Below are 288,358 nucleotides of genomic sequence, written 5' to 3'. Positions count from 1 at the left end.
AACTTGTTCCAAAATTTGCGTCCTTGTCTGTAGTCAAGTTTGGAGCAGGTTTCGTCCCATTGTTTTTGTCGGTGTTCAGAGGTGAGTCGCTTAATTTCGTTGTTTAGCCTGTTCCAGATTGTTTTAAGGTCGGGGTTTCTGTCTTTGTTGATTTCGCGGAAGAGTTTTTTCTCGGATTAGTCTGAGTATTTCGGGGGGAAGGTGCGGTTTGAAGGAGGCGATGGTTTTGGTGGGGATGGCTGCGTCGATGGCTGTCTTGATGGTGTCTATTATTCTGTCATTGATGTGGTTAAGGTCGTCGGTGTCGGTAATGGTTAGTGGGGCCAGTAGGTTGTTATTAATGGTCCCTTTGTACTTTGCCCAGTCAGCTTTACTATAGAGTTTAATCGTTCGGGATGTGGGAGCTGGGGGAGGGGGGTTGATGGCGGTGGTGCTGAAAAGGATGGGTAGGTGGGGGCTGGTAAGGGTGTCACCTATTGAATACTGGGTGATGGTATCAGTGAGGGAGGGGCTGTATAGGATGTGATCGGGGAGGGAGCAGCCGTTGTGTCCTATGAAGGTGAAGGTATTGATGGGAAGTCTTGTAGCGTTTTCGGTGGTGAGGAAGTCAAGTAGGTCGGTTCCATTTTGGTTGTGTGTGGTGTCTCCTAGTAGTTCATGTCTTGCGTTCAGGTCAGTTAGGAGGAAGTATTCTTTAAAGGTTGTTAGGTAGCGGAGGAAGGATCTTGGAAGTGGTGTATTTGGTGGGTTGTATAGGCAGGCTATGATGAGGCGTCTACGTCTGGGGCGGGGTATGGATATCATGACTGCCTCTAGATGTTGATATTGAGGTGGGAGTGGGACTTCTTGGGTGGCCAGGGTAGTCTTGGTGTATATAGCAACACCACCTCTGCCGTCAGGTCGGTGTTTGGCGTAGTGGTCGTAGTTGCGGTTGGGTCTCAAATTGTCGGTAGGTTTGGTCCAGGTCTCTGCTAGTCCAAGGATGTCTATGTCGTTTCTGCAGAGGCAGTCGTTGAGAAGGGCTTTGCGGCTGTGGATGCCTTCTATGTTGACAAAAAGGAGGTTGGTGGGTTCTCTATTGGGGTGTACTGCCATGAATGGGATTGGGGGGGGGGGGATGAGGGTGTTGGCATGTGTGTTTAACTTCTCAGTGCTTGCGAATATGGTGTTTTGATTATTGTTGTTGTGACGTTATTGCCTGCTTGATTGTATTTGAGGTCTTTGAGGAAGAATTTTTGGGCCACCTGTCGGAGAGTAGATATTATCTCTTGCCGCCGGCCTTGGAAGAGGGAAGCAAGGGTGAAGGTTATGGATTTAAGGAAGTCCTCGATGAGAAGGTGAGGACCTTGGGTGGCGGGGGTGTCAGCGAGGTGGAGGGGGGCCTGGAGATGGTCGTTTTCTGCCTGTTGGGGGCGGTTTTGGCATCGGAAGGAGCGGGAGGAGTGTGGGCCACCGCAGTTGGCACAGGTGGGAGTGACGGTAGGGTCTAGTTCACAGGATGAGAGGGTGTGGTTCTTGCCACAGCGACTACATTTGTGAGGAGCAGAGCATTGTTCGGTTCTGTGGTTAAATTGTTGGCATCTTTGACACTGAATTGGTAGGGGACTGGGTGGGTTCGATGGTTCTACTCTGTGGTGGGACAAGAAGATGTGGACTCCATGTTCGAGCATGAAGTCGATGTCCCTCTGATTGTTCGAGATGACTCGAATCATGGGGCCAAAGTTGCCTGTCTTCCTGGATTTAATTCTCCATGCGTTTAGGACTGGGATTCCCTGGCGTTGGAGTTCGGCTTTGACATCTTCAGGAAGAATGTCGAAGCCGACATCCTTGATCACTACGCTGACTGTGGGGGGTTTCGGTTGGTGAGGGGAGGCCGCGGTTTCCCTAGCGGTTTTCCTCTCCACTGTCACCCTAGAGTTCAGGAGTTTCCTGAGCTCTTGTTGCAGTTGATTGGGGTCCATGTCTTTGTAGGACGTTAACTTGGCCGTCCTGCCATCCCTAAAAACATTGAGGGAACCATTGAAATTCCGGAACGAGGGGAGGTGTTCCCTGAGGGTGAGGGATAGGGTTTTGGGAGCCGAGCTCGCGGCCGCAGACTATATGTATAGTCTGTCGGTAAACTGAAGAGCGAGCGCGCGAGTCCCCACTCTGCCTACTTTGCTACGTCACAGGGCGCTTCTACAGGCTGTTCCACAACGTAGTACAGTCCCTGCCGTGGCGCGCGCTTTAAATCTGTGGCGACGCCGTATACAGATACGTCCCGTCTGCGTTTATTTTTAGACAAATGCTTGAAGAGTACAAGGAAAACAAAAGACGATAGCTTCTTCGAAACAAAACATTATAGAGTAAATAATATTGACATAAGAACGGAAGTCAGGATTCTACTACAAACATAGATTCGAATGCCTATTCATATGAATGTATGTTCCTGTACTCGTAAGACGAACCAGATATAGTGCAATCAGTCTGTAGAATTTAAGGCTTGTTCTTACTTTGTGTTTCTACTAAAAGGTAGAAGTTTTCTTTGAAGGTCTGCATTAAAACTTAACAATTCTTGCAACAGGAAGAGTGTTTAAAAATTAATCAGAAATTTATAATTACGTGTGTAGTATTAGCTCGATTCGGACTGCTTTTTTTGGCATTGTCTTCGTAAACATGTCTGAAAAGTATTCCCAGGTAAATCCCATTTCACGCAATGTCTTGTGTAAAACACCTTTCTGCAACGAAAATGTATTTTTTGTTTCACGCCAGTGAGTGATTTCCGTGATGTGGGCATATTTTATGGTTTATGTAAAAGCCCTCCATCGTTTGTCGAATGACCGATTTTGTGAAAGTGTCTATAACGATGGGTTTCCTACCTAAATTATTAGTTTTTCTTCGCGGCGATTCCAGTAAACCATGCGCCTTGTTTTCGCGTTCCTTCCTTATGCGTCCTATTTTGGCGAGGCTGACGTTTACATAAACTGCAGCCCTTTGATTGGGACTGGTAATATTAGCCAACAGCTCTTTTTATGTAGCCTCCTTAACACAAGCTGTAATAACGTTAGAGACGATCGAACGCTCGTTCTGCGCAAATATCTCCTTCGTACTCTGCACATTTTCTTGCAATGCAGGGCGATTATCCATCACTTCCGGATACTGAAGTATATCAGTGAGTACTGAAAGTCAACCGACTGAGATTGGCAACTAAGATCCCACGAACAGAAACGACGTATATCACGGCACGCCGAACTACACCGCTAGACAGGTAACGGGCAACAGATTTTGGGTTGCCCTGTAGGCCAGTGCCAGGGTTCTTCCGGGAAAGGCCACTTCCCCCACCAAAAGCGCTGCTCGCTCTTCAGTTTACAGACAGACTATACCTGGCGCGCCAACGTCCGAGGGCTTCTCCGCGGTCATTTCCGGTGCGGTTCTCCTCTTGCTACCTGCGACGGTCGTCCGCTGCAGTACGGGAAGCCAGGATCCGTTTACCTTAAGGCTTTCCTCTTTCTTGTTGAAACTGTTCGCGTGATTTTGTATTTCTACAGCTTCTCTGAACAAGCGCGTGTGATAGTGCTTCTCTACAGCCAGAACTTTCGTGTCGGCGAATTTTATTACGTGGTCGGTCTCATTCAGTGCGTGCTCTGCCACGGCCGATTTCTCCACCTGCCCCAACCTGCAGTGTCGCTTATGCTCTTTAATCCTGGTGTTAATTGATCGTCCAGTCATTCCGACATAAACTTTTCCGCATGTGCATGGTATACGGTATATTCCCGACATTGCAAGTGGGTCTCTTTTCTCCTTCACCGATCTAAGACACTCATTGATCTTCCTTGTCGGTTTGAAAATCGTCTTTACGCCATGTTTGCGCAATATACGGCCGATTCTGTCCGTCACTCTGGGAATGTATGGTAGAAAGGCCGTACCCGACATTTCTTTTTCTGGTTCCTTACTTCGCCGAGTGTTTGGCTCTGTTACACTTCTAATGTAATTTTTGGAGTACCCATTGCTCCTCAGAACAGTTTCCAGGTGTTGCATTTCTCGTTTGAGGTGTTGCGGCTCACATATTCGTCCTGCTCTCGTTACGAGCGTACTAATCATGCCTCTTTTCTGGCTCGGGTGGTGGTTTGACAGTTTGTGCAGGTATCGGTCCGTGTGTGTCGGTTTTCGATACACGCTGTATCCCAGGTTTTCGCCTTCCCTTGTGACCAGCACATCTAGAAATGGCAGTCTCTTGTCCTTTTCTACTTCCATGGTAAATGTTATGTTGGCATGGAGGCTGTTCAAGTGTCTTAGGAAGTCACCGAGTTGTTCTTCACCATGGCTCCACACCACGAAAGTATCATCGACGTACCTGTACCACACCTTAGGTTTGCAAGTCGCCGAGTCCAGTGCCTGTGCTTCGAATTGTTCCATGAAGAAGTTGGCCACCACTGGACTGAGAGGACTACCCATGGCGACGCCTTCCAGCTGTTCGTAGAAATCGCCATTCCACGTGAAATAGCTCGTGGTGAGACATGCATGGAAGAGCTTTTTGATGTCTTGCGGGAACATGGAACCGATGTGCTCCAGAGCGTTACTGAGTGACACTTTCGTAAATAACGAAACAACATCAAAGCTGACCAGGATGTTGTTTGGTGCAAGTTTCAGTTTCTTCAGCTTCTCAATGAAATGTCCTGAGTCCTTAATGTATGTGTCGGTCTTCCCCACGTGTGGCTGCAGCAGAGAGGCCAAGTGTTTTGCCAGTTTATACGTTGGTGAGCCAGGAGCGCTAACGATCTGTCTCAGTGGAACGTTGTTCTTATGGATTTTGGGTAATCCATACAGCCGAGGTGGTAGGGCTTCCGTGTTGCGCAGATTTCTCTTATGTCCGCCGGCAGAGAAGACGCCTTGATTAATCGATTCGTATTCCGAGTGATACGCTGCGTCGGATCTGCGCTTAGTTTTCGGTACGTCGTCGGATCTAATAGGTCTCGGATCTAATAGGTCTCGGATCTTTTGCTCATAATCTTCGGTCTTCATTACGAGGGTCGCATTCCCCTTATCGACAGGCAGTACCAATATACTCTTGTCGGCGTTGAAATTCTTAATGGCTTGTACCTCTTCTTTCTTCAGGTTGCAAACTGGTGGTTTTGCTCGGCGCAGTATCCTGGCTGTTTCCGTGCGTATTTCCTCTGCCCTTTCGCAAGGAAGGGTCCGAATGGCTGCTTCGGTGTTGGCAATGATGTCCTCCATAGGTATAGTTCTCGGGACGATAGCGAAATACCCTCCTTTTTGCAGAACTGACGCTTCCTCTTCGGACAATTGTCGTTCAGTGAGGTTGACCACTGTGTGTGACATGTCGGGACTCGCCTTGTTGGTCTGCTTCCGGCATCTTTCAAACTTTTTCTTCTGCCGCTCGGTGCAGCGCTCGAGTTCGTTCTGCATGCTCCTGTGAGTGATGCTGTCGATCTTGTCCCAGTCGTCTCGATGCATTCTGCTACTTAGTTGATAGAAAATGTCCAGAAGTTCCTGATCCGTTCTTGCCAAGTCTCTCCGTGTTGTATGTATTCGCTCACGAAGAAAAGCTCGTTCCATTCTGTCGTAGATACGATGTGCTTGGGCGGTGGTGAATAGGCGCTTACATCTCAAGAACTTCGGTGTAGCGCATTCATCTCGGCACCGTGACAGAAAGGCGAGAGAGGACATCAATCGCGCTTTCTTCTTCCGTCGTTGGTCAAGGCGTCGGTACAATCTGCAAATCTCCTCCCCGTAGAGGCGTAATACAAAATTGTTAAGGCTTTCGTGGCCACTTGTTGACAAACTGCCATTAGATGAACGTCGGCCGAAGAACCCGAGACAGAAGCCAATAGGCAGTTTGTCAAAATAAAGTTTACTTAACTCACTTGCTTCCCGTGCTTCCTGTACCTCCAACGTACAAGTACTGTATTCTATATAACTACTCACAGAATACAGGCTAAGTATCATCTTCCTAATACGCAGTACTGATGCTCTCGAAGTCCGCAACCGAACTGGGGTGATCAGCGATGGGCGGCTGTGTAAATCAGCGTTGACAGGGGGTGCTGAACTCTGTCTTCCTGGAGGTGTGGCGCTGCCCGCTCTTTCCATTGGCACGTGGGTCAGCACCTTCTTGATGCCATTTCATAACACTGTTCTGCTCAGTGTGCAGTCGATGCTTTAGGACCGCACACTAGCTTCATCCTTCTCCTGGGTCATCTGGCTCTGGAGTCATCCAACTCTGGTATCATTTGTCTCCAAGATCAACCATCCTCTGGGATCATCTGTCTCTGGGGTCATCTGTCTCTAGAATCATTTTTTTTCTTTGTAGGGGGGGGGGGATCAACTGTTTCTGGGGTCATCCATCTCCAGGACCATTTGTCACTGGGGTCATCCAGCCTCCAGTGTCATCTTGCCACCAGGGTCAACCACGTCCAGGGCTCAAAGGATCAGCCATCTCCAAGGCTCCAAAGATCAACTGCCTCCAGGACTCTGGCCATCATCTGCCTGCAGAGCTCCGCCAACCAGCAGCAGCTGAGGACTCATTGTACTCCTCTGGTGCACTGCCCTCTTTCTGATAGCCCACTCAGTTCTGCTGACCTCTCGGCTTCTAAGGAATGATCCATTCCTCATTTCTTGTCTGAAGCACACCATTTCCTTTCATGCTCCTTTTCACGCCGTGGCGTCTAGCGCTCGGCAGACCGATTTTCTGGCTCTGCGCCCTCTTCCTTTTCATCGTCTTATGCAGGGAATGACAGTGACCACTCTATGGGCCACTTTCTCCAGTACTCCTCTCTTTTCTTTTCCGTATACCTTCCTTCCAGTTCTCAAACGACATCAAATCCTTACTCTTTCTTCAGTCATGCCCATTATTGCCCACTCTATTGTCAACACTGTTCCTGGGCCATCAACAATGTCTATGTGGTGACACCTCTCAACCTCTGGTACCAGTTCCAGAGTCCAGGATGCAGCTGTCAGTGGTTCACTGCACACAATTGGACATCTCTGTTACCTGGGGGAGGTACCACTCCCATTGTCGACACCCATTGATGCTCCACCTTCTAGAATTGGGAGGGTACTGCTGTCTCCCTCTTTCTCTTCCCGAGGGAGTGCAAGCTCCGTGGCAGTGAAACAATGGCTTTGCTGTCTTTTTCCTTAAGGGGGAAGGGGATGCAGGATCTTCGGCTATGAGCAACATGGCTCTGACATCTTTCTTCCTAAGGAAGAAACCCACGTCCTGTGAGTCATCTAGCCTCAGTCATCGTCCACACGTGATATAGACGTCTGCAAGTCAGTTATGATGGCAACAGTTCTGACTAGCAAGCCAGCACAACACAACAATGTGACTTGTTATTATGTGGACACTGAAGCATGGCAGTTTTAGATGGGGTGGGTTTGAAGTGTAGTTGCATCAGATATCGATAGAGGTCGCGCCTGAACTACCACTGCCAACCGCAGCAAACAATGACATTGTAGTTACTATTAACTTCTTTGTGTACTACAGTTTGCTTTGTGTTGTGGATTGCTTGCTTTTTATCTTATTTTGAAATGACTGAAGAGACTGAAACCATCCCGTCTCCTCTATACCTGTTTTGTTACGCAACCTTCCCTTTTACAATAAACTACGAAACCTTTGCTTAGGATTTCTATCTTCTGCTTAATAATAACAAATGAAATCTTCCCTTTGAAATATATTCTCTTTCTCAATCTTCGCATACAAATTTAATTGCTGCTTATTAAAAGTGATTTTCTGATTATTTCGACGAAACATAGAATGTGTCGTCGTCGTGGCCCTCAGTCGTTATCTGCAATAACCCAAAACTGTTCCTTACTTTTTTTTACTGTTACTGGATCGCCATCTGAGTGCTACATCGAACTGCGACATGAATATACTTACTCTGGTTTACTATACTCTATTAACTGTCATAATAAGTGGCTGTGTTTATTACCAAAGCTGACGTTATTCTTTAATAGCAAAGCTGACGTTATTCTTTAATTAATTTGACTGAAGTTACGTAATTCATAGTTACACTTTTTCTTGACAACAATAAAATTTTTGCAAAGTTTTAGGATGATGATTTTTGGGATGGATTATAATCAGTAATGCAACATTGCTGGCAAAAATTAATTATATCCTGAAAACGTTTCTTCAAATATTTACTGCTGGTAATGAAATGATTTTACAAACGTTCAAATGGGACTTACTTTTTACAACAATCTTACAACTAGCATTGCGCAAACATACCTTCAGTAGTCTTGAGTTTCGCAGAGAAAATAATTCAATAATATTAGTTCCTCTTATGATAATAGTTAGCTGATGTCTCTGTACATCCGTTTATAATCTCTTGTAAATCATAGCTGGTGGCTGGCAGGCACACTGCTCCTCTCAGCCTCTCGCTTCAGACCTGCTACCGACTCGCTTCACATCTCGCTTACTACTGACTTCCTACGAACGCTAAAGTGCGGTCTCTCCTGGCAACAATGCTTCCTGGTTCAGACAATCCCTGCTACCATTACAAAATGTATCAATGTGCGGTATTTCCCGCTCTTTTCTTAAAATGTATCCATACGCGGTCTCTCCCGCCCTTTTTAAAATTATATCAATTTGCGGTCTCTCTTGCCAGCAATACTTTGGTGCAGACATTCCCTGCTACCACAATTATTTCCAACATGACAAATATTAATTATTCCTACTTAATCCTATTAATAAAATATAAACATCTTTCATAAATTTGGTTTGACAACACACAATAGAAATATACACGTCTTACAAGACTAATCCAGGTGCATAAAGGGATTCGAATGAGACTCTCGCCACAACGAAAGGAATCACCGATCCCTATGACCGTTATGTCAAACTGCTTTCGTGGAAGCATAGAACGGGGAAGTAGGGTGGCAGCCCTTCGAGAGGGAGGCGGGTCTTATTCGCCAGTACCGCTCCTCTCCCCTGGGCTAGTGTAAGTTCTCATTTGCTTACGGTCACCGCCGACTCCCACGATATACTGTCTGCATAATATTGCCGTAAACTCAGAACGCTAGTAGTGCAGGCGCTACTCTCGCTGTCTGGTGGTGTAACAATCAATGACAGGAGGTGCAGCCAGTATGGGACTATCTCCCCCCCCCCCCCTCCCCCCAAGTCACATGCCTGTAAATAGTATGCACTGCATACATCGACCTCAGCACTACTGAAGCAGGTGCACGACATCTAACAAACCAGTCATCATAGGGAGATACGAGGTGCGGCTAGAAAAAAACCGGACTGATGCTGGAAAAAAAAACATTTATTTACAATTATTTACAATTTCATGTTATCTCCTTCAATGTACTCTCCTCCTCGGTCTCTACACCGCTCCATACGAATTTTTCACTGTTCATAGCAATGCTGCAGATCATTTTCGGTAAGTCCATACATTACTTCCGTCGCTTTTTCTTTTACTGCTTCAACAGTCTCAAATCTAGTTCCTTTCAAAGCTGACTTGACTTTAGGGAAAAGAAAAAAGTCACAGGGGGCCAAATCAGGTGAGTAGGGTGGATGATCTAAGATGGGAATGTTGTGTTTTGCCAAAAACGTCTTCACTGACAACGCACTGTGAGCTGGGGCATTGTCTTGGTGATGGATCCATGACTTTTTTCTCCACAAATCGTTCCGTTTTCTCCGTACTCGCTCACGTAGGGTAGCCAGGACGCTAATGTAGTAATGCTGATTCACTGTTTGTCCCTCTGGTACCCAATCAATGTGCACAATCCCTTTGATGTCAAAAAAACAATCATCATTGCCTTGAATTTCGATTTTGACATTCGTGCTTTTTTTTGTCGTGGAGAACCAGGAGTTTTCCAATGCATCGATTGGCGTTTAGTTTCGGGATCGTAAGTAAAAAACCACGATTCATCGCAAGTAATAACATTTTGTAAGAAGGTGGGATCACTTTCAATGTTTTCCAGGATGTCAGAACAAATCATTCTTCGGCGTTCCTTCTGCTCAATTGTGAGACACTTTGGAACCATTTTTGAACACACTTTGTTCTTGATGAAACTTTCATGAAGAATCTGCCTAACACTTTCCTTGTCAACTCCTGTTAACTCAGACACTGCTCTGATTGTTAAACGGCGATCTTGTCGAACAAGTTTACCGATTTTTTCAATGTTTGCATCAGTTTTTGCTGACAATGGTCTGCCAGTGCGAGTGTCATCACTGGTGTCTTCGCGGCCATCTTTAAATCGTTTAAACCACTCAAACACTTGTGTTCGCGATAAACAATCATCGCCGTACACTTGTTGTAACATTACAAACGTTTCACTTGCACATTTTCCTAGTTTGAAACAAAATTTGATGTTAACACGCTGTTCTTTCTGTACACTCAACATTTTCCGACGCACAGACAAAACGTCAACTACTTAAAACAGACGCCACGGGCAGACTGAGTGCAGGAGGCAGATGAAACTCGAGCAGTAGGCGGAGCGAGAGTCACGTGACAGGCCACGCGACTTTCAGCCTTATTGCATTCGTTTTATTGTTTCACCAGTACTAGTCCGGTTTTTTTCTAGCCACACCTCGTATTCTGGGCGATTGCGCTGATCTTTCCATGGTTCCTCATGAGGACTGGTTGTACAGTTTCTGGGTAGTAGCCAGTTAAGCTTTATTCTCGGAATTGCCCTAGAAATGCGTTGTACGAATCCGGAATAACGCTTAGTCGGAGAATAAACTCAGGATAGCTTAAGCGGCTGTTTCTGGCCGCTTAGGGAGCTTAACTGGGGAATAAGTTTTCAGGATAGAAGGAACAGTGATAGATTAAGACAGCGATGATGAGATTTTTGGCTGAACTGTTCATGAGAATGAGGAATGAGAAGAAAGTGAGATGTCGCCCCAGTTATTTCGGAGAATCTGACAGTTCCGAACTTTATATCCTGATTTTGCTTATCAATGGAAACCACACTTCGTCTTTTGAACCTTGTATGTGAGAAACTGTAGTATATGATGGACAGGTGAGACTTCTCTGTTTTATAAAATAACAGTTTTTATTTGTAGTAATGTGTATTTTATGTCAGTGCTTTTTGAATTTCGTTGTGTTATTTATGCAAATTAGGCACATTAAAATGAGGATTCATGCCAAAATAACCTTGTTTATATGGCGTATGTTACAATTGCTGCAGTAGTGGATAGGAATGTTTCGTTTTATTTAGCAGACAGTGCCATAATAGACTTAACCAAATCTAAAAACCACGCCAATTATGAGCACTATTTGTATTAACAGCTTTTTCAGTTTTAGACAAAAACAATGATTTTTCATGTTGCATAACATTTTGATAAATAGTAGTGTCCCAATTTCATTCAGCCACTTTATGTCAACAGCAGAAAATATTGTTCCACTCTGTTTTCTATTGGAAGTCACCATTTTTGCAAACACCATAGCACTGTCAGAACAACTTTCTGCCTTTTAGTGAAAATATAAGGACCACAGCTCATTAATGCTTCAGAGCAGTATCACTATTTCCCACTTACCTTTATTCGATGAAGCCTGTGAACTACTTGTGCTTACTCAAGCTAAGTTTAACACAGTAAGATTAACAGGAAAGTTAGCATTTTTTCTTTAAAAAAAATAGGTGATGCTTCCTCAGTAACAGAACATAGCTGTTGTGTCTCTCATTTATTAGTACTATCCACAAAAGCCCACTCATATTTATCATAAAATAATAGCGTCATATGTATGTTATAAGAACAGAACAAGATTCCAGTTATTGATTTATATACACTACTGGTCATTAAAATTGCTACATCACGAAGATGACGTGCTACAGACGCGAAATTTAACCGACAGGAAGAAGATGCTGTGATGTGCAAATGATTAGCTTTTCAGAGCATTCACACAAGGTTGGCGCCGGTGGCGACACCTACAACGTGCTCACATGAAGAAAGTTTCCAACCGATTTCTCATACACAAACAACAGTTGACCGGCGTTGCGTCGTGAAACGTTGTTGTGATGCCTCGTGTAAGGAGGAGAAATGCGTACCATTACGTTTCCGACTTTGATAAAGGTCAGATCGCCAATCGCGATTGCGGTTTATCGTATTGCGGTTTATCGTATCGCGACACTGCTGCTCGCGTTGGTCGAGATCCAATTACTGTTAGCAGAATATGGAATCGGTGGGTTCAAGAGGGTAATACGGAACGCCGTGCTGGATCCGAACGGTCTCGTATCACTAGCAGTCGAGATGACAGGCATCTTATCCGCATGGCTGTAACGGATCGTGCAGCCACGTCTCGATCCCTGAATCAACAGATGGGGACATTTGCAAGATAACAACCATCTGGACGAACAGTTCGACGACGTTTGCAGCAGCATGGACTATCAGCTCGGAGACCATGGCTGCGGTTACCCTTGACGCTGCATCACAGACAGAAGCGCCTGCGATGGTGTTCTAAACGACGAACCTGGGGGCACGAATGGCAAAACGTCATTTTTTCGGATGAATCCAGGTTCTGTTTACAGCATCGTGATGGTCACATCCGTGTTTGGCGACATCGCGGTGAACGCACGTTGGAAGCGTGAATTCGTCATCGCCATAATGGCGTATCACCCGGCGTGATGGTATGGGGTGTCATTGGTTACACGTCTCGGTCACCGCTTGTTCGCACTGACGGCACTTTGAACAGTGGACGTCACATTTCAGATGTGTTACGACCCGTGGCTCTACCCTTCATTCGATCCCTGCGAAACCCTACATTTCAGTAGGATAATGCACGACCGCATGTTGCAGATCCTGTACGGGCCTTTCTGGATACAGAAAATGTTCGACTGCTGCCCTGGCCAGCACATTCTCCAGATCTCTCACCAACTGAAAAGTCTGGTCAATGGTGGCCGAGCAACTGGCTCGTCACAATACACCAGTCACTACTCTTGATGAACTGTGCTATTGCGTTGAAGTTGCATGGGCAGTTGTACCTGTACACACCATCCAAACTCTGTTTGACTCAATGCCCAGGCGTATCAAGGCCGTTATTACGGCCAGAGGTGGTTCTCGGCCTATTTTGAAACCTGTATTACTGTTGTCCATTCATTGCGTTCACCGCTACGCACTACCTGTACTTCGTTGTATCTTATGTGTCGCTCCATAAAGTACTATGTTCCATAAACCCCGTTTGTTCTTGCTATAGCAAACTTGGCGACGAGTGAGAGTTACGTTTTCTCTGTGTGTTAGAGCCACTGCTAAGTTATCTGTCAAACATTTCGATGAAAGAAATATTTTAATGTTTCATTGCCCAGCATCAAGCTTTTGCAGAACAACAGTAATCTATCGTCACCACTCTCAGTCAAGTGGCGTCTTCATGTTCGCGGCATGTTTTCTCCCGTCAATGCAACCATCACTCTTCCCGGCATATGATTACTCAACTGAAAATTGGGACTGCTGCGAGACACAGTTATGCCAAAATTTCCAGGTTTTTCACATGGGCGATGCAAACCGCGAATTTATCAGTTGTCGTGCAATTTACGCCTTTACAAGAACAGCCCAGCGTATCATTTGATGAAATGTGCAAGCTTCTCTCAACCTATTACTGTGACAGTACGCATGTCACTGCGGTGCATGTAGAATTTTACCATTGTCAGAAACGCCCAAACCAATTTTACAAAGCATGGGCTGCAGAATTACATGGGTTGAGCCGTCATTGTAAATTTGTCACTAGCAACCATCACGAATCCTACGTCGATCACGTGGTGCGTGATGTTATTCGTCTGAGGCCGGATAGGGAAGTCCACAAAAAAGCACTTCCACCAGAGAATCCGACACTGACGGGTGTGCTCAATATACCATAGTGTCATGGGCCGCAGGCAATCAGATTGCTGCGTGGGGGAAGCTATTGGAAGTTGCTCATTCAACCCGTGTTAGGCACACTGCAAGTGCTGAGGATCTACATCTACATCTACATTTATACTCCGCAAGCCACCCAACGGTGTGTGGCGGAGGGCACTTTACGTGCCACTGTCATTACCTCCCTTTCCTGTTCCAGTCGCGTATGGTTCGCGGGAAGAACGACTGTCTGAAAGCTTCCGTGCGCGCTCTAATCTCTTTAATTTTACATTCGTGATCTCCTCGGGAGGTATAAGTAGGGGGAAGCAATATATTCGATACCTCATCCAGAAACGCACCCTCTCGAAACCTGGACAGCAAGCTACACCGCGATGCAGAGCGCCTCTCTTGCAGAGTCTCCACTTTAGTTTATTAAACATCTCCGTAACGCTATCACGGTTACCAAATAACCCTGTGACGAAACGCGCCGCTCTTCTTTGGATCTTCTCTATCTCCTCCGTCAACCCGATCTGGTACGGATCCCACACTGATGAGCAATACTCAAGTATAGGTCGAACGAGTGTTTTGTAGGCCACCTCCTTTGTTGATGGACTACATTTTCTAAGCACTCTCCCAATGAATCTCAACATGGTACCCGCCTTACCAACAATTAATTTTATATGATCATTCCACTTCAAATCGTTCCGCACGCATACTCCCAGATATTTTACAGAAGTAACTGCTACCAGTGTTTGTTCCGCTATCATATAATCATACAATAAAGGATCCTTCTTTCTATGTATTCGCAATACATTACATTTGTCTATGTTAAGGGACAGTTGCCACTCCCTGCACCAAGTGCCTATCCGCTGCAGATCTTCCTGCATTTCGCTAAAATTTTCTAATGCTGCAACTTCTCTGTATACTACAGCATCATGACATCAGCAGGATGACGGAGAAGCCCTTGCAGCAGTACAATCTTCGACTCAGCGTCGAATGGGGCAGCGTCGGCTACAACCACAGCAGCAACAGGCCGCGTCACAACAGCGGCCGCGTGCCCTCCTTCCTTCTTTCCCATAATGTTTCATCCAAAACGAGCGTGCTGCGGACCCTAAGTGTTGTCTGTTTGCAACAAGTGTCGAAAGAAAGGCCATAGTGCATCGGTATGTAACTCATCTTCAAACATGGCTGACACATTAGCACCAATGGATATAAGCTGTATCTCTACTATGTCTCCCTCAAAAAAATTGTTTATGGATTTGAATGTGCTTAATAAATCGCTAAAAATGCAAGTTGAGCTACAGTGACTTTAGTAAACGCACAAACGTACGTGGGCTTGGGCTTGTTCCCCTCCCCTCACACAGTTTTGACGGAAGTTAGTTAACTGCAGTAAACAGTAGATTCCGATCCTAGGTCAGTTCTCCGCTCCTGTCTCTTACAAATCTGTTGCTTGCTCTCTCACGTTCCTTGTTGTGGATCAGTTGACGTCACTCAATGTCATTCGGCGTATTTCTTGCAGTGGTCACCATCAAGGAGCCGATGGGTAAGCTCCGCCTCTGCGGCGACTTCAGTATAACGATTAATGCACAATCCATGATAAATACATACTCTTTGCCCTGCCCTGACGAGTTTCTCGAAAAATTATCAGGCGGCCACTTCTTTCTCAAGATTTATTTGTTGGAAGTGTATCTCCAGCTCCCCTTGAACGAAGCCACTATGCGTCAATACAGTTTTCGGCCTATACCAATATCAACGCATGCCTTTTAGTGTTGCTAACGCTCTCGCAATTCTTCAGCGTTTTTTAGAACAGCTGACAGCCTCTGTGAGTGCCTAGATTTTGAGGTTTTCGCGCACAGTGGTAAGCCATTGTGTCTCCATGTTGACACAATTGCGATTTTGCTGCAGCCGACCGACCTCCTTTACAGAACTGAGGAGTTTTTAGGTAAAGTTACGTCAGTTTTTATCCTACGCATCCACTGTTGCTCACCCCTGCATGCGCTTTTGCATAAAAATGTGCCCTTTTTCTGGTCCCAAGCTTGTGACCGAGAATTTGCTTTGGTTAAAGCTATGCTTCAATATGCCCCGTGTTTGGCTACTTTTCAGCTGGGTCACATGTCATGCTGGCTTCAGATGCCTCTCAGGATGGTCTTGGAGTGGTGTTGGTGCACAAATACGCAGACGGGCCTGAATGACCTATTGCTTACACTTCTAAGACTTTAACTCCTGCTGATCACGGTATTCTCAGATTGAAAAGGAGGCTTTAGGGATTGTGTTCGCCCTCAAGAAATTTCATATCTTCTTGTATGGTTCTAAGTTCTGTTTAATCACAAGCAACTGGTTGCCCTTCAGTTTCCACGCCGGACACAGCAGCACATCATCTGCAGGGGGCGGGGCTATCTTCCGCTCCCATGTCATAATCAGATCTGTTACCGGCCAACATCACAACATGCCAACACCGATGCCTTATCTCGCCTTCCAGTCGGGCCAGCCCTGGCGTTTTGTCAGGACGAGTTGCTTTGTTCCTGTTTAGATACTGAGAACCAGAGTGCAGTCGATGGTTTTCCCATCTCAAGCGCCATGATAGCACTGACTGTCACCATGCAACTTGTGCTTAGTTACATCCTCTCTTTTCTGCAGCACAGTCGGTCGAGAAAACCCCTGGCTGTGACCGTCCGCTGTGGCCGAGCGGTTATAGGTGCTTCAGTCCGGAACCGCACTACTGCTACGGTCGCAGGTTCGAATCCTGCCTCGGGAATGGTTGTGTGTGATGTCCTTAGGTTAGTTAGGTTTAAGTTGTTCTAAGTCTAGGGGACTGATGACCTCAGATGTTAAGTCCCATAGTGCTTGGAACCATTTGAACCCTGGCTGTGGCTGTTCCAAGTTTCTCTACGTGGCTCATTATCTGTCCGTATCTTTGGCAGCCACTATTTTGGCCCTGTCTAAGATTTTTGCAGTTGATGGACTTCTGTGTACTGCAGCTATCAATAACGATCCCCAGTTCGTTTCTCAAGAATTTGAATCTTTTTTTCAGGTTAGTAATATTTGCCATCTCAAAGCTCTCCCGTTTCATCCTCAGTCTAATGGTGAGGCCAAATTCATAGCTTGGACATTTAAAACTCAGATGCAGAAGTACGTATCTGGCAGGTCCCCTGTAGATGCTTTAGTCCATTTTTTGATCTCGTACTGTTTCACTCTGGTAGAGGACAAGAGTACGGGGCAGCTGCTACAGAAATGCTAACCACAGACCCTCCTTCATCTGCTGCATCCTACACCACATCTGCCACGTTACCAGCTCTGCAACAGTTCTGGCTCGGTGTGCCAGTCTGGGATCGTGGTTTCAGCCACCGGCCAAACTGGGTTCCTGCCATCATTGAGGCTGGTGCCTGTGCATTATCCACACTCCTGACAGACAGACATCCCGTCGCTTTGACCAGGTGCAGCCACCCACAGTGGCTCTGTTCTGGAGGGCCCACCAACTCCACCACTCTCACCACCAGCGATGCCTGTTCCCGTGTTGCAGGTGGTCTGGTTTCACGTCAGATGGGGTTCTTGCCTCCACCTCCAATCCTCAACTGCCGTCAGCGAGGCAGCCCCTGCTGCACCTGAAACCACTGCTGCAGTCTCTATTGCTGGGTCCTGTGTGGCTGTCGTCTCCAACACCCCCACTGATGCTTCCAGTGCTGACTGCTGACGATGAGAAGGACATCGCTGTGGAGATGCTATCCGTGGTTCTCCCCTATGGCCTCTCACAAGAAGAGAGATGGTGCACCAGCCTGCCCCCTCATCACTTCCACTGCTACTCGCTGGTGCCTGCCCGCCACATGCTGCAGCAACCTGCGTCATCAGGCAGTGAAATGGACGTCAGTGCCATCATTGGTGTTTTCCGTGACTCATAATCTCAGTGCCTTGTGAGGTCAGTGCTTTCTTTTTACAGTACCAGTGTTGTTAGTACCAGTGCTTTTTGGTACCAATGTTTTTCCAGCACCAGTGTTTTTCTGGTGCAAGTGCTTTTTCAGTAGGGTGCATTTTTTCTGTATCATGCATTTCTTCTGTACCATGCATTTTTTATGTACCCCCATGATGCGTGTGATTTCAGAGATCATGTGTTCATACAGTTCAGAGGCCTGCTTATGGAGGCCACCTGGGTCAGCCCCCTGGTGCACTCTGATGAGCCACCAAAGAAACAGTATTATTTAAATGATCACAAATGAGTGCTCAGCCTATTCTGTAACCTGTATTACCATTGTCCAGTCAATGTGTTCAGTGTTATGCACATTGCATCTTACATGTTGCTCTATAAAGTACTATGTTCCATAAACTGTATTTGTTCTTGCTATAGCAGGAAGTCAGTTTTTTTCTTTTTTTTTTTAAGAAAAAAAGAATGCTATCAGCTTTTTCTCAATTATTGGTATCATCCACATAACCACATCCATATTTGTCATAAAGAAATTGTCATTTGTGTATTATAAGAACTTAGGTACTTGTCATTCAGCTAACAGGGATCTTTAATTATTGAATCTACGTAATCATAACAGTGGAAGGATAGACTGGCAAGTTATATTTTTAAATTTCTCTTGAATTGTCACAGAAACTGCCTCATGTCATTCTTTTCTTTCTTTCAGGAATGACTCTGTTTCACTAATGAACCAGTTACTATTGACACTCAAATATTCTGCCTCTAGTGATGTCCTTCTGTCCACTGGAGACTTCATTGGTATTGGCAAAGGGACAGCCAGAAGGATTATTAAAAGGATGTGTATGACACTAGACGACATGCACAAGAAACTGTTTTGTTAATTGCTTCAGTTCTCTGATGTGAAAAATAATATATATATATATTATTTTTCATGTCAGAGATTGGAAACAATTAACAATTATATGGATTAATATACTTGTTTGTTTTTTTATTGTAATTTTGAGCTTCATATCTTTTTTTAACTGATACAGTCCTTCCTCCCTTCTCTGGTTCTTGTCATGCTACTTTTTGAGGTGGCATTATCTGCAAATCTGCTAGCTCTTCCACATTTGACAGGTACTTTTATTCTGAAAACTAAATTAACAGTTTTAAGCTGAAATGAATGTAGAATAGAAGGAAGAACACAATGAAGACTTCACGCCTCTAGTTACTTTCCCTTCCCTCACAGATTACATATAGCTGCTAGATGTGATTGCACAAGCCAAAATTATATATGAAATAGTTACTGTTCCTCAAAAAATTTAGAGTGAGATACAATAACAACAGCCTCCAGTTTGAATATGCACCATAGATAGATTTCTATCATAGAATTATAAAAAGACTATGGTTGTTTATTTTAAATGTTGGTATCTCATTCTTCATATGTACACACCATCAATATAATTGTTAATAATCACCAGATCATAGAAGCAGCACTTGCATATATGCCCAAGAACTAAAAAAATTGGTGCACAAATAACATTCAGTAATTCTGCAAAGGTATTATCTGTAGAACACGTGTCCTGCTGTAATGAATTAATCATTTTAAAATGTAAATAAAACAACAAGCTAGCCAGTAATACCTCTCAGAAATGTCAGTCACATCAATCTCCATGATGTCATGTTGTCACACTTTGTTGGAGACTCTGAAAAGACCAACTGTTTCATGAAGCAGACTGCAGTTCACAGTTGCTTCTATATTATGTGCCTACTTACAATTCACCATCTACCATATTTGATAGAATGTTATCATGTCTAGAAATGTTGCATCTGAATCGAAATGATTTCCATCTGTTGAGAACTTTATGCAGTCATGTATTTCATTGCACACAATTTGGAACTTACATTCCATGTATGGGGTACCACCAATCTGTAGCTTCTGCTACCTTTTCTGGTCATAATATATATGTGTTTCTTTCTTGAACAAAAAATCATACTTCTGTTGTAGCTACTCTTTTGATCTATGTGGAGTTGTTTGTGAATGGAAACTGTTGCATATTTTTTCCCATACTTTATTAGGAAATACAGAAATATCTCTTACTGGTAAAATAACAAATAACTGATCATTTTACTTATTTCAAAATAGCCATGTTATTATGCAGACAAGTACTCAACAAACTCAGTTAAATGTTTGTACTAATATTTTTATTGAATGAGACTGCAGTAGTTTTTGTGTTTTCCAGTACACTCTTGAACTCATTTACAGTATCTACCAGCCTCAACGTATCCTCAAGCAAACAGTTTTGTGATAATTGGATGGGAATGCTATTTTGGTAATAACTAACCAGGGAATAAAATGGCATCATACAAAGCACACTCCAAGCTAACCTCTGGTTAGCCTGTTCCTCTGTTAGCTATCCTGAGATTGTGCGGTCAGCCCTCAGAGTATACTTCCGACCAGTTCTGACCATCACTGATCCTGGAAAAATCTTATCGCAGCATACATTAACTTACAGAACTAACCTTGTGTTATGTCTCACTGTGCCAGGGCTTCATCATATGCCATGCCACAGTTACTTGAATAGTGTTATCTCTTCCTGTGACTCACATAATAATAATAATAATAATAATAATAATAATAATAGTACGAACTTTTGTACTGCATAACATTAAGATTTATTTACTCTAGTTGAAAACAAATTGCAGGTGTATTAGGTTGCATAAAGTTTGATAACCATTTCTATTTTAATGTCTTTTAGTAGTAAAGTGTTAAAGCTACCTCATGTCCAATGTAGGTGCACTCCTTAATTATTAAGTGGTACTGTGTAGTGAACATTACTTTGCTTCCTCTAAAACAGACAGTGTATATTAGTGAGAGATAGTTTACTGCTAAAACATTTTTAGCTTTTATCTGTGTTGCCCATGACTAGCTACTTTACCAGTACTTGCTAGATGGTGCAATTGTTTCTTATCCAATTTACAAGACAGATTTCAGTCCCAAGTAAAGTCACATATTTCAAAATAGTCATGTTATTATGTATACAAGTACTCATCAAACTCAGTTAAACGTTTGCACTAATATTTTCAGTGTCAAGAAAACTGGAGAATTCAAATACAGAGATATGTAAACAGGCAGAATACGAGGCTGTGGTTGGCAATGCCAATATAAGACAACAAGTGTCTGGTGCAGTTGATAGATTGGTTACTGCTGCTACAATGGCAGGTTGTCAAAATTTTTAAGGGAGTCTGACTGTGGTGTTGTAGTCAACATATGAGTGATGGGACACAGCATATCCGAGTTAGCAATGAAGTGCAGAATTTCCCATATGATTATTTCACTAGTGTACCATGAATATCAGGAATCCAGTAAAACATCCAATCTCCAACATCACTGCAGGCAGAAAAAGACCCTGCAGGAATGGGACCAATGACAACTGAAGAGAATCATTCAACGTGAGAGACGTGCATCCTTTCCATAAATTGCTGCAAATTTCAATTCTGGGACATCAAAAAGTGTCAGCATTTGAACCATTCTCCAAAACATCATCAATATGGGCTTTTGGAGCCGAAGGTCCACTCCTGTACCCTAGCTGACTGCACGACACAAAGCTTTACTCCTCGCCAGGGTCTGTCAACACCAACATTGGACTGTTGATGACTGGAAACGTGTTGCATCATTTCAAATTGTATCAAGTGCATGGACATGAGTGGGTATGGGGACAACCTCATGAATCCATTGATCCTGCATGTCAGTAGGGGACTGTTCAAGCTAGTGGAGGCTCTGTAATGGTGTGGAGCATATGCAGTTGAAGTCATGTGTGACCCCTGATACATCTGACAGGTGACATGTATGTAAGCTTCCTGTCTGATCACCTCCATCCATTCATGTCCATTGTGCATTGCGATGGACTTGGACAATTCCAGCACGACAATGCGACACCCCACACATCCAGACTTGCTTCAGAGTGGCTCCAGGAACACTCTTCAGAGTTTAAACTCTTCCGCTGACTACCGAACTCCCTAGACATGAACATTACTGAGCATATCTGGGATGCCTTGCAACATGCTGTTCAGAAGGGATCTACACCCCCTCGTATTCTTACAGAATTATGGACAGCCCTATAGGATTCCTTGTGTCAGTTCCCTCCAGCACTACTTCAGACAATAGGTGAGTCCATGCCACCTCGTGTTGCGGCACTTCTGCGTGCTCATGTGGGCCCTACACAATATTAGGCAAGTGTACCAGTTTCTTTCCCCAGCCTGGTTAGCCATGTGGTCTAATGCACTGCTTTCTGGGTGGGAAGGTGTGCTGGTCCCCAGCACAAATCTGCCTGGTGGATTAGTGTCGAGATCCGGTGTGCCTGCCAGTCTGTGGATGGTTTTTAAGGCGATTTTCCATCTGCCTTGGTGAATGCAGGCTGGTTCCTCTTACTCTGTCTCAGTTACACTATGTCGGTGATTGCTGGATTGCTGCACAAACAGTTTCTCCATGTGTGCGTACACCATAATTACTCTAACATGCAAACATTTGGGGTTACACTTGCCTGGTGTGAGACGTTCCCAGGGGTCCATTGGGGGCCGAACCACACAATAACCCTGGATTCGGTGTGGGGTGGCGGTGGGGTGAGTGGACAGCTGTAGCCTATTGCGGCGTTATGAACCACTGAGGGCTACGGCGGGGACAAAGCCTCTCCGTCGTTTCTTGGTCCCCAGTTCAATATAATACAATACAATAAAATACCAGTTTCTTTGGCTCTTCACTGTAGTTTCTTTATTGACAGTATACCTACCTGAAATTACTTTACCCACCAGGTTAGCCGAGAGCATTAATGTGCTGCTTCCTGGACTCAGGTAGGCTTGCTGGCCCCGGATCGAATCTGCCTGGCAGATTAACGACAAGGGCTGGTGTGCCGGCTAGCCTGGGTGTGGTTTTTAGGCTGTTTTCCACATCCCACTAGGTGAATACTGGGCTGGTCCCCATGTCCCGCCTAGTTACATGACTCGCAGACATCTGAAAATGTTCGTGCTCTTTCATGGTTTACACTAGATGCAGACAGTGGGTTACACTAAGTCCATCCCAGGGGCTATGGAGTGCCAACAGGAAGACCATCCAGCCACCCTCTGACACTAACACTGCCAAAGCTGTAGTAACAGGACTGACCCCACATTGATGTGGGATTAAGGCCCAGGGAAATGATGATGATATACCTGAAATTACTTCGCCTAATTAGGCTGGTGACTGTTTTGCATTTACGTGACTATAGTTTTGTTTCACAACTTGAGTACCATTGGTTCAATCCCTATAGTATAACAACTGCCCCCCTTTCAAAACATAATCTTTTAGGTAATGAAACATAGCCTGATTCCTTCACATTAGCACATGATCATGGTCAAATCTTAATTCCTGTAGTAGGAGTAACATTATTGGGGAATTTCTCTCTTAGTAATAACCAATAGTGTTATAATCTGTTTCCAGGGTCATCCATCTCTGGTACCATCTATTTCTGGGGTCATTCTGTCTCCAGGGTCAACCAGCCCTCAGAGTAATCTGTCTCTGGTATCATCCATCTGTGGGGTCATCTGTATCTGGGGTCATCCATCTCGAAGGTCATATATCTTGGGGTCGTCATCTCTGGGCTCATTTGTCTTTGGGGTCATCTGGCTTCCAGGGTCATTTGTCTCTGGGGTTATCCAGCCTCCAGAGTCATGTGGCCTCCAGGGTCAACTGCCCTCAGGGCTCTGAGGATCAACCACCTCCAGCACTCAAAGGATAAACCTTCTCCAGGGCCCAAGCCTCGAACAACTCCAGGACTCCACCAGCCTGAGGCAATTTCAGACTCAGCGAGCTCCTCCAATGCACTGCCCTCATTCCTTATGCCCACCCTGGCTCTTCCAACCTCTCTGCTTATATGAGACCCTCAATTCCTTATTTCTTACCTGCGGCCTACCTTTCCCTGTCATGTTCTTATACATGCCATGGCAGCAACTGCACTCTCTTCCTTCACATGCTCTTTTGCAGGTCATAGCAATGAGCACTCCATGGGCCACTTTCTCTGGTGTCCTGTCCTTTTCCTTTTTGTATTCATTCCTGGCCACACTATGGCACAGTGCTAGCTATATCCTTACTCTCTTCCTTCTTTTCCATCATGCCCATTCTCACCCACTCCCAGCCTCAGACATCATCCACAACCAGCAGAGGCATCTTCAAGTCAGCTACAACAGTAACATTAACAGTGCAACTTGTTATCACCATGAACTCAGGATGCCACCACCGCATGCGCTACTTCCCACCTCAAGTCACCTGCCTGAAAATATGCCTCCACCTTAGCAGTACTTAGGGTGGCATATGGCTTCCAAGAAGCCAGTCAGCATGAGGAGTTACTCCAAGCAACTGTGCTGATCACTCTACAGTACCTCATCCAGAGTATACTTATCATTTCCAGTCAGCGTGACTTCTGTTTTATCTGTATGTATCATATCCCACTCCACAACAGTTTGTGTATCAACATGGACTGTTCAATGTGTCTCCAAGGAATGGTGTACCACTTGCTGCCACATAATGGGGCATAAGAAGTGGAGTCATGAAAAGATCCTAACTGACTGGGAGCAGAGACTAGTTTCACACTTTGTCCACAACAATAGTTAATAATAGTAATTGATGCTATCAATGAATGCATTTCCATCTCAACTAGTTTTCAAGTGAATATTGCGAAGGGAACTGCATGCAATGGATGTATGGAGTTGGGTGCCTTCAAAAGGCCTTTGCTCACAGTGGCTGCTTGACTTGAGTCAGACGAAAAACAGAGAAACTGGAAGGTAGATGACTGGAGGCATGTAGTGTGGTCCAATGTGTAATGAGCTTCTCTCCTTTCAAATGATGGAAGATGCTGAGTTCACCAGCAGCCCAAAGAGTGTTTAACCCAGTGTGTGTGGAGGCTGTGGTTCAGGCCAGAATTGGATCTATTGTGTCTGGGGAGAGTTTATCATACCATGACTTGGACCCATTCACTCATTTTTCCACAAACATGAACCAGGGTGTTTATTTCAACGTTCTCTGTGAACAATTGTTGCCCTTTGCTCAACACTTTCATGAAGAGTGTGCTGAGGATACATTCACCTTCCGAGACCACAACTGCCCCATTCACACAGCTGTACGCATACATTCCTGTTTTGGGAAACAGTTGGGCACCCTATCACCCCCTCTTAACCCTATAGATATGTCTTGGACACTTTGAAACAGCAGGTGAAACATAACAGTAACAGCTCCACAATGTGGTAGTGCTAGTGGATCTAATTGTCAATAAATGCCTTTAGCTGAATATGGTATACCTAGAGGAACTTGTGGACTCTCTTTATCACCCAAATGAGGTCATTATCAAGGCTGGAGGCTGTGTTACATGGCATTAGCGATTTGTTTCCTGTGGAGACCAGTTCAGTGTGTTTAGATTTAGAGTGGCACATTGAGAGGAGTTTTGATGTCTTGGTTCTTGGTTTCAATCTCTCACTTCTTTTCCCGCTTGTAATACAATACAAACATGACATTGCACTATATATACATCAATTACAGTCATCTACACTTAGCACCTACCTTTGTGCCCATACTCTACTAACCTATTTGAAGGACATGGCAGAGGGGACTTCCCTTTGAGTACTTACTAGGTCTTCTTCCCGTTCCATCCATGTATGGAGCACAGAAAGAATTATTGTTTAAGTGTCTTTATGCTCACTGTCCTGCTCTTTGTCTTTGTGATCACTATGGGAGTGATAGGTAGGTGGTTGTAATATATTCATAGTTTCAGCCCTGTGATTCGCTATCTTCAATTTTTTGCCAATTCAGTTCTTTCAGCGCTTCCATGATGCTCTCCCATGGATCAACAAAACCTGTGCCCATTCATGCTGTACTCCTTCATATGTGTTCAGTGTCCCATGTTAATTCTATTTGTATGGGTCTCAGACACTTAATGATTCATTCTTGGATAGGTCACACAAGCATTTTGTAAACAATCTCCTTTGTAGACCAATTCCATTTCCCTTGTATTCTACCTAATACTTACCCTATGTAAACATTCCATTTCCTATCCCAGCAAATTGTTACACTCAGAATATGTAAAAGTGGACCAATGCAAAATGTAGCATTTGATTTTGCAGTCATAGGATACTTAATTTTATCATTCTATGAAGTTCAAGATTTTACATTTATGAACATTTAAGGCAAGTTGCCACTCTTCACACTACTTCAAAATCTTATCAAGATCTGACTGAATATTTGTGAACCTCTTTTCAGACAGTAGGCCTACTTAATTTCAAACAATTCATCATCATACTTCAAAAATTCTACCTATAAATATTGCCTGCAAGGTTGTTAATACACAGCATGAATGGCAAAGGTCCCAGCACACTTGAAGTTACTTCTTTATCTGTTGCTGAATCTCAATCCAAAGATAACATGCTGTGCCCTCACTACCAAAAAAGAACATCAATCCAGTTACAAACTTGGCTCAATAGGGGTACTCTATACAGCAGCACTTTTGATAATAAGTGTAGCTGTCGTACTGAGCCTGTAATACTTTTCAGAAGACAAGAAATATTGCTTCTAGCTTACTACCTTGATCCATTGCTTTCAGGATGCCACATATGAAAAGATTGAGATGGATTTCATATGACTGATGAGTTGGGAACCCATGCCGGTTGGTTAGAGATCCTTCTGTCCAAGATACCTGATTTTACATGAGCTCGGTATATCTTCTAAGATTGTACAACAAATGGATATATTGAATGGTAGTTTCATGGATAACTTCCGCTATCCTTCTTGTAGATGGGTTTTACCTATGCTTTCTTCCAATCACTGGGCATGGTTTTTTGTCTGAGAAATCTAGAGTATATTATAGTTGAAAGAAGGATTAATTCAGCCACAGGTCTGGTATGATATAGGATCTGATATGGCTTCTCTTTGGTCCTGGAGCTTTATTTGCGTTTACCAGTTTCAGCTGCTTCTCAACATCACTGACAGAAATATCTATTTCACTCATCTCTGCAGTATAAACTGCAACTATTAAATTGGAGAAATACTCCTGAATTTTACTTTGTGAAAAACATTTGAAAATGGAGTTCAGCATTTCTTCTTTTGCTTTGCTACCCTCATTTTCAGTTCCTGTCTCATCTATTTGTGTCTGGACACTAATTTTAGTTCCACAAGCAGAGTTTATATATGACAAGAATGTATTTGGATTTTGTAAGAGATCTTTGGATAATATTCTGCTGTGGTAGTCACTGAAGCCTTCACTCAGTGCCCTACTGACAGCAAAACACATTTCTTGCAGCAACTCTCAATCTACAGTATTCTGCATTGTTTTGCACCTAGTCATTCTACATTACATTTTTGATAGATATGTAAATTTTTTGTTCTAAATATTTGATATTGTTGTTAAAAATTTAATTTAGTTTTGTAAATTTGATTGTGCAGTAAAACTATTATTTTTAGACATTTAAAAGCCTGGTACAAAAGGTACTTTTAACATAATATAATTTTCTGTCACTTTTGAGGTTGATTTTGGTGAGTCCCATCAGATCTCACCATCAGGGTGAGTGATTTTGGCATGCTATTCCATCCACCCACCAGAACTCTTGTGGCGATTACAGTGCCATCTATATCATTAATGGAAAAAATTGTTTCAGGTAGACTCTAGGTATTTTTTGGCGTCTGGAAATTTTTTTTTCATACAATGCATATCTTTTGAGATATTTCATTTTTCTGAGTTATAAGAAACACCCTTCTATAAATCTATTAGCAAACTCAACACTGAACAGTGAAGATATCCTTTTATCATATGTGCTTTGACATTTAAACATTGTGTTCTTACTGGGACACACATAATAGATTTACATAAACAGAATCATATTCAAGAAGATTGCAAATAGGTAGAGTAGACATTCAGCATCCTACCTTCTGTTGGCAATGCCTTCAGTACCATATTTTCCATAAAACCAAAAGGACTAAGGAATGTTGAAAGTCCACACAACAATGTCTTGCAGCTATGGACACTCTCCATTCAAACTTAAAGTTCACGGTGTCTTGTTATAAGGGGCATATGGAAATGATTTAAAATCGCTTTGTTTTACAAATATTGCTCAAGCTACAGGCATGTCCTCTCATAGGAATATGAACTGATTCTAACACACCACACAGACACTAGATGGCACTTATGAACAGTGTATAGTGAAAGGATAGCGCTTGTTGTTTGTTAAGTAGAGAAAGTATGGACAAGATGGAAGGCATCTATCATGGACAACAATGGGCCATATGGTTTTTGTCCATGGAATGAGTTAGAACAACTGATATTCATAATCATTTAACTATGAGGTGTGTCAAGAAGCTCCTGCCCAAAAGACTGTTTACAGTTGGATCACTGGGTTCACTGGTGGAACGGAATCTGCATGCAAGAATGTGAGTACTGATTGTTAACCAACAATGCAGTCTCTGGGGAACAACTGTCAACAGCAGAATGCACTGAGAGAGAGAGAGAGAGAGAGAGAGAGAGAGAGAGAGAGTGTGTGTGTGTGTGTGTGTGTGTGTGTGTGTGAAGCTTATGGGCACTCAAAATGAGGTTATTAATGCCCTTACACACATTAAAAGAAACAAGTGTGGATAAAATTATGATAATAATTGTCACATAGTGAGGAGGAAACCTATAAAATGACACTCATGCACTTACTCCCACTTCATTCAGTTTGACCTACACAATCAGTCTATCTGACACACGTTCAGACAATGGAGAAAGGGTAAAAGCTGCCATACTTTGGATTAAAATAGAATTAAAATGACAGATGAGCTAAAAGAAAGGTACAGGGAAATGCAACTGGTTGAAAACCTACAAGACACATGGTTGAGCCAGTCACACTCAAATATGTTACAAACTTCTCCCCAACATTTTAGGAATAAAGTTGGACAAATCACAAACCTTAAAACTCTCACCAAATTTGTTTGAATGTTAATTAAAAGAGAGGGCAGATCTGTCAGCAAATCTGCCACTACCCACTGGATAGAAAATAAAAGACAGTCTAATTTAACGCAGTGCACAATGATCTGCACATCATAAACACCACACATTGGAGGGTCCTCTTGCTGGATCAAGAATCCATACATCATAGGGCTGTGGTCTAAGCGAAGACAAGTAAGGAGAACCTTGTTCCATCTGCATAGCTGGTAGGAGGTACACCACGACTGCATTGTGGACTTAACTGGAGTGTGTTGTCTGTTAATTCCAGCCACTCATCTTCCCAGTGATACATGACTCTGTACCTCAACAGCATGACAATAGCATGCAGGGGAATGACACACTGAACTAACCGAGGAACATGACAAGGCTCCTTGGCTGCTACATCTTCCCTGTCATACACTGCAATACCGATGAGCCCTGGCACCCAGTAAACAAATACCTCCTTCCCCAGCCTTTTTAGCTGGAGGAGGGCATCCTGGATATCCTGGACTACTTTATCAGCCGGATACAAGCACTGTAGAGGCTGAAGGGCACTCAGAGAGTCAGAAAAGATGAGGAATTTAGCAGGCATGGTACATCTCATCTACTCCAGCACCCTCAAGACTGTGGATAGTTTGACATTGAATACAATGAACTCCAGAGGCAACCAAGTCTTGACAGTATTATTCAGGAAAACAAAAGTGCAACCAACAGAGTCCCCCTGTTTAGTATCACATTAAGAACAGAAGAGAAGTGCAATCTCTCCTGCACTGCACTAAATCCAAAATGACTCTGGGCCTCTGCAGTAATCAAGATGGCAGTTGGTTAAAACACCAGATTTAAGACTCTAACATACACTTTGCACAGATCCCAAATGGCCTCTTTGCCCACAGACGAATGGTAATGAGGCATTCCATAGCCACATGAGCAATGGTATGGTACGCTGGGGATTGGGTGTAGCGAGGAACTGACATGACTGACACACCATGAGAAGCTGCCAATGGATGATAAGAGTTGGTTCCCCAGCCACAGCATAGAGACTTATTCTGTATGCGCCCATGGCCAACCTGATCCTCTCATGGTGTGCAACATCAATCCTCTTCAGGTACAAAGGCATCACTGATCCGTACACTGTGCACCCATAGTCCAACCGCGATTGCACAAAAGCCCTGTACAACTGGAGCCGATGTCTGCTCCCCAAGACCTGTGGCTAAGACACTTCAAAATGTTCAGTGCCTTCCGGGACCTTGAGGTGTGGTAACCAAGATAGTTTGGAATTGGAAATGAGGCCCAAAACTGCACACAGTCTTTAAAACAGAGAATGGTGTTCCACATATGCAATTCAGCTAAATTAAAAATACAACAAGAATGATTAAAATGAAAACACACACACACACTTCTCCGCAGAAAATGTAAAACCAGTCTTTGCAGGCCACTCCTCCAGGCTTTTTACTGTAAGTTGCAGCTAATGATTTACTGTTGTAGTACTGGAGGAGGAACAGAAAACTGCAAAATCATTCACAAATAAGGAGCATTGCACAGGACTCCTTACCATGAACATGATACTGTTTATGGCTGTACCAAAGAGGGTAACACTTAATAAGAAGGACTGAGTAAAAACTGGAAGATGGCCAGGGAAGCCCCACTGGTGGAGCTGCCCTAGAATTCCATGTTGCCAAGTAGTATTGTACGCCTTACTGATATCAGCAAATATACCTGTACAATGCTGTTAACACAGGAAAATCTACTGAATGGTTGCATCTAGCAGAATCAGTTTCTTAATAGTGGATCAGAATCTCCTGAATCTGCACTGAGAGCGACTTAGGTGCTGCCTGGTCCCTAACATCAAAAACAAGATGACAGGTAACCATTCACTCCAAAATCTTTCCTACACAGCTCATTAAGGCAATGCTCAGGTAACTACTGGGACACATTCAGACGTTTCCTGGTTTGAGAAGAGGTATCAAAATTGCCTCTCTATACGAATTGGGAAAATTTCCTGTCTGCCATTTCGGTGCTGGTATCATGTCCCACAGAATGCTATAGCAGATTTTGTCGTGGCTGTCTGCAGTGTCATGAGCCACAGACAATGCTGAACCCAGCTCCCACATGGAGAATGGGCTGTTGTAGGACTCCAAATTGCTAGAACTGAAGTCCAGCTCACCCCTTTCCATGGTGGAATGGTAACGACCGAATGTGGGATGCCAGCTGGCAGTGACACTAGTCAGTTGTCTGTACAACGTCTCTAAGTGTTGTTTGGAGACACCCCTGATTCGACAACACTGCTACAGGTAACTGATTTTACCAGAAATCCGCCTGATGGCTTCCCATACCATAATAGAACACGTGGAACAGTTGATAAGAGTCCAGGAATACTTGTCATGACCTTTTCTTGCTCTCCTTGATGATGCATTGTGCCTTTGCCTTTGCTAATCGGAAGGCTGCAAGATTTTCCACTGTTGGACGGCTCTTAAACTGTTGCAGAGCAGCATGCCTAACCCGAATGACTGAACAGCACTCATCAGTCCACCAAGGGAGATATGGCCTCCTAGGATGATGAGAGGACTTTGGGATGGAGATGTCAGCAGCATGGTGGATTACTTGTGAGATGTGGTCCACCCACTCCTGGATGCTGCAGCAGCACTTGAACACAGCCAGCTGGTTGAACAGCATCCAGTTGGCTCTTCTGATCATCCCTTATTGTTGCATCCTTTCATGGAGAGCTCTATCCAGTAGGTGAATATGGACTGGGAAGTAGTCACTGGAACGAAGATTGTCAGAGACTTCCCACTGAACTGAGCCCGCAAGGGCTACAGAGCAGGAAGTAAGGTCGATGGCTACTAAAGAACCATAGCAGCACAGAAATATGTGGGAGAGCCCATTTGAGAATACACATATCATGAGATGTCCTGAGGCTCTCCAAAACCTGTCCCTGTGGGCAAGTAGAGGTTGAACACTACAAAATATGTTGGGTATTGAAGTCTCTCAGTGTGGAAATGGTCAGGAGAGTTGCTCTGTAAGACCCATTATGTGGAGGCAAATATGAGTATAGCAAACAAATTGTAATCCTCTGACATATATGAACTGCAGTGACTATTGCACCCCAACAGCCATGCATCTCGTTGGTGCACAGCACACCTTAAGGTTGAGGGTTTTTTATAAAGGTTTTTACCATCCTCACAATCCGGATGATAAAGCGAAGATCCCCATTTCCCATGACACAATATTCCACTGCCAGGCAGCATGGTGCCCACTGAAGCATGCCCAGAGCTTACGGTGATAGAGGGCTGGCCGCAGTTACCAGTCCCCAGCTCAGGAACACAGAAGACACCAAGCCCATACCATATCAATAATATCATGAGAAGGGTAGGTTGCTACTCAATGTAAAGATGATGTGTTGAGCTGCAGACAGGCACAACAAAATGACTGTTACACAATGAGCTTTTGGCTAAAGCCTTCTTCAGAAAAGAAACAAAAACACACACATTCAGACAAGCAGGCACATCTCGCGTACACTTGACTGAAATCTCCAGCCCCTCTGGCCAGACTGCAACTGCTGCATTGAATGAAAGCAGTAGTCACGAGTTGGGCACGGAAGGGGGAGGTATAAGGTACATGTGAGTCGAGAAAAGAGTGCTGTCTGGTGGAGCGTGCAGGGACTAGATGGCAGCAAGAGAAGCCTACCAGCACAGTGTTGGGAGGCTGTGGTGGTGGGGGAGTGGGGGTGTGGGTAACAAGGGGAAATGAAAAGGAAATGAGCAGAGAGAGGAAAAGGCTGGTGGGTGTATCACAGAAATGGAGCATAATGAAGTTAAGGGGACATGGTTTGGGAGGAGATGATAGAACAGAGGGGGGCAGAAACTATTGGGTGGAGGGCATGGGGGACAGTAGATTATTGTAAATTGAAGCTGGGATAATTTTGGAAGTGGAGAATGTTTTGAAAGGATGGCTCCCATCTGTGCAGTTCAGAAAGGCTGGCGATGGACAGGTTGATCCAGATGGCCTGCATCGTGAAACAGCCATTGAAATTGAACATGTCATATTTAGCTGCATGTTATGCCACAGGGTGGTCCACTTTGCTCTTGGACACAGTTTGGCAGTGGCCATTCATCTTGGTGAACAGCTGGTTCATAGACATATGAATACAAAAAGCTGAGCAATGATTGCAACAGAGCTGGTATATGACATGGCTGCTTTTACAGTTGGCCGGACCTCTGATGGGATAGGCTAAGCCTGTGACAAGATTTGGATACTGCCGGGTGGGTGGACTGGACAGGTCTTGCACCTTGGTCTTCCACATAGGTATGTTCCCTGTGGCAAGGGGTTGGGACTAGGTAACGTTACCAGATGCCAAATTTGTTTGCAGATGATACAAACATTGTAATAAATAGCAAATTAACTACAGTTTTAGAAAGATCAGTTAATGAAATTTTCATTGGCACTAATAAATAGATCCAGGCGAATTCTTTATCACTTCGAAATGTACGTTAAATGCAGTTTAGAAGTAGCAAGAGGTCCCCCCCCACCCCCCCCCCCCCCCCTGCATATGCCTAAAATATGACAACACACACGTAGAAAAAGTTAATAGTGTTAAATTCATAGGTTTACATCTTGATAATACTGGGTGGTTATAATTAAACTTTCCCTATTTAACACATTATAACACGGACACTAATTACTGTGAGTACCATACTTGGTAGCATTAATGTACAGAGTATGGGGTGCACGATTTACATACATCACGGTGCCACTGTCCAGTTCCAATTATGGCCACCAGGTGCCGTGATCAGTAATTGTGATTTACGGTCTCACACAGCTGACCAACTGCAAGGCACTTCTGGGCACGTCAACATGAGCTTGGATAAAAGGAACAGGGCATTATTGGTGAAGCTCTATTATCAAAACAACAGTAATACTGCAGCTGCATTTAGAGAATATCACCAGCTGAAAGCATTATGGAAGGGTCCTCTTTCTCCAACTGCTGTTGGGAGTGTGATGAAGAAGCTCGAATCAACTGAAGAATTGGACTTTGCTCCAGGAAGAGGCCGATGATGGGTTGCATCACAGGTGTTGGATGAAACTGCTGACTGATGACCTCTGATGTTAAGTCCCATAGTGCTCAGAGCCTGAACCATGAAACCGCTGTTGCTATGGCAGACATTGCTGCATGCAATTTTCAATTGTCAGGCAGTGCGTATGCTATCTCATGACAGTTGAACATCCCATGGTCCACTGTACGGAAGGTGCTTTGAACCATTCTCAAATGACATCCGTACAAAATCCACATAGTACATCAACTTGCACCACAAGATGCACAATGACAAGTTGATTTCGCTTTCCAGTTTCTTGCAAGGATTGAAGTTGACGAGGGCTGGCCCTGGACCATCCTCTGGACAGACAAAGCTCATTTTTCTCCGACAGGTGAGATGAACACACAAAACTGTATGTGGGGATCTTCACCTGCAGTCACTGTGTCTGAAGTTCCTCTGTATGGTGAAGTATTGCCGTATGGTGTGGCTTCAAGGCAACACTCATCATTGGCCCATTCTTTTTTGAACAGGCTTGTGTTCATGGGCCAAAGCCGTGCAGTGTGACTGGCCAATGTTACTGCAATATGCTTCACCAGCATATCATACCCACCCTACGGAAGAGAGACGCATTGAACTCAACAGTTTTCATGCAAGGGGTCCCAACACACAACACTTGTGAAGTTAATCTGCTTATTCGAAACCCACTTGGAAACCGTGAAATTATTAGCTGATCGTTTCCAAATGCTTGGCCGGCACAATCACTTGATCTCACCCCTTGTGATTTCTGGTTGTGAGGCTACCTGAAGGACGGTGTTTACCAGGGGAACAGTCACACGTGTTGATCTGAAGTGCAGAATATCAAGAGAGGTAGCTGTCATACCTATGAACATGATTCGTTCTGCTGTGCAGAATGCAGTCCAGTGCTTTCAGACTCTTCTGGACACCGATGGGCGCCATATAGAGCTCCTTTTGGAGCAGTAATGGTACTGGTATGTAATGGTATGATGCACCATAGCAGCACATTAAAAATGTTTCAACTGTATTGATTCTGCATTATTTCTCTTCCCCATGACCTTGACATTAATACTACCAAGTTTGGTCCTCATTTCTGTTTTATAATGTGTTAAATAGGGCAAGTTTAATCATAACCACCTGGTACATTCAACTGGCAGGAGCATACCATGTAACTGCTGACGTGCCCAAACGAATCTTCATTTGTAATGCAGATGTTGTCAGATGTAGATTATATAAAAATAAAAGTTAGCATACTTCACTCGCTTTCATTCCTCAAGATCATTTGGATTAGCTTTTGGGGTTGATTCACCAAGCCTACCTTAAGCCTTCCAAGTTGAAAAACGTATAATATTAATATAATATGGTTTGAACCCAAGAACATCCTACAGAGGCTTGTTCAATGAACTACTTCACAATATATTTACTCTGTAACAAAATTTGTTATAAATGTCATCTCTCTTTTTCAAATGTTTATGAAGTCAGTGCTAGAAATAAGAGTAATTTTCACAGGGATTCAAAGTAACTTAATTTGGTCCAGAAGGAGAAAATATGAAAAATGTACCAAATGAAGCAGGTGAAAGATGATACAGACATCAAAATAAGAAATGCAAACTTGCTAACCACAAATGGCTTGAGGACAAATGAAAGGCTGTGGAAACATACATGACAGAGAGAGATACATGCCACCTATAAGAAATTTAAGAGGCCATTGGAAATAAGAAAAGCTGCTGTATATATCTCAAGAGCTTCGATGGCAAAGTATTACTAAGCAGAGAAAAAAAGCTGAAAGGTGGAAGGAATATACAGAAAGGGAAGAGGAAGTAGATGATGATATGGGGAATATGATACTGGGAGAATTTGACACAATACTGAAAGACCTAAGATGAAACAAGGCCCCTGGAGTAGACGATATTCCTTCAGAGCTCCAGATATCCTTGGAAGAGCCAGCCATGTCTAGACTAATCCGCCTAGTGTACAAGAGAAATGAGACAGGAGAAATACCCTCAGACTTTAAGAACATGTTATAATTACAATTCCAAAGAAGGCAGATCTGAGATGTGTAAATATTAGGAGACCATAAGTGTAATATGTCACTCTTGCAAAATATTGACACTGATTATTTATAAAAGAATAGAAAAACTGTTAGAAACCAACCAAGGGGAAGATAAGTTTGGTTTCTGGACAAACATAGGTATACCTGAAGCAATAAACAACCTTATGTCTTATCTTATAAGATTAGTAAACCTATGTTGGTAGCATTTTTGGATTTAGAGAAAGCTTTTGATGATGTTAACTGGCCTAAACTCCTTGAAATTTTGAAGACAGCACGGATAGAATACAGTGTTGCACCACGAAGCCTCTTTTCTTGGTAGTTGAAACCCGTGGCCAAATTAACTAGAAATGTCACTGCAGGCTGACACAGGAAGCATTATAGAAGTAAGGCAGACAGGAGCTGGGAGGGCATTTTTTGCAAGCACCTGTGGGCTGTGCTGACGCAGCAAGAATCATATGACCAAGCCTCAACAGCAGCTCTACTGTGGACTGTGTGATGCAGAATGATGTGCTGTCAAAACAGGGTTACACAAGCCACTAAAAATACTACCCGTTTCAGCTATGCTGTGCCTGTATCTGTCTACAGCCAGCTACAAGAAGTATTCCATGCCAGCCATTGACTTAAAATGGGTCATGCAATCTGTTATACTACACTCAAGTCCAGATGCTTCTGAGAGCTTAAATGGTGCTTCCAGCTGGTGGACTACCTGCTGGCTGACTTCTATCTATTGCAGGGTGCAGACTTCTGGGCTCAAGGTTCCTACCCAGGCCCGACTAGCTGCCAGGCCACTGCTTGCCATACGCCCACACCTGTAGCAAGGTACCTAACTACACCAGTCATCCTAATCGCGACTACAACTTGTACAGAAATCAGACTGCAGTTACAAAGTGTCACAGGATGTGAAAGGGAAGCAGTAGAAAAGAAGGGAATAAAGACAGGGTTGTAGCCTATCCGCATTATTCATTTTGTGCATTGAGAAAGCAGTAAAGGGAACCACAGAGAAATTTGGAAATGGCATTAAAGTTCAGGGAGAAGAAATAAAAATCTTTGTGGTTTGCCAAAGATGTAGTATTTCTGCCACATATGGCAAAGGACTTGAAAAATCAGTTGAAGGCAATGTATATTGTTTTGAAAAGAGATTATGTGATGAACATAAGGTTAATGAAATGTAGTCAAATTAAGTCAGGTGATGCTCTGGGCATTAGATTAGGGAATGAGATGCTAAAAGCAGTAAACACGTTTTGCTATTTGGGCAGCAAAATAACTGATAGTTGGCAAAAGTGGAAACGCTATTAAATGCAGACTCGGCAATAGCACAAAAAGAATTTCTGAAAACGAGGATATTGTTTAACATCTAATACAGATTTAAATGTTGTGAAGCCTTTTCCAAAGGTATTTGTCACATTATAGCCTTGTACAGAAATGAAATGTGGACAATAAGTGGTTCAGGCAAAAGAAGAGAACCTTTTGAAATGTGGTGCTACCACAGAGTGTTGAGAATTAGATGGGTAGATCGAATGACTAATGAGATAATGATTTGAATTGCAGAAAAAAGAAGTTTATGGCACAACTTGACTAAAAGAAGTGACCAGTTGATATGCACATCCTTAAGTGTCAGTGAATAATCAATTTAGTAACAGAGGCATGCTTGTGGATAAAACTATCAGAAGAGACTTGTATGTGAAGACAGTAAGTACGTTCAAATGAATGAAAGATTCAGTAGGTATTTAAGGATAAAGAGGCTAACACAGTACATACTAGCATGCAGAGCTGCATCAAATCAATCTTCAGACAGATACCACATCAACATTTTTATCCAGAAGAAATTTCAGTTATTCGGGAATACACATTTTCAAAAACGTGCTAGATGTGACACTGAGTTTAACTAGTAACACAATTCAGTTTAAGTGATGCCTAAAGGATTTGTTGGTGGCCAATACCCTCTCATCTGTTTACAAATTTCCTACTCGAATCAAATGATTAGTGTATTAGCAACATCATCAGATGACATATTTTGCAAAATCTGACTTCTTTGTACCTTCAGTGCTGTAACGTGATAAATGTAAATAAGTGTTTTAAACTGATTTTTCTCTTTGATGATGCGTGGTGATGTTATCAATCCTGATACACATTCTGAATACATCGATACCAATGGCTATCAGAAATTCCCTTTATATTTAACTATTATTCATTATTTCATGCTTAACTATTTATATTTTATGCAATTTGATAATTCTGAAACTTTAACATGGAAGTCTGCAAATTTTATTTTTACAAAGTTTTCCTAAATTGTGTAGCACTTAATCAAAACCATGTCTTTGACAACAATTTAAATCACTTAAATCTCTCTGCCCCAAGTATAATCTTTGGACTACGACTTATATGCATTTGGAGGGAAGTAGTTGTATAATGGAGTGACGTCATCCTTTGTGATGCTGTAGGTGTCGTGTTTAGCTGCAGTGAATGAGTGTTAAATGCTGTCAGTCTGGCATTTAAAGAGTTGAAAATAGAAAAGTTTAAATATTAGATATTTTATTTTATTTCACAGTTAATGATTCATTCAAACATTCACAACTCTTACAATTGGAAGGAGAAACAGCCTTGGTCATATTTTTTTTGTTTTATTATCCGCAAAATCGATTTTTGGTCACTTAGTGACCATCCTCAGAGCTGTAAGATACAATTAAAATTGTTAGGCACTGGTATTAACAAGCTTAGAGCGATCACATAAACATCATGTGATTGCTCTAAGCTTGTTAATACCAGTGCCTAACAATTTTAATTGTATCTTACAGCACTGAGGATGGTCACTAAGTGACCGAAAATCGATTTTGCAGATAATAAAAAAATAAATGATCAAGGCTGTTTCTCCTTCCAATTATATCCATTATCTGGTCGTGGTGCACAGAACACTTCATGGAGTCGCCAATAAATTCACAACTCTGAAAGTAGTGTAGGTTTTTCGCATGATCAAGATCCTGGCAAGATGACCAGACCAACTTCAAGACTATCAGTTGCCCTTCAGTGACATTTTCTTCAGAATGACAAACAAAAATCATGTACATGCATTTGTTTCATAAATTAGTGCAGTGTTCTTGTTACATATGAAAGTGTGTAAAGCAAAGTTACAGCCCCAACTAATTGTCTTTACAACTTGGCGTTGAGCCCAGTGACGTGAGTGAGTTGATCAGTACAGTTGACATTGACTAGACAATGATGACACTGAACCTACGGCTCTTTCAGGGTAAGGAAATGGCGGAAAATCATTACAAAACAAAAGTTATCATCTGCTAAGCAAAAGAACATTAGAATTTTTCATCCTGCTTAGAACAAAAATTTTTGTACCATGGGATTTTTCATGTTTTAAACAGTTAGGTGCAAATCAATTGTGTGTCAGTGCAGTACTGTAATAAAGCAGAATCATATGTACAGATGTTAAACTTTCACTCACAGTAACAATATCTAACAATATAATACAGACGTATTTTATAGTTTACACACTACCATACATTACATTTTCGTGTACGATTTTCTAATGTGTGAACATTTTCATTTCCTTGATGCTTTAACATGGAACAATATTTCAGACAGTATTTCCAGCTGAACATTAAAACTGCACTTTTATGCATTGTGATGTTGTAGGTCAATAAAAGTGTTCCTCCTATAATCCAATCTTTTTTGCATTCTGATCACACTCCCAGCCTGTAGGGGAAGGATTAGCGAGGTTCTACAGTTTCTATCTAATCTGTCAAGTCATCCCTGGATTGAATGCTCCACGATTTCTACAGCACAATGAAAAACAATTTCCTTTTGTTTTCACACAGAAAAAAGTGAGTATAAAAAAAAATCATCGTGTTCTCTGCCACTTAATCTATTGATGTGATTGTTTGGGAAATGGAAGGAACAATGTTTCAGATTAATCATAAATGCAACACAAATTGAAGTACCACCATTACTTTATTACACCACAAAGCTTGCTGGTTCACAAATATCAACACTAACTCCTTGGCAAAACATATGACTTCTGTTTTACTGTTTAAAAAAAGTTCACACCTGGTTGCATACATTATTAATAAACACAATAAAATTATTTTACAAACAATTTCTGAAGTACTACCCAGGGCAGTCATGCCCTTTCTTTACTTTGTGTTTTATTTTTAATACTCTTCCGAAGTTCAGCAAGCTGGTATGCATCAACATGAAGATTTAACAGTACACTTCTGCATGGAACCAGGAGTTCCTGAATTTTTTTAAAAAGTAACCATCGTTGACATTATTAAAGAACACAAGAAAGAAAATATAAAGTTTCTCCATCAATGAAATAACCAAAAATATGCCAAGGAGATGCACAAGGCTATTACACACTTCTGATAATGTAACCTGGCCCAACCTCACAGCACAGACTTGCAGTTCCATACAAAAATATTATATGAATGCCACTTTTTTTTGGCAGCTATGAAAAACAGAAAGAAGAGAATGAGTGTTTGAAATAGCTCCAAACCTAACACAACCTGTATTTCAACAGGCAAACCAAGATAAACGGAAGAGAGAATTTTGACAGGTGATAAAATTTCAGAATTTCCTAATTCCCAAAAGTGGAGAAAAAAAAAACAGAGCCACTTTTAACTAAAGCTAGTATGAATTCCATTTAACCTCCTTTTTATATTATACTTTATATACCAATAATTACACAAAGCGGTTTTATGATTTACATGTATAGCAAATACATTATCAAAAGCAAATGGAGATATCAAAGAAACTGCAATTCTTAAAAACTTAATTATTTTACATCAAATATAAATTGATTCAATCCCAAAAAATTTTGAACAGCAAAAGGACAATATACTACATCAAATATGGTGACTTAAGTGTCAACAGGTAAAATTTATTATTTCCTGTCTCCATATGCTTTTAAGTTTACACTCAAAGTTCCTAGCATTAATTTCAGAACCAAACAAAACTGTGAAACCTATTTTATATTATTTTAAGAAGTATAAACAAATGTTCTTAATTGCATTATCTTATTTGGCTTAGTATTAATATAAACTGCCTGAATATGGGGAAAGATAACATGTAGGGGCCCACCTTCAACTTTTTTTGTAATAAATTTTTTTACTGTACATAAGGACTTACTTTATTTATAGATGTCTTATATTCTGCACATTATAAGTTAAAAGTGTTGATAGTTCTAAATAAATAAATATTACACAGATAATACAAAACAGATGTGGAACTTGTTCTGCCTGCTATACACTGAGTTACTCAAATCAATTATTCTTAATACTCAACTGCAACAGTTTCAGTATGCAGTGAGATAACACACACCATGCAAGCCCAAATGCAAACAACGGTAAACAAATTCTTTACTATTACTATTACAATAGTATGTTGAAAGAGAAGCAAAAATGAAGACCTAATCATCAAAAAAGGGAGGCTGATTATTATTCTTGTCTGAAGATTTAGATATCTTCACATCAAGATAGCTCAAGCAACAACATTGTGAATATTTTTGTTACAAGAATTTACAAGTAGTGTTGTTACATGTGGTTTACACATTCCTTATCTGAAGATTTTTTTAAATCTTCTGAAGGAGAATGAATGGTGTATGATATAAACTACAAACATAAATTGGTGTCACCATCAATGACAGTAAAATGTTGAAATATCTAAATGGAAAACTGTGTTGAACAGTAATATGATTAACAAATAACTGTGATTAGCACCACATCACAGCATCTAATGGGCAGCAGACTGTAGCATAAAAAAGTAGTGAGGGGGGACTGAGCAACAGCAAGGCAGTGAAAAATTCCACTCGGTGAATATTCCTGTGTAGTATATAGATATAATACTTAACTGATTAATGTGTTTATTTTGCAGCTTTGCTGTTTTTATGGGCTACAATTTGATATCTGATAACCAATTAATCTACTTATTTTACAGATACACATTCCTAAAATGTATTTGACATGCCAACTTTGAATTCTTTTTCATCATTAGAATACTTCAGAAATAACACTTAATATGAGTTTTAGTCTACATCATTGCAGGAAATGACTGATGCTACTAGCAAATACTCTTAAAGTAAAAACACAATAAAAACAACTTTGTGGAGACATGTTTAATGTCTGTAAGTACATATTTACTAGAAGCACTAAAATATCATCTTTAAAAGTTTTCAGCTTGACAATTAAACTCCAATGAGAACAATAGCCCAAATGAAAACTTTTGTAAAACCTTGGTGGTACTACAGCCACTTAATTTTATTCCATACAGTAAGTACAATTTTTTTAATTTGTTTTTGATATTGAGAAAACTTACTAACAATGTGAAAATATTTCAGTGTATGTAACATCTGAACAAAATGTACAATGAATTAATTAAATGCTAATTTTTTTGCAAGTTAATCCACACTCAAATAATAGGCATTACATTTTTAAGAGATACATCACTGGGTATGTCATTTTCAACTTGTGGGAAAATATAGCTACATCTTAACCTAAGCAAAGATATGGTTTACATCCTGTTATAATATGTCTTAACATTACCAAAAGACATTAATTAAGTGGGCCCCAGAATGAAAACAAATGTTATTGAAGATATTTTCATTTACTCAGTATAACAATAACTATAGTTGCTTAAACATTGTTTCTTTTCTCAGAATACTTCCTAATTAATTCAATCATTTTAGCAGTTAATCAAGTTTTTAAATGATCAAATTTGCTTGGAAACTTTCTTCCCCAAGTTCAATGTATGAATATCATGAATGGATTAAGAGGTGTTATAGAAACATCCCATTTGTATTAAAAACAAAAACAAAAACAAAAAAAAAGAATAAAATTGTGTCATTCTTAACTGAAGAATAACTTGCACTACTGTCCTTATTGATTTCATTACTCACAAAATGCAAAAGTATGACAACACATCACTGATTTGGCACCAGCAATGAAGATGCAAATATTGTTGTGCTTAGATATCGATCTCTGCCATGAAGTCTGCAACTGAGTAGTCAGTGGCAGTTTGCTTTTTCACTACAAACATGAAACTGGGCTGTATTTGAGTCCATAACATTTTGAGTTCAAACAATATTACAAGAATTCAGTAACATGAGACTTGACGTAACTGGTAAATATGTCATACTGAAATCTGTGTGATTCAGTTTTCTCCTTATGCTTCAACATAAAGATGAGATTCCTTCCTAATATTAACTCATTATGAAACATTCACGGCATAATTGATAGGATATATGGATGAGTTGTTAAAACATTTCAGAAAGAGTTTTCTTCTGGCTTACCTGCATTATTTTCCAAAAAACTGCCCAAAGCAGCTAATAGTTTATCCTTTCCAATACTTTTAGAGGCAAAAATATATCAAGATGGGTGTTATGTACTAAACTCATAACGAACCCAAGCAATTCAGGTCATTTTCAGAACTCACTGTGTGGCTCCATCTGGATAATGACTGTAATTACTTTCAACTTGATAAAAATGGGCCTGCATTCACAATCACCACCACTCACCCCCAATACCTCTTAACACATTAGTTATGCAAAGCATCAGCAAGTTGCTTTCAAAAACCACACTTGCATATGAATTGTGCTACTTCATACTAAAACCAAATTCCAGAAATCTGAGTAACATATAGCAATCCTCTTGTCACAACATGGAACATTAACTTCAGTTCAACAATGGTCAATCAAAGGTTAAGTTCTCAACCTTAATTCTCTAATGTAATTGAAAACAATCTGCTGAAGCTTGCAGTTAAGCAGGTTCAACAACTGGTAGTCTCCATTTCCTTTCTTCTATTTATATAAGTTACATATTAATAGGTATTATATCTGTAACAACATAACAAATATAGAAAAATAGAATTGCTCACTTTTCATACACTCGCACGATTTAAATAGTTTTGTACGCTCATATAGCTGTTTTGGCAATATAACATTAATAAAAATACTTCCACTTTACACTCCTAAGTCAGCTGATGTTCAAAATCACCAACACAGCAATCACCTTGTTGTCAATACACAAATGTTATTGTCCTCACACAAGCTGCATGTTGCTGATTTCTATAATTCACACTACATATACCACAGTACATTGCATTGAAAATTAAGTAGTTCCTGTGGAAGAGATCACAGCAGTCTTGCGCCTTTCTTTTTTTTTTTCCCCTACATTGCTCTCAAGTGCAAAACACACACACACACACACACACACACACACACACACACACACACACACACACACACACAAAATAAAAAATCAGGTTTCCATAATACAAATCTTTGGATAGCTTAAATCTAACACTGGCAGTCAACAAATGACAATAGAATTTTCACTGTATTTGCCTCTAACAAAATATTATTCAAAATGCACCATCTTCTCTCTCTTTTACATGCAAACTCTTAATCTGCTACTAAGGTACTTTAAAAGTTTGTCCACTATATGATTACTTATGTGCGCCTCACATTTTACTATCAATACGACCTACCTCAAAATAAACTATGAAAGTATTGCACAGATGTAAAATTAAGAAATGTATCACTATTTATCACTGCCATTAAAAGTATTTGACTCAATAACATGAACTCCCTATACTGGCATGATGAACCTAACTACTGCTTTACTCAGTGACTTGAAGCTATTCGTAGCTAATCGAAGCTATTCATATGGTCTACATGTATCTATCTCCCCCCACCCGGTCAAATATTAATTCAATAGTTACTGTCAACATGTCAACAAAGATGTTGCTAAACTAACTATACAGTTGGCCTACGAATATGCTGAAGTATTTTCATACTAAACCTATGAAACCCAATACTTTAAAATTTCTTGTAGTACAGAAATCTTTTCCATCAATGCCATCTACCTATATTTTTCATTGTCCAAAATCAATTTCAAAGAGACTGTTCCTTTTCTTTTTTCCTTGTGCTTATGACCAGCATCAATTTATATAACTGACAACAAGCCATCTACACCTTAAGTAACATGATCCATCTTTAATTACAAGCAAATAATAGTATAAATCATTATCTTCACTAGTGAGGCACATGCTGTAATGTTATGAGAGGACAATACTGCTTAGCAGTCTGTGTGTGTGAAAAATTATATGGTAGTAGTGTAACTTGAAGAAGTCAGTAGAGTACATCGAGATGCACGACTGAGTGGTACACAGCATCATCAAAATAACAACACCCTGCAGATCAGTCACTTTGAATATGTGGAACTTTCTGCCTGTGTAACATAATCTACAGAAACAAACCACTTGATGGACTCATGACGTGTGTATAATTCTAGGTGCAGAATCTCTTACAAATTCGCTTCAAGATTAGTTCCTTGGTTATTGTTATGATAATATAACTTTGTTTATTAAGACTTCCCAAAAGTCAACTTTCACAAATTCTGGCTATAGAATTTAGCGTGGAAAATTGCACTGAATCAGTTGCCTCTGAAGTCTAATCTAATGTCCCAACCAGAAAATAACTTTCATGTGCCAACTAAAACCACAGTACTATTTGAAAAATAAGGGCAGATGTACAAAAGCGAGTGGCAGTAGGGAGGGGGGCACGACACCACAGGGTGGAAATGAGGGAGCTGAGTGTTTGAAGACACCAGTATTCTCAAACACAGTTGATCAAGTACTTCTTACATCAGCATTCAGAAGTCAACTGTTTGCAACAATTGAAACAAGACTGCTTGTACTATTCCATCCTTATGGAAAGCAGTAACTTTACAAACAGATTCAGGAATTCATCAAGTGCATTTTCATCACATGTTTCTGTTGTAGTGCTCAGTAATTTAGAGCGATTACATATAATCTACAATTAATATTTATGTTGTTAATTTTTCTTATTCAGTATACGTATAGTTCATTTTATACGTAAAATCATATCATCTTTACAGACCCCCATACTTATTACTTTGACAAAGTAATTGTCATAAACATAATTAGTTATTTTAATAAATATTTTAAGTGAAACTTGGAAACTGATGTTACCAAATAGCATTACTTTAAATACCAATGCCACCAAATGACAGTTTCAGTACTAATAATTTAGAGAGAGAGAGAGAGAGAGAGAGAGAGAGAGAAAAGTGGGGGGGGGGAGGGGAGAGGGGGGAGGGGGGGGGGGGAAAAAAGAGAGAGAATGCTAACAGAAGCAGTGGTGCATTTTGTTATTAAAACTATTTATATCTAACTTTAAAATACAATAAAAAAAGTAGTCACATTTTTCAACAGTTAGAACTGTAATAATCTGAGAAGAAGGCAAATATGTAGTCATACTTCAAATGCTTCCCCACATGTAGTCATACTTCAAATGCTTCCATAACAAAGTAAGATAAATAATGTAAATAAATTAAGCTTTACAAATGTATGTTACAGTCAATTACTGCCACAACTTTATGCAAGCTTAAAAATTTATTATAACAGCTCTTAGCTCAAACTTTCAGCATTCGAAACAGTAATCTAGGTAAGTACTGTTACAAAATCCACATTCAAAAAACTGCCATAAAATATAGCCAAAGAGATCTGACACCATTAACTAATGTTTTGTACCACTTACAAATCAAGGCACTAGTTTAGCAGTATACAGTCTTTTCTATTTTTTAAAAATGTTGACATAGTTTTCGTGCTACATTAAGAGTCAAGGATCAAAAAGTTTCCAAATATTACTTACCCAATATCCACAAAATGTATTGCAGTTATTAAGTACAAAACCAGAAACACACAACTGTGAAATGAAAGCACTATTTTCCTGTAAATGTCTGCATTTGAAGTTAGAAGTATTGGCCTTCCACTCAGGGATATAAGATGCCATAGTTCGAATAAAGTTTTGCACTTTACTTTCAATAACCATTCAGAGCAACTGGTAGAAAATGTATTACACTATCACACAAAAGCTGAGACTATGTATTTGTTGACAGCACCCCTGCCAACAAAGTTTCATTTGAGTCATCTTCCTCGTCTACATGTCTGTCTGCATTTCCAACATCAGCCACAACATCTAGCACTGTAACAGAGCCTTCAATTGGTGAATGTGAAGTACTAAACACATCAGCGAGATTCTGTGAAGAGCCATTCGGTATGTCACTCCTTCCATATATGTCGATGATGGGTGGACTACGAACTCGGCGACGACCAAGACAGTCAGTCCCATCCTCTTTGATAGGCCTGAAAACAAAAACAAATATTTCAAGGTAATAAACAATGCTGAGGTTATTCAAAACTCTTTAAAGTAACATGAGACTACAAAACAAAGATCAGCAATTTTAATCTCTTTTTAAGTGATGTGACAACTGAAAAGTTGCTGCAAATTTCCAAAATATTGATTTTGAGGATAACAAGTTCCACTTAAAAATATTTTTCACAAAATAAAAAAGCTCATTTGCAAAGTCTTTCTATTAAGGAAATTGTAGTTTCAAAAAACATACTTATTTTTAAAACAGACTTATAAAAATAGACACAAATTTTTATAGCATTGAACAATATGGACATCTAGTAGAAACAAAAACTGAATAATTCATACTATTAATTTCATTCGAATGAAACCAGTTTCATGTATCTTCAGTGACAAAATATTTGGATACATGTGCATGCCAAATAAGGAGGGGTTCCCGCAGTTCAACAGAAGATCCTTTGAAAAATCTCAGTGACCTGCGCCATAAAAAATTCTGCTGGAATACGTCAACAGGACACTGCATATTGGAAGGTGGCAATACTGCCATCTGAGTACAGAGCAGGATAAAATTGTATACAGTGGCACTCCACTGGCATTGCCCCCAAACAAGTAGATTACAGTTGGACACCCAATAATGACATAGTTCTTGATGGGATAATGATAATGCCTGATGCACAGGTGGTATTTTCAATAAAGCTACATGTGAACCCGGGTTGTTCTAAATGGCAAGCACCTCAGGGAGCTCAGCATTCATTTGCTGGTTATGGGCTTGGGGAAACTGGGTTTCCTGAGCTAGGGACTGGTGAGTGCCACCAATCCTCTGTAACCGTAAGCTCAGGGCACACTTCAGCAACCACCGTGTGGCGCAACGTTGTGTGTCACAACGAATGAGGATTCTGGTTTGACTGCATGGATCAGAAGGATGGTGCAAACCTCTACGCAAAAACGCTCAATGGCTGTTGAGTCTGAACATTGTGACCTTCAGTTCTCTGACACTACCTGAACATATTATGGCAGTGTTCCTCCAACTTAGGTTCAGCCTTATATACCTAACCCGAGTTGTGGAGGTGAACAGACTTATGGAGTATGTGGAAAGCCAGCCCCAGACTATGGCACTGGCACTCTCCAGCAATGTGCATCAACGGCTCTGAGAGCCACCCAGTCTGGAGTCAAGACCGCCCAACTTTTGCTGAAGAATTATGGAAATAAAACAGACCATGTGGGGGGGGTGGGGAAAAAAAAAAAAGAGAGAGAGAGAGAGAGAGAGAGAGAGAGAGAGAGAGAGAGAGAGTATACATGCCAAAGTAAAGATATAGTGATACAGGACGCTACAACACAAGAGAAAGGCAACACTTTCACTGTGAGCACAGAGAAGGCAACCCAAAAGAATACTGCCTCTCGGCTTCCCCTTTTCCCACAACCCTCAAAGGGTTGCTGTCAGATGTCACTCTGTCACATCTCCCTGATGAGGAGAACATCCTGGAATTACGTACCTGATGAACAGATCCTAACAGCCCCTCCACTCCTTCTGACTCGTGCACGTGTCTCACCATCCTGACACAAAAATATAGGTAAATTAAAACCTCACAACTGAAATGGCTCCCATGCTCCAATGGAATATGAATGGATGGAGGACCCATCTGAAGGAACTTAGATTCCTCCTCCAGGACAGATCTATCTGCCAACATCTTCAAGAGTGGCATTTTAAAGCTACCGACATCCCTGCACTTGGTGCATATCACCTCCACAGGAATGTTGATCTTACTGTGATAGACACACATTCCACTCCTCACTTGTGCCCTTAACTACAATGCATAAGCAGTTGCTGTTGGGATAATAGCCCATGCTAATGTCACGGTGTGCTCTGTGCACCTCCCATCCCATGAGAAAATTGACAGTGAGATCCTCACGCAGCTTATTGCTGAACTGCCCCATCTCTCTATTATCCAGTGAACTGAATTTTAGAAAAGTATCACTTCCTTCATAATGCCACTCAAAGAGTAATTAACTGTATTTTATTGAAGTACAACATGATTTTAAGAGATAAATTAGTTCCTGTCCTTAACTTCTACATAAGGTCAGATTCGGATATTGTGGCCTCCTGATGGCATGAATTATTAAGGGGAAAAGATGTCAATATGTAATTTTATATAGCATTAATTAAAATCTCTGAAAAATATAATTATACTGAAATTGTAAAATTATGTAACAATAAAATGAAATATATCAATACTGGGAAAATAATCTTGGAACATTTACACTTATACATACAGAGGAAAAAGAAAAGAATGTGTAATTACTTAAAAATTCGTGCCCTAGTAATGACTACGACGACACTGAGAATACATGAATGAACACAGTAACAGTCTGTCTTTGAGATATCCATAATCATTTGCTGAACATGCTCTACATCATGAAACAAAAGCACAGAGTGTTTGTTATATTGACAGGTCATTTGGATTGGATTCTCCCACCTGGTCCAGTGTCATTCATCTATGGAGATGGAAACTTGCACATTACAAGATAATCATCCATTCTGAAACTCCCATGCTCAAACTACTTTTATCATCTTTCCCCTGTCCTCTCTCTCTCTCTCTCTCTAATGCTAAACAATTGCTTCCTGAAGTTTTCCCAGTGGATAGAATATTCTATCTTTTTTGCACATGCATCTAAAACAGTATTTATCAGCTAATAACCACACAGCCAGTTTCAAGGTAAGCAGCTGACAGAATTAGACAACTTGACACATTACTGTGGTTTTAATTTTGTCATCAACTCTTGTTGAAGATATTCGTATAGTTTTCAACCAAAATATTGGAGGAAGATACAATACTGTTCCGAATTCACGCCCAAAACATGGTGGAATAGGTAAGCAATTTAAAGCCTTTTCCAGGTGCCTGTCCTCTGCTCAACATTCCATTCTATTTTGTGAGTAATGGTTTCACCTTGTTTCCATATTGCACTTAGTCCAGGATTTTCCAGTTTTTTTTTTTAATTATTATCTACAGGTTCCCACTGCTCTCATTTTATTCTCCTTCCTCTTGTGCCTTTGTTCCGCATCGGTGTATGGTCGACACGATTATTTATGGGTTTGGCAGGGTTATTTTAAGGGGTGGTCAGATGTACTTCCTGTCAGCATCCCGATACCCTCCAAGACAGAATATGTGCATTGCAACTGTGGATAGTGTTATTCATGTGTAAGTGTTCAAAGTTTTTGAAATGTTCAGAATCACGTAACTGGGGTGGGTCTTGGGTACCAGGCTGGTATTCACAGAGTGGGATGTGGGAAAACATCGCCTGGCACACCAACCCTCAGCTTTACTCGAGCGGGCAGATTCGATCCTGGGCCAGAATATCTCCCTGTCCCAGAAACAGTGCTTGATTATAATTTATTTGATTAGCACAAGGAGACAAAAAACAACAGTGGTATTAACCCACTGTTGTTGCACCAAAATGTTTATGGTGCAGTTTCACCTCGTGATTCTAGTAAAGCCTTCAGTAGTACAAGACCCTTTACTAAATTCTTATTACACCCAATTTCTTCCGGATATAATGACTCAAATACTATATCTTTAGCTAAACATCGTTAGTAGCTTCTTCCTCTCTACTCAGAGCGTGTCAGTGTAAAGCGGCATAGCTATTTGGGTGAGTCAATGCTCTCATTTTACTGTAGCTAATTACAACATTCTGATTGTATTATTCTTCCCACTAGTCACTTTATTCTGTACTGATCTTTATTCCTCACTACATAACACCATCTATCCTGTTAGAACAAAAGCTGGTACAGTGTCTTTACTGATGTATTATATATGATGTGACACCTTTTCACTTTTCATTCACTTTTACTTTCCTTCTACCCTGTAACAAATGGTCCCCCCCCCCCCCTCCGAATTCCTGCAGCTATTTTCTCTTTTCTCCATTGAAGAAAGAAATTCAGGTCCAAATTCAAAGTACTACTTCTTGTGTCCTTTTGTATCAGCAGTGGCAATGAATTAACCCTCCCTACATACACAAGTTACTGAAGCCAAGCTATTAGCAATGATTACTGTTACAAAACAGGAAACTATTACTGCAAAAACTCTAAGCAAAACTGGTTCATTAACTTACGCATCATCCGGGGTATCAGGGGGGGTAAGGTTCCTTAGGTCCATTTTTTCAGCATCCCTTGTGCCTTTCTTGTTGCCTGAAGACCTTTTCTTCGCACCACTCTGAGGAAAAAAAAATCAATACCAGTTATACAACACATCAAATAATAAACAAAATGGTATGAGTAGGGAATGGGTGAGGGCATGTGCAGGGACAGTCAGAGAGTGAGGGTGTAAAGTCACAAAGCGATAGAGCGGTCAGAGAGAGAAAGTTGAAGTGGTCGAGGAGGGAGAGAGGTGGGGAGAGAGAGACAGAGAGAGTGGGGGAGAGAGAGACAGAGAGAGTGGGGGAGAGAGAGACAGAGAGAGTGGGGAGAGAGGGGGAGGGAGGGAGGGATGGAGGGAGGCGAGAGAGGGGGGAGGGAGGGGAGAGAGAGGGAGGGAGGGGGGAGAGAGGGAGGGAGGGGGGAGAGAGGGAGGGAGGGGGGAGAGAGGGAGGGAGGGGGGAGAGGGGGAGGGAGGGGGGAGAGGGGGAGGGAGGGGGGAGAGAGGGAGGGAGGGGGGAGAGAGGGAGGGAGGGGGAGAGAGGGAGGGAGGGGGGAGAGAGGGAGGGAGGGGGGAGAGAGAGGGAGGGGGGAGAGAGAGGGAGGGGGGAGAGAGAGGGAGGGGGGAGAGAGAGGGAGGGGGGAGAGAGAGGGAGGGGGAGAGAGAGGGAGGGGGGAGAGAGAGGGAGGGGGGAGAGAGAGGGAGGGGGAGAGAGAGGGAGGGGGAGAGAGGGAGGAGGGAGAGAGAGGGAGGGGGGAGAGAGGGAGGAGGGAGAGAGAGGGAGGGGGGAGAGAGAGGGAGGGGGGAGAGGGAGGGAGGGGGGAGAGAGAGAGGGAGGGGGGAGAGAGGGAGGGGGGAGAGAGAGAGGGAGGGGGGAGAGAGAGAGGGAGGGGGGAGAGAGAGAGGGAGGGGGGAGAGAGAGAGGGAGGGGGGAGAGAGAGAGGGAGGGGGGAAAGAGGGGGGAGGGGAGAGAGAGAGGGGGGGGAGAGAGAGGGAGGGGAGAGAGAGAGAGAGAGAGAGGGAGGGGGGGAGAGAGAGTGGAGGGGGGGAGAGAGAGGGGGGGTGGAGAGAGAGGGGGGGTGGAGAGAGAGGGGGGGTGGAGAGAGAGGGAGGGGAGAGAGGGAGGGAGGGGGGAGAGAGAGGGAGGGGAGGAGGGAGGGAGGGGGGAGAGATAGGGAGGGGAGAGAGAGAGGGAGGGGAGAGAGAGAGGGAGGGGAGAGAGAGATGGAGGGGAGAGAGGGAGGGAGGGGAGAGAGGGGGAGGGGAGAGAGAGAGGGGACAGAGAGAGGGGGGCGGAGAGGGAGGGAGGGAGAGAGGACAGCACGGCAAGGGGGAGAGTGCATGGCAAAGAAGATGCAGGGGTAGGAGGGGGGAGGCAGAGGGGCACGAGAGAGGGAGAAGGGGAGAACAGAGGAGCATGGACAAGGAAAAAGGAGGTGGGAGGGGATATAGAATGGGGTGGGAGAGGAGCAGGAGGGGGCAGCAGGAGGGCATTGTGAGGGTGCAAAAGGAGGGGGTTGGGAAGAGGTAGAAGGATGGGGTAGAAGGAGGGGGTGGAAGGAAGGGGTTGGGAGAAGACAGGGGGGCATGAGAGGAAAGAGAGTACCCTCTCTTGCCAACACCGCTCCCTCTCGCTTAGAGAGAGAGAGAGAGAGAGAGAGAGAGAGAGAGTGGGCGCGGGCGGCAGGGGGGGGAGAGAGTGGGCGGTGGGGGGGGTGAGAGTGGGCGGTGGGGGGGAGAGTGGGCGGTGGGGGGGAGAGTGGGCGGTGGGGGGGAGAGTGGGCGGTGGGGGGGAGAGTGGGCGGAGGGGGGGAGAGTGGGCGGAGGGGGGGAGAGTGGGCTGAGGGGGGGGAGAGTGGGCTGAGGGGGGAGAGTGTGCGTGCGGGCGGAGGGGGGGAGAGTGTGCGTGCGGGCGGAGGGGGGGAGAGTGTGCGTGCCGGCGGAGGGGGGGAGAGTGTGCGTGCGGGCGGAGGGGGGGAGAGTGTGCGTGCGGGCGGAGGGGGGGAGAGTGTGCGTGCGGGCGGAGGGGGGGAGAGTGTGCGTGCGGGCGGAGGGGGGGAGAGTGTGCGTGCGGGCGGAGGGGGGGAGAGTGTGCGTGCGGGCGGAGGGGGGGGAGAGTGTGCGTGCGGGCGGAGGGGGGGAGAGTGTGCGTGCGGGCGGAGGGGGGGAGAGTGGGCGTGCGGGCGGAGGGGGGGAGAGTGGGCGTGCGGGCGGAGGGGGGGAGAGTGGGCGTGCGGGCGGAGGGGGGGAGAGTGGGCGTGCGGGCGGAGGGGGGGAGAGTGGGCGTGCGGGCGGAGGGGGGGAGAGTGGGCGTGCGGGCGGAGGGGGGGAGAGTGGGCGTGCGGGCGGAGGGGGGGAGAGTGGGCGTGCGGGCGGAGGGGGGGAGAGTGGGCGTGCGGGCGGAGGGGGGGAGAGTGGGCGTGCGGGCGGAGGGGGGGAGAGTGCGCGTGCGGGCGGAGGGGGGGAGAGTGCGCGTGCGGGCGGAGGGGGGGAGAGTGCGCGTGCGGGCGGAGGGGGGGAGAGTGCGCGTGCGGGCGGAGGGGGGGAGAGTGCGCGTGCGGGCGGAGGGGGTGCGTGCGGGCGGAGGGGGGGAGAGTGTGCGTGCGGGCGGAGGGGGGGAGAGTGTGCGTGCGGGTGGAGGGGGGGATTATGTGCGTGCGGGCGGAGGGGGGGAGAGTGTGCGTGCGGGCGGAGGGGGGGAGAGTGTGCGTGCGGGCGGAGGGGGGGAGAGTGTGCGTGCGGGCGGAGGGGGGGAGAGTGTGCGTGCGGGCGGAGGGGGGGAGAGTGTGCGTGCGGGCGGAGGGGGGGAGAGTGTGCGTGCGGGCGGAGGGGGGGAGAGTGTGCGTGCGGGCGGAGGGGGGGAGAGTGTGCGTGCGGGCGGAGGGGGGGAGAGTGTGCGTGCCGGCGGAGGGGGGGAGAGTGTGCGTGCCGGCGGAGGGGGGGAGAGTGTGCGTGCCGGCGGAGGGGGGGAGAGTGTGCGTGCCGGCGGAGGGGGGGAGAGTGCGCGTGCGGGCGGAGGGGGGGAGAGTGCGCGTGCGGGCGGAGGGGGGGAGAGTGCGCCTGCGGGCGGAGGGGGGGAGAGTGCGCCTGCGGGCGGAGGGGGGGAGAGTGTGCGTGCGGGCGGAGGGGGGGAGAGTGTGCGTGTGGGCGGAGGGGGGGAGAGTGTGCGTGCGGGCGGAGGGGGTGAGAGCGTGCGTGCGGGCGGAGGGGGGTAGAGTGTGCGTGCGGGCGGAGGGGGGTAGAGTGTGCGTGCGGGCGGAGGGGCGTAGAGTGTGCGTGCGGGCGGAGGGGCGTAGAGTGTGCGTGCGGGCGGAGGGGGGGAGTGTGTGCGTGCGGGCGGAGGGGGGGAGTGTGTGCGTGCGGGCGGGGGGGGGGAGTCTGTGCGTGCGGGCAGGGGGGGTAGTGTGCGTGCGGGCAGGGGGGGTAGTGTGCGTGCGGGCAGGGGGGGTAGTGTGCGTGCGGGCAGGGGGGGTAGTGTGCGTGCGGGCAGGGGGGGTAGTGTGCGTGCGGGCAGGGGGGGTAGTGTGCGTGCGGGCAGGGGGGGGTAGTATGCGTGCGGGTGGGGGGGGGGGGAGAGAGAGAGAGACACAGAGAGAGAGAGAGAGAGAGAGAGAGAGAGAGAGCTGAAATTAACGTAATTATACGTAATATCAATGTTGTCAATGTTTTTTGATTTTTTCCCACTTAATCAAATGCTTATTTTCTTGTACTCTGCTAATTTGACAGTGGAGAGAAACCTCTACTTGACAGTTTTTTTCTCATTATACACTGTTCCTTGTGAAAACTCATTACTCTCTCAAGAATTAAGTTGCACTTGAGGAATCGCAATAAGTTGACTAAGATAAACTGGCAGATTGAAATTTTACACATGAAAGTAACAGAACTAATTAGATTTTCCAGTGTCTTCTGTAGTGAAGTGGATAATGTACTAGCCAACAAATTTAAAATGCAGATCACCACCATTTAGCTTCTATAAATGCATGTGTTCACGCAAATTTTGTAGTATTACATTATTCGAAAAGTGGTCAAGAAGATTTCCACGTTTCTGAAATTCCATAGTAACTCTCAAATTCTTCACACCAAATTCACACTCTATGGCAGACTGGTAGACGTATAAAGACTACAAATCTAAGAACAATGAGTTCAAGATCTGAGCTACTGTCAGACATTTTTGTCACTCCTGTTACTTCTTCTTGAGAGTGAAAAGTACCAAACTGCACCACAGTTGGATTCCATTTGTAACTATATTCAACTCTAACTAGACGAGAGCTTATATAAAAGAGGCAGCCAAGGAGAAACCACTTCCAATAAGATCATGAGTTCAACAAAACAAATGTAAGCACTGGAAAATATCTCACCTTTTGAAGAGTTACATCATCACAAAAAATTTTCATATGTATGTTTAACTTCTCTGTGCATTATTGTTTCTAGCTTGGCACCATTTATTCATGTTTAAAGCAGATTTGTAACATTAAAATTGGTGTTAAAGCTATAACCTAGCAAGCTGCAACCATGCCACTGGCTGTGATTACAGTCCTTTTAGTTCCTACCGTTTTCAATTTTCCGCTAGTTACTTATGGAGTGCATATATACAAGGGCGTGCTGAAATGCAATGCCTCTGAATTTCTCTGGGAAAACTCTTAAAGCTTTTTAAGTAACATGCACTTTATAAACATTCTACATCTTTGTTCTTCATGTCTACACATTTATTTCTCAACATAGTCATCCTAGTGACAAACATATTTCTTCCAAAGAGAGACCATTTTGTTGGTACCGACACTGTAGAACATTTTATATTGTTGACAGAGCCACAACTTCACCTCCGCTCACACTGCGTCATTGCTGTCAAAGTGAAGTCCTTGAAGATGTTCTTTAAGGCTTCAAAACCGATGAAAATGGGATGGGGCCAAGTTGGGACTGTCTGGAGGATGATCAATGACAGGGAACCCAAGGTGAAAGATTGTTGCACCACTTGTGTGTGGTTTGTCATTGTCATGCCGAAGGAGATAGTGATCCATGTGTGGACAAACTCTTTGAATTCAAATTTCAATTACAGTGAGCTGTTTCTCATGCACCAACATAGTTGCTTCATATACCGTCATATTAGATATTACATTTTTGAGGCTTTACTTTTCATCACATCCTTGGGGTACATGCCTGTATCTTTCAAAACATTATTCAGACTGTGTTTAATGTAGGTCTATTATACAGACTACAGTTTTCAATTTGCAGATCCCAATAGTGCATTTAGTTTCACAGGAAATTATTTAATTAAAAGTAATTGCTAGTCGAAATTATTACTACAGCATGTGATAGTAGATAAAGACTGAGCAACAGTTGAGGCTGGGTAAAAAGAAACCCGACACCTACCAACAATGTTGCCAGCTTTCAACCACACAGCCCAAATGGAAATGGCTGCAGGTGAAAACAATAGCCATCTAACAGAGCTGTGACTATACGGAGGGGACTACCACAGAGATGTTTACATAATCACGTTATGTGACTGGCTGAGGCAAGTGCACAAAGCTGCCTTGTCCAGCCCACTGCAACTGTCCTGGACCAACTTACGCACAGACTCGACTATAGTAGGTAGTTTTAGAAATACTGACGGTACTCTTTAGAAAGACTGGCATCCAGACTGTACAGTACCACGTTTTAACTTTATTGAAAGTAATTAAGTTAAAAGATAATTAATATTAAAGTTCATACACACCTAATTTTTTACCGCAAATTTAGCCATTGTACTTCCATAAAATGGGGTGACTTTGTGACTGGTGGAGTGACTTCGTGACAAGGGGTCCAGTTTTTGTATTTTAAATCTCACACCGTGACCGCTCATCTCAGGAAAGAGATGTACCATGCATTTCGTTTGTCAGACATGCTGCGCCATGTAGAGGCAGCTGGGTGGAGCTTCTGCGCACATGTAGTTCCTTCTGATGCCGTTGCTTACCAATGCTATTACGTATGCTTTCGTAAAATGATGGAAACTTTACATTATGAAAAGTTTCTGTTAAAGAGACATCTAAAACAGGTACGTACATTTGTTTGTTGGGCAAATTATTCTAGAATATTGATTAAATCAAGCCACGTTTGTTGAACATACGAAACAAAAACTGAAATGCACGCACTTTGTGTGGTGATTTTGTGACCCCCCAACTTGTCAAAAAGTCACCCCACCATGGTTTGAGGTTACATTTTATCATGTTTTTTTGTCTTTGCAGCGCTGAAAGGAAGATGAAGACTTATAAAAGAAGGCCATTACGTTTGTATTAACAAAGAAAATTACCCTACGAGCAGCATCTGAAAGGTTAGTGGCCATTCTTTAATTTTTCATACACTGTCACACTGGAAGTAGATGTTTTATTAGATAAGGCTAAAGTAGATGTTTAGATGACCATCTGTTTGGAAAAATACAGCTATGTTCACTAGGTGTTTGCCTATGTTCATCTATTTTCTATACCAACTTTACTGTCATAAAATGGGTTTTTAAACTGAAGTGTAACTTCTGGCATTTTTCCTTGATAAAGGAAACATTTATGCGAATTTTAAGCCTACCTTCTTAAAATTCTGATGATATTTAGATTTTTGGCAATTTTTTTCTATTAAACATCTTTTAAAAGCTGTTTTTTTCTGAATTGTACCATATATATGTTTTATATGTTCTTTTTTTTGCTTTTGGGTTCAATGTTCATCAATACACATTGTGGAACAAAACCAAAGAGATAAAAGGTTTGGCCATCCTAAATCCAGAGAGAGCCAAACCTAAAAGACAGCATGGGAGTCAACCTACTTTCACAAAAGAAGAAGAGGATACGTTTGTTGCTCATTCCATTGCAATGGCAGCTTACGGTCTCCCAATGACGTAATTTGGTTTGCACTGTGTCGTGAAATCATATCTAGATCGAACCGGAAGAAACCTTCCCACATTTGGAAATAGAAACATACTTGGGAGAGAGTGGGCCATGTCATTTATGAAGCGGCACAAGGATGTTCTCTCCGAACGCGTTGTCAAAAATATCACCTATGCAAGAGCCGGGACTGACAATGAAGTGATTGACACATATTTTGAGGAGTTAACGGGTATTCCACAAAACAAATGTCCAGGACAATCCAGGACGTACATTACTAATTGTTTATTCTGTAAACCAAATTATTACTCTCACATACAGTTCAGACAAATTTATAAAATCTAACTTGGCAGTTTTTCAGACCATTATGTAGTTTCTCAAATACTAAATTTTTCTTATGTTGGTCTTCATAAGGCCAACAACACCCCATAAATTTTCAGTTTGCGTACCGATCTATACTAACATTTCTTTTAAAGTCTGGGCTCAGATATCTTAGCAGTAATATCTATGTAAGAAGTTTGCGTAATAAGTACAGGTCTGTAGCTTATATCTGCACACTTAGTGTATGCTCTTATTTAGCTAATATATTAAACTGAATTAGTGACTGGTATTAACTTCTAAATAATTTTGACTCTGGTTGTGTATTGTATCAAAGTGAACTTCCATTTATTTGTGTCATATATCAAGAAAAATTGTGTGTCCACTACCTACATTAACAGTAATAATGTTATGGTTGTGTCTTAACTCAATTTCATAATAATTAGTAGTACAGGAAAGGGGGCCTGCCTGAGAAAATCATTATTTGTGAGAAATGGATCTGGTCTTTTGTCATATATACTGCCACTAAATGTAGAAAAAGGCACATTAATTAAAAGTTGTGGGAATATTTCCTGAAACACATGTTTTACAGCAATCCAATGAACTTTCTTCACTCTAAAGGGAACAATAAGGTTTCGCAGGTAGGTCATCTCATCTCACAAGTGGTGCTTTCTGAGTGAGGAACAGTCCTACCCTGGCACTATTAGAATCAACTCATGAATTTAAGGACAATTACATGTGGTAGAACTTACACATTTTTTGACTGTGATGTCAATATTTAAAGTGACTTCGAATGTAGGAACTGCGGTTTAGAAAGGCAGTGACAGTGAGTAGTGCATAAATGACAATTCAAATGACATAATAGCGACACAAAAAGGATTAGAACACTACACAGGACCCTAATAAGAAAGACAGAATTAACCTGACTACTGGAAGGCAACTCAGAAGGATGCACATCTCTGATTTAGTAGCCACCATCTTGAACATAGTTCCTACCAATACGAGTTCAAGACTGAGCGACCATGGTTGGACACATGGCACCCGATGAGGAACCAGCATGCGGCCCAGCAATAAAAAATGCTGTAGACTGACATACGAATATGGGAAGGAGTAACGAACAGATGACAGTGATTAGGGTAAAGTGTTATTGTTACTAAGTGTTGTTGGTAAACTGTTCCTGCTACAAGGTGTTGTTCCTGATTTTGTCAAAATGAGTGACAAGGATGTGAAACACAATGTGTTTGAGGTTGATGGACATGCAGCAGAAATTAAAATTGATCTTGCTATGACAATATATTTGAGGACAGGAGCAAGAACTATATTTTGGCAAGGGAAAAGATGAAGTAATTAAAATTGAAATTGGTGATCACACTTGAGTGCAATTGGAAGAATCTAACATATACGATGAAGTAAATGGTAGTCAAGTCATTGACAAAATGACCAGGTCTCCACCTACTATGTACTGTGATAATGAGATACAAGAAAGGGAAGCAGGAGTAATAAGTGATGTAGGTATACAGCCAAAAGTATGAACAAGACGACTTATAGGACAAGGACAGGTATATGTTGACAGCAATAAATTGTTAGTGAATGCTTTGAGTAAAATGAATGGAAAAATGGTCAATAACTTTAAAGATGATTTCAAGTGATGATGAATATAACACTAGCAGTTTTAGGGTAGGAATGAATAAAAATGGCAGTGACATTAAACAATAAACTAGTTAAATGATGGTTGACATTATTAATTTGGCCAAGAAGATAAATTCAGTCAAAGTTTGTCCATAAAATAAATTAGAAAAAGTGGATAAAGAAATCGATGTAAAAGTAAACAATGTTAGCAAAGAACATTAAGCTAGAAAAGATAAAATTGTGAAATATTGTGAAAAGAGGACGCAAGCAGTTGCTGACTCTTGCTGGAAAACACTGAATGGTTAAAGAAAGTCTGTGCTGAAAATTGGAATGAGTTACAATCTCAAACTGAAAATCCAAAGTAGAACTGAATAATAAAATTGGAGTAGAAAACAAATGCATGTTCACTGTTGAGAAAAAAACTGTAGAGGTGAAACAAACTGTAGAACAATATGAAGTTAAACCTGTTAAAATTGAAAACAAAGTTAGTAATGGTCAGAGTGTAAACCACACTGTATGTAATGTGTCCAATGAAGCACTTTTATTGGATGTAAGAAATTTAATAATTTTAAACGTTACAATAAACTGCATTTTCTTAAAAAATTTAATTATTTATATAAGCTGGAGAAACAGAGAGAAAATTTATTTTGTCAGATGTTACTTAAAGAAAGATGCTTATGGATGTGCACCTGAAGTTACAGATTAGTGTAAATCATTGGAAGAATTTACGAAATTATTTTTGGAGAAATATTACTCTAGGGATGATTGGCAAAACACTGAGTGAATTTTGCGCTGGTGAAAGATATACGAGTCCAGAGGACAGACTATAAAACGTTTCTGTCAGTACTGGATCAACAAACTTAAGTATTTGGATAAGGAATTAGAGAGTGAAGCTATTATAATGGACTGGAACACAAATTACACCACAGACCCAAGGACTTATTCCTGCTGGTCCCTAGAAGTAATATCAATGACTTTTTCAATTATGTGTGCAAAGTGAAAAAAATTAAGCAGACAGTAGGTGAGACTGTCAGAAATTTTGAGGCAAGAAACCAACCTAGAAGAGATTACCAGGTGAACAGATTATGTATGGCAGGACCTGGGAGAAATAACTGAAATTCTAGGAGGAGCTGGGTTGCAAATGGTACCAATGAAACTACACTGTCCAGTCACATTAATGCGAGCTAGGTTTCTCAGTTGAGGATTCATGGTGCGAACAGCCCATTCGAAGTGGTCCAACAGATTGTCGGATGGGTTTCAATCCGGGGCTCATCCTGATTCTCTTTGAACCATGCATGTACACTGCGAGCTATGCGACACATTGCATTGTCCTGTTGGCAGATGTCATCATGTCAAGGAAAAAGAAACTACACATACAGGTGGACATGGTCCCCAAGGATAGATTCATATTTGCATTTACCCGTTGTGCCTTCCAGAATGACGAGATCACCCATGGAATGCCCTCTGGCCTGGATCCTTCCAATAATTTTTGCAGATTGTTTGCTTTCACACTGTACACACCAATGGCCATCAGTCTGATGTTGCATAAAACATATTCATCTGAAAAGGCCACCTTTCAGGATTCAGTAGGCAACCAGTTATGGCACCGGTATTTGAGTTTCAGCCTTCGTAACCGAGGAACAGCAGTTATCGTGAAGACATTGTTGGTTGACCCTTGGTTCATCTGGGTGGTCAGTTGCTCAATAGTTGCATGTCTATTTGCCTGCACACATTTCTGGTATCAGTTGTTCACCCCTGCCATCTATGGCATGTGGTGCACTACAGTTGCCTCAGTGCCAGATTTGGATAGCGCCATTTTCCCATGTGTGGTATACTTTAACCACAGTGGCACATGAACCGCTTACAAACTTAGCCCAAAAGCCCCTGATCATGCCCTTTTTGACGTCAGATAAATTGCTACATTTTCACATTACAGCAATGACACTATGACTGCACTGTTTCCCACGTCCTCCCCCCCCCCCCCCCCCACTCCAACTCACTTTATATACACTCCACTGCTAGTGCTGACATCAGCCGTCTGTGGGTGGTTATTGCACACTGATGCTGAAAATGGACAGTAGTCACATTAATGTGACTGGACTGAGTGGAAATGATAGGAGGAACCTCAATGATGTAAGCATAGCAAGCAGTACTTATAGAACCCAGCCAGCAAACTGAGGTTGGCTCCAGTTGCGGCTCTCACCTGTGCGGGATCTAGAAAGGAGCCAAATTCAACATTAAGGGGAGTTAGAATGGGAAACAGTTTTTCTTCACATTTTCAGATTTTTATCTGATTATAAAATTTGCACTTTCCCAAATAAAATGATATATATCTATCACTTATAAACTCACATGGAAAGTATTTTATTTTATTTTTTAAAATATAATCTACATCAGTTGAAAATGTTAAAATTTTTGTGTGTATTACTTCAAGATTAATAAAATTAGTAATTTTCTATATAGAAGGCTGTGGATTGCTGTGTTATAAAGGTTAAATTATGTGGTTGTATTGGTAGCACTGTCAAAAACAGTATCTCATCATTTCAGGCGTTGTATGTCGAAGTGCTAATGTTTTTCCAAGGGAAAGTGACAAATAGATTGGTAAATCTCTCAAGAAGTAAAGTATGACGCCAAAATAAAGTGTTTTTAAGAAACGTGGTTTCATGGTAATAGATTTTTGAATAAAGGGAAACGTTGTGTTCAGCATGTGGCATGTGAATTTACAGACAATGAAATACAGGTAAACTCGTCTGTATCTACAGAAACACCCATTACTGCTTCGAAGATTAAAATAAAACATTGTTATACAGTTTTCTCAAAACGAAAGTGATGTAAATGGTAGGTGAATGTGAGTGTTGTAAAATATGTGGAGCGCCAGATAGTTTACATGAAGACAGTGAGGTATCTAATGGATTAGCCAGGAAACTTATCATTAATTGTGCCAGTTGTAAATATACTCATTCACTTTGGAATTCTGATAAGTGTAAAGATGTGATTCTTGAGTTTCTCCCGGCGTATTTGATAATCAAAATATCCACGAGTGTACTGCCGGTCTACAGTGTCCAACGGGCACAATATTTCGGCGATCATACATGTCGCCATCATCAGGTGAACTGACGGACTGAGCTCCTGTGAACGTGCCGGCACGGAGATCCGTACACTGTGGCTGCTCAGGGGGAACTGGGTTCGGTCGTGGCGGCAGCCGATTTAAATACCCTCCGCCCGCGGCGCGCCCACTCCGCCGTCCGCGCCCCGGTCGCGCAGTGGAACGGATTGCGATGGCGTCTGAGATGACGTCGGTGTGATGGCTCTGTCCGCCGTGGTCGTCACAACTATACATTTGCTCGATTTACTCTTGATTAACCCAATCGCTGGTTCCCAAGCCTTGCTAAGATTATAGCCACAGTCACGGTTTATGAGGTCTGTTCCACCGTGCAACCGTGGCGCGGACGGCGGAGTGAGCGCGCCGCGGGCGGAGGGTATTTAAATCGGCCGCCGCCGCGACCGAACCCAGTTCCCCCTGAGCAGCCATAGTGTACGGATCTCCGTGCCGGCACGTTCACAGGAGCTCAGTCCGTCAGTTCACCTGATGATGGCGACATGTATGATCGCCGAAATATTGTGCCCGTTTGACACTGTAGACCGGCAGTACACCCGTGGATATTTTGATTAAGTGTAAAGATAATTATTTTGAAGTAAATGTTAGGTCGTTTCATGGATTGAGAGCTATTGGCAAAGGACACATTGCAGCAGAAACAATATCTGCCGTGATGAATATGCCACACCCACCTTGTAAAATCGACAAGTATGCAGGATTTATTGGAGCTGCTGTGGAATCTGTTGCATGGGAGTCAATGAATGGTGCTACAAATGAAGCTGTTGAAATAAATGATGACTGACATAACAGTAGCCTGTGATGGCACTTGGCAGAAGTGCGGCTACAGTTCTAAGAATGCTGTTGCTATGGTGACCACTGTAGATACTGGGAAGGTAATAGATTTCCAGGTTCTAACTAAACATTGTTATAAGTGTAAATCAGAGAATGAAGCCGGGCATATCTGTGACAGAAATTATGAAGGAACAAGTGGTGGTATGGATGCCTCTGCAGCCACCGAAATTTTTATTTGATCTGTGGACGAAAGGGGAGTGTGTTACACTAAAGTTCTTAGGTGATGGAGACTCAAAAGCATATAACAGTGTAGTAGCCATTCAGCCTTATGGTGAGGAGATTATCACAAAACTGAAGTGTGTTGGTCATGTCCCAGAGGATGGGCACCAGGTTGAGGAAGTTGAAAAAGTTTGACGGAGGTTGACAGACAAAATGATTGATGAACTACAGCAGTATTATGGGATGGCCATTAGAAATAATACTGAGAATTTGTTGAAAATGAAGCAGGCAGTATGGGCTACCGTCTTCCACAGACTGTCAACTGATGAAAAACCAGTACACCACTTTTGCCCTCGTGGACCTGATTCATGGTGAAATTACCACAATGCCCAGTACTCAAACAGTTCATACGGCCATACACATTCCATCCCAGCAACAATAATGGATATCATAAAACCTATTTACAAAGACCTGTCAAATCCTGAATTACTGAAGAGTGTCTGCATGGTCACACTCAAAATCCCAATGAGTCGTTAAATAATCTTATATGGACTCGCCTACCAAAATATGTCTTTGTTGGAATGAAAACACTAAAGTGGGGGTCAGTGCTGCTGTTATTGCTTTTAATGATGACAACTTTTGTAGGGTGAAAGTGCAACAGCATATGGGAATTAATCCTGGAGCAAACTTCATCGGAGAACTTGAACAGATGGACAAGGTTCGCATTGATACAGAGTGTATACATGGACAAGGAAAAAAAATTCCTGGATTTATCCTGGATTTCCCGGTTGAAAATACACTTTCTCGAGAGTGAAAATACACGTTTTCCGTATTAAGTGACAGTATACGTTTCCTCAGCACTATAAAACTTATCAATTCTTTGATGGTTTATGGTTTTATACACCGACGTAAAATTTCCCGACACTTTAGAAAATGAAACTCAGGGGGAAAAAAACACATTTTGGAATGATCTTTGATGTGCAGCAACATGTACGCTGCATATTTTCATGTTACGAAGGTATAAATTCGAATTCCACCAAACACCGCATGTTACTTTCCGAAGCATTAAAATCGAGATTGCAACGCGCTTTTGTAAGCCAGTTACAGCTCATGTCACGTGATCTCGCCAGCTGATGACAGCATAGGACATGTGACGTAGTCAGCCAATAGCAAGATCACTCATAAGAAGCGCGAACACACAAATAAGAAAAGTTAATGGCTTAAATTAATTTACATATTGTTGCTACAAAAAAAGCAAAGCTTTCACATATAATATTGGTCTCGAAGATTAATAAGCTGCAAGAGAAGCTAAGCTTCCACATATAATGTTGATCTTTTTTGCGCGTCATATATCACATAATATTGAGCAAGCAGTAAAGGAAACAAAAGAAAAATTCAGAGTAGGTATTAAAATCCATGGAGAAGAAATAAAAACTTTGAGGTTCGCCGATGACATTGTAACTCTGTCAGAGACAGCAAAGGACCTGGAAGAGCAGTTGAACGGAATGGACAGTGTCTGGAAAGAAGGATATAAGATGAACACCAACAAAAGCAAAACGAGGATAATGGAATGTAGTCAAATTAAGTCGGGCGATGCTGAGGGAATTAGATTAGGAAATGAGACACTTAAAGTAGTAAAGGAGTTTTGCTATTTGGGGAGCAAAATAACTGATGATGGTCAAAGTAGAGGAGATATAAAATGTAGACTGGCAATGGCAAGGAAAGAGTTTCTGAAGAAGAGAAATTTGTTAACACCAAGTATAGATTTAAGGGTCAGGAAGTCGTTTCTGAGAGTATTTGTATGGAGTAGCCATGTATAGAAGTGAAACATGGACAATAAATAGTTTGGAAAAGAAGAGAATAGAAGCTTTCGAAATGTGGTGCTACAGAAGAATGCTGAAGATTAGATGGGTAGATCACATAAATAATGAGGTGGTACTGAATAGAATTGGGGAGAAGAGGAGTTTGTGGCACAACTTGACAAGAAGGGACCAGTTGGTAGGACATGTTCTGAGGCATCAAGGGATAACAAATTTAGCACTGGAGGGTAGCGTGGAGGGTAAAAATCCTAGAGGGAGACCAAGAGATGAATACACTAAGCAGATTCAGAAGGATGTAGGTTGCAGTAAGTACTGGTAGATGAAGCAGCTTGCACAGGATAGAGTTGCATGGAGAGCTGCATCAAACCAGTCTCAGGACTGAAGACGACGACGACGACGACGACGACAACAACAACAACAACATGAACATCAACATATCACATAAATGTGCCAGTAAAATTTTTAATAAAGACATAAATGTCTGATCTTCTGGGCTCGAAATTCTTCAGATGGTTGTCCCCAAAGAGTTGATTTTTAAATGAGTCAAATGGTCTGTGATTTAAGAAATTCATCGTACATTCTCGCACATAGTTTATCTTGCATAAAAGAAAATTTACTTGGGAAGTAACGTTTTTCAAAGCAATACTCGCTATATTTTTCCGTGACCTATTAGAAATAGGTTCGTTTCAGCGGTTGCCAGAGAGTGCCAGATACAGGCGTCACTGCACTTGCACAGCTACGATGACGCAGGAAGCCCGAATGTTCATACGTGTGAAACATGAAAAGATCTTGCATTAAAACTAATCTAATGTAAACAGCTATCATGCCATGCTCATTGGAGGCAGTTTGTTATTAAGAAGCATTGCATAGTCTTCGTAACGCCTTTGACACACTTTGCTTTTGGCAGACGCTTTTATGAGCACTGTGATTTGTTGTTGTATATGGCGCATTTCCTTTGCGACGTAAGTTTCATTTTCGTTTTTCTCTCTTGTTCATGTTTTGTTGCTGCAGTATTATTCTGCAGAAGCGGGATACAATAATATTCTTTGTTAGAAAAATTGAACTGAAAACTAAAACAATGAAAAATTCCCGGAATTAAGAAAAATTCCCTGATTTTTCCCGGTTTTCCTCCGGATGAAAAAATTCCCGGGTTTTTCCCGGATCTCCCGGGTCGTATATACCCTGTGATAAAGCAGAGTATGCAGCACAGTTGGCCACTAAGGAGTCCAGAAAGAATAAAAGAAGAAACAAACTTGGAAAAATATCAAGAGAATGATACACAGTATGGTGCAGGGTGCTTCTGAGTGACTAAAAGTAAAAAATTAAGCATATATTGAGTGAGTTATAGTTTTTTGAAACTTTAGAAGCTGTTCCTGAAAATTTACATTTTCTGTTGCATTTTTCCCTAAATCCCAGTAACAGCTTCGAGTAGAGTATTCAAATTTTCAGGGAGTAATAACATACATATCCTGTGTCTACTGAACTAAAAGGAGATCACAATGTTAGGTATAGTTAAAATTACTTAAGATAATGTAAAAAAAAGTGCACAATATTTGAACAGTGTAATTAAAAAATTGTATTTCCACAGCAGTGGCTGAAATGCGATTATTATAGTTCAGTAGACTCAGAACATACAGTTTAATGTCCTGTAAAAGTTTCATGTCAATGGCTACAGAGGTTCCTGAAATACAGGGAAGCCGAGTCACTAGATTTAACATTGTCTGTACAGAGTGTTCCAAAGCCCCCTTAAATAGTGCGAAGGTAGCCAAAGACAGTAGCAAAAATGGAAGACCTAAACCACGTCTATTGCTAAACAAAACTGTTTCCAGTGGGGATAAGATTCCTAAGTTAGGACAGGTAACTAACAAACAAACAAACTGATGATACATACAAATTTTTGACTGCTTAGGGTGAGAAGAATTATAAAAGAGGTTTCCAGGATGCCATGAGAGAGTGGGAACAATTACACGAAACAAAGGAGTTAAAGTGTCTTGCTTTAGGATCAAATGAAGAAAATAAAGAACAGCCGATCACCCAAGAATTAGAGGACAGTGACAGTGAACCAAGCAGAAGTACTGATAGTAATAAAGATAGTTAAGTGTTAAGTAGCAGGGAATCTTTTATTTGAAATTTTTTATGATAATAAAGGTAACATGTTATGTAAAGGGAAGATAAATTATGTAAATGAGTTAATAGTGAGGAGGTATCAGGAGAAAGAGGAGTAGTAGGTAGTGAAGAGAATTATGCTGTGTGTCACTTAACTATAACAGAAAATTTTGGTCATCAAGATGACAGTTTCTCCTAGGGAAAGGATTATTCAGGATTTGTTGCATGAGGAAGACAAATTGTTTAATAATAAGGAAATATGGTATTCCTGGAATCCCTGCTTGACAAGGAGGCGAATTCAATGGGATTTCTCAAATATTTTTCAATGGATAGTAGTAGTGATTGTTTCAGGAATTAGAATTGTATATGACACTGGAAAAGTGGCCAAAAGCATCAGGCAAGAAATGTTGTTGACTACTGAATTAGGGGACCAACTACGAGGATGCAAATTATTAGTAATACCTGACCTAAGTGTAGAAGAGCTTTTATAGACAGAATTTTTATGCAATGTTGATTTTGCTGCTGCAAAATTTAGTTTGTGTGTAATCAGAACTTATATGAATGTATTTTCTGGAAAAATATGGGGCCAGAGGAGCATGGTGAACTACACTTTCCTTTGAGATAATTAGCCATCAAGAAGAGATCAAAAAAGGCGGAAAAAAATACTGAAGGTATAAAATGTAGTCGAAGGGATTATGTGGAAGTTTTAAATCAAAACAGTTGGGTATCCTCTAACAAACTTTTTCTGGTCAAATACTGAGTGTAAATTAAAACTGAAAGAACATGCAACTTCCTTCCTTAATCCCTATGCTACCTCATATTCGAAGAAAGAAACTGTAAGGATAGAGTCTGAGAAGATGCTGCAATCAGGAATAATAGAAAGAGCAAATAGTAGGTACACTGACTCCTTAACCCTTTCAGTGCAACAGATGTGCTCTCTGCATTCCTTTCTGAGTGTGGCTTTGTTGTGGTTGTTCTGCTCTTCTCCCCAAATGCTGCTATGAAATACTTGTAAACTGATTTTAAGAAAACTGTTCGGTGACATTTGATGTTCACACATTTTACAGGCTGATGTCTTTGCTTGATAAAGGATTGAATTTCTTTTGGTTACTCATCACAATTACTGTGCTGCATCAAATTAAGTAACACACTGCATTAAATTTTAAAGAGCTTTCAGAAGCAAAAACCCACTGCATAAACTTTGCGTATGGTTGATTTTAGTTCAAACATTGCTGTGGACAAAATGTAAATAAGATATATAAATGGTATTTAAAATTGAGAGCAGAACAACCTCTCTTTTCACTCTTGAGTTATATCCAACCAACAGTCACACGTGATGTGCCCATTTGCATCCCTGTGCATCGGGAATCATGTGGTCATAACAACTGTCATATTGCACAAATGGTTCAAGATATCGAAACGAGGTTTTCTGCAAATGAAAGCATGTAAAGACGCACATATGTGGTACAGCAAACACTCATCTGGAGCAGTGCGAGATCAACAGAACAGCATATGTAAACATGTACACAGTGCTTCAGGAAAACCCAGGGACTGTGTTTAAACATGTCCTCAGCTCCTGGGGAGTGGCAGAGCATGACAAGTTAACTCATCGACAGTACTTAAAGGATTAATAGCAGTTTGGAAAAAGAATGGGGGTGTCATGGTTGTTTTGGATGCAAGAAAATTAAATGAAGTGGTTTTAAGGGAAAGTGAAAACCAGCTGATACTGATGAAATTTTGCAAAAATTAAATGCCTTGAAGTTTCTTATTTCCTGTGATGTAATCTGTGGTTACTGGAACATTGGTTTGGCGGAAGAATCCAGACCATGTACAGCTTTCTTGCATGAAGATAACTGTTACCAATACTGCCTGGTAGCTCTTGGATGAAATTTGTTTGTGTATTTATCAGAATTATGAATGAACCGCTTAATAAGTGACAGTTATGTAGAAGACATCTTGATTGCTATTCCCAATGGGCATGAACACTGTAGAGTTTTAGATGAGGTGCTTGATGGTACTTACGAAAGAGGTATGAAATTGAAACAAAGTCACAGATTCCATAGAAATAAATTTCATTTTTAGGTCATATAATTAATGAAAGAAGGATATAAACTGACCCAGGGACACTGAAGCAATTGCAGAGAGAGAGAGAGAGAGAGAGAGAGAGAGAGAGAGAGAGAGAGAGAGAGAGAGAACTGTCCAATTCGTTTGGATACTATAAAAAATTCATGACTGACCAATTGTCCTTGTTTAGATAATTTGTTAAAGAAAAATGTTGTGTGGAATTGGACAACAGAGTGTCATGAGGCTTTTTAAAATTTAAAGGGAGAATTAGTAAATGGCCATGGTGGTGCATCGAGTAGTCCCCTGTTTGATATGTCAGAGCAATACAACTTTGTGAATGGGGTTCCGAATTACAAGTTATGAAATACTGGCCTGTCCCACCCTTGCAGCATGGAGGTGGGCTCCCACTTACCACTGGATATTCAAGGCCCATTGAGTAACATGCCATAAATTACAACTGGGTACCCATTTCTATTCCTACAATTACAGTGCCATCTGTGGTGAAATGAAAAAGCTACTTCAGACAAAATATATGTAGATTTTGCCATGGAATCTTACTTTGCAGTAAAAAATGGGGGTTTCCACTGAAGATTTCAAAGTTGCCCCCTGCCACCCACACACGGGGTGGGGTGGCGTGTCAAGTATGGTATCGTTGGATACTATGTTTTCTTCATTTTGTGAAATGCACAATTTTACACTTCTGAACATTTAAAGCAAGTTTCTCATCTTTCCACCACTTTGAAACCTTATCAAGATTTGAATGTTTATGCAGCTTCTTCCAGAGAGTACTTCATCTTAGGAAACTATGACCCACAAAGTCGAGGTTACTATTAATAATGTCTGCAAGGTTATTAACACACACATAAACAGTAAGGGTCCCAATATAATTCCTTGGGGCACACCTGAAATTACTTATACATCTGATGATGACTCTTCATCCAAGATAACATACTGAATCCTCCCTACCAAAAAGTCCTCCAACCTGTCACAAATTTTACTCGATACCCCATATGATCATGCTTTTGACAGTAAGCATAGGTGTGGTACCGAGTCAAATTCTTTTTGGAAATCGAGAAATACTGCATCTACCTGACTGTCTTGATCCAAAGCTTTCAGTATGCTGTGTGAGAAAAGTGAGAGTTGGGTTTCACACAATCAATTTTATCGAAATTCATGCTGGTTCCCACTGAGGAGGTAATCCTGTTCAAGATGCCTCACTACGTTTGAGCTCAGAATGATTTTCAAGATTCTAAACAAATCAGTATCAAGGATACTGGATGGTATTCTGAGGAGTACTTCTACTATCCTTCTTATAGACAGATGTGAAATGTGCATTTTTCCAAGAACTGGGCATGGTTTTTTGTTCAAGAGATTTACTATAGATTATAGTTAGAAGAGCAACTAACTCGGCTGCAAAATCTGTATAGAATCTGACAGGGATTCCATCAGGCCCGGAGCTTTGTTCGATTTTAACAATTTCAGCTCTCTCTCAATACCACTGACACTAATACTTATTTCATTCATCTTTTCAGTGGTATGAGAATTAAATTGGAGCAATTCTCTTGGGTTTTCCTTTGTAGAGGAACATCTGAAAACTGAGTTCAGCATTTCAGCTTTCGCTATGCTGCCCTCAATATCAGTTCCTGTCTTATTCACTATGGACTGGACACAAACTTTGGTGCCACCAACACCCTTTACATATGACCAGTCTCTCTTTGGGTTTTGTGAAATATCACTGGACAATGACCTGTTCCCTTGCAACTTCATCTACAACACATGTAGGTGTCGCAGGCCCATTTTGTTTAACAAGTCAATATAACAGCAGCTTTGTCATACTGATGCCTGCACATATGCCTCCTGCCAGCAACCACTGCACCGTAGTTTCTTTGCACTCACTCACTAGTTTCTGGAATTTTATCAAATATCACTGAATACCAAAGTGTGTTATCCATTACAAACACTGTCAGAATGCTAAACTCGAGCAACAAATTTTTCAACCACTGCAGAAATTGTGGGTGGCAGAAATTGTGGGTGGTCCATATCCTCATGGTAGTCACAGGTTTATCCCTGATGGAAAAACTCAAAAGTCCTTCATACACTAAACTGCTACAGCAGTCATTGGAGGCATCATGTATTGATTTCTTGACAGTCAAATGTGTTTCATTCAGCAACTATCTATAGCCTTACACTTTGTTTTACACATATTAAGCAATACTCTCTGTTTCTTTAAAAGTTTCTTCACAGTGACTGTATACCACACAGGTTCCCTACCATTATGAACATTTCTACTGGGCCGTATCTATACAGTGCGTTGTCAACTATTCTTTTAAAATTGAGCCATAGTTCCTCTACATGATCCTGTCCTGTGCTAAAAGTTCCAAGTTCCTCACTGAGATATGACAATACTGATTTTTTACCTAATTTACTGAACGTAAGTTCATAAACGCAGGACAGCTGATACTCCACATAGCAGCAGTCATCAGGCAACAAGCAGAGCCAGATTAATTGTGGCCCATGAAGGTTCTTCAAACAGTTTAGTGTGTGAAGGATTGTTGAGTTTTTCCATCAGGGATAAACCTGTGACTACCATGAGGATATGGACCACCCACAATTTCTGCAGTGGTTTAAAAATTTGTTGCTCGAGTTTAGCATTCTGACAGTGTTTGTAATGGATAACACACTTTGGCATTCAGTGATATTAGATAAAATTCCAGAAACTAGTGAGTGCAAAGAAACTACGGTGCAGTGGTTGCTGGCAGGAGGCACATGTGCAGGCATCAGTATGACAAAGCTGCTGTTATATTGACTTGTTAAACAAAACAGGCCTGCGACACCTACATATGTTGTAGATGAAGTTGCAAGAGAACAGGTCATATGATAATTTGGCCACTGCTTTATCACTGCCATTTCAACCCAACTGAATTGGTTTGGAGTGATGTCAAGAGTTACATTCCAAAAACAACAAGTCTCTTATTACAACAGAAGTGGAAAGGCTGTTTACGTGAAGGTCTCGCTACTACAGATGTCAACTCGTGGGAGAAGAAAGTAGACCATGTTGTATAAGCTTATTAGAGAAGCACAGGATATAGACAGTATTGTAAATGAGAATGAACAGTGAATCATTTCTCTTTATGATGATGATGATGATGATAAGTATTTGTGCTGATTCTGATGACAGTGATGATGGAAAACTGGATGGAATTGTGCCACTGACATCATGAACTGGGGACTGTTCGCGTATCCAGAGTTAATTCTCTTACTCTGTAAAAGGGTATGCAACTGTTCCTTTATTATTTCATTCTATGATTATGGATAGCATATTCCTTGTCACGCTTAGGTTTACATTATTATACACTGTTTCATATATGCAGCTATTACAGTAACAATTTGGAACGACTTCTCATAGACACTGACATTCGCTTTAGGGGTTGTTTATGTCATGGTCCATATACTATCAAATGCATTTTCTCCATAGTTGTTTCTGCACAATGGAGAGGGTGCTTCATGCGTCGATAAACTCTTCGAATCTGAAACCTGATTACAGCACGCTGCTTCTCATGCACCAACAAAGTAAAGTTATACACCATCGTGTTACATGCTACAGTTTCAGAGGCTTACAAATATGTAGACATGAAGAACAAAGGTTTAAAATGTTAATAATGCTTGTCTTATTTAAAAGGCTTTAGGAATTTTCAGATAAAAAATTCAGAGGCATTACTTTCAGCATGCCCTCATTTATAGACAAGGGTTTATTGCCCAGAAGAAAGGATTTGGTGAAACAAAAGCAGAAACATGTTGATAAATTGATTACCCACATGAGAGCGAGTGTCATCATGTTATTAGAAAAATTGCAAGAAAATTCAGGAAACTGTAATATTTAACAACTTTTATGGGGGATAGCAAAGAAAAGGTTAGCTGGATATGATAGGTCCCAAAGAGTACCAGCTGAGGGTTTAATGCATACAGTTAGTTATTCCTAATGTAACAAAACAATTTCTGTGGATTTGCTGGGGCCATTGAGCACTTGAACTGGAGGTTGTTAAGTTATTTTTGCAATTCTGGCAATCTTTTAAAAACATGTAAAACTTTACCATATAAAGAAGGCCAACATTAAAACTATTGTAAAAATGTCAGAAACATTATTTTCACAATTTGGAAGTATCTAAATCACTTCTGTCAGACAATGGGCCTCAATTTATTTCTGGGAGATTTACGCAATGTATGGGTATATACAAAATTAACCACGTAAAAATTTCCACCAATCTTCCCCAAGGACATATGAGCAAAAAGACCATGAAAGAAATCAACAGATTGTGCGGAACACATTGTTCACAAAAAACTCTCTGCTATGGCTATTCATACACAGAGTTTTGAGACCGTAATTACCAACTTGTGAAATGAGCCTACTGGATTTGCTCCATGTGAACTATTGTCTGGGGAAAGATCTACCAACATTATTAAGGAAGAAGTTGAGTTTCCCACTTTAAGTGAAATAGTTCAAGATAAAAAGACTGGCTAAGCAAAAGAACTGATGAAGCAAAAGAACTGATGAAGCAAAAAGCTTTGGGGAGGGGGGCATGACAATAGTATGAAACCAACCAGTTTCAAAATAGGGGATTGTAAAAACAGAAGATAAATCCAGCCAGTAAATGAAGAGGTATCAAAATCCTACATGAGTATCATAGTTCATTTAAGGTACTCAAGAAATGCTTATGACAACGTATATGAACTAGCTGATGCTAAAGCTAATAAAATATTTGACTTAAAAAACTGATTTTAAACTACACACCTTGTCTGCAAAATGCCTGATATTTCACTGACCCGACCCTGAAGTATTTTTGAACTAGGTAAACATTCACATTGCCAGGAGAATTGGAAATAGTTTGGAAAATTAATAAAGTAAAAAACTATGAGCTAGCTGCACTTTAGTGTACACACTATTTGGCTAATATAGCCCTGCCCAGCTAGATGATTTCAGTTTTCCTTTCTTGAATCACTCGTCTCCAGCTAGCCTAACCATAGGTTATAAGGAGAAAGTAAACATCATCTACTAGGTTCAATCCTTATATATGTAAAACAGCTTATTTCAATGAGTGAATTTTTATTTCTTAATGTACACTACAAGCATACGAGTGCATCGAAGCAAATGTCATTTCAGTACTGCATTAACAAAATTTTAAAAGAATGTTTTGTCCATATTTTTATTTAGTAATGTTGAAAAAGTTGTGTCAATGTTTTCATGTTAAATGGTTGGTAATTTATGATGTAATAAGCAATTAATTTAATAGTAGTAGATGGGAAATGTTTAGGAGCAATGGAACCATTTCCACCTTCATAAAAATCCAAGTGTAAATTTAAAGTAATTTGTTTAAATTAAAGTAAAACTAATGCCTGTTTGGTATAGTAATGTACCATTTCATGAAGAGATGTCACTATATTCTCTTCAGTTTACAGCAAATTATGTCATGATGAAATAAATAATGTTGCCTACAGTAATGGTTATAGTAAAGAAATATTTGTCATGAGGAAACCTTCCAGGCATACAGAGAGCAAAATGAGTTATTTAAAGTAAGACAATATCCTCATTTAAAATGCTGAAGTGAATAAAATGATGTTTTATCTGTTTATTATGAAAAGAAAAGACTTGGTAATTATTTTGTGGTGTGTTGCTGTGGAGTGACATTTAGTAGCATGTTTTTTTAAAGAGGTAGCGCAGACATATTTATGAATAATAATTATGTTAAGGAGGAAGACACGATTCAGCGACAATAAGAAGTAATAATGAATTGACAGTATAAAATGAAATAATAAACTGAAAGTATAATGAGGAATTTGAAGCGAAGAGAGATGTGTAAATAAGGTGGTAATAAGGTAATTGTGTGAAGCAATGACAATTAAGAATCCTGTCTTTGCAGCTGTTTAATTTTGCAAATGCATTACAACTGTCAACCAGGTCATATGGGAAGGATTTAATGAGAAAATAGACACAAGCAAATAAATCTATCTACGTACAAGCAAATACGTTTCTGTTACTGTTATAAAACACCAGTACGATGGAAGGCAACTTTTGAGTAATAGCTATGCATGTACCTGCCTTTTGCCTAAAGGGATCGGCAACCCTTCAGACACTGAAGCATCAAAGGTTGCCTATGAACAAGGCGTTGCCTCCCAGACTGCGATCACAACAAGGATGACAGACGACAGGATAAGCACCACCAGAGGCCCCCTGTGCCACGGACCTATTTCCTCCACCGTGTCATGAGTGCAGAACTGGATCGGCACGAATTCCTCCACATCGCAGCTCTATAGCGCACCGCAAGCCAACTCATCAGCACTTTGCTCCACCGGAGCTCTGGGCCAATTCATGCACCAGCTCTTGGCAGCTCATCCGTCCGAGCCCGATCAGAAGCCACTGCAGCAGGACCTATGACTTTCCAGCGATATCCATACCTGTCGGCCAATTACACCGAATGCTCAACCTCTGTCTTTAGGGATTATCAGTGGCTTAGTCCTCATGTTCTACTACATTTATTCGCTGTGTGTTCCAAGAGTATGCCTGTTAGTGTCTGAGAAGTTGTATTATTTTTTATTGAAAAGGGTTTTCCTTTGTAATTAAATCTCTCTACCCTGGTCATAATAAACCCTTGTTCTTGTTTACCTGTGTCTTATTACTTCTTACTGTGCATCTCCCTGTGGGAGATATAGCAATGTACATATGTTGTGGCATTGTAAGTAAGAAGTAGAATGAAATCACAACTTACTGAACAACTAATTAAATACACACTACTGCATTTGTTTTATGTTTAGAATAATATGATGCTTAACTGATCCACAAAAAAAGAACCAGATATATTTGTTTCTATTTAAGTAAAGTCTAGTAATAATGCATCCAGATAGAAGTATTGATACTCAACGAGTCTCAATACAGTATGTGTGTTATTCTAGTACGTGTGTTGTTTTAACAGGAATAAACAACAATAAAATCATAAAATTTTGAAGCAAAAAGTAAAAGATTAAAAATTTCATTAAATTTTATTTCCAGACAGTTACATAATTTGATTTCAGTGCGAGACTATTTGAATAACTGATGCAGCTCCATCCACTTATGTTAGGATACGTACTTCTGAACTGAAAAATATACGTAATATTCCGTGTATGGAAATGTTGCTAGGCACAACCAAAGTTGAGAACAATAGTGATTGGGAGAGTGAGTGGACTCCATGAGATGTGCACAGTGAGTTTGAAACAAGAGAGACTTTTGTTTCTCTCAACAGCTAAATGATTAATTGAACTACACTCCTGGAAATTGAAATAAGAACACCGTGAATTCATTGTCCCAGGAAGGGGAAACTTTATTGACACATTCCTGGGGTCAGATACATCACATGATCACACTGACAGAACCACAGGCACATAGACACAGGCAACAGAGCATGCACAATGTCGGCACTAGTACAGTGTATATCCACCTTTCGCAGCAATGCAGGCTGCTATTCTCCCATGGAGACGATCGTAGAGATGCTGGATGTAGTCCTGTGGAACGGCTTGCCATGCCATTTCCACCTGGCGCCTCAGTTGGACCAGCGTTCGTGCTGGACGTGCAGACCGCGTGAGACGACGCTTCATCCAGTCCCAAACATGCTCAATGGGGGACAGATCCGGAGATCTTGCTGGCCAGGGTAGTTGACTTACACCTTCTAGAGCACGTTGGGTGGCACGGGATACATGCGGACGTGCATTGTCCTGTTGGAACAGCAAGTTCCCTTGCCGGTCTAGGAATGGTAGAACGATGGGTTCGATGACGGTTTGGATGTACCGTGCACTATTCAGTGTCCCCTCGACGATCACCAGTGGTGTACGGCCAGTGTAGGAGATCGCTCCCCACACCATGATGCCGGGTGTTGGCCCTGTGTGCCTCGGTCGTATGCAGTCCTGATTGTGGCGCTCACCTGCACGGCGCCAAACACGCATACGACCATCATTGGCACCAAGGCAGAAGCGACTCTCATCGCTGAAGACGACACGTCTCCATTCGTCCCTCCATTCACGCCTGTCGCGACACCACTGGAGGCGGGCTGCACGATGTTGGGGCGTGAGCGGAAGACGGCCTAACGGTGTGCGGGACCGTAGCCCAGCTTCATGGAGACGGTTGCGAATGGTCCTCGCCGATACCCCAGGAGCAACAGTGTCCCTAATTTGCTGGGAAGTGGCGGTGCGGTCCCCTACGGCACTGCGTAGGATCCTACGGTCTTGGCATGCATCCGTGCGTCGCTGCGGTCCGGTCCCAGGTCGACGGGCACGTGCACCTTCCGCCGACCACTGGCGACAACATCGATGTACTGTGGAGACCTCACGCCCCACGTGTTGAGCAATTCGGCGGTACGTCCACCCGGCCTCCCGCATGCCCACTATACGCCCTCACTCAAAGTCCGTCAACTGCACATACGGTTCACGTCCATGCTGTCGCGGCATGCTACCAGTGTTAAAGACTGCGATGGAGCTCCGTATGCCACGGCAAACTGGCTGACACTGACGGCGGCGGTGCACGAATGCTGCGCAGCTAGCGCCATTCGACGGCCAACACCGCGCTTCCTGGTGTGTCCGCTGTGCCGTGCGTGTGATCATTGCTTGTACAGCCTTCTCGCAGTGTCCGGAGCAAGTATGGTGGGTCTGACACACCGGTGTCAATGTGTTCTTTTTTCCATTTCCAGGAGTGTATTTTAACTTTGGATTATGAGAAAACTTCTTAAAATAAAAAACAAAGCTACTAAATGAGTGAAAAATTTAAAGTTTGTGCAATTAAGGAAAAAACTGTTCCATATACTGAAAGATTGCAGAGTTCTGAAATTCTTTTTTATTACTATATGATTTTTTATTTCAAAAATTTATATTTGTTGTAACTCAAAATCAATGGCCATTGAAAGTTCCAGTAGTACATGTGTTCGCAACATTTCAAGGTCAAAATGATTTAATTTTGCTCGATTTTTGAAATGTTTATAAAAATGACGTGCGACTATTTCTCTGGCAGTGAGTTATCCAGCCAGCTATTTCATTTCTCAGTACCTGTCTGTATAATTTGATTTTGAGGGATTGTGGAGTGGGAGGACGAGACAACAATGACATAACATAGCAAGCTGGAACCACCCCAGCTCCTGTGATTACACTACTGTTATTAATTAATTTTTTCCTACTCTAATTTTTCAGTTTTCATTTAGTTGTCTATGCAGTACATACATAGTGCTTGCCTCAGTCTTACAAATCATAAATCAGACGGTGCTTCTTGTAGGTTTATTATTCAGATTATAGTTTTCAATGCACAGATCCAAACAGCACATTTAGTGCTGTTTGAAACTATGTTGATTAAAAGTAGTTGATAAATGAAATTATTACTACTGCTTGTCATAACAGATATGGACTGAGCTACTAGTAGTGTTGGAAATATCAACAGCACTCATTACACTGAGTTCACAGTGGCAATAACAATGGTCATCAGACACGGATAGAATGTGCTTGGAGATGAGTGCTACAATGTGGTTCTTGCTACTAAAAATATGTTGAATGCATGTGAATGAACTAGACCTGTCTCAAAAACAATGTGATAAGTATCAGTACTGTACACACTGTCTTAAGTTACTGGAATTACCAGACAAATTTTACGAATATACGAGATGAAGGGAGAAACATTCTGTTACTCGAGATGATTTGTAGTGACCTTGAAAAGAATTCAATGACTGTCATTCAGCATACTTGTGAAAGACACACAAAGTCTCGAATAAGATATTCTGAACACCTAAAGCACTGAAAAGTGGAAAAACATACACCATGTTTGCAAACCAAAAATTCATCTGCGGTTTAGATTTAGAGGCAAAGTCTAAAAACATTCTGAAAAATGCCATTAGAAGCCCCCATAAATAATTTTCTTTTGCACAGAAGTGATTGTCCTAGTGTTTGGAGTATTGAATGTTAATTTTCTTTTATCATGGGGGAAAATCATATTTAATATTGCTGATCTATGAATTTAGCAGTTTTTCAAATATCCATACCAATAAAAATAAATCTCTTTACATACAGACCAGCAATATGGACATTTTTACGAAAATTGTAGACTTAGCACGCATGGTATGTGAATTTTTACAGTTCAACAGCTCCACCTCTATTTGAGAGTTGTTGGCACATGTGCACCTAATATTAGTGACGTAACAACAAATACCAACTGTCTTCAGGTCTATGGTTCAAGTATGTAGTGCGGTGAGACTCATCTGTGACATCACTGCTCACAGCTCATCTGCATTTAGTTCCTAATTACGGCCACCTGTATTCTAGATGGCCATGCTCTTCACCAAATTATTTCCTTTAAAACAAGTGTGATATTCTGTCGGGCCAAAATGTAGCTTTCTTGGATGTAAACACTGTATCTCACTGAAAGGAAAAAAAATGCTTCAGATGACATTCAAGTGATGTAGAAAGACTGACGTACAACTCGAACATGTGTTGAGGTGTCATCTGTCCACATCTTAGTGGCCCCAGCAGCCCTACTTCTTCTCGGAAAATTTCTATAGATACCGTCTATTCTCACTGCTGTTGGTGTTTGTGTTGTAACAGCAATTTTAAGTGTCAAAAAGACAAATTTAATTCCATGCAAATTATTACAATTTAGTACCACTCTCTGGAAAACCCTGAGAGGTGAGGCAACTTTATACTTTAAGTGATGAGCCATTTTTTCTCCCCCGCCAAGTCTCATTTCTGGGATGGCTTGCATTCAACGTCGGCTTCAATTTGGGTAAATACTGTAATTACATGTCGGTAGCCTGTATTTGCACACTAAGTGTATGTTGTGCCTTGCTAATACACATATCAACAAAAGTTTTGCATCACCTTGGTTCCGAGAGTTCCAGAACCTGTACAGAAAATTGGAATAGAGATCAACATAAACATCATTTCTGCCATTTCTATTGCTCATGAAAACCACACATTGCATGCTGTACCACCATACAGCAAGACCTTCAGAGATGGTGGTCCAGATTGCTGTACACACCGGTTCCTTTAATACCCAGTAGCATGTCCTCTTGTATTGATGCATGCCTGTATTCATCGTGGCATACAATCCACAAGTTCATCAAGGCGCTGCTAGTCCAGATTGTCCCACTCTTCAACGGCCATTCAGCGTAGATCCCTCAGAGTGGTTGGAGGGTCACATCATCCCAGGCATGCGATAGGGTTCATGTCTGGAGAACATGCTGGTCACTTTAGTCGAGTGATGTCGTTATCCTGATGGAAGTCATTCATAAGATGTGCACAGTGGAGGCATGAATTGTCATCCATAAAGACGAATGCCTCACCAATATGCTGCCAATATGGTTGCACTATCGGTCAGAGGATAGCATTCACACATTGTACAGCCGTTACGGCACCTTCCATGACCACCAGCGGCGTACGTTGGCCCCACATAATGCCACCCCAAACAGCAGGGAACCTCCACCTTGCAGCACTCACTGGACAGTGTGTCTAAGGCATTCAGCTTGACTGGGTTGCCTCCAAACACGTCTCCAACAATTGTGTGGTTGAACGCATATGCGACACTCATCAGTGAAAAGAAGGTGATGCCAATCCTCAGCGGTCCTTTCGGCATGTTGTTGGGCCCATCTGTACCGCGCTGCATGGTGTCGTGGTTGCAAATATTTCCCTCACCATGGATATCGGGAGTGAAGTTGCGCGTCATGCACCCTATTGCACACAGTATGCATCATAACACGACGTCCTGTGGCTGCATGAAAAGCATTATTCAACATGGTGGCATTGCTGTCAGGGTTACTCCGAGCCATAATCCGTAAGTAGTGGTCATCTAATGCAGTAGTAGCCCTTGGGCGGCCTGAGCGATGCATTTCATCGACAGTTCCTGTCTCTCTGTATCTCCTCCATGTTCAAACAACATGGCGGTGGTTCACTCCGAGATGTCCGGACACATCCCTTGTTGGGAGCCCTTCCTGGCACAAAGTAACAATGGGGAGATGATCGAACCGCGGTATTGACCATCTAGGCATGGTTGAACTACAGACAACACAAGCTGTGTACCTCCTTCCTGGTGGAATGAATGGAACTGATTGGCTGTCGGACCCCCTCCAACTAACAGGCGCTGCCCATGCATGGTTGTTTAAATCTTTGGGTGGGTTTAGTGACATCTCTGAACAGTCAAAGGTACTGTGTCTGTGACACAATATCCACAGTCAATGTCTATCTATCTTCAGGAGTTCTGGGAACTGGGGTGATGCAAAACTTTTTTGGTGTGTGTGTGTGTGTGTGTGTGTGTGTGTTTTTTGAATTAATGACTGGTATTAACTTCTAAGAGTTGTTCTGTCGAGTTAATGTATGAATAATTTTGACTAGTTGTACATGGTGTCAAAGTGATTCTTCATGTATTTGTGTTGCGTATCAAGAGAAATTACCTAAGTAACTGAAGCCACTGTAATAATGTTATGGTTGTGTCATAACTCAATGTCACAAGGGTAAGTATTACAGTTAAGAAGCCTGCCTATTAAAATCATTGTTTGCGAGAACTGGATCCGGTCATTGCTTTGTATATACTGCCAATAAATGTCGGAAAAGCCACATTAATTAAAATGTTGTATAGTGTACATTATGGGAATATTTCCCATAACACCAATTTTACAGCAATTCAGTGTACATTTGTCAATGGCACATTGAGGATGTAATAATGTTTTGGCAGGAAAATCACCTCTCCCAGTGAAGGGTACTGCGTGGCTAGAGTAGATAGGCGACGATGACAAATCAATGTTGATGCATACGTACAATCATAGTGGTACAAGAAGCAGAGCAATGTGGAAGAGTGGCTCATGGTAGCTCTGTAGTGATTAGACTTGTCAATTAACAAGTGAGCTGGCAACTCCAGCTATGTTTGGCTAGCACTGAGTTGATGATAGCAGCGTCAATAACATGTTTCTTCTTTGTAACTAATTGCGTAGGCTAGTACTTTCCACCTGTCATGCAATTTTGGAGGTACGAGCATTTGTCAGGTAGTTATTTGAGCAAAACAAATTACTACCTAACCTAATTACCAAATACTTTGAGTCTTGTCTAATGTAAGTGCCACAACAATTACAACTGCAACCAAAACACCATCACAGTTCACATTTCTTGAAAATAATGAAATACCTGGTTTCTTTTCCCACGACCAGGGACTCCAAAATGTCTACTGGATGCACGCGTCTGGAAAGTAGGTGGACGGCCATTGAGTGAGTTCATATGATATCCCTGCATGTTGTTCCCCTGTCGGTATGCTTTCGGGCCACCCACAGAAGTGACCTAAATTAGTGTACATCAAGAACAGTTTCTATAATTAAGAAGCATCCTTGAATATTTTTCAGGTGAACTTATAGTACTTCAAATACACACAAATACAATATAAAGCAAGTTAATATTCCTTTTAATCAAAGTTTCCATACACTTTCCTAAGCAAATTCATAGCTATCACTTAACTCTTAAGAATTTCCTTACTTTAGATCTATGGAACAATGCACCAGTTGTTTATGTAACTGTACACTCAACTGTATTTATGAAATATTAATCTTAATGAAAAGGGTTAGAAAACTCCATGCTTTTATCACTCTCAGCATTAGGTAACACTTTTGAAAGTTGTGGGAAATAAAAGTATTTCACTAAAAAAATGTGGTTTAACTTACTAATTAGGTATTATTTTTAATAATTTTTTTCACATAACAGAAACTATAAGTCAAAAAAGTCATGTATCTCTATATTTAGAAAAAGTGGTGGGGAAAAGGGAGAGGAGGTGGGTGGAGATGGATGGTGGTGAGGGTATACAGAAGTGCTCCTACAACAGAGAAATTTTGGAAACCAGAAGTTCAATATTTTCTTATGCTTCATAAATTCCGTTAACACACAAATGACTGAACAAACCATAGTCTTCCCTCCTCAGTCTGTTACACCTTGTAATGAAAATATACTATTCAGCACAAATATCTTATACAAACGGACCAATTATTGAAAATTTCATTACCTGTGGCGGAACAACACGGCCACCGCTTGGCCTGTGGGGTGGAAAGGAACCAGTTGCTTGTGGAACACCACGTGTCCCATAATTAGGTCCCCAGCTGCCTACCACCACTCCTGCTATCTCCAATTGACCACCTCTACTAGGCACTGTACGGCGGAAAAGCCCACGTGGTGCATAAACACGCTCAGGAACATTTATTGCATTCATTGCTCGAACTGGTGGTGGTATAACTCCAGGTGGGGATGCTATGTTAGGTGGTAGACGAACCCTCATACCTTTCATGAAGTTTAATGTAATTATTACCAACAACAGTTATGCAATTAAGCAAAGAAATTATGCTACCATCATAATAATATTGTTACATGACTAAAATTATACTGTCAGATCTCTATTACACACCTGATAGTTGTGTCTGCACAGATGCTATACAATAGTCTATATCAAGGCCTTCTAATATTGCTTGGCGCATACGTTCTACTTTCAAAACATATTCATATCGATGTTCACATAAATCGAGAAGGCTTTTAGCTGTAGAAGTTCTCGCAAGTTTGTGATGAAAGAGTTTTCCATCAAAAAATAACCATGGGCAACACATCAACCAAGGTATTGGTGCTCCACAAGCATCGTTAGCCAACAGCGCTGTTTCGACCCCCTGCATGAAAAGTGCTGCCAGTTGGACTCCTCTACTTGTAACCATCGGCAACTGTTTTCAGAAACAGAAAGAGAAAATTGAAATATAAGAGACTTAAAACTACAAGATTAAGCTTTCTTAATGAAAAGAGAACTTTTTTAATCCACCACGAATTCAAGGAATGGCTTATACACAATGGTTATGAAGACACAACTATGTATCTTGCTAATAGCTGCTAAATTGCAGTGGGTCTATACTAGAGATATCTTTTATTGTAAGTGTACTGAGCATCACACTATTATGATTAAAAAGATACCTATGCTGTTACACTATGAGCTTATGAATACATGCCTAAGTTTTCATTAGTGTGAACACTGGTTACAATAAAACAATACCTGTAGTTCCTGCAGTTGGTGTGCATTCATAAGGGCAGGTGAAAATGCTTGTGCAATGAAGACATCCAATTCAATTTTATGCAACAAAATTTTTTCTGGGTGAGACATAATAAATCTGGAAAGAAGAAATATGCACTGTTAGGAAAATATTTATATAAAGAACATATAGCTCAAATAAAATTACTTTATGAACACAGATTGTAGTAGCAGGGGGCAGTGTTGCCAGTGCGCAGCAAGCCAAGCTTGAGTAAGCTCAGTTTGTACCTGCAATACAGGCAACACAGACAGCATGTGGAGCTCAAAACAATACCTACAATTGTCTGGTGGCTGGCCTCTACCACTCGAATCACTGAAATGTGAGTCACGGGTTATTTTAATTCAGGTATAACTGAAATATTTTCCATTCTAGGCATTGGAAAGTTTTAAGACCTAGTTACCAAATAAAAATATAATTACAGCCGAACATGATTTATTCATACCTCTAATCTGCGCAATTCTTATTTATACATTAAGTTTTGTCAGCCCCAGAAAAATATAATTTAAAAATGTACTAATTAAACCTTGTATATATACACAATGCAGTTCTACTTAATTTGCTGCTACATATAACAAATTCTGCATAACTGTAATGAGCAATGTTGTTTGAAAAGAAGACCTTTAATATTTTCTTTAACTTTGTTGATGTAGGCACATAGAGCGAGAGGGTGGCGCCGCGAAGACAAGGGACAAAGACATGGAAACAGACACTCCTTGCACTGTTATTTTCATATGTGAATTTCCTTCTTGGTAACAACTGACAAGTTAAAAAGTTGCCAGCTGACACTTATTGTTGAACAGTGGTTCTATTTCAGTTGTTTTTAATCAGCCATGGAGAACAGAAAAAGGAACAGTTACCCACCAGATCAGAAAGCAATTTCATATGAGAGATGGATGCTAATCCATACAATACAAAATCTGAAATTGCTTCGGATTTAGAAACTACCTGTACCACACTATGTACAGTCATAAGAAGAAGAAACAGTATCCTGGGTGAGATTTTAAAATTGGGTGCAAAAATCAACAAAATACAGCCATCAGCAAGAAGGGAAATATGTAGATTTGGAAAAGGAAATTTTTAAAAGGTTCCAGCAAAAACAGGCTGTAGCTCTACTGATCATAAGGGACATGCTAGAAGCAAAGGTGAAAGATTTAGCTACTTCCTTTCTCAGGGAGGTAAGGGGCACATAGTTTGAGAAGTTTGAAAAGGAGTGGCAGATCACTTTGATCGACAAAAACAAGTGCCCACCTGTTGCGAGGCCTCTCAGCTCCATCCTGGGGTCTGAAAAGCCTGCCCCTCCTTTTTAACTCTCCTAAACTTATCAGCACTTCCTAATAGTTCTGTAAGTTAGGAGATGATTTCCACTTTTAAATATGTCTATTCAGAGCAGGGGAATTTCATTTCATGAAGGTAAGCACTGGACAGCCATTCCATCACACTGCAATTTTATAGTTTCCTCAAGTGATTTTTCTTTTTGGTATATTTAATTAATTTACTGAGGGATCCAAATAGGACAAGCCCTACTGGAGTGGAAGTGCTTTGTTTTTCTATATATTATAACAGCCAGTCAGTTCTAAGTGACAAGGAATCTGATTGCTTTCTCCTCATATTTTTCTAACTGCACCTGTTACTTCAATACCTGCTTTAGCCTCTAGAGTTGTGACCCATGCATATTTGGAGTATGCGTAAATTACTGTTAATAAATATTGATATCCAGAACCAGATGAAGGTTGTTAATGCCTTTTGGAACAGATGAGAAAGACCCAGCGCTCTCAAGATCACAGATAATTCAGCATCGAAGATACTGACATCTGGTGGCAACCAAATCCAGAGGACACAATCAGGGGAGACAACACAGCAGCCAACAGAATAACCCGCTTAGACCCATCTGTGGAAACATCTACAAAGATGTGGTGCTCATTTATAATGTCAACGCTTCATGTGGATCCCAAAGGGCCTCATTGTGCATCGATGATTGGTCAAGAGGCATTCCATAGCTGAACGAGCAACAGTATGGTACGTTGGGGATGTGGGAGTGGCAATGAACCTACATGCCTGATGCACCATAAGAAGTTGCCACCAAATGGTAATTCGCAGTTCACCAACCTTAGCACAGTGGCCAGCCTGATCCCCTCATGACATATACTGTCAATGATCTTCAGATGAGAAGGCCTCACTGACCTGTACGCTGTGCACCCACAGTCCAGCTGCGATCGCTCAAAGGCCCTTTAAAACTGGAGCAGTCATGCCCTGTCTGTTCCCCAAAATCCATGGATAAGACATTTTAAGATGTTCAGTGCCTTCAGGTCCTTTAGGTGTGATGAAATGAGGCCCACAAACCTCAGAGTGTTTAGAAGGAAGAATGGTCAAAATTCAGAAAAATTAAAAATACGACGAGAACAATTAAGATGAACACACATTCACTTCTCTGCAGGGAAAGTAAAACCAGTCTTTGCAGCCTACTCCTCCAACATCTTCACTGTTAAGTTGCAACAGACGACTCGCTACTGCGGTATTGGAGGAACAGCAGAAGACTGCAAAATCAACCACAAATAAGAAGTATATGACAGAACTCCTTACTATGGACATTATACTGTTAATGGCTATAGCAAAGAGAGTGACACTTACGACACTGCCCTGCTGAACACCATTCTACTGCACAAAACTATCTGACAGCATGTCACAGACACTCTACCTAAAAGGTGTCCTGAGAGGAAGGACCGAATGAAGATGATGTGGTGGCCATGGAAGCCCCATTTGTGTAGTTGACTGAGAATACTGTGCCTCCAAATAGTGTTGTATGCCGTACTAGTGTCACAAAAAATACTTCTAGCAATGCCTATTACATAGGGAAGCCTTCTGGATTTCTGCCTATAACAGGGTCAGATTGTCGACAGTTGATGGATATCTCCCGAATCCACACTGAGAGAAGCTAATGAGCTCCCTGATCTCTAATATCCACACCAGACTACGGTTGATCACACACTCTAAGGATCTTCCTACAAAGCTAATTAAGACAACACTCTCGATAACTACTGGGACATGTTCAGTCCTTTCCTGGTTTGAGGAGAGGTATCAAAACTCTCTCTTGCCACAGGTCAGGTTATTGGCCTGTCAGCTGCAAGGGCTTAAAACATTGTAAGACGATTTCCTTCATTGCCGCAACATGCTGTACTGGATTTGGTCATGACCGGGTGCAGTATCAAGAGTCTCAGAGAATGACAAATCCAGCTCCCACATGGAGAATGAGGAGACATCATACTCTGAATAAGTCGATCCGAAGTGCAACTCAACCTTCTACATGGTGTAATGGTAACGACAGAACAATGTATCCTGGCTGGCAGTAACAGTGTCCAGGAACACTTGGCATGACTTTTTCTAACTCCCCCGATAATGTGTCATGCCTTGGCCCACAACAATCAAAGGTTTGCTGCTGTTGGTTGATTGAATTAATGGTTAAATGGACCAAACTACGATGTTATCTGTTCCTCCTACTGGGAGCAGGCAAGTCAACAAAACTACATACCAAAGAACGGCCTAGTGCATGAAACCCCGAGGAAAGAAAACCCTAACATATACCGAAGGTCAAAAAAGCCTAGAGAAAGGAGTAAGGAAGAAGAAAAGGAGTAAGGAAGAAGAAAAGGAGTAAGGAAGAAGAAAAGGAGTAAGGAAGAAGAAAAGGAGTAAGGAAGAAGAAAAGGAGTAAGGAAGAAGAAAAAGAGGTAAGGAAGAAAGGTGGGCATGGTGCCCAGTCCAGGGAGCAGTAAGAGGCCCCCAAAGGCAGAAAGTGTGATGGGGAACATATCCCCCGCCACTCAGCAGAGGCCCCTACCCAAAAACACCCAGAAAATTTATGTAATGAAATCCAAATTGCTGCTATAGAAGTTAACTGTTTTATTGTGATTGATACATTTTGAGTAGATTGCCATCTTCAGACTGTTTTTGAAAGTTATCTATTATTTATATTTTATTTTATTACAATGTTAGTTATTGTATTTTCAGATATATACATTTTGTACTTACATCCATATATCATTAGTGTTAACTGTCACTCTGTATTCTATTATAGTGCGGTGTAATAGAATACAGAGTGACACTGACCACTGATAATATATGATGTAAGTACAAAATTTGTGTATCTGAAAATACAATAACTTAACATTATAATAAAATACAATATAAATATTATGTGACTTTCACAGATGGTCTAAAGATGGCAATCCAGCCAAATGTATCCATCACAATAAAATATTAAACTCCTATAACAGCAATTTGGATTTCATTACATATGTCTGTATGAGGTATCTTCAACACTGCAGGCCCACTGCATCATAAATTATACCCAGGAAAGACTAGCAATACAGCAGGATGGGAGAAGCACAAGAAAACAGCAGAAGAATACCACGTCAAACAAAACACACGAGGAGAAGGAGAAGAGGATATGAGCATGTAGGGCGTGGGCTGGTGTGGGCCTCAAAGTCCAGACAGCTGCTGCCCATTCAGGCAGAGGAGGTGACAGTGGGTCCTGCCAACCCCTTAATGGGCTGACAAGGCTGAGGCACCCTCCTTTACAGAGAGTGGTTAAAACACCTTTTACAAATGAACTGTAAAACCACGTCGTCTGCTGCACCAGGAGTAGTGAGTCAGGAGGATTAAGAGCCCACCATAGGGCGGCTAGGTAGGTCAGTCCAGCAAAATGTTACCACAGTCAAATGGGCACAACAACAGGGGGTATAGGTCAAGACAGATCTTTGGACAGGGGATGCACCACAGAGGTGTTCATGAGTGGGCCTGGAAAAGAGGTGGTAGAGAGGAAAGCCGGAGTTCAGAAGAAGAGGTGGTAGAGGAATTCAGAAAAAAAAGGACCATATGCGCGTGGAAATCATAACCCCAGACCTGGGCCACCGTTGCAGGAAGTGGATCTTCATATCTGGAAAGAGGAGACAGTAGTTCAGATGTTCCAGGGAGCCTCCATCACAATGCTGATCACAGGGCTCGTCTGAAAGGCACCAGTTGCCAGTTGTTCCCTGAAATGGTGTATCAGGTCCAGCATCTGCAACGTTGAAGCTGCTGCTGAGCCTGGACCAATGCTGATCAGGAAAGAGTGGTCCATGCCCCAGTTTTTGTTGCTGCGGTATCGAAGAATGTTAGGTGCAACAACCATGTCCAGTTTAGTTGATAAAGATGGGGATGCCATGTCAACCGGGCATCAAAGACAATTCCTAAAAAATCCACCACATTGATGCACTGGCCAACAACGTACAAATCAGGATGGGGATGGTCTGTACAGTGACGACAGAAGTGCATAACACAAGTCTTGGCAGCCGAAAAATGGAAGCCACAGGTGAGAGTCCATGACTGTGCTCAGTGTATTGGTTCCTGTAGTCTGTGTTCAGACAAACAAAAATAAATGCGCACAAACAAAAATAAATGCAAAAATCATCAGCATTCAAAGACGGGGTCTCTGCAGCTGCCACCAGACCACTGATAGCCACTAAAAAGAGAGGAACACTCAAAACAGAACCCTAAACAACCCCATTCACCAGCAGATGGGAGGTACTAAGGGAGGGGGAACCTGTACCTGAAAAGTGCAACATGAAATAAACTTACCAATAAAAATTGGGAGCAGGGTACGGAGGCCCCACTCATGTAGGTGGAAAGAATGTGGTGGCACCATGTGGCATCACTAGATTTATGCAGATTGAAGAAAGCTACAACAAGGTGCTGATGCTGGGCAAAAGTCATTCAGATAGCAGGCTCCATAAGGACTAAATTATCTGCGGCAGATCAGCCTCGGCAAAAACCACACTGGGTCGAAGTCAGAAGGTCCCAAAATTCCAGGACTGAATACAGCCTTCGAGTCACCATACAGTCAAGTAACTTGCAGGGTACATTGGTTAAACTAATCAGATGAAGCTGTCCATCTGAAGAGGTGGTTTACCCTATTTCAAAACTGAAACATTTTCTTACCATTGGATCTCCCTCACCACTCCAGAGAGTGTTGAAAGCATTTGGTTGTGCAACTGGTGCAGTCGAGGAACCCTGTGTTGGGACTGAGAGCAATGGTGCTGGCAAATTCCCACTTACTAAATGGGGTGTTATAAGGCTCCAGGTAGCAGGGAACAAAAGATAAAGGAAGTCGTTACAGATGGTACTTGAGAAGATGAAATTCGGGCAGATAGTGGACCGATGCTGAGGCCTGAGCAAAATGCTCAATGATTAAGAGTCTAGGCAAGTAGAGGTCGAGCCTCACAACACACAATGGGTACTGACATCTTGACAGAGTTGTTCTACAAGATATGAGAGAGCCTCAGAGCCTATCTCATCTTGTGGAGGTAAATACAGCGATCAAACAATGATCCTCTAACACACATAAATTTCAACTACAACTGCTTGCATGTCAGTACCCGGGGATGGGGGGGGGGGGGGGGGGCAGAATAGTAGTGTGATTTATTGACAAACACAGCATGTATGGAGAATGGGGAAAGCAATTGGGTGTGGGTTCTGGCCAGAAATGTGTTGACAGCGAAGACACTGTGACTTGGCGCATTTTTGTAATGCCAGTTTCCACTCATCCTTGATGTCCCTTTTGTAGTGTGTGATCCTCCTTTTCAGTCTTTTGAGCACTTACAAGTAGAAAGCTGCATCCACAGTGGTCCAGTAGATACTAATTCTTGGGGGACAATGGCTCTGACATCAAAGAAGACAATGAGCAGGATTTTGATCCTGGACTTGCTCATGCATACCTTCTAGGGACAGGGTGACATTGTTGTGTGCCACTCTGAACTCTGCCTTTTTGTCTCTGGGTCACAATAAAATAATAATAATAATAAAAACCATGACTCATGACCAGTTATAACAAAGTTTAAAAAAAATTCTTATCATTTTCACAAATTCCCACGAGTTCTTTACACTACAGCACTGGCATGTCCTTTTGTTTGTGGGTCAACACTTTTAGGAACAATCTGGCACACACCTTTTTTGTGCTGAAACCTTGAACTTACAATGTTATAAACAGTGGTTTTCACTGTGTTTATAGCTTCTACTACAAACTGAAGTCTCAACTGTAATTCATAATTTAATAAATCAGGAGAGTGATGGATTCCATTATGGAATACGTCACCAGCCTCCTATTGGCCCCTCTCAAATGGCTTGAGCCATCATAGAACTTGTCATCTGAACAAGCAGTCTCTCTTAAAGGCCTGCTGAATTAATGGGAGTGTCACCTCAATACTACAGTTGTTACTGAACTGTTGCACACATCCCTTCAGGGAAAAAAAAGTTTGGTTGACTTTTCCATTTAATTTGCTTCCACTTTGCATCACAGAAACCACTTGTTCATCTTTCTGCCTTATTAGTGGATGATATTGCTGAAGAATTCTGGCACATATGCTGCCTGTCTGCAATACAACTGATGAGACAACACAGGAGATATAGCTTCTGTTTTAGAATGAAACCCCTCACAAACAACATACTTTTTTAAATTGAAAATGAAGCAATTATTTCTATAGTCAATGATGTAATTCTTAGAATCCATGAACCAAAACAGTTATCTTTGACAGACCTGATGTAAGGTAGAGTAAATATGATGTGAAAAGAATGGTTAAAAAGTGTGAAGCTGTTGCTAAGAAAGGCAGCTCAACTAGAGAATGCTGGAGTGGCAAAACTACAATTCACCATGGAATCCAACCCACTGTGCAATGTGGTACATATTTCGTTCACTAAGATTTGCCAGTGATTAATTTCAAGTGGTGGTACATTACTAGGTCCACCACTACACCTCTGGATTACTAATAAAACAGAATCATCACACTGTTATCTCAGCAAGATTAAAATCTTCGTAATATGCAGGAAACTAAAATCAAGAAATAGTAGTACATAGCATTATAAGAAGTTTTAGGAGGACACTTACCGCAAAACAGATGCCATAACGAGTAAATGCTGTGGCACATATGTGGGATTCAACATTAACGGTGTGTCAGACCGCATACATGTCAAAAATGCTCTAAGTCGTCTCCTTTTGTCATCTATAGCAGACCTGAGAACATCACAGAAAATTTTATGAAATTAATTAACAACATTATTTTTGTTTTCTGTGAGGCTTAATCATCCTTATAGGCTAAGAGTAAGCATTTAATCTTAAGCACACAAATTCAACTTTTAATTTCGATGTTTGCACACAATTAGCTACAGAAAGAAATGAAGATCCCAGTTTAATGCCTTGTCGACATTGTCTCTTGATGTATGGAGTAGAAGCTCAGATTGGAGAACATTGAGCCAAAAAATCAGACACAGTCTTTCCATTACAACATCCCAGTATTATCCACAAGTGATATGGTGACACCACAGAAATATTAGATTTGGATTATTATATTGGCATCTCAACCCCTCTCCTCCCATGTGACAGTGGCTATGTAATTACTGCATTACCAGACTTAGTTAGTACTTAATCACAGTGGAAGCTCCAGGTTGGAACATCAACAATACAAGGAAAAGGATAGATTGCTACTCACGGTAAATATGACATGTTGCATTGCAGACCACCACAACGAAAAGACTGTTAAACATTTAGTTTTCGGTGAAAGCCTTCTTCAGAGAAGGACACACACACACACACACACACACACACACACACCACACACACACACACACACACACATTCATTTACACAAGCATGCACACATGACCACCATCTCTGGCAGCTCAGACCACAACACAATTTCCCTAGGCTTTGGCCAAAAGCTAAATGTGTAGCAGTCTTTTCCTTGTGTCTGTCTGCAATTCAGCAGGTCACTTTTACAGTAACAATATCCTTTTCCTTATATTGTTGTTACAGTTGTACCTAGGATTTAGAAACTGCAAACATTTTTATGATTCCAAACGTTTCTTTTTTGATGCGCCCACAGTACGCATCACGACGGTGAAGGGGAAAGTATATTTTTTTTCGAAGTTTCTACTGCACAATGACTTAATAACTCATTGCTATACATGATACGTCTTGTTTCAGCTATTGTGCCATTTTCAAATGATCCTACAATATTTGTTGGAAATTTAAACATGGAGCTCACCTTTGTATTTGCATCTACATCTGTCTGACAGGAAAGCTTACTTCAGTGACACACATGTTTATGATGAGTTTGCACTTGTGGTAAATCAATGGTAATAGCTACATTACAAAGATTGTATTACTATGTTTTCACATACTGTGCAAAGATATTTGTATGTTGAGCATTCTGCTGTTTTTAATTTATTTCCTGGTGTCATGAGGCACTGAAATGCATTCCTTTTCTTTTAGGAAGTTAATAATGTTTTCCATGTGTTGTTTGTTGGTTGGTTAGTTGGGGATTAATGGACTGAACAGTAAGGTCATTAGTCCCTTGATCCAGGGGTAGTTCATCCAGAATTAGTGAGGTCCGCAAACTACGTGCTCTGATGATGAAAGTATGTAGGGGCTGTACGAATGGGGCACTGAAGGCATTACTGATGCCAGAGCTGAGAAAGAATTTACAGAGAACTGTACGGATCAGGTCTGTACACAGCTCAGAGCAGATGAGGGGTCTCCCAGAGTGCATCCAATGGTGAGAAAAGCCCAATCCTACATTTGATACCCACCATTCTAATGAAGGGTGAAGACAGTTACAGAGCGAAGAATGTTTTCTAGTTAGCAGGGTCACATCACCAAAAGCAATAAGGCTAAAAATGTAATGGACATTAGCTGGGCTGTCAATAATAAAAACAAAAGGAGAGAAACAGGAAACAGACACGGGAGCTGGTGAGTGTCCCCGGGGCTCTGCATATGACGGGAGTTGCCCGATACGCAGTTGTCCCACACCTGCTCCAGTGTGGTCAAGGCATTAAACAGCACCCACTATTCAACAGAGTGCTACCTCTAAAATAGAGAATATGTTGCAGCAGAAAGAGAGACAAACCACATCTAAAAGCAATTAAAACAGAGTAAGAAAAGGGTGAAAGAGTGAGCTGGTCAAGGAGATAGGGTCGGGGGTCCCAGACCCAGCATGGAGCAGGAAACGCCTCAAACCCCGCATCATCCCGGTTGGGTGGTTTAAAAGAGCGGTGGAAGGGACCAAACTGCGAGGTCATCGGTCCCTTGTTCCCAGTACAATAATTACACAATGTAAAGAAGAACAGAAAGCAGACATACAGCACAATAACAAAAAGGAAGAACCAGAAGAACGACAGAAGGACAACCAACACCACTATGGACAAAAACAGGAAAAGAAAACCATAGAGAGAAGCAAGAAACAGTGAGAAGGGGTAAAAACGAGAGCAGATGACCGCTGCTGGCCGACCACAAGAATAAAAAGGAAAAGCCAGTCACTCTACGACACATTAAAACATCCACCCTAAAAGCATTATAACACAAAGGGACAAAGGACACACACTACAACTTATATAGGATGATAAAACCTACTGTCCCACCATCCTGCCCCTGCTACAATGGTAGCTTACAACCTTCTATCTGAAAATAAAAACCACTTTCAAGCAGAAAGCAGAGAAACAATTCAGCCGTTCATGAATCATCTGTCAATACAGGAAGCACATTCCAGGGAGGAGAGGTGGAGATCTTGGTAGAGGGCTCTGAGGGGCATTCCAAATGGTAATCCCACATGAGGGAGGGTATAAAGAGATAAGTGAAAATAAAAAAGAAGAAGAAGAATATGTTGGATGATGAGGGAATTGTTGAATGATAACTACATAGGAGACCAAGAGTTGGTACCACTGAAACTGAAGGGGTAAGATCCCCACCATTTCAGTAAGGCATCTGTCTACGGGACCAGTCTGGAAGGTGCCAGTAGCCAAATTAACTCCACGATGGTGGCCTGGATCTAACAATTTCAAAGTCAAAGACACCATTGAGCCATAAACCTGGCAACCACTGTTGAGTCAGTATGAGACCATGGCTTGGTAAATACAGAGAAGGGCTGCATTATCCGCACCCCAAGAGGTGTGGTCAAAGTAGCAGAAGCAGTCTGTTCGGCATCCACATACAAGTAGTCTTTAGTTAATGAATATGGGGCAGCCAAATCAGCTTTTTATCAAAACAAAGGCACAAAAAAATGGGACTGTGCAACAAATTCTAAGTGCTGGGTACCCAAGTAGAGTTCTGAATCAGGACAGATCATAGTAGGACGACAGAAATGCATGAGACACATTTTTGCAGGAGAGAATCTGAACACATGGGAAAGGGTCCACATAGATGACTACTGGATGATGCCTCGGATCTGGCGTTCAGTGAAGGCTACTGAGTGGGAGCCGTACCAAATGCAAACGTCACTGATATGCAATGCAGGGGTGACCACCAGCCCAACAGAGGTCACTAGCACTTTGATGGCAATGAGAAATAGTGCGACACTCAGGACAAAGCCCTGTGGGATGCCATTCTCTTGGACCCAAGAAGAACACAGTGAAGTATCAACTCAAACCTGGAACAACCAATAAGATAAAAAACTGCCAAATAAAAATCGGTACGGAGCTTTAAAAGTCTGTCCTGGAGTGTAAGTAATTTGTGATGGTGCCAAGCAGTGTCATACACGTTATGTAGGTCAAAAAAGGCTGTGACGAGGTGTCAGCATTTAGAGGAAGCCTGTCAGATTGATGTTTCCAACCAGACAGGGTGGTCAGTTGTGCATCATCTGTCCCGGAAACCACAAAAGGCCCAAGACTTGAGAACCCAGCATAATCTATGGGTAACAACCCTTTCAAGTAGTTTGCAGAGCACGTTGGTGAGGCTAATCAGTCAGTAGCTGTCGAGACATTTGGTTTTTGCCCTGCTTAAGGACTGGGATGGCGCTACTACCTCACCATTGCGAAAGGAAGACACCTTCCAGCCAAAAACAGTTGAAGACCCTGAGTAGATGTAGCTTTTGAGTAACATTCAGGTACTGGATGATCTGATTATTAACTAAATCAAGGTCTGGGGCCATATCATGAGACAATGCAAGAGCCTGAAGCAGTTCCCAGTCAGTGAAGGTTCATTATGATTCAGCTTAGCAGACAGTGAAACATACGGGGACACCTCAGCTTGTTTCTTACAGCAGAAAAGAAACCAGGAAAGAAGAGGACATTGGTGCTGTCCCAAAGTGAGTTGTAATCTTTAGCACAAACCGATGCACTGGTACAAAAAGCATCTTGAAGGACAAAACCTGGAACAGTTGTGGACTGTTGGCGGCCCAGAAGATTATGGAGCTTGGATCACATATGGAATGCAGAAGCATATGATCATAGGGAGGAGATGTAGTGCTCCCAGCATTCCTTCTTACTGCATTTAATTACATAGTGAGCCTTCGCACCAAGTCACTTGAAAGTGACAGGGTTGGTCTACGAAGGATGTCACTTGAAATGTTGCAGAGCTCTTCAGTGATTCTGAATAACTTTTGCAATGTCTTTGGTGCTTTACGGCACCAGCCAGCAGTGGATGGGAACAGTAGAAAGGGAAATAACAGTTCTGGTGGATGGGTGATGCATCTGAGACATCTTGCACAACCCTGTCAATGCAATCTGCCTGAGGGGGCGAAGGTAAAAGCTGGGTCATACAACTCCCAATTAGCTGTTCGAAACAACCAATGTGGTAGTCAGTCCATCTGGTGACGGTATGGAAGTGACAGGATCACTGGAAAATGGACTGGCTGACCAATGCAGTGAAGCCATGAGACCAGGGGAAGAGAGAGTCAGTGATAGCTGAAAAGGTGCAATGGCAGCACTGACATGGGTAGGAGTATCATCAGTGACGTGACATATGTCACAGTTGGTAAGAAGCTGGCCAAGTAGCAGGACAGTACCAGATGAAGTGGTACTCCCACACAGGGAGTGGTGCCACTGAAATCCCCAAGAAGCAGAAAGGGAAGGGAAGTTGTTGAATTATGGTAGTCAACTCGAGGTAAGTAAGTGGCCTGCCCAGAACTATGTAGATATTGCAAATGGTGATTTCTGAGGTTGTTTGCACTCACACCACTATTGCTTCCAACACGGTACAATGGTAATCCACTCACAGGCCACATTAATGAACACTGGCTCAGAATCTGAAGGTGTAAGGGGATTTGGTGCCTCCATGATTAGCAGAGTATCCTTTTCCAGTTTCTCCTCTTCTTCCTCCTCCACTGCAGCCTTCGGTGGCCGGAATTCTTGTGAGAGCCTATTCGTGACAAGCATGGGTACGCATTAAGAACTGGCAGCCTAGGGACCCACAGGTAGCGGTTTCTCCAACTCCTGACTGGTATCAGGGAGAAGCGTCCCCAAGACAGAGCCCTGTCACTGGTAGATGCCGGAGGAGGAAGCTGCTCCTCTGTCCAGATGTAGGAAGACAATGCCACAGGAGCACAGTGGGAGAACTGGCTCTGAAAAAATTCTGGTAGTGGGAGTAAGGGCTGTGACTTTCGCATAACTGAATGTCATATCGACAGGATGTAGGCATTCATATTTCTTATGTTCCTCAGTATATGACAGCCGGTCAATAAATTTATATTCCTGTATTTTCATTGCTTTCTTGAAAATTGGGCATACTGGTGGAGGATGGTGCTCCATGGAACTGACACACAAAGTTGGGCGATCACAAGGATTGCCTACATAGAATGATCATCCACAGTTTCCACATTTTGGGTTCACCACGCAGTGGGATGACGTACGACCAAAGTGCAAGCACTGAAATCACTACGAGGACGGTGGGACATAAGGTTCAAATCACATATGTATACCGTGACTAATTTCTGCGGGAGGACATTGCCTTCCAAGGCTAAGATAAAGGTGCCTGTATCAATTCTATTATCCTTGGGACCTTCTTGGATGCATCAGACAAAATGTACATCTGACTGCTCAAGGTTAGCCCATAGTTCCTCATCTATTTGGAGTATAACGTCTTAGTGGAAGATTATTCCTTGGACAATATTCAAAGCATCATGTGGGGAAATGGTCATTGGTATGTCACCCAGACATTCGAATGCCCGAAGAGCTGTAGAGACTGCTGTAGTACAAGCAATGCTGGGCTCCTGCATACTCTACCACACCTGTTCTCACACATCAGCTGTGTCCAGTGGGTTGCTGACCCTCCGCCCAAAGGCACTCCCCTTCCAGACACTTTATATGCCTTCCCAGTATATTGTGTATTTGGATTTGGGGCTAATATGAATATTATGCTTACAGGCTTAACGCTAGCAGGCACCACCAGGAACTAACACCATTGCTCACAGGCAGTGCATGCAGCAGCAACAATGGTAGCACTGCAATTGGGAACTAGCTCGCACTAGCAGGTCACCTGGTCATTGAGAGCCCCCCAGATGTTACTCCACCATGGAAGCCGTGGCACAACCTGTAGCAACCACTTGCAGTCACAGCTATGCTCCACGCCACTTGCACTAGCTGCCTACAGAGTCCCAATGTTGGAGCTCCTACCAAGTCTGCACCATACCGCATCGCTCTGCTATACCACACAGCAGGTACCATACACTTCGCAGAAGACCCCGTGCTACAGTGTAAGGCGCCAGGGCGATTACCAAATCAACATTTATTTGGACTATGTTGTACCTACATCTGATGATGATTGATTATTTCTGTTATTATTGTCATGTGGGAGACTTTACTTTCTGTGGTTATGCTACAATAAATGTACATTTAAGGCTATCTGTGTGATCATCATTATTTGTCTTCCTGTCCACAGCCATCATACTGGGTTGCACCTGAGATTGGGGTATCTCACACCATTTGGATTTCGCTCTTGTTCACACTTTCAATGTGCAATGCTACGCTGGGCTAGAACACTGCTATTGCTTTGGTATCATCTATGACTGCCACTTCCGTATTATTGTATTCTATACAGTCCTGTGTTTGGCTCCATAAACAAGTAACAGTGCACCAGCAGAGGCTTTAATATTAACAGTGACCTACTGCATATTTTTCCTAACGACTCAACTTTTCCAAATTTATCTTCAGTAAGCTCCACAAAAAATAATGGCTTTATTGTAGTAAACATATTCCCATCAGTTCGAGTACATAATAAGTAATGAATAAATTGTTTTGCTCCTAGAAGTCTGGCTTGTCCCCTTTCCAATGGGGTCGACAGGTAGGAAAAACAGTAGGGTTGTAACTGTCTGCATTGACATTTCAATTCCTGTCGGAAGAGACAGCCGGATCAGGAAAGCTATTGTTCTGTGTAACTTAATATGTTTCACATGCAAATTGCCTGCCACGATGCCACTCATTCCGATCAAGGGCTCTGCCCATGGGCGTCACCCAGCTGGCACGACGGCGACTGCTAGAAGTCCTGATGCCCCAGGAAGACTGGTGTCTATACCTGGCCATTTGTGGGGAGCTAGCAGCTCAGGCAGCATCAGTGTGATCCCTGTGTTGTCAGGTGTCTCAACCAAAAGGTACAAAGTGACCCCACCACATCAGATTGGCTACCACATCAGCTTTGGATGCAAATAAGAGCTTACGCAAGTATTGTACGCAGATGATCTTTTAACACTGCGTGCAGTAGGTGCTATTTAAGGTGTTCTTCCCCAGTCCATCCACACTACAGACTGCCCCCATGAGACAGTGATCAGATGGTCAGATAATAAAGACTGCAGCACGGAAAAGGAAAGAGTAGCTGCTTGCCATGCACATACTCACAAAACAATCATGAGCCGTCTGATGGGCCAAATATTGTTTGTGATTTAGTTCCACCTGTTTTATCTAAAGAGTGCTAACTTGAATTGAAAAAATTGTCTTCTAATGTTTTAATATCAACTATTGTGCCAGCACTGCAACTGCCCACCGCTAGTTCATCTGTTTGTAAATTTTGTTCTCAGATTCGAAATAATTTCCTGATAGGGTGAGTTCAACTAACTATTATTTAATATGCCTTGGCAGCAGATATCTTCCTATGGAGTATCAGATGTTTCTTTATTATCTCTATTGTTTCTGTCACTGGTATACTGGTGAAGGGGTTGGTTGTGTTGAATGATACAAACTTTCCTCTTTGTGGGATCTTTCTATTTGTTATAGTGTGAGCCAATATACTAGAGTTTCTACTGTGTAATTTTTTAGTGTAAGTACATAATTTGGTTACCACTGCATTTAGTTTCTTACTTAAAATATAGGTTGGGATATCACTGTAATTAATTACACACAATTTTGGAATGGATTCTTTGTGACTTTTGGGCTGTGCTTATAAATATGTATTTCGGGTGTTTACAACAGTCCATGATTGCTTGTCTCAAACTGAGATGATAACTTTAAAATTTTTTATTGTTTGCTTGACCTTTGCACTGAATCTATTAGATGGGTTACGACATATCATTGTATTATTGTTATTTTTAAAGATGTCCAGTACTTTTTCTACGTAATTTTTATGTTTTGTAATTACCACAAAAATTACCTTTATTGGACTTTACTAATATCATGTTGTGTGTTCTCAGCTTATTTTCATATTTTTAAGAACATTTTGTTCATTGTGTGTATTTCTACTGAAGCATTTTAAGTTTTGTATTTCTCTTGCTACGAGTTTTGCTATTTTTGTTGTAATCTCATTCTGTTCTTGTATTGGTAATTTTGCCATGTCTATTGCAACCTTAGTTGTAGCTATTGAGTGTGTTATGGCTGTGCTATATAGGTGGGGTTCTGTATTGCAGCTATGACTTTTGCTGAATAGTTTCATTTAAACATCTGTAAATTGGATATTATTGAGATTCCTTTACAATAAAATCCACTAATAAACACTTGCCTTTCTCTCCATCCACACAAAGCACGTCATCCTGGCAACAGTAGTATATCGTCCAAGTAACTGTTTTTCAGATTATATGGAGCTGCAGGTTTCTGATGCAGACTTACTGACTAACTTTGAGGTCGTATAGTATAAACAAGGAATACTAAACCTGTTGTTGTCGTCCTATGACAAATACTTCTGCTAGTTGACTGCAATGTAGCAGAGGAAAGTCTTGGCAAACGATGTCTATTATGTTTCTAAAAACAACAACAACAACTCGCTGCAGAGAACAGCTAGCACACTCACTTGTTCAGGGAAGCCATAGAAAGATGACAACAGTTTCAACAAGAGGGAAGAAAGCACCAAAGCATCATAATAAACGGATCATGGATTCCTGTGCCGCAGCAAGCAACTAACGCAGGTAGTAAAGGGAGAACCACAGTAGTAATGACCCGAGAAAACCCCTCAGCTGTCGGCATGACAGGTTAATCTCTGGCTATGGGTTTGACTCCAATCTGCCTCCTGCAACGAAGACTGAATCTTTGATAGTGCCAGCCACTTGTGCTGGTGAAAGGTTAGGAAAATCATTAAAAAAATTTTGGCTGAGGATCCCAGAGCAGAAGCCAATACACAATATGTTGCAATTATTGAAGTCTATCAACAAGTGAATGAAGAAATAGCTCAGTATATGTGAGTAAGTTTGTTAAGTAGCCCACACAAGTCCATTAACACAGCAAGCAGAGCTCTGAAGATTCCACAACATATTGTTCAGAACATTTTACAAAACAATTAAGCTGAAATTTTACCATACACAGTTGCTGTAAGCTCTGGTGCACAACGACAAGGTGAGGGGCTTCAAGTTTTCAAAATGAATGCAAATGCATTTGGAGGAGGACTATTTTCATGAGAATTTTGTTTTTGGGGATGAAGCAAAATATTTTGTTACTAGCACTGAGGACACACACACACACACACACACACACACACACACACACACACACACACACACACAGAGAGAGAGAGAGAGAGAGAGAGAGAGAGAGAGAATCTGAGCACACAAAATATCTGTAGAATATTTGCAAATCACTAAAAGTCTAAGAGTAAAATGTGTTACATTGCATCATGTTCTAACTCTTCATTGAAAAAACTTACACAACTGAAATGTTGTCCCTTGCAATGTAGTCTCCTCCCTGTTCCCTGCAATGCTCCATGCAAATTTTCCACTGTTGGAAGCAGTGCTGCAAGTCTTTTTATGTTATGCCATTGAGGAGGCTCATCGCTTTTTTCTTCACTGCATCCATGGACTCAAATCTCATTTCTCTGAGTGTAGACTTCCATTTTGGGAAGAGAAAGACATCACATTGTGCTACGTCAGTTGAATATGGTGGATGTTCCATTACTGGAATTTTGTTTTTCACCAAAAACCTCTTCACAAATATTGTATTATGTACTGGCACATTGTCCTGATAAAGAATCCACGAGTGATTCTTCCACAGATCTGTCTCCTTCGTCACACACATTCATGAAGGGTTTTCATAACAGTTACATAATAAGCTTGATTGACATTCTGACCTTCAGACACACAATCAATGTAGATAACCCCTCAGATATCGAATAAAACAATCATCATTGCTTTGAATTTTGATTTGCTCATATTTGCTTTCTTCTTGCTAGGGGATTGAGGGCTCTTACAATGCATGGATTGTCACTTAATCTCTGTACTGTACTGAAATATCCATGTTTCATCACATGTAATTACGTTGCTGAGATAATCAGGGTTATTTTCAATGTTCTCAAGAGTGCCAGCACAGCAGTCCACTCGATGTTGCTTTTGCTCATTTGTGTGTATTCTTGGCACCCCTTTAGCACAAACCATTGTCATGCCCAGATCATCGTGCAAAATCTGTCTAAAGGTTTCCTTACTGATGCAAGCAAATTCTCAAATAGTTCAAATGTTCAGGCAGCAGTCTTCGCAAACAATTATCCTGACCTCCTCCACATTCTCTTCAGTTTTCAAAGTGGAAGGACAGCCCGATTCCGGATTGTCTTCAATGTCTTCCCTACCATCCTTGAACCTCGTAACCCACTTGAAAACTTGGGTACAAGATAGACACTCATCACCATAAACTTGTTGCAACAAACTGTAGATTTCTGTGGTGAGTTTTGCAAGTTTTGTGAGGTATTTGACGTTAACAGCTTGTTCCATTTTACAGCATAGATTAATTCCGATGGACCACAGACAACAAACCATTTCTAAGAAGGTTCACAGCCCCAAGTTTATTCCCTCACTCTTCTTTTTGTCATCAGCAAAGCCTAAAATGCACACTACAACCAGTCTGGTTTCTTTATTGCTACATCTCGTACACTTTGCAAAACCACTGTGAAGCGGATGGCATACGGTACCTCCCATTTTATCATAGGGCTTCTACCCGTTCCATTTGTGTATGGAGTATGGGAAGAATAACTGCTTAAATATATCTACGTGCACAGTATTTAATCTAACTTTGTCTTTACGGTCCTTACAGAAGTGATATATAGAGGTTATAGTATATCCCTAGATTACTCCAATATCACTAGTTCTTGAAACTTTTTAAATACACTGTCATGGAATAGTTTGTGTCAATCTTCAAGTGTCTGCCAGTTCAAGTTTTCCAACAACTTTGTGACACTCTGCCCTGGATCAAACAAACCTGTGACTATATGTCATTTTGGGAATACTGCGGACGCGCGCACCCACATATATATATGCCACCAGTCTATATACGGCATTAGAAGTGGAAGTTTATAAGGTGCGGCCCTCCACTAACCTCTGTGTCTATAATGTGGCCCCCGAGCCAAAACAATTGCCCACCCCTGGCTTAATGCATGGCTTTCAGATGCTATGTGAGAAAAGCACATAGTTGGGTTTTGCATGACCTATATTTCTGTGATCCATGCTGGATGGGATGGAGGTGATCTCATTCTGTTCAAAAGTCTTCATTACATTTGAGCTCAGACTACATTCTAAGATACTACAATGGGCAGATATAGATACTGAATAGTAGTTTTGGGGATCACTCCTGCTACTTTCTTCTTGTCTTGTGTTGTGTTGTGTTTTCTTCAAACTACAAGGCACAGATTTTTGTTTGAGAATAGTCTTATAGGTATTCCATTTGGTCCTGGAATTTGGCCAATTTTACCGACACTCCTATGGCTCCACACAGGGTGCTGGTGACACACAACGCCAGTGCTGCAATTAGAGGCAGGTGGACTAGGTTGTGATGGGGATTGTGTTGGGTGGAGAGGGACTGCAGTGGATGGCTAGTGGCTTGGAGGGAGGCGGCCAGTTTGCTGGCTAGGAATGCAAGAAGCAGGAGTGGTTAGTGCACAGGCTTGGCATGTAATAGACAGTTGTCAGAATCAGCAGGGAGCACCCCACACTGAAGATGATGTAGGGATGCGAACTGGGAGAAGGTGACAGAATACAGGAAGAGGAAACTATTACCTGGAGGGGGGGGGAAGGTGAAAGTGGGTTGGCAGAGATTAAGGCCAGGACAATGGATCACTCCCATCTGCGTAGTTGGTAGTGGAGGGAAGGATCCATATGGCCTCGGATGTGAAGCAGCCATTTAAATCGAGTATATTATTTTCATCTGCATCTTGTGCCACCGGACGCTCAATTCTGTTCTTGGGAACAGTTTGGCAATGGCCGTTCATCTTGGTGGACAGCTGTCTGGTCATCATAACGACATAAAATTCTGTGTAGTGTTTGCAATAAAGTTGATACATGACATGGCTGCTCTCATAGATGGCCCAGCCTCATAGTCCATCCCTATGCCACTCTCACTCCCAACCCCTTGTCACAGGGTCATATCACTGTGAATGACCCAAGCACAAGACTTTCCCAATCCACCATTTCCTGCTCCAGTTTGTTACAGACTTATCCTACATTCAGAGACTAGGATACCTGTTAATGCAGTCATGTCATGTATCAACCTGCTCCAAACACTACACAGTTTATACAAATACTAAACTGTTTCAACTGTCCACCCGGATGAATGGCCACCACCAAACTGTTGCCAGAAGTAAAGTTGACGACACGGTGGCACAACATGCAGCAGAGCATAATATGTACAATTTCAACGGCTGCTTCAAAACCTGGATCATTTGGATCCGTCCCTCCACCGTCGCCTTCTCTGAAATACGCAGATGGGAGTTATCCTTGCAACACATCCTTTGCCCCCATAATCGTCCTGCCCTCAATCTACGGTAACCCAAACCTTCACCAGAGAGTTTCCCCTTCTTCCGTCTTGTCACCCTCTCCCAATTCACATCCCCTCATCATCTACAACAAGCACCGCTCCCCACCAGTGCCAACACCTGCGCATCAGTGCCTCGCCTGTGCACCTGCCAACCCTCTCCCTACCGCATTCCTTGCCAGCAAACCAGCTGTCTCCCTCCAGGCCACTAGCCATCTACCCAGTCTCTCTCTCTCTCTCTCTCTCTCTCTCTCTCTCTCTCTCTCAACCTAGTCCAAGTCCACCTGCTGAACTGCAGCCCTCGCATTATGCATCCAGCACAGTGAGGATTATCCTAAAATCTAGCAAGTTTTCTTTCTTTTTTGTGTGTGCCTGTCAAAGACTCTATACTTTTGCTTTTCAGGGAATGTCTCCTTTACTTCTGAAGTATTTACATTGTAGCAGGCATTTCCAATTATAATATTTAAATCACTTATCTTTGCAGTTGCCCAAGAATTAAATAGGAATTTCCACTGTAAGTGAATGTTTGATAAGTGGGTTCAGTACATTTGCTTTTGCTTTGCAACCCTCAACTTCAGTTCCCTGTCTGGACACTGTGGCCCTATTACACTGATAAGCGAAAGCATTATGACCACTACAAACTGCAAGGTTGGATGCCTCCTGGTGGAACAGTAAGACAAATATGTAAGTCAAGGAGAGATGGATGGGGGCTTACCCTCACGAAGATATGCACTGCGAATGGAGAAATCCACTGAGATAAGTGCCAAAGAACAGAGTACTATTATTGCGCAAAGCTTGTGAACGAGTAGCTTGAAAGCACCAAAGCTGGCTGAATGTTCATGTGTTACTGTTGTGAGCACCTATGGAAAGTGATAGGGTAGTGAAACAACCACTAGGTGGTAAGCGGTTGGGCGTCCACAACTCTTCGCAAAACATGGGGTTTGGAGGCTTGTCTGCTCTGTAAAGTAGGACAGATGTCAATTTGTGGCACCTCTGGTGAAAGACCACAATGCCAGTGGACACATGTTTCGGAGCACACCGTTCAGAACACATTGTTGAACAAGGGGCTACGCAGCAGATGAGTCCTGCATGTTCACATGTTGTCCCAACGATATCATCAATCACGAATGTAGTGGGCTCGGGATTATCGAGATTGTACTGTGTATCACTGAAAATACGTTGGCTTGTCAGACAAATCACATTTTTTCCTACAACATGTCGACAGTCATCTCCACAAAGGCTGTCATCCAGGCGAACAGCTGCTCGAAACGTGCCGTACGTCACAAATGCAGGCTGGTGGAAGCAGTATTATGCTATGATAGACATTCTTCTGCTATCTTTCATCAATATAATTGTCTGTGTCTTGAAGCCAGAATCGTCCAACAGTGGCTCAATGAGCGCGATAGTGAAATTACGTTTTAATGTCTCAGCCACCAAATTCACCTGATGTGAATCCAATGGTTACCTTTTGGGTAGCTAACGAGCACCATCAATGCATGTACCAATCAGCAGCCAGTTATTCATTGGAATTACATAACTCTTGCGAAGATATCTGGTGCCACATAGCTCCACAAATCTAACAACAACAGTAGAATCGACGATACGCAGAATCGGTGATATACTGTGTTACACAGTTGGCCCAACAAGTTATTAAGCATGTGGTCTTAATGTTTTGGCTCGTCAGTGTAAGTGTCCTTACATACAACCAGGTGTCGGTTTTGTGTGAGATCTTTCGATAAGATTCTGCTATGGAGGTCATTGAAGGCTTTATACATTGCGAGTTTGACATTTAATTGTGTTTTATCTCACATTTCTCTAACTTGGCACTTTGTTTTACACATATTGTGCAGCCATTGCTGTTTCTATAGTAGTTTTTTTTTATTTTTATTTTTTTTACAGAGAGCTGTAATACTGGGTACATATCTATCTATTACATGGTCAACTATGCTTCCAAACTTGAGTAGTTCTACCTGCTCTTGCCCAAACGCCATAGCTAAATGTTTTGGGTTCTTCATTGAGATATGAGACTACTGCTTCTTTATTTTGCTGTCTTAAAATGTAAATATTTCTTCCAAGTTTAGTTGTCCTTTTTACTTTGGTCATAACTGTTAAGAAATGAGATCATAGTCACTGATACCAGGGTCAACATGGACATTAATTCCAATGTACACTCCCCGGCAAAAAAGGTGAAGCACTCAGACTGGGCAGAAGACCAAAATGAAACTTCAAAGATGAGAGGGTAAGCAATGTTGTTTCAGTGACTACAAAATCGAGTCAAATTTACAAAGAACTTGGCCGTAAAAGCTCTCTTTGTCAGTATGCTGTTGCACCCCCTCTGGCCTGGATGCATGGATTGATTCGGTTGGGAAGGGTGTCATAAAGCCATTGTGTCCTCTTCTGAGGCACGCTGGCACACAATTGTTGTAACTGGTCCTTCATGTCTTGGATACTAGCACTGGAACATCGTTGATATCTAAGCTGTCCCACAGACCTTCTATCAGGAACAGATCTGGGGATCTTGCTTGCCATTGGAGTACCACAACATCATGCAGACAGTACATAGACACACTTGCCATGTGTGGACAAGCATTGTCCTGTTGAAAAATGACATCTGATAGTGTCACATGAGAGGTAACACAGGACGTCCAAGACAGTCTCTGATCAATGAAGACATATACCAGTGCACTGGCTCCCCACAGCTCCAGTCTCCTCGCCACAAAGTAGAGTCTACAATGGCCAGACGATCTCTGTTGCAGGGTCAGGTAATCATTCGAACCAAGTATAAAAACGTTGCCCAGTAACTAATACTGCTTGTAGTCAACTACTGGACGTCAAATAACATTTTTGGTTCAGATGCTTTTGCCCTTTTTGGTTTTCATATTAAGGACCAGGTTAATTTGGTTTCACCTCCGATCCCATTCCCAAAACTTGAATCATTCTGTGCACAGTTTAAACAGCTGTTTGAACCTACATTGCTTTGTGCAACAGGATTCCAGATCCATCTTTCCTTCAACAGGGTGGCTACTTGAACTTGGAGAAACGCCCTGATAATTTGAGGTATGGGGAGGAAGATGTCACAAGAAGCTTCTGAGAAATTGACAGAGAGCAGAGGGGAGGAGGGGGGGGGGGGGTGAGCACCTCACAATAACAGCTTTTCTTTCCTCTCAGCTGTAGTCTAACTGCAGTTTTTAAACATCAATAATTTTTATGGACTAATATCCTCATTTTGAAATAACAAGTCTTTTAAAATATGTGATCTATAAAGGTCAATAACATTAAATTCCAGTGTTAGGTTAAAAACACAGAATTCCCTGAGATTCTACCTGGAATTCCCTGAGATTCTACCTGATTTTTCTGGGTAAAATGTTATTCTCTGAGAATCCCAGGCTTTCCTAAGAATCACCACCCTATTAAAGCAATCAGCAGTGCTTAAGTTTTGTTGGGATCACCTGGTACCTTTCATAATGTGCAAGCAAGCTGAAACAGAACTAGATAGCTTACAAAAAGTATGTGTTCTATCACCAGTATCATCTAGCCAATGGGCTACACCCATGGTTGTGGTTCAGAGTCCTAATGTATCACGTAGCATTTGTGGTGATTTTAAGTCTGACGTTACTGCTCAAGCAAAAGTCAATTTGTACACATTTCCTCGACATGAGAAATTGTTAGCTACATTGGCTGGGGGCCAATATTTCTCAAACATAGATCTCACTAGTTTTGAGCTTCAACTGGCTGTATATGATTGTGCGCAATCAAAGCAGCTGTTTAAACCTACATTAGTTTGTGCAACAGGGATCCAGGTCCACATTTCCTTGAACAGGGTGGCTATTCAAATGTGGAAAAAAACCTGATAATTCCAGGTATGGGGAGAAAGATGATGTCACAAGAAACTGGTAGCCAAATAAAATAAATAGTTTGGAAATTATACGGCTGAGAGGTGTTTGATTTGACATCCTGAACTGAACAGCTGAGTCCTGCAACCACCTTTGAAAAGATGGACATAAAGGTAACAGTTTTTATTGCTCAATACGCCATTCGGCATGTTTTGTTATAACAGGTTACCATTCGAGGTTGCAAGCGCTCCCATGATATTTCAGAGATACCTTCAGCAACTTACCCAAGGCATCTCCAACTGTGTTAATTATATAGACGATTTGGTGGTTACCAGGGCCACGTGGGGAGCAGCACATGCTCAATCTACAGATGTTTGAGCATCTCCAAGCCAAAGGTCTGCAGTTACCTTGGAAAATGTAGTTTCTTTGCACCAAGTGTCACTTACTTGGGTCACATATTAAGTCGAGAAGCACTCACCCTGAAGCAGGATCATGTGGCTGCATTCACTGACTCACCAGGTCCTAATAATCTCAAAGAACTACAGTTGTTCATTGGCAAAGTAAATGTGGAGCACATTTCCTATCTGTTTTGTCAATTGCGCAAAAAAAGTATTAAATCTCGGTGATCAGAGGTGGGACAGATGATTTTCATGCAACTTAAAAAATGCCTTGGGTTAGCCCCTTCTTTAGCTGCATTTCATGCCAGCATCTGTTTGACGCTTGCCACTGATTCAGCGAATTGTGACATGGGCACTATGCTATTCCACAAATACACTGGCAGCACAGAGCAGCCCATTGCATTTGCATCTAAAACATTAAATGCAGTAGAGAGGAATTATTATAAAATTAAAATGGAGGCGTCGGCTATCATATACGGCATCTGGAGGTAGCAAGTGTTCCTCTTTGATGCACAGTTTCACCTGATCACCGATCCCAAGCATCTTATTTCGTTGTTGAGACCCTATTCAAAGCTTCCTGATAAAACAGCACAGCAGATACAACAGTGGCCGTAGTTCCTCAGTAACTATACCCTTGAGATCCATTATCAGCCCACCATGCAGCAGTCCATCACGGACTCACTTTCCTGGTTGCCATGTGGCCCAGATGCCAAATTTTATAGGCATGAGGTGCTGTTTTTTGCCTTAGACGCAAACCAGGGACACATCCTTGATGGATTACCGATTAAGGCATGTGAAGTAGTGGCAGAAATGGCCCACAATACACTCCTCTGCCATGTGTTGTCTGCTGTGTGGCAGAGGGAGCCACATGATGTGCCTAAGGATGCCGACCCAAAATGCCACAATTATTTTTCCTTGTGGCATCACCAAGGGGGTCATTTTGCTGGTGATGATGATAAATGTCGGATGGTAGTTCCTCCCATGATCTGCCCCCACATACTGCAGTTCCTCCACACTGCACATTGTGGAATGTGTAGAATGAAGGTGAGATGTGTATTTACCTGGGGTTGACACTGCCAGCGAATGCACTATACAGAACTGCCATACCTATTCCCACAACCAGTCCGCCCCAGCACAGTGGTTCAACCCTTGGCCATGCCCTGAGCAGCACTGGCAAAGGGTGGACATGGGTGGCACACCTAGCTGGCGGTGGCAGGAAATGGCGGGCGAGTGGAGGGGCACTACATCATGGTGCGGACGAAGCTGATTACAGTGCCAGACCAGCTGCTCCTGGTCAGCCTTATCCTCAAACATCTGGGACATTCTGGGGAGTGACGCAGTTGCTCGTGTCAATGCCCTCCCAAACTTCCCACGTCACACCGATGGCTGCAACTACTACACTGGCACAGACCCCCCCCCCAATACTTGGGACCCCCGCCTGGGCTCGTATTTTCAGACAGAACCCCAGGTGGACACAAGGCACTGTTGTCAGCAACAGGGTGGGGCAGATATTTGAGGTTGAGGCCAGCCAGGAGCTGCTGGCCTCCCCACACACACCAATTTCCCATCACTGCCAGGTGAGTGGGCTGCCTGCGACCAACCTAAGGACCAGCGAACCTCTTACTACTACAACTTCCGTCCTTGTGTTAGGTGTCTTCAGGAAGTCAACAATGACCAGTGGTGGGAACTGATGGAGGTCAAAATCCTTCCTCCCACTACGCCACTTTCAGCTACTCACTCCCGCCACCACCAGTTCCCTTCCTCACCATCAGCGGAAGTCGATCATTATTGGCCAGTGGTTCCCACAGAGACTGACCTGTCAGTCCCACCTACAATACTTCTGGTGCCCACTTCCCTGCAGGCTGGTCCAAGCTTTGTCCCAAACTCAGTCGCTCAGCCAGGCTCTCACAGACGGTGCCACCTCCCAACCCAGACAATCACTATAGGGACTGTCCGTGGGCAACTTTGGCAAGTATTCAGACATTCCTCTATCCCCTTCTTCAGTGATGTCGATAACAGTCAGGTCACTTTTGGACTTTAGGTGCTGATTAAATGGGGGGGGAAGGGGGGGGGGGGGATGGGGGAGCTTTGGTATGAGGGGGATTCGGATTCCCCACCTAGCCCGAATATTGGCAGAGGGAACATGTCAGAGACACTCAGGCTCTGGGCGACAGCCATGGCAGGATGTAGCCACCGAGGCAAGCAGTTAGGAGGTGCCTCTCTCTGATGAGTGATTGTCAGCAGCCCGGTAATTGCAGCCAATCTCTTGTTAGTCACTGAAGTCTTACGTACACACCACTGGATAGCAGAGTATTTTGAGCTCATCTGATTAAAGTTTTGTTATTTGGACTTTCTGTGGATTGTGGTATATGCTTAGATGACTCGGCTACACTTTGGACTTGTGTTGATTATAATTCACATCATGATCTCTACTTCATTCACCACCAGAACTACCTGTTTCATTCTGCTGGTCTCCTTGTTACCACCAAAGGGAATAATCACAAACTGTGTTTCTATCCACACAGAGTATGACTGGACATGATGTGTGGCTGCAGGCATGTTGGCGAATGCAAAGGTGGCACGGCAGCAGTCGGGCCACGTGCTACTGTCAAAATTTAGACACAGCAGACATGACATCAGTTTTGCCATCAGTATGCACAATGAATGTGTTTGTATTATTTGTGTTCGCAAAGCTACAGCGCAAACTATTACAGGTACAGAGAAGCACAATATGTCATGATAAGGAGGAGGTGCAGACAATTCTGCTGAGAAGCTGACACACTCTGTGATTAATGTGTGCGGAAAGTTAGAGGGCCATAAAGTTTTATCTCTGAAATACAGTAAATAATTAATAACTTTTACAATTTTCCTGGTACCAAAGAAACTGACTCAACACATTGTAGTGGTCATCAATGCACATTTACTGAGCTATGCACATGAGCTGCAAAGTAATTAATAAATCTGCGAGACATTTTGTAATTGAACTTTTCATTACAATCACCTTACCATTTAATACAATACATGATTAGCAAGATGTGATTACACACCATATGCAACATATGGATGGTAAGATTTACAATTTTTATTGTACTTTATAATTAACTGTTTATTAATTTGCACAGCTTGACCTGTAATTCAGAAATTAATACCGCTACATCAATTCTGATTGCAACAATGGGAAAAGGGGGAACATTCGTGTAAAGAAGGGGTCCATATATGTTTATATTGTAATAATCGACGGCACAGAGATCATGAAAAGGGGAGGGGAGGGGAGAGGGGGAACGGAAGGAACTAATGATATTAGCTGCATTGGGACTTTTTGCGCAGTCAACAGATGAGTGAAAATACGTGCTAAACTGGGACTCAAACCTGGGATCTCCCGTTTACTAGGCAGTTGCAATAATCATTGTGACATCCAGACACAGTGTTTATCACAAATGCATGGACTATCGCAGCACGCTCCATGGTCGACCCACATTCTCATCTAGTCCATGTCCATGTCCTCCATGCTCACTAATTTTAGATTCCTGCTATATTGCCAAGACAGTCCATGCATTTGTGGTGAACAGTGTTTAGGTGGTGCAGTGGTTGATGCAACTGCCTAGTATGCAGGAGATCCTGGGTTCGAGTCCGAGTCCAGCGCACATTTTCACTCTTCTCCATTAATTCTGATGAAGTTCCAATGCAGCTGATATCATTAGTTCCTTCTGCCCCCAACTTCAATTTTCATAATATGTATCACAGCTGTGGATTCCGCATGGTGTCCATTCTTTCGGACATGCCCGAAAGAATAGACGCCAGACATTCATATAATATCAATTTTGCTTAAATTTAGTGTGGATTCAGATTTTTCATGACATTTATATGTAAAACGTTGTAAATGAGGCTGGTGACAGTGTGAGGTCATTAAGTGATATAGATGTATGGTGATCCATGGATGGGACGAGCTAAGGGCTTAAAAGCAAAGGCAGCCGTCTTGCTGGTTCGCATTTTTGGGTAAGAGTTGAAGAGGCTAGACATATGCTTGCCTGAGCAGCGATCCAGCTGCACACTTTTTGGCTATAGAAATTTTTGCAGCATAGAAATTTTTGCAACATCAATTGCAAAATTCTGAACTCTTTCACACCAGTTCAGTGGAGACTTAAAGATACTCTGCAGTGGTCAGGAATCTATTGCATTTCTGATGGTTGCTCAGGAGAAATTTTATTTTTCATGTGTGAAGCTGCTTTGGACTTTCAAAATGAGTCTGATTTTTAACTCAATTTGCCAGTGGGGACTTCGATTTTTTTCATTACTGATAGACATTTAAGATGAATGCATTTTGTGCCAATTAGGCTACTACTTAGTGTATTGGGGGCTTGAGCTAATTTCAGTGCACTTAATCACATAGCAGCTTATCACCAGCCTAATTGTTGTGTCTATTTATGGGCAATAAACTCTCTTTGTTAAAGTTGGGATATGTTATTTAGTTTTGCTGCACCTATGATCAACCTAACATTAATTTGTTAGGTGACTAATACGATGGAGGCAAGTTTATTATTTTATCTTTATTTAACAAGCAACCACTACCAAGAGAGAATCAATCATCCCCATAGTAGTAAATAGGAAACGACTTCACTACATTCACAGTTCAGTCTAACTAGTGTCATAATATGTTATTTCACTTTTACAGCCTCATCTCCCCTGTCTCGTCCTTTTGAGGTATTTGTACTTACCCAAACCAGAGTCGTTGGATTGTTGGTACACCCCATCCAACCTGCTCTGCTCGAACGTAGTCAGGAGTTTGATACTGATTGTTTTTTGACCATATCCATTCTTTTATGCAAATATCTGGTACTTCAACCTTTTCTTCATCTCCTGTGAACACACAACATTTTTTTTATATTTATTTTATGAATAAAATACACTACCACAGAAAATTATTTGATTACTACAGTATCATCAGAAGGTTATTCTACTAGCCTCTCTCATACCTTTCTCTTTCTGCTTGCTTGCCATATATATGTAATGGTGGAGATTGAAAAGAATTGCATAGACCATCTGTCGTACAGGGCGAAATACCAAGTGTATGCTTGGCAAATCTTTGTGATTCTCATCTTCCATCAGCACTGGCAACTTTATCTCACCCTGCAATACACGTAAAATAAGTCTCCAAAGAAAGGAAAAAAAAGTCTCATACCTCTTAACAATTTCACTAACTGTAATTCTACCATTACCCCAAAATGACTCTGTATGACACTAAATTTAACCTAACGATACTCGCAGAACACAATTCTGAAGCACACACTTGTACCTCACACTTCAATACAGGAATTTTTTATTTGAAACTGGAAATACATTATAGTAATGAATAGTTCCAGATAATATTTAGGTAGCTATAGCGAGAACAGAGAGCATTTGTAAGAGAATGCTGTCTAGGGTGTGGTGCAGAAACAGTATGGAGATGGACAGAGAGAGAAATGGGAACGAAGGTAGGGGGGAGATAGGATATAAAGTTTGTTTTGAGTACGCTGATGAAGTTTTGTTGGGAAGCCCTTGCACATCCTCCATACAGTCCCAATTCCACCCCCCCAAATGAGATTTCCATATTTTTGGAACCCTGAAGAAAGGCATCTGTTGCCATCGATTTACTTTGGAGGAGTAGGTGCGTGCCTGGGTACAATCATGGTCCTGCAGGCAACCACAAACATTTTTCCACGATAACACTGACCATCTTGTCTCACAGTGGTAATGCATTAACTCTTATGGTGATTATTTTTGAAATAATAACCCGTTTCTTACTTATTTCCATTTGTCTTGTTTTCATTACTTGCGTCTCGCGATCCGCTGGTCGTGATGCTGATTGGATGAAAGTTAAATTCATGACGTCATATACATTAGCCAATTATAAGTGTAGATAAGATCTGAGCGAACAACACCTCTGCTACACTCATTCTCGTATTCACACTTGATGTGAGCGAATATCTTTGCACATTGTGAGACTGAGTTATTTCGTTGAAATGGTTGGTTCTGTTGCATGTCATGTAAGTGATAGAGAATATTCAGTCAGAAAGCATTTGAATGCTCATTTGAGAAATGTGCATAAAATACAGGCAGATGAAGAAGCTACGATAAAGTGCTCAAAAAGTGGCTACAGCTTTAAATGTAATTTTTTGGGTAAGTTGCGACTACATGTGGAGCAGGAGCACATGGTTGAGATGGTAAAAGAAATTAGTGAATTCCAAATGAAGGACGGTAAGTTAAGTGTACTATGCCTATTTAAATTATTATCATCCATTGTTGATTATTACGTACTTGCCTGACCCGTGGCTGTTAGCTCTTGTTTTTGTAGGTCAATAGAACATGTGCTTATTTGATAGCCTGAAAAAGATGCATTTCACATAAACTGTATACTTACTGTATGCTACATTCAGTGTAGGTTAAATTGTTGCAAAAAATCACACTAGTAACTGATTGGTGTCAGTAATTCGTGAGAGTATCTAACAGTGCAGGTTTTTGACTCCTGCTGTTTACTTTGTACTTGTTGAATCTGAATGTAATTGTTTTTCATCAATGCTTTTATTTTAGACTTTCTGAAGTGGAAGTCTGAGAAGGATAGGAAAAACAAAGAGTAGTTTTGTCTCTCATTATGGCACTAAGCATTTAAAGGATGGCACTGCAAAAACCACCTTTGTGTGCCACGGAAGTGGCACATTTTCATCGAAGTCAAGTGGCAAAATGTTGTGTAGGTCTCAGGGTACTTGCAAGATGTGGAACCATGGCTTTGCTGCCATAAAGTTTCACGAAGAAGAAAGTGGAATTTGTAGTGTCATTTACTACAGAACACATTTCAGCCACGACCAGAACATTGCCTTTCTGCATCTCAGTTGTTCTGATAGAGAAGCCATCAACTGGTGAGTATTACCTTAATTGTAGAGTTTTGCTGTCCTTTCAGTGATCCTCAAGTACAATGGTCAAACTTGATTAAAATATGGCATGAAAGTTTCAGAATCCATTGTCAGGCTTGCTTTTAGTTACATGTAGTTGACTTTTACTTTTTTGCAGCGAAGGAACATTGTTTTTTACTGTTGAAAAATGAATATTGTTATGGATATGTGGTAAGAATATATTGATTGGCAGTTCATATGAATACAATTTGTGATGGTAGCATGAATGCAGTTGCAAAAGACCAGATTTTGTGATCCATATTGACCACAATAATGGTGATTGTAATGCAGGGCCGGCCAAACGCTGCACAGTGTGCAGACGTGCGGAAGGGCTGCACATGTGCGCACATATGCGACAGCGACATCTGTTATTAGAAATGTGTCTTAAATGAACGGCGGCGGCTCCACTTCCCTGTTTATGTGGTACAAGCAAGAGCGCAACATACCCAGTCTCGTTTGCCCCTGGTAACCTTAACCTTAACAGAGAAGTACTGAGAAATAGCAGGTACTGTGAAAAAGCAAAGGATGGGAGATCTATGTTCTCAGTCATTTAAAAATGACTGGGAAGTGCAATTCTTTTTTGTAACCGTTGGTGAAAACTCACAGTGTTTGCTATGCCGCCGAATAATAGGCGGCCAACGTAAGTTTTCAATTGACTCGGCAGGTCCCCGGACTCTTACACGCTTAGTGAACATTCGCGCGCCGGAGATCAACGCCTCATGTTTCTGTGTGTGCCGTCGTTTTGTGCTCAAGTGGTTCAGTGTTATTCGTTTTGTGCACCTACATTCACGTGTGATAATTTTCGTCTATGTATGTGTCTAAGTGTCTGAACAACTTTTATCTTGGACTCTACGCCCGTGAACGGCTCCATGTATTTTAAAAAGTGTTTGTCTCCGTTTATATGTTCACCATAATTTTTCTCTAATTGTCTTCATTTGTATCTTTTGTGTTTCTCTGAGGCAAAAGAGCGGCGTAGCATGCTGCTGCTGGCCTGCCTGTAAACAGGTTTAAAAATAACAATAAAGAAAAAAAAAGTTTTCAATTGAAAGACACTACAATGCATATCCCAAAGACGAGTGTAGTGTACTCAAGAGTGAAGAACGGCAAGCAAAATTAAATGTCCTTAAGAAAATGGATGAGACACATCAACTCGATTATCATTTCTCATGGCCAGTGATAAACGTTTTTAGATTTATTCCTTTCATAATTAAAAATTATTGTTTACTAACTGTGCATTAGTGCCTCATTCTGCTCCATGTTACATTATTATCAGGAAAGTTGGTCATTAAACCGATTGTTCCAATGTATACTTACATTTAGGTCTTTTTTTTTATGTGTGAAGGGTTACGCTCAGCTGAAGTCGATAAAACGTGACATTCATCTAATTGTCGGTTATTATGCAGATTTCAGACGGAGTTGATGAAAGATGTAGCAATAATGGTATTGAAATAACAGGTGATCATCGAGAGGTCTGCGGTTGTTATTCTGTTCAGAGGTCAGTGAGACATAAATTATGTGGGTGTAACTGAGGGCACCGAGAATTAATTATAGGAAACCTTGCATTAGTTTAATGTTATTTGAAATCATGAATAAGGTTTGTTGGAAGTCGCTAAGTGCTCTCTTCCTTAAATACTAGATCAAAAACATTACTCGTATTTACGTGCCGTCAGTCAAGCTGCCTTAATAAAAACCCACGGTTGTTAACTGTATTACTTGTCTTACTGGGTTAAACAGTTAACATAAAAGTAGAAGTCTCAATGAGTAGACTGTGACAGTATTTTAAATGTTTAATACGCGAAATACCTTCCCATGATTGGCATGCAAGCTGTGGAAAGAGCACTAGATTGCGCCGGTACAGAGTATCCCAGCAAGTGGATAAAGCGACATCTGTGGGTAGAAACATGCACTACATGAACACTGACGGCTGCGGCGTGCACGCTGTGACCCGGAAGTTGCACATGTGCAGGAGCACCGCACGCGTGCAGAATTTCTGGCCGGCCCTGTTGTAATGCCATGTACTTGGGTGTGTGGAAGCAGGTGTCATGCATTACAGTAATGCATGTGGGGAAGTAAGTTCTGAAATATTTATGTATTGCCTTGTGTTATTGCATATGTCATAGTAACCTATTTAAGAATAGATCATTAATGCATCTGCATAGACTATAGGCAATACATTTCTTTTTTCTTGTCCAGCATGTTAAACATGGTGGCTCAGGGCATCTGCAACTGCAATAACGGATTTTAGACTAGATGAAAGCATCAATTACTACAATGCTCTGACCTGTACTTGTAGACCTCATAACCATATGAAAATAGCCTTGGTAACTGAAACAGAGAAATATCACATTGCAACTGGTGCTGTAATCTGGTCTCAGTTTATTCTTCCATTCCCAGTGTGTTAATGACATCTTCAGTACTGTTGGAAGGGCACACTGAATATACTGTCAAGCCATTTGTTAAACTATCCAGTATATAAGTATTTAGCAACTGTTATATTGCATGAATTTATTTCAGTGCGGGTGGTTAACTGCAAGTGTTCTTTCTGCATACTGTCTGCATGTACATACTCGGAATTTGCCTCTTTGTATTTGGAGTAATTTTAAAATGTTGCAGGTGAAATTGCTGTAGGGGTCACTTTCCAGAGAATTCTGGATGATGTGTGGGACTAAATTCATACTAGCGGAGTGGAGAGGCTGCATCTCCTGACTCGGCATGACCTTCATAATATTAAAAGAGACTTTGCCATTGGTGATTATCAGCAGCATAACACTGATGAAGTCAGTGTTAGTATGTGGTTGGAGAATATGAAAGATTGTGTTTTCCTCTGTAAGAAAGAAGCTGAGGCCAGGGAAGATTTTGACAGCACTGACTTGGTGATAGTGTTAATGACTGACTACCAGAAACAGTTATTACAGAGATTTGGACAAAATATTGTATGTGGAGACTCCACACATTGTACAAATGTTTACAAGTTGTTGGTGACCACATTGTTAGTGGTAGACGATTTTGATTCACGTATGCCTGGAGCCTTCTGTGTTTCAAATCGGGAGACTACTTCCATAATGACTCGTTTCTTTAGTGCTGCGAAAGAGAGCTGGCATCATAAAAACGTCTGTATTCATGTCTGACGACACTAATACTTTCCACAGTGCATGGACATGAGTCATGGGACCTGCAGAAAATAATCTGCTGTGCATCTGGCACAAACACCGCAGCTGGCAGAATAATTTGAAGAAAGTCCATGGCAATGAAGAAAAGAAAGCATTTGTGTAAAAAGCTCTTCGTACACTGCTTGAAGAAGCAGACATAGACAATTTTAATGAGCTGCTGGAGTCTTTCGTCTGGCAGCTGTAAGCAAATGAAGGTACAAGAGACTTTGGTGTATAATTCTCTTCAAGTTACTTATCTCGGCCTCAGCAGTGGGCATACTGTCACCATCACAATCTGGGTATAAATACAAATATGCACCTTGAAGCAATGCATAGAGTTTTAAAATACTGTTATCCAGAGGGAAAAACAACAATAGACTTGACAAACTACTTTTTGTGTTGATGAAATTAGTGCGCGACAAACAGTGTGCTCGAATGGTTAAACTGCGTAAGGGTGGCCATTCATATAGGATCAATGTTGTTATGGTTCATCACAAAGCTTCTTGTAATAAGGAGAATGACATAACAGTCAATACTGATGGCACAAATGTTCATGTGAAATCCCAAATAAATTGTGATGTAACACATACCTTGATTTGAAATAACATTGAACGTAAATTAGAGTGCAAGTTGAAATGTTCCAAATGTAATATATGTATACATGCTTTCAGTTGTTCCTGTGCGGACAGTTTAATTCATTTGAATATATGAAAACACATCCATGCAGTGTCAATGATGTATGCATTATATTCCAGTGCTACATTTACACCAACTGAAGCAACAGTGACAGAAGAGGCTTCTGCCATTTTGTGTTCACTGCAAACAAATACTAATGATCACGAGAACACATCTCTGGCCCGAGAAATAATGTCCACAGAAATCCTGAAATCAGTGCAGAAAGATGCAGCTCATTCACTGTTACTATCAGACTGCAGGGAAGCTCCACAATGCCCCAGCAATGAGAGGCTAAAAGTTCAACGACGAAATGGTAAATGTAACAAACAGCCAAAGGGCAGTTTGAAGACACCAACCCTTGCAGAAAAAGCAAATATTGTTTCGGCACTGAGGCAGCCTGAAAGTGAAATATTAAACTCGCCATGTAAAACAAAGAGCAATGCATTGTGCTTGGTACCCATGTTGGTGATGCGGAAACCCAAGTGATATTGATAAAGAAAATAAACTTCTTTGAAATTTTTTTTCAGTTGATGCCTTTATCCTTTTATTTGCATCTGTAATTGAAACCTTTATTTGAAATATTACTCGATTACATTAAAATGAGTTATTGTGTAACTAGTGGAGAAAATTTAGATGTGTCTGCAGAGCAGTGTGTTTGGCATGAATTTGAAGCCCCTTATCACGTGATGGACCAAAGTCTGTTGTAACAATATACTGCAAAATAAAAATGCTTTATAACAATTAAAAGATATTTTTCACTTCTGAAACACATTTCAATTCGGTTCATTACTAACAGTTCAACAGAAAAAAATTCAACGCACTTAAGCTAAGTATCTGATATTTTATTTAATGGCTCTGAATGTGGCCACTTCCTGAAAAATTTTGTACTGGGATTCCAACAGTAGTTATTGAGCAGAGAAATTTGTGGCAAAGAATTTCACACATTGTTCAGTCTGAGGAAACAAGGTTTCTACATCACCCAAGGTGCAATTACTGAGCAGGGCGGTGCAGTTAGTATTATTTACAGAATGTTTATAATTGTAAAGACAAGTGGGACACTTTTCTTTACTACAATTAATCATTTCCTTTTCAGTATCATTCCATGCTGTTTTAGAATTATTTTTAGAGTTTACAGTCTCATGTGCTTTACTTCTAGCAATAATTTTTTTAGATTTATATACCTTTCCTTGTCTTCGGTATCTTTTGAGATTCATCTTTCAGAATAAAAGTTTTTATGTAGATTGCAATGCTTGGTTGGCAGAATTTACCAACCAGTAGGTAAGCAAAGAGGAAAACTAAACTATTTTGGAGTCTTTCACCCAATTTTATTGGTACAGAAAATGCTGTAACTGGTTCCTTGTAGTCAGTACAGCAGTTATTTTAAGTTGGCCTTTAAGAGACGTTACAGTAATGTGGAGAATAATTTAATCATTGCTGCATAAAGGTATTTCCATTTTACAGGACCTTAACTGTGCACTTGCTTTCCTGGGTATTCTTTACTACAAGTTGTGAGTGTTGTTTTTTTTTTTTTTTTTTTTTTTTTTTTTTTTTTTAATAAACAATAGATGTGTCTGAGCTGTAGTAACTGTACTCACAGTAAAGATGCATTTCACCTGTTTTTTGTTCATGCTTCACTGATGAGAACACCTCATTCCTGTTTTTGCAGTTTTAGAGTATTTTTCAGAGTGAAAGTGGAATTTGCATTTGGTACGCTGGTCACTTTCTTCCTTTGTTCATTTTATTTAGCTACACATATCTCTCAACCGGATATGCTTAAAATGTAAGAATTTTACATCAAAATGTACACTATGCTGCTAGGAAATTGAGGGCAATAGAAGTACTAATTGATTCTGAGACACCAGAGATTATGTGTGAACATGGACTGGAAGAAAATGTAATCAAGACTTACAACGTTCCTCCATTTGACAGATGAAGTCTTCCATTTGTAAGGTATGCAACCATTCAGACTTTGCATGTAGTAATTCCATGGAAATGTCTTGATTCAAATGGCTCTGAGCACTAGGGGACTTAACTTCTGAGGTCATCAGTTGCCTAGAACTTAGAACTACTTAAACCTAACTAACCTAAAGACATCACACACATCCATGCCCGAGGCAGGATTCGAACCTGCGAGCGTATCGGTCGCGCGGTTCCAGACTGTAGCGCCTAGAACCGCTCGGCCACTCCGGCCGGCAATTGATAAAAACTTTATGTATGACAGGTTTTGAGTCACCATCAAATAATTGTGACAAATTTACACAAAAGACAAATTATGAAAGCTAATACATAATAATTATGAGGCCAAAGTAACATCAGGAATGGAAATACATACTGGGTATAAGTACTTACAGTATGCTTAAGCAGGCTCACATAAGTTAGCAATACAAGAAAAACACACAGTCTCATATGCAATTGCTGTTAGACAACATTTGCAACAAAATATATTATCTGGGAACTTCATGTCAGGCTGAAGACAGCAGACTCGAGGATTGTAATGTTTTAACTTGGTGCCAGATGGCGTTGATGTCAAAGATCGAGACAAACCAAGACATAGCTTTTATAATACACAAAACAATGTAAATATTCCAGTCACATTTTTGAATACAAGAGACTTGCATTTTTCAGTGGACAGGGACATAAGGGAGGCAGAGTTGCTATATATTGAAACAAAAAGGTGAAGGATACCATTTTGTGGACAGACAGAAACATACAGAAATTGTCTTGAAGCAGCAGCTATACAGGGAAAGGAAGAAAAGCTTAATACTAGGGCAGTACTGATCTCCAAGTTGTCAGGTAAGATGTTTTCTGAAGTAACCTCATGCACTACTAGAAAAGGATATCAGAATTCACTTACATAATAGTAGTTAGTGATAATATAAAAACACTAGAAGGCAGTTCTCATTCAAGAGACTTTTATGATGTAATCTGAACTTAACAAAATTGTAGTGAGGGGGGGAGGGGGAACTGCTATGTGGGATGCTGCTGTTCCACCATTAGCAACAATGGTAGATCATGTCATCAGTCTATATAAAAAGTTCAGGTATTAAATATTAATTTCAGATCATTGCAAGCTGTCAATAGAAATTATGGACAAACCAAAACACAATGCATTTACATTTATGGATGTAAGACACATTAAAAAACTAAAGATGTTACATTTAGCTCAGAAAAATGGAGTAATAATAATAAAATTTTATTGTCATTCAGCTTATTACAGCAATAGACAAAGTCAAGAGCATACATTTCCCAATGTACTTTAGTTTGTGTGAAATGAATAAAAGTAGAAACCACAAGTTACCAAGCAGTACTTTCATCTTTAAAAAAAATCAACAACAGTTTAAAAAGGATTGTTTACTAGTAAATTACACAATTTGGCTTTAAAAATATTTACAGGGAATTCTTTAAAATCTTTGCTTAGTCTGTTAAACATCTTTAGTCCAAGGACTAGGTAAGAGTTCTGTGATTTACATAGTCTATGATGTGGCATGTCTACACATGTTCTGTTTCTAGTATCATAGCTATGAATATCATTTCTCAATACAAATTTTGAAACATTGTTTCTAATGTACAACAGAACATTATAAATGAATAGGTTTACTACTGTAACACATTGCAATTTGATGAACAGTGGTTTACAGTGTTCTCATTTACTTGAATCAGTAATTATTCTCAATACTTTCTTATGCAAAAGTAAAATATCATTCGTGTGACGATTACTACCCCACAATAAAATTCCATATGATATAATGCTTTGGAAGAAAGCAAAATATGCTGATCTCACATAGTTATCTGGAACATATCTTTTTAAATTTCTTATTACATAAATAGGTCTTATAAGTCTACCTGATATATTTTTGATGTGTGGTTCCCAGGTCAATTTGCTGTCAGTAGTAACACCTAAAATTTCAACAGTTTCTAGTTCATGGTGGTCAGGGATCCCCTTCAAGCTAATGTAAAGTTCCTGGGTTTTACTTTCATTTAGCAAGAAACCATTCGCTCTGAACCATAATTAAGATTGAGCCATGGTATTTTTAGTCAATATTTTCAGTCGGGCTAGATTTGTGCTTTTATTTAGAAAAGTTGTGTCACTGGCATATAATATTGTGTGAGAATTTATGAATAAAGGTAGATCATTAATCATTCTCTTCTTCTCGCAGCATTACAACCCTGTGTGGGTTTTACCCTCATCAAAAAGTTTCTTCCATTCTGCCCTCTCCAGCACCGTTTTCTTCCACATCATCTATCCACTGTTTTCATGGCTTCCTCTCTTGTCTTCTTCCGGTTGGCCTCCATTAAAAATCTTTTTTGTTGTTCTTCCAATATCCATCCTGAGGACATGCCCAAACCAGGCTATTCTTCTACTTTTATTCTTATGATGTCAGCTCCTTGTATGAGGTGGTCTAGCTCAGCATTCGTTCTAGATCTACAGAAACCATTATTATCCTGAACTGCCCCAAAGATCTTACACAGCACTCTACGTTCAAATATCCTGAGCTGTTGCTCATCAACACTCGTTAGCATCCAAGTTTCACATCCGTAGGTTACAAATGGCCTGATCATGGCCTCGTATAGTTGCAGCTTCAACTGCCTATTTAATAACCTAGAGGCCAACAACTTCTTAAATGTGGGAGCTTCTATTACCACTTCGGATGTGCAGTTTTATTTCAGTTGACATGGAATTTGTGCTGTTAATATTAGAGCACAAACAGTAAAAGTTCTGCACATGTTCAAAATTGAAACCATCTGCTGATAACTCTATCCAAGGTATTATTTTCCTTCCTGGTTAAATTCATGTACTTAGTCTTTGTTTCATTTATAGAAACGCCTTTAGGTCCTGGGGCTTCTTTCATCTCACATATTGTCCTCTCTAGTGTTACCCTTCTTCTACTAACAATTGTTACATCATCAGCATATGCACATATCTGAGTCGACTTTGTGCCTAAGTAACCAGATATCTGAAGCTTCCGCATGGCTGCTTCGAGAGTCAGAATGAAAAGTACTGTAGAGAGTGTGTCCCCTTGCTGGCTCCCTTACTAATGCTAAACCAATTGCTCAGTTCTCCATCCACTCGCACTGCAGCCTTAGAACCAGCCAACTTTGCTTGAATAAGTGAGACATACTTCGATGGTATACCAAGCAGCAGCAAATCATTTACCATTTGTGCTCTATCTAGACTATCAAAGGCCTGCTTGAAGTCTACATAGAGGTTATGAAGCTCAATGTTATTTTCACATGTCTTTTCATGTATTTACCTGAACACAAATATTGATCTATTAGGCTGAAATCCACACTGATACTCCCACAAATCTCTTCTGCATATGGTGCTAACTTGTTGTAGATAATACTAGAGAAGATCTGATAGGTTACATTCATTCAGTAAGGTAATTCCCCGGTAATTTGAACAGCAGGTCTTGTCTCCTTTATTGTGTATTGGTTGGATTACATCTAAGGTACATTCTTCTGGGATTCTTCCCTGATTCCATATCAACTTAATAAGTTTGTGGATCTGCTTATGAAGATCAGTTACCCCATTTTTTAGCAGTTCTGAAGTTTTTTCATCAGTTCCTGGTGCTTTATAATTTTTTAAACAATGCACTACCTTCCATACTTCCTCTAATGTTGGTCCCTCTATTTCTGGATCCACGGTATAATAGAGTGGCTGCTCATTCCTGGTAGGACTGCCCCCCAAAATTCCCTTCAAATATTCTCTCCATCTATCCAGAACATCTTGTTTATCTGTTAGGAAATTTCCCTATTTGTCCTTACAAGCTGTATTTTTGGTTTCTATTCTTGAGTTCCTTCTTTAATTTTCTTGTAGAATTTTCTCCTTTTGTAGTGCTGTTCCATCTCCTCTATCTTTCTCTTCATGGCTTCCCTTTTTTTCCTCCTGCATACCCACGCTGCCTCTATTCTCTTTTCTTTATGCAATGCCTGATTTGATCTAGTATTCCATGCAAGCATTTCGGCCTTGCGTCCTTTTTTCTGTTCCACTGTCTGTCTACATTCATCATACCAGTTTTCATTGCTAAGCCTCCTTGCTTCCCCCAGTATTTCATGTGCTGTTGTCCGAATGACATCTTTAATAGAGTTCCATTCTTTGTGTATATCATCTCCACCATTTTTTGTTTGTAACTTCTGTCTCAATCTGTTTGGGTACTCCTGAACAGTAGACCTAGCTTTCAACTGTTCTATATTCCATTTCTTTACTCTGGTACTACTTCCTCTGGCAGCCAGAGCAAGTTTGTCTCACTTTGGCTCCTAGTAGGTAATTGTCAGAATCAGAATTAGCTCCTCGGAAAGTGCACACATTTTCCATATCGGATGCCCACCTCTTTGATATCAATATATGGTCTACTTGGTTTGCTTCATTTGGTTCTGGTATTTTCCATGTCCCTTTGTAGATAGTTTTCCTTGGAAAACAGGTACTTACTGCCTTCAACTTCTTTGCAAAAGCAAACTGGGCAACCCTCATACCATTTTTATTAGTTTCATCGTGCAGACTTTCCTTACCAATCACACTTCTGAATGCCTCTTCCTTTAAAGCTACATATAGTGGGAATTAGTGACGTTGGTGGCAGGAAGAACAAGACCTCTGGTCAGGTGAATATGGGGTTATAAATACAAAATCAAACAGGGGTAATGCAGGAGTAAGTTTAATAATGAATAAAAAAAAAAAATAGGAGCACAGATAAGCTACTACAAATACCATAGTGAACGCATTATTGTAGCAAGGTAGGCACGAAGCCCAGGCCTACCGCAGAAGTAAAAGTTTATATGCCAACTAGCTTCACAGATGATGAAGAGATTGAACAAATGTATGATGTGATAAAAGAAATTATTCAGATAGTGAAGGGAGCTGAAAATTTTATGGTCATGGGTGACTGGAATTTGATAGTAGGAAAAGGAAGAGAAGGAAAAGTAGTATGCGAATATGGAATGGGGGTAAGGAATGAAAGAGGAAGCCGCCTGGTAGAATTTTGCGCAGAGCGTAGTTTAATCATAGCTAACAATTGGTTTAAGAATCATGAAAGAAGGTTGTATCTGTGGAAGAGGCCTCGAGACACTGGAAGATTTCAGATACATTATAAAATGGTAAGACAGAGATTTAGGAACCAGGTTTTAAATTGTAAGACATTTTCAGGGACAGATGGGGACTCTGGCCACAATTTATTGGTTATGAACTGTACATTAAAACTGAAAAAGCCACAAAAAGTGGGAATTTAAGGAGATGGGACCTGGATAAACTGAAAGAACCAGAGGTTTCAGAGAGTTTTAGAGAGAGAGCATTAGGGAACGATTGACAGGAAGGGGGGCAAAGAAATACAGTAGAAGAAGAATGAATAGCTTTGAGGGATGAAATAGTGAAGGCAGAGGAGGATCAAATAGGTAAAAAGACGAGGGCTAGTAGAAATCCTTGGGTAACAGAAGAAATATTGAATTTAATTGATGAAAGGAGAAAATATAAAAATGCAGTAAATGAAGCAGGCAAAAAGGAATACAAATATCTCAGAAATGAGATCGACAGGAAGTGCGAAATGGCTAAGCAGGGATGGCTAGAGGACAAATGTACGGATGTAGAGGCATACATCACTAGGGGTAAGATAGATACTGCTTATAGGAAAATTAAAGAGACCTTTGGAGAAAAGAGAATGACCAGTATGAATATCAAGTGCTCAGATACGAAACCAGTTCTAAGCAAAGAAGGGAAAGCAGAAAAATGGAAGGAGCATACAGAGGGTCTACACAAGGGCAACATACTTGTAGGCAATATTGTGGAAATGGAAGAGGACATAGATGAAAATGAAATGGGAGATATGATACTGGGTGAAGAATTTGACAGAGCACTGAAAGGCCCCGGAAGTAGTAGACAACATTCCATTAGAACTACTGATAGCGTAGGAAGAGCCATCCATGACAAAACTCTAGCATCTGGTGAGCAAGATGTATGGGACAGGAGAAATACCTCAGATTTCAATGAGAATATACGAGGGCGGTTCAGAAAGTAACCTCCGATTGGTCACAGTGCGGGTTGTGGGGGGAGTAGCGACGCCATCTGTGCGTTCACGCACTCAACAGGTCAGTCGGCATCAAGCTGTGGTCGAGTGAACGTCGTACCTGTGCTAGTTTAGTTTTTGTGGCAGTTTGAAATGTGTGCTGCAATAGAAAACACCGCCAAATGTGAAGTGCGTGCTGTCATAAGGTTTTTTACAGCCAAAGGATATTCTGCAGCAGCTATTCATCGTGAGCTTTGTGCCGTGTACAGACCAAGAGTTATGAGTGAAGGAGTTGTCCGTGAATGGGTACGTTTATTTAAAAGTGGACGAGAAAACGTTCATGATGAAGAGAGGAGTGGTAGACCATCATTGGTGACTGACGAACTCGTTCAGACAGTTGATGCAAAAGTTCGTGAAAATCGACATTTCTCAATGTCGGAGTTGTCTACTGGTTTTCCACAGATTTCTAAGACTCTCTTGTACGAGATAGTGACAGCAAGATTGAGTTACCGTAAGTTCTGTGCACGATGGGTGCCCAAATTTCTTACCGACCACCACAAAACTCAAAGATGGCCTCTGCATTAGACTTTCTGTCACGTTATGAGGACGAAGGAGAACCATTGTTAAACAGAATCGTGACCGGTGACGAAACCTGGATTAAGTACGTGAACCCTGAGACAAAAGAACAATCAAAGATGTGGGCACATTCAAATTCGCCTACCAAATCAAGAAAAGCCTCGCAAGATTTTTCTGCCAGAAAACTGATGGCAACGGTGTTTTGGGATGCCAAAGGGGTGTTGTTGGTTGAATTCATGGAACGTGGTACGACCATTAATCAAGACGTGTACTGTGAAACAATAAAAAAGTTACGACGGGCTATACAGAACAAACGCCGTGGTATGCTGACTTCCGGTATCGTTTTTTTGCACGATAACGCCCGTCCTCACTCTGCTCGCAGAACAACGGCCCTTCTTGAGTCCTTCAAGTGGGACGTTATCAACCATCCACCTTACAGTCCAGACCTGGCGCAAGTGATTATCACCTCTTCATGCATTTGAAGAAATGGCTCGGGTCACAGCGGTTTGATGACGACGAAGAGCTCAAAGATGCGGTCACAGGCTGGCTCCAGGAACAAGCGGGTGATTTTTATGCAGAAGGAATTTCAAAGCTTGTGAAGAGATACGATAAGTGCCTCAATCGCTATGGAGACTATGTAGAAAAATAGTGCAAAGATGTAGTTGTAAGATGTATATATTAAAATATTTTTATTTAACTTGGTGTATTTTTTTAAATCAACCGGAGGTTACTTTCTGAACGGCCCTCGTAGTAATTCCAATCCCAAAGAAAGCAGGTGTTGAAAAATGTGAAAATTACTGAACTATCAGTTTAATAAGTTATGGCTGCAAAATGCTAAAACGAATTCTTCACAGATGAATGGAAAAACTGGTAGAAGCCATCCTCGGGTGAGATCGCTTTGGATTCCATAGATATGTAGGAACACATGAGGCAATACTGACCCTGCGACTTAATCTTAGAAGTTAGATTAAGGAAAAGCAAACCTATGTTTCTAGCATATGCAGACTTGGAGAAAGCTTTTGACAATGCTGACTGGAATACCACCTTTCAAATCCTGAAGGTAGCAGGGGTCAAATACACGGAGCAAAAGGCTATTGACAATTTGTACAGAAACCACATGGCAGTTATAAGAGTCGAGGGACATTAAAGGGAAGCTGTGGTTGGGAAGGGAGTGAGACAGGGCTGTAGCCTATCCCCGATGTTATTCAATCTGTATATTGAGCAAGCAGTAAAGGAAACAAAAGAAAAATTTGGAGTAGGAATTAAAATCCATGGAGAAGAAATAAAAACTTTGAGGTTTGCAGATGACATTGTAATTCTGTCAGAAACAGCAAAGGACTTGGAAGAGCAGTTGAACAGAATGGACAGTGTCCTGAACGGAGAATATAAGATCAACATCAACAAAAGCAAAATGAGGATAATGGAATCAAGTCAAATTAAATCAGGTGGTGCTGAGGGAATTAGATTAGGAAATGAGACACTTAAAAGTAGTACACAAGTTTTGCTATTTGGGGAGCAAAATAAATGATGATGGTTGAAGTAGAGAGGATATAAAATTTAGACCGGCTACGGCAAGGAAACCGTATCTGAAGAAGATAAATTTGTTAACATCAAGTATAGATTCAAGTGTCAGGAAGTCGTTTCTGAAAGTATTTGTATGGAGTGTAGCCATGTATGGAAGTGAAACATGGACAATAAATAGTTTAGACAAGATGAGAATAGAAGATATCGAAACGTGGTGCTCGAGAAGAAACCTGAAGATTAGATGGGTAGATCACGTAACTAATGAGGAGGTATTGAATACAACTTGGAAGAGGAATTTGCGGCACAACTTAACTAGAAGAAGGGATCGGCCGGTAGGACACGTTCTGAGGCATCAAGGGATCATCAATTTAGTATTGGAGGGAAGTGTAGCGGGCAAAAATCGTAGAGGAAGACCAAGGCATGAATACACTGAGCAGATTCAGAAGGATGTAAGTTGCCGTAGTTACTTGGAGATGATGAAGCTTGCACAGGATAGAGTTAAGGGGTTATGGCAATATCTTTCTGTTTAGGGTAAAGAACGGAGTAAATTACACATCCAGTTCTTTGCTTTCTTTCTTTCTTTCTTTTTCCAATGTCTACTATATCATGTAGTTTCTTTGCTTCATAGATTGCTGCCTGCCTGAAACATCCATATGAGAGGGGGGGAATCAAACCAGTAATGAAGACTACATGAAAAGAGATAGATAGATAGATAGATAGATAGATAGATAGAGAGAGAGAGAGAGAGAGAGAGAGAGAGAGAGATTACCGCAGATTGCTAAAAGAAATAAAGACCATGTACTTCAAGAAAGCAATTATCCACTTAATACGGCAAAGACTATCTGGACTTTGATTAGCACAGGCAGAAAAGAAATAAGTACCAACATATTACTTAAAAAGGAAGGAAAGGAATTTTTGGACCCACATTTAATCACTTCCATTTTCTACGAACACAAACTCATATGACAAAATCCCACAAAACAAAAACAATAATATATTTCTTTAAGCAATGTAAATGCAACAGGATGTTTATTCCTGTCTCCCACAAATGATATGGAAATATAAAAAAATAATCACAAAATGAAAAAATGCAATAGGGCTGGATGACATGTGTACAAGAGTAGTTAATTACTGTTCAGAGTTTCCAGTAGAGCCACTGACATTTCTAATAAACAAGTGTATGGAAGAATCCCCGAGCCCCTCAAAGCCAACACAGTATTGGGCCAACTGCTTTTCATTCTCTACATAAATGATATGAGTACACTAAAGGGTCCAAATATCATGATAAATGCTGATGGTACAGCTGTTGTAGCTAGTGATAGCACTTAAAATGATCTGGAGGAAAAACTTACTCTGAACACAGAAAATGCAAACCAGTATTTCAGTAGTAACAGTTTGTTCATAAATGGTACACAAACAACGTACATGCAGTTCCAAGGCAGCAGAAATATCCACACTGAAAATATCTGCCTAAAATATGGAAACACAGACCTACAAGATACAAGTAGCTATATATAAGTATTTGGGTGAGGTGATAAACCGGGTAAAATAATGTTGAGAATCTGTATTCAAAAATCTGTATAATTATTAGCAGTCCTGTAATGTACAACTCTGCTTTTCTTGCTTGTTTCAAGCTCTCATACCTGGCATCATGTAATATGATCTAAGGAGAAATAAACATTAATGTTATCCTTGTTGTTTTATCAAACATCGGATTTGTTTGTATTACATGTGCCTGTTGTTCATCTATTAATAATGCAGTAACCTTGCATATACAATCTGTGTTCGGAAATTATATGACAAACTGTCACGTAAAACAATCATATTGTTAAATTCGTTGCACAATTTTCACACGAGCGTAAGCTGTCTATCCTCTCCGGGGGACACCACCTTGACTAAGCACTGTCCGTGCGGGTGGAGAGGCTTGCGTTTGCATATCCGCGGGAAGCTGAGGACTATGCCGAAGGTAGAGGACCTACTGCCGGAAAGGCCTCAGCCGATAGATCAGACTAAGAGTGTCCCACTATGTCCCCTCTTACCTATCTACTCCTAGTCCTACCCTATTCCATGACCCAACCCAAGGTGTGATGCGATCTGTGCTGAGGGGTGTGTGGCACATGGGAAGATGTGTCGCAAACAGAGCCTCAGGGATACCGGGCGACCTCCCTTAGTAATTAGCCTTACACCACGCGGGGTATTCGTGGTGTGGACCTTCTAGATCCCCAAATCTCGTGGGACCAACATGGACACTATTACAGAAAAAGAAACCGAGGGCCAAATTGAGACCTCAGATACCCAAACATCGGGGACTGAACCGATAGAAGGCACTTCCACTACTGAATCAGGGTCTAGACCTGAGCCAGAAGTGGGAACTGTAACTGAGAAGCTAGAGAGGATTAAGATCAAAGGCTTGTCTGGGGCCCAAAGGAGGAAGCTACTCAGGGAACAGAGGGAAAAGGAAGGAAAAGAATGGCTTCCTAAACACAAATGGAGGGAAGTAAAGGGACTAGAACCCAATACCCCCAGGAAAAAACTGTCTCAGGTTGAAGGGGACACGCAGACCCCCACAACGTCAAAGACAGGTAGTAAATGGATAGACCTATAGTACTGCAGTCTTGGTTTTTAGGATGGCAGTTATCCAGGAAGGTAATCCACTGGTGGCCATTACCTCGCAGCAGGAGGAACTAGTACAGATGGCCCTCTTTGAAAAGATTGGGGTAGGGGGGGGGGGGTGCTGGCCCAGGTCCCAACTTCAAGAAGGTCTATCTAGACCGTGGTGCACTCATTTTTGTCTGTGAGGGGGTGCACACAGTAGAATGGCTCAATGTCAAGGTGCCCACGATATCCCCGTGGGAAGATGCGAAGCTGCTGGTCAAGATGGCAGTGGAGTTTCTTAAGACCGCAAAGATATCATTATGGGTACCCAAGATCCTTAAGGAAGTCTCTCCCAAGACTCTGTTTGGGAAAATAGGGGCCCAGAACCCAAAAGTCCCAACAGAAGACTGGAGAGTGATTAACCAGAAGGTTGCTCCGGAAGGACGAACCCTGGTGGTGGAGGTTGGTGAGAAGTCCCTGAAGGTGATGTGGGAGCAGGACCTGAAACTGTTTTTAGGGTTCTCACAGGTCACCATCAGGGTTCTCAAAGACTTCATAGATGGCAGTAAGACGGAGCAGATTAATCTGCAGCACAGTAAAGGGGCCTCTGCTGCCCTGAGCCACTGCCTGGGGCGACAGGAAGTGGACGTGGCCCTGATATAAGAACCCTATTTATACAAAGGGGGTGTATCGGGCCTCGGAGGCACTGGAGGTAAGCTGATCTATGCTAGAAATCTAAGAAACTCCAGAACATGCATCTGTGTTAGAAACAGCATTTCTTTCATGCCAATGATGGATTTCTGCTCTAGGGACTTAGTGACCATCAAAATGTGGCAATGTGAGGAAGGTATCACGAGGGAAATTGTCTTGGCCTCAGCATACCTTCCTTACAAAGACAGTTTTCTCCCTCCCTTGGAGGTGAGGAGACTGGTAGAGACTTGCCATCGGCAAGGTGACCAACTGCTGGTGGGGTGCGACGCCAATGCCCACTACCTAGTGTGGGGCAGCAAGGACACCAACAGTAGAGGTGAGTACCTTCTTGAATTCCTCTTAGCTAACAACTTAGAGGTCCTGAATAGGGGCAATGAACCTAGATTCAGGAATAGCAGAAGGGAAGAAGTAATTGACATAATATTTGGTTCCATGATGATGTGTAGCTAGGTCAAACAATGGCATGTGGTGTTGGAGCCATCCTCATCGGACCACATGTACATTAAATTCAAGGTTGAAATGGGAATCAGACACATCATGACTTATAGAAATCCCAGGAAAACAGACTGGGAGACACATAGGAGGGACCTTGACTTAGGCTTATCGGAAATTAAAACCATGATAAGGAAGTCAGTAGAATTTGAGGAAGTAGCAGAGGCTGTTACCTCTGCCATAGTGACCTCATATCAAGACAACTGCACAATCACCAGGAAGTGCACAAATAGGAGTGTTCCATGGTGGAATAACAAATTGGAAACGCAAAGAAAACAGGTACGGAGACTGTTTAATATTGCGAGACGCAAAGGACAATGGGCTAAATATCGTGAGGCTCTTGTCAGTTACAACCTTGCAATAAGACAAGCAAAGGGGGCATCCTGGAAGGCATTCTGTGAGGAAGTGGAAGGCACGGCTGCATAAGCTAGACTTCACAAGATTCTCACTAGAGTACCAACTAATCCAGGCCGTACGTTGAGAGAGGAGGATGGAGAATATACAAAGACAGCACATGAGACGCTGGAATTGCTCCTCAAAACTCACTTTCCTCAATATGCTCTGCCGGATAACACAGACCAGTATGTTACCCAAGAGAGACAACAGTTCTCAGACACTTGAAGAGAGGACTGGGAATCTGCCAAGGAGTGTGTGAACTTTAACAAAATCCAGTGGGTGGTGGGAACATTCCAGCCGTTCAAGTCACCTGGCCCAGATGGAATTTTTCCAGCTCTCCTGCAACAGGCAGGAGGAAAGCTTATAATAATCCTATGCAGGCTGTTTAGGGTTAGCTTAGCAGTAGGAATCATTCCCAATGTTTGGAGGGCAGTGAAGGTTGTCTTCATTCCAAAGCCAGGGAGAATTGATCATACCAAGGCCAAGGATATGAGACAAATCAGTCTGTCCTCCTCCATTCTCAAAACACTGGGAAAACTTGTTAATGTATACGTTAGGGAGAGGAGGCTATGTAGGGTCCCTCTACACCTGAACCAACATGCATACCAACCAGGTAAATCATGTGAAACAACTCTCCACCAACTCGCCGGGAAGGTGGAAAAAGCACTTCACTTCCAAGAAATAGCCCTCTGCATCTTCCTGGATATCGAGGGTGCCTTTAGTAACACAACCTTCGATTCCATGGTAAGGGCAGCAGAGGTGCATGATCTGGGGACCATTGTATGTAGGTGGACCAGAGCCATGCTTAGTGGAAGGAAGGTAGAGGCTACCATGATGAATGAAAAGATGGTAATTAAGACCACTAGAGGCTGCCCACAAGGAGGAGTTTTGTCTCCTCTATTGTGGAACTCATTGAGGAACTAAATTCCAGACAATGCTTCTGCCAAGGATACGCAGATGACCTTGTCATATTAATACTTGGCAAATTCACTGACACAGTCAGGAATATGGCACAAGGAGGTTTGGACATTGTTCAAAAATGGTGCATTAAACAGGAAAATGGTGCATTAAACAGGATCTGAGAGTTAATTATAAGAAGACTATTGTAATGCCATTTACGAAGAGACATATTCAGCATGCAAGTTGGAATCTAAAGCTCTTCGATGAAACTCTCTACCTGTGAAGGGGACAGTGAAATATCTAGGGGTAACCTTGGATGAGAAGCTAACTTGGACACCTCATATTAAGAGTATCTGCTCCAAGGAAAAAAGCACTTTAGTGGGTACTAGGAGGGACTGGGGCAAAAACTGGGGCCTACGCCCCAGGGGTATGCACTGGATATACACCACAGTGGTTAGAGCTGGGATTTCCTATGGGGCCGTAGTGTGGTGGAAGAAGATAGAACAGCGGGTTGCTGCTAAAGAGCTTGCTAAGGTGCAGAGATTGGCCTGCTTAGCCATAACGGACGGAATTAGCAGCACACCAACTGCTGGAATGGAAGCCATGCTGGACATGCCTCTACTTCACCTTTGGGTTAAGATGGAGGCAGCAGCTGGGGCATGCAGACTTAAAAACTGGCCAAAACTGGGTCTCATTTGGATATCCAGAATCACACACTAACATAGTGAGTGAGGTAAATATAGGTATGGCTGGGTAAATGCCCGCTGACTATATAATAACTCCTAACTGCTTCGACAAGCCTTACAACATAATAATTGGAAGTAGGGAGCAGTGGGAGAAAACAGTTCAACACCATACGGAGGACATCATTTGGTTCACCGATGGGTCGAAAACAGATCAAAACGTTGGGGCAGGGTTGTACGGGGTTCAGCAAAGTCTGGAGAGCAGCATCTCTCTAGGGAAACTGGCCTCTGTATTCCAAGCCAAAATTACTGCAATCACGGCATGTGTGGAGGAGAAAATGAGTAGGTGTTACAATGATCGTAGCATCTACATCTATTCAGACAGCCAGGCAGCCCTGAAATCATTGGCAGCTCCTGCAACAAGATCTAGGATTGTTGCAGATTGCCACAGGGCTCTGGTGGAGCTAGGGGGAAGCAATAGGGTGTACCTAGGGTGGGTCCCTGGCCACTCAGGGATCTGTGGCAATGAACAAGCCGATAGATTGGCTAGGATGGGGGCAACAACTCCATTTATTGGACCGGAACCTGTGTTGACAATCACCAAAGCTACAATCAAATTAGAACTATGGAACTGGCTTAGGAAACAGCACATAGGATATTGGACCAAGGTCCATAAACAAAAACATGGTAAGGTAATGATGCCCAAGCCATGTTTCAAAAGAAGCTCTGTAATCCTGGGATTGAACAGGAAAGAGATCAAACTCATGACTGGGCCAAAAGCCATGTTTCAAAAGAAGCTCTGTAATCCTGGGATTGAACAGGAAAGAGATCAAACTCATGACTGGGCCGATGACTGGCCACGGGAACTTCAAAAAACAACTACACACAATGGGTATATTGGAAGAGGACCCTAAATGTAGGATCTGTGATGAGGGTGAAGAAACTGCATCACACCTAATCTTTGAATGCATGGCACTGGAGAGTAAAAGATACAGAATCTTCAGGACAACTAGACCTGAAGAAATTGTATCTAACAAAAAACTGGTAGAGGGACTCCTTGCACTATTCAAGGGCACTGGTTGGCTTTACTAGATATACAAGGAGCGATACTGCACAATAAACCTAGTTTCGGTATGGGCAGTGGTGGGTTAGACCTAAGCTGTTTTAGCTCTCCTGTTAAAATCAAATCAAAATCAATCAAAACAAGCAATAAATACAAGTGAGTATTCGTAATACGGCCTAGTAGATCAACATATGAAGTGGGGGAAACCTTTAATATTACAGTTAATCAATTACAGATATTGGAGTTATGTTTCATGCAAATACGCTAGAAAACACTGTAATATATTATTTTTCTGATTGGTTACTGTATATGACATCATGAAATTAACTTTCAGCCAATCAGCATCGCGACTTATATGACAAAGCAATATAAGATACTACAGTCAGTTAGCAACCACTACCCTACAGGTACAGCGATGCTGAAGTAGTACCGCTGGTATACTGCTGTACTGCAAAAGACATGTCTCATCTGCATCACATTATGCAAACCACTGTGAAGTGCATCTGTGTGTGCCCAACATGGAAATTACATGGAAAAAGCAATTCAACAGAAGTTGTCAGTAACTGTGTGATATTTGCTGTGCCATTTTAAGCCCAAATAAAAATAAAGTTTTGTTACAGAAATTCTGATTGCCAAAATGGTAATACCACTCTTGCTACCAACAACGAACCTTTAATACCTAGTTTTAAACATTAACCTTACGGGATGTAGTATAGAGCCAGGTACGGTATGGGTTAAAGTAACAATGGTGGTGGTGGTATTGTTTACTATGACTAACAAGAAATGTGTCGCACATAAGATGCAATAACCACATCAAAGAATTTATACTATTAAAGAAATAACTCTATAAAAGGCTCCTCGAATGCGTGCTTAAAAGGCAAAGTAATATTATTTACTGCTTTTATTGATGCCAGTATTAAAATCTGTAGAGTCAAACTGCCCTCATGCTACCAGTCACTTAGTATTGTATGAAATATTTTCTACACCTGTTATTCATGTAACACCACTCTCAATAAAATAACAATATTTTCCTCATTATTCTACATCTATCTTATTTCCCTCCAGTTCACATACTAAAGCAATCACATAAAAAAGCCTGTACTGTTAATGTTTTCTTTTCCTTTTCTTCATCTTTGTTGTTTCTTCTCTTCAGGACTCTATTCCCCTTCCAACTAACCCTCCTTGCCTTTGCTGATCTGGTTTATCTTCCCTGTTCTTCTTAATGAGGTTACTAATAATGTTGGCATTTGATCATCATTCCAGCCACTTTTTTTCCCTATATACTCCTAACATCTGTTAAATCTGTGTTATCCTGCACTTAGCCTTATGACAGTGAAATATTTAGTACTGCCAGTAACACACACATAGAAATACAGTGTGTGGGCTTTTAAATCCAGTACTATGTATTTCACCTCCAGAAAGTGAATACTAGCCAGAAATTCTGTCTCTATTCATTTAATGTTTTGTCCCTGGAGTAATTTTTTCCTGTTGGTGCAAATCTTTACTACTGCCACATGCAGAGCACGTTTTAAGTACTTTTATCATGTTCCGAGTGCCTTTTTATTTCTCCTAGAGTGCTACCTATTTTTCCTTATTCACATTAAGATTTCATGTAGTGTTACGCTGTACCATTTACTGACAAGGATTTTAAAGGAACATTACTTTCACCAACTCGTAAAAAATTACTGCCTCAGAACAAAACATTAACTGAGCACTTATCTCAGTTTCTCACATAGTAATTTATTTTCTCTTTCAAAATTAATGGTACTTTTTTTCATATCTCTGCTTCATACAATGAAACAATGCCAATGCCCCTATACAGCAGTATTCTGGCTAATATATACATACTTTTGAAATCATCCTTGGTATCAACTTGTCATAAGTTTGTTTTAACACTTACCTGAGTTAAAATCTGATATATATATGGTGACATAAGGCCTTTCTGGTGTCTTTCACTAGCAGTCCGCATAACTTCTGGTGGTACAGTAGGTAAAGTCAAATATTTTATTGGGGAATCCTCCTGATTTGTCATCCGTTTGTTCTGAAATGATAAGTAAAGTAATGCCTTATGAGATTACTTCAAGAAACATTGTAAAAGCTGAAAAGTCATAGAGGAAAAATAATAGGAAAATTAAATAATTTTATCACAAAATAATCACAGGAGGCCTGTTCTTTTCCTGACATGCCGTTGCTGAGGTGACAAGTGGGTGGAAAAGTCTCACAAATCTGCAAGAGCTGAATTTATCGAAAGAAATATGGTAAAACATAAGAAAAATTTGTTAAACATCACAAAGTGACAAAAACAGCTGGTCAATAATTACGTTCAGTAGGTGCAACTCCCAGTACAAAAGATAACTGGTTGGTTGGAGGAAGATGCAGGTGGTGGTGGAGGTGGGGGGGTGAAGGGGGGGGGGGAGGGACAGATCACTATGTCAAGAGCAGAGCAGAGAAAGGCAAAAATGAAAGGAAAAGTGCTGAAGAGAGTAGGAGACCAAAGAATGAGGAGATAGTATATTAGTAAGTGCCATGTCAGCTACATTTCAGATGTGGCAGACGGGACAGCGTGAGAAGTAAGATGGGACAATATGAGAGGGAGAACTGTGCCACTTGTGATCTGGAAATACATCAAAGCATGCCATCTTCAAGCACTGTGTCACTATCTACAGTCTATTCACAGCAGTTTTTCTGTGTTTTTGCATTTTTCAACCAAATAAAAACAGCCATTTAAGTTACCTGTGCGCTGTAAATTTCAATAGCACAGTTCAAATTGGTTTTCCACTGTGGATATGAGCTGTTTTACTCCTGTTATCTGTGACTAAGATTTTGTATAAGAACAGTTTTGCCGGAATGTAGCAGTTGACTTATCTTCTCACAATTTAATACACTGGCAGCAATTGAATTAAACATTCTGTACTTTCATTACATTCTGAGTGTGTGTGCGTGAGAGAGAGAGAGAGAGAGAGAGAGAGAGAGAGAGAGAGAGAGAGAGAGAGAGGGGGGGGTGAGGGGGGGTGGGAGGGGGGGGGAGATTTTGGTGACGTTTTAAAATATACAGTTTCTGTTATGTGGAATTACATTTTCATTTACTTACACAAGTTATCCATAAATTGACATTTTTTTCATATAAAGTCTGAAGTACAATCTTTTTGAAACAGTTTTTACTACTAAAAAGGAAGAATGAAAACAAGTAAAGTCTTGAGCTAAACATACGGGGTAAGAATACTTTTTTTTTTTGAGTGCATGGAAATTAACTAATCTTTACGTCAACAGCAACAGATAACAACTGCAGTGTTGATGTACGAGGCGTGTTAAAAAGTACTGGAAATTTTGTAATTTCCCAGGCTGTAATAGTCCAATTTGCACGATTTTGTGTTGCTGTGGTGGTAATCATGTCTGAAATGTATTTGCACAACAATAGCTACATTGGATATTAAGTCTGTCGTCAGCTTTCAAGCAGGTTACATGTGTTTGCTTATGAGTGAAGATTACTGATTTGTTTTAAAGATGGATCAGAAAATTTTGATTAAATTTTGCTATAAAAATGGAATAAAACATAATGAAGTTTCAGAAATGTTGGCTATTGCTTTTGGCAAGTCCGTTATGAATAAAACAAGGGTTCATGAATGGTATTAGCATCACAAAGATGGCTGTGAAGAAGACACAGATTCTAGACGCCCCAGCACATCGACAACTGATGAAAACATGGAAGAAGTGAAAGAAACGATTATGAACAACTGTGGAATCATGATAAGAGAAGTTGCTGATGATGTTGGGACGTCAGCTGGCTCATGGCACAAAATCTTGAGCATGAAACATATGACAGCAAAATTTTTGTCAAAGGTGTTTAATATCGAACAAAAACAGCAGCGAATGGAAGTTGTTCAAGAGTTGCTAAATGAAGTCAACAACAATGCAGAGCTACTGAAAAATGTCAGAACAGGTGACAAAACATGGGTGTTCAGGCATGACGTCGAAACTAAGGCTCAATCATCCCAGTGGACACATTCTGCACTGACAAGACTGAAAAAAGCTCGGCCAGTGCAGTCAATGGTGAAGATTCTGCTCAGTGTTTTATTCGCTTTTAACAGCACAGCTGTATGATGAGTTATTGTCAAAAGGTCAAACAATCATTTAGGAGCACTAGCTACAAGTTCAACACCATTTGCAGGAAGCAATCCCGGGGGGAGGGGGGAATTCCCCAGTTTGGGTAGAAATTGTTCATGGCTTTTGCACCATGATAATCACCTGCCCATACTTCAATGCTCTTTCATGACTTTTTGGCAAAGGCAACTCTGCAACGATTACCCAGCCTCCACATTTGGTAAATATCGCCCTGTATGGCTTTTTTCCTGTTTCCAAAAGTAAAGAGAACCTTCATGGGCCACATCTTACAAGCTTAGATGAGATTAAAAGTGCACTGCTGAAAGAGCTACGAGCTATCCCAAAGACAGTGATTCAGAAGTGTTTTAGGGGTTGGAAGAAGTGCTGGAATAAGCAGATAATATATCATGGGGACTACTTTGAAGGAGATAACATTACTGTAGGCAAATAAACAAAATTACTTAAAAAAGAAGAAGAAGAAGAAGAAGAAGAAGAAGAAGAAGAAAATTCCCAATACTTTTTGAACACACCTAGCATGTGGCCTGCAAAAGTAAATAAGATAGATCATTATGAGCGTAGCAGATAGAGTTTTGGCCAGTTTTTACACAACTTGTTTGTGTGTGAGATTTTTGGAGAAACTACTACCTACACAACAAGAGGAAGCGACTGTGGTAAGAAAACATAGAAAACAACAGATTAGCTAAAATAACAGCACGGAGAAATGTGACTGGCTGACAACTTACAAAAACAAGGATGAACAACTCTGTAAAATACATTAAAGGTGCTGAAACTGGAAGGAACACAAGAAATACGAGAGAAGAGCTAAGACTGCAGCATGGGGAAGTGTGACTGGCTGACCTCTTACAAAAAATGTGGGTGAGCCAGTCACCCCATTAACGCATTAAGAACATTTCCCTAAAATTTTCAGGAACACGTTGAACGTATTACAAAACCTTAAAACTCTAAACAAATTTATTTGAATGTCACTTGAAGTAGAGGGCAGATCTGTCTGCAAATCTGCCATTGCCCTTTGGTCTGAAAATAACACACAGTCTGGTAAAATGTGTTGGACAGTGATCTGTACATCACATGCACCACACATTAGAGGGACCTCTCACTGAAGCAGGAAGCCATGCATCTCAGGGCTGTGGTCTATGTGAAGGCCAGTAAGGAGGATATCAGCCTGCCTGTGTGGCTAGGTGGTGGTACACCACAGCTGCATTGTGGACTAGACTAGATGCAGCTTATTGTCTGTCACTTCCTGCCATTCTTCTTCCTATCGTGAAACACAACAGCTAGGTGCTAGCATGCAGGGGAATGGCACACGGAACTAACGGAGGATCACAACATGCGTCCTTGGCTGCTACATCAGCCCTTTCATTCTCTGCAATACCCATGTGCCCTGGCACCAAGCAGAAAGACATCTCCCTCTCCAGCCTTTGCAAGTGGAGAAGGGCACCCTGAATATCCTGAACTACTTCACTGGCTGGTTACAAGTGTTGCAGAGACCGAAGGACACTCAGGGAGTCAGGAAAGATGAGAAATTTAGCAGGTATGGCACAGCTGATATACTGCAGCATCCTCAAGAGCGCGGATAATTTGGCATCGAAGACAGTGAAGTCTGGAGGCAACCAAATCTTGATGACATGATCAGGGAAAACAAAAGGGCACACAGGGCCACCAATGGAATTGCCCTGCTTAGACCCATCTGTGACAACAGCTAGACAGTGTAGCGCTTATTGAAAATGTCAGAAAATATTGTATTATAAATATATGTAGGAGTGCAATCTCTCTTGCACTGCACTAAATCTAAAACTAATTTGGGTCTCTGCAATAACCAGGGTGGCAGTCAGTTAAAACCCAGGACTTGACCCTGTAGGTACCCCACACCAAGGGACTTCAATAGACACTTTCCATGGATCCGAAACAGCCTCGATGCCCACGACCAACTGGTAACGATGTGTCCCGTAAGTTGTTGCTGGATTGTAATTGGTGGTTCACCAGCCTCAGCACAGAGGCTGGCTATGGGGTTGGTCCTGTAAGTGCCCTTGGTCAGCCTGATCCCTTCACAATATAGTACAGTTTCAATGATCTTCAGATGAGAAGGCCTCACTGACCTGTACACTGTGCACCCATAGCCCAGCTGTGATCACATGAAGGTCCTATAAAACTAGAGCAAGTGCACCCTGTCTGCTCCCCAAGACCTGTGCTAAGACACTTCGTGATGTTCAGTGTGTTCTTGGCCCTTGTCTTGAGGTACTTTGCATTTAGTTTGGAGTAAAAAATGAGGCCCAGAAAACTTAGGGGGGGGTCTTTAAAAGGGACAATGGCGTCTCACATACACAGTTCTGAGAAATTAAAACTCCAATGAGAATAATTAAGACGAATACACATACACTTCTCTGCAGAAAGGTTATGGCAAGCATTTCTGGACTCCTGTCAATTGTTCCACTTGTTCTACAACAGTGCGGTGAAACCATCAGGAGGATGTCCAGTGTAGGCAGTCGGTTACCTATAGCGGTGTTGTTGAAACGGGGTTTCTCCAAACAACATCTGGAGACATCGAGCATACAGTGGCAGACCATTTTGCACTGGCTACCACCGCTGTCAACCAGAATCCAGTATTCCATTCTTATGGGTGCCACAGTGGAGAGGGTTGAGCTGGACTTTCGGCCCACCAGTTCAGAGTCATACAACTGCTCATTCTTGTTCTGGGTGCAGAAATCGGCACACTTGGATACTCGTGATATGGTGCACAGTCACGACCAGATCGAGTACAGCATGCTACAGCACTTACAAACATAGTCTCCATCAGTGGCTGACACTTTGCCTCTGATTTTGTAGCCTGCGGAGGCTTCAGAGCCACAACCGTGGCAGTGGTAGTGGTAGTGGCAGCACTGGATTTTTTTTTTTTTTTTTTGGCGCAAAACTGCTATGGTCATTAGCGCCCAGCCTGTGACTTAGGAAATAGTCAAAAAAAAACGAAACTGAAAATCAGCAGCAATGGGAACAAAGTCATAAAATTGGAGAAACTAAAAGCAGAAGGAAGGCTTAAAAATCCACTACAGAAAGGGGTTGGTTGTCCCCAAAAAAAGCTTCAAATGACTGACATCATTTCACTAGCACTAATAAACTGGAGAACGCGGTCGGCTGAGCGCATGTCATCTGCTAAAATCGACGATAGATCAGGCGATAGCTGTAGACGGGCACGTAACGGATTAAAATAGGGGCATTCAATTAAAAGGTGTCTTACCGTCCACAGCTGAGAGCAGTGGGGACAGAGTGGGGGAGGATCGCCGCTTAAAAGATGTCGATGGCTAAAAAGACAGTGCCCTATCCGGAGTCTAGTTAAAATTACCTCCTCCCGACGACGCGTTCGGGAGGAAGAAGTCCAAACGCAAGGAAGAGCTTTCACTTCCCACAATTTATTATTGGGAAGTGTTAACCAATGCGCATGCCATAAATGAGCAACTTTGCGACATAAACCGCTCCGTAGATCGGTGAAGGGAAGCGATTGAATAGCTGGCCGAGGAAGAGAGACTGCAGCCTTGGCCGCTATATCGGCCGCCTCATTCCCACAGATACCAGCGTGTCCCGGGAGCCAGAGGAACGCCACCGAGACGCCCCCCAGATGGAGCAAGCGCAGACAGTCCTGAATCCGGTGGACCAGAGGGTGCACAGGGTAAAGAGCTTGGAGACTGAGGAGAGAGCTGAGAGAATCTGAGCAGATAACGTACTGTATCCGCCGATGGCGGCGGATGTAGTGGACAGCCTGGAGAACAGCGTAAAGCTCCGCAGTATACACCGAACACTGGTCGGGAAGCCGAAATTGATTTGGGGTGTCGCCAACAATATAGGCACTCCCTACACCTAACGATGTTTTCGAGCCGTCGGTGTAAATAAATGTGGCATCCGTCATTTGTGCACATAGAGCAGCAAATGCCCGACGATAAACAAGTGTAGGGGCACCATCCTTGGGAAATCGACAAAGGTCACGGAGCAGGCAGATCCGGGGACGGAGCCAAGGCAGTGCTGTACCCGAAGTTGTCAAAAAGGTTTTAGGAAAGCGGAAGGAAAGAGAATGGAGCAGTTGATGGAAGCGGACTCCCGGGGGTAGTAGGGAGGAGGAGCGGCCAGCATACCCTACATCAAATGAGGCGTCGAAAAAAAGGGCATGGGCTGGATTAGCAGGCATGGAAGACAGATGGCTAGCATAACGACTTAGAAGGACCGCTCGCCGATTGGAGAGCGGAGGTTCAGCAGTCTCAGCATAAAGGCTTTCCACAGGGCTAGTGTAAAAAGCTCCAGACACTAAACGTAATCCACGGTGGTGGATAGAGTCGAGACACCGAAGAATAGACGGCGGAGCAGAGGAGTAGACTATGCTTCCATAATCCAATTTCGAGCGCACTAAGGCGCGGTAGAGGCAGAGAAGGACCACTCGGTCCGCTCCCCAGGAGGTACCATTCAGGACACGGAGGGTGTTAAGCGATCGCAGACAGCGAGCCGAAAGATAGGAAACGTGGGAGGACCAGCACAGTTTTCTGTCAAACGTAAGACCCAAGAATTTAGCGACGTCTGAAAACGAAAGGTTGACAGGTCCTAGATGTAAGGAGGGCGGAAGAAACTCCTTACGTCGCCAAAAATAAACACAAACGGTCTTACTGGGAGAGAAACGGAAGCCTGTTTCGATGCTCCGTTGAGAGCTGTAGTAGATCGCAAAATCGTCCACAAAGAGGGAGCCCGAGACATCGGGAAGGAGACAATCCATAATTGGATTTATAGCGATGGCAAACAGTACAACACTCAGCACGGAGCCCTGGGGTACCCCGTTTTCTTGGGAGAAAGTGCGGGAGAGAGTAGTGTTCACCCGCACCCTAAATGTGCGCTCTGCCATAAATTCGCGAAGAAAAAGGGGCAGCCGGCCTCGAAAGCCCCAAGAGAACAGTGTGCGGAGGATGCCTGTCCTCCAACAGGTATCGTATGCTCGCTCCAGATCAAAAAATATTGCTACCGTTTGGCGTTTCCGGAGAAAATTGTTCATGATATAAGTGGAGAGAGCAACAAGATGGTCAACTGCAGAACGATGCTTTCGGAATCCGCATTCGGCAGGTGTTAAAAGACTGTGGGATTCCAGCCACCACGCTAAATGGTAATTGACCATACGCTCCAAAACCTTACAGACACTACTCGTGAGAGAAATGGGGCGATAGCTAGAGGGGAGATGTTTGTCCTTTCCAGGTTTCGGAACAGGAACGACGATAGCTTCCCGCCATCGTCTGGGAAAAGTACTGTCGGTCCAAATTCGATTATAAAGGCGAAGGAGGTAACGCAGACTATGGGTTGATAAATGCAGCAACATTTGGACGTGGATACCATCTGGTCCTGGGGCGGAGGAGCGAGAAGAAGAGAGTGCATGTTGGAGTTCCCGCAAGGAGAAAACAGTATTGTAGCTTTCGCGATTTTGAGAGGAGAAAGCAAGAGGTCGCACTTCCGCTGCACGTTTCTTCGGGAGAAACGCTGGCGGGTAATTTGAAGAGCTCGAAATCTCGGCAAAGTGCTGACCCAACGAGTTAGAAATTGCGACGGGGTCCACTAATGTGTCATGCGCGACAGTGAGCCCAGAGACCGGGGAGAAACTAGGCGCGCCTGAGAACCGTCGAAGCCCACTCCATCTTCCGAGGCGGGAGTGAAGGTGTTAAATGAGCTAATAAAGAATTTCCAGCTTGCCTTCTTGCTATCGCGGATGACACGATGGCAACGCGCTCGTAGCTGCTTATAGCGGATACAGTTGGCCAAAGTAGGATGGTGGCGGAAAACGCGGAGAGCACGTCGCCGCTCACGTAGTGCATCACGGCATGCCTCGTTCCACCAAGGAACTGGGGGGCGCCGGGGCAATTCGGAGGTGCGTGGTATTGAATGTTCCGCAGCTGTAACAATAACGTCGGTAATATGTGTGACCTCATCGTCGACGCTGGGAAAGTGACGGTCATCGAATGTCGCTAGAGACGAAAAAAGTGTCCAATCGGCTTGAGCAAACTTCCAGCGTCGCAGGCGCATATATGGCCGTTGAGGCTGCAGTCTAAGGACACATGGAAAGTGGTCACTGGAGTGTGTATCATCAAGGGCGAACCATTCGAAGCGCCGAGCTAGCGGAACAGTACCGACCGCAAGGTCCAAATGAGATAAATTTGCCGTGGAGGCAGACAAAAACGTAGGGACCCCAGTGTTGAGGCAAACTAGATCTGCTTGGTGGAAGACGTCTAGCAATAGTGAGCCACGTGGACAAGGATGTGGAGATCCCCAAAGCGGGTGGTGGGCATTGAAGTCCCCAACCAGCAAATATGGGGGTGGAAGCTGACCAAGAAGATGAAGGAGATCAGCTCGTGCCATTGGTATGGACGATGGAATGTATACAGTACAAAGAGAGAACGTGTATCCGGAAAGGGAAAGACGGACGGCAACAGCTTGGAAGGAAGTGTTTAAATGGATTGGGTGATAATGGACAGTTTCGTGGAGAAGAATCATGAGTCCTCCGTGTGCTGGAGTGCCTTCAACAGAGGGGAGATCATATCGGACGGACTGAAAATGAGGGAGAACAAAGCGGTCATGGGGACGCAGCTTTGTTTCCTGAAGACAGAAGATGACCGGCGAGTAGGATTGTAAGAGGATCGACAATTCATCCCGATTGGCTCGAATACCGCGGATATTCCAGTGGATAATGGACATAGGGTGAACAGAAAATGGAGGAATGCGACCAAGGTCGCTGTCAACTCAACGACTGCTCTGAGCTTGCGACCGACAGCATGGAATGGCATTCAGCCGAAGGCAGAAGATCCTGATCCATGGGTTGGTCAGGAGCAGCTCCTGCCACAAGCGACCGGCCGGTTGATCGGCCGCCAGCAGTGCGCCTCGGCGACACAGAAGACGGCCGAGGGCGACTTCCGCCAGGTGGTGCTGTAGATGGGACACGCCTTGGCGGAGAAGGAGAGGAACTGGGTTTCTTTGTAGCCTTCTTGGAAGTATGATGTTTAGAGGAAGGAGGAACCGATGGTTGGGAAGTTGCCGTACGTAAAAACTCTTCACGAGTATGCTCTTTTTTCGAAGTCTTGGTGTCTGACTTTTGGGCTCGAGATTTAGCAGAACTCGACAAAGGGTGAGCCAGAGAGTGGGCAGGCGAAAGTGGTGAGGTTGAACGGGCGATCTTTGCGCTGGCCGACCTGACGACCGTGGCACGAAAGGTGAGGTCGCAAGTCTGCGTGGCCGCCTCCTTTGTTGGCCGAGGAGAAGCAAGGACAGTGCTGTAGTTTCCTTTCTGAGGCACGGTGGGCTGTCGACTGGCGAATAATTTTCGAGCAGCAAAGGTCGACACCTTTTCCTTCACCCTAATTTCCTGGATGAGTTTTTCGTCCTTAAAAACGGGGCAATCTCGAGAGGAAGCGGCGTGGTCACCCATACAGTTGATGCAGCGAGGGGATAGAGGTGGACAAGCACCCTCATGGGCATCCCTGCCACACGTAACACATTTGGCCGGATTGGAACAGGACTGGCTGGTGTGATTGAACCGCTGGCACCGATAGCAACGCGTAGGGTTCGGGACGTAAGGGCGAACGGAAATTATCTCATAGCCGGCTTTGATTTTCGATGGTAGTTGAACTTTGTCAAATGTCAAGAAGACAGTGCCGGTTGGAATGATGTTCGTGTCAACCCTTTTCATAACCCTATGAACAGCCGGTACGCCCTGGTCAGACAGGTAGTGCTGAATTTCTTCGTCAGACAGTCCATCGAGGGAGCGTGTATGAACGACTCCACGCGAGGAATTTAAGGTACGGTGCGGTTCCACCCGGACAGGGAAGGTGTGTAGTAGTGATGTACGCAGCAATTTTTGTGCCTGGAGGGCACTGACTGTTCCTAACAACAGGGTGCCATTCCGTAATCTGGAACAAGACTTTACAGGACCTGCAATTGCGTCGACACCTTTCTGAATAATGAAAGGGTTGACCGTGGAGAAGTCGTGACCTTCGTCAGACCGAGAAACAACAAGGAACTGTGGCAACGATGGAAGAACTGACTGTGGTTGAGACTCAGTGAACTTACGTTTGTGAGCAGACATAGTGGAAGGTGAGGAAACCATTGCGGAAGAATCCCCCATGATTACCGGCGTCTCCGATGGCGCGCTCCTCCCTTGTGGGGGCCCTCTCTGAGGGCACTCCCGCCTTAGGTGATTGTTCACACCTCAGGTCACACCTCCCGACAAACGGACGGAGGGACCAATCGGCACTTTCGGAAGGTATCAGCTCGGGTAATCACCCCTCCCTGGGCCTGGCCGTTACCAGGGGGTACGTACGTGTCCTACCTGTCTACCCGGGGCGGGGAATTACGCGTTACCCCGTCACCGGCTACGCATGGAAGTGCGTGGGTTGGCCTTCAGACACGCACAGGGAGGAAGAAAGAGAAAGGGAAAGGAAAGAAGAGAGGTCTCAAACGCCGCAGCGGAGAAGGTAGAGAGAAGAGGTAAGGAAAAGAGAAGGACAAAGGAAGGATGAAGACTTACAAGCAAGGAATGAAGGCGAAGAATGTAGTATATGTACAAGCGTCCGTCTCCGGACGTAGGCACAAACCATAACCCCAGAGAAAGGGAAAGAAAGAGCCAGAGGTGAAGGGGGGGGGGGGGGGGTGGCGAAGATGGGGAATGGGGAAGGATGCGGAAAGGGAAGGTATGCAGCCCGGAAAGGAAGGAAGGCCACATCAGCTCGGGGTCCCGTGCTCGCTACGCACGTATCCACAAAAGAGTTGTGGATCCCCTGGGGGGCAGCACTGGATGGTGGACCATACTGAACCTTTGGAGGGGCAGGGAGCTCTGCAACATTGGCTACTACGGCTTGCTCTAATGTTCCGTGGGGAGATATGGGCTTCAAAAATATAGCAGCAGCACAAGCACATTGATAAACGCAGATGCTAGTGCCGACACTAGCAACCCCCATTTGTGCAGCAGCATTGGTTTTCTGAACTGGCTGTTTAAGAACTGAAGCAAATAAGGTAATGAACGTGGAGGGCTGCATGACCTTATAGGTCTTTTTGGCCTCCTCATATAGGATGCACTTGGTTGTTTTAATCTCCTGTAACTTTCTTTCCTTGAGGAAGATAATGAAGTCCTTACTCCAGACAGCATGATCCCCAAAGCAGTTTACACACTTCAGAGGAGATGGATATTAGCGATTGACCTTACCACATTTGCCACAAGTTGCTTCTCCTTTACAACCGAGGCTTGTGCACCCAATGCGCTGGCATTAAAACAGCACATTGGGTTTGGGACATAAGGCTGCATGTTTAAGCAAAGGAAACCTGCCTTAACAAGCTCTTGACGTGTTGTGCCCACAATGTCTTCTTCGGCCCACTCCACTTTCAATTTCTCTTTGGGGATGCATGACAACACCTTTGCTATTGTTCAAAGTGTTGTGCAGCTCAGTTTCAATTGCATATTCTCCCGAGGCATGAAGCTTTCTGAAGGTTCTTTACTTGTTGGATAGAATTTCTACCAACAGTAGCCCAATGCACCGTCACCTGACAGATTTTAAAGTGCCACCAATACAGTTTAAATCTTTCTGAATATAAAAAAGTGAAACTTGTTCAATGTTCCTGTTTGTTTTTAACCATTAAAAACAAATTCTGACTACCAGCAAAGGTCTACAAACAGAGGGGTAGGCAGAATTCCTAAGGTGTATGCCACATTTTGACAGATCGATACCTAGCAAAACTGAGATTTTCTGGTTCACTGTGTTTCCTTTATTTCCTGATCTACCATCTGTTTTAGAATCCTATGTATGATCTACAAGGTATAATTGGAATGCGTACTGATTGTAATTCTTCTACTGTCTTGTGTTTATGAATTTGCTGTACTGACAAGGGGAGGCCACAACGTTGGGATCATGGATTAACTTCAAGCTTTGTACATCTCTACTATGCCATAACAACATAATGTGCAAGTAGTAATGTGCACTAATGTGGAAATTCTGAAAAAAAACCGCAAAAGAAGTTTTACGCGTCTATCATGAAACTGATGTACCTACAAAGATGCTGATTTTAAGAAGTCATTGCAGTCAAGCAGATAGCGTTCGTGCTTGGCAAGAATGTGATTGAGGCGAAGGTTCGGATTTTGATAACAATAATTTTTTAATCTATATGTTTTTCATCACTGGTCACATTATTTTATATGAAATTTGAGAGGTAATATAATAATAATAATAATAATAATAATAATAATAATAATAAACCATGTGCGTGTGAAGTTGTGACGAATTTCGTATGTTATTTGACTATTTTCTATTTTAATTAAATGTTCAGGGATGAGGGACAGGCTTGGAAAGCCCAAGCCAAACAGAGAGTCACCTTCATTTTTTGGCATATCTGCAATACAAGTGTATATCCTGTGATATGTAAAAAAAAAAAAACAATTTGCACCTACACTATTCGTTCTCGCTACATTAGCAACATCTCACCGCTATGCAGGTTAACTGCCAAATGGAGTCTGCCTCTGTCTCTGCAGCTTGAAACATAGATGTGCAAAGTAGCTCAGGGTACCTTACGAGATTGCTTGTGTAAGGGATTTTGCAAATCACAACAGGCATACATTTGCAGGAAAACTATTTGTTCCTTCGATTACTTGTCAACAGTTATAAATATGTTTGTTCTAATAATTAAATTTATTTAAAAATATTAAGTAGTCCAAGAACATGAAATTCACTAAATCTTGATGTAAATACATGCAGTTTTTTGAAATTATATTACCTCTCAAATGTTATATAAATTAAACAATATGACCAGTGACAAAACAAATAGTTTAATAATTAAGTGGGAGTTGAATCGTGACCTCATACACGTTTGTCGTATGAAGCTCAAATGCTAATCACTTGACCACCTAAGCACAGATACACAAGCCAAATAACTGACGCGTAAAATTTCTCTTGCGATTTTCTCAGAATTGACAGAGTAGTGCACCTTACTACTTGCACATTATGTTGTTTTAATGGCCTGCTGAAGGTGTACAAAGTTTGAAGTAAATCTGTGATCCCAATGTCGTGGCCTCGCCTTGTGAGAAAAAAATGATGGTGTAAGTAGTGATACTAACCAAATGTGAGAGGTGGTTGCCATGACAGTGATATTGAGAAGTTTATTGTGGAACAGTAATTGAGATATACAATATCATGCTCTTTATTACTTCAGATAATGAGAAGCAGTAGTGACACTAAGAAGTATAATTGTATCTGATAAGTCTTAGTTACTGTTTGGTCACTCAATGATGGCTGTAGTCCAAATAATATGCTGTTAGGTAGTCTTGGTACTTCATAAGTTGTCCTCTTTCAGGTGCATGTAGTATTCAAGATATTAATGAAGTGTTAATTTTTAAATGGTAAAAGAATGAAAGCTTTGCTACCATTCAGATGAATCCCTTTTCGAGTTAAGAGTACACATCAGCACTGTTGCCTGTGAGTTTATGCAGAGCATGACGACGATAACATGGGGGAGTGGAGTGGCAGGGGGTGACAGAACAGAGACAGGGGACTCTGCTGCGAAGAGGGTGATGGGTGGAGGATGTCCGTCTGATGGATTCAAATCACGTGCACCTGCTGTCTCTCCCTCCCATACTTTTATATTGCATATCTGCTGCCTCCCTCTATGTCTAAGATTGAGTGGTTTATAAATCCCCTGTATCTTCAAATGCTTTTCCCTTTCCCTGAGAACTTTGTCTAATATTATGTTGAACAATAGTAGTGAAATGCCATCACCCTGCCTCACACCTGTTCTAACCTCTAAGTACTCTGATAATTCTCCCACTACTAATTTTGGGTTTCATGTTCATTACTGTGCATTTATTAGTTAACTGTTTTCTCATAGAGGCTTCTCCCTTCCAGTTTTGTGATGGTCAATCTATCGTAATATACCTTCTCAAAATTTATAAAGGTATATACGGTCTCCCTCTTCTTGCTTGGCATCTCAGGACTGTTTTTAAATTATCTGTTCTGTAAATGAGCTCCTTGGTCTGAAACCAGCATTGCATTCCCCTAACTTGTTTCCCAGCTGTTATTATCTAGCAAGCACTGTGACAGAATTGTGAATGTGACAGGGAGTAAAAATATCCCTCTGTAACTATTAACATTCGTCCTATCCCATTTCTTATGCACAGGGTATATAACTGCGCATTTCCATTCTGCTTGTATTACGTCGGACTCCCGTACATCACGTATGACATTTGTATGGTATTTGGCCCATCTTCCTTTAACACTTCAGCTACAATGTTATCTCCTGCTGTTCTATAATTTTTCAGTTTCATGATTTCTCTCTCAACCTCCAATTCATCTGGTGCTTCTGACTTAGTATTTTTCTTGACCTTTTGGTTCCTTGGGAATCTTTTTGCCAGTTCAGGACAATCAATAGCTGACTGAGTTCTCTTTGTTGTTCAGTGCCAGTTGTCCATCTTTTTTTTCTGTAACAGAGATTTTGTGGTTAGTCTCCTACAATTCTAATGTTAAGTGTCTAGTAGAAGCTCTCCTGTTATAGTTTTGGAAATTCTCTTCTATTCCCTTTAATAGATCTTTTGACTCTGTCGATGTCTCCCGTTGTGCGATTTCTCGTCTCTATGTATGCTGCCAGATGAACTTCTGTTTCATCACTATTCCAATAGTTGTATGCTGTTTTCCTACTCTAACTGTTTTCTTGTGTGTCATTCCACATGAATGTCTCTTCTTTTTGACTAGAAGAATTTCCTCATTCATTTTACTGGTTACTTTCTCTTCGAATTTTTTCCAGGTTGTGGCTGCCTCTACCTTCCATTCCTTTGTGATACTTTATTTTAATTCTGTCAAGTCAGACTTTGATATCACTGTGGTCTTATTCATCCTACTTGGTGTTAACCCGAGTTTGATTCTAGTGAGATAATGATCCGAGTCTATGTTTGCCCTTCTTCTGACTTGCACATTTACTATTTCTCTGTGGTTCTTGGATCTAATTGCTATATGGCTGATTTGGTATTCTCCTAAAGGTTTGACCACTGATCATCTCCACATTTTGGTTTTCTTGTTTTTTTTTTTTTTCTTTTTTTCCTTTAAGTGAGTCGTCATTGACCCCATAAAGTGTCAGTAACATTGCTTGACCAGTCTCCGGCCTTTTTTGTTAATGAGTTTGTCTCTAGGCTACTGTCCTATCATTCCTTGGAATTTCTTTCCTGTGTCTAATCATGAGTTTAAATCATCAATAAAAATTTCAACATGTTCTTTACAGATTTTTCTCATTGATTTCTGTAGTTTGTCCCAGAACTTATAGACTTCTTTGTCTCAACTGTTATCTTGGTTTACTGGTGCTTGTACGTTGTCATCATGTATGATTTACTAGCACATTTGAGCCTCATCATCATCGGTCTGTTACTGAGTGGAAGATAATTTTGTTGACTGCAAAAGCTGTTCCCAGGAGCGGAGCTCCTCTGCATATTTCCCTGCCTATTTTGCTCTTGAACAGTCTCCAATCGCTGAAGTCTATAATCTTCCCTATTATTCAAGTTTCTTAGATTCCCAATTTCAATCTTTATTCAGGATCTTTTCTAGTCCTTGTGATTTACCTGCTCCGATTAGCGTGTTGACGTCCAGTGTTCCTTTGAATATCTTCCTTTTGGTGGAAAGTTTGCGAAAGCTCCGACTCCCTCTGTTTTTGTGGTAAGTTGAACTTCCCAGAATTCGATGTCAGGTTGCAGTGCTATGATGGGCACCAGTGGACTGGTTACCACCTGAGGTATTGACAGTATTATTATTATTATTATTATTATTATTATTATTATTTTAAGCATTTATAATTGCTGTACTGGGAGCAGCACTTCCTGAATTTAATTTCTATTTATAGCATCATTATACAGACACTACAAATTTGATGGCCCAGAGTGCAATTCTGAAAGCCCCATCATTCACTTATTTTTGTCAAGCCTGGTAATGACATGTATATGCAAAAAATAACAATTTGCATCATTCTCAAAGTCCACATTAAGCTATAGTTCCTACTGTCTTTCAACATATCTTCTTTCGTCCTTCCCACCGCAAGGCTTTCACAAAATATATCTTTTAAAACACATAAATGAAAGTTTTGAAGAGTGACAACACAATAATATTTTCTCAGAAGTTTTGTTGCATAAATTTGCAGAATGATCGCAGTGCTTCAGAAGACAATCCAAAAGGGTTTTGCCCTTCGATCAGGTCGGTACCCCATGTCGGAAGCAATAAGACAGGGATGACAATTTGCTGCATTTCATGAGCCAGTGATGGACTGCGTGAGTAACTTGTCGACCATGTAAACACAGGGGCAGTTCACTGAAAATGGAGCCACCACTGTGGTTATTTAAATGGCTGCTACCACGGATGCTACACAAGAAGATGGACTGTGAGATAGCAGCACTTTACCAGAAAACAAGAGGAGTGTATATGCTTTATGAAATGCAACAGACACACTGTAAAACTGAAATGGCAAGACAGTCGAGAAACTTTTGTTGGTCTGTGAAAATACCTGTGCTCATGACAAATGACAAGTTTTATTTGTTAGGTTATTTTTTCTGGGTACTCAAATTGGTTTGACTGACACACACACACACACACACACACACACACACACACACACACACACACACACACTGTAATTAAATGATTACATACTAGATAAGCACATGATACTATATTTTTGAAATTTATATTTTCAAAAACAGATTACCATTTTGGCACTGCTGTTCTCCATCAATGTAACTTCAATACAATATTTCATTAGACAGAATAGATTTACTATTATGATTCCAGATTGTCTTTAACTTTTACAGACTGAAAAAACCAGTAATTATTAGTGAGTCCACCGGTTATAATATGCCATTATACATGAGAATATGAGGGCTGAAATCAATACATACCTCAGGAGTACGACTAGGAGATGTGGCACTTGAGCTACTACTGGAGCTGGACACACTAATAATCAGAGTTCCTGAGTGTGCTCCATTGACAGTACTAACTGAATTGGTACCTGTGAGTTTAAAATATATGTATAAATGACCTATAACACAAATGAAGAAAGGAAAGATAACTAATTTTACCAAACAGTAAATGATACTATGTATTTAAGCGATGTGCATGTTAAATCGTCACCAATGGAAAACTATGGATAAATGGTGAATGAGTATCCAATTGTGATTCACAAAAACATAAAATCATTTTCACACTGCCCTCTATAATAATGAAGTTATTACTGTCAAAATCAAAAACTATGTAACTAACTATTAAATATTTTTATATCACAGAATTTTTGCATAGCTGCAGAGTTAATGAAGCATCACTTATCTGCCCTGCAAGCTTTCCAAGTGTAGCTGGACTGTCTTTACTACTGGCACCTATACAGCCATAAAGTGATTCAAAAATGTAGTACAATTTGTGCTTATTTGTACCTTGTGACACTGATCAAGACACGTGCTTCGAAAATCAGCCACAATTTACAGCTCACACTTCACAGATGAACTGGAGCATCTTGAGAGCACATGCATAAAAGATGAAACGAAATGACTTTGTGGCACAAGTGATATGCACAAATAAACAGTGCACCACTCCCACACAGACCTACATGATCTGCAATAATCATCAGTCAGGGAAGCTTTCACCTAATCTGGTGTCAGGCATCACAATATTAATAAATGATCAGAATAAAAACACCTCTTAAAAAAAATCAAGCAATTAAACAGATTTTATGAATTACCAGTATCGAAAACATAGTTGTCTAGGTTGATTAATTTGTTTGTGAGTCATTAGCCGACCACTTCCTTGACCACTAAATCCCAGAAAGATATAACATTTTATTTCACTGTAGTCTGATTTTTTACTTGACTGGACTGCTCCTGACACCTATACACCAATGGAAGCCTGGCACTGGTGGATCTCACTATGCTGTCACTTCTGCTGCACTGTGCTGCATAAAGCACTGTGCTAGCAAGTCCTTAATGAGCCACCGTAGTAAGAGATTCGGGTGACTGTTAGCCTCACATGCCTGACTATGTATGACAAAGGTTGTCTAAAGAGGACCAGACTGAGGCCTGCACATTCCTAGGACACTTTCAAAGTGTCTGTCATGGTGTGATTATAAGCCGTCAGCTGCAATTGCTCTACAAATCAGTGAATGATCAGTAACAAGATTCGGCAAGGAGAAATTCATGAAACAAGAATCAGGTGAGTCATATCAATTGGTGACACCTGGGATGAAGAGATGCCTCAGAAGAGGGATCACAAAAGTTGACTCTTTTTCAGGAAGATATGATTCATTATGGAATATATGCATACTATTCAAGGAGCATCCAACACTTAAGAAGCTACATACCACCCTTGTAACAGCAAACCTGTTTCAAGATAGTAAATTGCCTTTGTTATGAGTTGTGAAAAGTTAGAACTCCACTATAAATCTATTTTTGGCTGCAAGTTATTAATGGGATGCCAAGGTATAACAACCTGAGATTGTCACTTTCTTAGCGTGTTACTAGGGACAAATTTTGATGATGATGTTTGGTTTGATGAAGCATGGCTGAATGAGGTACATAGTCAAAAAGTAAAAAGGGGGAGGCTGGACTGATGATAATATCAGTGGTAATGTGGCAGATATGACTGGCAGAGGGAAGAGAATAATTGTACAACTTGCCAGAAATTTAAAAAGTTTCATTCCTAATTGTCTGTTCACATTCACTTCAAATAAGACCCCTGACTACCACAAAGCGATGAACCACAATATCAAGATAGTTTGAAAAGGTCTCGGAATGGAATAGAAAGAAATGATTTCAGTCAGTAAAAGTTTATTTTTATTTTTCAATGTAGTCTCTTTGTACACTAATGCATTTAGTCTGGCAATGTTCAGATGCCTTGATCCCATCTTGAAAATATGGTTCCCTGAGGCCAGCGAAATACCCGTCAACTTTGGTGTCAGTTCTTCATTTGAAGAGAATCTCCCTAAACAGAGGAAAGTTTTGAGCTTGGGGGAGAGATGGTAGTCTGATGGAGCTGTGGACAATTCGTATTTGAGTGCATGCATTTCTGCTATGGCAATGACACTTGTGTGTGGGTGTGCATTGTCTTGATGAAAGAAGACTTTCTTCCTTGCCAAACATGACCCCTTTTTGCATATCTTTTGCTGTAGGTGGGTCCAAAAAAGCTGATGCCATGACCTTCTCAGCTGCCTTTGCCTTATGGTGGAGAATCAACATGTTTCCACTGCTCTGACTGTTGTTTTGTCTCTGTTGTATAGTAGTGGATCAAAGTTTCTTTTGTACCACTTGCCAGAAATTTAAAAAGTTTCATTCCTAACTGTCTGCTCTCGTTCAGTTCAAATAAGACCCCTGACTGCCACAAAGATTTTTACCTGTGCAAAAAAACTTGTTGGTTTCTCTGCAAATAGGTGAAATATTGTTCGAACATTTCTACTCCGATGCATTTCTGATCCTATGTTAAGAATTGTAGCACCCATCTAGCACATCTAACAGATAATGTTCTCATATTCCATTCCAATGGTAAAATATGATATGCTCTTTCATTTGACATCCCTACAGCTTCAGCAGTTTCTCGCACTTTCAGTCGGTGATCCTCCGTGACCATTTTGCGCCATTTTTCTATAATTTCTGAGGTGCACTGGCATGTATTGGCCAACCAGTAAACAGACCAAATTTAAACTCATTTGTTCACTTGGCAACAGCTGAATATGAAGGTGCTAAGTCCTCCAGTGTAAAAATTTGTGAACACCCAGAATGTATACTCAGGAGCCGTCACTGTGTAGTATTGTAAGATATTTGGCCACTACTCACTTTCCATCAAGACACGAGTACACACATATCACATTTGTACTCCACAAGTTACTCTATGGTGTTTGATGGAAAGTATATGGCGTACCAATATCTAGGGATAGGAATATTTCTCACAAATGATAGCATGACAAATAATGTGAATTCAACAGTATTTGTGAACAAAACATGAAATAGTGGATTGGCTATCACCTGGGGTATTGACAGTATTATTGTTATTTTAAGCATTTATTTTTGCAGTACTGGGAGTGGCACAACCTGAATTTAATCTTCCATTTATAGAATCCTCATACAGAGACTACAAATTTGATGGTCCAGAGTGCAATTATGAAAGCCTTGTCTTTCACTTATTTTTGTCAAGCCTGGTAATGACATGTATATGTGAAAAATAACAATTTGCATCATTGCTCAAAGTCCACATTAAGCTGTAGGTCCCACTGTCTTTAAATGTATCTTCTTGCTTCCTTCACACCACAAGGTTTTCACAAAACATATGTTTTAAGATAACCAAATGAAAGTTTTACACAGAGTCAACACAGCAATAATTTCTCAGAAGTTTTGTTGCCTCAATTTGCAGAATGATCGCAATGTTTCAGCAGACAATCCAAAAGGGTTTGCCCTTCGATCAGCTTGGTGCCCCGTGTTGGAAGCAATATGATAGGGATGATCATTTGCTGCATTTCATGGGCCAGTGATGGACTGTGTGAGTAACTTGCCACCCATGTAAACACTGGGGCAGTTCACTGATAATGTCTGCTACCACAGAAGCGTACACACATCACATTCTAACTCCACAGGTCACTGTATAGTGTTTGATGGAAAGAGTGTGGTGTACCAATATCTGGGACAGGAATATTTCTCACAAATGCTGGCACGACAAATAACTTGAATTCAGCAGTTTTTGCAAACATAACATGAAATCCTCAGCTTTTACAAGATATCACAAAATGTGGCATTTACCCGGCCACGTGTACAAATTTTATAAATCTGGAAGCAGCAGTTTACTGATATTGGTAAACAACGGTTATTTAATGTTGAACCTGCATCTTTATTTTTGTTCTCTAGGCTCAGGTATGATTACAACCATAAAACGATCATTTTCTGTTTAAAACTTTATGTCTGAGTGTAGTGTCGGCTTGTAAGAGCTTATCTGCCAAAGCCCAATTTCCTTGTCTTTTTGAACAACACATCAGAGGAAAAATGTCGTGTTTTGAGGAATTCTTTAGTGCTCTTTTCCTTTTGGTGTTTTAAACAAGTAATCAATATGGTGCCTCACTGTTTTGCTTCTTTCATTACTTGGGCTACACTACAAATCAGATTGTCACCACAGACTTCATTTCACAAAATGGTAAAAATAATATTGAGTACATATTGATGTAGACATTCTCAGTGTGTTCTACCACCAGAAACAAGTTTGCTTGATGTCACGTGCCCTGTTTTGTGACTGGTTGATGGAAACAAACCAAGCAGGTAGCATATTAATTTGGATGTGTTGGAAGTTGAAGTGCCATAACAGACAGTTTTCATATATATAATGTACGGAAGGTTCTGGTTGAGAATTATGAATTATTTAGGAATAAAGGAGACAATTCACCGAAAGGCAGAAGCACTGCATCATTCTAAATAATTCGTAATTCTCAACCAGAACCTTCTGTACATTATCTAGGTGTTGTTCGTCCTTCTTACTGTCACTTATCTAGCAGCCCCCTCTTGTCCATCCATTTGTTTCTCTTATGTTTCTTCCCTCCCGTCTTTATGACACACTCCGTACTGGCTGCGACAAATGTGGTCACATGCCATGCGACTGCTGGTAACAGTGTAACACACTTCTACCAACACAAAATCCTTCCCTCCTTCACATACCGCTCCCGATCTTCCTAACGTTGTTTTCTTTTTATCTCTTATGCTGGACGACACATCACGTGCAATCGAATTTATTTTGCACGCCTGACAATGTATCATGTGCACTCAGATATACTTCAGTCACAATACTACCCCTTCCCACCAAAACTCTCCTTACACTTATCATTGTTACTCAACTCCCACTGTAACCTTTACCAACCAATTTCAACACCTACTTCCTTCCATCTCCCCACCCCTCCCACCAAATGCAATGGACCCTTGCTCTATTTATCTGCATCAGTTCAGAAAAGTTTCCCTATCCCTAACCAAAACCTTGTCCCATATCCTGTTTCTAAAATGCTGCCTACGCCACCCACCTCCCATGGCCTAACCATAAATATCCCTATTTCTGGATTCAACCCCTTCTTCCACAATGAGCTTTGTCTTTTCAGATTCCACTAGTCCCTCTCCCTCATAAACCTGGTTCTACAAAAACCTCTCTCCATGGCACAGGCATCCCCGAACCACCTCCATTCCCTCCACAAAATACAGTTACTATGCAATCCCCACTACCTACACCTCATCATCACCCAAATTGAAATCCTGACACCTACAAGAACATTCCAATCACAACCTCCACAAGTTATCCATCCTGCTGAAATCTTACTCCTGCCTTGGGCCACCACTATCCTACCCCAATCCTACTTACAGTGCTCCTCCATGTCAACTCTTCATAACACCCAGACCTTGCCTAGCTGACCTTTTCAACACACCACAACCTCCAGAACCCCCTACCAACACTCCACAAAATCCAAAACCAAAACAATCTCAGAACACTGTTGTTAACCTCCCCAATAAAAACCTCAGCCCCACAGAAGCTTCAGTCCTATCCAAAGGCCTCACATTCAGCCCACCTCGCAGGTTTAAACATGTTGGACTTGTGAAAGACCTACTCTCCTCCTCCCGCTCCCCACAGTGGACAAAATTCTTCATCACCAACTCCTCCGATCAAAGCTAATCCAATTCTAACATTGAACCCTGCCTGTCCAAACTCATACTACAATCCAGCTGCGACTCTTCCACACTCTTGCCTAACCATCCCCTGGTTGCCTTCCAGGAATTCCTAACTTTCAACCTGGCCTCACCATCCTTCCAAAGTGTCCTCCCTAATCACCTAAAAATGGATCCTAATCTGATCCTCCTCCCAGCAGACAAAGGTTCCACCAACTTTGTGATGAGCAGAAGTGACTACCTGGCAGAGGGCCTCTGCCAGTTGTCCCACACCTCCACCAACAAGCTCTGCCAAAGTGACCCCAGCCCAGAAGTCAAACATGACCATAAATCCCAGCTGAAATCCTTAGGCCTTTCCCAAAACCTCTTCCCTGAATCCATTTCCCTACTCACCCCCACAACAGCCCACAAACCCATCTTCTACATGCTCCCCAAAATCCACAAACTTAACAATCCTGGGTGCCCAATTGTGGCTGGTTACAGTGTCACCACTGAAAGAATCTCAGCCCTTGCTCATCAACATCTGCAACCAATTGTCCAAACCCTAGCCTACCACATTAAAGATACCAACCACCTCCTGCAGCGGCTCTCCACTATTCCCACACCCTTACTTCCCGGGTCCTTACCCATCACTGTTGATGCAACCCCCTTACGCACCAACATCCCTCATGCCCAGGGTCTTGCCGTGAATGAACACTACCTCTCCCAATGCCCTGCAGATTCCAGACCCATCACTTCATTCCTCGTATACTTAAACAACTGCATCCTAACCCATAACTACTTCACCTTTGAAGGGAAGGCATAAAAAACAAACTCATGGCACAACCATGGACACTTGCATGACATCCTCCTATCCTAAATTCTTCATAGGGCTCCTGGAGGAAACACGCCCAGCAGGACACCTTATCCTCATTCCTCCACAATCTTAACAACTTCTCTCCCATTCACTTCACCTGGCCCTTCTCCATCCATCGAGCCACCTTCCTAGCTGTCGATCTCCTCCTCTCACACTGTTCCATCCACCCTTCGGCCCACATCAAACCCACCAACAGTACCTGCACTTTGACAGCTGCCACCCTTCTACACCAAAAATCCCTCCCATATGGCCTGGTCACCTGTGGCAAATGCATCTGCGGTGATGAGAATTCCCTCGCCCAGTATGCTGAAGGCCTTTAGGCAATATCCTCCAGACTTAATACACAGATCTCCCATGCGATATCCACACACACACACACACACACACACACACACACACACACACACACACCTGTTCTAGTACCCCTGCCCAATTCATGTTAGCTAGTTGTGTGCTGCTATCTCACACCCTAGTCAGTGAAATCATGTGCCCAGCTGTCTGCCACCTGCCCACTCTACCTGCACCCCTAACTAGCCCACTCCCACCCCCAACCCACCTTCTGCCTCTCTCCACCTGTCACCCAAACCCACCCTACCACCCCACCTAAACCCAGTACCTCACCTTGGGCCAGGAAAGAGCTGTCTGTCAACTGATCACAATTGACAGAGCCTGGCACGTGCATCTGATTGAGTGTGTGCATGTTTTTCCTACCAGCTTGAAAAAGGAAGTTGATTCCGAAAGCTAGCAACAAAGCTCTGTGTCTTTTGTTTGTGAATTTATCAATGACACAGCACTTATGCCTTTCGGTGAGTTGTTTCCTTTATTCCTAAATAATTTATAGTTTTCATATTTACATTTATGTCTTACAAAAATATGCTGTTTAACTGCTGTGCGGAACTGAAGATCTCTCCAAAATGCTTTGTTTTTGGTGTGATTTGTTGTGCAAATGTTTTGGGAAATATGGAATTGACAGATAAAACTGTTACCTCTACTCCACGTTAAAACAGTTTTAATAAGGGTTGATTATTAGGGAAAAAGGAATTTTTAATGATGAAACTAGCAAACTATTGAAAAACATAAAGAGAAGTACTTCAGGCAGGGGTGAAACAAACAGACTGGGTACACCTTCCAACTAGACTACCAAAACATTAAAGTCAATCTTCACAGCAGTAGGTTTTTGTTTCATCAATAGGATGATAATGATGAACTCTTATCAATGATGACATGCCTTTCACAGGGGGCAGATGTCTCAGGTTCGAGTTCCTGTCCAGCACACAGTTTTAACCAGCCAGATATCCAGCTGGTTAACATATTATTTTCTGAACAATAGGGTTGGAAAGTTTCAATCAGGGCTCAATGCACATCTGGTGACAAGTGGCTGCAGCACTATTCGTTTCATCTTGCGTCTAGTACACAATGCATAGACACTGGTAACTCATAGTTGTGTATCAAAAACCCATCATAGCTTTTCTGTTACGAAAGATACTTCAGAAAGTAGCATAATGTGCCAATAATTTTGCAGATGTTGTGTGAATATTGAAAAATCAGGCACGATTAAAAGACACTCACATGTCACTTTTGTCCACAGCCTTCATCAGTAAAGAGAGACGTGTGCACAGCACACGTGCACACACAAGCAAGCACACCTCACACGCCTGACCACCAGCTTCAGCATCGCAGCCCAGAGTTTTGTGAAGTTCTGCAGTAGCTCCACTTCCCACGTTTGAAACTTATCCAGGCAAACTACCAAAACTCAAAATAATGTTGGCACTCCGGGCTGCGATGCTGAAGCTGGTGGTCAGGCGTGTGAGGTGTGCTTGCTTGTGTGTGCATGTGTGCTGTGCACACGTCTCTCTTTACTGATGAAGGCTGTGGCCAAAAGTGACATGTGAGTGTCTTTTAATCGTGCCTGTCTGCAACCTGACATGTCCTCTTTACGGTAAGTAGCAATCTATCTTTTCCTACATTGTTAATGGTTGTTAGACATTCCCTACGAATACAATGTGAGCAAATTCTCATACCTTCTTTTTTCATAAACAGGAAATAAGGCTGTTGGTTACCAACAGAATAAGTTAATTTCAGCATCACATTATCATTCCCAGAAAACAAAACAAAAAAATTATACACAATACCAAAATTGCAACAAAATAAAGCAGCTCAGAATCCTGGAAGTCACAAATGAGGTAATAGCAGCTGTCAATGAATTTGTCACAAAATGAAAACAATGTATAGATATAATAGAACATACCAGATTTAGTGCCCGTCTCTTCTTCAGAGCCATCAATGACAGCTGAACCATTTGGTTTCATTTTATCATCGGGCACTATGCCAGGTGGTTCAATTACAATCTGTGGTGTCCCTGCAGAACTTGCTGTAGCTTCATTGTATGCCTGCAAACTGTCACGCTGGAAAAAAAGAGCTGAAATTCTCCACTCACTAATCCAAATTCAAGCACAGAAGACAATGCTTAACTAAATAATACAAGAACAAACAGAACTACTGTTGAATATTTATAACAAATGTAGTGATTGTTCACTGTCAGGCATTTTCTTTGAAGTGTAACTTAATAATCACAAAGATATAGTACTGATTGAAACAAACAACTGCTTTTGATGGTAGTATTTCCACCCAGTACTTTATAAAATGATGGCAAAGTCTGATATTTGAATGATATAAAATTGTTTGCTTTAATCCTAGTCAGTTACCCATCTGTAAATGTCCTTCACTTCCAATCATCCTAAAACTTTCTGCAGTCTAATCTTGACAACACATTACCCTAAACACAAGTTGGTGCAATTAAGGACTGAACTTACAAAACTATTGATTAATACTAGTAGATATTAACCAAACTAAAAGCTTACTAAAGGCACATTCACAAGAATATATTTTATACAATTATCAGCACTAACTTTTCTCAGTCTGCTACTGTTGCTGACTCTATGCACAGTAATCTTTCATTCTCTATTTGAAAATGGATATCGTGTGTCCAAAATCTGTGGTATGAGGTCATTCTGACTATTATCATCTATCTGTCCCCAAACATCATGACATTTGTGTTCATAAGGCACTATTCACAGACAATTTTAAAACCACAACACAGGTGTTCACAGCAAATTGCATTCTCATACTGAAATTAATAGTATTTGTTATGTTTGTATCTAACAGTAGCTCATATTTATACAGCAGTTGGTGATTTGGGCAAAAAAATGGAAACATGGAAGTAATCTTACAAAGACCCAAATGAAACATGTACGTGGCGTTATAAATAACTATATTTTTCAAATAACTCTTATGGAACAGGCTTTGGGGGAAGTCATTTGCCGAGTCCTTGTTTATGGAACATTTCTGGCATTCACCTCAAGTCACTAAGAGAAACATCGGAATCATTAAATCAGGAAGATTGGCTCAGTACTTGGAGCACACTTATCTCAAACACAAATATGGTATTTCAACTAATATTGCAATGGTTTGGAAAATGGGATGATCATTTTGTGTGTGTGTGTGTAATGTCCCTGCATTTCCACATTAGATAATTGGTGCTATTTACAAGGTAACAAGATGATGCCTTTCACACACTAATAATGTAAGATGAAGCCACCTGTAGCACAGGGCTTCACAGCCAACTTGCTCTGTAAGCAGACAGACAGTGCAGGCATAAGGGCAGCGAGCACTCAACTCCCTCATTCATCACAGCACAGGATAGGATAGGGAGTATGGAGCCGTATGAAGACTTGCATATTTTTCAGGCTAATAAATTTTTCAAACAGAAACAAGTAAGTCTCTCTGTAAATGAGATTTAATTGCTACAAAAGAAACAAACAAAGAAACAAAACATACAACTGCCGTATAATTTTATTATTAAGTGGGTACATATTTGCATTTTATTTCCTCAGAAAAAACAATATTTTTAATACACTCTCAATCACCTTGCTCTTTTTACCTTTTACGAGAGTTCCTATATTTGGTGCAGGCATTCAGGTGTATTACAGACATAGTGCTCAGTTCATGTTAGTTTGATAATGAGTTTCTCAAATGTGTTTTATTTTTCTTTACTGTTGTAAACAGTTGGTCACATATGTACATGGAACGTTATTATTGCACCTGCACCCATCCTATGCAAACAAGAAAATGAATCCCATGGGAAATGCTTGTGGAGATCCAAGAAATTTTTCTTGTTACTAAATTTGTTTTTATATTCCCCATTGCAATGCAGATCAATTACTTCACACTGCATATCGGCACAAATGTCATTAATATTCACTGAATATGGCGAGGGGGGAAAAAAATCACCATCTGTCATTGTCACATTCTTAAAGTGAAAATGGAATTTTACCTTAAAATTATATACAGTAGGTGTATAGCGTTCTAAGTCTCTGTTAATACCAGAGTACTTCCACATAGATAATTTTGTAAGATGTCAGATATTGTGTCCTTCACTGTTAGTGAGTCCAGGTGCTCTCTTCTGATGTCAAGTTCACTGTATACAAATCTGATAAAAATGGCTAGCTAGCCATTTCCTTTGTTCAAATGATTCTCCAAAAGTAATAATTTTATGCTGAATGCATGTGTACGGTCAATGAAATGTCTTATCAAGAGATTCTTACCCCGACGCCAACAAATGGCTGGTTGTACTGGCAAGGAATACAAGTATCAGTTTTCCATGATGGCTTTGTCACTTCAAGAATACACATAAACATTACTCATTTCCATAAACCTATTTATTGCAATCAAAAGACAACTAAGCCACATCACTGTAATAAGACAAACTTCTGTACTGATTGTTGATATCTTCAAAAAAGTTCTTAAACTGGGGGTGTTTAAGTCAATGCTTCTGTACATGATTAGCTGTACAAACACCACTACTTCTTACTCTTTGCAATGTGACATGATTTGCACATCAGTTCTCCTGGTGATTCATGCAGTGAGCGTCTCTGATTTCACTGGTCACTGGAATTTTTTTTCATTTTCTCACTCCATTGCACTAGGAATCCTGATATATTTCCCAACATGGCTGGTGCTCTTTCAGTAGACACAAAAACCATAATAAATTTCATGATGAACCTACAATTTCTATGCTTTCTTCAACACTGCTAAGAACGTCACATGCACATATTGTGTCCTTCACTGTTAGTGAGTCCAGGTGCTCTCTTCTGATGTCAAGTTCACTGTATACAAATCTGATAAAAATGGCTAGCTAGCCCATGCCTGTTGATTTCTACACTTCCTCTGACCACTACAGGCTATGCAGCAAACTTTTACAAGTATCTGCTAGCTGATTCTGAATGTTGTCTGCCATATCCAATATGCGACCATGATTGTAACGTTTGACAACAGCACATTATGAAACTGTTCTGCCTGAAGTGGCCACAAATATCAATCTATAGGTACCAAGTATTCTTTTATTAAATCATCATGCATGGAAGGATGCAAGGAATTCCCAAAAAGTAGCACAAATTTGTAGCTCACGCTAGAGCCATTTGATTTTCCTTAGTCTTCTTCCTTCTCTTCAAAGAAATTCCTGTTAAGTTTTAAACTTCTTATACACATTTCCCATGCTTTCAGCACTTCTCTTATTTGTGCCAGAAGAGTGCTGCTTTGCTTTTACTGCCTACTCCTCCTCCTCCTCCAAACTCCTCTCGATAACTTCCTGCTGTGGAGCCCACTGCAACTCAATAAGCTCTTCGGTGGTCATTTCTTGGCTGTGATATTCCACAAGCTCATTGATATCATTATTATCCACTTCTAGTCCCAAGCTCTTGGCCGAAGACACAATCTCATTGATTACTGACTTCACAGGCACTCACTCAAATGCCTCAGAGTCACAACTGACAATGCAGTCGGCCAAAGCTTCTTCCAAGCTGTAGTGAGTGTTCTCTTAGTAGCCCCCTTCTATGTCTTTTTGATCATCTCAATGCAGGCAACGATGTTAAAGTGATATTTTCCAAACTCTGAGAGTGAGATTGGTAGCTTAAGTCTACTCTAAGCAGTGCTCAAAGAGTGATTTAGTGCACAGCTTCATGAAGTTAGAAATAATCTGCTGGTCCATAGGCTGGAGTAACGGTGTGTGTTCGGAGGCAGAAACTGGATCTCTATGAATTTAAATTCTTCAAGGAGGTGGACTTGTAGGCCTGGAGAATGGTTAGGAGCGTTGTCCATAACAAGGAAGACATGGAGCAGCAGATTCATCTCAAGCAAATATTTTTTCACCGAAGGACCAAACACTTCACTGACTTCTACGAGCATCTTGAAATTGTTGATTAAGTTCTCTGCTGCCTTTGTGTTGGAGCTGGTTGCTACGCCGTGCTTCACAATGCTGGGGATATCAGTTCTTCTCTTAAACTTCTCTAACTGCTCACGGCTTCCCTTAAACACATCTCTGGCCACTCATGATACGAGTATCATCTCAACGAGATTGTTGAAAATCATTCTAACCTTCTCACAAATGTTCTCGTTAATAGTGTTGCCTTGCAATTGCTTTTTATTTATCCATATAAGGAGCAACCTTTCGACACCATCCAGAATATGACTCCTGTCACCCCGTTAAAAGCATCTCTCTCCTTAATCTTGTCTTTGTTCTTGAGAACAGTGCAAATAGTTGATATAAACCAATTGAATTTGTGGGTCAAATCAGTAACCCTCACACCTTGTTCACATTTTTCAACAATTTCACATTTCATTTCTAAGGTCATTTTCTTTCTCTTACGGTCGTATTTTTGCGGCTTTATCTTCGGGGGACATTTCAATGAACGTTATTAAAATTTGAGCACATGCACATGCACGCACACACGCGCACAATTTAACACAAGTTTAGAAAAATATGAGATCACAAGCTGCACTAAGATGTTACCAGAAAGAGTGCTAAGCCCAGACTGCAGTACATACTAAAAACATTGTTCATATGCGAGTGCCAACTGTGAAATGTGTTCATACTGTTGAACATTTCCCCTGCCTCATGCGAAGGACACCACTTGTTACATGAAACATCACTCATTAAGAGAGTCATTTTTTTTACAATTTGTTTTGCTCGTTATGTAAATTGTAGCTGTTTGCGTAACTAAATGTCATTCTCAAAACCAAACTCACCCTGTTCCATTTTCAGTCAGATGTTTGCCAAATGTGTGAATCATTTGGCAGTGTGCTGAAACGACAATACTACTCTAGACTACAATACAATAATCAGATCTAATGCTCCACATGTAAAACATCAGTAAGTCACCATACAAGAATGAAAAGACATCACAAAAAAATCCTTCCCACACAAACCATGCACCTCCTCAACTGGCAGTAAATTATCACATTACATTGCATAGTTAAACAGCTGTGTAATCAAACATTGCCATTGTGTTTACAGATAGAAACAAAAAATTAACTGTACCAATATGACAATATCATACAAAAAAAAACCTGCAATAAATGCAATTTCCAAACCTTGTCTCTATTAATCAAAACTCACACATTTGAATATTATTCTTTATTAATAATAAAGTTACTGACAAAATACAATGAAGCGCCAAAGAAACTAGTATAGGCATGCATATTCCAATATAGAGATGCAAACAGGCAGAATATGGAACTGCGGTCGGGAATGCCTATATAAAACAATTGTCTGGCACAGTTGAGAGATCAGTTACTGCTGCTACAATGGCAGGTTATCAAGATTTAAGTGAGTTTGAACATGGTGTTATAGTCGGCGCACGAGGGATGGGACACAGTAAGATAATTTCACGAGTGTACCATGAATATCAGAAACCCAGAAAAACATCAAATCTCCAACATTTCTGCAGGTGGAAAAAGATCCTGCTGGGCCATCATCAAGTGTCAGCGTGCGAACCATTCAATGAAACATTATTGATATGGGCTTTCGGAGCCAAAGGCCAACATGTGTACCCTTGATGACTGCACAACACAAAGCTTTACGCCTCGCCTGGGCCCATTAACACTGATATTGGACTGTTGATGACTGGAAACATGTTGCCTGGTCAGATGAGTCACATTTAAAATTGTGTCAAACGGATGGACGAGTACGGGTATGGAGACAACCTCATGAATCCATGGACCCTACATGTCAGCAGGGGACTGTTCAAGATGGTGGAGGCTCAGTAATGGTGTGGGGCACGTGCAGTTGGAGTGATATGGGATCCCTGATAGGTCTACATAAGACTCTGACAAGTGACACATATGTAAGCAGCCTGTCTGATCACCTGCATCTGTTCATGTCCATTGTGCATTCTGATAGACTTGGGCCATTCCAGCAGGAGAATGTGACATCCCACACATCCAAAATTGCTATAGAGTGGCTCCAGGAACACTCTTCACAGTTTAAACACTTCTGCTGGCCAGGAAACTCCCCAGACGTGAACATTATTAAGCATATCTGGGATGCCTTGCAATGTGCTGTTCAGAAGAGATCTCCACCCCCTTGTGCTCCTACAGATTTATTGTACTCCTACAGATTTATGGACAGCCTTGAAGGATTCATCATGTCAATTCCCTCCAGAACTATTTCAGACATTAATCGAGTCCAATGCCACGTCGTGTTGCGGCACTTCTGCATGCTCGCAGGGACCCTACATGGTATTAGGTAGGTGTACCAGTTTCTTTGGCTCTTCAATGTATGATGATAATATTCTCTTTATTGATGAACAGTATAAATTTACCTCACTTTCCACAGTCTCTGAGGCAAATTTGGAGTTGTCCACTTGATCTACATGTTTTCCCTTGTTTTGATGGGGGGAAATCTTTTGTGCAGGAAATTGTGAATAACCATGTCGGTGGTCTGGAAATACATACAAAATAATAATAAACAACGAAATGAAAACACTGAAAACAAATCACAAAAGAGTAACATACTAAGACTTTTCTCTGATTTAATTTTTAGTTTCTCAGATGGGCTATTACACATCAGTCTTTAAAAAAGGTTATATATTAATGTTGTTAACCTTTCACAATTTTTAAGGCACTGCCATGAATGATAAAATACAAGAGGTTACAGATAACAGGGTAGCATCTTTTTTGAGAAAGGAGTGCAGAAAGAAAGCGAGTGCTACAAGAGGTTAGGATTTAAACAGTATTGAGTCTGAGCAAGTAATTATCCCACTATACTGAATCCATGCAAAAAGTGGATCATCATCATCATCATCATTTAAGACTGATTATGCCTTTCAGCGTTCAGTCTGGAGCATAGCCCCCTTATAAAATTCCTCCATGATCCCCTATTCAGTGCTAACATTGGTGCCTCTTCTGATGTTAAACCTATTACTTCAAAATCATTCTTAACCGAATCCAGGTACCTTCTCCTTGGTCTGCCCCGACTCCTCCTACCCTCTACTGCTGAACCCACGAGTCTCTTGGGTAACCTTGCTTCTCCCATGCGTGTAACATGACCCCACCATCTAAGCCTGTTTGCCCTGACTGCTACATCTATAGAGTTCATTCCCAGTTTTTCTTTGATGTCCTCATTGTGGACACCATCCTTCCATTGTTCCCATCTACTAGTACCTGCAATCATCCTAGCTACTTTCATATCCGTAACCTCAACCTTGTTGATAAGGTAACCTGAATCCACCCAGCTTTCGCTCCCATACAACAAAGTTGGTCGAAAGATTGAACGGTGCACAGATAACTTAGTCTTGGTACTGACTTCCTTCTTGCAGAAGAGAGTAGATCGTAGCTGAGCGCTCACTGCATTAGCTTTGCTACACCTCGCTTCCAGTTCTTTCACTATGTTGCCATCCTGTGAGAATATGCATCCTAAGTACTTGAAACCGTCCACCTGTTCTAACTTTGTTCCTCCTATTTGGCACTAAATCCGTTTATATTTCTTTCCCACTGACATTACTTTCGTTTTGGAGATGCTAATCTTCATACCATAGTCCTTACATTTCTGATCTAGCTCTGAAATATTACTTTGCAAACTTTCAATCGAATCTGCCATCACAACTAAGTCATCCGCATATGCAAGACTGCTTATTTTGTGTTCACACATCTTAATCTCACCCAGCCAGTCTATTGTTTTCAACATATGATCCATAAATAATATGAACAATAGTGGAGACAGGTTGCAGCCTTGTCTTACCCCTGAAACTACTCTGAACCATGAACTCAATTTACCGTCAACTGTAACTGCTGCCTGACTATCCATGTAAAGACCTTTAATTGCTTGCAAAAGTTTGCCTCCTATTCCATAATCTCGTAGAACAGACAATAACTTCCTCCTAGGAACCCGGTCATATGCCTTTTCTAGATCTATAAAGCATAGATACAATACCCTGTTCCACTCATAACACTTCTCCATTATTTGCCGTAAGCTAAACATCTGGTACTGACAACCTCTAAGAGGCCTAAAACCACACTGATTTTCATCCAATTGGTCCTCAACTAATACTCGCACTTTCCTTTCAACAATACCTGAGAAGATTTTACCCACAATGCTGATTAAAGAGATACCTCTGTAGTTGTTACAATCTTTTCTGTTTCAATGTTTAAAGATTGGTGTGATTACTGCTTTTGTCCAGTCTGATGGAACGTGTCCCGACTCCCAGGCCATTTCAATTATCTTGTGTAGCCATTTAAGATCTGACATTCCACTGTATTTGATGATTTCCGACTTAATTTCATCCACCCCAGCTGCTTTATTGCACTGCAATCTATTGACCATTTTCTCCACTTCCTCAAATGTGATCCTATTTCCATCATCATTCCTATCCCATTCTACCTCGAAATCTGAAACATTACTGATCGTATTTTCATCTACATTGAGCAACTCTTCAAAATATTCCGTCCATCTGCCCAAGGCATCCACAGGATTCACCAGCAGTTTTCCTGACCTGTCCAAAATAATTGTCATTTCCTTCTTACCTCCCTTTCGAAGACTGCTAATTACACTCCAGAACGGTTTTCCAGCAGCTTGACCCATAGTCTCCAACCTGTTTCCAAAGTCTTCCCAAGATTTCTTCTTGGATGCTGCAATTATCTGTTTGGCTTTGTTTCTTTCTTCAACATAACTTTCTCTGTCTACCTGAGTTCTAGTATGTAGCCATTTTTGATACGCCTTCTTTTTCCTTTTACAGGCTGCCTTGACTGTGTCATTCCACCAAGCTGTTTGCTTCATCCTACTTTTACACACTACTGTTCCAAGACATTCTTTAGCCACTTCTAGTACTGTGTCCCTGTACCTTGTCCATTCCTTTTACAATGACTGTAACTGACTACATTCAACTAACTGGTACCTTTCTGAGATCGCTGTTATGTACTTGTGCCTGATTTCCTTATCCTGAAGTTTCTCCACTCTTATCCTCCTACATATGGACCTGACCTCCTGCACTTTCAGCCTCACAATCCCAATTTCACTGTAGATTATATAATGATCAGTGTCATCAAAGAATCCCCTGAATACACGTGTGTCCCTCACAGCCTTCCTGAATTCCTGATCTGTTATTATATAGTAAATGACAGATCTGGTTCCCCTGCCTTCCCAAGTATACCGATGAATGTTCTTATGTTTAAAAAAGGAGTTTGTGATTACTAAGCCCATACTGGCACAGAAATCCAAGAGTTGTTTCCCGTTCCTGTTGGCCTCCATATCCTCTCCAAATTTACCCATAACCTTTACATACCCTTCTGTTCGATTTCCAATCCTGGCATTAAAATCACCCATGAGCAGAACACTGTCCTTGTCCTTTACTCTAACAACTACATCACTGAGTGCCTCATAAAAACTATCCATCTTATCTTGATCTGTCCCTTCACAATGCGAATATAGTGACACAATCCTAATTTTCTGGCTAGACACTGTCAAATCTATCCACATCAGTCGTTCGTTTACATACCTTATTGCAACTACACTGGGTTCCATTTCTTTCCTGATGTAAAGCCCTACACCCCATTGTGCTATTCCTGCTTTGACTCCTGACAGGTAGACCTTGTATTCTCCCACTTCCTCTTCTTTCTCACCCCTTACCCGAATGTCACTAACAGCTAAAACGTCCAGCCCATATCTATGTGATCATGAAGTTCATTCCATACCTTATGTAGCATAATCTTGTCAATGGTCATCACAGCGACTTTGATGCATTCTCTGGTCAGTTCCAATATTCTTGGCAGTGGGGGTATGTAAACACAGTCCTTGATGTATCCCAAAGGAAAAAGGCACAAGGCATTTGGTCACGTGTCCTGAGGAGCCAAGGGAATAGAGCCACAGCATCATCATCATCATCATCATCATCATCTCTTTTACGCCCAATATAATGACGTGACAGTTTGTCATTTAGGTAGCAATGAACATTGATGCTCCAATACTGGGGCAAGATGAAATCCTCAACATTCAGTTGTGGAGACAACCACAACCTCAACATATTGAGGTAAGAGGGCACTATCTTCTCACAGAAGAAAAATGACCCATAAAAGTCTGTCCGTGACACTGTACAGCTCACATTGTGGCAGTTAATTTTTTCAGATATATGGAAGGTTGCTTCATCATTGAATATTCGCTTAGAGGCGTAATGTTCATCGTCAAGTCCTTCCTGCATTGTGATGCAAAATTGAAGATGCTGGTAATAATCTTCCAGTTTTAATTGTGGCACAGACTGCAGACAGTATGGTTTGAAATGTACATGCCATTGCAAAATCTTCCACACTGTTTGCTCCAGTACTGAAAGTTTGTGGCTTGTGTGGACCCTTGATTTTTTTGAACTGCATACGTAACTTTCCCTCACCCTCTGCATGGTTGCATCTGGCACACTTGGTTGACTGGTTCTTTTCTGTTTACAGAGAGAATACCAATTCACAATGCTCTGTTTATACACTCCTGGAAATGGAAAAAAGAACACATTGACACCGGTGTGTCAGACCCACCATACTTGCTCCGGACACTGCGAGAGGGCTGTACAAGCAATGATCACACGCACGGCACAGCGGACACACCAGGAACCGCGGTATTGGCCGTCGAATGGCGCTAGCTGCGCAGCATTTGTGCACCGCCGCCGTCAGTGTCAGCCAGTTTGCCGTGGCATACGGAGCTCCATCGCAGTCTTTAACACTGGTAGCATGCCGCGACAGCATGGACGTGAACCGTATGTGCAGTTGACGGACTTTGGGCGAGGGCGTATAGTGGGCATGGGGGAGGCCGGGTGGACGTACCGCCGAATTGCTCAACACGTGGGGCATGAGGTCTCCACAGTACATCGATGTTGTCGCCAGTGGTCGGCGGAAGGTGCACGTGCCCGTCGACCTGGGACCGGACCGCAGCGACGCACGGATGCACGCCAAGACCGTAGGATCCTACGCAGTGCCGTAGGGGACCGCACCGCCACTTCCCAGCAAATTAGGGACACTGTTGCTCCTGGGGTATCGGCGAGGACCATTCGCAACCGTCTCCATGAAGCTGGGCTACGGTCCCGCACACCGTTAGGCCATCTTCCGCTCACGCCCCAACATCGTGCAGCCCGCCTCCAGTGGTGTCGCGACAGGCGTGAATGGAGGGACAAATGGAGACGTGTCGTCTTCAGCGATGAGAGTCGCTTCTGCCTTGGTGCCAATGATGGTCGTATGCGTGTTTGGCGCCGTGCAGGTGAGCGCCACAATCAGGACTGCATACGACCGAGGCACACAGGGCCAACACCCGGCATCATGGTGTGGGGAGCGATCTCCTACACTGGCCGTACACCACTGGTGATCGTCGAGGGGACACTGAATAGTGCACGGTACATCCAAACCGTCATCGAATCCATCGTTCTACCATTCCTAGACCGGCAAGGGAACTTGCTGTTCCAACAGGACAATGCACGTCCGCATGTATCCCGTGCCACCCAACGTGCTCTAGAAGGTGTAAGTCAACTACCCTGGCCAGCAAGATCTCCGGATCTGTCCCCCATTGAGCATGTTTGGGACTGGATGAAGCGTCGTCTCACGCGGTCTGCACGTCCAGCACGAACGCTGGTCCAACTGAGGCGCCAGGTGGAAATGGCATGGCAAGCCGTTCCACAGGACTACATCCAGCATCTCTACGATCGTCTCCATGGGAGAATAGCAGCCTGCATTGCTGCGAAAGGTGGATATACACTGTACTAGTGCCGACATTGTGCATGCTCTGTTGCCTGTGTCTATGTGCCTGTGGTTCTGTCAGTGTGATCATGTGATGTATCTGACCCCAGGAATGTGTCAATAAAGTTTCCCCTTCCTGGGACAATGAATTCACGGTGTTCTTATTTCAATTTCCAGGAGTGTATGATGGTTCCATTACATTATTCCTTCTGGATGCATGTTGCACTATTGTAAAAGATTAACATCTTGCATATTACAACAAACAAAAACTCTTTTCTTGCTGTCAAGGCATTGCACTCTTAATGCCAACAGGTAGGCACTATGCAAACTCAGTTTACGGTTCTATTCATGCATCTATCATATTTGTACATGTATTACTCTTGAAAATATAGAACTTGGAAAACAAACGAATAATTTATAGTAACCCTGCAATGAGCTGTGGGTATGCAATTTGAGGATTTAAGATTCATCAAACCAAGCTAAGAAAATCTCTCTCTCTCTCTCTCTCTCTCTCTCTCTGAACCTCGTTTGACCAGTGGTACAGACATGTATGTGTTGGACGGTTTAGGTTACCATCTTATTACTCTAGGGCTGATAATAACCATACATTGAGGCCTTGCAGATAATTTTAATCCATTCAAGAAACACCTTCAAGTTCTACTAGCACATTCAACAGGAAAATTTGCTGATCAATTTTAATATACACTTTCTCAAAAATTCTCCCACTAAAGTTTTACTGATCTTGGTAAAAATTATCAGCCAATTTAATTACTACTGTAAATTATCGGACTACAGTAGCTAACTACTTCAAACCAGTCACTGATATTTTTATAGACAGCTATAATTAACAGAATCATCTTACAAACCCAACAGTCAATGGACTTAGATCATGACACACAGTTATTTATGTTAAGTATTAATATTGATCAGGTAAAAAGGAAAAAAATGAGTTCAGGAGAGTACTCAATGGGCAAAACACTGAGTATTTCAGGAGGCTGCTCGAGTTGTGAACTGACCATGTTTACAGTGATCATGACATTAATGAAAAATAAAACATTTTTAACAAATTTTGCTCTCTTTTTATTATAAATCTGTTTCCCCACAAAGGCAGTTCAAATTAGACCAAAGCCTAGAGAGAGGAAACAAAAAAAAGGGACATTCAAAGAATAAAGACATCTTGTGGGGGGGGGGGGGGGGGCAATGTGATAACGTGGTAGTATGGAATGACAAACAGAACTACACATGGCTGCTCCACAAAATTAATAAGTCTTGTACATGAAATGAATATACTGACTGAAAAACAACACTTAAAATTCAAAATAAACCCAAGTACCTGCCCATTTACTTTGATTATGAATTATTTCCAGCAAGTCGCTAAAAAGCATTGAAGAATACCAAAGTTACACAAGGCACTCTAGTCAAAATCCAGCCACATAAAAAAAAAAAACTGTATACAGACTGAAAATGAAAACTGTACAGCACAATTTCTATTTAACAAATATATGGGTATATGATGGTTCTAGGAATTTTTAAAATCACGCAAATTTTTCTTTGGCAAACCCCTGTGTACAGATACGATATAAATACAAAGAACACAATGTTTTTGATTCTGTGTTTGTGGTAAACCCACAGTTACAACTACCTTTGTGCTTGCCACCACATGCAACTGGCCATGCCGGCAAACCACAGATGTTACACAATGCAGTAAACTAAGGCTCACTAGCTGTGGATGTGGGGGTTGACACCAGAGGTTCCACCGTTGGCCTCCTCCGTGACTCTACAACACCAGCTGCAGCCCAACTCAAAAGTAGACATCAGTGATGCCTATGCTTGCCTATATCTAAGCTTACATGAACCTCCCGGCCTGAGTCTACACCACACTGACAACTTCGTTCAAACTGTGGAAACTTGAGTGCGAATTTTGGCACTTTACTGTTGCTTTAGGACAGTGAACTTTTCTGTGAACTACAGACTGTGTGCTGAATGGCCACCGCTGCTTCCTTCTTTCCAGTCACCATGGTCTATCCATCTCTTGCTGCTATTCTGCAACAGCTGATGGCTCACCACAAGAACATCTAAAGTGTATAGAAGACCACCTGGCCAGAGTACTGCAAGCAGCTGACAGTCAATCCTTTGCTGTTCCCACCATATAAGAAAAAAATCGGAAGAGTAGGACTCATATGAACAAATGGGACGCATATGAACAAAGGCTGTGATGGCGCTGAAGGTAAATGAAGATGATACTACTGATTCCCTTTTCTTCTCATGGATTCTATTTCAAACTTATCAGTTGTTATGCAAGCTGGCCTCCCTAATGTAACCCCATACACCGATTTCTGCTCACCTAAAATTTTACCAGACCTGTAAGCAACAGAGTCAACCCCATCAGGGTTAACGCGGCTGAGCTCAAGGCACTAAGTCGCTGATGCAAGTTTTCTATGCCCGTCATCAAAGAATCTTAGGCAGAAGGCATGATTAGACATATGACTGTCCACACAGTATGCAATAAAGAGTTTCAGTTAAAAGCTTTAGAGTTTGATAACCCTTCATTACAAAAGATTTTGGATTTAGCACAGTCCTATTAAGTCACACGAGTAGCGGGACACCACTTAAGAGTCCTGGACAGACATAGCTGCTGTAAATAGTGAACCCACACACATGGAGGATTCAGCAGTCAGCAGTGACATCAATGCAGTACACAAACAACTGCATGCGAGTGTCTCCGCACAGAAACAGTGGGTCTCACACTGCCACAGGTTGTGACAGTCTTACCTGTCCTACCCGGACTGTTTTCAGACGCATGCTACAGACAACTATCTGTTCTGGTGGTCAGATTGGACTTAGTGCCCAAGAAAGGGTCACCTCACATCTGTTTATCACGCAGCCATTCCTGTCTCACGATCACAAGATCAAATGGACACTAATGTTGTCGTATCATCTACTCGGGGAGGTTCCTCTGATAAACTGCTCATTTTGCTATGGGTGGCTGGTAAAACACTCAACTTTCAAGTCTTTACAGGTACAGCCACCAGTCTCACCAATTTTCAAATATATTACAATTAAGGGCACCCATATTAAATCCATTAGTTCAATGGCTGGAAACCATAACAAGCAATGCATTCCATGGTCATAACTTTCTCAGCCAAAAACAGCACCAGCACTGTGAATCTCTTCAGTCTAGAGGCATTTAAATCATCTGGACTTTCCATCAATGACACAGTAAATCTGTGTCTCAGAGAATGTTCCTCATCTATAACTGGACACGCTCTCCTCCTAATTTCCCGAAGTTTTTAATTCTAGTCTGGGAAAAGAAAAAATTTTGAAGCTCACATTTCACTGAAACCTATGGCATGTCCTTGCTCTTTTCACTCACAGCAGGTTCCCCTGGCACTCAGGGACCAAGTCAAGAATGAATTACACAGGCTGCAGGGAATGGATGCGATAGAATCTATATCATTGAGTCAGTGGACTACTACTCTGGTTTTCATCGAGAAACCACCCGGCAAATGCAGACTTTGCAGAGACTTCAATGTCATGGTGAATGCTCAAGCTGACATGGACATGTACCCCATTCCAAAGCTTGAGGAACTATACACAAAGCTAACTGGTGGACACTTCTCCAAAATTGACCTTGGTGAAACTCACTTGCAGCTTCTGTTAACAATGTGGCCCAAGAAGAGAGATTTATCACACAATTGCTAAAAAAAAATTGAAACTCCCACCACATGATGCTACTCTCTCATTGGTCCAGCAGTTATCGTTAGTGTTAAGTAATACCGTATGTGGCCCGAATATACCTCTCTTCCAATGTGACCCCGGTACGCTAAAAGGTAGCACACCCCCATGTTAGATGAATGTTCACAGAAGATACTGGTGATTAATAACCAATTTGTTTATACAAATATAAGCAGTTGGCCTTTGGGGTCTCCAGTACTCCAGCAACTTTCCAGACATCCCTGGAACGGCTGCTTCGCAATGTGCAGGGTTCCATTAACTATTTGGATGACACTCATCACAGGAAGTTCCACCGTGCAGCATTTGGCGAACCTGAAGTAACTCTTCTTCATTTTGTGGGAGGCAGGATTAAAGTACAGTCTCAGCAAATGTGAATTTTAGCTTTCAGTGGAGTATTTAGGCCACGTCCTTTCTCACAAAGGTATGTTACCACTGCAGAAACACATTTAAACAATTGCATCTATGCCTTGGCTGACAAACCTCAAGTAGCTCCAGAACTTTCTGGGAAAAATTACATATTCCAGAAAATTCATTCCAGTGGCATCTTGGATGGCACATCCATTATACCACATGTGTAAGAAGGATTGGTTACCATGTGGTCAGCCACATGTAAAATGGTGTTCTGGGAGCTCAAACAGTGTCTACTCTCAGCACCTTGTTTAGCAATGTTCCAACCCAGGAAGCAGACAGTGGTTGCAACAGATGCATCAGACCATGGGATGGGGGCCGACTTATCTCACCCAAAGGCTGATGGTTCAGAGTACCCCATCATTTATGTTTCAAAAACCTCACCCCCCTGAACAAATTAACAATTCTCAAATTGAGAAAGAAGCACTGGCAATTATATTCGCTTTGAAGAAATATCATGTCCTATTTTATGGCATCAAGTCCCGTCAGGTAACAGACCATAAGCCCACAATCTCTTTGTCCAACCCAACAGCTCATTCCCAGATCGTACTGCACACTGGCTCCAATGCTGAGCATTGTTCCTCTAAAGATATACCTTTGAAATCCATTTCAGAAGGTCATCCTAGCACACAAATGTGGATGCTCTTGGCCAGACAATAAGTTCGATAGAGAGGAAATTCTATCTGGATGACGATGTGAAACAAGCTGTGGACAATTTTCCCTTTACAGGAGCCCACATTTCTGTCACCACAGAGGCATATGTAGTTCTGAAACAGGTTTGCACCTTCACCTTGAGGGGGTGGCCAGAACGACTGCCTAGGCGTTACTATGGGCTGTGAATCCATTTGCTTCTGGTCAATGGTGCAATCCTTTTAACCACAGACCAAACTACACCACATGTTGTGATTCCACCAGCCTTACGACAACTATTCCTACAATTGCTGCACCAGGGGCATTGGGGCACTTCAAGGACCAAGCTGCTCACTCAGCAACATGCTTATTGACCAGGCATCGAGTGAGATATACAGCGCCTCTTCCGTCAATGCAACAGATTTGCTGAACAGGTGGCCCCAAGTCCGGTTTTTTGGCCTTGGCCAGCACCCAACAAACCTTCATAATGAGTGCATCTTTATTTTGAGTACCACGCTGCTCACTGTCACCGATTCTTTTTTCCTGTTTCCATATACTTTTAACTGCCATACAGCCACGGCGGAATATACAGAGATGGCACTGTCTAATATTTTCACCACTGAGGGCCTCATGCACACATTAGTGACAGACAATGAGCCACAATTTCGAACAAAGGTAATTGAGAATCTCTGCGTTAAGAATGGAGTGAATCACATCTGTTCACTTCCTGTTCATCCCCTATCAAATGGAGAGGCAGAGGGGTTCGTTCAGACATGGAAGGCACCCTGACATTTTTTGTTAAGCTGATATTGGACAACATCGTTATGTGACAAGAGCCCATTGGCACTCTTACGTGGACATCAATCCCATTCTCTCCAACTTTTACTGCTGTCTGTACCTAGCCCCCTGATTCCTACCCCTCTCCAAAATTGCGGCCTGGCACATGGGTGTGGGTCTAGGGTTTTATTTGACCTCAGTGGTTCCCAAACACCATTCATCAGCAATAGGGGTGATAGGTTTTTACAGTTGATACCAGAGAATGGACCCTCACCTGACACCAAAACCAGCTCTGGTTATGCAAGTGGACACCCCTGCCCCCTCCGCTTCACCCTCCCCCCTAGTCCTTCCACTGCAGTCCGTCTTCCCATCGTTTGATGCAAGAAGAGCTGATACTTGAACCAATTCCCAATGAGGGCAACAGGTTTCTACACTTGATACCAGAGAACGGACCTTCAAGCGACACCAGAACCAGGTCCAGTTATGCAACCGGATCCTCCAGTCTTTTTCTCCCCAGTCCTTCCACTGCATCCCATTTTCCCACCCTACTGTGGAATAAGAGCTGATCTTTGAGCCCACTCCTCCCATCCCCCTCCACCCCCACCCTCTAATTCTTCTGTTAGTTGTTCCAGGCCACCACAGCCACAGAGGGCGAGTGTATGGCCTCGCACCAGCAACGCCACCCCCAGCTTCCCTGCCCTGGAACAGACTAATACTTCACATTGAGTTGCCGGAGCTGGGGACACCTCCGGAAGGTGCAACATCGGCGTGGCCACTGAGTCCAGACATTGTCATGATGTTGCCTCCAGTGTCCACCAACTCACACATGTTTCCACCAATGCCAAGCCCGTGCAGCCACTGCTGGCCAGACTACTTTCAGCTTTACTTCCAAGTGCCCGCAGACCGGAACTCCTGGAGTCTGAATCCTTGAGGTGGGGGGGTGAGGAGGAGGTGGGGTGGAAGAAATGGAGATCACACCACTTTCTCTCTACACAGTGGGGACAGGCCCATAAGACCCCCCATCCCCACCCTCCGCTCCAAACTCCCACCTACCACACAAGTGGAGGTGTGTGGTAAACCCACAGTTACTACTACCTTTCGCGTCTGCCTCTCTTCAGACATGCATTGGCCTAAGGCTCGCTGGCCACATATGGGGGGGATTGACACCAGAGGCTCCAACATTGGCCTCCAGCACGTCTACAACAACGGCTGCACATGCTTCTCAAAACCAGCGGCAGGAACATCAGTGATGTCTATGCTTATCTATACCTACAGTGACGTGAGCCTCCTGGCCTGAGTCTGCACCGTGCTGTCAACTGTTACTTATTGTGCAGCCCTCGAAGATTTGGACAGTTACACTGCCAACTTTGTATCGCCTCCGGGCAGTTTCATGTTATTGTACATTGTGATGTCATGTGTTGTAGCCTAGTGGATACACAGAGTCAAAAACCAGTGTTCTTTTGTGTTGTGTGCCACAAGAGTCTTGAACTGTAAGACATTTATTAACTGGTTATGTAAGCTTCTCTTATCAATTTTATTTTGTTTTAATTTTTCCTGCGGGCATTATTTACTCAGGTTTCATTTTGTTTCCCTGAACTTCAATAATTTCATTGTTTTTTGATTTGCTCATGTACTTTCATAAAATTTTACGTACTGTTCGACATTTTTTTATCCTCCACGATGGATCGTTGCTCCTTTCATCTGCACCAATGCCATATAGTTTCTCTATCCCCAGCCAAAATCAATTCCCCATGTACTGTTCCTGTGTTGTTGCCTAGACCATAAAATCTCCCAAATGCCCACAGCAACAAATTACCAATCTCTGGCTCTGCTCTCCCTCTGTTAAATTCTTCTACTCTCCAATTTCAAATTCCTGCGTTCCATCTCCCAGATTGAAATTCAGTCACAATGGGCTTGTTGAAAGACCTTCTCTCTTTCTCCCACTTCTTATAGTATGAATACTTCCCCCCAATGACCCTACAATTCACACTCAATCAAAAACCAATACTGAACACGTCCTGACTGTGCGTACTCCTGCAGCCAATCATGACTCACCCTCACAGCCCTCATATCATCCCCTGCTAACTTTCCAGAATTCCCTAACCTTGAAACCGAGCGAGGTGGCGCAGTGGTTAGACACTGGACTCGCATTCGGGAGGACGACGGTTCAATCCCGCGTCCCGCCATCCTGATTTAGGTTTTCCGTGATTTCCCTAAATCACTCCAGGCAAATGCCGGGATGGTTCCTCTGAAAGGGCACGGCTGACCTCCTTCCCCATCCTTCCCTAATCCGATGAGACCGATGACCACGCTGTCTGGTCTCCTTCCCCAAGCCAACCAACCAACCTAACCTTGAACCTTGCCGCCTCCTCATTCCCCAGATCCTTCCATCTGGAATCCAACCTAACATCCACAGAAAGAATTGCAAATCAACCACTTAAAAACTGATCCCAACCTTATAATTCTACATGCTGACCAATGTTCCGTCACTGTGGCTATGAACCACAGGGATTACTTGGCGTTGTGACTCTGCCCGCTATCAAATATGCCCACATACATGCCTTACGACAGTGCTCTCATTCCAGAATTCCAGCAAGTTCTCCAGTCCGACCTCAAATCCATAGGTCCATCTAGAAATCCCCTCCCCCCCCCCTCTCCCTCTCTCTCTCTCTCTCTCTCTCTCTCTCTCCCCCCCCCCCCTTACCACTACACTACTCCTATCTACTACAGACTTCCAACCACCCAGGATACTCCATTGTGGTTGGTTATCGTGCCCCCACAGTGAGAATCTCTGCCTTTGTGGACCAACACCTTCAATCTTTTACCCCTAACCAACCTCCTACATAAAAGACACCAACTATTTCCTCCTTTAACTCTCTACAACCCTGTTTCTTTACCAACCAGTGCCCTGCTCATTGCTGTCGATTCCACCTCCCTCTGCACTAACATCCCCAATGTCCATGGCCTTGCCACTGTTGAACACTACCTTCCCCAACCACTGACTGACTAAACCTGCGACTTCCTTCCTGGTCACCATGGCCAACTATATTCTCACCCATAATTACTTCCCCTATGAAGGCGTCATCTACAAACAAATGCATGGCACAGCAATGGGCACACTCAAAGCCCCACCTTATGCTAACCTATTCATGGGCCATTTAGAGGAAGCCTTCCTAACCACTCAGAATCCCAAACTCCTCACCTGGTTCAAATTCACTGATGACATCATCATTATCTACACCAAGAGTGAGAACAATCTACCCACATCCCTCCAGAACCTACTTCCACATGTTCTACCCCATTTGCTTCACCTGTCCTCCTCAGCCCAACAAGCCACCTTCCTCAACGTTGACCTCCAGCTCAAGAATGGCTACATCAGTACCTCAATCCACATCAAACCTACCTACTGCCATCAATAACTCCACTCTGACAGTTGCCACTCATTCAACACCAAAAAGTCCCTTACATACAGCCTACCCACCAGTGCTTGTTGCAACTACAATGACAAGAAGGCCCTCTCCAAACATGCCAATACTTCACAGACTGAAATTACTCTCCCAACCTTGCCCAGAAGCAGACTGGATTGGACTGATGGGATCAAACTGGAAGGTCATCAGACCCTCATCATTTAAGCATCAAGCCAGGAAAAGTCCTCAGAGAAGAAGAATACAGAAGACAAACCCTGATGAACCTAATTGTAACTGAGAATCAATAAAACCAAATACAAGAGAGACTGGGGTAAAAGAGTGAAAGTGGGTGAGTTGCCCACTCTGAAAGTAGCTTGAGGCCCCCTAGACAAGTCATGTGATGGGAGACATCATCCCCCATTAGCATGGGAAAATTTGCAATACGCATCAAGTTGATAAAATTGCAAGAAGCAGAACAATGACAAGACTGTAAACCAATGACAGATGTAAAAGAAGAAGATGATGAAGAATTAAAAAAGTGGGAAGGGCAGTAGCCAGGCCAGAACACCAAGCAGGGGCAGCCATGGGAGCCCCTGGATTGGAGCAGGTGAAGGTCCTCCAATCTCTATAGTGGTCAAAGAGGTCCATGTAGTCTACCTCACAAAGAGCAGTAAAATCACCACCATAAGTAAAATTTAAAACCAGATCAGCCACTTTGGCATCGTCTGCTAGTAATAGAGGCAATGTGTCACCAAGCTGAAGGTTTCATCATAAGGTGGCCAAATTAGGACAGCCCTGTAGACTGTGGCCCATCATCAGAGGGCCACCACACCAACAGTGGGATGGATTCTGACATTGTAGGATGTGGCCATGGGTCACCCAAGTGTGGCCATCGCGAAGGTGACAGACGGGATTCCCTGGAAGAAGCATGAGGGGAATGATGCCACATGGCTGTAGTCCCCTTTATTGCTTGCAGTTTGGAGGAATCTGGTCACACCAATCCATGTTCCAAGCCTCCAGCAACTGACGGCGCACAGTCGACTGAAGGTCACGTTTTGATACCCCCATATCCAAAATCGGTATTCTGATAGCCACCTTGGCCAACAAATCAGTATGTTCATTCCCTGGTATCCCAGTGTGACCTGGGGTCCACACAACTGACCATCCAGCTTGATGGAGATCAGAAAGAATAACCTGGATAGCCACAGCCCATGGGTGTCAAGTGCAGCATTGGTCGATAGCCTGGAGACTACTCAGGGAATTAACGTCCATTAAGATGTTCTTGCCATAGAGAGAATGAATGTGATGGAGGACTTGAGTGATCGCCACCAATTCTGCAGTGGATACACTACATCCATTCAGCACGAAGTGTTGCTCGCTGCACCTTGGAGGCAAAACCAGTTCTTCTGTTAACCGTAAAGCTAGTGCATATTACTTCTGAACCAAGAAACGCATCAAGCATGGCCAGGAATGGGTGACCAAAAACCATCAGTTCAACAGGGTCTGTTTGGTCCACAGGATAGGTCGAGACAGATCCAAGGATGGGGTGGACACCACGGGGATGTACGTGATTGCTCCCTGACAAGAGGTGACAGTGCAAGAAGTTGGAGTTCAGAATAAAGACACTGCAGTTCTCATACAGTCATGACTCCAGTGCTGGGTCTCTGCTGTGGGAGAGGGATCTCCCTACCAGGGAAAAGGATATCTTAGTTCAGAAACTAAGGGAAGCAACAAATGTGTATCACATAGTTGAGAAGCAGTTGTTGGCACCTGATCGATAGTGGAAAGACCCCAGCCCCTGCAACTAGACTGTTCATAGGGTTGGCCCACAAGGCACCTGGCACAAGTCAGACCACACAATGCTGAAGGCAATGCTAAGCCATATACTAGACTCTAATAATCAAAATGGGACAGGATAAAAGCTTTGTAAAGCCACAAAAGCGTAGAGCAGTCTGTGACCCAGCTAATGTTACTGAGGTAGTGCAGTGAGGGTGCAACCAACACATTCATGTAACTTGGTGAAGATTGAGAAGCCATGTCAACTGGCATTGAAGGCCAATTCAAAAAAGTGATAAGACTTCACCACTTTGAGCAACTGGTCATTGAGGTAGAGTTCTGGTTGTGAACGGACAGTGCAATGGCAACAGAAGTGCATGATGCATGTCTTGGTGTCTGAAAACCGGAAGCCATGGGTGACAGCCCAGGACTGCACCTTTCCTATGGCACCCTGCACATTTGACATCCAGCAACACCCACACAGGAGGTGCAACAGTAATTGCAAAAATCATCAGTGAACAGGGAGGATGACACTGTAAGCCCCACAGTTGCATCTACGTCACTCATTGCCCCAATAAAAATGGGACACTCAATACAAAGCGTTGCAGGACCCCATTCTCTTTAATACGGGGGTTACTGTGGAAAGTACCAACTTGAACCTGGAGGGAATCTCATTACTAGAAGTTCCACCCCCCAGGGGCTCAGCATTCATTTGCTGGGTACGGGCTTGGCGACCCCGGGGTTCCTGAGCTGGGGACTGGTAAGCGCCGCCGGTCCCCCGTTACCGTAAGCTCTGAGCATACTTCAGCGACCACCGTGTGGCGCGGCGGTGGAACGTTGTGTGTCTCAGGGAATGGGGATCTTGGCTTGACCGCCCGGATCGCGAGGACGGAATAAACCTCTCTAAAAAAAACCTCAATCTCAAGGTGTGCTGCGCGCCGATGAGATGCATGGCTGTTGAGGTGGAACAGTCGTTAGCGGGCAACCTCTGGGGAGCCTGCCGCACCTCAGTTGTATAAGGCTTACCTAGGCACGCGGGGCTCTGTCTAGGTGGACTCCTAGTTCCCTAGCTGCTCGTGGGACCGAGATGGAACCCTCGAAGTTTTCTTCTTCTCCTCCCAGCGGAAAGGGTGGGCCACTGGTAGGTTCTAACACCCAATCTCACAAGAGGGCTCGTGTAGCCAGTCCTCCTGATTCAAGTAGTAGTAACAGAATGCATGCTGCTTCGCAGAATGTGTTTCTTCTAATTAAAAGAAAAGATGGGAGTTTCGACAAAGTTTCGCCATTTTACATCCAGAAAGGCTTAGAAGGTATCGCTGGTACATTAAAATCTGTAAAGCGCTTGCGAAATGGCACCTTGTTGGTTGAAACATCTAGCTTCCAGCAAGTCCAGAATCTTCAGAAGGCACAATTTCTTGGGGAGTTTGCGATTGAGACTGAATTTCACAACACCTTGAACTACAGCAAGGGTGTTGTGACTTGCCGAGATCTCGTTGATATTCCCCTAGACGAACTGAAGGCTGAATGGTCCCGGGAAGGAATTGTCGACGTGCAACACGTTATGAAACGGGTGGATGGTGCTCTCCTGCAATCTGACTCGTTCATCCTTACATTTAACAGCACCAAATTGCCTGAGCATGTGAAGGCAGGTTTCCTACGTCTCAGTGTACGGCCTTATTACCCCAACCCCATGCGGTGTTTTAAATGCCAACGCTTTGGACACACTACTCTCGGCTGTCAAGGGGAAGCCACTTGCGGGAACTGTGGTAAAGCCGCCCATGAGGGAGTTGGTTGCTCCTCTCGTCCCAAGTGTGTCAACTGCTCTGGGGATCACCCTGTGTGGAGTAGGGAATGTAGAGTTTTCCTTGAGGAACGGAAGATCCAGGAACTTAAAACCACCAAACGCATCCCGTACGGTGAGGCAAAGAAAATTTACAAGTCCCTGCAGCCGCCCACGTTCGCTGCTTCCTTTTCTTCCGTTCTGAAACAGCCAGTCTTGAAAACTGATGCCGCTACACAAACGGAGGTTGCTACTGTCAGCACTAGCACCTGCGTTTGTCAATGTACGTGTGCTGCTGCTGTTCCTGTGAAGCCTGCTGCTCCTCCCCGGCCTTCTGACCAGGCCGTGGTAGCTGACGTCATGGAACTTCCTGCCCCTTCGCAAGTCCAGTCTTGTGCAATGCCCAGCGCTGCTACACCCCCTACTGCTTCTGAGGTTTTGGCTCCACTGCCACCTCAGGCCAGAAAATCGAAGCCCAAACCAAAGGTGAAGACTCGACCGCTAAAGGAGACTGAAGTTCTACAGTCTGCTGATGTTGATGTCATTCTTTCGGACGTCTCTCTCGACTCCTCTTCAGAGGCGATGGAGGTTGACGTCAGACTGGGGCAATCATCTCGCCCCAAAACTGAGCCTCCACCTGTAGTGGGCTCTCCTCCCAGACAGAAAGTGAGACTGAAGGTCCTCCCACCCTGATCGATGGCTCCCATTATACAGTGGAACATGAATGGATTCCGGGCACATGTGGAGGAACTGCACCTCCTAGCACGGCAACGCCCCCTGTGCTTGTGTTTACAGGAAACACATCTAAAACCGTCTGATGCTCCTGTACTCAGGGGCTATACGTTGTATCGCAAAGATGACCTGACTGGAGACAGAGCCAAAGGCGGAGTCGCCGTGTTTGTCAATAATGACCATCACTCCTCTGCTCTCCCCCTGGAAACTGACCTGCAAGCAGTTGCAGTTGAAATTCATTCCCGTCGAAGGCTTACTGTTTGCTCCCTTTATTTACCCCCTCTGGATGCAATGACCCTAGCCGCTCTCACCGATCTTATCGACCAACTCCCCCGCCCCTTTCTCCTCCTGGGAGACTTCAATGCCCATCATGTGCTGTGGGGCTCCACTTCTCTTTGCACTCGATGTCGAATTTTGGAGAGCCTCCTAACATCTCAAGTGTTGTGCATCCTCAACACAGGTACTCCAACTCATTTCTCTGCCGCTACTGGGTCCTTCTCAGCCATTGACCTATCTTTCTGCTCTCCCTCCCTCACCGACTCTGTTCACTGGGAGGTCATTGACGACCTTCATTCCAGCGATCACTTCCCCATCCGCCTTCATCTCCTGGATGGTGTATTGCTGGAGCAGAGGCCGCCATCGTGGATGATTGGCAGGGCTAACTGGCCTCTGTTCACTCGATTGGCTGTCTTTGAACGCCACAACAGCGTACAGGAATGGGTGGATCACATCACACTTGTGATCCATCATGCTGCTGACCTGTCCATACCACAGTCTTCTGGCCCTCCTAAGCGGCGCATTGTGCCTTGGTGGACGGATGAGTGCCGTTCAGCCATCCGGGACAGGCGTGCGGCTCTTCGCCGATTTAAATGCCGCCCAACAGCAGTCAATCTTACCGCCTTTCACATCGCGAGAGCCAGGGCACGCCGTATCATTAAAGAGAGCAAGAAAAGGTCCTGGCAGGAGTTCCTGGACTCCATCAACCGTTCCACTTGTTCCACAAAAGTATGGGAAGCCATCCGGAGGATTTCCGGTAAACGCAGCCGTCTACCAATAGCTGCAGTCCTGAACCAGGGATGCCTCCAAACAACACCCAGAGCCATTGCTCAGACGCTGGCAGAGCATTTTGCACAAAGTACTGCCACTGCAACCCAGGATCCAGCATTTCGTCGCTACCGTGCGACTGTCGAACGAGCGAAGTTGGACTTTCGGTCGAACAGTTCTGAGGCCTACAACTCCCCTTTCTCCATGTGGGAACTTGACTCGGCACTTACTGCGACTTCTGACACTGCACCAGGTTACGACCGCATCCGGTACTCCATGCTTCGCCATCTGCCGGCGGCGTCAAAGGAAATCCTCCTCGACTGTTTTAATCTCATATGGCAGACAGGAGTGCTCCCCACCTCGTGGAGGGAGGCAATCCTCATCCCTCTCCTCAAACCAGGAAAGGAGCGCACATGTCCCAGTAGTTATCGTAGTATCGCCTTGACAAGCTGTGTCGGAAAGACCCTGGAACGGATGGTTAACTGTCGTCTGGTCTGGCTGCTAGAGACCAGGCAGCTCCTTAGCCCCTTTCAGTGTGGATTCCGCAAATTTCGGTCCACAGTCGACAACCTGACCCTCCTCGAGGCGGCTATTCAGCAGGCTTTCCTCCGTCGGCATCACTGTATCGGGATCTTCTTTGATATCAGTAAGGCCTATGATACTACTTGGAGACACTGTATTCTTGCACAACTGCATCAATGGGGCTTTCGTGGCCGCCTCCCCATTTTCATTCGGTCTTTCCTGTCTCAGCGGTTTTTTCGGACCCGCGTTGGTAACACACTGTCTGATCGCTTTGAGCAAGAGAACGGTGTCCCCCAGGGCAGTGTTTTAAGCGTTACTCTCTTTGCCATAGCAATCAACAGTATAACGTCTACAGTGAGGAGTCCAGTACAGTGCTCCTTGTTTGTGGACGACTTTGCTGTTTTCTGTTCCTCCTCTAGTGTTGCATCCGCGAGCCGTCAATTGCAACTAACAGTGCGGCGGTTAGAGGAGTGGGCTGCAAAGACGGGTTTTAGGTTTTCTGCCGATAAGTGTGTTTGTGTTCATTTTAATCGTTCTCGTCGTCTTTTTACGTTGCCTGCCTTGCATATGGGGGATACTGTCCTACATTTTGGAGACACAGTGCGGTTTCTGGGCCTAATTTTTGACTCCAAGTTGTCATGGTTGCCACACCTACGCGACTTGAAAGCCAGAACACTGAAGGCACTGAACATCCTCAAGTGCCTCAGCCACAGGTCTTGGGGAGCGGACAGGGCGCGTCTCCTTCAGTTTTATCGGGCTTTTGTGCGCTCACGGCTGGACTATGGGTGCACAGTATATGGGTCAGCGAGGCCGTCTTATTTGCGGATCCTTGACGCTGTTCACCATGCTGGGATTCGACTGGCCACGGGTGCTTATCGGACCAGTCCCGTACCCAGCCTCTGTGCTGAGGCTGGTGAACCGCCACTTCCCATCCGGCGGCAACTCCTGCTGGTGCGCCAAGCTTGTAAGTTTCTTGCAGCTCCCAGCTCGCCTTCTCACCGTCTTGTTGCCCATCCACCTCTGGACCGCCTTTTTTCCCGCCGTCCCCGGGCTACGTTGCCGTTTGGGATACGAGTGCAACGTGTGCTTGAGTCCATCGGTGTGGAGTCTGTACAACCCCAAATCCTGGGTTTTAACCGCCTGCCACCCTGGTTACTGAAGAGGCCACGTGTGATTTTCGATTTATTGCAGTACAAGAGAGATTGCACTCCCGCCACCGTTTTTAATGCAGCATTTTCTGCTATTTTATCTAGGCACCACGACTATGTAGCTGTTTTTACGGATGGGTCGAAACAAGGGGATTCCGTTGGTTACTCAGTTGTTTTTCCGGATCGTGTCCTCAAGGTCCGACTGCCTCAGACTTTTACTGTCTTTGATGCAGAATTGTCTGCGATCTTGCGGGCGCTGGAGCAGATGAGACGTTCTTCCTCTCCTAAATTTCTTGTCTGTTCCGATTCACTCAGTGCCCTTCAATCATTGCACCATTTGTATCCGGCAGATAAAGTAGTCCAGACCATCCAGGATGCCCTCCTCCGACTACAGCGACTGGGGAAGGTTGTAGCTTTCTGCTGGGTTCCGGGGCATGTCGGCATTGCTGGGAATGAAAGGGCAGATCTCGCAGCCAAGGAGGCGTGTCTTGATCCACACGTAACTCAGTGTGCTATCCCCTTGCACGCACTCACCTCGCTGTTGAGCTCCCGAGTCATGTGTCGGTGGGAGGATGAGTGGCTGGAAGTGACTGACAATAAGCTCCGTCTAGTCAAGCCCACAACGCGTGTGTGGTGTACTTCCTTTCAGCCCCATCGACGGGACGAGGTTCTCCTCACTCGGCTTCGGATAGGCCACAGCCCTATGACGCATGGCTTCCTGCTCCGGCGAGAAGACCCTCCATTGTGTGGTGCTTGCGGCGTCCAGGTCACTGTGCGCCACGTTTTACTGGATTGCGTTTTATTTTCTGACCAGCGGGCCGCGGCTGACTTGCCAGCGGACCTGCCAACTCTTTTAGGCGACACTCGGACGAATGTGGTTAAAGTTTTAAAGTTCTGTGCCATGTCAACTGTTTTTACAAAGATTTTAGGGAGAGGATTTTAATTTACTCACTGTGTGACAAGCTCGCCCATATTTTATGTAAGTGGCCAGCCAATGACAATTTCCTGTGTCATTCTTGTTGCTATGTTTTCCCTTTCCTTAGGTTTTACATTCTTACGTAGTATTTTCCCTCTTTTTCTGCTTTCTTTGAGTGTGTTTTTTCAGTTTTATTAGGTCTCTCCACATTCGTTCCTTTTCATGTGTGTCAGGGCGCTGATGACCTAGATGTTGAGCGCCCATAAACCCCAACACACACACACACACACACACACACACACACACACAGAAGTTCCAACTGGGAGAGGGCCCTGGAGAGCCCGCTCACATTGGGTAACAAGGATATGATGATGCCATGTGGTATCATAAGCCTTTTTCCAGTCAGAGAAGCCAATGATAAGGTGCCAAAACCGCACGTAAGTTGACCAGATGGCAGACCAAACTACAATCAGTAGAACTTCCTTGGTGAAAACTGCCCTTGGAGAGAAAGAATGCGAGACTCAAGGCATCAAAACAGCCACCTGCTATCCATACGTTTGAATAACTTGCAGAGAATATAAGTAAGACTAATTGGATGATAGCTGTCCATCTCAAGGTGTGTGTACTTGGTTTCAGTACCAGAATGATCAAGCTTTCTCACCAATGACGTGGGAACTCACCCTCACTCCAGATATTGTTGAAAATGGCAAGGACATGATGTTGACTACACACTGATAGGGTTTGAGCATTTGGATGTGGATGCAGTCTGGCCCTGGAGCTGTGTCAGGGCAAAGGTCTAGGGCACTGATGAATTCACACTCACTGAATGGAAAGTGAAAGTGTAGTGGGAGTTAAGAGAATTTGCTCCACCCACTGTTTGAGGATACAAAATGCAGGCTGTTAATTCACAGACACAGAGACTCAAGCAAAGCACAGAGCGAAATGATCGGTGATAGAATCTGGGTCATTTTCGACAACACCATTCCAGGAGACATCAGGTACACCTGTGGGGGAGTTGTATCCACAGATGAGTGGAACAACCTGCAAAGGGGTGGTATGTGCACCAAGGATAGTAACATACCGTTCCCAGAATTCTTGTTTCTGTCATTTTTTTTTTAGGCAGCAGACACGGGCTCAAAGCCGTTTTAAGGCAATGAGGTTCTCCGTATGTGATATCTAATGGCCACGGTGATTCCTGAAGTCCATCGTGGTCCTGTCTTCCAACGGGGGGATCCCAACGAATAAGGGATCGCTAAATCTGCTGCTGATACAATGGCTGTGGTTGTACTCTGTACAGTTGCAATGATACCTCCACCTGGCAAGGTGTCATGGGCAATTGCAGAGGCAAAGGCATCTCTGACAGCACTGTTGAGAGCCCATCTCGATGCATGCTCAGGAAAGGGATGGTGAGTGACAGACAAGATGCTCGGAAAATAAACACTGTTAAACAGGTCATCATGGACGCTTCAGTGGATGAAAGGGAGAAGATCGGCGCTGCAAATGGAAAGATCAAAGGCTGAATAAGACCCATATGCCAAACTGAAGTGTGTTGGGGCATCAGTATTCAAGAGACAAAGATTGAGCTCCGTGAACAAAGTTTAGATAGTTTTATCACGGCCAGTGGCTGTAGTGCCACCCCACAAAGGGTTGTGGGCAGTGGAGTCACCCAAAATGAGGAAGGGTGGGAAAGCTGAGAAATCAGTGCAGACAACATGGTCTGGGACACTTCACTATCAGGAAGTGTAAAATCGAGACACATTCTGACACAAACAGCCACAGCCTCCAGAATCATATCCAGTGACATGTATTCACTGGAGACAGAGTCTGGAATGTACGTGTGAACCCTGCCTGAAGAACTGTCATATTCAGCTATATTCTTTAAAAAAAAAAAAAAAAAAAAAAAAAAAAATTGCCATGGAGGATATGCGTTCGCAGTCCTGAGAACGAAGTTTCTTGGAGTCCAATGTAGAAAGCAGGGGAAACACAAAATAGATGTCATAGCTCAGGAAGGAGGTGGAGAAACTGCTATAGTTCCACTGGAGAACGACATTATTGGTATTCTATGGCGTGGTGGGGGAAGGGGGAAGAAAAGACCAAGGAGGGGCAGGTCATGCCCCAGGGTCATCAGCTGCCACCAATTGCAAGGATGTGACATCAAAAGACATTGGTTCTGAATCAGGTCAGGTGACCAGCAACCTGTGGCTCCTTCAGTAACTGGCTGGTATCTGGATGCAGAGCAGCAGAATCCTCGGACAGGTGCATCCCAAGTGACCCCTTTCTAGTGAGAAACGCTGAAGGAGAGTGTTGATTCCCTGGTTGGGGGCTGGGGATTGACAGTTCAGTGGATGGAGAGCTGACTCTCCCGAAGTAGGTGCGAGGGAGATAGTTGGAGGAGTGTTTCCAATCACCAGAGGAGCAGGTGTAGTTGAGTGGCCCAGAAGTCCTGATGTAGAATGCACAAAGGAAGAGGGTGCCATTGCTAGAGAGAATGACATAATCTTAGCCACAGTAAATGTCACTGACATATACATACAGGATGCAAATAATCATATTTCTTCTTGTCCTTGTGATAAGTGAGTTGGTTAAGTGTCTTGCATTCTTGGATTTTCTTTCCTCTTTGGACTACAGTGCAATCCAGTGAACAGGGGGGAATGAAGGTACACATAGATGACACAGACGAGGGGAGAGGGGAAAGCAAGATGAAGGGCCCCAGTATCAACTCTATTGTCCTTTGGTCCCTTCCAGACACTATCAACAAAATGCACACCCCATCACTCCAAATTGGCATGCAAATCATAATCGGTCTGTAAAAGGAGGTCGCAGTGGAAAATGAAACCTTGTATCGTACGAAGCCTGTCGTGGGAAGTGATAGTTACAAGAATCTTGTGAGCTTGTCACAGACAAACAGCACCCACAACTGAGCAGAGGATGCCATTTTAATCAGAACTGAACCACTTTTCATTTTCAAAATCACTGCTACTTCCTCCACCCCTAACCTGCTATGCTGACTTCTCTCCTGCCTAATGCCTCTTCCTTATCCCCATTACCCACCCCAACTAGACTGCTGTTCATGTCAGACCTTAGTGTCCAGAGACACTGTGTGTGTGTGTGTGTGTGTGGGGGGGGGGGGGGGGGGGGGGGGGCGCGTGTGCGTGCGTGCGTGCGCACGCGCGCACAAGTAGTAGTAGTAGTAGTAGTAGTAGTAGTAGTAGTAGTAGTATTAGTAGTTGTTGTTGTTTTTGTTGTTGTTTGAGTTTCCTACTTCTGAAAGAGGACTGTGTCTGAAAGCTGGAATATTTCTATAATCCATTCATCATAAGAATAAACCTCTTCTGTGTTTGATGGAACCTCATTGGATTTCCATTTCACGTGGAACTGCAGCCAAGCTGCCTCAAGTACTGTCAAGTACGATAATAAGGGTATGTTTCGTGCAGTGCTTTACGTGCAAATCGACTTAGCGATAATATGGGACAATAGCTTTACTGGCGTATTTAACTTCGACAGCATTGGCTGGTCAATTGGTACAGCTAGCCTGCAGTGACGTGGCCAACTGCAGTTCACACGTAAAAAGAGACAAGCAGAGGAGCAATACAGCTTCAAATGTCATTTAGTTTTTAAGCAGAATGAAATAATACACCGCAAATCTCCCACAATACGCTCCTTAGATGACTAGACAAAAACCGCAACACGTTATCGTTTTTAGGTAACGTATTATTGTAATTAAAAACAAGAATAATGAAAATTCCTGACATAACCACAGCATAATTTTTCTGCATAAGCTGTGTGTAACGTAAGAGATTATTGAAGGATTTTACGGTATAGTTAAATATTGAAGCCACTGAAAGTATTATTTACAGTCAGTCGTCTGGTAATCTCTTAGGTCCTTCCTTATCTGAATCCGAGAAATACATTTCAGTTCCGGAAGTGTCACCCGCTATGTTGATAACATCTCCATCAACAACAGAACCTATTAAGCCAACCAGGCGCAGCATTTTCTCTTCTTCTTTTATGACGAGCCATTCTATATCCTGCCAGTGTTCGGAACTGACGTGTGAAAAAGCTGCATGTGTTAGTTCCAGTACATTTGACAGCTTAACAGTCTTGTTACTTCTTGGGCCAAATCCCGCAACTCGGCTCCAGATCAGTTCTGTTGGGTTCATATTGTAATGGTACTGTAGCAAATGTAAACATGCAGCATATGTATGATGTGCTTGATGCTGTGAAAATGATTGTTTTTCATGTTTCTACGATACTTATCTACCTCTGTGGTATAAAACTATGGACATAGTCCAAATAAAGAGGATCTGGTTTTTCATTTTTTGCCTTAAAAATTAAATTGTTATGTTTTACTAATTTAAATAACTTTTATGAGCAGTGTTTCATAAAACATCGATAATTAAGAACTTGTATTTGAAATGGAAATAGGAATTTCGCATCCAATATGTGATTAGAAACAAGAAGACTTGCATTATTCTAAAAAAAATTATGAGTTTTATAATTATGAGATGTAGGTATTTCAAATTGAAGGAGAAAAAAATATCATGTTGGGAAGATTTGAACCAATGTACGAATAACGGTATTATATACGGGGTGTATACGTGGACAAGGAAAAAAAAAATCCCGGATTTTTCCCGGATTTCCCGGTTAAAAATCCACTTTCTCCCAGGTAAAAACACACATTTTCCGTGTTAAATGACAGTATATTTTCCCTTATCAATCCTTTGAATGGTTATGGTTTTATACACGGGCATAAAATTTCCCGGCACTTTAGAAAACGAAACTCAGGGAAAAAGATACGTTTTGCAAATATCTTTTATGTGCAGAAACATGTACGTTGCATATTTTTGTATTACAAAAGTATACATTGGAATTCCACCAAATACCGCATGTCACTTTCTGAATCATTGAAATCGAGATTGCGATGCGCGTTTGTAAGCCAGTCATAGCTCGTGTCACGTGATCTCGCCAGCCGATGGCAGCGGATATTCAGAGCATAGGACACGTGATTTTTAGTCAGCCAACAGCAACATCACTGTTAAGTAGCGCGAACGCACAAACAGGGTAAGCTAATAGTTTAAATTAATATACATAGTGTTGCTACAATAAAAGCAAAGTTTTCACATATAATATTGGTCTCTAAGGTTAATAAGCCGCAAGAGAAGCTAAGCTTTGGCATATAATGTTTATCTTTTTTGCGCGTGTTACACTTAAGATATATCACACAAATGTGCCAGTAAAATTTTTAATGATGACATAAATGTCTGATCTTCAGGGTTCGAAATTCTTCTAAATGGCTCGTCATCAAAGAGTTGATTTTTAAATGAGAGTCAAACACTCTGTGATTTAATAAATTCATGGTACATTCTCACACATAATTCAATTTACATAAAAGGATATTTACTTTGAAAGTAACGCTTTTCAAACCACCATTCGCAACATTTTCCTGCGACCTGTTAGAAATAGGTTCGTTTCAGCAGTTGCCAGAGAGCGCAGATAACAGGCGACACCGCGCTTGTGCAGCTATCATGACGTAGGAAGCCTGTATGTACGTACGTGTGAAATATTAAAAGATCATACATTATGTTATAAAAGAAACAAGACATCAGAGGATACTCCAAGAGCATCGGAATTTCGTGAACCATACTAAAATGTGCACATTTAAAGTGCATACTTAAAGTGCACATTCGTATGTCCAGATTACCAATGAAGTAGACCTCGACCTGATATTAAGCTTTTCAGTGTGGTTTTTGGGATGTGAATTTTCTTGGAGCACCAGTACTGTGTTATATCATGTTTGGTTCTTTATTATGGCAAAATGCCATGTGTGCTAGAAGATGAAAACGTGCACTTGAAATGCAGCGAACAGTTGAAACTAGCCAGTACTGTGGAATTAAACATTTCGTTTCAAATACAGTGACTGCCTCTGCAGAAAAAGTTTATAAAAGTCAAATTTCTTTAGCAAACAGACAAAAATAACTTCATTGATCCGCAAGGTGATTAATGCTTGACTGTCAGAAAAGTGGAAATAAAATAAAATCTGAAACTAATGACATATTTTAGCCTTGCGTAATTATGTGAATGCATTTTAATTCACTTGATAGCTCCCGGCAACAGATATCCGTTTTGTTTTCATTTGATGTGAGAGTAAACAAGGGGGAAACAGCAAAATCATTAAATGTAAACACGGGTCACGTGTAGACTACCCACTATAACTAAGACTGCTCTGCGGATCAGCCCCGGCTCTACGATAATTGCGAATTGGGTCAATACTAAAAAAATTTCATTTTCAAAAATATGTTCATCTTGTAGCGCATATCTTTCTGAAAAGTCAGAAACATAAAACACATGTGTTCGAGGGAATGAGGGTATATTATTTGGTCTTAAGTGTGGCAAAGTGCAGTGCCACGCCTCTTCGCAAAGCATTCTTGTGCCACACGTCACTGTATTTCGCTCTGTGGAATTGAAACGTGTATATTTTGTAATGGATGCCATCAAATTATATTCAGGACAGTGCTAACTGAAATGTCCTGTAGTTCCTCTCCTGCTCCCAGTTGGCCGGTTTGACAGCCTGCCCCTCTTAAAAAAAAATCTCGCAATTAATAGCGGATGGGATTATTTGTAATCGGGAGAACAAGAACTCTTCAGAAAATTTGCACTCTTTATTGACTATTAGCTAATAACTTGCTGTTTTGTGTGATATAAAATTAAATATAGGATACATGAAACCAATAAAGACAAGAGATAAGCAAGAAATTACACATTTCTTCAATCCTTAGCTTCTCTCTCTAATCTTGCTACAGCTTTACATGGCGTGCTTTCCTTTCTGTGAAAGGATCTATTAACTTATCAAAGTTCGTCAAACGTTTTGCTACATGAAAAATCAAAATGTCGTTATCGAATACTGAAAAAGCTGTTAACACAAATAATACCCAAGACTGGTGTGGTTTCTCAAACTGATTACGTCTATTTTGTCACTGTCTGCTAGATACAACAAAATAGGCCTTTCTGATATTGCAGCAATTTTGTAACACGCACCAAATAAACAAGGCTGTTTTGACACAAATGGCCATTTTTATAACAAGACAGAATATAATTCATGAAGTACCAATATGAACGTACTGTGTCTGTAGCTACAGATAATTTTTAGGCTAAAGTTTACATCTGTCTCTAATTCCAAAGAAATGAAGATTTTTCACCAAAATGTGGGAGGACTTGGTAATAAAGTAAATGACATTACTGTTCTGTTAGAGGAACCACAAGGAATAAAAGATACTGATGTATTATGTTTTAGTGAACATCATGTGAAAGATATTGAAAGGTTACAGCTAAGTGGTTACTGTCAGGCAGCACATTACTCTAGAACCATCATGAAAAAAGGTGGAGTGGTAATTTATGTAAAAACCAACATATCTTACAATGCATTAGATTTAAGGAGCCATTGTATAGAGCAACAAATTGAAGTATGTGGTGTTGAGATTACTGTAAATGACTTCACGGCTGTGGTGTTAGCACTGTATAGATCTCCCTCAGGGAATTTGAATGTATTTCTTAAGCACTTAGATTCTTTATTACCCATACCGTACTTAAAGTCCAAGAACTTGTTAATTACTCGTGACTTTAATGTTGATTTCCTAAATGAGAGCAATAGTAAAGCTGATTTAGTACATTTAATGGAGTCTTATAATCTGATGGCAATAGTAGATTTCCAAACTAGGGTTACTGTTAACAGTAAAAGTCTGACAGATAATATATTTATAGATAAGTCTAAATGCAATGAGATCACTGTACATCCAATCCTTGGCCTTTCTGATCATGGTGGTCAATTGCTTAGGCTCAATTACATCAGTGTGTGCAACAGTTCTGAGCATTCTTGGAAATCTTTTAGGATAATAAATGAACAGGGCCTTAAAAAATTCAATGACAGCCTAGCGATAGATTGGAGCCCAGTTTATAGGGAAATAGATGTAAACAAAAAGTACAATTCATTTTTAAGTGAATTCATGTCTGTATTTGAGTCCATCTTTCCCAAAAAAAGTAGTTAGAAATTGTCATATAGGCAATGCCAAGAAGTCTTGGATCACTACAGGGATAATAACATCTTGTAGAACAAATAGGATGTTATACAGTTCTCTCAGGACTTGTAATGATCCAAAGAAATGACAACACGACAAACTTTACTGTAGCATTCTCAAGAAGGTTATAAATAAATCTACAAGTATGTGCATAACATCAGAAATTGAAAGCTCAGAAAATAAAATTAAAACTATATGGAATGTAATAAAGAGGGAAACTGGCAGGGCAACAGGGAACATGTCTCAGGTAGAGATTAAAACAGGTGACAGTATCATAAAGAAACCTGAGTTGGTTGCAGAAATATTTAATAACCACTTTTTGAGAGCAGCAGAGAAGACAGGCTGTCATGGTTCTATGGAAGAATCATTGTCCCTCCTACAGAAAGCTATTAGCAACATAATCCCACAGTTATCTTTACCTCCAGTTACTGTAAGCTAAGTCATAAGAGTAATCAGATCATTAAAAAATAAAAATTCTGCTGGTGTGGACAATATTTCTAGTAAAATACTGAAACACTGTTATAAATCTGTTAGTCCCGTTTTATGCAACATATACAATACATCTCTACAACAAGGGATTGTCCCTGACAGACTATAGTTGGCTGTAGTGATTTCTCTCTTTAAAAAAAGGTGATAAAAGCATTGTTACAAACTATCGCCCAATATCCCTATTAACTACCTTCTCGAAAATTCTTGAAAAATTCATGCACAGGAGGATTGTAGACCATCTCAACTTCCACAGTATCTTAAGCAAAAATCAGTTTGGTTTTCGTGCCGGTCTTTGTACTGAGCAGGCAATATTCTCTTTCAGCAACCAAGTTTTGGAAGCCATTAACAAAAAAAATGTCTCCAGTGGGTATTTTTTTGTGATCTTACGAAAGCCTTTGACTGTATAAACCACCAAATTCTTTTGAAAAAGGCAGAATACTATGGTTTAGGTGGTACTGTTGGCTTGTGGCTACAATCATATCTACAGGATCGGAAGCAGACTGTAATGCTAAATGGCTCTTCTGGAGAGCCTGCCTCGTCTGAATGGGGCACGATAACATGTGGTGTGCCTCAAGGCTCCGTTTTGGGCCCACTGCTTTTCCTCATCTTTATTAATGATCTTCCTCTTTGTTCTGAGACAAACAGCAAATTTACCCTGTTTGCTGATGATACCACAATTTTAATTGACGATTTGATTGATCGCGATCTTGAACAAACTACAAATACTGTTTTTAATGACATCTTAAATTGGTTCTCCTCAAATGGTCTCTCACTCAATGCAGATAAAACTCATTATATGAGGTTCCATACATGGAAAAGTAATCTCGATGAAATTAACATAAAATGTAGAGATCAACCAATACAGAAAGTTGAAGTTACAAAATTCCTGGGTGCTTACATAGACAGCAAATGTAATTGTCAGTTCACATTCTTCTTCTATGTAAAAAATTTAGCTCGGCAACATTTGCATTACGGGTAATTTTTTCAGTGGCTGAAGTTGACACCATTAAGGTTGCCTACTTTGGCTACTTCCACTCATTGATGTCATATGCTATCATATTCTGGGGGAACCAACCACTTGCAAAAAAAGTTTTCACCATCCAAAAAAAAGCAATCAGAATAATGTGTGGGGTCCATCAAAGACACTCTTGCAGGCACTTGTTTCGGAAGATAGGTATCCTAACAACTGCCTCACAGTAAATTTTTTCCTTGCTGACCTTTGTGTGCAAAAATTATTCTATCTACCAAGACAACAGTAAATTCCATGGCTATAACACTAGAAACAAAAACAATCTACATTTCGAAATGAAACGTCTCACTCTGGTACAAAAAGGAGTTTACTACTTCAGCATTAAGCTGTTCAATGCTCTACCACTACATATAAAATGTGTTCATACAGAACTGCTAAAATTTAAACAAGTTCTCAAAGATTACCTGACAGAGAAATCTTTTTATACTGTGGATGAATATCTGAAAGAAAATGTATACCATCACTAAACTTATTGTGTCTAGAAGTAGTTCAATTGATTTTATAGTGCATTTGAGCATTAGCACATTTTTTGTAACAACAAATTGGCTGTACCTGTATTTACTCTTGTAGGCTTAATATCTGATTTAACTTTGTGCTCTTATCTTTAACCTTTATTTGAAACTCCTTTTTCTGTTAAATGGTTGTTATGTTATCTAGCTGACATTGTATCTATTACTGTATTTATAGTATGTCTTACTTAAACTACGTACAATTTGGCATTGAATTGCCCTTGTATTTATTGTAAGTTTAAATTGAAACCTGTACAATTTGACATGTTCCATATCCTTGTGATTGACTCATTAACTGGATCTACGGAACATGAAATAAATAAATAAATGCCTATTAGGCCTACTACAAGCAAAAAGCTTTATGTTAGGAAATAGTTTCACATTTCATTCATACACATCAGTTTCTCAAGCATGAGATCGAAAACTGGTATTATGAAATTTTTACATAAATTTGGAATAGTCTTATTCTTCCATAATTTGTGTGATGTCCCCGTTTCTTCTCCTTCCTTGTTCTAACAAACAATCTCGTCATCATCAATTCTGTAGCTATTCATGCCATTGTCAAAATTTATTTGCCGATTAACCTCACTAACCCTGCCAGAATCACAGGTTTAGTTATCCTGCTATTATTTTCTGGTTAGGCGATATTACGTGTTCGTACAACACGTTATCTGCATTACTTCCAAAATAGAACTTAAGCAGCTGCTAGCTGGTCCTTACTAGTATAGCGATCAGGCCAAAAATTTTGTCAAAATTTCATTTTCTTGGATACACCAAGAAGATAATACGTAATCTTTCTCACCTGTTATTCCTGTCAGTCGTTTATTCCCATTCTGGTAGTCTGAATCTATAGATTTTGTTAGTAATTATAACAACGCTGATCATTCGCAAACCCAACGAACCACACAATCAGACAGCGATTGGCATTCATCCGTTCAGCTTTACTTCGCTCAGCTCGTATAGAGCCATCCCCTTTTGTCTCCTGAAAGTTCATTTCTAGATGTGACGAGGATTCTCCTGACAGACATCACACATTAAAAAATCAACTTATGATTCATTCAGAAATCAACTTAAAATGTGTTCAAAAACCAACAGGGAAGCGTTTCAAAATCATATGAATAATCGATAGATAAACGTGCGCTGGATGCTAGGCGATTTGTGAAACAAGTTCTTTTCCTCAAGAATATGAATTTGGCGCCCCCTTTTACCAGTAGCATCTAGATGCTTACTGCGACTGCTTGCACAGCCAACAGCCACATTCCTGTAGCCAGAAGCGGGAGAATCTACAACTCAAATGCGACTCTACTGCGCATGTGCACGAGCCCACTCGTAACTCTAAAACGAATCCAATGTAAACAGTTGTGACTTCACGCTCATCGGAGGCAGTTTGTTGTTATGAAGCATTGCATAGTCTTCTTAAAGCCTTTGATACATTTTGCTGTTGGCAGACATTTGCACGAGCACTGTGTGTCGTCATCGTCATATTTGGCGCACATCCTTTGCAATTTAAGTTAGTTTTGTATTTTTTCTCTCATTTATGTTTTATTGTTGAAGTATTATTCTGCAGTAGCGGGATACAGTAATATCCTTTGTTAGAGTATCGGTTCTTACCAGTCAAAATTCAAAAAATTTAACTGAAAACTAAAACGATGAAAAATTCCCAGAATTCTAAAAAATTCCCAGGTTTTTCCCGGTTTTCTCCCGGATGACAAAATTCCCGGGTTTTTCCCGGATCTCCCGGTTGTCCCGTGGTGTATACACCCTGTATATATCATTCAATTACACTACCGACTGCACTACAAGATCAATGTGCATATGTGTCTCAACTGCAGTATATACAACACTGGGAAAACTTCAAAGCTGATTATCTCTGTAAATTTATGAAAAAACATTAAGAATAGTATTTCTTGACACTTTTTAACTGTGTTCCACACGCGTGTTTCACTATGGAACAGAAAGCAGCCTCAACGATTTTTATACTGCACATTAACAGCACGAAAATCAGAGCACAACGCTGCAGAGGCTGTGACTGTACACGATTTTTGAAATAAAAACTATGTAGCTAAAGTGTGATTACAAAAAACGTTGATGGCTGTTAATACATTTGAATATCTTAAAGTTTCATTTAACGTAACTTAGTAATAATATACCTAATACGTAAGTAGGACCTACTTCCAAGAGTATACACCAGTGTACGTGCGCAACGGCTTCTGACCAATCATTGTGTTTGTTTACATCAGGTTTATTCTTACGATGAACGGATTATAGTATTCTTTTTCATTGTGCCCACCTGCAACTCAGCACCTCCTCTACGTGCTGAGTAGCAATCTATTCTTTCCATACTGTTGTTATTCCATCCTGGACTTTCCACTGTTTGATTTATTAGTAGTAACAGCACTGAGGGCACATATTGTTCACCTAACCTCTCAATCATCATTGGTGGAAAAAAAGACACCAACCAAGATCTGCAACGAAGAGCCTCTAGCACTGGCTGCAGCTCCCAAAGCAAATGCACAAGTTACCTTCATGTTTAGGACGCAGTTAAGCTTCGGGAGATAAAAATCAGCATTCTTAGATGGAACTACAACAACAAGCACTATTAGGGGACAAGGTTCTAGAGCTGTTATCAATTATGACTATTCGAACTACTTTACAATTATCTCTCATTTGGTTTTTACTAATGATATGCTATTCACACCAATTTTGCACAAAATTGATGGATACACAGCATAAAATAAATATATGCAGAAGTGGTACTGCATATTAGTGGTGATGTCACAAATTTAAAAAAGTTCAAGATGTGCCATAAACTGTTACATGGGAAGATCTCATTAAAGGTTGTGCACTGCCAGAAAGAATATGTATGAGTACTGAAATGGGAATTTAAGACTTACACGAAACAACATAAAGTTCTAATTTTTATCATGATTAAGTATACATACGGGCTGCCTGTGTTCTGTATCTTAAGAACCCATCTTTTGTTCCATTTAAGTAGTACTGCACACTTTGTTTGAATCTAGAAACTCTAGGATCTGTAGTTGAACCAAAAATCTGAGCTGCAATTGTATCCAAGTTCTCAACTGATGGCAGTCCCTTTACATAGGTTGCAACTGTCTTCACTAAAGGATCAACAGGAATCTGGAATGAAAGTTACAGTTACTATTAATCAAGATGATCAAATATTTCACTCAGTCCAGTAAGTTTTAAAGAGAAGTATTGCTTAACACAGCAGATTTCAGAAGCAATTTCAACACCTTTCAAAAATCACATCTAAATAACTAGTACTGCTCCTTTGAGTTTGAACTACTTTCTTCAATCTCATCGCACATGTTCTCTCAACCGCTATATTAAAGATGCTGGCACTCTGTTACGTATCAACGTCACGTGTAACATCACTTTACATTACCTCTGTAACATTCATGCAGAATTTTCATTACAGCAATGCTGTAATTTTAATATTTCCAGCTGCTGCCATTCCAGAACTCACAGCACACTATTCAAAGAAATGCATTTTTTACATATTATTAACGGATGACCTTATCTTTGTTGATTATCAGAAGAAATAACTATTACAGATTTTCTGCTAGCTTTCTAACGTTAATTATTGAATACTGCTTATAAACTGCAACAAAATCACACCAAAACACATGACCACATAATGAAAAAGTTCAAAGGGAAAATGCTATTACTCCAAAGACTCTGCTGATCATAGGCAACCACAACAAGTTTTCGACAAAACATTCTGATGTACAGGTACATCTGGGAACAATGTATTTCCCACAAATGATTAATCAGAATAATTCAAAGTCTACAAGTATTTGTGTTTCACTGAATGTAGTTCAGCTACCATTCTTTATCAACTCAAATAATACATATTTTATTGAGATTAACAATCTGATATTTATAATGACCTAACAATTAGATATTTATAATGAACTATTTATATAGGCCAAGTATTTTATATTCTGGGCATCCACAGCTGTTGAAAAGCATGATGTTAAGAAGAATTCCACTGACAGCTGGTAAAATAATTGTTTTCTTGATACACGGGCTGTGAAACTGGCTGTACATCAATAAAACAACAATTTCACCAGGTGCCTACGGAATTCTTCTAAACACCATTTTTCCAGTGTCTTATTATGGAGATTAGCACATTTGTTTTTTAGTTTCACTTGCAATATAGTGAACACTTTTATAAGGAATTTTGGATAAGTTCTGCTACCATAATTCACTTTATTAACAGTTCTAGGAATCAATCATACAGACATGCAAACTTATAGATTCCACGTTCTTGGATTTCAAAGACATTAGACACAATATCACACTATGTAAACTTTCACAGCCAGTGTTGACTCAACTTAAAATTTCTGGGCTGAAAGGTTGTAGTTGATATATAAAATTATTCCCAGACATTTTGTTTCAGACTGCAGAAGACATCTTCCGAGAGAAACTGGCAGCTACTGTTGGCTTACCTCTGAAGATATCTGCTGCACTCTAAGACGAAACAGCAGGGAATAGTTTTATATATTTATGGCCTCTCCACCTTCAAGTTGTAACTCTACCATATCATACTGTCAGATGACAACAAAACATAAATATCTCCGTACGTGTGTTACTGATTCAAATAATTTTTCACAAACAGTACAGATTACAGTGAAGCTCCTTTAACTAATGTCTTGGGGCTTAAATATTTTTTCCTGGAATGGGTTTATCTCTAAATAGTTATTTACCTTACTTACAGTAGAAGGGTGCGCACAATGTAATTTCAAACTTTTTTAACATTACAAATATTCATTAGACACAAGCTATAGTGTGCTGGAAATTAAAGCGTAGCTTATCGTTAATTCAAAAGGTCTTTTTACTTTTATGCTGAATGTAAAATCACCATTTTGTCTTGTGATTTACACAGCGTATTCAAAACGAAGTCAACACAGTTTTTATTCAAGTGTTATATTATTTGACAAATCATACAGGGTAAACACGATAAAGGAAGGTAAAGAAAACTTCTTAAATAACATCTTTTGGTCTATGAAAAAACAAAAACAACAACATTAGTTTGTTTCTTCCTTTCAATAAAATGAAGTGACACGTGTTGTCACTTTAGCCGATTGATGCTGCAAGAACTGTCTGAACTAATGAAAAATAGCTCCTTATGGCATCTCGTCCCTTCAACACTACAGAAAACCATGTGAAGCTTCCTTTTCATATTTATCATCATCCTCACTGACAGCACCTGTAGATATTTACTTTATACTAGTTTATTCACAAGAGTATGTCACATTTCACTTACACTCAACTAGTGTGTGAAATGTCTCACTTCCAAAAACATCTGTAATTACTTTCCATTCTTCTTCACAGAAATCTGTCGAAAATGCAACTACTCGTGTAACAAAGCCAGAAATTGCAAAACAACTCACTGCTGTTTATCGAGTCATAGCACAGTGTTTAGCCTATAAAATGTTTGGGGATTTCATAGGGATGAACTAACAGGTTACGAAGGTTAGGTGGACGGCGGAAAGACACTCTTGGTGGAGTGGGGAGGATTTCATGAAGGATGGATCTCATTTCAGGGCAGGATTTGAGGAAGTCGTATCCCTGTTGGAGAGCCACATTCAGAGTCTGGTCCAGTCCCGGAAAGTATCCTGTCACAAGTGGGGCACTTTTGTGGTTCTTCTGTGGGGGATTCTGGGTTCGAGGGGATGAGGAGGTGGCCCCAAACCACCTTCCCTACCCTCTGGCTCCTATCCTTGTAACCGCCCCCGGTGTAAAACCTGTCCCATGCACCCTCCCACCACCACCTACTCCAGTCCTGTAACCCCGAAGGTGTACACGATCAAAGGCAGAGCCACGTGTGAAAGCACCCACGTGATTTACCAACTGACCTGCCTACAATGTGAAGCTTTCTATGTGGGAATGACCAGCAACAAACTGTCCATTCGCATGAATGGACACAGGCAGACAGTGTTTGTTGGTAATGAGGATCACCCTGTGGCTAAACATGCCTTGGTGCACGGCCAGCACATCTTGGCACAGTGTTACACCGTCCGGGTTATCTGGATACTTCCCACCAACACCAACCTATCCGAACTCCGGAGATGGGAACTTGCTCTTCAATATATCCTCTCTTCCCGTTACCCACCAGGCCTCAATCTCCGCTAATTTCAAGTTGCCGCCACTCATACCTCACCTGTCATTCATCATCATCTTTGCCTCTTCACTTCTGCCTCGACTGACATCTCTGCCCAAACTTTTTGTCTTTAAATATGTCTGCTTGTGAGATGTCTGCTTGTGTCTGTATATGTGTGGATGGATATGTGTGTGTGTGCGAGTGTATACCCGTCCTTTTTTCCCCCTAAGGTAAGTCTTTCCGCTCCCGGGATTGGAATGACTCCTTACCCTCTCCCCTAAAACCCACATCCTTTCGTCTTTCCCTCTCCTTCCCTCTTTCCTGATGAGGCAACAGTTTGTTGCGAAAGCTTGAATTTTGTGTGTGTGTTTGTGTTTGTTTGTGTGTCTATCGACCTGCCAGCGCTTTCGTTCGGTAAGTCACATCATCTTTGTTTTTAGATATATTTTTCCCATGTGGAATGTTTCCCTCTATTATATTGATATCAGTAATTTGAACCCAACAATCATGTTTGTTATTGTCACTGTTGCATTTCGAAATCTTTTCTGTCGTCTTATTTTCTCTTTCTGTTTTTGCCAGTAGCTTCACTTTGTATTCACCTTCTCCTTTTTACCGTTATCTGCTATACAATTTTATCCCGCCTATATATACTCAATAATACGTAACCCACTTCCAAACCATAACCAAAAAAAAATTTTTTTTTTGCCGCTTTCAACACTACCGCCACTATAAAATCCACCATTTCTAGTTCACAAACAGTTCCTTTCACCTTTTAAACAACCATTTCGGCTAGTTCTAATATCTTTCGCTTTATTTCGATTTCTGTTTTTCGCACATCACTGATAATTTTTATCCGCTTCCCACAGGTTTTAACGTCATTATTTCTTCGTCTGACAATTGTTAGCCTCATTTTCATAATCAGCCACCACAAAACCACTCCTTTTAATATATTACACGCAGTTTTTCGAAATTTTCCCGAATTTCTCCGTCCTTTAACGTGTTTTGGCGGCAACACAACCACCTAACCTTTGTGCACATCGTTGACTACCAACCCAAGTCCAACATAGCCCAGCTGTAACCAACACCTTCTCGCCTTTTTTCACACCATATCGCCAGTTACTTTCCAGTTCACCTTTATCTCTCCCCATATATTTTTCTTTTCATTTTCATTTCAGCCTCATTTTACACTTTCCACCCTCAAAACACCCGCACAACGACCCCATTAAGTTTTATTTACATTCCCTCCGCAAACATGCCTTCACCCTAGCCAGATTACGCTCCCATATTCTTTTTTCTCAGGCTTGTCTGACATTTGGCATTACCCCCAAAGGCCTCACACTCAAAGTTCCCATCTCTGGCTGCAACCCCTCTTTCCATCAGTCCCTATACCAGTTCCAAAACGAACAATCCATTGCCCTCACCCATCTAATCCTTCACCTACACATCAACTCAGCCAATGAACACACCCGTCAACTCCTATCCTTAATAAAAGTCCTTAATCTTTCCTCTCCCACATCCACACCGGCTGTTCAGAGCATCCTCCTACAGGCCAACCGTAAATTAGAACAGCATGCCACCCTCCACCTCAAAAAACTATCCAATCTCCTGGTTTCCCACCTCCGGAAAGGCAACTCACTCACCCTTCACAACCTTTCCAGCAAACCTCAACCTCCTCTCATTGCACACAAACCCAGTCTCTCCCATCTACTCAATCTCCCACTTCCAGCTCCACTCCCTCCAAAACCTCAAAATTCCAATCAACACAATCTGGAACCACAACACCCTAATTCAGTAGTTAACCTTTCCTCCAAACCTCTCTCCCAATCCGAAACCTCTGTCCTATCCAAAGGCCTCACCTTCAGCCCCACTCCCAAATTCAACCAAACAGCCCTCGTCAAAGATTTACTGTCCTACACTCGTACTCTCTGCTGGAAGTATCACTTTGCCACGAAGAAAAATGATCCTAATCCTACTCCTAATGATCCAACTCCCCAAGACACCATCCAAATTGAACCCTGCCTGGAACAGTTCCGTCCTCCATCGCAGCGGGACCCACCTCCTCTTACTCAAAATCACCCTCTCCAAACCTTCCAGGAATTTCTGACTTCCAGCCTTGCATCTCAATCCTTCTTAAAAAACCTTAATCCTACTCCCAACATCACCACTGCTGAAGCCCAGGCTATCCGTCATCTGAAGGCTGACCGATCCATCGTCATTCTTCCGGCGGACAAGGGTTCCACAACCGTGGTACTTGATCGTCGGGAGTATGTGGCTGAGGGACTGCGTCAGCTTTCAGACAACACCACATACAAAGTTTGCCAAGGTAACCCCATTCCCGATGTCCAGGCGGAGCTTCAAGGAATCCTCAGAACCTTAGGCCCCCTGCAAAACCTTTCACCTGACTCCATCAACCTCCTGACCCCACTGACACCCCGCACCCCTACCTTCTACCTCCTTCCTAAAATCCACAAACCCAATCATCCCGGCCGCCCCATTGTAGCTGGTTACCAAGCCCCCACAGAACATATCTCTGCCTACGTAGATCAACACCTTCAACCCATTACATGCAGTCTCCCATCCTTCATCAAAGACACCAAACACTTTCTCGAAATCCTGGAATCCTTACCCAATCTGTTACCCCCGGAAACCATCCTTGTAACCATTGATGCCACTTCCTTATACACAAATATCCCGCACGTCCAGGGCCTCGCTGCGATGGAGCATTTCCTTTCACGCCGATCACCTGCCACCCTACCTAAAACCTCTTTCCTCATCACCTTAGCCAGCTTCATCCTGACCCACAACTTCTTCACTTTTGAAGGCCAGACATACCAACAATTAAAGGGAACAGCCATGGGTACCAGGATGGCCCCCTCGTACGCCAACCTATTCATGGGTCGCTTAGAGGAAGCCTTCTTGGTTACCCAGGCCTGCCAACCCAAAGTTTGGTACAGATTTATTGATGACATCTTCATGATCTGGACTCACAGTGAAGAAGAACTCCAGAATTTCCTCTCCAACCTCAACTCCTTTGGTTCCATCAGATTCACCTGGTCCTACTCCAAATCCCATGCCACTTCCCTTGACATTGACCTCCACCTGTCCAATGGCCAGCTTCACACGTCCGTCCACATCAAACCCACCAACAAGCAACAGTACCTCCATTATGACAGCTGCCACCCATTCCACATCAAACGGTCCCTTCCCTACAGCCTAGGTCTTCGTGGCAAACGAATCTGCTCCAGCCCGGAATCCCTAAACCATTACACCCACAACCTGACAACAGCTTTCGCATCTCGCAACTACCCTCCCGACCTGGTACAGAAGCAAATAACCAGAGCCACCTCCTCATCCCCTCGAACCCAGAATCCCCCACAGAAGAACCACAAAAGTGCCCCACTTGTGACAGGATACTTTCCGGGACTGGACCAGACTCTGAATACGGCTCTCCAGCAGGGATACGACTTCCTCAAATCCTGCCCTGAAATGAGATCCATCCTTCATGAAATCCTCCCCACTCCACCAAGAGTGTCTTTCCGCCGTCCACCTAACCTTCGTATCCCATGAAATCCCCAAACCACCTTCCCTACCCTCTGGCTCCTATCCTTGTAACCGCCCCCGGTGTAAAACCTGTCCCATGCACCCTCCCACCACCAACTACTCCAGTCCTGTAACCCGGAAGGTGTACACGATCAAAGGCAGAGCCACGTGTGAAGCCCCCACGTGATTTACCAACTGACCTGCCTACACTGTGAAGCTTTCTATGTGGGAATGACCAGCAACAAACTGTCCATTCGCATGAATGGACACAGGCAGACAGTGTTTGTTGGTAATGAGGATCACCCTGTGGCTAAACATGCCTTGGTGCACGGCCAGCACATCTTGGCACAGTGTTACACCGTCCGGGTTATCTGGATACTTCCCACCAACACCAACCTATCCGAACTCTGGAGATGGGAACTTGCTCTTCAATATATCCTCTCTTCCCGTTACCCACCAGGCCTCAATCTCCGCTAATTTCAAGTTGCCGCCACTCATACCTCACCTGTCATTCAACATCATCTTTGCCTCTTCACTTCTGCCTCGACTGACATCTCTGCCCAAACTTTTTGTCTTTAAATATGTCTGCTTGTGAGACGTCTGCTTGTGTCTGTATATGTGTGGATGGATATGTGTGTGTGCGCGAGTGTATACCCGTCCTTTTTACCCCCTAAGGTAAGTCTTTCCGCTCCTGGGATTGGAATGACTCCTTACCCTCTCCCCTAAAACCCACATCCTTTCGTCTTTCCCTCTCCTTCCCTCTTTCCTGATGAGGCAACAGTTTGTTGCGAAAGCTTGAATTTTGTGTGTGTGTTTGTGTTTGTTTGTGTGTCTATCGACCTGCCAGCGCTTTCGTTCGATATATATATATATATATATATAAAAAAACAAAGATGACGTGACTTACCGAACGAAAGTGCTGGCAGGTCGATAGACACACAAACTAAAACACACACACACACACACACAAAATTCAAGCTTTCACAACAAACTGTTACCTCACCAGGAAAGAGGGAAGGAGAGGGAAAGACGAAACGATGTGGGTTTTAAGGGAGAGGGTAAGGAGTCATTCCAATCCCAGGAGCGGAAAGACTTACCTTAGGGGGAAAGAACGAAAGGTATACACTCGCACATATCCATCCACACATATACAGACACAAGCAGACATATTTAAAGACAAAGAGTTTGGGCAGAGATGTCAGTCGAGGCAGAAGTGAAGAGGCAAAGATGATGTTGAATGACAGGTTAGGTATGAGTGGTGGCAACTTGAAATTAGCGGAGATTGAGGCCTGGTGGGTAACGGGAAGAGAGGATATATTGAAGAGCAAGTTCCCATCTCCAGAGTTCGGATAGGTTGGTGTTGGTGGGAAGTATCCAGATAACCCGGACGGTGTAACACTGTGCCAAGATGTGCTGGCCGTGCACCAAGGCATGTTTAGCCACAGGGTGATCCTCATTACCAACAAACACTGTCTGCCTGTGTCCATTCATGCAAATGGACAGTTTGTTGCTGGTCATTCCCACATAGAATGCATCACAGTGTAGGCAGGTCAGTTGGTAAATCACGGGGGTGCTTTCACATGTGGCTCTGCCTTTGATCGTGTACACCTTCTGGGTTACAGGACTGGAGTAGGTGGTGGTGGGAGGGTGCATGGGACAGGTTTTACAAAAGGGGCGGTTACAAGGATAGGAGCCAGAGGGTAGGGAAGGTGGTTTGGGGATTTCATAGGGATGAACTAACAGGTTACGAAGGTTAGGTGGACGGCGGAAAGACACTCTTGGTGGAGTGGGGAGGATTTCATGAAGGATGGATCTCATTTCAGGGCAGGATTTGAGGAAGTCGTATCCCCACTGGAGAGCCACATTCAGAGTCTGGTCCAGTCCCGGAAAGTATCCTGTCACAAGTGGGGCACTTTTGTGGTTCTTCTGAGGGGGATTCCGGGTTTGTGGGGATGAGGAAGTGGCTCTGGTTATTTGCTTCTGTACCAGGTCGGGAGGGTAGTTGCGAGATGCGAAAGCTGTTGTCAGGTTGTTGGTGTAATGGTTCAGGGATTCCGGACTGGAGCAGATTCGTTTGCCACGAAGACCTAGGCTGTAGGGAAGGGACCGTTTGATGTGGAATGGGTGGCAGCTGTCATAATGGAGATACTGTTGCTTGTTGGTGGGTTTGATGTGGACGGACGTGTGAAGCTGGCCATTGGACAGGTGGAGGTCAATGTCAAGGGAAGTGGCATGGGATTTGGAGTAGGACCAGGTGAATCTGATGGAACCAAAGGAGTTGAGGTTGGAGAGGAAATTCTGGAGTTCTTCTTCACTGTGAGTCCAGATCATGAAGATGTCATCAATAAATCTGTACCAAACTTTGGGTTGGCAGGCCTGGGTAACCAAGCAAGCTTCCTCTAAGTGACCCATGAATAGGTTGGCGTACGAGGGGGCCATCCTGGTACCCATGGCTGTTCCCTTTAATTGTTGGTATGTCTGGCCTTCAAAAGTGAAGAAGTTGTGGGTCAGGATGAAGCTGGCTAAGGTGATGAGGAAAGAGGTTTTAGGTAGGGTGGCAGGTGATCGGCGTGAAAGGAAGTGCTCCATCGCAGCGAGGCCCTGGACGTGCGGAATATTTGTGTATAAGGAAGTGGCATCAATGATTATAAGGATGGTTTCCGGGGGTAACAGATTGGGTAAGGATTCCAGGCGTTCGAGAAAGTGGTTGGTGTCTTTGATGAAGGATGGGAGACTGCATGTAATGGGTTGAAGGTGTTGATCTACGTAGGCAGAGATATGTTCTGTGGGGGCTTGGTAACCAGCTACAATGGGGCGGCCGGGATGATTGGGTTTGTGGATTTTAGGAAGAAGGTAGAAGGTAGGGGTGCGGGGTGTCAGTGGGGTCAGGAGGTTGATGGAGTCAGGTGAAAGGTTTTGCAGGGGGCCTAAGGTTCTGAGGATTCCTTGAAGCTCCGCCTGGACATCGGGAATGGGGGGGGGGGGGGGTGTTTACCTTGGCAAACTTTGTATGTGGTGTTGTCTGAAAGCTGACGCAGTCCCTCAGCCACATGCTCCCGACGATCAAGTACCACGGTCGTGGAACCCTTGTCCGCCGGAAGAATGACGATGGATCGGTCAGCCTTCAGATGACGGATAGCCTGGGCTTCAGCAGTGGTGATGTTGGGAGTAGGATTCAGGTTTTTTAAGAAGGATTGAGATGCAAGGCTGGAAGTCAGAAATTCCTGGAAGGTTTGGAGATATATATATATATATATATATCTGTGTGTGTGTGTGTGTGTGTGTGTGTGTGTGGGCGCGCGCAAATCTGCAAACTTGCATGTACTACCAACTTATATTGATCTGTTGTATGAGAATTCACTTTCTGCTATTGTGTATGTTGGGATAAATGAAAGCTCAGTCACAACACACCAAAAGTGCCAAAAACAGTTCACATTTAGTCCTTAAAGGCACTGTAGGTGCTAAACAAGAAACAGCCCTATCTTTCAAAAGAGTTGAGTACATATACTGATTTTTGAATCACAGCATACTGCTGTGCCAAGATTAGAGATCTTGTTCTGAGAGTACCTCCATGGTAACTATACAGACACTACACATAACACATTAGACTGAGAGATATGACTCCATCTACGTACTTAAAGATTTCTTGACACCCTTCAGGCTCTCCAAATGATTCTCACAAATAAGAAATGTAATAAACCAGTTTAGCAATAGGTCTTAAAAAGATAATTCTATAGTATTGTTACCCATTTAGTAGTTCAGTGCAAAATACTAGAAACAATCAATATAGCATCTACGACCAGTAATGTGAGAGTACAGGCAGTGCAGCTACATATGACCTCATAGGAATGGTGCTGCCAGGAATAACTAGCATCAAAAAGTCATTCAACAAACCCCTGAAGCTTTCAAAACCTGTGAAAGACAGGGTGTTGAGTGTAAATTTCCTGACAAATAAATAAAAACAGTACAGAAGTGGCTTTCTGCTAGCACAAGAGGTTGACAGACAACAACTTGACTGACACCTCTCTTCTTCTTTAAGCATTGATTAACTTTATTCCTAGCTAAATATACAGTTTCAAGAAATGAAGTCAGTTACAGGTGCATACTAAGCAACACAACTTTTATCCGTATCTACCACATGTGACAAAATTCTTGCAAAATGAAGCACTGAAGTTTACAATCACATTTCCTGATGACACTTCTCCTCCAAACACCTAACTTTGGTAAGAATGTCATTTAAAATACAAATATTTAAATTGTCTGATACACAAGACTTTGTAGGACTGTTTTCAGTAAAATGTAGATGTATAGCTGCTATGAGGTATTTAACTGTGAGACTGCTGCAAAACTTGATCATACTTTTTTTCCCAAGCTAAAAATAATAAAAAAAACTACCTAATAAATTCTAAAGTGTGTCAGAACTGGTTATCATGTTTGCCAATATTATCAATATACAACAAAAAAGCATGGAATATTGTTTTTTCAACAATAACAAGAGAAAAGTCATTTAAGAAAGATGAAAATTTAGCTCAGTAAGCATATTTATCAACACTTCATGTATTAATATAGATATTCATACTTTGCTAACTACGAATTTTTGTTTTTCTCCCTCAATCTTAAAAATTTGTTTAAGATATTATTTTATTTTTTGTGCCATCACGTATTGCTATAAATTAACTAACTTCCAATCATTTTAGTCCAAACACAAGAACACTGTCTTAGTATTTCATTACAATTTACCTCTGGTAATATGCAGTACTTGTTATGTAGAACTATGTAGGATCAGACAGCCGTTTTAAGTATGGTTACATCAAGAAAGTAATCTTAAGATTATATTTCATTTTACTAAAATATTAACCCTTTTAGTGCCAAATACGATCTGATCGTGATCCAGATTTTCGGCGAAAAATGCCAGTAACGATCTGATCGTGATGCCCTTCTCATTCATTTTTTCCGCACTTGAAGGCAAAGTTGTTAGTATTTCCTAGCCAAGACGCAGAAGGAAGGTCGAAGGCACAGCATATCGATCTTCTTTTCGATTGTCAGTGCAATATTTCGAGTAAAACAAACTTCTCTGGTGGTGTTTATTTACCGACTATTTCGCGGCAGCATGGCGTCGTCAAGTAAGAAGTTGCGGTTCGATACAAGTGATTTAGACAATAATATGATAAGTAGTGGAAGTGAAGATGAATTTGCAGGATTTGCAGAAAGTGAATCGGATTATGAGATGTCAGGTGGAGAAGAGGACTCGTCATTTTCTTCTTCAAGTGACGATTGTGCGTCAGCAAATGACGACGACGATGACCAAACACAACTAAATTGCAGTGCAAATACTTTTGTTGAAGTAATGGATGAGGCATCAGATAATCCACCTCCTCCAAGCTTTGTGTATGCAGAAGTAACAGGCCCTAAACATATACCAGCAAATGCCACACCAATTGATTTTTTCAATTTGTTCTTCTCACTGCAGCTTTTTACGATTATGGTGACAGAGACTAACACATACGCTCGCCAGGTGATTCAGTCAACGCATTTATCGCCAAATTCGAGAATCAAACAGTGGCAACCAACAACTGTAGCAGAAATGAGGGCTTTTATAGCAGTAATTTTGAATATGGGACTGATTAAAAAACCAACGAATTTTAGTTATTGGTCAACTGATGCAAACCTGTTGACACCGTGGTTTTCGCAAATGTTTCCATGCAACAGGTTTCAGTTGTTGCGGTTTTTCCATTTTGTAGACAATTCGAAACTTCACCCTCCTGGTCACCCATTATATGATCCAACAGCCAAATTTCAAGTTTTGGTGGATATTGCCAACAATGTTTTCCGTCGCTACTACACTCCACACCAGCAACTGAGTGTCGATGAAAGTCTTGTTGGGACAAAGGCGCACTCACAGCTAATCCAGTACCTTCCCAATAAACATCATCACAGATGGGGAGTCAAATTTTGAATGCTGTGTGATTCAGTCGTAAATTACTGCCTAGGGTTTTATGCATACCGTGGTGCAAAAAGTGATGATGACAAAAACGAAATAAAAGAGAATGGCCTGGGATATGCAGTCGTCATGAAACTACTAGCTCTTGGGAGCTACATGCAAAAAGGTTACCATGTGTTTTGCGATAACTTTCTTACATCTATTCCTCTGGCAGAAAAGCTGTATTCAGTTAGCACTTATCTAACGGGAACAATTAGAAGAAACAGAAAATTCCTGCCACGTGGTCTTCTGTCAAATTATGCTGTAGGTCAGCTAAAGCTTTTCAAGAAATCTTTTATACTTCTCTGTGGCTTCAGACAGAAGAAATCACAGAGAAATCCAGTCCTCCTTGTGAGTACATCATCCTCCGCTACATCATCAGAAGAGACAATTCGCAATAGACAGTCGGTCAAGAAACCGGATGTTATTTTTTAATATAATAAGTATATGGGTGGCATTGACTCATCTGATATGATGGCATACTGCTATTTAGATGAGAGGAGGACTGTCAAGATGTGGAAGAAGGTAGTGTTCAGCATAATTGCCAGGATGTTGCTGAATGCATATGTTTTGTATAAGGAAAGCCTAAACCCCAGCGACAAACCACTGACACGGCTGAAGTTTAACAGCATAGTCATTTGCAAACTTTCTAAAAAGTGGTTTCAGGCAAGGACTGCAACCACAAGTGCAATAGATATAAATGTACCTGCTCCAACAGTATATGGTGTAGAGACTCTTCCAGGGAGAAAGGAACGCTACTGTAGTGTTTGTTCTACGAAGGATAAGAAGCGGCGTTCACGAACAGTATGTGTTTGTTGCAAGAAAGGACTGCATCCTTCATGTGTTGGTCAGCATGTGTGCAAGTAGTTGTCATAACTGCAACCCCACATTTGTCAGTGATTATGACTGAAGAACTGAGAACATGTTCAGAGCAAAACAATTTTTTTTGTAATGTTATGTTCTTTTTTCTTTAGTGAAATAAAAAAAAATTTGTATTCCTTTATGGTGTTTTTGTTAAGGAAACTACACAGAGATTCTATATATACCTGAAATTTTTGAATATATCATCATTTGATGGGTCTCAGAGTAAACTGAAATCAAAGTTTTAATTTTTTTCGATAAACCCCATCATGAAAATAATTTTTTTCTCTGAAAATATGTTCTTTGACAATGTGTATTGCACATATTACTGTAGCCAGCAGCATTCCCTAAAAATTAAAAAAAAAAATACATTCCTTTATGCATTAGTTTAGATTTTATTGCAAGTATGGCAGAGGTCTGCATTTTACTGTAAAATCGCATGGCACTTTTAACATGATGTTTTGAGAAAACGTCTGCCACTAAAAGGGTTAAAAATATAATAATGTTTTTTGAAATATGTTTCTTATTTTATGTTTTCCCAAGTGGAAAGATAGCCACCTTATATGTTTGTGTGGTGTAGACATGCGTGAGGGGTAGCTATGAGAGATGAGATGTGGAAAATGTTTTTAATGAGATTTGACAGGGGGAAAGGCAACTTAGTTCAGGTGATTTCCTGGGGCTTGTCCCATGTATGACCTGTGTTCATTTTTCGCCAAGGGGGAATATTCACTGTGACATTATAAGACTACTTCAGCAGCATAGTCAATGCAAAATTTTTGAAAGGAATTCTACCACGGTGTGTTGTCTTGTTTGCATTTAGTATTCCTATACTTTTTTGCAATAGTTTAGGTTCATATCTCAATGTCTCCCATTAATTTGTGTGTGTGTGTGTGTGTGTGTGTGTGTGTGTGTGTGTGTGTGTGTGTCAATATGGATTTCAATATTAATATAGAGACACTTTCTTCTTTTCATTGCTGTGCCACCCATGAGGGATGTATCGTGTATGATGCCTAGCCAAGAATATTTGCTTGATAATGTGGTAGCAGCAATCAAATTTGATGGGGGTGTTAACATGGTCTGTTCTTTCTAGTTTTGAGTTGCACTATCAGTTTTAACAGCAAAGTGAACACACGTATTTGAAAACATTTTCCACAGTTCCATGCTTCTCACACTACGAAATATGTCTGAAATTGCCTTTCTTCTGTATCAGCATACTAATACTTCTGTCTGGTAGTGAACATGTTGTTGACCTGTGATTCAAAAAAAGTAGGTAGATTTGCTGAAATGACCTGCTCAAAAACCCAAACTTAACCCCATTAAACATCTTTGGGATTAATCACAGCATAACTGTCAAGCCAGATCTGTTGCTCGAAAATCCTAGCAACAACTGTTCCCTATACTTCACAAAGAAAAGAAAGTCATTCCACTATTGCCGTACCCAAATTATTTGTAAAAGTCTTCTCCAGAGATTAAACACTGCAGTAATAAAACAAGACAATCCTACACAGAATTAGCTATTTGGCTGGCAATTTTGAATACTAGATGAGAGGCTTTCTACCACACAGTGTACATAACTTTATAATCATTTGATCCTAATGAAAAACAATAAATGAATATGTTGGTAACTACACTTATCAGGAGTAGCATTACTGCAAAAACATCTATAACCTATGCATTATACACACAAAATTTTAATCTTTTTATCATACTGCAATCATATCTTACCTTTCCCAAGCTTTGCACCAACCCTAGTCTATGGTAGAATTCTAATAGATCTTGTTCAGGCAACAAATAATTTCCCAGAAGAGCAGCCACAACACATAAACGATCAGAACTAAGACCCAAGCCTTTCGTGACTTCACTCAAAATGTATTCCTTGGTCTCCAGTGATCCCTATGAAATGAAATACACAGATGACAGATACAATGAAATTAACCATTCTTGTAGTCACTCTCAGTAGATGGAGGTATTTTTTGACAAATATTGCACATGACACTGAATAGATATCATAAATATGTAAAAAGTTAACAAATTATTCTTACTCCACAGTTCAACAACTATCAAAGATACACAGTATAGACATGCATGATCTATCCTCTGGGTCAATGCAGCACATAAAATTATTGCACAAGACATAAACTAATTTCAAAATTAGTACACTGCTATATTTTATTATTTCCTGTGTTGCTTCCACAGATTAAAATTACAATCTAGATTCTCATAACCTCTGGCTTTAACTTACCAGTTATTCTTCAGAGATCCAATCATAACAATTTGCAGAAAAAAAATGAAGCCATGAACTGAGAGCCACAAACCAGACAATACTGAAGCAATAATAACTAGTAGTTCACTTTTTCACAATGGCATAGTGGTCAATTGACAGTTTATGTGGCATGAAAAATGCCTCTATAGTCAACTAACAGTAGTTTCATTTACAACATTTGGGGCGGGCAATACATTGCCTCAGGAAGTATATGGAAAAGTGGTAAGGTCTCAAGAAGCTGACAATAATGCAAACAGTCTACTGAAAAAACGGGGTCATCCTGTATGAAAGATCCTCTCGTTATCCTGCCTGGAGCCATCACCAGCTTGTCTCCATCCTGCAGTACAGTTGTCAAGGCACTGTTCCCCTGGAAGATGATGGATTTGCAGCCTCCCACTGGCATGATGAAGGTATCAGGATTCATGAGACCACGCAATGCTCTGCCACTGCACCAACGTCCACTACTGATGGTCATGTGCCCACTTTAGTCGTAGTTGCTGACGTCGTCGTGTTAACATTGGCACATATACAGGTCATTGGCCACAGAGGCACATTGGTAGTAGTGTTCAATGCACCATGTGTTCATACACCACATTTTTACTTTGCTCAACATTAAAGTTGGATGTTAGTTTCACTTCAGTTCGCCACCCGCACTGTTTCAGTCAGCCTGCCCAGCCTAGGACATCTGACATCTAGAATGAGGGGCTGCTGTCCAACGCCACAACATCTGGACATGGTTTCACCTTAGTTCCACCATGTGTTGAAGACACCCACAACAGCAATTCTCGAACACTTGAAAAGTCGTGCAGTTTCTGAAATGCTCGTGCCAAGCGTCTGGGCCATCACAATCTATCCTCGGTCAAACTCTGATAGACCATGTGCCTTACCCATTCTACACACAGACAGCACACCCACTGATACTACAAGCATGACTAGCAGTCATTCCTCCCAAGGGGCCTCTATTATCACCAGGATGGGTTTTTATCAATAGTAGGTCAGTAGTCATAACGTTCTGGCTGATCATTGTATGACAGATGCATGAACAGAACTGTAACTCATCAAGTCTGCATTTTGCACTCTACAAGTGTTCTATGACTACCCCTGTGGTCACATGACACATTCTAGTGGTAGTCAAGTTAATTCCACATCTTTTGTAGCAAAATCCTGTGAAAGGTCAACAAATCAGCACTGGTGCGTTCTCTGAACTGTTCCAGTGTTCTTGGCAGTACAGAAACATGGTTCTTAATGTATTCCAAAGGAAAAAAAAATGTTACAAGGCATTAGGTCAGGAGCCTAGGAGGATAAACGAATGGAGCCACATCATCTTCACCACTATGCCCAATACACAAATGCAAACGTTCATCATTCAGGTAGCAACAAACATCAGTGCTATGATCAGAGGTTACCCACTCTTGTTCAAATACAGCTACTTCTTTGACAGTCACAGAAAACAATAACCTTCAGAGTGAATCTCACTCAAGCACCACAATTTAATGAGTAATTTCAGTGCCCCACAATCTCACATTATGGTGATTAACCTTTCCAGGTAATGGAGGGTTACTTTGCCACTGAGTATAGCTTAGAGGAAAAACATTCGTCTTCAAGTTGTTTTCTGCATAGCTATGCAGAATGGAATGTGTCACAGGTTTTCATTTTAGCAGAAGCTGCAGAAATATGGTTTGACATGTAATTGACATTTCAAAATCTTCCTCGCAATTTGCTGTGTTATTCCACGTTTGTGGCTTCTGCAGACCATGCTGTCAAGGCACTACACTCTTAACACCAACTGATGGGCATAATGCAAACTCAATGAGTTTAAGGTTCTATTTATGCATCTATCGTATTTCTGTATGTAACACTACAGAAAATATAGAACTTTTGAAATGAATGGAGAGAGAGAGAGAGAGAGAGAGAGAGAGAGAGAGAGAGAGAGGGGGGGGGGGGGGCGGGAGGGGGGGGGTCTTATGTTGTCAAAGTATTTAATTAGATTTTTTTTAATGTCATTTTGTTTACCTTTAGCCCCCAAACTCTTAGAGAAGAATGGTTGGATGTCATACGGGATTTTGAATTGAGGTGGAATTTCCCACACTGTTTAGGGGCTTTAGACAACAAACATGGATCTGCAGTGCCCATATACAAATTGGAGCAGATATTTGAGCCATAAGCATAATACAGTGTTCTTTTATTTGACCTTGTTGATACAAACTATTTATGAATCAAAGTGACCTTTTTTTGTTTTCAGGTTGTACTTACTTGTGAGGAACTGCCAACAGTCGTTTTGTATTACTCTGTAAACTGTGCAATTACCCAACCAAAAACAAGGACATGCATAATACTCTTCACATTCCATGTTTCTATTTTACTGTTAGACCACTCGGCTCTAGTGTTAATGCACAGACAAATTTGAATGGGTATGAAAAACAATCTTAAACAGTGAGAGGTAACCAGCTAACAGAATCATAGAGAGGCACATGTCTACTTGACTGGGATGGGGATGCTCCAGTGCCTGCACACGGTGGCCTGTGTACACAAATCAGAGGCATGCAGGACTCTGCATCATTGCACGTTCTACTTGTCTCTTCATGAAATGGCCACATGAACTAGGCACACAAGGAAACTTGCACATGTGTAAACTTAACTTGACCAACCTCTTGTCATGATGATTAATTCACAATCAAAAATTGCAAATTATTGTAACACAGTTCATTCAATATCCAATTTACGTAATAGGCAATGTGAGCAGCACAAGTAACAACTTGGAAATGTTTGTCTGCAGAAGAATTTGCATAATTTCCTCAGGTATTTAGTTGTTTTTTTCTAATGTATTTCACTTAGTATATGCTCAGACTGAAAAGTTATTATTCTATGTTTTCTCTGCCAAGTTTCCAGTTAATTGAAATAGAGGTTAACACATTCTAAACACCACTGAGCAAGGTCCTTGTTCTCACAAATATTTGCCTGTTTCTTCTAAATATGTTGCTATTTTAATATGTTGCTTTTTCTGAGGTGGTTGTTATGGTGGAACCTGAGAACACAGCTGTTTTTCCGAATAAGAACACAGCCACATTTTCCAAATACATATCGGATTTTGCTTTTATACTGATGTGAGAATGGTACACTGTCTCTTGCTTTAAAACACATTGGCTGCCTACCACTCTCCCAATGACTGTGCTGAACCAGCTGACACAGCCTCTTTCATTCTCATCACACATCAAGACGAGCGTTGACAACACTGCAGCAAGAAATACACATGTACACCACTGCCCCCTATCTAGACTTTCACCTTCTCCTACAGAAATGAGTACCATTGTTGAGTATTTGTCCAACTTTAAAGTCAGCTCGATTCCAACTACAAACTGATTCTGGCAAACTGCACTTTAAACATGGCAGATGATCATAAGAAGCCAAAGTATGTGGTATAAATTCCCATGGTTGGCTACCTGACAAAATTTGCTGCTCACTCACTACTCCCCTCCCTGTAATAATCACAGCTATCAGCCAAGCTGGTGTCACTATTCCCCTTCCAACCATTCTGTAGTGCTGAGCTTTAGCAACTGTGAAAAAAATTGCAATATCTTCTAGCGTTCAGGTCATATGTAACTATAACAACTAATACATAAATAAAAGATCACAATTATGATTCAGATCCATTATCGAGCTTTTGTTCATTCCACAACCTAGTGACATCTACTGGTACTACATAACTGTTGTTTCCCCCTAATTTATTCTCACAATACCAATTAGTCAGTTTAATATGATTTATTTTCTTTGTTAGATATTTCATTCTGGATCAAGTTTCCTTCATGCTTCAACTGAATGTCACCATCATGTTTGCAAATCTATTAAAGCTGGAAACATTTTTACCAGGCATTCTCAAATGCGAACAGCAACCGAATTTCTAATTTGCAATCCACTTAGTAAATCATTACAGTCTCTCATGACCAAATAAAATAATAGTCTGGGTTCTAAATCAACTAATGTTTTTTTCGAGGCCAACATCCTCATTTTTGAATGTAACCTTTACTTAAAAACTGGCATTAATGTTTGTACACAGTATCTATACATGTACAAGAACGTTTATTACAAACCTGTTTAAATACAACAAAAGTTTGTATGATGATAAACTTAATGCTATATCCTCCCATGTTTCACGAAACTGCCAGATTTTTATCAGAGCAATAGACTGTTGTAGTGACTAGTTAATACTTTCTCATGCATCTCTTGTACTAGCACTATGAGAGTCAAGTCACGCAATTGTTCGAGCAACTTCGATATTGTACGTAGTGCTTCAGCATAGAGGGAACAAGTCTGTTGGAATGCAAGTATCATTGGCTGAGACCCGTCCTTCCAAATTCTTCAAAATAAATCTGCGTGTAACCTCAGTAGCTGAAGCTTCATCTCTAAATGTAAGACAATCCATATAACTGTAAGACTAACCCTATATACTCTGCTAAATAACACAAAAATATTGACCTCAGCAGCTATAGTTTAATCTGCAAATATAAGACAACCTTGTATTTTTCAACTGCTGAATTTGGGGAAAAAACTTGATCATATAATTGAGTAAATACAATGCATAGTTGTCTTAACATCTCTGTGAACTGAGGTAAGGTTTTTCAATTCAGGAGTACTGTTAATCAAATAAAGAACATAAATGTTAAAGAAAACTCAGGACATGGAAAATTTATGATGAATTCAAAGAAAAACAAGAGTCTCAATTTAATCAATACAAGGAAATTATTGTCTTTCATTTATAACAAGCAGGAAGAAATAACCCAAAATGAAATACTTCTTTTGAAGTGAACATGAAAATTCCTGAATCATACCTTATATGTAAGTTTTATATGTTCTGAAGAGAAGTATCGCGGCGGATCAAACACTGCATATTCTCCATCGTCAGCCATCAACCCGTAAAAACAATTTTCTCGGCAATAGGCAATCACTTCTTGATGATGATCATCCATAGTACATAACTGTAAAAACAATTTTTCAATGTAGTTACAATACAAATTTAAAAATGCTGGGAAACACATTTACATAAAAACAAAGAGTAATACAAAAGTGTCCTCATCCACCTTCTGTTTGCTGTAAATCTGTGACGTAAATTCTTCGAGTTAAACTTTGCCAACAAGGAAGCTTCTTTGTAACACAACCACGACATTGTGCCGTTCAACATAAAGTGAAATGGGTATTCACCAAAGCTGGGCAGGCAAATACAGGTACAACAGCAGTAACCAAGTTTTCCACAAACTCTTTTAAATCACTTAAATTAAAAATACCATGTTCTAAACCACCTAAAAAACAATATTTGGTTTCGCACTGCGAGCATGTAAGAACCTAAAAAACAATGACAAGGTGGGGGTGCACTGAAAGTGGGCCCATATTCCACTGGTACTCAAATCTGACATTTTTAATTATGTTTTATAATTGTTTATTACACTATGGGGAAGGCACTATCAAAAGTCTTGATGACTAGGAAGTGAGATAAAGTAGTGGTGTGTGTGCGGGGGGTGGGGGTGGGGGATGGGGGGGGGGGGGGGGAGGTGAGGTGGTTAGGGTGTCTTGTCTTCACAGTTATAGAGAACAATTAGTATGTCTTTTTATTGAGTAATGCTACTGATGTGCTAGTTTAATTCTGGTTTAAGCTATAGTGTACTGTATGTTAGCATAGTTTGCTGCTAATGTGGAACATTACTGTACACATGGAAAACTCTATAAACGTATTGGTATGGTCCATGGTGGCTTAACCATTGCTGGTTTCTTTTAAAGTGAGAAAACCAACATCCCCATTGGTATAGGGGCCACAACTGACAGCTGTGCAGCAGCAGCCACTGTCGAGTTTTTACCACACATTCCCAAACCTGATAAAGGTTTCTTTAAGCAGGATCCCAAGCTAATGATATATTTCTGTAAGTGTCAGAGGCCAGAGACAGAAGAGCTCTTTCAGGATCATAAGCTTATGTTTACTTCAGACTCATTGAGTGTTTTACAGGTTCCATTAATTTGTTACAGAACATAATGAGGAAAACTATACTGCCAGCCAAATGATGTCACTGATAGGTTGGCTTGGGAAGAAATTTTGATAAGACAGAACCTCAAAAATTACACTTCTCGAACATGATTACCTGAAATTAAGAGAGCCACAAAGAAACAGAAAACTATTCTTTGTACTGGATTCCTCATTACATTTCGTTTTTTATAAAAAGAATTTTGTACAGCTGAATGCTGTAGAGGTGTCTAAAAAATGAAAAAGACTACTTACTGGCAGTTTCTTTGACTCAAGCTTATTTCGTAATCTTCAGGACTCTTGACATTATCTTCCACAGAAAGTACTGAACAATTGCAGGGCATAATGAAAGATGTCACATTTAATTTGAGAAGCAGCAGAATATGGGCCCATTTACAAGACCCTCCACACTTCCCACTTCTTGTTCTTTTTCAGGGGCTTACATGCTTGCATTAGTGAACAGCCTTGCCACAGCAGTCACTCCAGTTCCTGTCAGATCACCGAAGTTAAGCGCTGTCGTGCTGGGCTAGACTTGGATGGGTGGCCATCAGGGTCTGCCAAGCACTGTTGGAAAGTGGGGTGCACTCAGTCCTTGGGAGGCCAACTGAGGAGCTACTTGATTGAGAAGTAGCGGCTCCAGTCACGAAATCTGACAATGGTTGGGAGAGTGGTGTGTTAACCACACATGTCTCCAGAAGGAGTGAATTAATGATCATGAAACTTTACCAATGTTCATTGGGAACATGTTCAGATTTTCACGTCATGAAATAACAAGCAAACAGTCACATAAAAGAAATTTAAATTTCTTTACCAGTTTCAGGAACATAGGTGTAACCTTCTGAACATGGCACTATTGTGTGTGTGTATATTTCTTCATTATATACACCTACAGTTGCTGTTAATGGATAAAATACCAGACAAAATTTTGGCTTAATCTGTTATGGTCATGCAAAAACTTTTTCTGAAATTAGACCAGTTAGCATGGAATGGTCCAATAGCTTTCAGAAAATTTTAAAGCAAGAGTGTCAACAGTACAAATGCATAAGGACTTTGGCTGTTACTTGGAGACGAGTGTGCAACTAGCTGGGAAAAATTCCACTGAGGTTCTCTACGAAGGGGAGGAACTGTCTGATGCTGTGAGAGAAAATGAAATGGGGTCAATTTGGAGTACAGAGGGAATCCAAAATTAGAGTATGGATTTGACAGAGCTTTGGAATATTCGTGATTAGAGGTAGAAGGGATAAATAACATTCCACAAGAATTTTTTCAATCATTGGCAAATATGACATGTATATTATTAAAGTTAGTTTAAACTCTATGAGACTGAAGCCATGTCATCAGACTTTGCGAAGAATATCATCTACATAATCCCCACATAAGAAATGCAGGAACTATTGCATATCCAGCTCAACAGCTCACGCATCCAACTTGCAGATCAGAATATTATGCAGAATAATGAAAAATAAAATTATAGAACTATTAGAGTATCACAGTTCAGATGTAGAGAAGCTGAAGGCACAACAAAGGCAATTCTGACAATATGTCTGATTATGACAACAAGAGTTAAGCAAAATTGAAATAATTTCATAGAATAAGCCAGCCTAGGGAAAAAAAAAGAGACAAGTTCGATAAAGTGAAGTGGGGGAAGATATCTGAAATCCTCAGAGAAGTAGGTATTAACTAAAGGAAAAAGGCAAAAAACACAGCATATTCTGTTCCAAGAATCATGAGCAAAAAATAAGAATGGAAGCAGAGCGGAAAAGTGCTCTGATTGAGTGCAGCATTAGTCGCACTGAAGTCATTCTCCATCTTGTATATCAAATAACTTATTAAGGAAATAAAAAGAAAGGTTTGCAAGTGGGATTACAGGTCAGGGTGTTGTATATCTATGGTACCTGACAAGATTTACTGAATAAATAATATGGATTCAGTATAAACCTAAGAAAGGAAAGAGTATTAAGCATCAGCAGCAATAAGATTTTTGAACAACTTAGCATGAAAACTGGGGATCACATAACACACTATCAAAATAAGAGAGAGAAATCTTCACCAAAAGGCATCTGTTTGTAGTAAAAACAGGCCTTAACTTGAGAAACAAATTTCTGAGAATTATGTTGAGAGTACGGCATTGTATGGAAGTAAATCTGGATTGTAGGATACTCGGAAAGAGAGAAATAGAAACGTTTAAGAAGTGGTGCAGCCGGGGGATACTGAAAATTAAGTGGAATGATAAGAAAGGGAGGCTGGCTGCAGGAACAGTACGGAAATGAATAGATGGAAAATCCTTCTTAGCAGAAGGAATTTATTACATTTTCATTTATTTATTCTTCACAAATACAGCTTATTATCTGAGATGCTAAAATAGGCCAAAAAATTTACTTTTCATGGACAATATACAATTATTTATTCCTGGTACTGAATTAAAAAAGAAATAGTAATACTACATGCACCTCCTACCACTACAAAAATAAAATAAAACCCTTAACCAAAGACTCAACTAACCAACGACACCACTAGTGGTGGTGGTGGTGGTGGTGGTGGTACTACAGAATCTGTTCTGATTTTGTTCATTTATTACAGTGCATTCACTGGATCTGCCTAGATGCTACCCTAGTCAACAGGAATCATCTGCTGGATTCTTTGGGCAGAGGGCAGCACGTCAGTAGCGTTTCCGCTATAACGAGTGATTCCACAATTCACTGCAACATCTACGAACTCACACTTCTGTAGCCACTTGCATTTGGTGGTAGCTGACCTCAGTTGTCTTCTCTTCATCTGTAGGGTGTGTTGTCTAGCCATGATGGCAGCATGCTTATGTGTGTTTGAGTGCCACGTGAAGTTTTCCTTGGCCGCCTTGGAACTGCAGCTGCAGTTTCATCCAAGGTGTGCCACATTGACTACTTCCTAGGTGCAGCTTTAGGATCCAGCATCCTTAACGCCTGACAGCCATTACATGCTGCATCCCCATAGAGAGTACAGCCCCACAATGTGTGCTCTGGAGTGCCCACACTGCCACATGCCCATCTAACTCTTATCTATCTTTCGAATTTGTACAGATATTATGGGGACGGGAATGTAATTTTTATGCCATATTCAGACAGACATAAAATTAACAAGTTTTTATTTTCAATTAATAATGTAATCACTTATCAACAACCTTTTGTCATCTAGTGCGTATATTTTCATTGCCGAATTAATAAAAATCAACTAGTTTTTGAGCAAAATACCTGGAGATGGCATTTTGGACATCATCCACATTTTCAAACTTTTTGCCACTTTGAAAACGTTGCAGCGATCGGAATAAGTGGAAATCCGATTCTGCCATATTGGCAAGTATGGTGCGTGAAGCAATACCTCCCACCCCAATACATTAATTTTTTCCAGGGTTCATCTTGCATAGTATGGTCCTACGTTATCGTGTTGCAGAATAACAACTTCTCTCTTGACAATGACTGGGTACCTTTCAATTAAAGATTGATTTACTTGATCCAACTGTTCACATTAATTGTCTGAATTCACGGTTTATCCAGGTTTCAGCACTTCAGAACGAATGGACCACGAATACTCCAGCAAACACACAAAAGTGTCTTTTTGGGGTGTAAACCTGGCTTGACTGTACTTTGTGGCAATTCATTCAAAGAGAGCCACAGCCTGTTGCATTCTAAATTATTAAAGAGGACCCACTTTTCATCTCCAGTGATTCAGAGATCAAAATACACCTAGGTGTTGTGCCACTAAAGCAATAAGTTGCGTGTGGTGAGTCGGCTAGCTTAATGTGTCTTTACAAATCTTCTGTAAGTGTTCTTAGACGATCAATCAGGGTTGGAAAAGTGTGTCTGACAGTTCCTTGATTGTTTGACATGGATTTGCTTCCACTTCCATCCTTAACATGCCAGGGTCTAAAGTTGTTAGTCTCTGATCAGTAGAAGTCAGAAAGATCAAAATTACCGCATTTGAAGTTATGAAACCACCTTTGGCATTTACGAACATTTAACACACTTCAATAAACATCACAAATGGTTTGGTTGCAACTGTTGTGAAACCCTTGTCAAACCCAAAAAGCATACAATCAAACAATGGAAAATCCAGGATGGAATGATGACAATATTATGAAAAGGACAGATTACTACTCACCATATAGCAGAATGTCTCTTTGTTGTGCCTATCTGTGACTCGGCATCTGCACTATATGGTCAGTAGTAATCTACCCTCTTCATAATACTGTCAAACGTATTCAAGACCGGATATGTATTTCTTCTGGTATTTGCAGGCCGCTTCATCATAAACTGGGGAGGGGGGTTAATTATTTTTAATGTAGACAGTTGGTAAATTCAAGAGCAAGCGAGCATGTCTCCCTTCTGCCTAGCCCTTCCACAATTTGTTCCACAATGCTATACCTGCCCTTTTGTGGCATCCAGTTTAAATCAGTGGCTATGCAGCATGCAGAAATGGCCAGGCAGAGTTTACTGTTAGATAAACACATTAACACTATACAGATTACCGAATACGACTCTGTTCTTCTGAAACACAACATATCTACAACAAATCTAAAACCTAATGCCTCTTCATCTGAATGCATATTTGTCTATTATCTGCTCATAAAACAATGGAAGTATTCTGACAGGATTTTGAATAGAATATTGTGCACTTACTGTGCACAATTGTGTTTCAGTTAAGAAGAATTAGTTTTCTTTGACAGGCTCCGCTGAAACACTACTTTTATTGCTATGGCAAGAGTGTTCATAAAGGAATAGTGAACTTTTAATTTTCTGTGTTGCAGTAATCTGATTACCAGGGCTTTTTCTGTCATAGTGTTGGTAAACATGTCTGGAAAGTGTGTGGACACAAAGTTATCCATATTACATATTTAGTCTACTGTCACCTGACAAAAATGTTACAAGTGTTTTGGCACTATTAGTAATTATTTATTTTGTGTAAAGATGAATCAAAGAATTTGTATTAAATTTTACTGTAAGAATGGAATAAGATGCAGCTAAGTTTTAGAAATATTAAATATTGCTTTTGGAGAGTCGACTAGACATAAAACAAGGATTTATAAGTTGGTATCATCCAAAGAATGAGGTCCCATGTCAAAGGTGGTACAGAACCATGAGTAAGGACAGTCACTACCTGACACAGCAACAAATGAAATATTTACATCAGAGTGTAGCATAGTTCACCCCACTATCTAATCATCATCTAAGACAACAGCATCATCTTACTTCAGATCCAGTAGTGCAAGTTGTATTGGAAGCAAAAACTTTATATTGAAGTTGATAGTCAACTGTATACTGAGATGTGACTATCATTCTGTATTGTATCAAGTGATAAGTTACAGTGACAGTAACAGTAACAAACACAGAGACATTCTTCTGGACATGGACTGTTTTCAAGTTAAGTATTTCAGATTGTTCAAGTTTTAATGAAGTGATCTAGTATTCTGTATGTGTCTTAGTGGAAGCATTCTGGATCACCAGGATGGAAAAAAGCTCAACAAGAGCAGTCAAATATTAATGTTATGTTCAAAGTATTCTTTGATTTCAACAGTATGATGTATTATGAATTTCTGTCATAAGGTGAAACGAACAATGAGTAGTACAACTTGTAAATTCAACTCTGATTGTGTGAAGCAATAAAAAACAGCCTGTATTTGTGGCAGGGCAATACATCTTTTTTTTCCCCCACCGTGATAATACACCTGGCTCACACATCACTGCGTGTTAATGAATTTTTGACCAAAAACAATACTGTAATGATGCCCTAGCCTCCATATTTGCTCCAAATCACTCTTTTTTTGTTCCTAAAACTAAAGAAAATTTTAAAGGGCATTCTTTCACAAGCATACATGATATCAAAAACGCATTGGTGAGTGAGCTAAGGCTACCCCAAAAACAGAGGTCCAGAAGCATTTCGGCAATTATCAAAAGTGCTGCCATAACCATATAACAGGTAATGGGTAATACTTTGAAGAGGATAACACTGATGTCAACTAATAAATAAAACCATCATTAAATCCAATATTCATCATGGTGGTCCTGTTGCTTTCACTAACAGTGTACACAACGGCAGGACACTTTAAATATTTTCTGAAAGTAATGTTGTTGTCCACCCAAATTTTGGTGATATAAAATAACTTTCCACCTTTCTCTCTTAATTTCCTTAGTTGCCTCAAATATGTCCATCACCAGTCAATTACATCATCTCTCTCTACAAGAACCTTCAACTTACATATCTCTCCCAGATAAATCCCATTTCACACAGTGTCATGTGCGAAACACCTTTCTGCCAAGGAAAATGGGTTTTCAGTTTTACAGCAATTAGTAATTTCCATAACATCGGTACTTTATTTTGAGTTGTGTTAAAGTCCTAAAATGTATGTCGAATTATATATTTTGATAAGCTGTCTATTAACAACGGTTATACTCCTAAAATTATTAGCACTCTTTCTTGGCAGCTCCGTAAATCATGAGGTTTACTTTCACATTCCTTTCTGATGTGTAACATTGTGGCAATGCTGTCTTTTTATACAAATTGCAGCCCTTTGATTGGGACTGCCAATATTAGCCAACAGCTTTTTTGTGTCAACTTTTTAATAGAAGCTGTTAATTACATTAAAGATGATCACAAGGTGTGTAATCCAAAAACAGTTGGTCTCTGTATTGTACACATTTTCTTACGATGTAGTACACATATCAATCACTTCTGAATAACTAAGTATTACTAAAAACAAAAATGATGTGACTTACCTAACGAAAGTGCTGGCAGGTTGATAGACACACAAACACAAACATACACACGAAATTCAAGCTTTCGCAACAAACGGTTGCTTCATCAGGAAGGAGGGAAGGAGAGGGAAAGACGAAAGGATGTGGGTTTTAAGGAAGAGGGTAAGGAGTCATTCCAATCCTGGAAGTGGAAAGACTTACAAATGTCTGCCTGTGTCTGTGTACGTGCGGATGGATGTGTGCGCGCGCGCGAGAGAGAGAGTGTGTATACCTATCCTTTTCCCCCTAAGGTAAGTCTTTCCGCTCCCGGGATTGGAATGACTCCTTACCCTCTCCCTTAAAACCCACATCCTTTCGTCTTTCCCTTTCCTTCCCTCCTTCCTGATGAAGCAACCGTTTGTTGCGAAAGCTTGAATTTCGTCTGTATGTTTGTGTTTGTTTGTGTGTGTATCGACCTGCCAGCACTTTTGTTCGGTAAGTCACATCATTTTTGTTTTTAGATATATTTTTCCCACGTGGAATGTTTCCCTCTATTATAACTAAGTATTACTTAACATATAGATAGAATTAATTGATTCTAGTAACTAAAATCACACAAACAGCATCATCTCAAATCCCTGCACACTGCACTACATGGCAGGGCAGGAAACATGCAACTGATTTTGGCTGTGCCTCCAGGGCAGTGGCAGGATTCTTCCAGGAAAGGCCACTTCCACAACAAAGAGCACTGCTCACTCACAAGTTTACCAGCAGACTATACACAGTGTACAAGCCCTGATCTGTCACATAATGTATCAGTCCACTTGATGGGTTAAAAATCTAATTTTTAGTCCCTTCCTAATTGGGAGCAATTTGTATGTTCCCCTGCCTGTGCCTGAAGTATCCAATTCATTTTGTCACATTTTTAATATGCAATCTTGTATTAACTTCTTGGTACTGACTTCACTTTCAAGTATCCTTCAAACTTCTATCTGACAAGGGAACCTCCCCATCACACCCCCTCAGATTTAGTTATAAGTTAGCACAGTGGATAGGCCTTGAAAAACTGAACACAGATCAATCGGGAAAACAGGAAGAAGTTGTGTGGAACTATGAAAAAAATAAGCAAAATATACAAACTGAGAAGTCCATGCGCAAGATAGGCAACATCAAGGATAATGTGGGCTCAGTAGCGCCGTGGTCCCGTGGTTAGCGTGAGCAGCTGCGGAACGAGAGGTCCTTGGTTCAAGTCTTCCCTCGCGTGAAAAGTTTAATTTTTTTATTTTCAGACAATTATCAAAGTTCAGGTACTCACACACAATCAACTTCGCCCAGAATTTGACAGTCTGCACACGGAAAAATTTGAAAACGTTAAAAACATATGTTTTGACAGAGCACAGGGAAAACTGTGTGACTGTGAAACTGTTGCATTCATTTGTTGCAATTTATGTGACAAACTCTTATGTTTTCATCACTTTTTTGGGAGCGATTATGACATCCACAAGAAAACCTAAATCGGGCAAGGTAGAAGAATCTTTTCACCCATTCGCCAAGTGTACAAGTTAGGTCGGTCGACAACACATTCCTGTCATGTGACGCACATGCCGTCACCAGTGTCGTATAGAATATACCAGACGTGTTTTCCTGTGCAGGAATGGGTTGACCTATGACCTTGCGATCAAATGTTTTCGGTTCCCATTGGAGAGGCACGTCCTTTCGTCTACTAATTGCACGGTTTTGCGCTGCGATCGCAAAACAGACACTAAACTTATTACACTGAACAGAGACGTCAATGAACGAACGGACAGATCATAACTGCGAAAATTAAGAAAGTAAAAATTTTTGCTCGAGGGAATACTTGAACCAAGGACCTTTCATTCTGCAGTTGCTCACGCAAACCACGGGACCACGGCGCTACTGAGGCCACCATATCCTTGATGTTGCCTATCTTCTGCATGGACTACTCAGTTTGTATATTTTGCTTATTTTATTCATAGTTCCACACAACTTCTTCCTGTTTTCTCGATTGATCTGTGTTCAGTTTCTCAAGGCCTATCCACTGTGCCAACTTATAACTAAATCTGAGGGGGGTGCGATGCGGAGGTTCCCTTGTGAGTGCCTTTCTTTAACCCATAAAGGGCTCCCCTATTCCTGATTACCAATTCCAATGGAAATATTCCTACAATTACTAGCAATGCATCATTTGGAGTAGTGCAGTGGGTGTCCATTAATCTTTGTAGTAGTCCTCACTGATCTCTTCTGACTAATGTATATGGCTTTACAATACAAGCTGCAATCCAACAGCTCAAGTGCTCTACCATATACTACGACTGATGCTAATATAGATTGGTGGTATATTCTGATTGTCCTGAAGGGACAAACTGCCTATTTGTGATGGTTATAAATTTGATTATCACATTAGTACCTATTCTTATAATTAATTTTGAGAGATCCACTTTAGTTGCAATAATATTTATTCAAACCAGGACTGGTTCCAAGATTTTAAAATCCCACCTTCAGGTGTACGAAATTAGTTTATTTGGTAATAGGTAGCAAACAGTTGGACCAGTCAGCACAAGAATTCCAATCATTGCATACTGGCAAAAACATTCAGCTGCTGGGCAGCCATACAGGAGGCCAACCAGTACTGCATGGAGGGCCACACCAGTGTGGCCCTCTAGACAGTAGTGGTTGGTGCTCCTACAATGCAGCTGCCCAGCAGCAGACAGTTTCCACCAACATGCAATGATTGCAACTCTTGCACTGACTGGCCCAACCGCTTCCTATGTATTACCAAATACAATAATTTCATACACCTGAAGGTGGGCTTTTAAAATCTTGGAACCAGTCATGGTTTGAATAAATATTAGTGCAACTGAAGCAGATCTCTCTAAATTAATTATTATGCCTCTCAGTTGTGGATGTCCTATGTACCAAACCTTGTGTACCTACTCTGCCTGTCTCCTCTGTATTATGTGCAAAATTATGATGTTCATCCTGGAATACCCTAGATATCTCATTGTACTACTTCTAATTATTACCCCACTTATTTTATCTTAAGATATTTTACTAGGTTCCCTTTTAGCTGAAGGTTAGTGGTTTTGTGAGGTATTAGTGACACTGCCATTCTGACAACATCCTTTAAGTTAATGGGATACATCCTAAAACTCTGAACCACACACTGACCCCTGCAGCAAACTTATGTTATTGTCTTTGTTATTTCCTTTCAGAGTCATATTAAAGATACATGTGTCCTGTAGCAACAGTGTCTCGGGCAGTTGTACAATGTCTCTGGATACTCCAACTTCGTAAGGCGATCAAAAACAGATGGCAACCATAGGTTATCGAAAGCATCAATACTATTGATCATTGTTACTAGAGCACATGTGGAATGAGTTTGTCACTGGCAAGATTACCTTATTTATTGAATCTTCAGTTGCCTTGCCTCTTCTCAATTGGTACTGGAGAGGGCTCAGTTCCGTGTAGTAGTCTATGATTTTGTCATCTCTTGGGTGCAAAATTTAAGGACAAAAGCTGCTTTAGCTTTATGTGTCACTACCAAGTAACATAGCTCGATAACGCTTTAACCATACACAGAAAGAACTGCTAAAGTATTGTACAGAAGGTAAAAGAAAGAAATAAACAATGAGACTAATAGAAGTAACACTTTTATTCAAAGGTAATAATTACAATGAAGTCACTGCAATTTATGACGGTCAACTGGACTAATAGAATTAACACTTTTATTTGAAAGGCAATAATTACACTGAAGTCATTGCAATTTATGGTCAACTGGACATTACAAAAGCCAGACATGATTCTTAATGGAGTGTGTGATCACCAAGGATGGCAGTGCTTGCTCTGCAATGTGCTCCCATACTGCTACAAGGTTGGTGAGGAGTTCTTGTGATAGGGCACTTCATTCCTCCACCAGTGCAGATGACAACTGCTGGACAGTCATCACTGCCTCTAGATGTGCTGCAATACATCTCCTGTATGTATCCCAAACCTGCTCAATGCACTTAAAAGGGGGGAGCGGGCATATCGGTCCATTCATCGAATATCTTCTCATTCCAAGAGCTCCTCCACCTGCACTGTTCGATGCAGTTGAGCATTATCATCCATAAAAAGGAACTAATGGTAGAATACACACCTTTTAAAGATACACATGGGGAAAGAGTACAGTGTCAGAATAAAGTTACATGGATCTGTGCAACATGTTCAAAGATTTGGATGTCAGTACACCCATGCAATGTTATGTCTCCCCACCCCCTAACACCTGAACCACCAAAATCATCAGGTTCAGCAATTCTGGATGTACCCTCATATGGTAAAAGATGGAAACACACAATGCACCCACAAACATTGTCGAACAGGGTCACTTGTTGGTCCAGGTATTATGGTGTAGAGATGCATAATGTTGCATGGTCATACTGACCTCCAAATCTTTGAACACGGTAAACTCACTGGTCAATGTTATTGTGACACCACACTCCTCCCCACGTGTATCTTTTCTGGAGTGCATTCGGCATCAACTTCATTTTTATGGATGACATTGCGTGACCATATCAAACAGTGCAGGTGGAGAAGCTCTTGAAATGAGAGGATATTCAGCGAATGGACCAGCTTGACCTTCCCTGACTTAAATCCCATCATGAGTCTCTGGAATGCATTAGGGAGATGTGTTGCACCATTCTGAAGGAGGAATGCAATGGAATGTACTATCACAAGAACTCTTTACCAGCCTTGTGAGTATGATACAGATCATGTATTGCCCTGTTAACCACCTTTTGTAACGTATAAGGAACCATTATGAATCGCGTTGGCTTCAGTGTAACTATGTCTTTGAATAAATGTGTAATTTCTGTCCGTCTCATTATGTAGTTAGCTTCTGTACTATAATGTAGCAGTTCTTTCTATGTAGAGTCCATGTTTTAGCGAGCTATGTCACTTGACAGTGACAAAATATGTGAAAGTTACTTTCATCCTTAAGTTTCATACACCAGTGTAATTCTGCAAATATCTTGTCGAGAATATTCTGAACGCACATTGGTCTGTAGGATTTTGATAACACTGAATCATTTTCATCCACTTTACTAACAATCACACCTTGCTGCTGTCCATTGTGCAGGGACCCTTCCTTGCCAAAAGATACTCTTATAAGTCATGCAAGTAAATATTTAATTGATCAGGCTTGTATTACTACAGCAGAGCCCATCCAGTCCTAGAGAGTTTCTATTTTTAAATCTTAAAATTTTTTTGTTTAATTTCTCTGTGTGAACAGGTATACATATTTATTGTTTCTACAGACAGCTTGTAACATTTGTCATAAACTTACGCTGATCTTCTGTCTCCTTTTACTTCTCTGACATCACTGTCACCTGGAAGTAGTGTTTCCATTAGCAAAGCAAGCAACTGTTCACAATTTTCTGTTATTGTCCCTTTGTTTCTTTTGAGTGTGGACCAGACTGTCGGTGACTGTATTTTCTTGCACACTATTATGTATAGGATTCCCCAGGGATCCGTTTCTGAGCTAGTCTCCTCGAACTGTTTCCATAGTTCCATTTTGGTTTTTCATAATTCTTCCTTAACACGTTCGCTGCGGTCGCCAGTGCGAGCCGCTAACGCGCGAGGCGGACGCTTGTAAGCGCACGTGCGCTGAGAGCTGAAATCATAGCCCTGCGAAACCTGTAAGTTTGTGGCGAATAAACTAGATGCCGCCAGCTGATTCGTTTGGAGTTCGTACGCTGGCTACCAGAGGCGCAGCGTTCCACTCAGTCAAAACAGTTCGGGGCTAGCTGCCAGGAGCGCTGCAATCACTTCTCTTTGCAGCCGCACGGCCTTCTATGATTTTTATTTCGAGGAAATAACTTTACATAGTTACCGACTTAGCTCGCCACTGTATCTTTTCATAATTCTTATGGATGAATAAAACTTTGTTCTGCAAGGGAAGTCAGCAGTTTCAAGTTATTATAAGATACTGCTGGAATTTATATTTCGTAATCCATACCTGGCTGAATACAAATTATGAACACGCCTAAATTTTGATCGCAAGACTAATGTCTAGTTTTGTGACAAATTCATGTTGTGCACGAACGTAATATTGGCAACGAATATAACGTCTGCGGAAGAGGTGCTAGATATAGAAATACAAGTACACTTTAGCTGCATGCCGATCATGTGATAAATGCTGCCTGCTGTCTGTCGCTTATAAGCGTTACATGCATTTATTGCAAACAATTCTAACAAAGCCCCTTATTTATTTATTGTATTGCTAACTGGACAGAAAATGCAATTCACACAAGTGACAAATCCACTCCATTGAAAAAGAATTAGTCGGAAAACACCAAAAGATTTATAAAATGAAGAAAAAGAAACAGGACTCGTCTGCAATGTGGTGCTATGGAAACCCAATCACAAATATATACATATTATAAAAATGACTGTATGTGTATGTATGTATGTTCCACATCTCCTCCTACTGGACCGATTTCAACGAAACTTGGTACACATATTCCTATTATCGGAAAACTATCACTGTAGGGGTAAGAACCACATACGACACATACGTCAGGAGATATGACGTCATGAACAATGTAATTCGTCAAAAACGGCCGCATCATGTGACGATATTCCACATCTGCTCCTAAACTAGTACACCGATTTCAATCAAATTTGGTACAAATCTTCTCTAAGGTAATGAATCATTTGCTATGGTAGCAAAAACTACTTACGATATATAGTTCAGGAGATATGACGTCATAAACAATTCTGTTCTTGAATAACCGCAACATCAGGTTTGTGATTTCTATTTATTATGTCATTACTACTAAAGCTATTCGCGACAAATTTTGCAGAGGATATGCATATATACCACTAAATGTAGCTTTGAAATTATATCATAGTATGACACGTAGTACAGGAGATATGACGTCAAAGCTATGAAACGCACGAAAATCCGTCCCACTATGCATGTGGTTGTAATGTATTACGTCTGTAATACCAACTCCATTCGCAACTCATTTTGCAGTTTCCTAATATTCTTCCCGGGGAACATGGAAAATTATATTCTTGTGGGACACATAGTACAGGAAATATTATGTCATGAAGATTGACCTGTGTGAAAACGGAACTGAGATGAATGGAAAATAGATAGCGATAGAACAGGAGGCGATGGACAGAGAGAGAAGAAGCAGATGGACTAAAATAAGACAGGAATGAATACACACCCGGGCAACGCCGGGCACTGCAGCTAGTAACAAATACGTTTTCAAGGTGTAGAGGTGATGTTTTTATAGCAAACCACAAATAAGTCCACATGCGGTACTGTACAGAAACATCATATTCTGAGCAACCAATGTAACTATATTTACATGGCTATCAAATAAAGCAAACACTTTACAAATCAAACACAAACAGATCTTCCTCTGTAGATACGACGTCCCATTACATTATGGATGTGTAATTGTGCAGCAGTTCAAACAGAATCCAGGTTGGTTTGGACACGTTATACACACGTATGGTGTATCCGTACGCTTGCCCCGTGCCGCGCACGTTTTACATCGCTTCCGCATAACTTGCTTCGTCCCTTCCGTTGCGTCCCGCTTTTGCACAACATGTGTGTCTTTACATTTGTTACGCACACCTTTTGTAACGTCCATTGGTGGAAGTAGTCCCTTTATTATTTGTATTCTATAATCATACAAAGTCATATTATGCCCTGAGTATTTATTATATAGGTAATGTGCATTGAACATTAGCATGTCAACTACATGGAAGAATAGTTTCTTTGGCCAGCGGATTGTCTTTCGTTCACATAAATAATAAGACAACATCTGGTCCTGCCTATCGGTCCCAGACATACAACTATTATATCTGATAATTGGCAGTGGTTTCGCGACTATTTGCTGGCGTGCATTCTGCACACGTTCCATTGTATTGGGGTATTCTGTGGAAATATAGGAGACCTCTCGTCTATCCTTCCATTTGCCGATCATTACCCCGTCCGAATATCGTGCTATGGTGTCCCCTTTCCCCAGCTTGGCGCATACCACGTCTTTAGGGGTATTTTTCCTATTTACCCTTAGTGTCCCGGTGCAATGTGTTTTTGCATTCAACAGGGTTTTAGCTAAGGCAAAGCTGTTGTAAAAATTGTCCATGTAAATGTGATGGCCAACATTCACCTTCTCTTCTAACAAATGCAATACTATCTTTTCAGCATGCCCTTTTCCCCCCATATCACCACGCATCCCCGTGTACACAGCGCATTTATTGATGAAGCCGTCTGGGTTATTTAGCATGTACAATTTGATGCCATACTTATTTCTTTTGTTTTTTATGTATTGTCTAAATGACAATCGTCCCCTCCAAAGAATCATTGATTCATCTAAAGAGAGATCCCTACCTGGATAATACACATTACACATTTTGTTGTTGAAATAATTCAATATAGGGCGTATCTTATACAGTCGGTCATTTGGTTTCGGTTCTCCTGACTCTGGATTTTTTGCAAAATGCAATGCGCGTAAGATCAGCAAATATCTGTCTCTGCTCATACTCATCGTTATTCCTTTATTTTCGAACAGCGGATCCCTCTTCCAGTAGTCTTGTAGTCGGGCACATTTGACATTACCCATATGTAATGAAATCCCCAGGAAGACAAGTATTTCTTCTATACTTACGGGTTTCCAATTACTAATTCTAGAGCCCTCTTGTGTATTTGCGCTCGCAAATATATTCCGTGCGTTATCATTTGTTTCGTCAACTATGAGCTGCAGTATGTCATCTGTAACCAGTAGCCTAAAGAAATCCATTGGCGTATTGCCAGCAGGCTTCATCAGCAAACATTCTGCTTTCGTAAACGGGTGATACTGCATCCCATGTGGTTCTTCATGCCACGTAACACCTGGTTTGCTTACCTCTGCGAGCGCTGGTTCTTTATCGTCGGCGATTTCCTCATCATCGTCGCCCGTATCGTCCGATTCCGAACTGTCACGAAACATACTGGACAGTTCTGCTTCCACACTGTCATCACTGTGGTCTGTTTCTGCAGTCTCCAAATGCCAGTCACCCTCATCTGGTTCGTCCTCTCTGAACTCTACATCACTATCTTCTAACACACGTAGTAACTCATGGTCAGTATATTGGTCACTCTTCCTACACTTTTTCGCGTTCGAAGGCCCCGGTGTCGGTTCAGTCGCCGCCATTGCAAACAATGCACAACACAGACGACAAAAAACGAAAACACACAACTGCAGACAGGAACACGTTACGTGATATGTCGTTGGTTACTTGAACTAACACGAGTGCACAGCCGAACAAACTAAACTGAGAACTCTGCTAGTGAACGCGCCGCTTATATGCGTCAGCCGCAGCGAACATGTTGACGGCGTAGCGTAATGGTCAAGCGCATTGCTCACGAAACAGTCGACCTGGAATCAATCCCAGGTGCTTCCTAATTTTTTTCAATTGTTTTCATTCTTATTTTCCTTGGTTTCGTCAGATTTTTCAACTATTTACCGTAGAATTTAAATACATTCAAGTAGTATATTTATATAACTAGGCGAAAGTTTTAATGAAAATAAAGATTTTAAAGATTCTTGTGATTACGTGCGCTACTTTTTATTCATTACGACAGTAGAAGTTTTGCCATTTTTATGGTGACATATCATAGAAACATGTGAAACATATATGTTTCACTCTAGGCACATTTTATGAAGGCATTGTTTGAGCAGTTACATTTCTCTGCAACATGCTTCATTGGAAAGCACACTTAATTCAAGTTTTAAAACTAAGGTGTTTCCTCTAATAGTTTGGATGCAAACCAAGCGTACTAGATCATAGGGGTGTCCACAAGAGCACTGAATTGATGCAGCACGGTCGAATGTATTTTAATTGCATCTTCTCTTGATGATACCTCTCGCTGTTGTTGGAGTTATTCAGGGGCACTTTGTAATCTTTTAATTAGATTTTTGACTTGACGATAGAAATATACATCTACCGTAAATAACCGAACACTCTGAAGATACGAAGTAAAATAAAAATGAGAAAAAAAAAATCAGGACGGACCTGGGATTGATCCCAAGTCGCCTGTTTCGTGAGCAATGCGCTTGACCATTACTCTACACCAATAACGACGAACAGAGCGCTAAATAGGGTATAGCCTCCTATAGTGCTATCGGAACAACTTTCGAGAGCATGTTCTCCTTTCCTATGGCCAACTCAGGCGAAATATTTCGGGCACGTTATGTGGAGTCCCACCTTTTTCTAGAAACAATTCGGACGAAATCGGCGTGTCCCAGTTGGCGACCTCCCCTAGTGAGAACTCAGCTAGCGAGCGCACCGCTTATAAGTGTTACCCGCACTGGCTTGCTGATCGCGGCAACGCTTATGAGCGTCAGCCGCTCTGGCGTGTTGATCGTGGCAACGCTTATGAGCGTCAGCCGCTCTGGCGTGTTGATCGCGGAAACGCTTATGAGCGTCAGCCGCTCTGGCGTGTTGATCGCGGAAACGCTTATAAGCGTCAGCCGCAGCGAACGTGTTAAAAAGTTGAACATACCTGTATCTATGCAGCCTTTGGATTCTTTCTTTTTGGACCAAGCTGCTCTCATATAACTTCCTGGCTCTTCTTGTTACACGTCTTAATTTCTGCATTGCCTCAGTCCTGATAGGTATCAGTGCCTCCATTATTCTATGTATAGCCACTGTCAGTTCTTGTGTTTTAACATTTACATCACTACTCAGTGATGGATTTCTTGGACTCTTTCAGCAGCTTCAACTGTTATGTCGCAACAGTTTTTGTTTGCACTACTTTTGACTCTTCATTTGTTCTCAACTTTATGAACAAGGTATTTTGTTGAAATGTTTGTGATGCTGCCATTTTAGCAGCAGGAGCTGTTTCGGTTGTATCTCTACTAAGCGCCATTGTTAGCACTACACTGTGCATACTTCTTCTGTTGCATTTTTCTTTCTTTTTTGTAAAATTTCCTCTGTAACTGTCACTTTCTTTTTGTAGGTGTTCCAATGTGCCAATAAATATCATTTGGTTTATTGCCAATTGTGATATTTTCTCCTTTAATGGCAGTTTTGATTCACTGCTCTTGCCTCTGTCATTTTTTGCCTAGAAAATTGTTTTTCAATAAATACTATCAAGTCTTCATACCACTTTCGTATATTCATCACTTTCTAACTGTTGCAGTTTTCCCTTTTACCTTAACATTCGAATTAGTCATGTCAGTTGCCACTGTTGCTTTGTGGCTAGCCATGCTGATCACATCTGTTTGCTCATTTGACGTATAATGCAGTGCATGGGCTCTCCATGTTGATCTGTGCCACTGACTTACTTATGTCATCTTCCAATGAGCTCGCCTCACACCAGTTGCAGCTTGTCGGGACTGCAGAGCAGCTGGCAGGGAGCTCCTGATGCAGCCTATTGTCTGCATGCTGCTGCTGCTCAGCTCACATAGTGCAAACCTCCATTGTCACTCTGCACCAACAGGAGAGCAACGACTCCCCTTACTGATGGCAACCAAATGCATTTCAACACATCAAACACTCGCCCTGCCTTATTGAAACTTAATGTCTTTCAGAAAACATGCACTTGGGTAAGTGAAACTTTCACTACTTGGTGCAGTGACAAGTTGCCAATAACAGCACTTGCCACACGAGAACACTATTTGAACAACACGGAGCCAACATCAACAGACAACTGATCCAGCAGCCATCTCATCATATCTTCAAGAAGAAGGGATAGGCTGATAGAACATGTGATATAAGACAGCAGGGAATAACTTTCACAGTACTAGACAGAGCTGTGGAGGGCAAAAATTGTGAGGCAGCCTGAGATTAGAATATATATAACAACTAACTGATAATCCAAGACAAAGAGATTGGTATAAGAAAAAACACTGCGGAGGCTGCATCAGAGCATTCAAAACACAAATGGGGGGGGGGGGGGGGGATTTTTGGAAATTGATGTGTGACATGCTGAATTTACTAAGAGAGTAGTCAGCCCATTTCTAAGAAGACCTTAGCCTGGAAGAGGGAGAACAGTAACAGTGATATTTAGTAACAAAACTAAATAATCATACTATGTCTACCAATATATCTTGTTTGCCACAGTTTTCTATTTTTATTTCAAATGAGTAATGATCCTTACTTCTAAAGTACACACTACACCATGATAACAATCCTCAAAATATACGAACAGTAACCACAATTTTGTTAGGGATTAAAATTATTTTGATACTAAATTAAATACTTACAACACTGATACTAAGATGCCTCAGAGCCATACGAAGACACGTCCTCAAACAACTTGGAGCTGCCCACCATACTTTAGGTGGTGGTGTTCCCTTTATATTTATGTGCTTCAAAACCTAAGAATTCCAAGAGAGATATTTAGTAATATCTTATAACACAAAGATGAAGCATAATGTAAAAAAAAAAAAAAAAAAAAAAAAAAAAAAAAAAAAAAAAAAATTTCTGGTTTGCGTCAAAAGAGGAAAAGCTTAACAGAGAGACAATTTTGTAACACTTCTCATGGCAGGGGTTCCAAGGCACAAAAATGTTTTTGAAGATCATTATGAAAACCTAGGACTGTAAAACTATTTATTCATTAAGTTCACTACTGCAATTTCTGCACTGTGATCACTATCTAGTTGGGTACTGTAAAAACTGTGCTGACATTTTACAGTCAAAGTTGACCATAATACCATTTAAAAAAATGTTAACACACAAAATAATTTTTCTAGATAAAAATTATATTGTGTAATTTTTTTAACTTCAAAGCTTGAAAGATATTCATGTTAATTATATGTAACCCTTTCACAAATGTACATTAATAAAACATTTATTACAATATACAGTTTGGCCTCTTAACAAAAACTCCAACTATGGCACACTGAAGGTTTGGATGGAACAAACTACTACTATTCTAAAAGGGCATCAATTACTTTCTAAATTCAAAAGCTATGTACAGATGGTTGCTTGCAGAATTGCCAAATTTTTCCTAACATATCAAGTGAACTATATCATTATTAACCACGCCATTTGACCATCATCTCAGTTGTTGGGGATGTCAGAACCAGTTCTGCGAGTTTTGGTGGAAGGGTCTCTCTCCAGCCTGGAACTGGATCTCTCCGTAATCCATCTATAGTATTTTTGGTCCTACCATACTAGGCCAACTGAAGGGATAGTAACTTTCCCGTAAAGGCAGGAGTGTCCCTGCACCTGTTGGAAATAAACTTATGAGCTGTCCCGGCAGAAAGTAGCACTTCCAGAGAAGCGCTATTAGCAGGAGCAGTAAATGAGAAACAGAAGTGCCACATTCTGTTCCTGAAGTCAAGTGGTTAAAAGGTTTGCTTCTTGAAGCTTGCAGAACCGAGTAGTGGGCTGCCAGTCCTCCCAGGTGTAGCAGACAAGGACAAGTCAAGTGTCCTTGGGATGTTGACAGTGTTTAACCCCCCCTTTTACATTCCCAGAATTAACTTTTTCCTGCTGTTTCTCACATTATTTGTCAATCACTTCAAATTCTCTATGTATGCAACGTTAATTCCACTAGCATTTGTTTCATTGTAATTACAAAGTTCCTGTCATTTATACTTAATGAAACAATGTTAATGGAAAACAAGAATGACAGAAAGAAACAAAAAAGTGTAGTTAATATACACTCCTGGAAATGGAAAAAAGAACACATTGACACCGGTGTGTCAGACCCACCATACTTGCTCCGGACACTGCGAGAGGGCTGTACAAGCAATGATCACACGCACGGCACAGCGGACACACCAGGAACCGCGGTGTTGGCCGTCGAATGGCGCTAGCTGCGCAGCATTTGTGCACCGCCGCCGTCAGTGTCAGCCAGTTTGCCGTGGCATACGGAGCTCCATCGCAGTCTTTAACACTGGTAGCATGCCGCGACAGCGTGGACGTGAGCCGTATGTGCAGTTGACGGACTTTGAGCGAGGGCGTATAGTGGGCATGCGGGAGGCCGGGTGGACGTACCGCCGAATTGCTCAACACGTGGGGCGTGAGGTCTCCACAGTACATCGATGTTGTCGCCAGTGGTCGGCGGAAGGTGCACGTGCCCGTCGACCTGGGACCGGACCGCAGCGACGCACGGATGCACGCCAAGACCGTAGGATCCTACGCAGTGCCGTAGGGGACCGCACCGCCACTTCTCAGCAAATTAGGGACACTGTTGCTCCTGGGGTATCGGCGAGGACCATTCGCAACCGTCTCCATGAAGCTGGGCTACGGTCCCGCACACCGTTAGGCCGTCTTCCGCTCACGCCCCAACATCGTGCAGCCCGCCTCCAGTGGTGTCGCGACAGGCGTGAATGGAGGGACGAATGGAGATGTGTCGTCTTCAGCGATGAGAGTCGCTTCTGCCTTGGTGCCAATGATGGTCGTATGCGTGTTTGGCGCCGTGCAGGTGAGCGCCACAATCAGGACTGCATACAACCGAGGCACACAGGGCCAACACCCGGCATCATGGTGTGGGGAGCGATCTCCTACACTGGCCGTACACCACTGGTGATCGTCGAGGGGACACTGAATAGTGCACGGTACATCCAAACCGTCATCGAACCCATCGTTCTACCATTCCTAGACCGGCAAGGGAACTTGCTGTTCCAACAGGACAATGCACGTCCGCATGTATCCCGTGCCACCCAACGTGCTCTAGAAGGTGTAAGTCAACTACCCTGGCCTGCAAGATCTCCGGATCTGTCCCCCATTGAGCATGTTTGGGACTGGATGAAGCGTCGTCTCACGCGGTCTGCACGTCCAGCACGAACGCTGGTCCAACTGAGGCGCCAGGTGGAAATGGCATGGCAAGCCGTTCCACAGGACTACGTCCAGCATCTCTACGATCGTCTCCATGGGAGAATAGCAGCCTGCATTGCTGCGAAAGGTGGATATACACTGTACTAGTGCCGACATTGTGCATGCTCTGTTGCCTGTGTCTATGTGCCTGTGGTTCTGTCAGTGTGATCATGTGATGTATCTGACCCCAGGAATGTGTCAATAAAGTTTCCCCTTCCTGGGACAATGAATTCACGGTGTTCTTATTTCAATTTCCAGGAGTGTATAATGGTGTAGGATAAGCACTGGCTCTCAAGTAGAGTTTATAAACTTTATGCAATAAACTTTCTCAAGCTCTGATATTCCCAGTCCTTAATTCATAGAAGTCATTACAAGTTGGAACAATTTGTGCCAATAGTGCTTTGTCTCCTAACACTGCTGACCTAACAGTAATTATATTGTCAGCAGTGTTGTTCATATTTCAGCTAAAACTTCAGTGTTAGTCCCAACAGGACAGTTGGCAATGACGAACAAGAGCAATGGTAGTGTCTCTTCTGAATAATATACACACTGTTGCGGATCTGGTTCCTTTTGCAAAAACGGCATGAACTATGTGGGAAATGTTAGCATATTATTTTATAAATATGAAAAAGAATTAACGATGATTTGCAGGGAGATATGTGGTGCGTGACATACATTTTTTTCATAATATGTAGCAATTTCTAACATATTAGTTAGGTTGGGAACTGACAGCAAAGCATAACAATTTAAATGCTATCATAGCTGTCATATCTTTTAGGTGCTTCTTTCAGAATACATCCCAATTTCGGAGGTGTTTATGTTCTAACAGCACAGTTAAAATTTTACTGCACATTCCACTCTACATCATGTCCTTCAGAATTATATTTCCTTATGCCAACTTGAACATACATACATTCAACTCTGTGGTGACAATTATGTCTGTCAGCTTATGTAATCAGTCAACGTCCCAGTAGACAACTACTATCCTGTTATTTAGCATGTTTTTCTTAAAGAATTATTTTTTATGTACAAAGCAGTAATTTTTATGGTTTGAAGCTAGAGATACTTCTTGTCTACATTTCGATATGAGATATATATCTAGGCTTTGCAATCTCTTATGTCGCACCAAAACTTTTAAATTCATTTATAAATTATGTACTTACTTTAAAAGTAAATAACTTCTCCCAATTTACACTAGTTATAATGTCCCTTTAAAGTATAAAAGAGGGCTGTAAGTGATTCTTCTCAAACAGCAAAATCATTTTTCTAAACTGGAAAGACTGCAGGAATTTGAAAATGTGTTCCACAAGTGTAAAAGCTCATCGACATCAAAAACTTGGTAGGCGGGTGTTGCATTTTTGTGAGTGAGCACATGTTCAGTAGGAAAAGACCTCACATCAGAGCATGAAGCCATTTGCTAGTTGGAGATGGTGTTTCATCCAAGTGGTGAACTTGGTCTAACAGACACCAATAAATCATATGTTTCTGTGAAACCTTGGAATGTGGTATTTTCACGAGAGTTTTTATCTATTGCCCTTGAACCATTATTAGCCACACCAATGAAGACAAAAAATGTCTATTGAGGGAAAAATTTGTGTAGTCGCAAATTTTTTTACAGTAACAGGGGGGAATGTTATTAACAACATATTAACTATCCGGAATGGTGGGAGAGACTATTTTAGGTTTTTCTATAATCTCTATAAAACCACAACGTCTAGTGGAAGTGTTTTCCAGTACAAAATTAAACCACATCAAATTTCCTACATAAAAGATCCTACTAATTTTTTCTCAAGAACTATTAGTTTTCACATTGGAGGGTATCTTAAAATCACAGATTATTAAAAATAATGTTTTAATGGTATACACTTTATGTTTGTTATTAAAGGCAGCATGTTAAGAAAAAAACATTTAATGTATGTCCCACATCTAACCATATTAAGGGGTAAATTGTGCGTTTTGAGGCTGTAACAGAGGGGAGGGGGAGGGGGCCAGGTGTTTACGAGTGTGGGGAATAGTAGGTCGTTGAATAGTGGTCATGCACTTACCTTCTTCATAGGTCTGCAAAATAATGAACAAGCAGGCAATTCCCCAATTCTCCCTACTGCAAGAAGATATTCAAGAAAAACAAAAGTGACCTTTACATGCCCCCTTCCCCTCACCCATATGCTCACACCACACTGATCAGAATTTTTGGTATATTGCTCATGACATACCCTCCTAACACAGCACAAAAATGTGTGACTACACAAATTTTTCCTCCAGTCAACATTTTTTGGCTCCACTGCCAAGCTAATAACAGTTCAAGGGGACCAGATAAAAACTCATACAAAAACACCACATTCCAAGTTTGCACAGAAACATACGGTTCATTGACTTCAGTTTGACATCGCCAAGTTTATCATTATTGTTAAACAACACTTCCAACTAGACAATGACTCCATATTCTGAAATGAGGTATTCTCCTACTTAACTGCAAGTAAATACGTAATAAACAGAAAATAACTCCACTGTGCAACTATAAGCACAGTGAAGTTATTTTGTCCACTCACATGAGAGAACTGGACAGGAAATGCTGGGGAGATATAGTGAAGCCTGTAAACTCAAAAGTGAGCAGCATTCTTGGTTCGGGGAGTTGCCTTTCCTGAAAGAACTTGGCAGCTGGTGTACTGGATGACTCAGAATCTATTTTCCCTCTAGGAGTGTAGAGTAGGGTGCAGAGAGTTACATAGGTTATATCCATATGTGTATCTTGCTTTAGAATAATTAGTAATTCATATCTGAATTCCGTGTACTGTTAATGCACTTTGTGGAAAATAAATACCCCAGGCACATCTGCACATAGTGTGGCCAGCAATTCATAATGCAAGTTGCAGCAGAGTCAGTATAACTTTCTGAAATACCGTGTAGTTACATTTTATGATGTAGTGCACTAGACAGAATGGGGAATTGCTTGCTCTCTCTCCATTTTGCAGACCTATGAAGGAGGGAAGTTCATGACCACAATCCAGCGACCTACCTTCCCCCATTTTCCACCCTGTTACACTCCCACAACACAATCCTGTAACATGCTACTGCACTTCAATGTGGTACAAACACTTGATATTTGTTCTTAATCCACATTATTTAACAAGGTACATCTACTTCTATATTATTAAAATATTATTTTAATAATCCGAAATGTTTTCATCCCCTGCAATGCAGAAACTACCAGTGCTAAAGAACAAGGAAATTTAATGTAGTTTAATTTTGTGCCAGGAAACATTTTCACTAGAAGCCACAGTTTTTGAGATAGTCAAAAATAACAAAAAAGGGCCTTTCAAACTCCAACTACCACTCTCAAGTCCCCCTTCACCCACACTCACATCCCACCAATCAGAAGTTTTAGTATGCTACTCATTACATTCCCACTATCACTGTGTAAGAATTTGTGACTACCCACATTTTTCCCCCTAGTTTTCCTTTCTTAACTGGACTAAATCCTCTGTGCAGGTCACCCAGCCAGTCTGACTGGTGACTGAAACACTTCATTTTATTTTTTCATTTTAATTATCTCCCATAATGGCCTACACACCGAGTAGGATCATTGCTTCAACAGAGGCTGTTTGTCACATGGAATGTGATCTGCTGACAACGTGCTCACCATTACCCATTCTAAGTAGTTAATAGGATGGGTGGGAGAGAAATCACGTGTTAACTGCTGGCCACCACCTGGAGCACTGGTTCCAGGCTGGACACACACTGTAGCACCAGCTTCCAATTAATAATAACATGCATCCTTGGACTCTGTTCCAGTACTGAAGTTAACGTCTTATGTGACCCCACGACTGGCTAAGAGCTTCACTGGAAAACCTGCGTGCACCCGTTATATGTCTTGTCCACTGCATAAAAAAGAGAAACAGGTGTCAGAAGTGGGATTCGAATCTTTTGGTCAATAAGGAAGCTTCAATTTTGTGTCAACATCTGCCATGACTAAGACATCTGATGCTAACTGGGCCGGTGAGAGATTGGCTGAGTTGGTACGCAGTGGGTTCGCTGTCACCTACAGCATGTCGCAGAGCTGCTGCTTGCCTTGCTGTTTGCCAGCCACTTGCCATCAGCACATTCTACACTGCCACATACACGCCAGCAGGCTATCCATTGCAAGATGCAGTCATCCAGATTGCTACAGCCAATGTGTGCCTGCCTCCGCACATGAACCATCAACACCTCGCCACATTGCTGTCACTTCGACACCAAAACAACGTTGCTACCACCTCTACATCAAGACAACTATTTTAAGTGTCATTAAAGCACTGCTTTCCAGTTGCTGACCTGATCAAATGGAAATGCTGAGGATGTCACGGATGTCTGAGAAGAGAGCAGTATATTTTTGTTTACTTATTTTCAGGTGCTGAGTCGGAGGGAGAAATCTTAGCACCTCTGCACTTGCTGTTTAATTTTTGCTGTAAGTGTTGCCACTAACTTTAACTGACAGAATGCCCACTGCACAGTCATAAATGGAAAGTACTGCAGACAAGGGCAGTAGTGAGCCACTTAAAGCTTTGTAGGATCAGATAGAGGCCCCTACCCTTGATCTGCAGGTACAGCTGCTAGCAAACCAAGAGCCATCATCTAATCAAAAAGTAGAATTCAGCATTCAGGCAACTCTTTGATTCCATTAACCACACAGACATTCATTCATTCTTTTGTAGCACACTCCAGTGGGTTAACAGTTTCCCCCCTGTTAACTTCACAACTTCATTCTCGGGGAAGAATTCAGGAAATGTCGCCATAGTGTTGCAAAACATGCACTATGTTTGCCAGATGTGTTCTTGGCTTGATGGTTTTAAGTTTTATATTGCACATCTGAACTTGACTGGAGATGCAAGATCCTATGCAGACTCTCATAACGCTGGCAGTTTTGATATATTGGCCAAGGGTGAGGGTTTTACTGTAACAAGCTGTCCACCCTCAGTCAATGGACCAGGGAATATTTTGAGGTTTTTGGAGACCTCGCCCAATCAGTTCCATGTCACGCTTATTTCCTGGGGTGAGAGGAAGAAATGATTTACTTTTTCGAGAGGCAGACACAGAGCTGTGGATGTGTTTATCATGGGGATAAATCCGCCAACTGGTAGAGAAATAAAGTATGCATCACCTTGCACTACTGAGAGAAGAGGCTAACTGTTTTGTCTCATCTTCCTCTTACGGGAAAGATTCACATCGTGTATTCACTATGAGAACATTGTAGATATTGTAAGTGTCCAGGGCATACAGAAATAGGTGTCAGGCCCCTGCTGTTCTCACTGCAGACAGATTGGTCATTTAAGTGTTAATTGTGACCGCTCACAGTACAGATGAAACTGGGGCAATGGAAGGTTCCGAGGGTACAGAGAAAACTGTGCATATTGTAATGTAATTAACTGTCAGAGATAAACTTTATCTCATGCGAAAAGTACGATGCCCACAGTAGAGAGTTAAGGTAACTTCATTATGTTGCCATACAATGTGTTTAATTTATTTATTTATGAATATTTTCTTTTATGATAAATAATGGATTTGTTTGAGATGATAAATGTTGTATATTTATATGTATTTATTTATATGTGTCTTTGGAGTGTATTAAGGTCAGAAGACCAAAGAATCTGGAATGCAGGAATGTCTGCAACTTCCGGGCGCATGCTGGCTTGCCCGCCACTTCTTTGTCGATATTGGAGGGAGATGGACGTGTTTACGTGACCAGTACAGTGTAATGCATTTTTAGGGTATCAATGTTCGAAGTGAAAATATTGTAGTTACTAAATAAAAAGTACGAATAAATATTATTTTTAGCCGAAAGTAATTCGAATCCGGTAGTGTTTATTTCAAACAAGAAGAAAACCCAGGCCATGCTTGTTAGAGTAATGTTTTGCAGACAAAACCCCTAGACAAACGAGATCTGCAGTGTGTAATCTTTCAGCAGCTACTAATAAATAAGCCTTGCTGAAATTGTGCTGGAACTACTCGTATTATTATCAATTACAAACACGTGGTGCGAATGTGGTCCTACCACAATATACCGCGTAAGATTCCACTTCATTCAGTTATCAAGAAACGAGATAGGTAACAACCAGTACAATATGGTGGCGTCGTCCGGGATTATTGAAAATGTTACCGAAATAAACTACCACCGCGATTGCGAAGACACCGACAGAATTCGTACATCCTGGCTGAAAATGTTCAAGGAAGTCGAATGCTGATACCTTCAAGACAACAGAATGCAGTTACTGGAGCAAGAATAACGGCGCAATAAGTCACGAAAGAAGAAAAAAGTGTAAAGTGTTGTGCAACAAAAAAAAAGCAATATTCATATAAGTGTAGTGTTTGTGTTGTGAATTCCATCACGCACCGATCAACAAAGAAGACGTTATAAGAAAATCAGTAAACTGTGAGTAAGATAGTTTAGAATCCTTTAGAAAAGATAAATTTGTTGTGTTTTGTTTATTCCTGTGTAAAAAGATGACTATTGTAAAAGAGGAAGGTGTTGACGACGGTGTCGCCAACGCTAGTACAGATGTAAATTTATCATACGAAAGTGAATGCAACAGTAATAGTCCGAATCCTGTAGACAAAGTTGAAACTCATACGGAAAGACAGAATGAAGTTAAAGACATGCTATCAAAAATAATGAATTATATGGAGGGAAAATTTAAGGCAATTGATGACACTAACAGACAAAACGGACAGTGGTTAGGAAATATTAAAGACAGACTCGATGCTAATGAGATTCGTTTGGATCAAATGGAGCAAAACAACACTGCTCAGTTAGACCAGACTCTTAAGCTCATGAGTGATAAATTTGAAAAACAGTTCAAAGAATATGAAAAGAAAAATGACGATCACTTTCAAAAAGTAGAAGCAAAAATTTCCAGTTTGAGTCGTAATATGGTTAAGATCACGGGTAAGGTCAATTATGTCGGGAGAAAAGTTAAAAATGTAGATGCAAAAGTAAAAAATCTGAAAACTGAAGTTAGTACAGGTAGAGAGAAAATCCATAATGCGTTTAAAGTTGTGCATTCAGACATCAAACATGTAGAAGAAACAGTATCTGATCATATTTCTCTTGTAGACGATAAAATTGTTAAAGTAGAAAGCAAATTTGAACAAAAGATAGGAATTATTACTGAAAAAATAGATGTAAATAATCAGATAAACAAAAATGAAGTCAAGAGTTTAGAAAGTAGTATTAATGACATCACTAAGAAACTTGAAAGTGTTAGTAGCAATATGGTCACCAATAGTTTGCCGAACAATATTGGCACTTTGTGGTACAATATTCCAGTAAAAAACTTTTCAGATGAGAGCAGTATGCATCCGGTAGATTTCCTGCAGCATTGCAAAGATAACTTTTTTCCAAATATGAATGATAATTTGAAAATTAAATTTGTGAAAAGATTTCTAGAAGGTGAAGCATTGTCATGGACTAATCATTATTGTACAGAGGGAATATCTTTTGCAGAGTTCGAGGAGAGGTTCGTAAGTAAATTCTGGTCAGAGACAGAACAAGCAAGAATAAAAAGCGAATTCTTGAATGGACCTGTTTATAAACATGAATTTGGTAGCATGAAGCAATTTTGCAGAAATCAGTTAAGGAAACTCACTCACCTAAGCAAACCTTTTGATGAACTCACTCAAATTGATGCACTTAAAAGGAGGCTACCATGTGAACTACAGTGGGAGTTAGCTTATGGTCCAGATGACACAATAGATCAGTTTTTGAAATATGTTGACAAACTAGACAGAATTATTGAGAAAACGGGTAAACCACCACACCATAGTCAAAACCATTTTCCAAAGACAGGGCATACAGATTGGGGAAACACACAACATGATAAAAAGGAAACACACAATTTTGGAAGTAGTGATTCTCATCAGAGAAATCACCAGTACAACTTCAAGGGATCACAAGGACACAATTTCCATTACAGGGGTCAGTATGGAAATAATCATAATCAATTTGGTAACAGACACTTTGGAAGGAAACCAAAGGAGTGGAATAGTCATAATGGTATGGGGAGAACTGAACAGGAGTTAAAAAACTGAATGAGGCTCCATTGGCGGTCCGCAAGGTAGGAGCTACTTATACACAAATAGAAAGGGCCAACCCAAAATGTCTAACTAAACAGAAAGATACCTGTGACATAATGAGTAATTATTTTAGAGAGAAGTGTTATCCCATTAATGTAGTAGCTGTTACAAATATTATACGTCATACAAATAAACCAGAAACAAAAGGTAAGTTATTTAAAGACACTGATTGCTTAGAAAACTGTGAAGAATTAAACTTAGATTCATTCTATGAGTGGGCTGAGAGAAGCACCTTGCTGGAAAATAGTTGTTCAAATGATCAAAGTGTATTAGGAATTAGAGAACTTATGGAAGAGTCTGGTGGGCTAGGAATGAAAAGAGCACCTAGTAAGGATGATTTAAATGTGTATCTGCATACTGAAGGTAAGAGTGCAGAGGATAAAGATGATAATTTTTGTGATGTTGATTGGGAAGAAAAGGAGATTGAGGATAGTAGTGAAGATAGATGTTTTATTGGTGTAAGTGAGGAGTTGGAAGCTTTAGGGATTACTAATATAAAAGAGGATAGTAATGAAATTAGCGAGGTACACATGAACACAGTTGACAATTTCAATGATAAGGATGGTAGAATTTCAGCCAATGAGTTATTTGATCTTAATACATGGAAGAAAAATGAGAAGGAATTGACACCAGGTAATCTTAACAGCATTAGGGGAGTAGATGATGAAATGTCAGATAGTGAGCAATTTTTGTTTAACTTATGGGTTAACAGTAGTGCCATTAAGGATGATGAAAATTTCAGAAAGGTAACACTTGATATATGTGAAACTTTGTATCCAGACTGGTGGCATAGAATTAAGTATCACATTGCACAAATGTTAAGAGAGAAATATAAAGGAGAGACACACAATAGCACAAATGAATGTAGTTGGATTAATGAAATATTCAGGAATAGTAATCAGGCCAAAGAAAATGCAATTAGGGTAATAACAGCATACAACTCTGGTAGTAATGATACAGGTAAGGATACTGGAAAGGGATATGGATTCAGTGAAATTGAAGATGACTTATTACATGAGAATATTAACAAAAAATTTGACTTTGATGTAAGCAGTCCGTTTATTGATGTGCAGATAGGATCATGGAAAGGAAAGTGTTTAGTGGACACAGGAAGTCAAGTATCTGGGATATCAGAATCATTAAGTAAAAAACTGAAAACTAATAAGGATTATGTCGAGTTACCTGTGGTAGGAATTAAAATAAGAGGTGCTACCGGGAAGCACAGTAAATCAATAAGGAGTCAGGCTTTTATTACTTTTGAAATTGAAGGAATATCATGGTCACATGGGTGTCTTGTCATCCCTGATCTCACAGAGGATTTTATCCTAGGCATGTCTTGGATAACAAAAGTAAGTGCAGCATTTGATTGGGCAGGGCAGAAATTAATGATGACTCTACCAAGTGGTGAAGTCATCACTACGAAACTTCTTCAATCAAATGTGTTTTGTATGAATAAGACTGAACAGTATTGAAGTTACAAAAGAAGGTAAGTACATTGAAAGCCATGTCACAGATTTTGATACAGACGAGATAGAGTTTGAAAAGTTGGTAAATGAAAAAGTAGCCGAAGCTAGAGAACTAACTGAGAACCAAAAACAAGATTTGAAATTATTTTTGTGGGAATATAGTGATGTATTTAGCAATATACCAGGTAAAGTAGTTGATACCAATGTACTTTACAGTTGAAGCCACATGAACCTTTCTTTACAAAACCATACAGTATTCCAATCTCGAAAAGGGTAGCAGTGGAGAAAGAATTGCAAAAGATGGAAGTGTGTGAAATCATTGAGAGGAGTATAAGACCTTATAATAATCCCTTAGTCACTGTAAATAAACCTAATGGACAAGTCAGACTAGTACTAGATTCCAGACAGTTAAACAAATGTTTATACAGAGAAACTGACCACCCAGATAACATTGATGAGTTGTTATATAAATTTAAAAATATCCAAATTATGTCAAGCCTTGACCTAACTTCAGGTTTTCATCACGTACCTCTTGCAATTAGTTCTAGAAAGTACACTGCTTTCTTATACAATGGGAGATGTTACCAGTATTGTGTAGTGCCTTTCGGGTTAAACTCATCAGTTGCCGAATTTATAAGGGCACTAGACTGTGTACTTGGCCAAGAAGTTGTGTCAGAATTAACAATCTATGTAGACGATATATTAGTTTCAAATCAAAGTTGGGAGGATCATTTGAAGTTATTGAAAAAGGTGTGTGAGAAACTCAGAAGAGGTGGTATGACATTAAAACTGGAAAAATGTAAATTTGGTGTGTCAGAACTCAAGTTTTTAGGTCATGTCATTACTAAGGAAGGGATAAGTGCAGATCCGGAGAAAATAAAATCTATCGTAAACTTTCCATCACCTAGAAACCGGAAACAATTAAAGTCTTTCTACGGACTCTGTGGATTCTATCGAAAATATGTAAATGGACAATGCCTTAATGTAACATGTTTAAGCAACTTACTTAGAAAAAATACCCCATGGAATTGGTCTGAAGAGTGCCAGAAAGCATTCGATAAAATTAAGAATGAACTTTGTAAGAACAGTCTTTACACAGACCAGATTTTAGTTTGCCATTTTGTCTTCACACTGACAGTAGTGATTATGGACTAGGAGCAGAACTATTTCAGGAGAAAGTTGTGAATGAAAAAAATCTCCATTGTACCATTGCATTTGCCAGCAGAATGTTACTTAAACATGAGAGAACATACACTGTCACAGAAAAAGAATTACTCGCAGTACACTGGGCGTTTACAAAATTTAAAACATACCTGTTGGGACACAAGATAAAAGTCTATTCAGACCACAAAGCTTTAAGTTACTTGCAGGAGTGTAGACTATATCACAGTAGATTAACCAGGTGGGCAATGTTCATGCAACAGTTTGATTACGAAATTGTGTATATTAAGGGATCAGAAAATGTAGTAGCTGATGCTTTATCCAGGTTACCAGTAGGAGGAGATCAGGAAATGTTTGATCAAGAGGAAGAAAAGGAATTTAAAATAAGATACATGAAGGGAATCCAAGATGAAAAGCTCATGAAGACACTTTGCAATAACATCAGGAGGGGACAGAATAACGATCCTAATTGGAAATTGGTTAAGGACTGTTTAGGCAAAAGAGGGTATGATAAACTTGACAAGTACTATAAGGTCTTTAAGGGAACACTCTTTAGAAGAACAGATGTGGACTCTGACAATTGGAAGCTATGTTGGCCAGAGTGCGAGGCAGACAAATTAATAAAGTACACCCATGAGAGTTATGGTCACTGTGGAATACAGAAATGTGTAAAAAAGTTACAAGAAAATATCTACTTTTATAACATGGTAAAGAAGGTGAGGAACGAAATATCAACATGTGACAAATGTCAAAGAGTAAAAGTAAGCAACAGAACATGTCAGGGAGAAATGCAGAACATCATTCCAGATAAGCCATTAGATTTAGTAGCTGTAGACTTTTATGGACCTTTACCTAAAAGCAAAGGTGGCCATTGTTTTATATTCGTCATGGTTGATGTATTTTCCAAACTAATTAAACTTTATTCTGTGCGAAAAGCTACAAGTAAAGAGATCATTACAAAAATTGAGAGAGATTACTTCAAGAGTGTAGGGAAACCTAAAGCTATACTATCGGATAATGGTTCACAATTTGTTTCAAAAAACTGGAAAGCATTCATGGGAAAAACTAACACAAAACATATCTTGATATCCGTGTACAACCCATCTTCAAACCCAGCAGAAAGGTACATGAGAGAAATAGGGAGACTTTGTAGGACGTATTGTAGTCACAAACACCCTAGTTGGTCCGACCATGTAAACAACTTCGAGGATATCATGAACAGCTTGCAGCATAGCTCTACTGGGTTTTCACCATATGAAATTATGTTTCATCTCAGACCAGCAAATCTTATTTCTGAATTAATAGACTTTCCACAGTGTAGCTTAATATCAATGAAAGAACGTGAAGAGATTGTAAAGAAAACCATGAAGAAACTAGGTGAAGCTAGGAAAAACAGACATAATAGGAAAATAAAGGCTACCACATTCAGAGTAGGTGACCATGTCTTAGTGAAATCCCATGAATGATCAAAGTTACTAACAGCAGAACTCAACATTGGGCCATTTGAGATTATTGAGAACCCCCATCCAAATGCATACCGATTAGTATATCCCAAGTCGAGAAAGCTGTTTGGTCTTAGGAATGTTGTTTCTTTGAAGCCATATATTGAGAAAAGAGCAAACTGAGCCTAAAAACGTGCCTTTATCTGGAAAGAATTTTACTGGAAGTAAAGAAAGAAAGAAAAAAAAAAAAATGCAGTCACCAACCATACTATGCCATGTAACACATCTCATGCAAAACGATGTTGTATCTAGACTGATTGTCACATAATTCTATTATAAGATTAGATTTCATGATTCCTATGTGTTTTTTTAAGTAATTTTACAATATTTAATGAATTGCAAAATATGTAAACTTGATAAATAAGGGATTTTATTTTACTGATGATGCTAGGAGACAAGACATGTCACCCACCATCACAGTTTGAGAATAGCAAATCTCCTAAATTTTGAAATCTTGTTCATTCTCTTAAATAGACCATAATGCTTAAAAAAAAATTGTATAGTTAATAGAATATATTTTCTTGTATATGCAAGTGTGCTTTTGTTTTACATCATGCTCACCATAACTGTTTTTATTCAGCTCTGTTTATAACCCCATAAAGATACTTTGTTGGCTTATTTTGCCTCTTAATTTTGATATCACATAATTTACAAGGCTCATGAGAAAATAGTGTTGTTGAATTGAAATACTTTTGCAAACTCACTGATGATATAGGAGTTAGTACTATGTTTGTTCTAATATGAGAAAATGTTTTAGCTTTTGTATTATTTTATAGTAAATTTCTGGGCAACAAATCGACATATGTATTTATGTTGTGAGACAAAGGAGGAAGTCAATGGTTGATGAAAGAATAAACAGTTTACTACAGTTGTGATAAAAAGTTGTATACAAGCCAAGACAATGATGCAATTTCTGTATCGGACTGACAAGTGGACCAAGGTACACTTGTAAGTCCTGGTGGGCTATTGTAATGTAATTAACTGTCAGAGATAAAGTTTATCTCATGCGAAAAGTACGATGCCCACAGTAGAGAGTTAAGGTAACTTCATTATGTTGCCATACAATGTGTTTAATTTATTTATTTATGAATATTTTCTTTTATGATAAATAATGGATTTGTTTGAGATGATAAATGTTGTATATTTATATGTATTTATTTATGTGTGTCTTTGGAGTGTATTAAGGTCAGAAGACCAAAGAATCTGGAATGCAGGAATGTCTGCAACTTCCGGGCACATGCTGGCTTGCCCGCCACTTCTTTGTCGATATTGGAGGGAGATGGACGTGTTTACGTGACCAGTCCAGTGTAATGCATTTTTAGGGTATCAATGTTCGAAGTGAAAATATTGTAGTTACTAAACAAAAAGTACGAATAAATATTATTTTTAGCCGAAAGTAATTCGAATCCGGTAGTGTTTATTTCAAACAAGAAGAAAACCCAGGCCATGCTTGTTAGAGTAATGTTTTGCAGACAAAACCCCTAGACAAACGAGATCTGCAGTGTGTAATCTTTCAGCAGCTACTAATAAATAAGCCTTGCTGAAATTGTGCTGGAACTACTCGTATTATTATCAATTACAAACACGTGGTGCGAATGTGGTCCTACCACAATATACCGCGTAAGATTCCACTTCATTCAATTATCAAGAAACAAGATAGGTAACAACCAGTACAATATGGATTTCTGAATGGAATGGGAGCAGATGCAGCCGCCACTCTGAGCTCCCATTAAATCATGTTACCTTTCAGAGATCAATGGTGGTGGAAAACATGATTATAAAAAGCAACATAAAGGGAAAAAAATCAGTGAAAATTTTAACTGACAGGGCTGCTCAGGTGAGCCTATTATTTTTAGCCTCTGCCAATAAACAGTATTAAAAACTTCAAAATTCTCACAAAAGTGGATTGGGTACAGAAACTATCAGTCTGTTCGGGACATGCTGTGATAAGATGTAGATTGGTAAAGGTTAACATAACTTTTATATGGAGGTGTTAATGGAAGTCGGGATTTTGATGTTACCCTTGGGAACGATTTCCTGTGAGCACTTTGGACTTTGAGTCATAAACTGTCCAACTTGGTGACTTGGTGCACCGGTCTAGCAGTGCCAGCACAGCAAAGACATGAGTAATCTGGGAAAGAAGGCCTAGTCACAGAGTTTACACTAAACTATATGTCTTATTGTCAAACATGTACATACCTGAAATTATTCGTCATGGAAAAGGAAGAGTTTGGATAACAATCAAAATCCAAGAGCCTACAGGAGATATCTTGCTGGTCAGTATGACCATCAGAAGAAGTTCAAGATAGACTTCACATACATGCAGAAAGAGGCATTAGCCGGGCCAAAAGTATTAACAGAAAAGTGTGTGTTCCTCTGTGCTTAGATAATTTTAGAATACAGGAACCAACAATTTTACAGTGAACAGTACTGGCTAGTGTACAAGAAACACAAGGAAGATTAGAGTTTACCATCCTGTCAACAGCACATTTGTTAGAAACAGAGCACAAGCACACATTCAGGCAGTATGGAGAAGGAAATCGGCTGTGCCCTTTTCAAAGGGACCATCTCAGCATTTGTCTGGAGTGATTTAGCATTTCACATAAAACCTAAATCTGAGTGACTGGGTGGGGGTTTAAATCATCAACTTCCTGAATGCAACTCCAGTGTGCTGATCACTACGCCACATCACTCAGTTACAAGAAATAGAAGCACCAGAAGTTGAACAGTTTTGGTCACAATAAATAGCATCTCAGGAGACTCTGAGGATCCATCATTGTGTTAGAAGACACAGAAAGTTATCCCTGAAGAATCAGTAAACACTGCTGAACAAATATGTATATGCAATCACACCATTCATCAAAAATCAAATGAACGAAAATAATGCATTCATCACAGCAGACAGGAATCTCTTGCATCCTGTGTGAGAGGAATTTACATGGTTATTTCATGAAATACAGTATTTACCAGCCACAGACTTAATGCAGCATGAAATTCTAACCATAGGTGCATAGCCAGTAACTCAGGGAGCCATTAACTTTCATAAACCGATATCATTCATGATGGAGCAGTTTTCTTGGCATGAGCATCTCATACATAAAACTTCCTGCAAAGTCAAAATTCATTCTGGAAACACCTCATACATAGTATCTGAACAGCACACATCAGTTGGATACTTTTTACAACAGTTCAAACAATCCCCAAAAATTCATTTTTGCACAAGGACGGTGTTGTTTTCTTCAGCTAATCCTTACACTTTTTATCACCTATCTATAATATATACATATTGAGCACAACCACTATGTTTTCATCTGTGGTTGCAATTTTGAGATATTGTTCTCACTGATTATCTCCAAGAGCAGTACAAAACATTTTTAAATTCAATCAACTCTCTAAAAATATTCACCCACTTTGTTGAATTTCTGTTGGTTATTAAATTTCCAAAATACATCTATGACAGCACAGTTTTGAAGTGAATGGAACACTATCTTGCGCATGAAATATGCATTTCACTTATGTTAAACCATACTGTGTACCATTACAAAATTTCATTAATAATCTATGTCACCAACGTGCAACACACTCAACTTTCCATCTTGCACATACATGTCCACCTTAAGAAATAATCTGCCTTCTCACACTCTTTAACAAGTTTCCCCAAAAGAGGAAGGCCTGCATTGTTTCTAAATTTCTGTTAACATTATCAGTCTTGTTTACTGAATATGCTCTTGTTTTTGAGATTAATTTCACACGTTTCAGTAAGGTGTGTGTGATAACATATTTTACTTCCATACATTCCGTAATGTGTTTCTTTGTGTAACCATCAATTTTGTGATATATTCTCATTTATGTGAGAAATGTGCACCGAACTACAGTAAATCTGCTTCATATACAAAGCGTTATACAACAACTGTTTCACTGGCACCAGGAAACACAACTACTTCAGAAACTTCATGAAGGCTGATCAATATTAACAATATTTGCTCCAAACCCCCATCCTTCTGGTCCAGAAAACTGTTAGGTTTAATTCACATGGTTTGCACCCAAACCACAGCCTGAAAAATCATATCTTCTGAGAAACGTTCACTGTTCTACATAGAGCCTGTTTAAGCTGGCCCTAAGTTGTGTTGAGGTCAATCACCACTTTTACAGTGATCATTAGAATGAAGATATATAATAGACGGTGGTTTACAAAGATTCTGTCAAGTTGAGAAAATGCCCAGAAAGTATGCCATACTCTCAACTTCTCTTCAAAATTATCCTCTCTGTGAAGGTGTTTGGCTGTTATAAAGTGGTTATAGAAAGGTTTGAAATGAACCTCTCTGAGAGCCAAAGAGGAAACCATGTGTTATGACTTTTGAATCTACCACATAAGTCTTGAATCTATTCAAATTGTATCATAACTATTTACTGTCATGTCATTCTCCCACCCCTGCTGACTTTTTTTTTTTGTGATATGTTCCTGAAGAGTGGAAGTGGAAATTACTAGCCTTTATAGGGCTTCCTGCACAATCATAATGTAATATAATTTTCATCAGATAATGAACAAAATGACTGATCAGGCAGTTACTCTGTCCCTTTTTAGCTGATGTTTACCTTTTCTACACTCTCATGCTTTCGTTGCAATGGTTCATGTACAGAACTGCGACCTACATTTGATGACACACACAGTGGATGTTACAACTTGTCTGGTGCAAATTGTGTGTGAATATCATACAACAGGTACCAACTGCATATGACACAGCAGTTTTTAAGACACTGACCTCACATTCTGGAGAACAGAGGTTATTCCAGCCAACCTGATTTAGATTACAAGAAAATGCTGGGATACTTCCTTCATCAAGGCCGCAGCCAATCACATGTATTATCCTCATAAAAGCATACTTACATATCCTGTGTGTATCTGTATTTTGTACTATTTATTTTCATATTATAACAAAAAATCCTATACAAGGGTGAATCAAAATACTAGTGCCAAAAGTGATGTATTGACTTTACTTACTAGTTTCTTCAAAGATGGTGAAGATGCATTTTTAAACTGTGCAACATTTAATGCCTTCTCAGCTTTGCAATATAGTCGTACAACCTTCATTAATGTGTACAGTATGACCAAATTCCTGGCACTCAAAGCACCACAGAGAGAAATTAATCTGGCTATATATGAGTGGAAAAAAAAAACAGTACATTTACCAGACAATTCCTTCTGCAAGTGCTCTAGGGTCTAAAGCCATGTTTCTGCACAATAGAAATTTGTGACTATACTTAAGAAAGCTACGTAGCTCAGCCATCTTAAGATATTCATTAAGTTTCTTTGTTTCATCACCTACCCACCACCAACACTTTGAGCTACAATCACACTGTTCCCTAACCTTAGTTATGGTCCAAGTCTTCTTCAAATTCTATACAAATGTGTAAACAGGGCAATTTCTCTCACCACAGGGTGATGAATACATTCTTGTAAAACTGTGTCTAAATGTTCCAAATAGCTTTCAGATTGGTAGGAGAATGATCAACAGCACTGGACCCCTCAAATCTTGTTTGGTAGCTCGTCAATATTCACCAGTGGTCCACCAGCACAGTTGGAAGGTTGTATTTTGAAGCATAAGGTTCCAATTTTAATTTCAAATCTCCCAGACAGGTAAATAACTACATGTCAACTTACATTGAGCTCCACATATCTCGGCAAGCATAAAGCAACTACGATGTGGTAGGTGCGTCAAGAGGTTGCCCAATGTAGATTTTCACTTCAATCCAATCAGTGTCTTATTCACAGTGATCAAATACCGCCACCCTCCTGCTCCCCCCCCCCCCCCCCCCCACCAGTGATTTATATAAGTCTAATGATCACATAGTTGATGTACAATTGATGATGTCCGATACCTCTCGACAACTGTTGAAGTGTGCACAGAGATTACAGTATCATAAAAGTGGTAGTATCTACCATTCTCCAACTTAGGGTGTATCTACCCCAAAACCAGCCATATTTCTCTCTGAGCTGCTTCAAAAGATGGTAACATAAAACTGACACAGAATTTCCCAAATTTCCAAGCTGACATTTGGTTTGCTGTTATATCTGAACTACATACGCACATTAATGGATAAGATGCGGATAGTGCACTTATCACAATTGAAGCAAATAAATAAATTAAATAAAATAATAAAAAGAGATATCTCAACAGTTCAGTAATACAAACCTGATTAATCTTCTGCCTAATGCGAAGTTGGGACGTGATCCATTCATTCATTCGTTGCTGTTCCAAACACCCATTAAAAAATACTGCTAATTCAATGTTGTTAGTTTGTATTGTCTGGACCAAAATGGCTAAGAATTGGACCATTCGATTCCACTGGCCACCACAGACCCAATCTAAAAATATGGAGAACTGTTAACTCAACAGGAGCAATAATTTATGTAACAAAAAATATTTCAAACAATGTTTTTGTACTTCTAATCAGTTGCTGAAGTTTATATAATCATTTACTCACACACAATACTCAGGTGCATGCCAGCTTTCTGCTATCTGATACACTCCAGTAATCGGTACTGGTTACTCAACATTGTTACGTGAAAGTTTGTCTCAAAATGTTATTTTTATCAGTGTCTTAAATTACTCAGGAGTTTATTTACTGAATAACTGAACAGGCAGTTGAAATCCCAAATCAAGACACTCTTAAAATTGCAAATCATGTAAAAACTTAATCAATGTAATGCACATACTGACTAGCTGGAGACAGTGTCTTAGACTAAACAGATTTTCACTACTATGATTTGAGTTTCTTTACAGTAATAGCGAAATAAGAGTTCACATACCTGCTCCAACATCAAATTGCGATCAAAAAATAATTTACCTGAGAAGTAGCCACCATAAAGTCGATGCAAGCAGCACTCCCCATCCACTACAAGACTCAGTTTGCTATTAACATGGTTTAAGGGTTTTCCAGTCTTTTGCTGCTGTCGACTCTGTTTCACTGCCAATCCCCGGGCAATTCTCAATAAATCCACAGGCACTGAACTGCCTGGTATTTGTGAACTATCAATAAAAGCTTGCAAGTCTTGGATACCCATTATGCAATATTTCCAATCAGGTTTTCAGGAACACACAAATCATGAATGCCACTGCAAAAAGAAAATTATAATGAAGAAAAATAAAACAAAAATACAAATGCATAGTAAGTTGGCAAAAAATATTTATCTTCTGTAAATACAAGTGTTATGATGTTAACTTGATGACAATACATTTTCATTAATTTAAATTTTCACAATGATGCACAAAACATTCATTGTTTTACATTACATGTGACTGCACAACACCTTGCTGCAATGTAACAAATTCAAAAATGAACAATAAGATCAGGCTGAGGTTCAGAATACTCAATCACCAAGGGCGTGAGTATGAGAGTTTTGTGAAGGGCATCTTAGTTATGCTACTGTGCAAGTCAATAGAGCAATTTAAAAAAAAAATTGGTTACCTGAAATATCATTTACCAGGAACTAGATTTTAAACTGCGATACAATGTGTAAGAGCTCACCTATCCAGTTAGAGGTGAAGGCAATAACAAAATATTATTACCGATTCTTCTTCTTCTTCTTCAGATGTAATCTCCTAGCATTGGTCACTGATCAATGTAGTTAGCTCTTATCTTGACAGTGCAACATGGAAACCTATTTCTGATGTGCAGCTGTGCCACCTTTGAATGTCTTTAAGCAACAAATGTTTCTGTGTTCCAGTGAACCTTTTGCCATGTGTCTTCCCTTCAATGTAGGTTGTAATAATTGGTATCTCTTGCTCCTCAGAGTCCCAAATCTTATATTTATCTTTGTTTGGTAAATGTAATATGTAGAAGCTCTCTGTATTTCTTTGTCTGATCAAGGATCTAAACATTTAACCTTTTCAACAACCACAGTATATGTAAGAAATGACAATATAAATAAATTTAAAAAGCTTCAATTCATTTTTCAATACTAGAGTCTATGGTCTAATTTTGATACTGATAAAGGAAAACAGAGAATATGGAGCATCAAATCATTCTGCTTCTCAGTTGCAAACTGAGGTCTGACCCCGAGACGGATTTTCTCTTTTTGAACTGTTTTCTCGCCTGTTCAACTCTGGATTTTACCTCTCACCTTGAGTTGCAGCATTAGTCCAAAATGGTGCCTTAGTATTTGGAGGAAGACTTGTTCACTTGAATTACCTTTTACTTTGAGATTTTTCTGGAGTTCTCATTTAGAGAATAGCATGACTCCAGTCTTGGACAATTTAATAGAGGGCTGACCCCTCCACACCACTCAACTAGGCAGTTGCATTAAAGGGCAGCTACCTTGTCTATTATGATGGCAGCATTGGCATACCTGATGTCAGTAACAATTTATTGTGATCCCTGTCAACGTTTCCTTGAAAACTCTCAGAATAATTGTTGAAGAAAAGAGGAGATAAAAATGCAGCCTTTCATGACAGTGGTTGTTCCTTGTTCAGTTTCAACATCTGGTATACAATTACAGTAGGGTTACCAATTATGTGATGGTCATTGCTGTCAATACCGATTTGCCGAAGAACTGATTACCTGTAATGCATTCCTTTAGTTGGTCAAGTCAATAATCCATAAGCATGCAAACACCAGTTCTGTCATTTCAAAACAGAAGTGACACATTCTGTAGACTGAAGACAAAGCTTTCTTTCCAGTAATTTTGATTAAATTTTTATTGTAACTATCGATTTTATTTATTTTTTTAATCTATCCCATTCTAACAATTAGATATGGTTACTCAATTACTTGACATATCTACAAAATATGCTACCTAGTTCAGCTACACATTTCTTGTGTAGAGGTCTCACTACTGAGCAGGCCAGAGAAAAGACGAATCTGCAACTGTGTTTTGCTGATGTAGAATACACAAATCTTCACTGTTCCACTTGGTATCTGATCATAGCCATATGAGATCATATGACACAATGACATAACAATTACATCACTCTTATTGCTACTTGTCTTCAACAAGTCTATCTCAAGTCATTCCTTTATCCATAAAGGCTATCCCGGAAGCAATCTACATTCCACTTTTGAAGAGAAATTTTGATGCAGCGGCCAAAAGTTATTATTGACAATTTGGCATTTATCTATAATTTCATTGACATCTCAAATTTCTCATTCCAATGGTATGATATTTATTATGAATAATAGCCAGCTAAACTGCTATACTTTTGTTCTTTGGGGCCCGCAGTGCAAAGTATGTTACACATAGCAGTGCAGATGACTATTATTCATAATAATTATGTCATTAAAAGACATATTTTGCACTGTGGACTCCAAAGAACAAAAGGTATGATATCTGCTCAACTCTCTTACTGCCTTTACCTTACTATATCTAATGCTGCAATCCCTCCCCCCATCCCAAGAATAAAGTATCTTGTTGGCATAGTTCCTGACCTTAGCCTTCCTTGGTGTATAGAGGGGACCGGAAGGAGGAGGGGTGGGGGGGATTGGGAGGGGGGGGGGAGGATTCACATAAAAGTTTTTTACTGAGTGTGTGTCCTCACCCGTATCTGAAAAAGGAAGGGAGGGAGGGAGGGAGGGAGGGAGGGAGGGAGGGAGGAAGAAAGATTACAGTTTAAGTCCCATCAATGACAAGATGATTACGGACAGCAAGCAAGCTGAGACCGAGATGAGGATGAAGGAAAAAATGTGTCTTGTCATTTTTGAAGGAAACATCTCGCCATTTAATTTAACTGTTTTGGAAAAATCATAGCAAACCTGAATCTGGATGGGCAAATAGGAATTTAAACAATAAATATTTCAACCATAATGTCTTGGAAGTTGAAGGAATAGCAGCAGGGTCCTACACTAAACTATAATTTGCAATCAGATTATAACAGGCATTTTGGATGCTACCTAAGGGTCATTCAATCCTAAGTGATCACTTTTTCAAAATTTTCCCGCTCCTCCTCTTCTGATTTTGTTCAAATTTACCATGGATACAGATCTAACACGAAAAATAAACTCACGCAAAATTTGGGCTAATAATACCCATACGGTGTAAACTGAGGTCCTATAATTGAGAAGCTCTCTGAGAAGGGTGCGATGTAAGCAGGCAAAAGCCCAATGTTTGAACCTTTCTTAATACAAGGAATCAGAAAAACAGTGAGTGGCAGTGTGTAAAACAATTTGTAAGTCAGTATAATGCACCAAAGTACTAAAAAAAACTGCAAAGAAAAACAGTCAAATGTTTTGGCCGTCTTTGGAACCAGGTATCTCTTGGGGGCGGGGAAGGGGGGGGGGGGGGGGCGTAAGACCTACAACTTGGCACATATATTAATAGTACATGGGGCAGGACTCTATCAGTACATCTTCCTGGCTAAGCACTTATTGTGGATCATACTCAATAAGAAACACAATTCCAAATACACAAGCGCAGAAAGTGAGTCAAGGTCAGATGAAAATAATGTACAAGGGTCACTTCAGAAGTAGTTCTTTCTAGCACCACTGGAAAGGGCACACTTTACTCCAATAGAAACATCTTGCTGTTTCTTAATGGTCGATTCAGCAAATGTGCCACCACTGTAAGCTGGTACAGGTTGCTAAATGCACAGTCCCAGGTTAAGCCACAGGAGGACTGGCGAACTGATGCTGATTTACAACTAATTGTGAAGATCTATACAATTTTCATCTAATGACATCCCTCTACGAAGCCGCTGGACAGTAGTCTAATCTGATATTGCAAAATTCATACATGATGTGGTTCAACACAAAAAACCGGACTTGTCACTTGAAGAAAAACAAAGAAAATTTGAAGCCTGGTGATCTAGTTATTCCAACAGATTTTGCCGAACATTATTCTTTCATCATCCAAGATGCGCTTCAAGAATATCACTAGGACAATGGTCAAGCAACACTGCAGTAGTTTGTTGTATACTGTAAAGCTGAAGAAATACAATGTATCAGCTTATCAGACATGACACCACAGCCATCTATACAGTTCTGGCCAAATTGATCAACTATTTGAAAAGCATGATGGAAAAAGTAGTAAACATTCACTATTTCGGTGATGGTTCCATTGTTCAACACAAGAATTACAAAATAAGCCTGCAACGATGATCAAACTTTAACCCCAGAAGATTTATTCAAATTTTGTGACCAGTAAGTGCAAGGAATTAATTTCATCTTCGTTACAAGCCAGGAAATAAAAGACAAAAGGAAGGTACATGAAGACTGATTTGCAAATGGCCAAACTGCCATACTCACAAAAATCACCATTTTTTACTGATTTATTTGAACCACTTTCAAGTGATACAACTCCTTTCATGGGCTCGGTTTATCAATCAACTGACACCAGTGTGGCTTTCATGTCAGTTTTAAGCCCTATTCCTGGCCTATACATCACCTGTATCTGCAACAAGCCCAGGTGGATTGGTAACGTGTGAAGTTTATACTGAAGAACACAATACCCTGGTCAAATTAATGCACCCTTTTGGTCCAGCTCCCGTATTATATTAGTCTGAAAGAGAATATAAATATTAGATTCCCTAATAGCACATCTTGAAAATATTGCATCACCTTCAACAACTACAATAGGAAGTCAGTATAATTTTCCAGAACCGATATATAACAGTACTGAAGAAAAATTTAATTCCATGAAGCAGTAATTTTAAATAGCACCGCCTTGGAAGCCAACAAGAAGAGACCCATATATTGGACTGGGACAACCTAGGCTTGGGAAAGACAGCAAGAAACCCAACTGAGGCTTTGGAACGTAGATGATGCAAACAACAGAAATGGCTTGGGAACCACAGCAAGAGACCCAACAGAGGCTTTGAAATCTTGAAGAAATCAAAAAAGACAGCTTGGGAACCAATGCAAGATTCTCAACCGAGGCTTTGGAACATCAATAAAGAAACCAGCAAACAGGACCATCTATATATAACACAATAAGCAATGTTTGATAACAACATCATGCCCATCTTGCCTTTCCAACCTTACATGGGCACTACCAGGCTCGTACAGAAACCGAAGCAACTAATGGTTTTGAACTGACTGAGTCATCAAATTTTCATGGCTTTCATAACTAGCTCAAACACCAGCATTAATCTATCAGTTGTCATTCTTGCTTGTCTTGAAGTTATGGGTTCAGAAACCTATACCATGTTGTGATCATAATATATTACCCATCACTTTTGTTGTAGTTTAACCTCATATTTGGTCCCTTTACTGAACTGAGTAAGATCCAACAGGCTCTTTCTAGTGCAGAAAACTGTGCACTTTCCCATGATTCGGGAAGAAAGAATTTCTGAAATTAACCTTTTGCCATATTTATATTTGAACTTGGCTCATTTACTGTAATTTTGAATTTAGCACCATGTTTGTGATCAAGTATAATCGAAAATATTTGGCTAAGCACGAAGATATGCTAATAGAATCAAGTCCCAGGCATTGTCAACAAATTGCCTAGTTTGAGTTCCTTTGCATTTCTTCTTCCTGAGATATCTGGCCCCAAAGAGGGTGAAAAATCTGTGCATTTTTCTCTGCAGATTTTTTTTTAGTCACTATAATGCATTACACTGGCTCGTAAAATGCTTCACTTTCTGTCACACTGTATTTTTCTGATTCCAGCCAAAAGCTATCCACGACATGAAACTAAGAATTTCCTATTAGCTTATGTTTTTAGTCACTATAATGCATTACACTGGCTCGTAAAATGCTTCACTTTCTGTCACACTGTATTTTTCTGATTCCAGCCAAAAGCTATCCACGACATGAAACTAAGAATTTCCTATTAGCTTATGTTTTGTAACAACAGAGCCTCAAACACTGGGCTCTGTTTCTTCACAGGCAGATTCGTTGGAAAGCCATCCAAATAAAAGGCCACTGTTTCTCATATACTTAAGCTCAGAATTTAAAATTTTGCACAGGTTCATTTCCAGTATAGATTACGCCCACAGCAAATTTCAGAAAAACTGAAGCTCAAGGAGTGGATGCCCATGAGCACTTGAGATAGAATGACTCCTAAGGCTGCCACATGCCTAACAAAACTGTTGTAATCAAAGATTTACAACAAAACTGGATTAAAGGAAGAAAACCAAGAATTCATCAGATGAAATTATAGATATGGAATAATACATGGGACATTCCTCCAGCAAAATTGCGGATAAATAATTACTACACAAAAATCTGATATCTTCCATCTGCATGCTTTTTACTACAATCCTATTTAGGAAAATTGCTAATAATTTGGGAGCTCACACCATGAGTCTGCAACAGATCAATCATGTAAGTACAGCAAGGATTAAAAGTTTAGACACTTGGAACACACTTTAGTAATTCAAGGAGAGTCTGTTAGGGTAGATCCATTTCACCTAAGCTGTTTGTCTACCTAAATGATGTGATGCTCCAAGAGATGGATAGGAATGAGAAATGTAGCTCTAGCATCAATGGTTGAGAAGTATAACTGGAGCTTTGATGATCATATCGGTTTTCTTTCTAAAGGACACACTGTTTCAAACAATGTAAGATAATTAAATGAACCAGAATAATGACTTCGGTTTAAAAAAGTGGTGTTTACAATCACCAGCAACAGCCTCATAAAAATGGGAAAGTCATTCATTGGCTATGCTGAGGATAATCCATCTCTATGTTACTGTTTCCTAGATGAACAACAAAACAGTAAATGGAAGGAGCAAATATAAATCAGTCAACTTCACTTATATTAGGTCTGTTCAAAAAATTACAGTCCATTTGTAATTTTGTGCCAATGGTGTGATGGAGCAAAATGTCGTTTGCATCCCTGCACACACCTGTGTTTGATGTGTGACTGCCTGAAGTTTCACTGTTGTACATCTATTTGTTATTGTTCAGTGCTGTATTCAGCAGAACGTTGTGTAGTACAGTTTGCGAATTTCAAGATAGAGTTAGAGGAGCAACACGTCTGCATTAAATTTTACATCAAACTCTAGAAAACATTTACAGAGACAAACCAAATGGTGCAGAAAGCCTAGAGCGATGAGTGCTTAAGTCATACTTGGTGTTACGAATGGTTCACAGTTTAAAAATGGCCAGACTGAGCTTAAAGATGACCCTCATTCAGGACACCCTTCAACGTCTACCAATGATGCTCATGTAAGGACAATCAGTAAAGCAGTGTATGCCAATCAAAGACCAACTGTCCACGAGATTGCAGAAGAATGTGACATTTCAGTTGGATCAAGTCATGAAATCCTGACAAACCACCTTTGAATGCATTGTGTTGCCACCAAGTTCATCCCATGGTTCACAAGTCAAGAATAGACAGACCTTCAAATCGCTACCTGTGAAGAGCTTTTGGATTGCGCAGATGAGAATGAGATGTTTCTTAAGAGAATCATACCTGGTGATGAGACGTTCAGACCAGGGTCTAAGGTTATGATGTTGAGACCAAGGTTCAGTCTTCACAATGGGTTGGGAAAGGTTCTCCAAGACCAAAAAAATCTGATCAGTTCAGGTCAAATGTTGAGGCCATGCTGATAGTTTTCTTTGATTTTGAAGGGTTAGTTCATCATGAATTCATGCCACAATGAAAACTCCAGAGATGGGTGTGTATAAGAGATTAATAATTCACTAATTCTGTCACCAATGATTAAAATTTTTGTGTAGATGTGACAGCTTTCATATGAAATATGACAGCCATCCTTCCCATGCACCATTTGCAAACAGAACATAGAAGGCGATAAAATGATAGTGGTACACAAGCTACCCTCCACCATTTGCTAAGCTACCCTCCACCACAGACTTTGCTCACGAACTACTGATGTAGGTGTACTATATTTTCATTTGCCTATGGTTGGTTTGGGAGGTATTTGTGGGGTCAAATACTGGTTTAACGCCTACTTTCAGCACTAGACTATTCTGTCATGATGCTGGGCTAGGGAGTAGGAGACAAGATGATACAATCCATCAGCTATGATGCTATCAGCCAGCAGGGTTAATACACTATACAATTACACATATTTCAAATGTCAAAGAGTCTAATATCCTGTGGGAATAACGGAAGGGGTGGGAGGGGGAGCAATATACTTGTTGTTGTGCCCCTTTAACACAAACCTGAAAATATCACATCACAGTGGGAAAAATAATAGTTTTCACCAAACACACAAATACAACTAAAAATTTGTAATGTATACACAAAGTTTGCTAGGACATATATTGGTTCCAACCCACACAACAAACTGTCACCTTCCCATCTAATCTAAATCTTAAGCATCACAACAACATCCATTATATGATGATGATGATAATAATAATGTGCTGACAATGATAACAGCAAAAAAAGCAAAACACCAGAATCACAGACTTCACTAGCCCCAATCAGACGTAACTTGTTTGTGTTGTCTGGATATTACTGTATTGCACAGGAATTAATTTCATTGAAGAAATGGTAAGCTTAAAATATTATCAAATTACACAGTAATACCTTCAGAAACATCAATAATCTATGTAAATAATGTCTTGTCCACAGCAATTATTGCATAGTATTTTCAAATCTATAATGATTATGAATGCACTCAAAATGAAATATGGTACTTATTTCCAAACTTCTTGCAAACAGCTATTAATATTATATGAATGGGTTAGAAATAAAATATACTATTAACTTTTATAAGAAAGTTTTTAAATTTCATGCCACTTTTTTCAAGATATTTTTAAAAACTACTACTGATGATGTTTATTTCAAATAATTGTTACCTTGTAGAATGGATGCTTCATTCACCAATCATAAATGTTAACTTTCTAAAAATTATAAGTCTTATTAATTAATTTTACACATGTTAATTTGTGACAGTTTCTGATCTTTGGCAGTCTGTGCCCCAGTGAAGTGGGATAGAACCACTATTATTCTCTATATACATACATGATCTTACAGACAGGGTGAGCAGCAATCGGCAGCTATTTGCTTTGGCGTACGGGAAGGTGTTGTTGAGTGACTGAAGGAGGATACACAATGACTTAGACCAAATTCTTGTTGGTGCGATGAATGCCAACTAGCTCTAAATGTAGAAAAATGTAAATTAATGCAGATGAGTAGGAAAAGCAATTCTGTAATGTTTGAATACAGCATTAGTAGTGTGCTGCTTCACACATTCACATCATGTAAATAGCTAGGCAAAACACTGCAAAGCAATATGAAATGGCATTAGCGTGTATGGATTGAAGGTGAATAGCCCAACTCTGGTTTATTGTATGAATTTTAGGCAAGTATAGTTCATCTGTAACAGAGACCACGTACAGGACACTAGTGTCCATCTTTGTTGAGTACTGCACGAGTGTTTGGGATCCCTACCAGGTTGGGTTAAAGTAAGACTTTGAAGTCATTCGGAGGTGTGTTGCTAGATTTGTTACTGGTAGGTTTGATCAACACGCAAGTATTACGGAGATGCTTCGGAAACTCAAGTGGGAATCCCTGGAGGGAAGAATACATTCTTTTTAAAGAACACTGCTCAGAAAATTTAGAGAACGGGCATCTGAAGCTGGCTGCAGAAAGATTCTACTACCGCCAAAGTACATTTTGTGGTACGACCACAAAGGTAAGATAAAAGAAATTAGAGGTAGTACAGAGGCATATACAGTTGTTTATCCCCTTGCTCTATTTGTGAGTGCTACAGGAAAGGAAATGACTAGTTGTGATACAACGTACCTTCTGCCATGCACCATACGGTGACTTGGCAGGGGGGGGGGGGGGGGGAGTGACGTATGTACATGTTACATATTGCAGTCCAGTTTGCCTCTAGTGTTGTGAAGGTGTGTATTCTCTCAGGTGTCAAACTCACCTAAAATGCTTTTGATATAAAGCAATGCAGTACAGATTTACAACAGAAAATATCTCTAACTCGATTAAGGAGTGTTGCAGTTTTCCTTAGGATTCACTTTGCTCATTATTCAGGATACTCTTAGTTTTGAATTTTCAGTTTCACCAACAACAATAATATCCACATATCAGTATGATTAAGGATGTGTGTGAGAGAAAATGCCAGATATGTCACCTTCAAACACCAATTAATGACTGCATATGCCAGTTTCCACATGGTTAGTCCACTCTAGCCATTCTCTTGCAGACATTGCTTATATGTTCCTCCTGGTTTAATTTTGAAACAATGTGGAAGCCTACCAGTGTCACTGATTTAATTTTTTACACCTTCTGACAATCCCGCGATCAGTTCCTATATTGTATCAAGATTTCAAAGGATTGCATTGGATGGGGAAAAAAAAGAACAGTTCATTGCTAGTTCCAATTTTTCATGAGTTGCCCAATTAAGTTGCACAGTATAACTGTGTATAGAGCAGTGCCATGTCATCTGCATAACACACTACTGAATTAACTCCAATGTCATAAGGTAAATCATTGACTGCAACAATGAACAGAAATGAACCAAAGTCCAAGACCTGTGACACTCCAATATGAACTTCCTTTAGCAAAAACCATCATGTTTAATGGAGACAAAACTATCTCCTGCCTCTTAACTACAATTAGATTACAGCTAAAGATGGGTTGTGTATGCCTTAAAATTACTGTTTTGCAAATAGGGTGTTTTTGGGTATGCAGCCAAAGGCTTTACTGGTATCACAAAGCACAACAGACTCCAAATCCTTATTGTCAAATGCAGTCAGCACCTTGTTAACATTAGTGACACCATTAGTAACAATAGTATTTTTACCACTATGAAATCCAAACTGCGTTGGAGAAAAGATCATGTTTTTCGAAACAGGCATTAAGCTCATTGCACAAACCCCCTAAAGCTTTGGAATAATCTAGCACAATAGAAACTAATCCGCTGTCTTGGGGCAGATGCTAATCTCCCTTTATGTAAACTGGTAAAACATTAGCAATTTTGAGAGCATCATCAGGTTAAACTCTTAAGTTCCTGAATACTTCTTAAAATGAAGGACTTTTTACACAGATTTTATATCCTTGAGAGTGATAATATTCCAGCATAAATCATCCCTCCCCACAGGCTCAGCATCTAGTAGATTTAATGCATGTGAACCATCTTGCTTGATTTTATTTTTCAGCTGACTTTTTGAAGTTCTAAAGTAACCTTTCACTTCTTCTGGGTCCAGAAGTACATCTCATGTGTGGGATTGTGAATTTCCTTGTTTGATAATGTTGCACTTAATGGTAGCACCTATGTACTGTTCACAAGAATGTTTCTGGCTGTAAACTTCAAAAACAAACTGGTCCTGCCATACTGAAATAACTACTACACATTCTCATCAAGTGACTCAGGAAATCAACAGAAAATTTATATCAGAATGGTCATCTCTATTTAACTACTAATTCTTCCTTACTTTCAACCAAAAATCTATGCCACCTGTGATCCTCTGTTCTCCTTGCAGATTTATTCAGACTGTTCTGAAGTTTTTATTCACTTCCCACAGCACTTCATCAAAAACGTTAAACACTAGTGATTAGCAACAGTCATGAATGACATGCTTCTTGTTACAAACTTGCCTTCCTTCCACTTTATCACGCCCGTCTGATTTTCGTAGATGTTTCAACTCATTTGTCTGTCTATGGACTTTAATCCTAATTGTCTCAAGATTTTTGAACATCTTATTGTGTCAAAGACTTTATGCAACTACATGAATTTCATGCAAGCATGTTAATTTCTCTTCTTTTCCATTTGTTCTGCCATTCGTACGTGCAAGTCAGAATTGTTGCTCATTTTTTAAAGCAAATTGATCTTCATTCAGTTCCTTTTCCAAGACATTGATGGTCACACAGTTTTCACACTTGTCTGTCTGTGCTCTCTACAGCAGTGTGGTAATGTTTTCCTAGAAATCTGATAAGTAACCTGTGTGAAGGGTTTGCTAAACTTTAGAAAGAGCACTGCATTTTATCACAGTCTAGTGTGGGTGTTGGCATTGTGTCTCCAAGTCATGTTGGAAGTAGCCAACAGGAGGACAGAATGTGGTACCCAATGTACAGTTGTTAACTACCTACAAGCCGTTAACACACAAATTAATTGCATTTGAAGGACATCCATTCCTCTATACTCTGCTTTTGCCACAAATTGATGCGCCAATTTTAAATATATAAAAAAACACATTTGGACCTTTTATGTTGAAATGTTGGACATACGGAAGTGTCCGATCCCGCGCGTCTGCTTTGACGCATGACGTCACAAATATGGTGGAAACAAAAACAAACACACACACTTTCCACAAGAAGCCTAATGACACTAACGGGACAAGCGCGGGAAATGGGGTGTTTTGGGTGGGGGGCAAACTAAATATAAACAAATTTAGACGCCTTGCGTAGCTACAACGTGTAAGTGAAGACAGCCATGCATGAATACCCACCCACCTCCCCAGGGGTCGTAACCCCTGCAACCCATAGAAGATGAAGATGCTTCAGTAGCTGTTTAGTGTTTTTTGTCTTTTAAAAAAAAAAATCTCACGGGATAGAACAAACAGATCAAAAAGATAAATATAATAAACTAAAACAGAAATTGGAGGAAACAGATAATTAAAATAAGTAATAAGTGTTTTTAAATTAAAAAAAAAATAATAATAATCTCACGAGATAGAACGAACAGATCAGAAAAGTAAATAAAATAAGATAAAACAGAACTGTAGACAGCCACACTGAAACCAAACTCCGCGCCGTCATGACGTCACACACGACAACACCCTTACGTCATGGGTCAAAGCCGACGCATGGGATCCGACGCTTCTGTCGACCCGAAATGTTTTATAATAACTTCATCTGATACACTAATGTTGGCTATTATGACAAAATGCTACAAATTATTCACATTGTGTGGACGACCCATTCTTCATTTTCTACTTTTACCACTTATTGCTATTCCTTTTATTAGTATATAGTATAGTTTTGCACTTCCTGCACTGAAATATCATACTGACATGTAACGTATCCCGAGGTGTCTAGGTGGGAAGAGAACTGTTTGATTGTGAGTTAGTGAGGCCAAAACATGTGAACATTAAATACAAGCTGTTGTGACACTGATCTGCAGCATAGTATATGTTACCTTGTAAGTTAATTATTTCACTTTCCATTATTTTCTGTTTACCAAATGTGTGAAAAGCAGCAAGTGAGAACTCAGTGTTATATTATTACTCGTTTGTGCATATAAATTCAGTATGATTGCACTCTACCACCTCGTATGATACAGTGGCATTAAATACCTAGTACATCTCCTGTGATCGAACAGGAAAAATTGTTAAATCAGTGGCTATACACATGAGCTGTTCGGCTACCACAACTTCCCGTGACTGTCGCAAGCATTACTCTCATACACGGCGAGGTTAGAGGTATACGACCCCTCAAAACTTTATCAAATGATTTTTGACACTGGCTATAATACCTCCTCCTATACCTCTGACAATTGCAGCAAAGACACATCGTTAATTTCTGCTAATCTGTTTGAGTTATGGATGTTTAGCGGGCCGCCACACTCTGAACTTCCTACTGGAGCACATATTTATTCCACAGCAACTTTTCCTTCTTTGTTATAGTGGGTATCTCTTTTGCTTCCTTGTACCAGACTTCCAATTTGCTCCTGTCATCTAGTTGCCATTTCGTTTGAAATGGACAGAAGACAGCAATGGGATTATTACAGAGCACCTCAATTGGGTCTGATTTGAAACACCACAAGAAAGGATTTGTACTTCACACTAAAGTTCACAGTAAGCTGAATATCTGAAATTTATGTACATTATATCATAAAAACTTAAAATTAAATGACTCCCACACATTTCTTTTGATCCCAATTCATGTCTTATCCCGCAAGACGTATTTTCAAATTGTGTCATTCACATAAAACAATTAGGCTAAGTTATTTTTACCAAAGCTCATCATGTGATGCAATCTAACTTTCACATCCTATTTCCAGCATAAAATCCCTGAACTACTGCAAGCTGGTAATGCTAGTGAATGTGAATTATACAGTGCAGTAACAGATTTGTAGTGCAGTCTGATGTCTATGCTTGTGCCAGCAGATCTATTACCCCTACCCCCCACTGACACCCACACACCTATCTGCATTTGAGATAAAATAGAAAGAAACGAACTAAATCACCCCTGAGGTGCACCAATTGCACAATTTTTTTTTTTTTTTTTTTTTTTTTTTTTTTTTTTTTTTTTTTTTTTTTTTGCCGGCACAACTTCTCAGTAGTAAACTTCACATAGTCCTGAACCCATTCCCTTTATGTTAATATTATGGAGTGTCATATTAGTTTTACTGACCATGAACTGTTGAAACACTCCAAAAATCATCAATTATTTACACTTAATTCCAAACATATTATGTATGAGTCCCACCTCTCCCACCCTCAACTGTTTCTTCTGCAGTAAACAAAAAATTAATGAAGTATCCACAAATTCATAAATTAATTCAACTGTTTCTTCTGCAGTTAACAACAAATTAACGAAGTATCCACAAATTGATAAATTAATTAAAAAATAAATGATTTTATAATATCTAAGGTGAGATTTGTCTTAATGCATGAAAGTGAATGACATGCTTATTTAATAATCAACTCTAATACAGCAGCAGCAATAACAACAAAAACAACCAACAGTGACACACTTCCCCCTTCATGTGTGGGCAGATAGGCCTACTACTGCACACAATTACCTGCTCATTATTGGCAAATAAAACTGTGCGCCTCAAAAATCTTCAAGGCAATGCACTCAATTCAAACAATAAATTACTATGACATCACTCATTTGTATCATAAATGTCTGCATGGGTCACCAATAGTAGCAATGAGGCAAATTTTCTTACAACACATACAGCAAAAGTCTTATAATAATTATCTTCACCTATTGCTACTTAATTGCTCAGTTCTATGAAATTATTTTGGTTGCAAACTGGCAGAGCATTACTAAGGAATTTAGTAACACTCAGCAGTCTTCTGGTTGTGTATAGCTCTGCATGACCACTGAATTTATGACCTAAGATAGCCCATCACTTACTCCTTACACAGAACAGAAAAAGTTGCAAAACTAATTTGTGGTATTTGATGTACTCAGATAAAGAACAGAACGTCTAACACAAAAAGACACGTCTCAAAATATATAGAAACATACACAAAAACTGCTTTCATAGTCAGCACGGCCTCATATTATAAAGAAAGGCAGATGTAGGAGCGGATCTCCGCACACAACTAGTGAATAAACTTTCATAATTATTCGGTTTTATTATGTCACATATGATATCTTCTCGCAAACTATTGCCGACCAAAAAAAATGTACTGATAAAGTACATTACAGAACAGAGTAGACTTCACCTCAAAAGTTTCTGATCACACACCGAGGTAAACGACTCGACCGAGCTGTAATAGGACCCTCACCATGTAAATTTATGTCCCTCATTAAAGGGCTTTATCACATTTTAATACAACGTTAAATCAACACACCAAACACTTACAGAAGGCCATTGACGTCTACTGACCACAAAGTAAACCAGCTACTGGGCAACAAATTATTCTGCGCGATAAAAACGTCTAGTTTTTCTTTTGATTGAACATGTAGAAACTGTGAAAGTTTCGCGTCATTCATTTGCACAGAAAAGAATGCACACAGATGTAACAAATAGGTATAAAAATTGTCTAAAATATACGACACTTAGAGAAACGAGTCCAACCACTGGCATTATAGTCTTAGTGCTGAAAAACAACATAAATCACTACTAATTTTCCACAAACTTACACTGTTTTTGCATCTAACATCGACGCGTCGAAGCACGCTGCGAAATGCTGCACAATAAAAACCGCCAGGCTTTGCAAATGAAAAATTTTCACAAGCACTAACCATGTTTTGATGAAGTCACTGCCACAGCACATTAACATTTAACCATCGTCATTTCGAATCCAACAACTGAGATTAATATATTTAACATATAACCGGCGTGCTAACAAAAACAGCGAAAACGGCGTATCTTAACATTCCATGAAGCAGTCCCCAGCGTCATATTACAAGTTCATAAGCCAGATAAATAAAAAGATGAATCGTTTCCAATGAGATTTTACACCTATAAGAAGAACACATACATATACTAAACAATCACCCTAAACTATATGTACCACCATTTTAGACACCTAGCTGACGTAAAAGAACCTAACAGACATCACATTGCTTCAAATTGTCGGCATGTCTTTGGCGTGCGTATTTCAGCAGTTTTTTCGAATAACTTAAATTTAGAGAATAAAATTGTTTATTTTGTATTTAAGACGCAATGAAAGTAGTTGAGAAGATAACTTAAGAATGCTTTCATAAAAATTGTTTGAAAAAAGTAGAAGATGGTGTTGTGGCCTTCACTCCGAAGATTGGTTTGAGCCAGCTGTCCACGTTATTCTAACTTTTGCAAGCCTCTTCATCCTTACATAACTACTACAACCAACATCCATCCGAATCAGCTTACTGTATTCGAGCTTTGGTCCGCCTCTACAATTTTTACCCTCCACATATCGATCCCTAACCAAACTGATGATTCTTTCAAGCCTCAGTACTAGGTACATGGGAGAAACTAGATTCATCTCTATACTTGTGTCTAGGGACAGCAAATCTTGGTGCTCGTGCTTAGTAATGGTTGCGCTCAGCTGGTCTTGAGTCTGCCGCTCGTAGCCTTTCCGGGGCTAGTCAGCAAATGCTTACGGTAGTCTCTTGTGCACTGTTTGCGTGATCTGGTTACTGTGCATTTGTTTATAAGGTGTGTCCACACGATGCCTCTTTCGTCATGCGCAATCGCAGACGCACGAGAATAAAAGGGCATGCACAAAAATTTATGGAAAGAACGTACGTACGAACGGAAGTTCTCGTGTCCACACGTTGCCTCATTGCGCAAGTATTCTGTTATGAATCTCCTTCTTTGCTTGGGAGCCTGTATTGTGATGAAAAGGCAACAGAAAAAGAGAAAACGCAAGAACAACTGATGGTAAAGAAGTATATAAACAAGAGAGGTATGAGAAATACAAAGTGATGACAACGTTTTGTCTACAAATTTCAGAAGGAGGTCACATTGAAATTTTAGATTTTATGCTTGGGAAACTGCACCGATAAGTCTGGCAATAAAATTTTGTTAGCTAGTAACTGGCGACCTATATACTCGTTTGAATTATTTATTCATTTGAAAACGAAGCATTTCAGATCTTCAAATTCGTATCTTGTAAGTGGAATAATTGTAATTTATTATTTGATTGTTTTATATCTGTTTTCATTGTAGAAAATGCCTCACTATGTAATTATAAGCATAGTTTATTCCCATACAATATTAGAGGTTCTTATTCGTTATGTGAAGGTTAATTTACTTTCAATGCGTCATTTGTATTTAATCATGTCCTCAGACAAGTAAAATTGGGAATTTCATAGACGCCAGAATGCACTAGAACGGAGGTTGTGCTTTTCAGTTTCCTATTTCTTGCAACATCAGTGTGCTTCATTCTGTTTTTAGTAGTTCCTTGAGGAGCTCACATACCCCATCCCTTCTTTTGTTCAGATGTCAGACTGCCCAGTTTTTTGGATAATTTCTCTCAGTTTTCATACTTCGAAACTTACGGTACCTTATTCTTAACACAAATATGATCGGAAACATTTAACTAATACGTAACGCTCACATTTTTATTCCGATCCTGAGAGCGACATTCCACACAAGTGTTTTCTTTGTATCATCTATAAACTTAGCATGCTTCCTTTGGAGTCAACAGACATTATTGGACATAAATCGCTTTACAGCATAAGCTTAAGACATTACACAATCAAACAAATATGGGCCCAGCTGCATGTCGTCTGCTAAAAAGCACAAAGTTTCCCACACAAGGAGGCAGCAATGCTCCTAACGCACAGTCTTCATTTCGAGGAAATTACACATGCATAAATGCGCACACGTAGTTGCGCTGTTGGAAATTTATGCGCGTGCACAAAGTTGAACATAAAAAAGGCATCATGTGAACAATACTGTACAGCGTTGAATTGGAAAACTGGAAAAATGTAGTAGCAAAATAGAGCAGTAATAAAAGCTTATATCACCAAACTGTCCATGATTCAGGAGCGTTAATCAAAATTTTCGGAAAAACAATACTTTCAAACTCTTTTCTTTGCTATATGAGAGTGAAAATCATTTTAGAGGATGAGAAATACAGGTTTCTCTTTTACCTGCGTTGCCTTACCACGCATTAAATTTCAAGATCATTCTCCCTGACTTGTTATCTTGAATGTTCCAAACCATACTGTCCCAGAAAATTATGGAAACGATGATGTCACAACGTCCTTCTTCCCAAGTACCAAATAC

The 288,358-nt window shown here is 41.3% G+C and overlaps 1 protein-coding gene across 2 annotated transcripts; it reads right to left on the bottom strand.

Moving 5' to 3' along the window:
- Positions 1-45,953: 45,953 nt before the first annotated feature.
- On the bottom strand, positions 45,954-286,191 carry LOC126248241 (constitutive coactivator of PPAR-gamma-like protein 1 homolog). Of its 2 annotated transcripts, none has more exons than XM_049949081.1 (20): positions 285,781-286,191; positions 269,937-270,204; positions 269,282-269,454; positions 248,290-248,403; positions 228,142-228,288; positions 222,778-222,945; positions 207,487-207,682; positions 172,187-172,305; positions 165,778-165,934; positions 156,908-157,017; positions 139,772-139,912; positions 115,161-115,314; positions 114,903-115,044; positions 92,932-93,057; positions 84,983-85,097; positions 84,356-84,659; positions 83,960-84,231; positions 83,098-83,247; positions 51,012-51,112; positions 45,954-46,897 (listed from the first exon to the last, which is right to left on the bottom strand). In XM_049949081.1, the coding sequence occupies exons 2-20, from the start codon at positions 270,151-270,153 to the stop codon at positions 46,633-46,635; spliced, it is 3,171 nt and encodes a 1,056-aa protein (XP_049805038.1). In that variant the 5' UTR covers positions 270,154-270,204; positions 285,781-286,191; the 3' UTR covers positions 45,954-46,632. The 2 variants fall into 2 exon arrangements, with proteins under 2 accessions (XP_049805038.1, XP_049805037.1); XM_049949080.1 differs by having other exon boundaries at positions 285,883-286,191.
- Between the last annotated feature and the right edge of the window lie 2,167 nt (positions 286,192-288,358).

The sequence above is a fragment of the Schistocerca nitens genome, chromosome 3, assembly GCF_023898315.1.
Source record: "Schistocerca nitens isolate TAMUIC-IGC-003100 chromosome 3, iqSchNite1.1, whole genome shotgun sequence".
Lineage (NCBI taxonomy): Eukaryota > Metazoa > Arthropoda > Insecta > Orthoptera > Acrididae > Schistocerca > Schistocerca nitens.
This window is presented reverse-complemented; position numbering and strand designations above follow the sequence as displayed.

What these genes read in the sequence shown, in the direction of transcription:
- LOC126248241 (XM_049949081.1), bottom strand. Translation starts at nt 270,153, where the DNA reads ATGGGTATCCAAGACTTGCAAGCTTTTATTGATAGTTCACAAATACCA. An exon ending in GGCATCTTAGTATCAGTGTT is followed by an intron (nt 228,289 to 248,289) that starts GTAAGTATTTAA and finishes TTGTTTTTACAG; the next exon opens with TTATGTACTATGGATGATCA. An exon ending in TATATCAGATTTTAACTCAG is followed by an intron (nt 115,315 to 139,771) that starts GTAAGTGTTAAA and finishes CGTGTATTGCAG; the next exon opens with GGTGAGATAAAGTTGCCAGT.